The 280000-nt window shown below is 45.5% G+C and overlaps 11 protein-coding genes and 1 long non-coding RNA gene across 26 annotated transcripts in view; 4 read left to right on the top strand and 8 right to left on the bottom strand.

Moving 5' to 3' along the window:
* scarb1 (scavenger receptor class B, member 1) overlaps positions 1-23250 on the bottom strand; it is a 38752-nt gene extending 15502 nt beyond the window's left edge. Inside the window, exons 1-8 of one of the 4 annotated variants that reach the window (XM_075455396.1) lie at positions 23050-23250; positions 15360-15520; positions 12522-12663; positions 12244-12447; positions 10213-10308; positions 9852-9967; positions 9348-9514; positions 8381-8499 (exon numbers count right to left, since the gene is read on the bottom strand). In XM_075455396.1, coding sequence (XP_075311511.1) covers positions 8381-8499; positions 9348-9514; positions 9852-9967; positions 10213-10308; positions 12244-12447; positions 12522-12663; positions 15360-15520; positions 23050-23169 — 1125 coding nt within the window. In that variant the 5' untranslated portion in view covers positions 23170-23250. Of the gene's footprint in view, positions 1-8380; positions 8500-9347; positions 9515-9851; positions 9968-10212; positions 10309-12243; positions 12448-12521; positions 12664-15359; positions 15521-19671; positions 20016-23049 lie in introns of those variants that run through there. The other 3 variants (XM_075455395.1, XM_075455398.1, XM_075455397.1) reach the window with 3 other exon arrangements.
* A 17627-nt stretch (positions 23251-40877) lies between these two features.
* On the bottom strand, positions 40878-103242 carry LOC142373323 (uncharacterized). 7 transcript variants are annotated; one of them, XM_075456526.1, is made up of 12 exons: positions 103217-103242; positions 102893-102933; positions 101926-102059; positions 101582-101707; positions 101260-101300; positions 99938-100063; positions 99615-99655; positions 58573-58732; positions 58053-58189; positions 57882-57921; positions 50477-52759; positions 40878-47127 (listed from the first exon to the last, which is right to left on the bottom strand). In XM_075456526.1, the coding sequence occupies exons 10-12, from the start codon at positions 57890-57892 to the stop codon at positions 45489-45491; spliced, it is 3933 nt and encodes a 1310-aa protein (XP_075312641.1). In that variant the 5' UTR covers positions 57893-57921; positions 58053-58189; positions 58573-58732; positions 99615-99655; positions 99938-100063; positions 101260-101300; positions 101582-101707; positions 101926-102059; positions 102893-102933; positions 103217-103242; the 3' UTR covers positions 40878-45488. The 7 variants fall into 7 exon arrangements, with proteins under 7 accessions (XP_075312641.1, XP_075312640.1, XP_075312638.1 ...); XM_075456525.1 differs by having other exon boundaries at positions 58053-58139; XM_075456523.1 differs by lacking the exon at positions 58053-58189.
* Positions 60957-87546, top strand: LOC142373325 (uncharacterized). The gene is made up of 4 exons (XM_075456530.1): positions 60957-61107; positions 61799-61838; positions 79888-81342; positions 83089-87546. Exons 2-4 carry the CDS (start codon positions 61828-61830, stop codon positions 84683-84685), a joined length of 3063 nt encoding a protein of 1020 aa, XP_075312645.1. The 5' UTR covers positions 60957-61107; positions 61799-61827; the 3' UTR covers positions 84686-87546.
* On the top strand, positions 89083-89776 carry LOC142373326 (uncharacterized). Its single transcript, XR_012768455.1, has 2 exons — positions 89083-89329; positions 89636-89776. It is a non-coding gene; the product is annotated as an uncharacterized LOC142373326 (long non-coding RNA).
* Positions 103243-124882: 21640 nt separating the features above from the next.
* On the top strand, positions 124883-133145 carry capslb (calcyphosine-like b). Its single transcript, XM_075455888.1, has 5 exons — positions 124883-124942; positions 129165-129301; positions 131389-131566; positions 131659-131868; positions 132855-133145. The coding sequence occupies exons 2-5, from the start codon at positions 129165-129167 to the stop codon at positions 132954-132956; spliced, it is 627 nt and encodes a 208-aa protein (XP_075312003.1). The 5' UTR covers positions 124883-124942; the 3' UTR covers positions 132957-133145.
* On the bottom strand, positions 133021-142173 carry il7r (interleukin 7 receptor). 3 transcript variants are annotated; one of them, XR_012768348.1, is made up of 9 exons: positions 141972-142173; positions 138413-138545; positions 138177-138337; positions 137020-137171; positions 136774-136930; positions 136160-136274; positions 136008-136080; positions 133388-134563; positions 133021-133354 (listed from the first exon to the last, which is right to left on the bottom strand). XR_012768348.1 is itself a non-coding variant. In XM_075455887.1 (8 exons), exons 1-8 carry the CDS (start codon positions 142072-142074, stop codon positions 134231-134233), a joined length of 1227 nt encoding a protein of 408 aa, XP_075312002.1. In that variant the 5' UTR covers positions 142075-142173; the 3' UTR covers positions 133021-134230. The 3 variants fall into 3 exon arrangements, 1 of the variants encoding a protein (XP_075312002.1); XR_012768349.1 differs by having other exon boundaries at positions 133395-134563; XM_075455887.1 differs by having other exon boundaries at positions 133021-134563.
* A 17874-nt stretch (positions 142174-160047) lies between these two features.
* On the bottom strand, positions 160048-217190 carry myo5b (myosin VB). 3 transcript variants are annotated; one of them, XM_075456309.1, is made up of 39 exons: positions 217073-217190; positions 197947-198057; positions 196403-196574; positions 194192-194336; positions 192569-192725; positions 191099-191242; positions 190878-190959; positions 190053-190160; positions 189802-189911; positions 189455-189720; positions 189265-189346; positions 189012-189152; positions 188804-188926; positions 188344-188427; positions 188126-188263; positions 187954-188051; positions 186444-186530; positions 184266-184377; positions 182307-182518; positions 182069-182225; positions 179477-179716; positions 178052-178283; positions 177543-177641; positions 177316-177446; positions 176393-176512; positions 176175-176309; positions 176032-176097; positions 171633-171890; positions 171256-171329; positions 170468-170666; positions 169875-169968; positions 168361-168501; positions 167629-167780; positions 167434-167523; positions 167199-167349; positions 166792-167086; positions 165202-165376; positions 163311-163391; positions 160048-163194 (listed from the first exon to the last, which is right to left on the bottom strand). In XM_075456309.1, exons 1-39 carry the CDS (start codon positions 217100-217102, stop codon positions 163042-163044), a joined length of 5445 nt encoding a protein of 1814 aa, XP_075312424.1. In that variant the 5' UTR covers positions 217103-217190; the 3' UTR covers positions 160048-163041. The 3 variants fall into 3 exon arrangements, with proteins under 3 accessions (XP_075312424.1, XP_075312426.1, XP_075312425.1); XM_075456311.1 differs by having other exon boundaries at positions 171669-171890; positions 217073-217189; XM_075456310.1 differs by lacking the exon at positions 217073-217190 and adding an exon at positions 212385-212800.
* A 4715-nt stretch (positions 217191-221905) lies between these two features.
* cfap53 (cilia and flagella associated protein 53) lies at positions 221906-233968 on the bottom strand. Its single transcript, XM_075456499.1, has 8 exons — positions 233567-233968; positions 233243-233472; positions 232105-232278; positions 229779-230082; positions 228662-228880; positions 225357-225573; positions 224995-225097; positions 221906-222197 (listed from the first exon to the last, which is right to left on the bottom strand). The coding sequence occupies exons 1-8, from the start codon at positions 233966-233968 to the stop codon at positions 221966-221968; spliced, it is 1881 nt and encodes a 626-aa protein (XP_075312614.1). The 3' UTR covers positions 221906-221965.
* Positions 233969-241303: 7335 nt separating this feature from the next.
* On the bottom strand, positions 241304-246332 carry LOC142372864 (uncharacterized). Its single transcript, XM_075455860.1, has 8 exons — positions 245896-246332; positions 245777-245809; positions 245164-245217; positions 244953-245080; positions 244631-244766; positions 244480-244550; positions 242043-242271; positions 241304-241393 (listed from the first exon to the last, which is right to left on the bottom strand). Exons 1-7 carry the CDS (start codon positions 245942-245944, stop codon positions 242053-242055), a joined length of 690 nt encoding a protein of 229 aa, XP_075311975.1. The 5' UTR covers positions 245945-246332; the 3' UTR covers positions 241304-241393; positions 242043-242052.
* Positions 246333-246376: 44 nt separating this feature from the next.
* On the bottom strand, positions 246377-252522 carry LOC142373295 (uncharacterized). Its single transcript, XM_075456498.1, has 3 exons — positions 252327-252522; positions 248879-249080; positions 246377-246905 (listed from the first exon to the last, which is right to left on the bottom strand). The coding sequence occupies exons 1-3, from the start codon at positions 252520-252522 to the stop codon at positions 246377-246379; spliced, it is 927 nt and encodes a 308-aa protein (XP_075312613.1).
* Positions 252523-264861: 12339 nt separating this feature from the next.
* LOC142372719 (Golgi-associated plant pathogenesis-related protein 1-like) lies at positions 264862-266919 on the bottom strand. 2 transcript variants are annotated; one of them, XM_075455672.1, is made up of 6 exons: positions 266859-266919; positions 266668-266694; positions 266289-266498; positions 265980-266057; positions 265538-265687; positions 264862-265250 (listed from the first exon to the last, which is right to left on the bottom strand). In XM_075455672.1, exons 2-6 carry the CDS (start codon positions 266672-266674, stop codon positions 265246-265248), a joined length of 450 nt encoding a protein of 149 aa, XP_075311787.1. In that variant the 5' UTR covers positions 266675-266694; positions 266859-266919; the 3' UTR covers positions 264862-265245. The 2 variants fall into 2 exon arrangements, with proteins under 2 accessions (XP_075311787.1, XP_075311786.1); XM_075455671.1 differs by having other exon boundaries at positions 264865-265250; positions 266883-266899.
* A 6127-nt stretch (positions 266920-273046) lies between these two features.
* Positions 273047-280000, top strand: part of LOC142372724 (plancitoxin-1-like) — an 11599-nt gene continuing 4645 nt past the window's right edge. The window contains exons 1-3 of the mRNA XM_075455679.1: positions 273047-273322; positions 274464-274564; positions 274666-274810. Coding sequence (XP_075311794.1) covers positions 273218-273322; positions 274464-274564; positions 274666-274810 — 351 coding nt within the window. The 5' untranslated portion in view covers positions 273047-273217. The remainder of the gene's footprint in view (positions 273323-274463; positions 274565-274665; positions 274811-280000) is intronic.

The following is a 280000-nucleotide window of genomic DNA, read 5'->3' as shown; positions in this document are numbered from 1 at the left end:
AAAACTTGTAATACATTTTTTTTCCCATACTTGTATAAGTAATCGACTGAGGAAGTTTCTATCTATTATTTTAAAATATTCCCCTATTCACTTGTAGTGTCTCGCCTTAAGTTGGACTCCATCATGCAGATGTGAGAGCTGAGCTGTGGACATGTGGCTCTGATAAAGAGCTTAAAGCGGGGGGGAAGGACCAGGGGAATACAGCTGGAGGCAGCGACAAACAGCAGAAGTGTTGGAGACGAGCTGCCAGAGCAGCTTTACTGTTCTTTGGCTCAGAGTCTGTGGAAGAACCGACCTTCCAGAGGAGGTTTGCTCATTGGCTCAGAGTCTGTGGAAGAACCGACCTTCCAGAGGAGGTTTGCTCGTTGGCTCAGAGTCTGTGGAAGAACAGACCTTCCAGAGGAGGTTTGCTCGTTGGCTCAGAGTCTGTGGAAGAACAGACCTTCCAGAGGAGGTTTGCTCATTCTGCCCCACAGGTGTGATGGTTGCATAATCGGTGGCGTAGGATCCAAATCCTTCTCGGTCTGAGGCTTCCTGGTCCTGGCAGACGCTGCTCCCACCAGGATAGAAACATTCCATCAGACCACAAACAACCGCTCACAGCAATCTGCAGTGACACATCACTTCTGGGCCAACTCACACGCCAAGGCAGACGTCAGGATCCACAGTCCGACAGTTCACGTCCAGATCGAGCTTAAAGGAGGGCGTTACAGCTCAGAGCCTCGTGCACGCCCAAACATTGGAGCTTCTAACGTCCTTTTACAGGCCTGACAAACCAGTCAAAGAACTACGATCAGCAGGCAGGAAATCATGAGCCGCCTTCCCACTGTAGGAACCTTCTGCAGTTCCTAGAACCTTTTCAGGAACGGGGCCGTTTTTTCCCACATTCGGACATACGGGAACTAGGGACCACGGACATAAGCCGCTTTCGGACAGAGTCGTTCTAAGAACGCAGTTATCAGAACTGTCCTACTCGAATTTCGTTCTGATAACTGCCCTTCCCCAGCGGAACTGTTTCAGTCTGCATTCGCACATGAGTCGGGACTGATGCGCCGCGCGCAGCCGTCTGCGTCAGTGACGCTAAACGGCTGTTATATTAGCCAAAATTCAACAACAAAACAAAACCCGGTAAACGTAAGGAGAGAAGAAAAAAACAAACAAGAAGCTAACATGGAGAGCGGGGAGGCCACCGTGTTCATGGTCTGCATGATGGTGATATTAATCATGGACGATCACATCGGGCGTCTAACATGGAGGCTGGAAGAGCTCACAGAGAGAGTCAGGAGACGAAGGATGGAGCGCAGGCCATACTTCTTGGTTTCATGAAGGAAGGAGAGCAGAGCGCCGCAGACAAAGGAGACCACGTGGAGGTTTGACTTAAACACTCCAAGGTTGTGTCCGTGTCGTATGAGGAAACATTTCAGCCTGACAACATGACAAGGGGCGGAGCTACCGACCACCAAACACCTCCGTCAGATGCGTTCTATAGAACCATGAAAGGACCCGACCTCGGAGAAGGAGCTAAATGGTTATAGGAACTGAGGGAGATGGTCCCGAGTTCCTGTATGTCCGAATGCGGGAGAAAACGGCCCCGCGGATTAAAAGGTAAATAGAACTGCCAATGGTTCCTACAGTCCGAAAGCGGCTATACAGGAACAAGGGACCACGGACATACGGGAACTGGGGACCGTTCCTAGAGCTGCGTTCTCAGAGCCGCCTTCCTAGAGCTGCCTTCCTAGAGCCGCCTTCCTAGAGCTGCCTTCCTAGAGCCGCCTTCCTAGAGCCGCCTTCCTAGAGCCGCCTTCCTAGAGCTGCGTTCTCAGAGCCGCCTTCCTAGAGCTGCCTTCCTAGAGCCGCCTTCCTAGAGCCGCCTTCCTAGAGCCGCCTTCCTAGAGCCGCCTTCCTAGAGCCGCCTTCCTAGAGCCGCCTTCCTAGAGCTGCGTTCTCAGAGCCGCCTTCCTAGAGCCGCCTTCCTAGAGCCGCCTTCCTAGAGCTGCGTTCTCAGAGCCGCCTTCCTAGAGCCGCCTTCCTAGAGCCGCCTTCCTAGAGCTGCTCTGTCCGAATGTGCCCATTTTCCATCATTCTGTAAAACTGCATCAGTCTGCAGGGCCCTCTGTTCAAATTATTAAAGTCTCTGGGTTGACGGATTTCTGCAAAATCCAACAAAAAAGGTTCAGTCGGATAAAAGTGAACCCTGGAGGGACTGATCTGTAAGTGTGGCCCCTGGTGCACTCTCACAGTCGGAACTCCTGAAGTTATTCCCAAACTTCTTTGGGATCTATTCGTCTGTAGAAATAACATCTGAACCCCAGCAGTGAATTTATTTCCCCGTTTGTGAGCTCTGCTGTCCGATCAGAGGGACCTGATCTGTAAGCCTTCATCCAGCATCAGCTCAGTTCTGCATCAGGAACCTCTGAATCTTTATTTAAACGACTCCCACAGACTCAGTTAAACTCAGCCGCAGCCTTGATGAATCTCTGCGTTGTTTTAGTAAACCTCGTGAAACCCTGAGCCAGCTGATACCTTAATCATTAACCGGATTACACTGGAACCTTCTGCTTCCTTATCCAAACTGATTATGTTTTATTGGATACACAGAAAGTTCTTTACAACCTTAAGCTGACAAACACCTGCAATTACACAGAAAGGGCCCAATCTTCCAATTACCTTATCGCAGCGAGGTCATCTTTCAGGAGATAGGGCTGAAAGAACGGGCTGTGTCATTGCTTTTATCACTCTGTGCATCTGCAGCTCAGTGAGCCACGCTGTCATCGACACCCACGGGTTACGGTGTTCCGATGTGGCAGTAAAAGCAGATATCATCACGGACTTTTCCAAGAAGAAAAGGACTCTGAAGTGTAGCGAGAAGCAGCAGGTTTGACCTAAAAGTGCAACCTAAAGATCCCCAGATTATGCTGCCGCATGCTCCCTGAATGTTTCTGCTCACAGCCATAAAACCTTCGTAAAGTGCAACTTTAAAGGGATAGTTCGCCTCTGACATGAAGCTGTGTAACATCCCATATCAGCAGCATCATTTCTGAACATCTTCTTACCCCCTGCTGCGTCCTGTGAGCAGAGTTCCAGCCTCGTTTTGGTGTTGATGAAGGTAGTCCGGCTAGTTGGCTGGGGTTTAAAAAATAAAGCGTTTTGCTTCTCAAAACAATATGCGCTCAACAGAGTAATACATTTGCATCACAAAATGGTTCTCCAGGAAAAAGTCAGACCTCACAATCGCTTGGTCCTATTTTCTCTCCCACAAAGAGACACAAAAAGACCACAAAGTGGCTAAAAACGACCAGGAAGAGACAAAAAAGACCACAAAGTAGCTAAAAATCCCCAAAAAGAGACAAAAAAGACCAGAAAGAGAGAAAAAAAGACCACAAAGTGTCTAAAAACGACTAGGAAGAGAGAAAAAAAAATCCCCAAAATTTTTTGGGCCGCCTGCCGACAGCCGCACCTGTTACGGTGTTTGCTGCTCGGTCTGCACTTCGGTCTGCACAGCAGGCAGTGATACGAAGGGAGAGAAAATAGGGCCAAGAGACTGTGATGTCTGACTTTTTCCTGGAGAACCATTTTGTGATGCAAATGTATTACTCTGTTGAACGCATATTGTTCTGAGAAGCAAAACGCTTTATTGTTTAAACCCCAGCCAACTAGCCGGACTACCTTCATCAACACCAAAACGAGGCTGGAACTCTGCTCACAGGACGCAGCAGGGGGTAAGAAGATGTTCATAAATGATGTTGCTGATATGGGATGTCATGCAGCTTCATGTCAGAGGCGAACTATCCCTTTAAGTCCATCTCAGTTGTGCTGAAAACCCCCCCAAGAGCTCCCTGCTCTTCTCAGAGCCTAAATGAAACAAACAATCATATTTACAGGGCAGAAGTGTAACCAAGTACTTTCTGTGACTGGTGTGCAGTTGGTGAGAGGCTGGGGTAGCTGGTGGTTATATAAAAAAAAGATGGTTGTTGTGGTGTGAGGAGCAGTGATGGCTGGCATTAGGGGGGGTGACTCTGGGACGCCAGTGATCACTGGCTGTGTTCGAAACCGCCTACTACATACTTGAAAACGGCATACTCATCGATCAGACAGCATGCAGAGCGTTTACACACAGTGCACTTCACTCCTGCCCGAGCCGAAATCAGCCGGCCTGAAAAGCTGATTTCGCTTAAGCTAAACTCTGTAAATATATAACTTTAGCAACATTTGAAACATTTTCAGGCGATAAAGTAGTCATTTAGACCCCCAAGGTGTTGAAAATCTGACAAAATACCGGCTATTTACAATTTTGTTCCCACGAATTCGCCGCTAGTAAAGCTAGCCGCTGTGAGCAACGCACTTCCGGTTTCGCCGTTTTGACTGCTCTCGTCCCGTTAACGGAATTTGACCGTTCAAATGGCGATGGGCGACGTCACGTTACGTTGCATCTTGGGTAGTTTGAGTGTGACAAGTAACCTCATGATGAATACTCAACATTTCGGCGGATCTAGTATGCATCTAGTGTACATCCGGGAACTTAAAAAAGTATGACTAGTAGGAATAGTAGGAAAAGTAGGCGGTTTCGAACACAGCCACTCTCTAGCCTCCTGCAGGTGGCGTGGGCCCAACTAGATGAAACACTGATGAAAGGAGGTTCCCACCTGATGACCCCAATGACATGTTGGTCAGCACTGCTCACTGGTCTTTATTATAGGGAGTTATTCACTGAGTCTGGTCCATTTATTATTATTTTTTTCCTTTAGCACAAGTTTCTTGTGTTTACCTTGAATAACAGAAACAAAGTGGATGAATAAAAGCACAACCTGAGTGCTTCAGGGTCAGAGGCCAGCGCTACAACGCTGGCAGATCTGTGCTGTCGGTGGTTTTCCTGTCGCAGCTCTGCTGAGTCGACGCTGCGGCAGGATGTTGTTGTGTTGTTGCTCCTCTTGTGGTTTACTGATGTTCAGCCCTGGTGTGTATCTACAGAATCTCCAGGTTCTGTAGTACTTTCAGTCAGCTGCCCCCCCCCCAACACACACACAGTTTAATGGTTGGAAACATCCAACAGAAAGAATGTAGTCACACATGCTGCCGTCAAAGGTGCCTTATCTATGTTCGTCCTGTACTGAAGCCGTTTGTGAGGCAGTTAAACTGAGCTCAGCTGACCTATAGTCATCAGAATATAACGTGAAGTTCATTATATTCTATTACAATATATATTATAGCACATTATATTCATCACCAATTTTATTGGCAGACGACACAAATCTTTTTTTTCCCATAAGGACTTTAGAACCCTCATTTCTGAAGCCAACTCTACTCTCCTAGCTTATTCAAAATGGTTTCAATTAAATAAATTGTCTAACCCTGGAGAACCATTTTGTGATGCAAATGTATTACTCTGTTGAACGCATATTGTTTTGAGAAGCAAAACGCTTTATTTTTTAAAGCCAACTAGCCGGACTACCTTCATCAACACCAAAACGAGGCTGGAACTCTGTTCACAGGACGCAGCAGGGGGGAAGAAGATGTTCAGAAATGATGTTGCTGATATGGGATGTTACACAGCTTCATGTCAGAAGAGGCAAACTGTTCCTTTAAGCTCACAGATTACGCTGCCGCATGCTGCCTGAATGTTTCTGCTCGCAGCCATAAAACCTTCCAGCTGAATAAGACCATCAGTCCCTGATATGCAATCAGTCCACCTCTGCTCCGGATGCCAGACCTCAAGGCCAGCAGAGCGTTTACACACATCAGCAGGGAGATAAACAGCTGAGGAAGTTATCAGTTCCACGCAGTGGCGTAGCCAGAAAAAAAAAAATATTAGGTGTTCCCAAGAAAATACTTTTTTTAATTTATTAACTCCAAAATAATACATTAAGCATGTATTTTAACAGAGAACAAATGCAACCGCTGCCAAACAAAGTGACACAGTGCCCAGAGATGAAGAACACATCATAGCACCTGTGCGCATACTATTACCATGGTTACCAAAGCCATTTAACCAGCATCTGAACAACACCACTGTTGGCTTAACAAAGGAACTTATTTGCTGCTATATTTGCGCTGCGACAGGGCAAGGCGGCGTGGCTTGGCTTTGAATGCATCAATTATCTCATCAGAGTCCAATTCCTCAGCAAGCTCCTTTTCAAACATGAGCAGTGAGATGCTATTCAGTCTGTCTGGGACCATTGTGGTTCTGATCTTCGACTTAACTCTGTTAACACCCGAGAACAGACGTTCAACAGAGCAATGTGTGACTGGAAGTGTTGCCAATACACGTTAGCCCCTTTCACACTGCGACCCGCTACCTTAGCAAGTCCAAATTGCACCTTCGACCTGCGTCAGCAATGTGAACGCTTGGCGTGTCAGGGTGACCCGTGTCGCCTGAAGCCGAGTTCAGGGGGCGTGGCCTAGTGGCAGAGCGTCACACGAAACACATAAAATGCTGCGCGTGTACAATGACGTAGGCACAAGCCATGCGTCGGAGGTAGGGTTAAATACACCTTGAGGACTCGTTTTTGCAATTGTATATGCAGTTCATGGAGATGTTATTTTACGGGGTGTGGATGGTTACAACGTGGGATGCCGCCGAAGAACATATGCGGAGAATACAAGAGCACTATAGTGTCCAAGTTGAGGAAATCCAGAACTTCCAGAAGAGGAACTTTTTCCTCATGGCCTTCAGTTTGTTGGTCACCTGCGTCTTGCTGCGTGGGAAACCGCGCTCTCCCATCTTTCTCGCCAGCCCTTCCAGCAGAGGTCCATCCTTCACCGTCCCCGAAATGTGGCGGTAAATAACGTCCTCTGCTCGGAGGCTGAGGAGCTCGCGGACCTCCTTGTCTCCCCAGTTGGCCATCTTCAAAAATGTCTCCAACTTGAAGTAAAACAGAGTGAAACTTGTCCTCACCTGTCGCTGTTGTTCTGAATCAGCTGTCCATTCTGTCTTTTAAACTCCTCACGTCACGCCACGCCCACGTCCAACCCGCGTCGATTGCGTTCACACCAAACTCGGCTCGGCAAAAAGACTAGGGTCCGACGCGGGTCGAAAGGCGAGTCGAGTTGACGCGGCAGCCCGGGTCGGCAGTGTGAACGCAACAGCGGACACGCTAAATTAGCCAATTAAACGCGGGTTCTTCCTCAGTGTGAAAGGGGCTGTAGTAAGCTGTTAATTCTCGGAAACACATCTTTATTGCAGGAATCTAACGCTTCCATAATGGACGAGAATTGCAGTCCTACGCCCATTTTCCTTTTGAGCAATTGCTCAAACACGTTCAGCTCGGATGTGTCCAACTCTATGCCATAATGCCCGCTCGCCTCGCGCAGTGCGTCGAGCTGGTAACGTGCGTGTGGCGCAGGCACGAGGGAAGCAGCGGCCTTCGTTATTCCGTACGAGTCTCGTTGGAAACGGCTGTTCAGCTCCATCAGCTGTCTGTCAAGGATCATATTCCACAGTGACTGCAAATCCGAATCACTCCTGATCGGTGCGCACCTTCCCACTGTAGAGAAGGCCTGGCAGGCAGCTTTCTGCTCCGTGCGCCTGGCCCTGCAACGTCCCAGTTCTGAACATCATTTTCGCTCATAACGCCCTCCGTTTGCTTGAGTATTCTCTCGAATTCACCATCTGCGTTACTTCTGAGAGTAGCAAACGTTTCTTTGAGGGACTCGATCATGTGAACGCAGTCAGTCACTGACAGAGATGGGGATTGTAGGCTTTTTCATCATGTTGCACTCCCGAAGCTTGTGTTTACAATCGGTTGCCAGGTGATGGCAATTTTTCCAATTGTTCCAGCTATGAAACTGGGTGTTCCCGGAACCCTTTGGAACACCCGTGGCTCCGCCTATGGTTCCACAGGATACACAGACCGGCCCGGCCCCTCTTCCTTGAGTCGGACCCTAAAGAAACTCTAAAGAAACTCCAGCCTCTGAGGCATTAATCACAATTAAATCTGTTTTCTTTCTAAATCTGATGTGAACTGGATTATTTATCCCAGGCGAAGTAGTTTGTGTGACCCGTCACACATCCGTTTGTCCTGCACGTGTGTGTGCACATGTCAAATCAAATCAAATTTATTTGTAGCACATTTCATGTCCAAAACAATTAAAAATGCTTCACATAAAATAAAAGCATTGCAGCAGGGAATGGAAGAAGCATTAAAATAATTAAAAGAATATAAAGAGAAAGAAATAAAATGTTTTTAACCTGGATTTAAAAATGTCTCCATTTGGTGAAAGTTTAATCTCCACTGGCAGTTTGTTCCACTTGTTTGCAGCATAACAGCTAAATGCTGCTTCTCCATGTTTAGTCTGGACTCTGGAATGGACCAGCTGACCTGAGTCCTTGGATCTCAGAGCTCTGCTGGCTTTATATTATATTATGTTCTGTGTGCACACTCACCGGGTGGATGTCTATGAAGAGGCCGTGCTCCTCCTCGGTGGGATGAAGCCCCAGCACATAGTCCAGCAGCACAGGGTCAGCGTTAAAGAAGTGTGGGTGAGAGATGAAGACCGGGGAGTCTGAAACCAGGATGCAGATATTCAGCTGAAAGCCTTCCACAAACCAAGCCTTAAAACCAAATAATCAAGCATCTGAAGCTGAACGGTGTAGGCCAGAGATCCTCACTGTGTGGCTCGCACAGTAGCTTATAACGATATGCTAACAATAACAATACATTTTTTCAAATAACACACAGCGAATGCTGCACAGTATTAAGTATTTTTATTAAGTATTAATTAAGGCTTAATGGTGTTTCCTAAAGGGGGCTCTGTTAAACCTGGCAACGCAGCCCGCTTAAACCACAGAGCACTTGACAGCAGAGCACGCTAGCTCCTTAAGCCAGCGCGAGATGCAGGCCCAATGGATCGGTTTTTCATTAAAAAAGGGCAAAAACCAGCACAAAAACCATGCTCATCTTGAATGTCTCACTATGATTACAACAACAAACTACAAATACAACATGAAGAAAGTCGAGGACATGCACGCCAGCTTCCGCTCATCCCAGTATTAAGGTAAATGTGGTCTGAATTGAAAATGTATTGGCTGTGTTGTTTCTGTTTTTGTGGGATTTTTTATATGTAGAAATGCATATTTGCAAAAAGGGGACTTTAGTATGTTGTGGTAAAAGTGGCTCTTCCCTTGATTTTGCTCTGGTGAAAAACAATAGTGAGTATCACTGGTGTAGGGCATCAATAAGGGTCATCATGCAGCTTCTGGGGCAACACAGACTGATAGTTCTGCCCCCGAACCCTGAACATGCATCAGTCTGAGCTGCTCTAAAGTTAGGCTCAAACAAGGAGGAAACCCGATACCCAAACCACCCGTCTCCAGGTAAGGATGTGACCTTGGTTAGCCAGCACAAACTCACTTTGTCTGCAGCTGCTGACATTCAGCAGGCCGGACTGTCTGCAGGGGCAGAAGCCTTCGTTTGGAGCATAATCGGTCCCGTTGGCAAACATCGTCGTGGGCGCAACAAACCGATAAGAAGGAATGCCTCGAAACTCACCAGGACGCTGGAAGACCAGCTCCAGGGACCTGGAAAAGGAAAGCAAAGAGCAGGGGATTCATTTTCAAGTCTTTAAAAGGTGCAGAGAGGCGGAAACAGTTTTACCTGCGAGCATCAGGGCTGTAAAAAAGGTTAAAAAGGTGGAAACGCAGTTTTACCTGCGAGCGTCAGGGCTGTAAAAAGGTGAAAAAGGTGGAAACGCAGTTTTACCTGCGAGCGTCAGGGCTGTAAAAAGGTTAAAAAGCTGGAAACGCAGTTTTACCTGCGAGCGTCAGGGCTGTAAAAAGGTTAAAAAGGTGGAAACGCAGTTTTACCTGCCAGCGTCAGGGCTGTAAAAAGGTTAAAAAGGTGGAAACGCAGTTTTACCTGCAGGCGTCAGGGCTGTAGAACGGTAACGTGCTCTCCTTGGTCATGAAAGGAGGCCACAGCTGCCCAGCGGTGCCGTTGATCATGTTGGTCTGAGGAGTCCGCCAGTAGCTCAGCTGTAAGCAGAGAGAAAGATAAGCCAGGTTTTGACCCATGATCAGGCGTCTCAGGCCTTAATTTGGCATCTCGGGCCTTAATGTGGCATCTCGGGCCTTAATGTGGCGTCTCGGGCCTTAATGTGGCGTCTCGGACCTTAATGTGGCCTTAATGTGGCGTCTCGGGCCTTAATGTGGCGTCTCGGGCCTTAATGTGGCGTCTCGGGCCTTAATGTGGCGTCTCGGGCCTTAATGTGGCGTCTCACCTCTGTCAGGCCGTTCCAGGAGTCCACTTTGTGGGCATTCGAGATCTCGTCTTTTCCAGTATGGATGGTGAACAGGCCGGTGTTGGAGTTGTTAAACTGAGTGAAGATAACACAGCATTACCTTAATTTATCTGCACAAACATTGCTTTATGGGAACTGGGAATGAGCTTCCAGCCTGTTACTGGTTCTGAGACGGGATGCTTCAGGAGCTTCTGGGAAATAAAATCTAAAAATCGGTTGTTTCCTCACCAGTGGAGCCCATCTGTGGCTCGAATAGACTTTGATCCATCCAAATATTTTCAAGATATCTGCCGTTCTACCATTAAAAAGTAGAAAGTTCCCCATGAAACTGAAACTGATTCTGACCATGAAACCCAAAGCCGGTTCAGTACTAAACACATTTAAACTCTTAAGTCTAGGAACTAAAGGACATCGTTTAGCAGAAACCCTCAAAACTCAATGATTTCATCACTTTTAAATTTGGATTAAGAGCCAAGAAGAGGGTCACAGAGAACTGGTTCTGGTACCAGAACTCCACTTCCAGCAGCACTGGGACCGCTTTGGTTGAAATGGGTCAAACAGGATAACTTTAAACAGCTCCCTGAATTACAGTAAGTTTCTATGATCTTAAAATGCACGTAAACACGTTGGTCCGACCGAGACAGAATTTCTCTAAACAGGAGTTACACACCAAGATGATCCGGTTGGGGGTTGAATCCCTCTCTGAATCTTATCAGAACCCAAAGATATTTTGGGTCATTTCTATGCAGACTACAGCGGCTTCTCAGCAGATAAAACAGACATTAACATCCAGCTTTGAGCCCAGATTAGTTCCAGTTCCTCCTCCTGGGATTAACTGGTCATTGGTCCGGTCTCTACGGATGTGTTCGAAACTGCCTACTACTCATATTAACTTTAACTTTTTTAAGTTCCCGGATGCATCCTAGATTCTCCTAAATGTTGGGTATGCATCATGAGGTTACTACTCATACTCAAACTACCCAAGATGCAACGTAACGTGACGTCGCCGATCGTCATTTCCTGTCAAAGCGGCAGTTTCAAGCTAGCTACAACGAGGGTAGGTTCACTTTCTGTTTTCAAAACAAAAGGCAACGGGTATTTTATTTTGTGAAAATAACAGGAAGTGCGTTGCTCACTGCGGCTAGCTTTAGTAGCGCCGAATTCGTGGGAACTAAATTGTAAACAGACGGTATTTTGTCAGGTTTTCAACACGTTGGGGATCTAAACGACTACTTTCTCACCTGAAAATGTTTCAAATGTTGCTAAAGTTTACAGAGTTTAGAGCTTAAGGGAAATCAGCTTCAGGCCGGCTGATTTCGGCTCGGGCAGGAGCGAAATGCATTGTGGGTAAACGCTCTGCATACTGTCTGATCGATGAGTATGCAGTATGCTTTAAGAGCCGGCTCTTTGAAGTGAACGACAGGAACCGGCTCCACAATGGGAGCCAGTTTTTTTTTTTTTTTTTTTCAGTATCTCGCTGTCTCTTTTCTAATACTAATACTAATACTTTTTCGTACTGTGGCGAGTATTTGTATTTAATACAGTGAGTTCTCCATCTCTAGGCCTAGTAGTTCAAAACTGGTGCTGTTCACATGGTCTTTTTTTATCCTTCATAGTTTTATACTTTAATTTAATAGCACTGTATTTGATAATTGTATTGTGGTACCTTTTTTGCTATGAAGCTGCTTTGATACTTTTTTGTATGGTGGTGGGTGTTTGTATTTTGTGATAATTTAATTGGTTATAATGAAACTTTTATTTATAAAGCATTGTTACGCAGCATTTTTACTCATCATAAGTGCTTAACAATGTCAATAATGAAACAAAATGTTATAAAATTAGGTTTAAGCTATTAATTATATATATATATATATATATATATATATATATATATATATATATACACACACACGTTTGGGAGCCGAAAGAGCCGGCTCTCCACAGTAAGAAGAGCCATTAGAGCCGCATCTCGAAAAAGAGCTGAAAATCCCATCACTAATGAGCACTCACTTCTGCAAAGAGGCCAAACTTCCCCGTTGAGGGCAGCATGCCGGGCAGGTATTTGTTGAGGAACTCCACCAGTTGGCTGTCGTAACCCCACATCAGCTCGCCCACCGTCTTTGTCAGGAAGGGACCCTCCTTGAACGTCTTGAAGGTGGCGCTGATCAGCAGGCGCACAGCAAAGGGCAGCTTCTCCAACATGACCGAAGCACCCTGGAACCCAGAGGAGAACGCATGTGAAGGCGGGGCTGAAGGGAACCGATAAGAAGGGCGAGAAGAGGACTCACCAGCACCAACATGTTGGGAATGGTGACCACGTCCGACTCGTTGCCCACAGACATGGACGGCTCAAAGAAGTAGCGCCTGTACTCCCTGTAGGACACCGTGTAGTTGGGATGGAAGGTGATGTTCTCTTTCCGACACTGCTTTCTGAGGACAGAACACAGCGTTACAGAGTCAAACCTCCACCTAAAGGAACATGTACACCCCACCCTGTAAAATACGAGTGTCCTTCCAGGTTTCAGTGCCAGTTCAGTCCACATTGAAGCTGTATGACATCCCATACTACAATCTCAGAAAATAAAGTACAGATTGTACCTTTAGGGGTACGATGGCTTGTCACTGGGGCAGTACCCTCAGAAGGAGCAGTTTTGTACCTTACAGAGACCAATTTGTACCACTGGTGGCAATTTTGTACCCTTATATTAAAGTACAAAAATTGACTTTTTTTTTTTTTTAAAAAGTACATATATGTACCTTTAGGTCCAATAATGAACCCTAGGGGGTACATTAGTGTAGATTGTACCTTTAGGGGACAAAAAAGGACTCATACTGTACCCCTATTTCTGAGGGTGTGCCGAGAAGTGCATCCCCAGTAAACTGTTTTAGGCGTGGAATGATCAAATTTACCCAATAAAGTTACCGTGGTAATATTGAGCTCACATCTTGAGTTCATCTTCTTTCTCCATAAAATTTGAATATTTTTAATTTCAGAGACAATTTTGGACTTGTTGAAATTCGCATCTGTTAATTAAATCAAACAAATATATGATGTAGTTATATCTTTCCATCCCAGACTGTCTTTAAAGCGGGACCAGGAGGGGATGCATAGTTCAGCAGACCTTTGCAGAACTATGCATCCCTCCTGGTCCCGCTAATGGGGATGCACTTCTCGGCATACCACCGGCCCCTCTCGGTGGCCCCTGTCAGCCTGTTTCCTGCCTCTCGGAACATTGTGTTCTGCAACTTGTAAACAGGTTTCAGATGCATTTAGTTTGTGTCAGCCAGGACTATGAAGATCTTCGGCATTCTTTTCTTGTTGTTTCTTTTCTTGTTTCTTGTACTGTTGATAACTCGGGTGTGTTATCAGCTGCTGACTTGGCAAAGCAGAGCCGCTCTCTGGCTCTGGGACACTGTGACTCTAAATGTAGGTCAACAAAAACCTTGTGATGTAACAGCGTTTGGCACGTAGCGCTGCGGCTGCATTACTCAGCATATATCTCAGCAGCATGTGCAGCACAGGTGCTGTGTAACAGCTGAAATTATCGACCTGTGGCCCGGCTGGGATTTAGGATCCGTGCACTTTTCCTGCTCTTTACACAGAACTTTGGGCAGTCAATACATTTCGTTGTCATTATTGATTTATTCATGGTTCTTTAAGGAGATTCTCTAAACATTCATGGAGACTGGATACTGATGTGTTGAGCCAGATTCCTGCTGACTGAGGCAGATCTCATGTGGATAAGATGACATTTAAAAAGGCTTTTTATTGGAGGATACTGACCAAAGTCATGTTTGATAAACACATCAAAAACCTTGATGCTCAGTTCAGCATCTGGGACGGTTTAGTCTCACAGCTTCTGGAATATCTTATCTTTGTTTGCCGGCTTTATTAGAAACTCAAGGACATCTTCCTGACAATAACCGGCTGGATTTAGACTTCTGGTCACAAATAAGAAAATGACCTTTAATTTCACATCTACATTAAGACGGATGCATTGAAAATGGTCTTTTCATGCAGAGTAAAGCAGAAATGTCCTGCTTTGAAACATTCTTCCTGTTGGTTTGGATGAGTTATATTCCCATCTGTTTCAGACTGAAAGCTTCTTCAGGTCAGAACAATCAGAAGTTTGAGAACAACATTTCTTTAAGCCACACTGAGCGACTCCAAAGTCAAACTCATTTCTCCTTTGATTAAACCTGACTGAGAAGGTTTTTCTCTAAAGTTCCAGCTGGAAGCTGCACACGAGTTTCTTTATGTTGATTCAAACCAGAACAATGCCTGTGGGGACACTTTTATCTGAGCTCCTTTCAGTTTTCTTCTGTTTGGACTGAGAAACCTTCCTTTAAAGGGACAGTTCGCCTCTTTACATCACTGCCTGCTGTAATATGAAGGGAGAGAAAATAGGGCCAAGCGATTGTGAGCTCTGACTTTTTCCTGGAGAACCATTTTGTGATGTAAATGTATTACTCTGTTGAACGCATATTGTTCTGAGAAGCAAAACGCTTTATGTTTTAAACCCCAGCCAACTAGCCGGACTACCTTCATCAACACCAAAACGAGGCTGGAACTCTGCTCACAGGACGCAGCAGGGGGTAAGAAGATGTTCAGAAATGATGTTGCTGATATGGGATGTCATACAGCTTCATGTCAAAAGAGGCGAACTGTCCCTTTAAGGTTGGTGGAGAATGGAGTTACCTGCAATGGACAGTTTCGCATTGCTTAAAGTGAAATGAAATTGAAATTTGAAAACAAAAAGAATACATTCTGATCAATTTCAAAGTTTTTATCTTTTGTGTAATGTGTATATAGACAAAATGTATAGAATGATCATTAATGATACTAGCTATATGTACTCAAGTGGTAAAAGGTACATATATGTACCTTTTTTTCTACATGCTGGGGTACAATAGACAGTCTATGTTAGGCTACTTCAGAATAAGGGTACAAAATTGCCACCAGAGGTACAAGCTTGATCTCTGTAAGGTACAAACCACGAGGGTACAAAACTATACCTTCTGAGGGTACTGCCCCAGGGACAAGCCATCGTACCCCTAAAGGTACAATTCTGTACTTTATTTTTCTGCATAACGCCGGGCCGACGCCGGCCGGGGGAATGATGTACCTGTACACATAGGGTCCCCGCTGCTCCACCATGGGTTTCTCTCCGTTCAGGATCTCCTGCGGGTTCAGGACGTTGAAGAAGTAGACCGACATGAAGAACGGCACGGGGAGGTCCTTCCACATGGTGTAGGAGAGGTCGTTCTTTGGGTCGATCATCGTGTTCTGACATCAAACATGTGAGAGAGGAAAGAAAAGGAAGAAACCTGGTGAGTTTTACAGCTCATCAAACCACTAAAACACAACCCAACGCTAACCCTTAACCCAAAGAAATAAATCGAACGGCTGTTGAGTTCCATCTTTTACTGTCGCCTCATAAGATGGGAGGATCTGAAGTCTTAGAATTATTAAACATTTTGGTCATTTTAACAGAATCAGTGACAGAATTGAACCGGGCAGCACGACTGTGTCTTTGGGAACAATAATAAAGCTTTCAACAGATATTCCCATGAATCCTGACAGGCTTGCAGTCATTAGATGTAGCTGCTGACTAACCCCAACCCTAACTCTAACCAACTCTAATCCTAACCAACTCTAACACTAACTAACCTTAACTAACTCTAACCCTAACTAACCCCAACCTTAACTAACTCTAACCCTAACCAACTCTAACCCTAACTAACTCTAACCCTAACTAACTCTAACCCTAACTAACCCCAACCTTAACTAACTCTAACCCTAACCAACTCTAACCCTAACTAACCCCAACCTTAACTAACTCTAACCCTAACCAACTCTAACCCTAACTAACTCTAACCCTAACTAACTCTAACCCTAACTAACCCCAACCTTAACTAACTCTAACCCTAACTAACTCTAACCCTAACTAACCCCAACCTTAACTAACTCTAACCCTAACCAACTCTAACCCTAACTAACTCTAACCCTAACTAACTCTAACCCTAACTAACCCCAACCTTAACTAACTCTAACCCTAACTAACCCCAACCTTAACTAACCCCAACCTTAACCAACTCTAACCCTAACTAACTCTAACCCTAACTAACTCTAACCCTAACTAACTCTAACCCTAACTAACCCCAACCTTAACTAACTCTAACCCTAACCAACTCTAACCCTAACTAACTCTAACCCTAACTAACCCCAACCTTAACTAACCCCAACCTTAACTAACTCTAACCCCAACTAAACCTAACCACAGCAGGGAGGACTATTTGCCCGCTGCTGACTGACATCTTTGGACTTTATGTTCACATAAGCAAATCTTTTCATGATTAATGATCATTTCTGTATTAATGTCACATTTACATTCAAAATCACAAATTTTTTTTTGCGGATCCAATCTGGATCTGCTGGTATAAACTTCCCATTTCTGCTCACGCTCACACGCATCCATGCCCAGTGAAAGCAGAGAATAACCCAGCTGAGTCATAGAATAAACCTGTATAATCAGGGTATAACACAGCTGAATCAGGGTATAAGAAGAACTCTAAAGTCAACTACCAGCAGCTTTTAGCCGTTATGCTGCTCACATCTGGAACAAACTACCAGCAGCTTTTAGCCGTTATGCTGCACACATCTGGAACAAACTACCAGCAGCTTTTAGCCGTTATGCTGCACACATCTGGAACAAACTACCAGCAGCTTTTAGCCGTTATGCTGCACACATCTGGAACAAACTACCAGCAGCTTTTAGCCGTTATGCTGCTCACATCTGGAACAAACTACCAGCAGCTTTTAGCCGTTATGCTGCACACATCTGGAACAAACTACCAGCAGCTTTTAGCCGTTATGCTGCACACATCTGGAACAAACTACCAGCAGCTTTTAGCCGTTATGCTGCACACATCTGGAACAAACTACCAGCAGCTTTTAGCCGTTATGCTGCTCACATCTGGAACAAACTACCAGCAGCTTTTAGCCGTTATGCTGCTCACATCTGGAACAAACTACCAGCAGCTTTTAGCCGTTATGCTGCACACAACTGGAACAAACTACCAGCAGCTTTTAGCCGTTATGCTGCTCACAACTGGAACAAACTACCAGCAGCTTTTAGCCGTTATGCTGCTCACAACTGGAACAAACTACCAGCAGCTTTTAGCCGTTATGCTGCTCACAACTGGAACAAACTACCAGCAGCTTTTAGCCGTTATGCTGCTCACAGCTGGAACAAACTACCAGCAGCTTTTAGCCGTTATGCTGCACACAACTGGAACAAACTACCAGCAGCTTTTAGCCGTTATGCTGCTCACATCTGGAACAAACTACCAGCAGCTTTTAGCCGTTATGCTGCTCACAACTGGAACAAACTACCAGCAGCTTTTAGCCGTTATGCTGCACACATCTGGAACAAACTACCAGCAGCTTTTAGCCGTTATGCTGCTCACATCTGGAACAAACTACCAGCAGCTTTTAGCCGTTATGCTGCTCACATCTGGAACAAACTACCAGCAGCTTTTAGCCGTTATGGTGCACACAACTGGAACAAACTACCAGCAGCTTTTAGCTGTTATGCTGCACACATCTGGAACAAACCACCAGCAGCTTTTAGCCGTTATGCTGCTCACATCTGGAACAAACTACCAGCAGCTTTTAGCCGTTATGCTGCACACAGCTGGAACAAACTACCAGCAGCTTTTAGCCGTTATGCTGCACACAGCTGGAACAAACTACCAGCAGCTTTTAGCCGTTATGCTGCTCACATCTGGAACAAACTACCAGCAGCTTTTAGCCGTTATGCTGCTCACATCTGGAACAAACTACCAGCAGCTTTTAGCCGTTATGCTGCACACAGCTGGAACAAACTACCAGCAGCTTTTAGCCGTTATGCTGCTCACATCTGGAACAAACCACCAGCAGCTTTTAGCCGTTATGCTGCTCACATCTGGAACAAACTACCAGCAGCTTTTAGCCGTTATGCTGCACACAGCTGGAACAAACCACCAGCAGCTTTTAGCCGTTATGCTGCTCACAGCTGGAACAAACTACCAGCAGCTTTTAGCCGTTATGCTGCTCACAACTGGAACAAACTACCAGCAGCTTTTAGCCGTTATGCTGCTCACAGCTGGAACAAACTACCAGCAGCTTTTAGCCGTTATGCTGCACACAGCTGGAACAAACTACCAGCAGCTTTTAGCCGTTATGCTGCTCACATCTGGAACAAACTACCAGCAGCTTTTAGCCGTTATGCTGCTCACATCTGGAACAAACTACCAGCAGCTTTTAGCCGTTATGCTGCTCACAGCTGGAACAAACTACCAGCAGCTTTTAGCCGTTATGCTGCTCACATCTGGAACAAACTACCAGCAGCTTTTAGCTGTTATGCTGCTCACAACTGGAACAAACTACCAGCAGATTTTAGCCGTTATGCTGTCTCAGATTTGGAGGTGCCGATTCTCATCCCAGCCGCTTTCAATCAATCTTTATTTATACAGCGCATTTCATACCACAGGCAACTCAATGTGCTTTACATAAAGACATACAGAAATAAATACAACACAGAAGTACAGGTAATTAAAAACATCAGTCAGGTCATTTTAGCTAACAGTAAGATTGGTATAACTATAACAGAGCAAAAGTAAATTTAGCTAACAGTAGGATTGGTTTAAATCCAGGTTAAAAACATTTCTCTTTCCGTGTGCTTATGGTTGAGTTAATATTTTTCTTTTTCCCCTCTTCTTTGATTGCTTTAAATTTTTATTCTATTTTTTTTCTCTTTAAATTGCTTGTTTTTAATGCTGCTTTATGCTGTTCTTTTAAATGCCTTGTCTTTATGTAAAGCACATTGAGTTGCCTGTGGTATGAAATGCGCTGTATAAATAAAGATGCCTTGCCTTGCCTGGGTCTTGCAGACCCCTCCCACAGATTAACAGGCAAATTGGCCACTCTTGGCTGAAACTAGTTTCAATGGGGGCTGTTATCACACAGCAGCAAGCCTGCTTAGCAGGCAAAGTATAGCAAAAAGCAGCCTGGTACACCACGCAAGATAAATGTTACTTACATATCCTGGATGAATCACAGTCCCTTCAAAAGTTAAAACACACACTGAGCTAACACACTTCCTAACTAATTTTTATTCTATTTGTTTAATTCTCTTTAAATTTGCTTGTTTTTATGCTGCTTTATGCTGTTCTTTATGTCTTTATGTGCAGCACATTGAGTTGCCTGTGGTATGAAATGCTCTTTATAAATAATGATGCTTTGCCTATAATAAACCCGTCTGAACCGTGTTGACTCACGCGCTCACCCACCGCTCGCGCCTGTTATCGCTGACATGTTTGCCCACGCGCAGCCCTTTGACACCTCAGCTGGGGCTGAACCTGATTACGTCACCGCACAGAGAGGAAGCTGCTCACCTTCTTCACCTGGTCATCGATGACGGCCGGACCCACGAACACCAGCACGGTGCCGAAAAACACCGTCAGCACGCCGGCTACTATGAAGCCGAGCGCCACTCTGGGCTTACTCATGGCCATTAGGAGGGTTAGACCGCCGGCAGATCTTTGTTTGCGTCCTCAGTCCTCAGATTTTAGCTTTTAGCTTTCTGCTTCCTGACTACACGCACAGAGCTTCCTGCCAGCTTTAAAGTGTCTCTGAGTAAAGTCCCGCTTAATTCACCCCCAGCTGCCCCGCCGGCTCTCTGCTCACCTCCACTTTAATGTTATTAACCTGCTTCTGCTGTCGCCGTATTTATACTCTGCTGCTGTTACGCCCCCCACCGCGCGGAGTATTCTGGGAAGTGTAGTGCGGCTCCTGCTCCGGTGACATAACAGCTCACTGAAAAAAAACAACTCATAAGATTTACTTAAAAAACACTTTGGAAGTATTTGCACTCAAATGATTAAAGTAATATTTAATGCTGCAATATCAAGTAACACTCACTTGCCAGTATTAAGTAAATTTTACCATAAAACATAACAGTTTTGAAGATATTAAGTAACATTTACTTAATTATATCTAAGTTTTAAGTTATATTTAGTTTAAAAAATTAAGTAAAGTCTAAAGTCACTTTTTTCAGAGTATCCATTAAAGACACAAAAGCCCCCCAAAATTTTTGTTTTATTTATTTATTTAAAAAAAATAAAATAAAACCTGCGTTAATGCGCGATAAAATATTTATCGGCGTTAAATAATTAACGAGTTAACGTGATAATAACGAGTTAACTCGCCCAGCCCTACATAAAACATAACAGTTGTGAAGATATTAAGTAACATTTACTTAATTACATCTAAGTTTTAAGTTATATTTATTTAAACAAATGAAGTTAAATCTACTTGTTTTTCATAGGCAGGAACATCATTTTACTCAAAATTTTAAGTAAATGTTATATGTCTGTAGTATTTGCTGTTATGTTAGTAGATTTTAACTTTCAGAGTAAAGTTTATGTAGTATTTCTAGGTTTATGTACATACAACTATTAAACATTTAAACTGTATGAGGAAACCTGAGTAAAACTTACTCTTCCCCCATAATTCATGTGTTACGTTAATAAAATGTTTAATTTCACTTAAGAAGCTCGAGTTCTTACTGAATCTTAAAAATACAAGGTAGAGATTATGACAGTTACTCTAATAGAGTATACTTCACCAAAAAGTCACTTTTTTCAGTGCTGTTCGACATTAGAACTATGAGAGGTGTTGTTCTGGAACTTGTTCAGAAAGTTGTTCTGTTCCTGAAGGAAGATAGCCTGGGAATTCCCATGCTGCTTTGCGCTCGATTTCATTCACACTGCAAAGTCAGCCTGGAAACCACCGCCCTTATTTTTGCCAGAGTTTGGGAACCAATCACAGAACGGGGGGGGGGAGCAAGACGATGACGACGTCTATGCGCGACACCGAAGCTTGTAGAGCGTTAATCCAACATGACAGCGGACACAACGTTACCGTTCGATGCAGAAAGTGTTTCGGAGTAGATTCACCCTGGGGTCATTTGAACCGTGATATCCAGCCAAGTAGCCCACCCGAAGTTTTTTCGATATTGTCTGAACATCAGCTGAGTTACTGAGTTATCCCGAATAGCTTAGTACAAGGGTTAATGGACCCTGGCAGTATCTCCAAAATTACCACACTAAAATCACATGCCATGACACCAAACTTCTACAGTAGTACAAATATGGTCTGTACTCACAAAACGATGCATTTGGAAGTTTGTACATAGTCCAGGAGTTTATTATTATCATCAACACAAGCCTGATAGCTTCTCTGCTGCTTAGGCTGCGTCGACGTCACTTCTGGGAGCTTCAAAGTAAGATGAGGGTTGATCTACTACTGTAGACAACAAAGCAAGGCTGCTCAATTTCTCCATTATTAAAATAAATTCACAACTCTACAACATAAAAATTCATGTAGAATATAGCATATAGGCCTACTTTGTTGTCAATTTAAGTAGCTTAGAGCGCAAGTTTACTTTTATTTTACTTTTTTTTCTTCTTCCTCGTCGAGTTTCTGTCGTCATCTGGTATAAGTGATACAATTGGCTATGAATCGCGCGCAAAGCAGCATGGGAAGAACCTGACGTCATTTGATAGACATTCGTAGCGCCCAATAAACGGCTCTAGGCATTCGTAAACCACGCCTCAATTACGAGAAAACGCACACCTTGTTCCCAGACCACCATCTCATCGAGATTGTGGACGCGTCAGCCAGGCTAGAAGGAAGATCAGAGAATAGAGATTAAAAACCTGCCAGTTCTGAGCTCTAACTCCCAAACACGCTTGTTTTTAACCCTTTCCTCTCTTTATTCTGCTTTTATTCTGCTTTTATTGGATATTATTGGAGATCTTCCAGCACTTGGGGCTCACTGTAAATGTGCTACATGCATAAACCTGATTACTGCTTTCAGGTAAAGTGATTCTGTATCTCAGAAACTGAACTTTATGACTCTTTCACATTATGTAACCTTCATCTGGCATCTTGGATACTTTCAAAATGAAAGAATTAGCCGATTCAAGGGGAGTCGACCTACACTACAGCACAGTGGGAATCATATTAATGACTACATAATTGTATATTTAGACTTGGGCTCCACAACAGTGACACAAACTGTGCCGCCTTGAACTCTGCCGATAAGAGACACATTACGTCTCTTGTCCTTATCAGGCTGCAGTGCAGTTTTAAAGATTCTATTCTAGAAAAAAACATGTTTGCAGCCTTATCAGGAGGCCCGAGATGGAAGAGGTCAACACTTTTCAGACTGAGGTGTTACACAAAACAGCGTGAGCCTGAAAAATATGATGCCGTGTTAAACCGACCAGGACTGCAATCGGGCAGGAGGCAGGAGGCAGGAGGCAGGAGGCAGGAGGCAGGAGGCAGGAGGCAGGAGGCAGGAGACAGGAGGCAGGAGGCAGGAGGCAGGAGACAGGAGGCAGGGACCCCCCCGGACAGGTTGGAGGTCCCTCACAGGGCCACATAAACTCTCACTCTCAACTCTAATCTTAACCAACTCTAAGGTGCGAGGTGCCTTTTTAAAACAGTCCACGGACAGTCGTGCACGTGGATCACAGACAGTCGTGCACGTGGATCACGGACAGTCGTGCACGTGGATCACGGACGGTCATGCACGTGGATCACAGACAGTCGTGCACGTGGTTTGCAGATGTGATGATCTGGTATAAATCAGCTGTTGGAGCTTTTTGGAGACGTTAAGAAGCTACGATCAGATAGCTGATGAAGGCTTACTTAGTCACGATGGTTACCATGGTTACCATGGTTACCATGGTTACGGCGTAGCTTACCTTTGACACTTGGTCCCTCATTATCGCTGGTCCCATAATTGCAGAAATGATCCCAAAGACCAGAGTCAGAACCCCCGACACGATAAATCCGACGGCCACTTTGGATTTGCTGATGGCCATGGCTGCTGAGGGCGATCTGCTGGGTTACCCTCGGTTACGGCTCCTCTGGAACAGCGAATGTGAGAGCTGAGTTTCAGAGCCCAGCCATGAGCAGCGATGGGAGGAAGCAGCCGCTGAGCTGCACTTATACCCCGCAGACCACACCCCCCCCCTCATACCCCGACAGTTTGAGCCCAGATCCATGCAAATCCAAGCAGGTCACATTTCAGTCAGATGACTCCTCCGTGTGTGGATGGAACTGTTTGTGGAGTTCACTGATAAAGATGCAACTTTAGTCGGGACGTAGCTTTAACTGGGATCAAAGGGACAGATGTGCGGGGCTTTTAAATGCAGGTCCGGAGGGTTGAACAAGGCTTTTAAAGTGAATCAGTGCTGAAAAGAAGACGAACAGACGGTGAAACAGAGGCAGTTAAATCAGTCTCTGGCCTGCAGGAACTCTGAGGAATCAGCTTCCCTTTGCTCAGTAAATCAATGCAAAGTTCCAGATAATCAGGAAACTAAACTTCCTTTATTTGGCCAAATCATTTAGGGTAAGCTAAGCAGCTCTACCTCACCATAGAAAAGAAAAGAAATCTTCAGCTTGCAGTCACCAGCTCTGGTCTGCACCGGGATCTCATTACCTCACAGTCACAGGTAGGAAGCCACGGCCCTCAGGAACTAGGGACCACGGCCCTCGAGAACTAGGGACCACGGCCCTCGAGAACTAGGGACCACGGCCCTCAGGAACTAGGGACCACGGCCCTCGGGAACTAGGGACCACGGCCCTCGGGAACTAGGGACCACGGCCCTCAGGAACTAGGGACCACGGCCCTCGGGAACTAGGGACCACGGCCCTCAGGAACTAGGGACCACGGCCCTCGGGAACTAGGGACCACGGCCCTCAGGAACTAGGGACCACGGCCCTCAGGAACTAGGGACCACGGCTCTTGGGAACTAGGGACCGCGGCCCTCAGGAACTAGGGACCACGGCCCTCAGGAACTAGGGACCACGGCCCTCGGGAACTAGGGACCACGGCCCTCAGTAACTAGGGACCACGGCCCTCAGTAACTAGGGACCACGGCCCTCAGGAACTAGGGACCACGGCCCTCAGGAACTAGGGACCACGGCTCTTGGGAACTAGGGACCGCGGCCCTCAGGAACTAGGGACCACGGCCCTCGGGAACTAGGGACCACGGCCCTCGGGAACTAGGGACCACGGCCCTCAGTAACTGGGGAACGCGGCCTTCAGGAACTAGGGACCACGGCCCTCAGTAACTAGGGACCACGGCCCTCAGTAACTAGGGACCACGGCCCTCGGGAACTAGGGACCACGGCCCTCAGTAACTAGGGACCACGGCCCTCAGTAACTAGGGACCACGGCCCTCGGGAACTGGGGACCACGGCCCTCGGGAACTGGGGACCACGGCCCTCGAGAACTAGGGACCACGGCCCTCGGGAACTGGGGACCACGGCCCTCGGGAACTAGGGACCACGGCCCTCGGGAACTAGGGACCACGGCCCTCAGGAACTAGGGACCACGGCCCTCAGGAACTAGGGACCACGGCCCTCAGTAACTAGGGACCACGGCCCTCAGGAACTAGGGACCACGGCCCTCAGAATCTAGGGACCACGGCCCTCAGAAACTAGGGACCACGGCCCTCAGAAACTAGGGACCACGCCCCTCGGGAACTAGGGACCACGGCCCTCAGAAACTAGGGACCACGGCCCTAAAGAACTAGGGACCACGGCCCTCAGAAACTAGGGACCACGGCCCTCAGAAACTAGGCTTTTTCTGTATTCCTTCTGACATATTCTGAAAATGATCCCAGCTAAATTCCAACCGAAGCTGTTCTCATCCGTTTATTCTTCGGTTTGCTCTGTCGGACCAACCAACAGCTCTGATATTGTGGCTGACGCCGCCGGCCATTATCTCGTCTTTTCACGGTTTACTCACGCCTCCTGACCTGCTTGGTGACGGGGGACCTTGAGCGTTTGTTTGGGAGTGTGAGGTATCTGCCCATGTTTGCCCCCTCCGCATTGGTTATTGCCCCTGATAAACCCCGCAGACTGACACTTGCCCTTACCATTGTGTTCCATCTCCAAGGACCTCCCAGCCTTCCTCCTCGCTCAGACATGAGGACATACTTCGGCTTTCTCTCTTCTGACACAGTTTGGGATGGATGGAACATCTTCTCAGAGGTGGGCTCAGCTTTGCTTGGTGTCATATCCATATAAAACTGCCGGTCCTTCATCAGAATCTGACCACAATCTGGGTTTCCCACCTCCAGCTCTACAGGAATCTGTGAATCTGTGGTCCCAGGAGGCTGAAGGAGACCTGGATGCTCTGAGGCCACAGGCTGTAAAGCTAATCTACCTTCTGAGAGGAAGGTTTGCCACCAGGACCGCGAGCTGTTCCCAACAACAAGCTGCAGAACCTGTAGAAGAAAGCCTTCATGGAGGGAGACAGGAGTTAGATACTTTATTGATCCCGAAGGAAATTCAAGCATCCAGTAGCAGACATAATAAAGCAATAAAAATGTTAATACAATAATAAACACTTTAAAAATAATCTAAGAATTTAAAAAACTGTTTAAAAATATAAAATATAAAGTGAATAAAAAGGTGAGCTGAGGTTTTCTGTGCTGTTGTGCATAAACAAGTTAAAATGAGCATTTCAACGAGTGTCATTCATATCATCTGTCAGTCTGAACTGGTTAGTATAAAAAACGAGCACAGCTCCTTTTCACAGCATGACACAATGTTCTCGTTGACAGTGCACGTGTCATGCACAGCTGTGTCATATTAGTGGGATTTCATCATTGTTTTAAAGCAGCCTGGGAAGTCACTGAGTTTATGATCATTTGGGAAATATGAATACTTTAACTCGACAGAAGCAGAGAGATGAGAACAATATTATTATTACAGATGACAGACTTTCTGTTACAGCCTTTCCAACATGGCGTCTGTCCTCACAGGAGAAGGTCGGATTATATTCGTATATTCGTATCAGGAGGTCGGAGCCACAGTTGGACCAACTGTCCTGTAAAGAACCGGCTGTGGTCAGATTCATCCAAGAGGCCCGAGTCATCCCAAAAGGTTTGCTGCAGACATGGAACCAGCAGAACCCAGGCAGAACCCAGGCAAAACCCTGGCAGAACCCTGGCAGAACCCTGGCAGAACCCAGGGAGAACCCAGGCAGAACCCTGGCAGAACCCAGACAGAACCCTGGCAGAACCCAGGCAGAACCCAGGCAGAACCCAGGCAGAACCCAGAAAGAACCCAGGCAGAACCCTGGCAGAACCCAGGGAGAACCCAGGCAGAACCCTGGAAGAACCCTGGCAGAACCCAGGCAGAACCCAGGCAGAACCCAGGCAGAACCCAGAAAGAACCCAGGCAGAACCCTGGCAGAACCCAGGGAGAACCCAGGCAGAACCCTGGAAGAACCCTGGCAGAACCCAGGGAGAACCTAGGCAGAACCCTGGCAAAACCCAGGGAGAACCCAGGCAGAACCCTGGAAGAACCCAGGCAGAACCCTGGAAGAACCCAGGCAGAACCCTGGCAAAACCCAGGCAGAACCCTGGCAGAACCCAGGCAGAACCCTGGAAGAACCCAGGCAGAACCCTGGCAAAACCCAGGCAGAACCCAGGCAGAACCCTGGCAGAACCCAGGGAGAACCCAGGGAGAACCCAGGGAGAACCCAGACAGAACCCAGGGAGAACCCAGACAGAACCCAGGGAGAACCTAGGCGGAACCCAGGCAGAACCCAGGCAGAACCCAGGCAGAACCCTGGCAGAACCCAGGCAGAACCCAGGCAGGAATAAATATCATATTCAAACATATATTAAAAGTTTGATTATTTTACATTAATCAGGAGTTAACTAAGAACAATCATGTGATTAATTGTGAGAGATTCTGATGAACTGACGCCCTAATTTCAACACATACAGTCACACTTCTGTTAGTGTTGATCACGCTGATGTTAGAGTCTGCTGCCCACATGGTGTTATGGTAGCTGTTAGTTTCACTAACATCCTCCTGCCACCAAATATCTCTATAAGGGTCAGAGCACAATAAGCTGGCCCTCCGGACCTGTTTATTCAGTCTGTTCCGGTCCCACTCAGAGCTCTCAGAGGCCCAACAGGAACTTTCCAGAAGCCACAGTGTCAGAGCAGGTCTGTAACATCATCTGTACAGCACATCGGTGTTGGTTCAGTTTGTTATTCAGAGGAACATCCAAGTATCTCACCTCCTTTGGTTTGGTGGCGCTGATGTTCCAGTGGTTCCGTTTCAGAGGCAGAGAACCTCTGGAGGTGACAACCATAGATGTGTACAGAACGGCTAGATGTGTTACGTCTGAGTTTAGAACGTCCGCACAGGTCGGCCATCTTACCACAGGGTGAGATGTCCGGGAGACAGTCAAACCTGAGGTAACCATGGTTACGCTAAGTGATCTGCTCTGACGCTATTACTCTGATCTCACAGAAATCTCCACCATTTTACACTATTTTACATAATAAAAGACCCTGTGCGATATTTTATTTATTCGCTCATCTGTGCAATAAGTCACGTCACTACTGTGCAATATCTTTTCTATTTATGATCAGACTATGTGCATACAATGTGTAATTAACACAAGTGTAGTGCAATATGGGCAATAACTCAACCATAGTGCTATAACTTATTTTATTTAACTCTCTTTACTTTGTATATCTTGTATAGCCTATATTCTTTTTTACACTTTGTTTTAGATTATTCTATATTAATTATATATTATATTAATTATTCTATATTATACTGTATTTTAGATTTATAGAGATCCTATGTGTGTGTTTGGAGCTACTGGGGACTTGAATTTCCCTGAGGGAGTCATCCCAAGGGATAAATAAAGTTGAGTCATGGGGCAAATAAACGTGAAATATTTACGTTTTTATTTAAAAAATAAATAAATATGGACTTCGTCTGTAGTGTGATAATTAGCTTGCTACTTTGATGTTTATAATAACCTAAATGTTTGAGAATTAAGCAAGTTATGTCTCGAATGTTTCACCATCAACACAATGTTGTCGGTGAGAGAGCTGCCTGTGGTAAGATGGCCGCCGTCTGCGGACGTTCCACTCCGTTGCCCAGCAACGCGGACGAGACATCTAGCCATTCTATACATATCTATGGTTCTATACATATCTATGATTCTATGCATATCTATGATTCTATACATATCTATGGTGACAACTGTCCAACATTTAGAGGGTAAAAAGAAAGGGGGACACCATCATTTCAGTGTTAAAAATAAACTTCTGATTTCAAGTAAACAGAGAACTTCTTGATGATTCTCTGATGGAGTTTGGCCCAAAGCGGTGAGCCCCGACCCATCCTTGTTGGAGAGGCTGGACATTTGGTGGATGCTGCTGTTATACCCCATCCTGACACCCTCACCTGTCAGCAGGTAACCTGCAGGTTGGAGAAGCTTCCAGAACGCTGTTCTTTCTGTCTTTCTTTGTGTTCTTTGCAGTATGAACTGGGAAACACAGGACTTCACCCATCTTGGCACCAGGAAATAAAACATTTAGAAGCATAAACTCTTTTGCATTACATATACTTATTCATGGTTTTGGTGGATCTGGTGCCACAGCACAGCCCCTCATCTGACTGCGCTGTGAAATCTTTGTCAAATGATTTCAGATTTCAAAAGACTATTCTTGGGTGGCCAAAAAGCAGAACTCAAAAGTTTTTCTTTCACATGCCTTCCTTCCTGATTGCTGAACTGTCATTTGACTGAAAACCACTGAGCTTCCCCACAAAGCCATTATGTCTCTGATATGCTGGTAACTTTAATGATTAAGCTTATATCATATCACAAATAACACCAAGTCAGCTAAATCTGCCCTGAACTGTCGTGTGAAGGTGAACGTGTGAGTGAACTGTGTCTCTTACATTCTGAGACGTGGACAAAGAAACCAAAAGCATTTATAACCTAAGAGAGGAAAAAAGGTTCGATAATGGTCCAGTTTAATATCAAGATGATTTTCTGATAAAAACAGGCAGAAATAGTGATCATTTTTCTCAATCTATCAGTCAAAGGCATGTGTGGTGATGATCAGGTTTTATATTCAGGATGACAATGTAGAAAAAAGCCACTTTTAGGTGTTAGGGTCAGTGGTGTGTGATAATCCAGCGGTGAGGGTGATGGAGCTAAAACTTCCTTTAACCCTCCTGTTGTCTTGCAGGTTAAAAGTGAGCCACCACCATGTTTAGCTGTAGAAAAAATACCTTAAACTATCTTTTTCCAACCTGAAATGTTATGACTTTTCCTAAAGGGACCCCATCATTAGAAAAAGTCACACTTTATTTTTGTTTATGTTTCCATGTGGGCTGTACACCACTAGGGTACAAAGATTGTCTTATGGGTCATTTCTGACCCGTGAGTTATAAAAACATTTAAACAGCAGAAAAAAGTTCACTGTTTTTTTCCCTTTCAGTATAATTTATTCAGGAGTAATTACTTCACATTTATATAATAGCAATAATAAACCTTTATTATGTAAAAGAAAACTGAGAAAACAAGAAAACTGTTGGTCCCACTGACCAAAAAAAAAAGTGTAATCCTGAAAACTGGTGAAACTTTTTGTATTGTGTAACAAAAAATATATGATAAAAATGTATTGAATTGAGTTGAATAGATAAATAACAGGTGGTTTCATCATACAAAATAGATTTTGGATTTAAAATTCAATGAAGTTGCTTTATTTTGGGGCTTTGGTAGGGCGGGGCATTTCTGACCCGTAGGACAAAGGGAGTAAACACAATGTTAAGACCGCACAAAGGGTTAAATTGACAAACTAAACCCAAAGCTCTGCCAGGACAGGAAATCCCAAACACAAACCTATTTATACACGTAAAACATTTAAACTAATTAAACTAAAAGCAGGGGATAAAGAGAAATATGAACTTATATCTGGTGATTAGATGAGAAGTTGCAGCTGAGTAAAGAGAAGAAAATGTTCATGTAACTGAGGACACCTAGGGACAACGACAGGAAACAGCAGAAAAAGCCAAACTGTAGAGCCACAGCATAGATCAGAGCATTTAAATCACTCAGGACTGATTTAAGACAAAGCTCCATCCTGCAGAGCTGATCTGCCAACAGCTTCAGGAGAGAGTTAGAACCTAATTCATGAATAATAATGTGTATTATTAGTAAAGTTCAGAGGTTTGTCATAATGTCCTAATTCCCACTGAAGGTTTACTCGTTTACAGTGTGTGACTCGTACTTATTCTCGCCCGGTTAAACAGTGCTGAAAGAGTCAGAGCTGATCCTACAGATATAATAACTGTCTTTCTGGAGGATCTATTATCCGTTATGTGTCAGCTGCGAGGCGACCCGGGGCCGACAGGAAGCATCAGGGCATCAACAGACGTCACCACTGTTCAGGCATCATGAGGCCACTGAGAAATCGATTCGGATTCACAGTGTGAAACGGAATATTACATTTTATTACTGCCTTTCATTAAAGGCAGGAACAGCCGTGGGATCGGTTGGTGGTTACAGGCGTCACATGAAATGCAGAGTGCTGGCGTCACTGCGGCTGCTCAGCGTTCTGCAGCCAATCAGCCAATCGCTGTCAGGTACATGTGATCCACTTCATACGAATCTTTCTTTGTGTCACACAGGAGGTTTCGCACATACTGAGCAACCATACAGAACATCTGTTACTTAAATACACGCTGGGCGCGTTAACTCGTTAATTATTTAACGCAGATAAATATTTTATCGCACATTAACGCAGTTTTTTATTTATTTTTTATTTGATTTTTTAAATTTATTTTATTTTGTAAAAGTCTGTCGCTCACAGGCTTTTATTCTGTAAAAGTCTGTTTCTCACAGGCTTTTATTCTGTAAAAGTCTGTTTCTCACAGGCTTTTATTTTGTAAAAGTCTGTTTCTCACAGGCTTGGATTCTGCGTACAAATGAGATTAATCGTGATTAATCAGGGAAATCATGTGATTAATTAGATTAAACATTTTAATCGTTGCCCAGCCCTAAATATAAGCGATTCCACATCAGAGCAAGATGTGATTCCTCCTTAAGAGACCTTTTAAGGAGGAATTACATCTTGGTCACAAAGTGACTTTGGTGAAAATGTTCGAGGAGACAACAAAGAACCAAAGACTGTGAGATTTATCCTGAATATGACGGATAGTCATGCAGAGACACAGTGATCATCTCGTCCTGCAGCTCGCTGTGCAGCATGAACGCCTTTAAACTGGGAAACTTTCAGATAAAATGAAGCATGACACAAACCAACATGGCTCCAGGATATTCAAATCCTAAAAAAATGCCCATTTGTTGACATTTAACGCAGAACGTATCTTTATTCATGGTTTGGGTGAACTTGAGTGATGAAAGCTTCAGTCTTGCTGTTTATCACTCGCCCTCATCTGACTGCTCCGGGAAATCTTTGTCCTCAGAAGACTTCACATTTCAAAGGCAAGTTCGTCTTCCAACGTGATCAAATATGGACCTAACCTCCCAACGCCTTCCTTCCTGATCGCTGATCTGTCAGTGATAAAAAGGAAGTTAAAACAAAGAGCCCTGAGCTTTTGCTTTCCTGACTTTGATGCATTCTCACTGCTGTCAGAACCCTCGTTACCTCACATCCCAACAAACACATTAATCAGCTAAATGTTTCCCATTGTGCAACAAGAAAACGAGCACGTGAGGCTGACGGATTGTGTGCCAGACGCTGACACATTAAATACAAAGAAATGTTAAGAAAACACACATAACAAACAAATGCTATGTTTCCAACCTACGCAATCAGACAAAAATCAACTGAAAAGGAAGAAACTGTCGATCAATTTGAATGAATAGGGAGAAACTCCATCAAACGATTACATATTGGGCCCAAAGTGGCGGGTAAAATCATGTAAAAATCATGTAACATCATGTATTATCATATATAATCATGTAAAACCATGTAAAATCATGTCAAAATCATGTGAAATCATGTAAAAATCATGTAAAATCATATATAATCATGTAAAATGATGTAAAAATCATGTAAAATCATATATAATCATGTAAAATTATGTAAAAATCATGTAAAAATCATGTAAAATCATGTAAAATCATATATAATCATGTAAAATTATGTAAAAATCATTTAAAATCATGTATTATCATGTATAATAATGTAAGATAATGTACAGTCATGTAAAATCATGTACAATCATGTATTATCATATATAATCATTTAAAACCATAAAATCATGTATTGTATAGTCATGTAAAATCAGGTAAAAATCATGTAAAATCATGTAAAAAATAATGTAAAATCATGTATTATCATATATAATCATGTAAAACCATGTGAAATTATGTAAAAATCATGTAAAAATTATGTAAAATCAGTGAACCCCTGATCCAGCAGCTGGTAGCAGCAGTGAGTGAGAAACTAAGTGAACCCCTGATCCAGCAGCTGGTAGCAGCAGTGTGTGAGAAACTAAGTGAACCCCTGATCCAGCAGCTGGTAGCAGCAGTGAGAAACTAAGTGAACCCCTGATCCAGCAGCTGGTAGCAGCAGTGAGAAACTAAGTGAACCCCTGATCCAGCAGCTGGTAGCAGCAGTGAGGGAGAAACTAAGTGAACCCCTGATCCAGCAGCTGGTAGCAGCAGTGTGTGAGAAACTAAGTGAACCCCTGATCCAGCAGCTGGTAGCAGCAGTGAGAAACTAAGTGAACCCCTGATGCAGTAGCTGGTAGCAGCAGTGTGTGAGAAACTAAGTGAACCCCTGATCCAGCAGCTGGTAGCAGCAGTGTGTGAGAAACTAAGTGAACCCCTGATCCAGCAGCTGGTAGCAGCAGTGAGAAACTAAGTGAACCCCTGATCCAGCAGCTGGTAGCAGCAGTGAGTGAGAAACTAAGTGAACCCCTGATCCAGCAGCTGGTAGCAGCAGTGAGTGAGAAACTAAGTGAACCCCTGATCCAGCAGCTGGTAGCAGCAGTGAGTGAGAAACTAAGTGAACCCCTGATCCAGCAGCTGGTAGCAGCAGTGTGTGAGAAACTAAGTGAACCCCTGATCCAGCAGCTGGTAGCAGCAGTGAGTGAGAGCCTAAGTGAACCCCTGACCCAGACCATCAGCCCTCCACCACCGTGCTTGACAGCTGGTGTGAGGCGTTTGTGCTGCTGTGCTTTATGAGCAAACATCTCCACTTTGGTCCAGATGTCTGGTGGTTTGTTCAGATGCAGCTTTGTAAAAAAACTTCAGATATACTTAAAGTTCACATGAACTGAATATATTCAGTGTTCAGTATAGTGTAAAAGGAGATTTTAAGTCTCTCACTCTGCTTTTTCTGGTTAAAGAAAGAACAAAAAGATTAAACAATCCAAGTAAAAGTAAAAAAATGATCCATAATGATCTGTAATCTTGAGCATGTAAGCTGAATAACGTCTTCAGGGAGCATCAGCAGACACAGTTACTGTTTTCAGGCGCCGTGAGGAAACCGGAGACGTTCCAGTGGTGCATCATCCGTCTGACACGGCTCCCAAATCTGGTCAAGAACTAAAGCGTGAAACCAAATGTCAGATTTTATTCTCGGGGTGTATTAAAGGGAAGCAGCTGCTCTGCTGGTGGTTACTCTGCTGGTGACGCAGTCGCTTCCAGTTACGCTTTAAGATAAATGTTTCTTACGTGTTTGAGCTTTGGCTTTTTATCTTTACATCTGACTCAGTTTATATAAGACCTGCATGAGAAGTCAGACGTGTGGTGGAAGCAAAGGTCTGTTTATATCTCCAGGAAACACCAAAGTTTCACCTTAAGGCAGGATTTAGATTCTTCTTTAAGGCGAGACACGGCAACAAAAACAGGGATTTTTAGATTTTGGGCCAGTCTACTCCTTCAATATGTGTTCTTTCAAAACATAATTTAAAATATTTATTTCATCACATTTTGTTTAATGGCAGCAGTACGTTTCGCCCAAATTTACCAAAATGAATTCTCCTATTTAAATCTTTAAATGCCGTTTTCTCAAAACCAGTTTTTTGTATTTTTCCAGTATCAATATCTCAGCCTACGGAGCACCTACTAACACCAAACTCTCCAGTTATACACTTAGCAGTATTCTGAAGATATTTACTGAAGGATTTGTTGATAAATCATTCCTGGCCTGATTTATGTGACATAATAATAAAAGAATATGGCAAAAAGTTATGTTTTTTAGGCTATGGGCAGTATATTTTGATTTCCTAAGAAAGGAAAGCAGATATCCTGAAATCCCTCTGTAATTTTCTTTTCACTTTGTGTGTAAACAAAATGAAAACAGAATTTTGTATATGTTCAGATCTATCTTCTGGAAATATATGCAAATGTGCGCATATTTAATGAGATAATGCCTCATTTGCATAATTAAACATACAAATTTCTAAAACTTGTAGTACATTTTTTTCATACTTGTATAAGTAATCAACTGAGGAAGTTTCATGGTGATATCTATTATTTTAAAATATTCCCCTATTCACCTGTAGTGTCTCGCCTTAAAACGGTTAAAAACAGCATAAAACTGTTTTTGTTACTTTCACCTGTTTTCATGATTATTCTGATGTGATCATAATTATCTCAAGTAATTAGTTATATGATTAATTGTTCATGGCTTTGGATGAGCTCAGTAGTTTCTTTTAAATCTTTTAAAGGGACACCACCCCTTCCCTGCATTTAATTTCTTAAGTTCTGTTCCCAGCAAAGCATTAATAATACATACGATGAAGGGATCAAAAGCTCTGTGTAGAAGAGTGAACCAGCCCCACATTCCCATAAATAGTATAAGAAAACAGCCCAACTGGCAGGTTATTGAATCCATACAATGTTGAACATGTAGTTAAATCAACTTACAGCCAATAAGAAACAAGCTGTTTTTAACAGAACTAGTTACAGAAAAGCCTAAAAGTTTTTTCTTTCTTCGTTTTGAAGGAGAAATAAAACGTTAGTGGTAAAACCTTCTAATAACTCTGTTAAAGTCAAAGCTTCTCTCACAGCTCACTGAAAAAAACAACTCAGAAGATTTACTTAAAAAACATAACAGTTTTGAAGATATTAAGTAACAGTTACTTTATTACATCTAAGTTTTATTTAGTTATATTTAGTGAAACAAATTAAGTAAAGTCTACTTGTTTTTCATAGGCAGGAACATCATTTTACTCAAAATTTTAAGTCAATTTGATATATCTGTAGTATTTGCTGTTATGAAGTAACTTAGTAGATTTTAACGATACACTTTCAGAGGAAAGTTTATGTAGTATTTCTAGGTTTATGTACATACAACTATTAAACATTTAAATTGTATGAGGAAACCTAAGTAAAACTTACTCTTCCCCCATAATTCATGTGTTACGTTAATAAAATGTTTATTTTTACTTAAGAAGCTCGAGTTCTTACTGAATCTTAAAAATTAAAAAGGTAGAAATGATGACAGTTACTCTAAAAGTCACTTTTTTCAGTGAGCCCAACAGCTCCTCTCACTGTTACCATGGTTACACCTGCCCCTCGTCTCTGAACATGTCCGAAGTGTTCGAGGTCTGAAAGCCTCCTGCATCGCTCGGATCCGCGGTTCTTTCCTCAGATTCTGGACTCAAACATCCGCGCACAGAACCTGCTGTTTGCATGGCAGCCATGTTGTTTTCCCAGATGTTACCAAAGATCGTTAATCTGTGGCAGAGGCTCCACTTTCAGATCAGGGCAGTGGTTCAGCCGACCGTGGGGGGATCTCAGGGTTAAACCGGAGGTCCCAGGAAGCTTCGACCTGCTTTAACTGACCATCTTTGCTGATAAATAACTGAAACTATAAAGCAGGAGCTCAGTGTTTGGATCAAACAGCAGCTAAACATTCAGAAAATCAATGATCTACAGAAATCTGCAGAACCTGGAACCTGAGGCGACGGTGCGGACCACCACAGCACCGTGCAGCCCCAAAAAGAAAAGCTTTGAATAAAGCAGCTGCAGTTACAGCCTGCTGTGGTTAACGTCTCTTCATATATGTTCATCCTACATCTAACTTTCTGTTTTAATTGCTTCAGGATTCTGAACCAACACATATGATAAAGAGTATCAGCATCGGTACGTTGGTGTAATCTGTTGTTTCAGCAGCTGAGGGTTCCTTCATGTCCCTCAGAGTCACCGCCAGCAGATGGCGCTGCTCCCTCATATCTGAGGCAGAGTCGCTGCTCTGCATACACCACACCACTCAGTTTGTGTTTGGGTGTTTGGTCCTCTGGCTGTGTTCCAAACCGCCTACTACTCCCACTACTCCTACTAACTTTAACTTTTTTAAGTTCCCGGATGCATACTAGATTCTCTGAAATGTTGGGTATGCATCATGAGGTTACTACTCATACTCAAACTACCCAAGATGCAACGTGATGTCGCCGATCGTCATTTCCTGTCAAAACGGCAGTTTCAAGCTAGCTACAACGAGGGTAGGTTCACTTCCTGTTTTCAAAACAAAAGAACCAATTGTATGGTAATGGCTTTCCCTATGATAAAAGGCAACGGGTATTTTATTTTGTGAAAATAACCGGAAGTGCGTTAGCTCATTGCGGCTAGCTTTAGTAGCGCCGAATTCGTGGGAACAAAATTGTAAACAGCCGGTATTTTGTCAGGTTTTCAACACGTTGGGGATCTAAACGACTACTTTCTCTCCTGAAAATGTTTCAAATGTTGCTAAAGTTTACAGAGTTTAGAGCTTAAGGGAAATCAGCTTCAGGCCGGCTGAATTCGGCTCGGGCAGGAGCGAAATGCATTGTGGGTAAACGCTCTGCATACTGTCTGATCGATGAGTATGAAGCATGTAGTATGTAGTATGTAGTATGTAGTATGCAGTATGCAGTATGCAGTATGAAGTATGCAGTATGTAGTATATAGTATGCAGTATGCAGTATGCAGTATGCAGTATGCAGTATGTAGTATGCAGTATGCAGTATGCAGTATGCAGTATGCAGTATGTAGTATGTAGTATGCAGTATGCAGTATGCAGTATGCAGTATGCAGTATGCAGTATGCAGTATGCAGTATGCAGTATGCAGTATGCAGTATGTAGTATGCAGTATGTAGTATGCAGTATGTAGTATGTAGTATGCAGTATGTAGTATGCAGTATGCAGTATGTAGTATGCAGTATGAAGTATGCAGTATGTAGTATGTAGTATGCAGTATGCAGTATGCAGTATGTAGTATGTAGTATGCAGTATGTAGTATGTAGTATGCAGTATGTAGTATGCAGTATGCAGTATGCAGTATGTAGTATGTAGTATGTAGTATGTAGTATGCAGTATGCAGTATGCAGTATGCAGTATGCAGTATGTAGTATGTAGTATGCAGTATGTAGTATGTAGTATGCAGTATGTAGTATGCAGTATGCAGTATGCAGTATGTAGTATGTAGTATGCAGTATGCAGTATGCAGTATGCAGTATGCAGTATGTAGTATGCAGTATGCAGTATGCAGTATGTAGTATGTAGTATGCAGTATGTAGTATGCAGTATGCAGTATGTAGTATGCAGTATGAAGTATGCAGTATGTAGTATGTAGTATGCAGTATGCAGTATGCAGTATGTAGTATGTAGTATGCAGTATGCAGTATGCAGTATGCAGTATGCAGTATGCAGTATGAAGTATGCAGTATGCAGTATGCAGTATGCAGTATGCAGTATGTAGTATGTAGTATGCAGTATGCAGTATGCAGTATGCAGTATGCAGTATGCAGTATGTAGTATGCAGTATGCAGTATGTAGTATGCAGTATGTAGTATGTAGTATGCAGTATGTAGTATGCAGTATGCAGTATGTAGTATGCAGTATGAAGTATGCAGTATGTAGTATGTAGTATGCAGTATGCAGTATGCAGTATGTAGTATGTAGTATGCAGTATGTAGTATGCAGTATGCAGTATGTAGTATGCAGTATGCAGTATGCAGTATGAAGTATGCAGTATGCAGTATGCAGTATGTAGTATGCGGTTTCGAACACAGCATCTGTCTAAGGAGTTCTTGGGTTTTTAAATGCACTGGGATGTCATGTTTGGGGAAGATCATGACAACTTAACAACTTTTATAATCACCTGATGAACCTGCTTCCCTCACCCTGCTGTTCGTCTCTGTGTGTTGACTAAAGAATCACACTCAGAAGCACAGGACTGTTTCCTGTCAGGCTTAGTTTAATGTTATACGCTGCTTTGGTTTCATTTTGGCATTTTTTCACTTTAACCTGTTGTGCACTTCACTGGATGATGCTATCTTAATGCACATTTTTTCTCTGGGCTCAAAGCAGCACTCAAAACAAAAAGTCAGTTAATGTTACACATTTCTATGGGTTGTGTTTTCATTTCTGCCATACTGTTATAAAACATCCAGAAAACTCGCTGTTCACCACTTTAATATGATGGAGGGGTTGATGGAGTAGTCTCATGAGCCTCAGAGCTGCGTTGTTAGCGTTAGCATAAGCATTAGCCCAAACTGGTCTCAGGGGCAACAACCCCTGGCTGCAGAAAGCAGAATGGGGCGGGGGGAGATGTCTGAGCTGCTGGGTCAGGTGGAGTTTGTCTTCGGGGAGAAACAGCTCCATCCTCTGGACAAATTAAAGAACTACAATGGAAGCTTACATTTCAGAGAACGGTGAAATATACCAAGGAGCCAGCCTCTTCTGACTGATTACCTTCCATTTCAGAGGGGCAACAGTGCTGTACGCATTGAAACTATAGTGCTGTCAACAAGAGAGTCAAGTGTTGCTGGAGTAAAGTTTAGGTAGCTGAAACTAATGATGGAATTAATTCTTTAAATCTGGTTACAGCATCCTCTGATAGACACCTTCTATAAGTACATTTCTTCTCAGAAACTGTTTAGTCAACCTGGCACCTACAAGGATGAAAGACTCCAGAATTCCACCCTTTGGGATTTAACAAAGAACTCTCAGCAACCAACTCACATGGATTAATAAAACAACAACAAACTGGTGTTATAGCTGCTGAACAGTGTGGAAACTCAGTCTGGGACACCTTACTCATCATTTTAAGATGTTCCATAACTTTGGACGTGCCTCACAACAGAAGTTACCAAAAACATTATGATCTCAGAAACTCTTCTATGGAGCCACAGCGCCATCTAGAGGACGTGGATGAATGACACTCTAACGACATCACCCTGTAATTAAAAGCTCCAGTAATTAGAAAGACTAATGACATGTGTGTTTCTCCCATTTTAATGCCTACAAGTGAGATCCAGTTGGATTAAAATGTACATTTAATAACCAAAGTTACATCTGGCTTTGGCCATTAGAAAGGACCTCAGGTAAAGCTTTGTTGTGTTTTTCTCTTTATGTGATATCGAGGAATTCAGTGCCAATAATTGTTTTGTTCTCATGTTTGTGTTCATGCATATTCTTATTTTTATTATTAATGTCTGTGTTATGGACATCATATGATCTAATCAGTGAATGTGATGTTATTACGTGCTTAAGAGAGAGACTCCACCTTATAAGATATTGGTGAGACAAACATCCCAACCATGGGCCATGCAGCTCAAATATCACTAAGTGTTGATTGGTATAACCCCAATATATAATATAAATAACCCCACCCTCGGCTACATGCTTAAAAGGGAAGCCGCGACTCCCATTCACTCTCTTTTTCTTAATTCAATCTCTTAATTTAATTCTCTTGACTTAGCTTAAAGCCCTCTTAACTCTTAACTTGAAGTAACTCTTTTCTTAGCTCTGCACTATCACCACATGCACTAACCAACTCTGATTTTGTTCGCCTAGTTTCCCCTTTTTGTTATTAAGTCTGGTCCCGACACTCGTGGTTGGTTTGGTTCATTTTGGACGGCATCGGGCCCAGTCTCAGACCCATCTTCATGCAGAGAAAGGAAGAGAGAAACCTGTTGGCCATCCTGACCGCCTGAACAATCAGTGTATCATTCAAGGCAGGTAAATAAATTTTACTCAGTTATTAGCACTTTGCACACTGGGTTATTAACTGAGTTAGTACACTAGAGATTACACTATTGGGATACCACTGTTCCATTTTCCACAGGAGATGAGTATTGATACACTAATGTCCCATTGTTCACAGGGTCTCAGAAATGTCTCCCCCTTTTACATTTCTACTTACATTGTGGTTAAGAGTTAATCTTACATTGAGGTCTCTTTTTATATACCTTTAACTTCGACTGGATCCTTACCCTAAGGTCACAGGACTACACGCCTAACCCTAAATTGAGCTTTCCATGCCACAATTTGGAAAATTAATTTGAATAATTTGAATTTGCAGTTTTAACAAAAGACTTAAGACGCTGTACGGTGGTGTGGTGGTCAGCAGCGTCTCCCCACAGCAGAAGGTTCCTGGTTAGAATCCCAGTTGGTTCCTTCTCATGTTCTCCCTGTTTATGCGTGGGTTGTCTCTAGGTACTCCGGCTTCCTCCCACCGCCCAAAAACATCACCAAACCCTGCGATAGGATCATCAGTCCAATTCCCCCATTACCAAACCCTGAGTTAGATTAGGCAGGTATAGAAATTGATCGGTGGATGGTTGGGTTTTAAATTTATTAGGTTAATAAAGCTATGGCAGCTGCAGAAAACATGTTTTTGTCCTGTAATACTTCTACAAACAGATGTTTCTTGAATAAAGTTCAGCAGAAGCTCGAACAGACTGAAAGCAGCTGATGATCCAGTGAAGACGCTCTGAGCAAACTGAGTTCATGAAACAGATTTTATTCAGGATTCACAGAAAACTGCATCAAGCAGGAGATCATGTGGAAGAACAGAATATAGTGAATTTTAAATCATCAGGTACAACATAAAAGGATGCAAATGTTTCCACTCTGACAAATTTAAACTGGTTATTTCATTATGAGCACTAGTGGTGGAGTTTAACCCAAATACAGTATTCAGAGGTGTTATGAGTTTTTATTCGATACAAATATGTCATCACTGTAATTACTTTCAAGGCAAACAATATACAAGCAGCCCAAAAACCATCCATCAGACAGAAATAAACAGTAGATTTCCTCATAATTCTGTTGTGCTTTTCACTATATAAGCTGCAAGCTCTTCTGACAGAGGATAAGATACTAAAACAATATAACCCGCTCTGTTCCTCCCACTTTACCTAAATGTGAAGTCTGCGCCCTGTATAAGCCGGCTGTATCACCCTGATTTTATTATCTTGTTAATAGTGTGATGTTTAATGGTATATTAACACAATACTTACAAAACTCATCAGTGAAATATCATATATGAAAAAAGTGGATCCAGTCGGGATCCTGATAAATCATGTTTATTGCTGGGTTCATGAAAAAAAAGAATATTAGATTATTAGAACAAGAAAATTTCTTCAGAAATTTTGATGGGTGCCAATCTACTGCCCGCCCTATCAACAAACCCTTTAGTTCAGTTAAAGTTGAAAGTCTCCAGTCACATAAACTTTGAATGAGGTCTCTGTGATGTTGTATGGCTGAGTTATGAGAACTCCAAAATAGGTCAGTTTTTGGCATTTTTGGCTGGTTAAGTGCTTTTCAATCGATTTTCCCATTGAATTTTAGGCCTCTGCAAGAACCATAATTCCTAAGACAGGTCTGCTGTAGACAGCGATGTCATTTTTATCAAGGTCCTGTTATATACAGCTTTTATGGCATTTTGAAAAAGGCCTCAGTAAGTGCTTTTCAATGCATTTTCCCATTGCATTGTGGGTATTTTCAAACTTCCCCAACGTATCAGTTTAAACACAGCCCTTTTACAGACAGCCGTTCCACTTCCTATTCGCCCCATTATAAAAAATTTGGCTGCAGTTCAGTTGATTTTCTCTGGGGGCGCTGGCGAGCGAGTGCAGAATGACCATTTTCCATAGGGCTGGCGCTAATAACTCAAAAAATGTCCCCGCTAGCGACTGAAACCTGAAAATATTACTGTGATTTCTGACAGCGGGATGTAGATTTATATCAAAAGTACAATAACCTGGGAGTTATATCTTTCTGTTTTCTTACAGGTCTGGCATTTGCGAGTCAGTCTCCGCTAGCATTTTGCTAACGGAATCTGATGAACGCACGGCAGATTACGACCGGCTGCTTTACGGCACTCGTCCACTGTGCCAGAGTGCTAACCTGGTGCTGCTAACAACAACCAAAGCTAAACCAGAGGCTAGTCAGAGAGTATGTAAAAGGGATGTGCTGAAATCTGTAACTATTTGAGCTAACACCTCTCTGCTAGCTCAGCGCTAGGACTGACCATGCCGTAAAGTGATGCCACATGCCTGACGTCACTCGTGAGGCAATACTGACAATAAATGTGTATTTTAAAAAGATCTAGCGAGTCTAAAAAATCAAACCAAGTGCCGTTTGAAAGGATAATTTATCCTTCCTTTAGGAAAATGAAAATAAAAAAATATAAAAAATTCTATCGAAAGCAATGGCTGGATCTAATGTGGATTTCATAGTACCACCATAGAGTTCGGCGTGCTCTGCACTGCTTCGTTGGCGCCCCTAGAGTGCAGTACCACCCGGAAATAGCCGCCAGTTTTCCCTCTCCTCATAATAGAGACTCTCTGGTTTAAAGGAGAAAAGTGGATCAGATTTATAACATGAAGCTGTTATAACAGGGCAGCCATCTTGGCTCTGCCCTCATAAGCAGCCTTAGAACAGAGCAGGCTAACAAGGCGTTGCCCCGGTAACAGGAGCAGGTGCGGCTCGTTGCCCCGGTAACAGGAGCAGGTGCGGCTCGTCTGTGTCTCTGACATGTACCATGGCTTCTTAAAATTGCCCTATAATTTTGACTGCACTCGACCCAACAAACGGTCACTGTTCGAAAAGGAAAAGTCATATCCGAATAATTCTTGAACCGTCAGCGCCCCAAGAGACGGCAGAATTCAGCGGTGTAATTTTCATTCGGCTACTCTGTGTAGCTCGCTTTTTATGGCAGTTTTAAAATAATTTTTCACGTTGAAATTTATGATTTCAGGCGTTTATAATGGGCGGAATGTCAGCTGGAGGGCCGACTCTCTGCGCTCAGAGGTGATTTGTGAGGAATCTGTGAGGCAAAGCTCAATAAGTGTGACTTTTTGGGAAAGAGGACAAAAATACCTACGTTTTGAAGTAAAATTTGTCCAGATTGGGCAGATATTTCGGACATGAGAGATATTTGTTCGAGGAATTGTAGCAGTATCGAATTTAGAGTGAGAAACAGAGTGGGAGAGACACCTCAGCTGAGATATAGTCTTCCTAAAACGTAAACTGCCGTTGTGTCAAAGCTGTTTAATGTATCAACAAACCCTTTAGTTCAGTTAAAGCCGAGAGTCTCCTGTCACATATAAACTTTGAATGAGGTCTGTGTGATGCTGTATGGCTGAGTTATAAGGCCTCTAAAATAGGGCATTTTCGGGCTTGTTGAGCCTCGTTAAGTGGTTTTCAATGCATTTTCCCATCCACAATTTTCCCACTTTTTCCCATTTTGCCGGAATTCCTTTCGACTAATGAGAGCCAGGAATAGCACACCAATCGAGGTCGTTGCGCACGCAGCGGTGTGCTTTTTATGCCGGTCGGACCATCGGTACTAGACTAGTAGAAAATTGGGCAGAAGAAATTCTGTACAAACCTAAACTTAGAATGTATTGTTTGATAAAGTCTGTCTACCATCCAGAGCACTATGTCAACCTGAACCTTAGCAGAGCGCAGAGGTCTGTTTGTGCCCAATTGAGAAGTGGTATGTTGCCTCTGGCGGTTGAAACTGGACGTTTCCATGCAATCCCAGAGGAGAACAGAAAGTTTCACCTATGTGACTTAAATGAGGTGGAAAATGAGATGCATTTTGTGTTTTCCTTTTTACCATGAAGTTAGACTTAAGCTTTTCCTTAAATTGACCTTGGAATGTCATGATTTATTTTCTATGTCTAATGAGTGCAGACTTACATATTTGTTTGGCGAGAAGGTGTTTTATTTAGCCCAATATATGTTGGAAGCTTACCAACAACGCAGGAGAGCGCTTTGTTTGAGTGGGGTTGTTGTTTACTGAGGACTGTGTACGCTGGTTTATCAATTATGAAGATGTTCTTTTGACTGTTGCTTTTTGTTGCTTGAGGTGTGTCTTGTAAGCCCATGCGGGCTGGGCACCTTTTTAGTGTATGACACCGTTTAATAAAATAAACAAAACAAAAAAACAGTAGAGCACCAAAATTCATGATGGAAACGGGAAAATAATAAGAGCCTGGCAACTGAGTAATGTTTGTCTAATGCCTTCGGCATTGGCACCCATAATTAAAATGACTGAAGAACACTTAATATTCTGAATTTGAAGTGGAACAAAGCACAAAACTGAACTTTGAATAAAAACTTAAAATACAAATACCTTGTGCTCTGCACACCTATAAAAAAGGAATCAATCAAATAAATTAATTTCTTCAAAACCACTGAAGTATGATCCAAACTAATCTGGGTTTAAAAGTGGACACTCTAGAGAAACGGCTCTGTTGGCTGTGACAGAAGCCTGAAAAGAAGCCAGAGCGACAGCTAAGTCCACCTCGCCACAGGGGTACCCCAAGGTTCAGTGCTGGGACCTCTTCTCTTTGCCATATCCACCACCTCACTGGGCCAGATCATCCAATCACATGGCTTCTCATACCAATGGTATGCTGACGAGACCCAGCTCTATCTGTCATTCCCACCTGACGACCACACGGTCTCAGCACCAATCTCAGACTGACATATCAACATGGATGAAAGCCCATCACCTCCAACTGAGCCTCTATAAAACTGAGCTGCTTGTCGATCCAGCCAAACCAACAATACACCACAGCATCTGCATCCCTATCCTCCATCACAGGCAGCTAGAAACTTGGGTGAACTATTGAAAGAAGCACATTTACATAATTGATCTGAAAAATATACACAAATAAAAGTAGATCAAATGTACTATGAGTAAATATGTCAATTATTTAGTTTTTTTGTGGCAAAATTTAAGAAGAAAAACAGTAAAAAACTAAAAATATTTGAAGATAAAAGTTTCCCCTCCTATAGTAGTAACGCCACAGTGTCGTGATAGAAAACAAATCCAAAATAATGTTTACTGTGAGGTGAACACAAAATAAAGAATAACTTTACATGATCATGATGAATCACTTAACTTCTGGCTGGCAGGGCTGAATGCTGAAGCTTTTCCCACAAATCACTGAGTAAATATTCCTTATTGACCAAAATCAGTGGAAAATATTCTGATTGACCCTTGATAAATATTTACAACTCAAAACCTGCAAAATGAGCCAGAAATGTACACATTTTAGGCAAAGATGTCTGTTCAAACTGACTTGCTCCATTACTTATTTTTTGGGTTTAATCAGTTTTAAAATGTGTTTCCCAGCCCTTTTTAGGAAGGCTTTTGTTGTTTCTATGTCGCTCTCTGAGGAACTGGCTACTTTCTCCACTCTTCTCTTCATCTCCTCCAGTTTCTGGACCTTCTCTGTGTCTCCTCCTTCCTTCATCTTCTCAATCAGGAAGTCGTAGTGGATATAAACTGACAGAGAATCCACATTCAGAGCGATCTGCTCCAGTTTGACAACATGTTGGAAGGCTTTATCCAGCAGCTGACGTCTCTCTGCTGTCAGTTGGTTCTTTTCCTTTTCAAGATTCTCTAAGAGGGTCCTCTTGTTTTCACGTTCGGCTTTGTTCCCTTCATACTTTTGTTTCATATCGTTGAAGGTTTTCTGAACTTTCCTCGTCTTAGTCACATATTTCTTTTGTTCCTTCACATGATCTGATGCAGGACACTTCCCGGTACACACAGTGCAGCGGCCTCTCTTCATGACCTCACAGCGTTCAGGTTTCCAGGCCATCGTGCATCCAGGATAGTGACAGTTCTCCTCACAGACGTTACAGGTGACTGCGCCACCATAAAACCCCAACTGCATCCCATCATCAATAGGTTCTTTATCTTTGTAGACCTCATCGACTTCGAAAGTAAACTTCTCGTTCTTCTTCATCTCTTCTTGATGTTCCTTCAGACCTTCTTGGATCTGTCTGATTTCTTTCTGTTTCAGTTCAGTCAGTTTTATTCTATCTTTCAGGTTTTGGAGGCAGGCCGTCAATCTGACACGTTCATTCAGAACATCCACAGTTGTTTTCAGTGTCTGTGACTGAGATCTTTGCAAGAAGTTTGACAGATGGCCAATTTGTTCATTTGTAGAATACCATGAATCTTTAGAAGCAGCCTTTTCTTTCTCTGTTGTACCTCGTTGTGTCTTCTGATTGTTATCAAACAGGAAGTGAACGGGCTGATTCTTCTCATTTCTGGAACTTTTAATCTTTGCAGCTTCAAGAGCTTGAAGAGCATTTCCAGGTGTTCTTCCATCTGAGTGTGTGATGAGAGCTACAATGTTTTCCTCTACGTCTTTTCCAAACAGAGACATCACTGAATCAAAGATGTACATCAGTCGGTCACTCAGTCGATTCTCAGTCGCCTTCAGCACCAGACCCACTGCATGAACTTCATGAACTCCATCCTCTGATCGAAACAAGTCGAATAATCTCTGACCGACCACGGCATCTTCTTCAGGGCCTCTGGTGCTTCCATATCCAGGAGTATCGATGATGGTCAGAGAGTAGGGCAGAGTTTTCTCTTCTAAACCAAAGATCTGGTACACGATCACATCTGATGTCTGACTTTCTGACTGACTTCTTTTCTCCTCCTCTACAGTCTGAAACCAGACTTCATCCTCCCACTCCACTCCCAGGGTGTAGTTCACCAGAGCATCAATCAGAGTAGATTTTCCTGCTCCTGTTTCACCAACAAGTAAGACGGTTTTATTTGGCTTCTTCACATCTTTTTCACCAACAGTTATTCTTGTCAGAGTTCCAAACATCTCTTTCTTTGTTCTCAGCTGGTGGACAGAAGGAGGTCCTGGTCTGATCTGAATGCTTTCAGATGTTAAGTCTTCATAATTTGATGAAATGCTTCTCATCCTGCATAGAAAAATACAAGTTTTCCTCAGTACGTTTTTCAGGACCGTGTACAGATTCCTTTATATGTGCACATTTTAAAACATTGAAAGCTGAGTCTGACATCGTATCAAATCAGGAAGTTTTTATTGTTCAGTTGAAGCGATCTTTTTTCCTCGATGTAACGATAGAGACAGATACTGTCCTCGCTGAGTCTGGTTCTCTGTAAGATTTCTTCCTTCGAGAAAGAAGATTTGTCTGCAGTAAGCTCCTGTCTACAACAGAAAGGGTAACTACCTGTTTGAAACATTGAGCTAAGCTTCCTTTTAACAGAAATAAACTCAGACTCAGTGAGGGCAGTAATCTGGACCTGGTTGGAGGTCAGGGCAAAGGGGCTTGTAAAACAAAGCAGGTTCAACAGGTTTTCTTCTGGTTATTTGGTTTAATTAACTCTAAAAATACAAGGCTGGTTATCAACTCTGTGAGTCAGGTTTCTGACTACGGATGTGTGCAGAGGTGACATGAGCTGACCAATCAAAATCATTGAAAGTATCAGCTGCTGCAGACAGCAATAAGCAAGGGTAATTATCCTTGGATATATCGCGGTGAATGAATGGAATCATAGGCACAAAGCGTGTTATATGTGTCATAGGTGGCGCTGTACCCATTTCATCCATCCATCCATGGAAACCCAGACGTCCCTGTCCCCGGCCACTTCCCCAAGCTCTTCTGGGGGGACCCCGAGGTGTTCCCAGGCCAGCCGAGAGACATAGTCTCTCCAACGTGTCCTGGGTCTTCCCCGGGGCCTCCTCCCAGTGGGACGGGCCCGGAACACCTCACCAGAACATCCTAACCAGATGCCCCAGGAGGCATCCTAACCAGAGGCCACAGGAGGCATCCTAACCAGATGCCCCAGGAGGCATCCTAACCAGATGCCCCAGGAGGCGTCCTAACCGGATGCCCCAGGAGGCATCCTAACCGGATGCCCCAGGAGACATCCTAACCAGATGCCCGAGCCACCTCATCTGACTCCTCTGGATGCGGAGGAGCAGCGGTTCTACTCCGAGCCCCTCCCGGATGACCGAGCTTCTCACCCTATCTCTAAGGGAGAGCCCAGACACCCTGCGGAGGAAACTCATTTCGGCCGCTTTTATTCTCGACCTCGTTCTTTCGGTCACTACCCACAGCTCGTGACCATAGGTGAGGGTAGGAACACAGACTGACCGGTAAATCGAGAGCTTGGCCTTCTGGCTCAGCTCCTTCTTCACCACGACGGGCCGGTGCAGAGCCCGCATCACTGCAGACGCCGCACCGATCCGTCTGTCAACCTCCTGCTCCATTCGTCCCTCACTCGTGAACAAGACCCCGAGATACTTGAACTCCTCCATTTGGGGAAGGATCTCATTCCCGACCCGGAGAGAGCATTCCACCCTTTTCCGGCCAAAGACCACGGTCTCGGATTTGGAGGTGCTGATGGTCATCCCAGCCGCTTCACACTCGGCTGTGAACCGCTCCAGTGAGAGCTGAAGGTCACGACCTGACGACACCAACAGAACCACATCATCTGCAAAAAGCAGAGACCCGATTCTGAGGTCACCAAAACGGACCCCCTCAACGCCCTGGCTGCGCCAAGAAATTCTGTCCATAAAAATTATGAACAGAATCGGTGACAAAGGGCAGCCCTGACGGAGTCCAACCCTCACTGGAAACATGTCCGACTTACTGCCGGCAATGCGGACCAAACTCTGACACCGGTCATACAGAGACCGAACAGCCCATATCAAGGAGTCCGGCACTCCATACTCCCGGAGCACCCCCCACAAGAGTCCCCGAGGGACACGGTCGAACGCCTTCTTCAAGTCCACAAAACACATGTAGACCGGTTGGGCGAACTCCCATGCTCCCTCCAGGATCCTGCGGAGGGTATAGAGCTGGTCCACTGTTCCACGGCCAGGACGAAAACCACACTGCACCTCCTGAATCCCAGATTTGACTATCCGGCGGATCCTCCTCTCCAGTACCCCCGAATAGACCTTACCAGGGAGGCTGAGGAGTGTGATCCCCCTATAGTTGGAACACACCCTCCGGTCCCCCTTTTTAAAGAGGGGGACCACCACCCCGATCTGCCAGTCCAGAGGCACTGCCCCCGATGTCCACGCGATGCTGCAGAGGCGTGTGAACCAACACAGCCCTACAGCATCCAGAGCCTTGAGGAACTCAGGACGGACCTCATCCACCCCCGGGGCCACCGAGGAGCTTTTTGACCACCTCGGCAACCTCAGCCCCAGAAATGGGAGGTCCCACGTCCGAGCTCCCCGACTCTGCTTCCTCATCGGAAGGCGTGTCGGTAGGATTGAGGAGGCCCTCGAAGTATTCCCCCCACCGACTCACGACGTCCCTAGTTGAGGTCAGCAGAGCCCCGCCCTCACCATACACGGTGTTGACAGTTTTTGCCTCAGCAACCGCCGAAGCCGCGTTCCGCTTGGCCTGTCGGTACCATCAGCCGCTTCCAGAGTCCCACTGGCCAAAAAAGCCCGATAGGACTCCTTCCCTCACCACTGCCGTCCACCAGCGGGTTCGGGGATTGCCGCTACGACAGGCACCGACCACCTTGCGGCCACAGCTCCGGTCGGCCGCCTCAACAATGGAGGCACGGAACATGGCCCATTCGGGCTCAATGTCCCCCACCTCCCTCGGGACATGGTTGAAGCTCTGCCGGAGGTGGGAGTTGAAACTCCTCCTTACAGGGGATTCCGCCAGCCGTTCCCAGCAGACCCTCACAATACGTTTGGGCCTGCCAGGTCTGACCGGCTTCCTCCCCCACCAGCGGAGCCAACTCACCACCAGGTGGTGATCAGTTGAAGCTCCGCCCCTCTCTTCACCCGAGTGTCCAGGACATACGGCCGCAAGTCCGACGATACGACCACAAAGACGATCATCGAGCTGCGGCCCAGGGTGTCCTGGTGCCAAGTGCACATATGGACACCCTTATGCCTGAACATGGTGTTCGTTATGGACAGTCCATGATGAGCACAGAAGTCCAACAACAAAACACCACTCTGATTCAGATCGGGGGGGCCGTTCCTCCCAATCAGCCCCTCCAGGTCTCACTGTCATTGCCCACATGAGCATTGAAGTCCCCCAGCAGGACGAGGGAGTCTCCCGGAGGAGCACTCTCCAGTGCCTCCTCCAGGAGACTCTATTTAGCTCCATAGTGGAGTGCTCGCTGATGAATATCACATGAAAGGGGAAAAAACGGCTTTCATGATGAAGCAGTAGTTGTGATTTAAATTTTAAATGTGAACACATTTTTCCTGGGTTTTTACATAAAACTGAATATCTTGAGCAGCTTTTAAACATTTGAATAACTTACTTGTGCTTCAGAGCTGCTCTGGTTTCATCATCCATCTGCTTGTCTAGCTCCTCCAGTTCCTGCAACTTTTCTTTATCTCCTTTTTCTTTCATCTTCTCAATCAGGAAGTCCAGAAGGACAGAAGTGGACACTGAGTCCACATTCAGAGCAACCTGCTTCAGTCTGACAACATGTTGGTAGGCTTCATTCAGCAGCTGAGACTCCTCTGCTGTCACTTCATTATGAGGCTGAGACTTCTCTGCTGTCACTTCATTATGAGGCTGAGACTTCTCTGCTGTCACTTCATTATGAGGCTGAGACTTCTCTGCTGTCACTTCATTATGAGGCTGAGACTTCTCTGCTGTCACTTCATTATGAGGCTGAGACTTCTCTGCTGTCACTTCATTATGAGGCTGAGACTTCTCTGCTGTCACTTTATTCTGAGGCTGAGACTGCTCTGCTCTCACTTCATTATGAGGCTGAGACTTCTCTGCTGTCACTTCATTATGAGGCTGAGACTTCTCTGCTGTCACTTTATTCTGAGGCTGAGACTGCTCTGCTCTCACTTTATTCTGAGGCTGAGACTGCTCTGCTGTCACTTCATTATGAGGCTGAGACTTCTCTGCTGTCACTTTATTCTGAGGCTGAGACTGCTCTGCTGTCACTTTATTCTGAGGCTGAGACTGCTCTGCTGTCACTTTATTCTGAGGCTGAGACTTCTCTGCTGTCACTTTATTCTGAGGCTGAGACTGCTCTGCTCTCACTTTATTCTGAGGCTGAGACTTCTCTGCTGTCACTTTATTCTGAGGCTGAGACTGCTCTGCTCTCACTTTATTCTGAGGCTGAGACTGCTCTGCTGTCAGTTTATTCTGAGGCTGAGACTGCTCTGCTGTCACTTCATTATGAGGCTGAGACTTCTCTGCTGTCACTTTATTCTGAGGCTGAGACTGCTCTGCTGTCACTTCATTATGAGGCTGAGACTTCTCTGCTGTCACTTTATTCTGAGGCTGAGACTTCTCTGCTCTCAGTTCATTCTGAGGCTGAGACTTCTCTGCTGTCACTTCATTCAGTATTTGAGGATGTTCAGTTCTCTGAGCTTTTCTTGTTCTGATCACATATTTATGGTTTTCTTTTACATGATCTGATGCAGGACACTTCCCAGAACATGAAGTACAGAATCCATCTTTCATGACCTCACAGTGTTGTGGATTCAAGGCCATCGTGCACCCAGGATAGTGACAGTTCTCCTTACACTTCTTACAGCAGACTGCTGCTTCAAAGCCAAGCTTGCACACCTCAGCTCTGATAGGTTTTACATCTTTGTACACCTCCAGATCTTCCCGGGCCTGTCTGATATCTCTCTGCTTTAATTCATTGAACCTGATTCTCTCCTGCAGGTTTTGGATGCAGGCCGTCAGTCTGATGCACTCTTTCTGCACTTCAGATGCTACCGCCTGCTGTTGAGGTGAAGACTTCTCCAGAAAGGTTTTGAACTGACCCATTCCTCTACTTGTTACTCTCCAAGCATTCTGCAGATATATCTCTGTGTCCTCTGTCCGTTCTTCATGCTGACAGTTATCAAACAGGAAGTGAACGGGCTGATTCTTCTCATTTCTGGAACTTTTAATCTTTGCAGCTTCAAGAGCTTGAAGAGCATTTTTAGGTCTTCTTCCATCTGAGTGTGTGATGAGAGCTACAATGTTTTTCTGCAGGTCTTTTCCAAACAGAGACATCACTGAATCTAAGATGTACATCAGTCGCTCACTCAGTCGATTCTCAGTCGCCTTCAGCACCAGACCCACTGCATGAACTTCATGAACTCCATTCTTTGATCGAACCAAGTCAAATAATCTTTCCCTTACAATGAAATCCCGCTGGGTCCCTTTAGTGCTTCCATATCCAGGAGTATCGATGATGGTCAGAGAGTAGGGCAGAGTTTTCCCTTCTAAACCAAAGATCTGGTACACGATCACATCTGATGTCTGACTTTCTGACTGACTTCTTCCCTTTGCCTCCTCTACAATCTGAAACCAGACTTCATCCTCCCACTCCACTCCCAGGGTGTAGTTCACCAGAGCATCAATCAGAGTAGATTTTCCTGCTCCTGTTTCACCAACAAGTAAGATGGTTTTATTTGGCTTCTTCACATCTTTTTCACCAACAATCATTCTTGTCAGAGTTCCAAACATCTCTTTCTCTGTTTTCAGCTGGTAGAAAGAAGGAGGTCCAAGATCAGGAGGTCCTGGTCTGATCTGAACACTGTTGGAGATGATGTCCTTAAACTTTGATGAAATATCTGTTGTCCTGTGGAAAATGTAAACAATTTGTTAAAAGTTTTTTTTGTCACAGTTTGATGTCACAAACAGGAATTATTAGGATAAATATTTTGTTGTTAGGAGACAGAGTTAAGCCTGGTTTATAGTCGGTAACGCAAGACGCAAAGCAAGACGCAAGAAGAAACGCAAGCCCTTGCGCGGTTGCAAGCCCCCCGTTGCGAGCTTGCGTGTGTCACCTCAATTTTCTAAACTTCACGCAAGAAAAGACGCAAGCCTACTACTTGATATTTCAATTTAGTTGATATTTCAATTAATAACCATTCTCATATCTCGCTACTTTTGTGTATTCTCGTTTGGTTTGACAGACATTACATAAAGAAAGCATACAACACAACCTGTTGATTATATATATGGATATAGATATATGAACTATTTATTAAAACGATATGACCAAAGATATGAACCTTAAAACAAACAGATGCGTTGAATATGGGTGATTATATACAACACTTAGTGAATGGAAAATAAAATATGGGGAATGGAACCGGATTTACTCAAATAGTTTAGGTTGGCTTACTATTGGAATCTAAAGACTGACATCTTGGATTCATTCATCATTCTAACAGTGAAAGTCTGGAGACACCCATCTAACCGTCTGTAAGAGAAAAAACAGGTCGACCTTACTGTACTGAAGTCCTGTTTAGTCAACTCTGAACACAGCAGGTGGTAGCCACACAGGGTCCGAGGGGATTTCTCTGGGTTCCGCTCTCAGGGCCTTCCTTGGTGGTGGATGACTTCAGCGGACTTTGCGGTTGCCTGGACGGTCTCTTCTTTTCCACCGGGAAACGGGGACTGGCTGGTGTCGAGGACTTCACCGCACAGAATGATAAAATCGTCCAAGTGTCAGAGTTGGTCGGTTGCTGATTACTCTGATGAGGTGAACTTAGGTTCACAGAATGTTGACAAAAAGTTGCTTGGCGCTGGCTTTCTTGGTAGGAAAACTATGTGATGGCTTGCAGCAGCGGAGGTTAAAACGTGCGACGTAAAAAGAACATGGATGACGATGGACGAACAAAAACACAGAAAGCGTGCATCTTTAGACTACTTCATTCTGTTTCTATCTTTGTTCGGGTTTTCTTCTTCTTCCTCATCTTTCTATCCTGTCTTAGTCTTTTCATCTTCTTCTGCATCGTTCATCCTCTCCGCATCATTCTAAATAAATCAGATCTTCTGAAAACTTCTTCTTCATTCCATTATCTTCTGTCTCGTTTCTCTGGCTCATGGATGTATTGGTTTACTCCATGGTTTACTCTTTCTGCTCTCTCATGTTTCAAAGGGAAGAGTCCAAAGTACATAAAACTGATTTTGGATCGCGGGTTCCGTGGTTTGACTCGCGGAGGCGGGCGTGAGGTAGGCTTAAACTACACTTTCAGCCAATGATATGCCTGAAACTGTTGTGGCGTCTGCCTGGGTGTATTTGGTTTTTTTATTGGTTTTTAACAGAAACACTAAATATACATTTTGCCATCATGTCAGTAACAAAGATAGATAAAATACAGTAAAATATTACCATCCATCTATCCTAAGCAGGCAACTCTTCCAGTTAACTGCCCCCCATCTGCCCCCACACTGCAAACAGGCACCCTCCTCATATTGTTCTGTATACATACACATCTCCCATTGATGTAGTCCAAGTCACATCGGCCACCCACAGAGTAAACAGTGATACATAAAGCAGACTTAAAATAATTAAATATGGTCGTATGTAACTGCAAGAAAAGACCCTTACAGATTCATATCAGATGGGCGGGGCCATTGTACGGAAGACTGGCCCCTCATCACGAGCTGAGTCAACTCGTCAGGTAGATAGTTGAGTAGAGGAGCCCACATTTGATTAAAGTAGCTCTCATTACCCTTCACAACTGCACTAAGTCTTTCATGGGGGAGGACCCGGAATATTTCCCTATACCATAAGGTGACAGTAGGTGATTTAACTTTGATCCAGTTAATTAAAACACATTTTCTGGCCAATAGTGGTAATTTGTTGCATAGTTTGAACTTCAAACGGGTTAGAGTTGCCTGCTTTGAGGGGAGGCCGGGGATGAAGACGCCAGGGTCCCTCCTCACCTTGAAAGATTCCTGTGAGATCGTACCCCAAAATCTTTTTATCAGTTTACATTGCCAGAAGTAATGGTAATATGTTCCTACCCCTCTATGGCACCTGTTACACAGAGGTTAAACCTAAATGCCAACCTTTGCGCAGAAAAGAACGTACACACGACCTACGCATGTTTTTCGTCTTACGCAAGTTTGATAAATGAGGGCCACTGAATTTGGACTGCAGTTGTTGGAAAGTCATTAATATCCTATTGTCGTATAGGTCTCCAATCACACGCGCCCCATTGCCATGCCACATGTCAAAAATGTTGGGAAGGAGACCTGGGGGGAAATCCTGGTCGTGTTCGGCAGGCCCAAGCCTCCCCTGTCTGAAGGAAGCTGTAATGTTTTCATTTTCTGTCTGGGCCTCTTGCCATACCATATGAATGTAGAAAATCCCCACTCTATATCAAGAGCAACCTTCTTGGGTAGCATTTGTAGGGATATAATAACCTGGGGAATACATTAATTTTGATTAGGCTAATGCGCCCATATGAGATAAGGGTAGATCGTGCCATCTATCTAGGTCCTTCTTCATTTTTCCTGCCATGGGGGGAAATTTAAGCTTCCATAGCTCTGTCAGATCTGGTGAGAATTTTATCCCCAGATAGGTGAAGCCTGTAGGAGACTATTTGAAGGGACAGTTGGCAAGTGAAGCCAGATCAGATGAACTACCCAATGGCATGGCCTCTGATTTGCCATAGTTTATCTTGTAGCCTGTGAAGGAACTGAACTCCTGAATAATAGAGTGAATGGTTCGTATCGATATGTCAGGCTTTGTCAGGAACAACAGAATGTCATCAGCATAAAGTGCAATTTTATGGGTTGTCCCCCCACCGTCACCCCATGCACATCTTTGTGTTGTCTAATAGAGGCTCAAGTGCTAGCGCAAAGAGCAACGGAGACAGAGGACAACCTTGTCTCGTCCCCCTACACAGTGGAAAAGGCGACGACTGTATGCCATTAGTTACAACGCAGGCCTGTGGAGAGTATCTTAATCCATTTAAGAAATTCCCCTCCCAACCCAAACCTCCCCAGTGCATCAAATAAATATTCCTACTCTACCCTGTCAAACGCCTTTTCAGCATCTAAAGATACAGCAAGTCCTCTATGATTTGTTTGGCTTGTGTACTGTATAATGTTCAACAGTCTCCTCACATTAGTGAGGGAGAGCCTGTTCTGTATAAATCCGGTTTGGACGGGATTTATTAGAGACGACAGGAACTTTTCCAGTCTTGTTTTTAATTCTTTTTCAGACATTGTTTAACAGTTGCATTACTGCATATACTGTCCAGTTTACTGACTCTGTGTGGATTTAACTATTCAATACTACAGACCACTAGGGGGCAATGTGGTTCCATAGGCAGGTTAGTCATTTTTAAGCATGCATATTACTTCGTCATATTTCCAGGTACGACCATGAAAAGAGTCTTAAAATGCAACTCGTGATTTCGCTGAGAACCTGAAAGAACTTGTACAAAGATATCAAACACATTTAATACAGTTTTAAGAATCGTCTGAAAGTAAATCTGAGTATAGTTTTTTTCCGATTTTCTCCTAAGAGGGTTCTTTGTTTGTTCATCTTAAGTTGTTAATGCATCTCACAAAGGTTTATGGTATAGGTCGGTTGTAAATTAGGCGATCAGTCTTTTTCTTTGTGTAGACTTCCCACATCTGGTCCCTACCCAGAAAATTATTTATCAGTGTTTATATGCTTTTTTTTTCCTTTTTTTTAATGCCATGGAAGTGACTGGAACACCTGAATTTAATTATTTGGATGTGTGTGTGAACACTTTGGGCAATTTAGTGTTTAGTTTTTTCAAATCTTGTTGTTATGGGTGCCAATGCCGAAGGCATTAGACACACATATTACTCTGTTGCCAGACTCTTATTCTTCCATTTCCGTGAATTTCGGCACACTACTAGCACCGATGGTCCGACCGGCATAAAAAGCACACCGCTGCATGCGCAACGACCTCGATCGGTGTGCTATTACATTTGGCTCTCATTAGGCGAAAGGAATTCCGGCAAAATGGGAAAAAGTGGGAAAATTGTGGACGGGAAAATGCATTGAAAATGAGAAAATAATATCCCGGGTTCTGTGCTCCTTGGGGGCTGTTGGTGGCCTGGGTCTGGGGGCCCCTCTCAGCCTGCTTCTGATTGCTGGGGGGGTGGGGATTGTGGCCCTATACACTGATATTTAAGCATGGTTATTATGTGGGACCATATATGTGTATTGCATGTTCATGCACACACACACACACACACACACACACACACACTGCCCAGTAGCATGCTCACTAAGCAGTTGTTGTGCTGTCCTGTGGTTTAAGGTCACCTGTGTATTATATGAGATTGCTGCTGCTTATGTTTTCTTGTTGGTTTGTTTGTGTGTTTGTTCTCTGCTTGTCTGCTTACAGGTGCTCCTGGTGCTTCTAAGGCTGGATTCCCCACAAAAGCCGTGAATCGTCTTCAGTTTTGTTTTTACAGGTGTAGCAGCTGGTTTTCTGATTTTTCATTGTTTTTTATGTTTGTCTCTTCATGTTTCTGTTCCTTTTTTCTCTTCTTCGCTCTCCCTCTCTCTCTGTCCCCTGGTCCGGTTCGGCACTATTATCACATCATGTTAAAAACAAATCTGTGCGTACGAACGGTTGTTGCATGAGGCCCATTGTTTCCCATCAGTGATACATATCTGTGAGGACTAACAGGTTTTGGGTCTGTCTTCAACCCTCTATACCACAACCCATCTGTGCAGAGGTCAGGGCAGAAAAACATTGAACGCTGTATCTTATCAAGCTGTGGTGCCATATTTCCAGTCGTGTTAAACACAGGGGCACCCCATATTTGCAGCCGGGTTTGGGTAACAGGAGGTTATTTGGCCCGTTGGCCTGCGTTTTTACTCTCAATAGAAAATAAATGTGTTGCATCAGAATGAACATTACATGATTTTTCAATCTCCCTTCAGTACTTATTTGTTTTAAGTGGGTACTCACTGTGTTGCCATGGTGATGCCTCTTAGATTGCTGATGGTATCTGGATAAAACAGATAAATCAGAAAACAGAAGCAATCTTTTATGAAAAAGGCTTAAACTATCACTAATTCTACAAAATATCAGTTCAATCTGAAACACACTGATAAGTTTTATAATATCTGAAATACTCACAGCTGCAGGTTTGTGCAGAGCCAGTGAAAAGTTTAGGAAGGTGTGTCCAAACTTTTGACTGGTCCTAGACCTTTAATCCCTGTTAATCTGAAGCAATCCTCAGTTTCAGATTAACTTCTACTGTTTATGTGTTAATCCTCACGGAGAAATGTAATAAAGAGATAATTATCATAATTATTAACAATGTTTATGTTTTATGCAGTTCCTTTATATGCACTGAACAGATTATTTGGATTATTATTGTTGGTGCAAAGTATAGTTCTGTGTAAAGACTTTATACTTTAATTATATTGTAAAAGCTAATTTATTCTTTCTATGTATCAAAACTATATACATTGTAATGTATAATGTATAATTGTAATGTAATGTAAATACATCATATCCTCATCATCATCTTCTGGCTCATGGGACATGAACTGGCTGAAAAACCTAGAAATCCTGTTTAATTTTCATTATATTTATCCTTATGTCTTCTCTTTGGGCACGAACACAAACTACATTTAATTTAGAATAATCTTACCCTCTGCTGTTGGCTTCAAGAGGCTCTGTGGCGTTCAGGAAGAACAAATAGCATCAGGAATCGGAGTTAATGAGTTTTATTCTTCAATAAGGGGATGGACACTGGTCACATGATCTCAGAGAAACTTTTCCTAGAACTCCGCCTCCATTTAGTCTTCATGCTGCAGTATTTCTTTTAGAAAAAGAACAACAGACATCAGGACATAGAAGCAATTCTGCAGATAAATCCATAAATAAAAATGTAATTCTAACTTAATTTAGCTGTAGACAACATCGCCCAAGTTTGAAGCAGCTGTTATTCTGCAGCAAAAGCCACATTTTACATGTCAAAAACTCACGTTATGTCAAAGAATGAAGAGCCCATCAGATAATAAAAGTGTAAATTCATGCTGCACCCTGTGAGGGAGGAGTTACGGATTCATTTCTGTATGTTTAAGTGCTGCTTTTTAACTTCTCTGGACTGGTTCAGTCAGTGTGGAAAATCCCAGGGAGGAAGTAAATGTGGCCCTCGCGTGCGACAGATTGAATGTTTTCAGAATGTTTTCATACCAGGATCTCAGACAGCGATGGAGAGCCCAACAACACACACTCATGGAAAAAAGTAGATAAACAGCTTGAACTGTATTAATGAACTCACCTGAACATTACAACAGTGTCCTGACCCGACACCCCGAAGCGATTGTTGCCACCCAAGATCCTATAGTCTGTCATACAATTTTTAAGCATCGCCTCCCGTATGATGAGCAGGCCAGACAGATTACTTCTCCTGAGGTTTTTCAATACATTCATAATATGAGAAAGGAACATGACCAACTGCGACGAGATGTGCAATGTCATCCCCTCATTCTCAAGACTTCCCCCGAGCAACAGAAAAGGGTGAGAAGCTCCCTCTACCTCAACATTCAACTGCTGGTTCACAGTCGCAGCAACTCTATCAAGATCAACACACTCCATGTCCTACATCTGGTGCTGTTTCCAGTCAGCTTACGGACAGTCACCACCCTTATCGCAGCGCTACAATCAGGGGAAGTCTGGGGAACGGGCAGGTTTAATTTAATTTAAGCCCTCCAAAGAAATGCCTCCCGGCACCATTACTGACCCACAGTCAAACCGGTCATGCTGGAGGATGTTGCAGGCAGCAGACTGTTCCCCACGGCGTCCCCAGACTCTGTCCTGATAATAAACATCATCAACCTGTGGATGATCCCTGCTCTCAAGCTGTCTGATTGTAGCGCTGCGATAAGGGTGGTGACTGTCCGTAAGCTGACTGGAAACAGCACCAGATGTAGGGCATGGAGTGTGTTGATCTTGATAGAGTTGCTACGACTGTGAACCAGCAGTTGAATGTTGAGGTAGAGGGAGCTTCTCGCCCTTTACTGTTGCTCGGGGGAAGTCTTGAGATTGAGGGGATGACTCGCCGGAAGATGACGGTGACTGTGCTGCGCCCCGACTGTGAAACCCTGCTCTCTTCAGACTGTGAGTTAGCTCCTCGATCAGGCCTGGCTGACTGTCCTGTAGGTGTAAAGATTTATCACTGACTGGCACCTGTGGGACACTTTCATGCGGTTGTGGGTCCTCGTGACCTCTGATTGGCACCAGGCTGGCGTGCACAGGTGTGGGTGAAGTCTCATCCTCAGGCAGTCTGGACCGTAACGTGGAGTGCTGTGGAGCTAGTACAGGAGAGCCAGAAATGACTTCTGTAAGGCATTGCACATCTCGTCGCAGTTGGTCATGTTCCTTTCTCATATTATGAATGTATTGAAAAACCTCAGGAGAAGTAATCTGTCTGGCCTGCTCATCATACGGGAGGCGATGCTTAAAAATTGTATGACAGACTATAGGATCTTGGGTGGCAACAATCGCTTCGGGGTGTCGGGTCAGGACACTGTTGTAATGTTCAGGTGAGTTCATTAATACAGTTCAAGCTGTTTATCTACTTTTTTCCATGAGTGTGTGTTGTTGGGCTCTCCATCGCTGTCTGAGATCCTGGTATGAAAACATTCTGAAAACATTCAATCTGTCGCACGCGAGGCCACATTTACTTCCTCCCTGGGATTTTCCACACTGACTGAACCAGTCCAGAGAAGTTAAAAAGCAGCACTTAAACATACAGAAATGAATCCGTAACTCCTCCCTCACAGGGTGCAGCATGAATTCACACTTTTATTATCTGATGGGCTCTTCATTCTTTGACATAACGTGAGTTTTTGACATGTAAAATGTGGCTTTTGCTGCAGAATAACAGCTGCTTCAAACTTGGGCGATGTTGTCTACAGCTAAATTAAGTTAGAATTACATTTTTATTTATGGATTTATCTGCAGAATTGCTTCTATGTCCTGATGTCTGTTGTTCTTTTTCTAAAAGAAATACTGCAGCATGAAGACTAAATGGAGGCGGAGTTCTAGGAAAAGTTTCTCTGAGATCATGTGACCAGTGTCCATCCCCTGATTGAAGAATAAAACTCATTAACTCCGATTCCTGATGCTATTTGTTCTTCCTGAACGCCACAGAGCCTCTTGAAGCCAACAGCAGAGGGTAAGATTATTCTAAATTAAATGTAGTTTGTGTTCGTGCCCAAAGAGAAGACATAAGGATAAATATAATGAAAATTAAACAGGATTTCTAGGTTTTTCAGCCAGTTCATGTCCCATGAGCCAGAAGATGATGATGAGGATATGATGTATTTACATTACATTACAATTATACATTATACATTACAATGTATATAGTTTTGATACATAGAAAGAATAAATGAGCTTTTACAATATAATTAAAGTATAAAGTCTTTACACAGAACTATACTTTGCACCAACAATAATGAGTTCAAATCAAATCCAAATAATCTCTTCAGTGCATATAAAGGAACTGCATACAACATAAACATGGTTAAAATTTCATCGTGATAATTATCTCTTTACTACATTTCTCTGTGAGGATTAACACATAAACAGTAGAAATTAATCTGAAATTGAGGATTGCTTCAGATTAACAGGGATTAAAGGTCCAGGACCAGTCAAAAGTTTGGACACACCTTCCTAAACTTTTCACTGGCTCTGCACATGTAAAGTTTGATGAAACATGCAAAACCTGCAGCTGTGAGTATTTCAGATATTATAAAACTTATCAGTGTGTTTCAGATTGAACTGATATTTTGCAGAATTAGTGATAGTTTAAGTCTTTTTCATAAAAGATTGCTTCTGTTTTCTGATTTATCTGTTTTATCCAGATACCATCAGCAATCTAAGAGGCATCACCATGGCAACACAGTGAGTACCCACTTAAAACAAATAAGTACTGAAGGGAGATTGAAAAATCATGTAATGTTCATTCTGATGCAACACATTTATTTTCTATTGAGAGTAAAAACGCAGGCCAACGGGCCAAATAACCTCCTGTTACCCAAACCCGGCTGCAAATATGGGGTGCCCCTGTGTTTAACACGACTGGAAATATGGCACCACAGCTTGATAACATACAGCGTTCAATGTTTTTCTGCCCTGACCTCTGCACAGATGGGTTGTGGTATAGAGGGTTGAAGACAGACCCAAAACCTGTTAGTCCTCACAGATATGTATCACTGATGGGAAACAATGACTTGAACATGATTAGAATTATTTTGTTTCAGACAGCACTGAGAGGTACTTTTCTCATATTTTAAGCTGATTGTATCAGACTCACAACCAAAGAATGTGAAACAACCTGCTGAACTCAGGTGTGTTAGATGGAGAAACACAGATTAAACCAACATGCACTTTATCACAATAACTCGAAACAACAGAGATCACTGCTGATGTCAGACATAACCCACCTGAGATGGGTTATCTCTGTACTTCCCACACAAACATGCCACAGCAGTGGAAGCCCTGAAAGAAAAGCAACCAACATCAACTGATTAGTAAGAACATAAAACACTTCTCTTTATTTCTGCAAAGGATTAGTTGCTCTTAAGAGCCTTATACCAGGTGATGAAACACTAAAGTTAAATGAACAACAAAGATGAGAGTTGTTCAGCCCGTCTCTCTGAACTCAGGAGCAAGTTTTAAGTATTTTGTCCTCGTTGCCTTGTTCTCTCCTCCTGATGGATGGTGAACGCTGTAAGTGAAGCAGTCCTGGCAACACCTGATAATGTCCAACCAGTGAGGTGTAGAGGGGAATTCATGGGGCAACTGGAGCAGCTTGTACCCGTCCATGCTATAGGTTGCTTCATCTCTTCCCAGAGAAGTAAATAATGTTTGTGTTCAGAGGGGTTCAGTTCTACTCCTTACAAAGAAAGAGGAGGCTTCTGGAGCATTTCAAACTGCTATAGGACACCAAACCAGGAATCTGTAGGATCCTCTACAGCTTGGCCCATCTGAATGATCTGTTTCCCTGTTAACATTACTTCACTGCAGGAGCAAATGCTGACTTAACTTTATTGACAACTACTATTCCTTATTCCTTCAAAAGAAATGACGTATTAAATTGTGTGTGAAAACATTTACATGGGCTCTTTAGATTGTTAGATTGATTGGACCTGCCCCGTTTCGTCAAAAGGTCACAATTTTTATTCTGTTTAAGTTTTTTTCTTATTCAATTTTTATTTAACCAGGAAATTAAAACTTTGGAGATTTAAAATATATATTTTTAACAATGTCTTGGCTAAGAAAGGCAGCAAGTCAGGTCAGCAGCAATAAACACAAAATAATACACAAATACAGACATAATAAAGGCAACTATAAACATCATAAGATGAAACTGGGAGCCAATGGGTGCCTATCAACAAACCGTGTATTTCAGTTGAAGTTGAGAGTCTCCTGTCACATATAAACTGAATGAGGTCTCTGTGATGTTGTATGGCTGAGTTATGAGGCCTCCAAAATAGGATAGTTTTTAGCATTTTTGGCTCGTTAAGTGCTTTTCAATTGATTTTCCCATTGAATTTTGGGCTTCTGCGAAAACCAAAATTCCTAAGACATGTCTGCTGTAGACAGTTATGTCATTTTTATCAAGGTCCTGTTTAAAATACTGCTTTAATGGCATTTTCAAAATGGCCTCGGTAAGTATTTTTCAATGCATTTTCCCATTACATTGTGGGTATTTTCAAACTTCCCCTCACTATCAGTTTAAAGGAGAAAAGCAGATCAGATTTATAACATGAAGCTGTTATAACAGGGCAGCCATCTTGGCTCTGCCCTCATAAGCAGTCTTAGAACAGAGTAGGCTAACAATGCGTTGCCCCGGGAACAGGAGCAGGTGCCTCTGACATGTACGCTCACTATGGCTTCTTAAAATTGCACTATAATTTTGACTGCACTCGACTGTCTCGAACAAACAGTCGCTGTTCGAAAAGTAAAAGTTGTATCCAAATAATTCTTGAACCGTCAGCGCCCCAAGAGACGGCAGAAGCCAGCGGTGTAATTTTCATTCGGCTACTATGTGTGGCTCACTTTTTATGGCAGTTTTAAAATCATTTTTCACATTGAAATTTATGATTTTAGGCGTTTATAATGGGCGGAATGTCAGCTGGAGGGCCGACTCTCTGCGCTCAGAGGCAATTTGTGAGGAACTTGTGAGGCCCAGCACAATAAATGTGACTTTGTGTGAAACAGGACAAAAATGCCTATGTTTTGTAATAAAATTTGTCCAGATTGGGCAGATATTTCGGACATGAGAGACATTTGTTTGAGGAATTGGTGCAGTATCGAATTTAGAGTGACAAACAGAGTCGGCGAGACACCTCCGCTGAGATGTAGTCTTCCTAAAACGTAAACGGCCGTTGTGTCAAAGCTGTATAATGTATCAACAAACCCTTTGGTTCAGTTAAAGCCGAGAGTCTCCTGTCACATATAAACTTTGAATGCAGTCTGTTTGATGCTGTATGGCTGAGTTATAAGGCCTCGAAAATAGGGCAGTTTTTGGCAGTTTGCCCTATTATCTCGTTTTCTTTTTTTTTTTTTCTTTTTTTTCCCTTGTCCTGTCCAGCATTATGGCAGCAGAATTGTACTGTCTGAATACCGTTTATGCTAAACACATTTGCTATGCCAAGGGAAGCTTTATGAATGTAAAGCTCCCCTTGATGCCCATCAACTCCTCATTTTTATTTATTTATTTTTGTTACAATATTTAACATGATGTGATAATAGCGCCGAACCGGACCGGGGGACAGAGAGAGAGGGAAAGCGAAGAAGAGAAAAAAGGAAAGAAAAAAAGGAACAGAAACATGAAGAGACAAACATAAAAAACAATGAAAAATCAGAAAACCAGCTGCTACACCTGTAAAAACAAAACTGAAGACAATTCACGGCTTTCGTGGGGAATCCAGCCTAAGAAGCACCAGGAGCACCTGTAAGCAGACAAGCAGAGAACAAACACACAAAAAAAAAAAAAAAAAAACACAAGCAGCAGCAATCTCATATAATACACAGGTGACCTTAAACCACAGGACAGCACAACAACTGCTTAGTGAGCATGCTACTGGGCAGTGTGTGTGTGTGTGTGTGTGTGTGTGTGTGTGTGCATGAACATGCAATACACATATATGGTCCCACATAATAACCATGCTTAAATATCAGTGTATAGGGCCACAATCCCCACCCCCCCAGCAATCAGAAGCAGGCTGAGAGGGCCCCCAGACCCAGGCCACTGCCAGCCTCCAAGGAGCACAGAACCCGGGATATTATTTTCTCATTTTCAATGCATTTTCCCATCCACAATTTTCCCACTTTTTCCCATTTTGCCGGAATTCCTTTCGACTAATGAGAGCCAAATGTAATAGCATTCACGGAAATGGAAGAATAATAGTCTGGCAACAGAGTAATATGTGTGTCTAAGGCCTTCGGCATTGGCACCCATAAGAACAAGATTTGAAAAAACTTTCAAGAATTTTCTCAAGAACATTTTACATTCATGATGTCATTAAATGGAGGGAAAAAATGGTCAAGTTTACGAGCAGATACACTAAATTGCCCAAAGTATTCACACACACATCCAAATAATTAAATTCAGGTGTTCCAGTCACTTCCATGGCATTAAAAAAAAAAGGAAAAAAAGCATATAAACACTGATAAATAAATAACATTTTCTGGGTAGGGACCAGATGTGGGAAGTCAAACAAACAAAGAACCCTCTTAGAAGAAAATCGGAGAAAAACTATACTCAGATTTACTTTCAGACGATTCTTAAAACTGTATTAAATGTGTTTGATATCTTTGTACAAGTTCTTTCAGGTTCTCAGCGAAATCACGAGTTGCATTTTAAGACTCTTTTCATGGTCGTACCTGGAAATATGACGAAGTAATATGCATGCTTAAAAATGACTAACCTGCCTATGGAACCACATTGCCCCCTAGTGGTCTGTAGTATTGAATAGTTAAATCCACACAGAGTCAGTAAACTGGACAGTATATGCAGTAATGCAACTGTTAAACAATGTCTGGAAAAGAATTAAAAACAAGACTGGAAAAGTTCCTGTCGTCTCTAATAAATCCCGTCCAAACCGGATTTATACAGAACAGGCTCTCCCTCACTAATGTGAGGAGACTGTTGAACATTATACAGTACACAAGCCAAACAAATCATAGAGGACTTGCTGTATCTTTAGATGCTGAAAAGGCGTTTGACAGGGTAGAGTAGGAATATTTATTTGATACACTGGGGAGGTTTGGGTTGGGAGGGGAATTTCTTAAATGGATTAAGATACTCTCCACAGGCCTGCGTTGTAACTAATGGCATACAGTCGTCGCCTTTTCCACTGTGTAGGGGGACGAGACAAGGTTGTCCTCTGTCTCCGTTGCTCTTTGCGCTAGCACTGGAGCCTCTATTAGACAACACAAAGATGTGCATGGGGTGACGGTGGGGGGACAACCCATAAAATTGCACTTTATGCTGATGACATTCTGTTGTTCCTGACAAAGCCTGACATATCGATACGAACCATTCACTCTATTATTCAGGAGTTCAGTTCCTTCACAGGCTACAAGATAAACTATGGCAAATCAGAGGCCATGCCATTGGGTAGTTCATCTGATCTGGCTTCACTTGCCAACTGTCCCTTCAAATAGTCTCCTACAGGCTTCACCTATCTGGGGATAAAATTCTCACCAGATCTGACAGAGCTATGGAAGCTTAAATTTCCCCCCATGGCAGGAAAAATGAAGAAGGACCTAGATAGATGGCACGATCTACCCTTATCTCATATGGGCGCATTAGCCTAATCAAAATTAATGTATTCCCCAGGTTATTATATCCCTACAAATGCTACCCAAGAAGGTTGCTCTTGATATAGAGTGGGGATTTTCTACATTCATATGGTATGGCAAGAGGCCCAGACAGAAAATGAAAACATTACAGCTTCCTTCAGACAGGGGAGGCTTGGGCCTGCCGAACACGACCAGGATTTCCCCCCAGGTCTCCTTCCCAACATTTTTGACATGTGGCATGGCAATGGGGCGCGTGTGATTGGAGACCTATACGACAATAGGATATTAATGACTTTCCAACAACTGCAGTCCAAATTCAGTATCCCCAAAAAACATAATTTTGGCTTTCTCCAGGTCAGGCACTTTGTTGGATCCAAGACCTTCCTCTCTCTGGACCCAGTCATGTACAGAGATGTTGAGAGGTTCCTCATTTCCCGAAAAGTCTCACCCGTTTTATCTCTTCCTTCTATGCACTGCTATACTCTCTTAGTCCAGGTGATATCACAAGCATTGCACAGAAGTGGGAGAGAGATCTTGACACGGTGTATATTGATGACTAGCAAGAGGCCATTAAAGTATTTAATGCACCTTTACATGTAATAGATTGAGAGAGACACAGTATAAAATATTACACCGTCTACACCTCACCCCTTACATACTAAATAAGATGGACCGTCAGGTTTCACCTCTGTGTAATAGGTGCCTTAGAGGGGTAGGAACATATTACCATTACTTCTGGCCAGAGATGGGACCAAGTCACACATGTACAAGTCTCAAGTAAGTCTCAAGTAATTTTTTCTTGGGCAAGTCAAGTCAAGTCCTGTAACAGGTCAAGTCAAGTCAAAGTCAAGTCACCTTATTGTTGCAATTTTACCTGCAGAATCTGATCTTAATAAAGTGAAAAGACGAGATATAAGTAACTTTCAGTAAACATCATTGTCCAATGTGTCCAACCTGTTTAAAAAATATGACAATAATTTGGATTTGCATTGTAATTACTAGTTATCAATAAAATACATAATGGAATCAAACAAAACAGAAATGACTTCATAAAATTATTTATTGATGGCTTTCAATCTAAACAGGGTCACTTCTGCCACTAGTTTAGTATTTTAGTTGCCTAACAAGAAAAAAGGCAAACACAAAAAACATCTGAAAGAAAAAACCCACTGAGCATCAGAAACATCTGTATGTTTGATCTGTATCATCTTGAGACACCAGAGCTCTAAACACACAACAAAAAACAGATTATTAACTTATTGTTCTTATAAAAATGTCGTGTCTGTGGGTTTTTGCCACGTTTTTAGTTTCTGTTTAAGTTTTACCATGTTTTAGTTTTTCATGTCTTAGTTTTGTTAAGTTTTAGGTTCAGGTCTTGTTTTTAGTTTTTGCCATGCTATGCCACCTCAGTCTTTCTACTGCCCTGCCATCAGCTTCACTTAGACACTTAGCTTGGTTCGGCATGAAGACGTGGCGTGACTGTGCAAGGATCTGACCCCGTGCATGGGAAATCTGGAAACTAAATATTGTGGATGATTGGTGAGTGCAGCTGATGGGGAAAACACAGGTGAGGGAAGTGAAGCTGATAGCAGGGCAGTAGAAAGACTGAGGTGGCATAGCATGGCAAAAACTAAAAACAAGACCTGAACCTAAAACTTAACAAAACTAAGACATGAAAAACTAAAACATGGTAAAACTTAAACAGAAACTAAAAACGTGGCAAAAACCCACAGACATGACACCCTCACAGCAAGGATAAAACATTAAACTTTGTTACATTTCACATCTGTCTGCAGAGTATATCAATTATTGCACTTGCAAAATATGAGATTTGAGAGGGTCTTGTCTGCAAGCCGAGCACGATGTGGCCTCTTGATGATCCCACCGTGGCTGAAGACCCTTTCAACTGGGGCACTTGAGGCTGGCACTGAAAGAGCTCTCAATGCGACAGGAAAAAGCGCAGGGAGGATAGCCCTATTTGCTTCCCAAAAGGACAGACAAGCCTGCCCACAACAAAGACCAAAATAGTTATTTAATTGTGTCTCTGGACTGCTGGTTGTGTTCTGCTTGCGACGTTTTCTGTACTCTGAGAATAACCCAACGCTCTCTTCCTGTTGGTTCTTCTCAATCTCTTGGAATCCAGGGCCCTCATTCATCATTAGTGCGTAGAATCCCTTCTAAATCCTGTCGTAGGAGTGAAATTTAGAATGCGCCCAAGTACAAAAAAATCGGCATTCATCAAACGTTCTTAGACAGGTCGTACGCACACTGGTAGGTAATCTGCAATGATAAATACCACACCTGCCAGTTCACCTTGCGCGGGCACGAGCAGACTCATTTGCATCATGGAACGCCCCCAAGTAACCATATAAGACACCAACATTCCCTTTAAAAGCCACAAGAACTTGCTTGCTGGCGCTTGACTCAGAGCGCGGATCTCGAAAACACATGAGAAGCAATACAGAATCATACGCGGCGGACAGCACAGCTTTATGCCAATTACGCACACAGGCTCCACACCCCCACACGCGTCGCGTCTGCAATCATAACTCATTAGGGGAAATCACATTTTCCCAAATTTTTTTGGCCATCGGGCAACGACATTGAGAAGCAGCATATCACTGTCGCATATAAGCTGTACATTAATGGAGCGCTTCCCCTTCCTATTCACAAGGTTGTATTCGTGCTGTGATGGTGCTTTTAGTGCGACGTGAGTGCAGTCTATTGCTCCTATGACGTTGGGGAACTGCGCGATACCATAAAAACCTCGCTTAATGCTGCCTGGCGTGGACCCCCATAAGGGAATCGAATGTAAGTCGGGGCCAAAGAAATAATCGCATCCAACACTGTGGGCAGAATTCGGCTCATGGACGGCTGAGAAATGCCGCATCGATGGCCCCAATTCACGGCAGAGGTCGATCAATATATGTTTTGGAAATCTGAACCTGCTTAGAAGCCACTCACTACTTTCTGCCAATAAATCTGCACGCTCCCTAAACACGCGCTCCCTCCGTAGCGCACGGTTTTCCAGATCCTCAAGCAATGCAAGATGGGCCATGTTGCGTTCTGAATGGCATGTCCTACGTGTGCCTTTTATACCCATATCAATTAAACTAGGCTGATTATTGTCAGGTCTTCTGGTGAAACAATTATTGTTACACTCTGAATGAAATGCAATGAACGCCAGGTAGGTCTAATGCACCGTGCTTTGGAATTGCAGAGGCTACGCGGACCCAAATGCCGTCAGACATACTGTAATGCAACAATTGAATGAACATTGTAATATTCCCCTGTGCAGCGATCAACACCATTTGCAGTTTCGTAATTCTACCACTAGGCAATGTGCGTAAGCATGGTCAAAACTGTGCGTAGATTTAGGCACATTTCTAAGTTCAAGTACATGTTCATAAATCCCACACTTTGCTCAGGAATGATCGCACGCACGCTTTACGCACAGATCTGTTCCTAAGAACTTTTGATAAATGAGGGCCCTGGACTCTGGGGTGTTGTGTCAGGTGGCACCTCCTGTAGAATCAGATCTAATAAAAACAAAGACAAAAAATGATTGATAATTTAATTTAGGGAAAGTGTGATAAGTGTGATTAGAAAGTGAACTTCCTCATTCATTATTTCTGAGCTCAGTTTGATATCCTTGCAAAAAAACTCAAAACATTTATATTGTTATTTATACAAATGTTTTGTGAATCAAAATCTTTTAATGTCCATAATTTGATAATGATGACCCAAAGACATTCCTAACTGTAGAGCATGTTGTAAAAGAATACATTCACTGACCTTTCACCATGTCAGCAATGTCATTCTTTATGTCATCAGTGACAAGGACATCATGCTGAAGCCACATCATGGAGAAAGATGGGTCCAGGACAGCCGCTCTGATGTAGAGTGGGTCTGCAAATGGCAGCTCCTCTCTTGGTGCCGCTGATAACATTTTCACATTAACAAAGATCCCCCGGAATCTTTTCTTGAGAGAGCACTGCAGACTATGGATCATGCTTCCCAGGAAGCGCACTTGCTGTTTCAGTTTTTCCAAATGGTGGTTTAGTGATAATACACAGGGGAGGACAGAGCTGACCGTCACAATCTTCTCTCCCTGAGTGAGCTCGGTGGCCTCGGCAAATGGCTGTAGTACATCACAAAGCTCCTTCATCAAATTCCACTCTCTAACTGAGAAGACTAGCTCATTGTGGCCTGTGCCCTGAACAACATTACACAGTTCCTGATGACTGAATGAGAGCACTGCTTTGACTTGGCGCAGAGTTGAATTCCACCGTGTGTTCACAGCAGCAGGGATCCCTCGCTGCCCAAACTTATCTTCAAATGCATCTTTAAAGGTGCTGGATGTATGCAGGAGAGAGCTGAGTTTGGAGCATTTTGCAAAGGTGCTGTTCATGATCCGTGCATCTTTGAGGCCATCACCAACAGTTAACTGCAGCGTATGGGCAAAGCATTGCTGACGTTTAGGGCTTCCTCTGTTCAGCATCTGGTCCACGATCTCCCATTCACTTCTGGATAGGTCTTCCCACAACTCTGCATCATCCAGATTGTCGTCATCAGTTACTTCACTATCTTGCTCTTTTGGAAAACAAACTGTGAAAGCTCGCTTCATATTTGCAGCATTGTCACAAATAACAAAGTCAAGTTTTTTTCTGATGTTATATTCGTCACATATGGAATCAAAGGCCTCTGATATCCGTTCTCCTGTGTGACTTCCTTTGAATCTATTGCTGGCAAGCAAGAATGAATTCAGCTTAACTCCCTCAGTTGTTGACAATGCATGGCCAGTGACTCCCAAAAAGCCACGCATTCTCCTGTCTGACCAAATATCCACTGTAACTGATACATGGTCTGCACCAGCAAGAAGCACTTTTATTTTCTCTCTGGTCTCTGCAACAAGGGATTCTATCTTTGAAGTTATTGTCCTACGACAGACAGGCTGGTACTTGGAGTCAGCCACAGTCAGGAAGTGTCGGAAATGCCCATTCTCCGTGATTGAAAGAGGCATGCTACATCCTATCACCAGGTCTGTTAGAATGGCATTTGTTATGGCCTTCTGTCTTGGATGGTTAGCAGAATACGCTTCCTGAGGACGAGACTGGAGGAACTGATAAATTGTAGGCTGTGTAGAATCAGTGCAGGCGTTTCTCATCTTTTCATACTCTGCATATCTGTGAAACAGAAACAAAAACAAGAATAGGATGTACTGTGTGGTCAGACAGACCTGCAACATACAACATAGGCCTAATGTTAAAAAAAAAAGGCTTAATTGTAGTTTTTATTTATTAACTTGCTCCATATTAAATCACATTTACTTAATTAATTCAGTTTTATCATATTAATTGCATTAAAGCTATATAATTCTATTTATTTCATGTACTGTTTAAACATATTTATTCCTTTTTAAATTATATTTACTTACTTTGCTCAGTTTTAAAACCATATTTATGTCATGGTCTGTTTTTAAGCAATGTCATCTTTATTTACTAGTGTTTTAGCTTGTAATAATTACTCCATTTTAAAACAATTACTTAATTTAGTCCATCTCAAACAGTATTCACTTAATTTTACAACCTTAGGTACTTGGGTTACTCAGTTTTAACCAAATTTTAGGTCACTTCATCGCTGCAATGTTTACTTTGCAGGGACGACTCTGCGTGCAACCAAGGCAGCGGTCAAAAATCACTCAGACGGCCCGCCGTTGCTTTAGATAAGATTTAGTTATGTTATTTTTTTTTTTATCAAGGTCCTGTTTAAAATACCGCTTTTATGGCATTTTCTAAATTAAACTGTTATAACAGGGCAGCCATCTTGGCTCTGCCCTCATAAGCAGCCTTAGAACAGAGCAGGCTAACAAGGCGTTGGGATACAGCAGCAGGTGCGCGCGTGTAAGAGAGAGCCAACTGACATTTCTACACAGACTATGGCTTCTTAATATTGGAGTACAATTTTGACTGCACTGTCTCAAACAAACATTAGAGGCATTTGTTCGAGGAATTTTTTTTTTCAATGAATTTTGAGTGAGAAACAGTGGGAGAAGCACCTCAGCCGAGTTTTAGTCTTCCTAAAACGTAAATTGCCGTTGTTACATCACATTACGGTCATTCTGCAGACGCTTTTATCCAAAACGACTTACAATAAGTGTGTTCCACATCGGTAAGCAAAAGAACTTCAGGTCACAAGAAATCAGAAGTGCATTTCCTTCCAAAACCAAACAGCTAAGAGCAGAACTAGTGCTAGAGTAAGTGCGGTAAGTTAGGTACCGAGACAAATGGGAAGACGATTTAGGAAACAAATAAGTGCGTAAGGAACTGGGATGAAACAGGTGATGTCCTAAGAGGGCGGATCTGGGTAGTGTTTCCTGCAGAGATGAGTTTGCAGCCTGCGGCGAAAGATGGGCAGCAACAGCAACAACATAAGGTACGAGAGGGCATGACTGATTGACAGGGTAGCGATCCAATCATGACGCCATTCTCAGCCTGCGCTCCTACCGGGTAATCGATATTGTTTTTTAAATTAATTTCTTAATTTTATATTCAAACTGAAAACATGAACGGAATAACACTCAAGTCATTCAAGTCATCGTGTCTCAAGTCAAGTCCCGAGTCTTTAACTTTCAAGTCCGAGTCAAGTCTCAAGTCTTTTATTTTTTTGTCAAGTCAAGTCACAAGTCATCAAAACGGCGACTCGAGTCGACTCGAGTCCAAGTCACAGTGACTCGAGTCCCCATCTCTGCTTCTGGCAATGTAAACTGATAAAAAGATTTTGGGGTACGATCTCACAGTAGGGACCCTGCTTCATCCTCGGCCTCCCCTCAAAGCAGGCAACTCTAACTCGTTTGAAGTTCAAACTATGCAACAAATTACCACTATTGTCCAGAAAATGTGTTTTAATTAACTGGATCAATGTTAAATCACCTACTGTCACCTTATGGTATAGGGAAATATTCCGGGTCCTCCCCCATGAAAGACTTAAGCCTGGTTTATAGTCGGTAACGCAAGACGCAACGCAAGCCCTTGCGCGGTTGCAAGACCCCCCTTGCGTGCTTGCGTGTGTCACCTCAATTTTCTAAACTTTACGCAAGACGCAAGCGCAAGCCACTGGCTGTGGTCGAAACGGCATACTCGATCTGACAGTATGCAGAGCGTTTACACACAGTGCACTTCACTCCTGTCCGAGCCCAAATCAGCCGGCCTGAAAAGCTGATTTCCCTTAAGCTATAAACTCTGTAAATATATAACTTTAGCAACATTTGAAACATTTTCAGGAGAGAAAGTAGTCGTTTAGACCGCCAAGGTGTTGAAAATCTGTCAAAATACCGGCTATTTACAACAAGAAGAAGCATGAATCCACTCGAAGAGCTCCTGGCGGTGAATTTCCTTTCATCATAGTAGGCTTGTCATTGAAAAAACCCGCTACTCCACCTACTGTCCTGGCGGTGAATCGCCACGCAGCACACGCAGGCGCAGACAAAGCAAAATGAAGTATAAACGTCTCGAGCCATTAACATACACGCAAGACGCAAGCGCAAGGGCAGTTAAAAGAAGTATAACTCAGCCTTAAAGCCTGGTTTATAGTCGGTAACGCAAGAGGCAAAGCCAGACGCAAGAAGAAACGCAAGCCCTTGCGCGGTTGCAAGCCCCCCCTTGCGTGCTTCTGTGTGTCACCTCAATTTTCTAAACTTCACGCAACGTGAAAAAAAAAAAAAAAACGCAAGCCACTATCTACCACCTCCTGTCCTGGCGGTGAATTGCCAAGCAGCACACACAAGCGCCGGCAAAGCTAAATAAGCATTAACACACACGCAAGAAGAAAGCGCAAGGGCAGTTAAAAGAAGTATAACTCGGCCTTTAGTGCAGTTGTGAAGGGTAATGAGAGCTACTTTAATCAAATGTGGGCTCCTCTACTCAACTATCTACCTGACGAGTTGACTCAGCTCGTGATGAGGGGCCAGTCTTCCATACAATGGCCCCGCCCATCTGATATGAATCTGTAAGGGTCTTTTCTTGCAGTTACATACGACCATATTTAATTATTTTAAGTCTGCTTTATGTATCACTGTTTACTCTGTGGGAGGCTGATGTAACTTGGACTACATCAAATCAAATCAAATCAAATTTATTTATATAGCACATTTCATGTACAAACAGTTCAAAGTGCTTTACATAAAATAAAAGCATTGCAGCAGGGAGTGGAAGAAGCATTAAAAATACATAAAAGAATATAAAAAGAAACAAATAAAATCATTTAAATGAATTTAAAAACCAGCAACAGTCCAGATAAGTTCAAAGATAGCGTGCAGATTTCATGCATAGACACATGAGAACAGAAATGTCTTTAACCTGGATTTAAAAATGTCTCCATTTGGTGAAAGTTTAATCTCCACTGGCAGTTTGTTCCACTTGTTTGCAGCATAACAGCTAAATGCTGCTTCTCCATGTTTAGTCTGGACTCTGGACTGGACCAGCTGACCTGAGTCCTTGGATCTAAGAGCTCTGCTGGCTTTATATTCTCTGAACAGATCACAGATGTAAACCATCAGCAGGCTTTTAAAATCTATTCTGTGACTGACTGGAAGCCAGAGTAAAGATTTTAAAGCTGCTGTGATGTGTTCAGATCTCTTAGTCCGGGTTAAAACTCCAGCAGCAGCGTTCTGGATGAGCTGCAGATGTTTAATGCTCTTTTTGGGAAGTCAAGATTCAAGATTCAAAGGTTTATTGTCATATGTTCAGTTAGAAACGTGTTTCCCTGAACAATGAAATTCTTTTCTTTGTTGCCCGCACTGGATGTCCAAATGTATAATAATAAAAGATAAGATAAAGATAAAAAATAAAAAATAAAAAAATTTGCATGCAACAACAATATTCTTAAAGGTTTTTTAAATAAAATAGAAATATAGAAATAAAATATAGAAATCTGGCCTGTATACATAATGTGCAGTAGTGCGCTACATTAGCTGTTTTGTGCAGTAGTCAGCAGTAAAGTGGTTGTGCAAAATTGAAAGTACATTCAGGTAGTCAGTAAAAGACAGTTGCAGTAGGTGACCCCAAGTTCAGTCTTTGGCAGAGTTCAGTGATCTGATGGCAGTGGGAAAAAAAGAGTTTTTAAAACGGGTGGTTTTGCACTTCCCACTCCTGAACCTCCGCCCTGAGGGCAGAAGTGAGAACAGTCCGTGCTGGGGGTGTGTGGGGTCTTTGATGATGCAGGCAGCTCGTCTGTGGACTCTCCGTTGGTAGATGCTCAGCAGAGATGGTTGTGGTGTTCTTGTGATCTTAGATGCAGTCTTTACCACTCTCTGCAGGCGTTTGCGGTCTTTCACGGTGGAGCTGCCGTACCTCACAGTGATCGAGGTGGTTAGGATGGATTCAATAATGCAGCTGTAGAAGTTGCTGAGAATCTTGGGTGACATGCCAAATGTTCTCAGCCTCCTCAGGAAGTACAGCCGCTGCTGAGCCTTCTTTACCACCTGTGTGGTGTTGAATGTACAGGTGAGGTCATTACTGAGGTGGACCCCCAGATATTTAAAGCTGCTCACCCTCTCCACTTCCAGGCCTTGGATAGACAGTGGCTCATGAGGTCTCCTCTCCTTCCTCATGTCCACTATCATTTCCTTGGTCTTGTCTGTGTTCAGGGTGAGGTTGTTGTCTCCACACCATGTCCCCAGGCTGTCCACCTCCCTCCTGTAAGCTGCCTCGTCTCCGCCAGTGATGCGTCCAATCACAGCGGTGTCGTCAGCGAACTTAAGGATGATGTTGTCGGGGTGAGAGGCGGCACAGTCCTGGGTGAACAGGGTGTAGAGGATGGGGCTGAGGACGCAGCCCTGAGGTGTACCGATGCTGGTGGTGATGCTGGCTGAAGTCCTGTTCCCAATCCTGACAGACTGTGGTCTGCCAGTCAGAAAGTCCAAGAGCCAGTCACAGAGGGTGGGGTTGAGTCCAAGGACAGACAGTTTGTGGGTGAGTTTGTGGGGGATGACCGTGTTAAAGGCAGAGCTGTAGTCGATAAAGAGTACCCTGATGTAGGAGTCTTTATTTTCCAGGTGGGAGAGGGAGACGTGCAGGGCGGCGGCGATGGCGTCAGAGGTAGACCTGTTGTGCCTGTAGGCGTACTGCAGAGGGTCTGTAGAGTCCGGTATGCAGCTCTGAATGTGGGACAGTACCACTCTCTCAAAGCACTTCATCTGTAAATAATTAAGAACAGGATTTTAGGAACACCCTTTAAAATAAAACTCAGATATTCAAAAGAAGTGAAATCACCAAATGATATCTCTTTACACTGGAATGTATCTTTAAATAAGGCAGCCTCCCCCCCACCTTTCCTCCCATTTATCCATAAAACCAAAGTTTGGGGGAGCTGCTTCATTAAGAACAGTGGCACTTGTGCTCTCTGTTAACCATGTTTCTGTCAGAAAAAGAAAATCTAAATTGTGTGAAATTATGAAGTCATTAACTAACAGTGACTTATTGGACAGAGATCTAATATTAAGTAAGGCTAGCTTTGCAGAGTTTACACTGGTCTCTGTTGTATTCTGAGTTGTACGTGGTACCGTTAACAGATTAGATAGATTCACCCAGCAGGTTGACTGTTTTCGATTCCTTCTTTTACTAACTAATACAGGAATCCTATTGGGCCCCAGCTTGTTCTCAGAACAGCTGTCAGAAGTCGGACTTCTATAGCAGGGACCCTGAACACATCATGGCATGGTATCTTTGGTTTGAACAGTGCTATCTTTGTTCTGAACTCTGGGTGTTGTGCTGCTCCTTGAACATCCTGCACATCCCCTCGTGCCCTGCTCTGCCAGGACAGATGATGTAAGAGGAGGAGGAGGGGGTGCCCTGCGTTTCTCGGTTGATGGTGGTCGCTGGAGTCCTGGCTGGGATAGAGACATCCTTTGGAGACCTTGGGTGATGCGGAGTAAAGGGTCTGGTGAGGGGGGAGTGCTGGGAGTTGTTTGCCTCGCTGCTCTGTCCTTCAGTCTAATCTGTACAGTCATGTTTGGGTTTACCGTCCCAACAGCATGACGTAAGTGTGCACCAAGTAATCTGCATCCAGTTCGATTGGGATGCACGCCATCAGCTCTGAAACGCTCCTTACAGTTCCAAAAGATATTAAAGTTATCAATGAACTTAATCCCATGGGCGATGCATGCATTTGACAACCATGTGTTCAGGCCAAGAAGTCTGCTGAAAAGTTCAATTCCTTTATCCACATCTCAATGGGAGATGTGTATGTATACAGAACAATATGAGGAGGGTGCCTGTTTGCAGTGTGGGTGCAGGTAACCGGAAGAGTTGCCTGCTTAGGATAGATGGATGGCAATATTTTACTGTATTTTATCTATCTTTGTTACTGACATGATGGCAAAATGTATATTTAGTGTTTCTGTTAAAAACCAATAAAAAAACCAAATACACCCAGGCAGACACAACAGTTTCAGGCATATCATTGGCTGAAAGTGTAGTTTAAGCCTACGTCACGCCCGCCTCCGCGAGTCAAACCACGGAACCCGCGATCCAAAATCAGTTTTATCTACTTTGGACTCTTCCCTTTGAAACATGAGAGAGCAGAAAGAGTAAACCATGGAGTAAACCAATACATCCATGAGCCAGAGAAACGAGACAGAAGATAATGGAATGAAGAAGAAGTTTTCAGAAGATCTGATTTATTTAGAATGATGCGGAGAGGATGAACGATGCAGAAGAAGATGAAAAGACTAAGACAGGATAGAAAGATGAGGAAGAAGAAGAAAACCCGAACAAAGATAGAAACAGAATGAAGTAGTCTAAAGATACACGCTTTCTGTGTTTTTGTTCGTCCATCGTCATCCATGTTCTTTTTACGTCGCACGTTTTAACCTCCGCTGCTGCAAGCCATCACATAGTTTTCCTACCAAGAAAGCCAGCGCCAAGCAACTTTTTGTCAACATTCTGTGAACCTAAGTTCACCTCATCAGAGTAATCAGCAACCGACCAACTCTGACACTTGGACGATTTTATCATTCTGTGCGGTGAAGTCCTCGACACCAGCCAGTCCCCGTTTCCCGGTGGAAAAGAAGAGACCGCCCAGGCAACTGCAAAGTCCGCTGAAGTCATCCACCACCAAGGAAGGCCCTGTGAGCGGAACCCAGAGAAATCCCCTCGGACCCTGTGTGGCTACCACCTGCTGTGTTCAGAGTTGACTAAACAGGACTTCAGTAAAGTAAGGTTTTTCATCTTACAGACGGTTAGATGGGTGTCTCCAGACTTTCACTGTTAGAATGATGAATGAATCCAAGATGTCAGTCTTTAGCTTCAAATAGTAAGCCAACCTAAACTATTTGAGTAAATCCGGTTCCATTCCCCATATTTTATTTTCCATTCACTAAGTGTTGTATATAATCACCCATATTCAACGCATCTGTTTGTTTTAAGGTTCATATCTTTGGTCATATCGTTTTAATAAATAGTTCATATATCTATATCCATATATATAATCAACAGGTTGTGTTGTATGCTTTCTTTGCGTAATGTCTGTCAAACCAAACGAGAATACACAAAAGTAGCGAGATATGAGAATGGTTATTAATTGAAATATCAACTTAACATACCAGAATCGTAAGATTCTGTGTTTTTCCTTCTTTGAAGGTGGTGCCCTACATCAGAGGTTAAATAAGGTTTATTGAGAAAGTGAGAACTTCTGGTAAATCCTTATATTTTATCAAGTAACGCTACATTGGCAACACACTCATATAGAGCTGTACTTTCTAATCGTGTTTTTACTGTGAGTTTTATTACTGAGTGTGTTTTTCTATTTTACTTTGCTAGCACTAGTTGTGTACGTGGGTACAGTTGTTAGCGGGTTAGGTTTGGAGTATAGGGTAAGGGATTAACCATGGTTAACCCTTACCCTATACTATTCATTGTGTGTACGTACATAGTTGGGTTGTAACTTGAGCAATTAAGAATAAAATTACTCTGATTTCTGATTCGTATTGTGCACTAAGTTCTCTGCATATTCACAATATGTTTCCCAGCTGTGAGTCTAACTGTCTCCTAACAACAAAATATTTATCCTAATAATTCCTGTTTGTGACATCAAACTGTGACAAAACAAACTTTTAACAAATTGTTTACATTTTCCACAGGACAACAGATATCTCATCAAAGTTTAAGGACATCATCTCCAACAGTGTTCAGATCAGACCAGGACCTCCTGATCTTGGACCTCCTTCTGTCCACCAGCTGAAAACAAAGAAAGAGATGTTTGGAACTCTGACAAGAATGATTGTTGGTGAAAAAGATGTGAAGAAGCCAAATAAAACCATCTTACTTGTTGGTGAAACAGGAGCAGGAAAATCTACTCTGATTGATGCTCTGGTGAACTACATCATGGAAGTGGCGTGGGAGGATGAAGTCTGGTTTCAGATTGTAAAGGAGGAGACAAGAAGTCAGTCAGAAAGTCAGACATCAGATGTGATCGTGTACCAGATTTTTGGTTTAGAAGATAAAACTCTGCCCTACTCTCTGACCATCATCGATACTCCTGGATATGGAAGCACTACAGGGACCCAGCGGGATTTCATTGTAAGGGAAAGATTATTTGACTTGTTTCGCTCAGAGGATGGAGTTCATGAAGTTCATGCAGTGGGTCTGGTGCTGAAGGCGACTGAGAATCGACTGAGTGAGCGACTGATGTACATCTTAGATTCAGTGATGTCTCTGTTTGGAAAAGACATGCAGAAAAACATCGTAGCTCTCATCACACACTCAGATGGAAGAAGACCTGGAAATGCTCTTCAAGCTCTTGAAGCTGCAAAGATTAAAAGTTCCAGAAATGAGAAGAATCAGCCCGTTCACTTCCTGTTTGATAACTGTCAGCATGAAGAACGGACAGAGGAAACAGAGATATATCTGGAGAATGCTTGGAGGGTAACAAGTAGAGGAATGGGTCAGTTCAAAACCTTTCTGGAGAAGTCTTCACCTCAACAGCAGACGGTAACATCTGAAGTTAAGAAAGAGTGCATCAGACTGACAGCCTGCATCCAAAACCTGCAGGAGAGAATCAGGTTCAATGAATTAAAGCAGAGAGATATCAGACAGGCCCGGGAACATCTGGAGGTGTACAAAGATGTAAAACCTATCAGAGCTGAGGTGTGCGAGCTTGGCTTTGAAGCAGCAGTCTGCTGTAAGAAGTGTAAGGAGAACTGTCACTATCCTGGATGCACGATGGCCTTGAATCCACAACACTGTGAGGTCATGACAAATGGATTCTGTACTTCATGTTCTGGGAAGTGTCCTGCATCAGATCATGTAAAAGTAAACTGGAGATATGTGATCAGAACAAGAAAAGCTCAGAGAACTGAACATCCTCAAACACTGAATGAACTGACAGCAGAGGAGTCTCAGCTGCTGAATGAAGCCTACCAACATGTTGTCAGACTGAAGCAGGTTGCTCTGAATGTGGACTCAGTGTCCACTTCTGTCCTTCTGGACTTCCTGATGGAGAAGATGAAAGAAAAGGGAGATAAAGAAAAGTTGCAGGAACTGGAGAAGATAGACAAGCAGATGGATGATGAAACCAGAGCAGCTCTGAAGCACAAGTAAGTTATTTAAATGTTTAAAAGCTGCTCAAGATATTCAGTTTGATGTAAAAACCCAGGAAAAATGTGGTCACATTTAAAATTTAAATCACAACTACTGCTTCATCATGAAAGCCGTTTTTTTTCCCTTTCATGTGATATTCATCAGCAAACACTCCACCACACAAATTATAATTCATTTCTGGCCAAGGCAACAACTGGTTTGTTGTTGGTCTCCTTCCTGTGATCCGGGGGGCAGGTACTATGAAGCAGGATCAGTCTCAGTGAGGTTATTCCAGGTTTAGCTCCAAGGTTACAGGCAGCTGGTTAACTTCTTACCAGGCTGTATTACAATGGCAGCTGGTGCTGGAAACCTCACATGCTCCAGAGTTGGTGAGTTTCCAGATAAAAGATCAACACATGTCAAAGGTCAGCCTCCACACAGAAATTGAACTTCCACCTGCTCTGCTATAAGGAGGTGGCATACAGTGGGGTTACACGGCACTGTAAAAATCTGATTACTGTCTAAATTACAATAAGACTGAGTTATCAAGTGCATGTAGACACCTTAATCTGACTAAGAATTGGATCGGATGGGATTCAGACCCCGAGATAACTGGGCTGAAAGTCACTCTAAACCTGCTTGTAGACGCTGAAGCACGTGGTGAATCAGACTTTGCGTTCTGCGCATGCTCCAGATGTTTTCCCGGGGTCATGACCTGGAAGTCAAAGGAGACGATATTCCTGTTGTTGTCGCCGTCAGAAAGAAACAAACAGCGCGATGGAGAATGCTCCGTTGGGCATCGAGTTTGTGCAACAAGCAGCTCATCACAGACCAAATGTAGAGGGACGTAGCTTCATCTGGCTCTGCGTTCTCCATCTTTCTCCAATGCCTGAGTTTGTTGTTGTTGTTGGTGGTGAAGAGGTCAACAGGAAGTGGCTCTATTAGCAACAGTTGGAATGGGTGTCCCCCATGAGCTGTAACCTTACCGTGGTGGGGGGGTTTGCGTGTCCCAATGAGTCTGGGAGCTATGTTACCCGGGGCTTTAAGCCCCTGGTAGGGTCACCCAAGGCAAACAGATCCTAGATGAGGGACCAGACAAAGAACAGCTCATAAAACCCTCTATGATGCATAAAATGATTGAAAAACGTGTTCCTTCGCCCGGACGCGGGTCACCGGGGCCTCCCCCTGGAGCCAGGCCCAGGGGTGGGGCCCGGGGGCGAGCAACTGGTGGCCGGATCCCATGGGGCTCTGTCGGGCACAGTCCGAAAATATGATGTGGGTCCCCCTTCCGACCCCCTCACCACCCGTGGTGAGGGGGTCGGATGCATTGTGAGCTGGGCGGCAGCTGCATATGTGACCAGACTTTATTGCTGTTATTTTGTCCCTTTTTATATGGGTTCATCAAAGATTTGCTCGGTTAAACTAACAGAAACAGCCCTTAAATTGTTGTTCATTTCACCCAAATGTCATTTGTGAAACCCCATAAAACAGGTAGTTTCCCTTTTTTTGTAGACAGGAGCTTACTGCAGACAAATCTTCTTTCTAGAAGGAAGAAATCTTACAGAGAACCAGACTCAGCGAGGACAGTATCTGTCTCTATCGTTACATCGAGGAAAAAAGATCGATTCAACTGAACAATAAAAACTTCCTGATTTGATACGATGTCAGACTCAGCTTTCAATGTTTTAAAATGTGCAAATATAAAGGAATCTGTACACGGTCCTGAAAAATGTACTGAAGAAAACTTGTATTTTTCTATGCAGGATGAGAAGCATTTCATCAAATTATGAAGACTTAACATCTGAAAGCATTCAGATCAGACCAGGACCTCCTTCTGTCCACCAGCTGAGAACAAAGAAAGAGATGTTTGGAACTCTGACAAGAATAACTGTTGGTGAAAAAGATGTGAAGAAGCCAAATAAAACCGTCTTACTTGTTGGTGAAACAGGAGCAGGAAAATCTACTCTGATTGATGCTCTGGTGAACTACACCCTGGGAGTGGAGTGGGAGGATGAAGTCTGGTTTCAGATTGTAAAGGAGGAGAAAAGACGTCAGTTAGAAAGTCAGACATCAGATGTGATCGTGTACCAGATCTTTGGTTTTGAAGGGAAAACTCTGCCCTACTCTCTGACCATCATCGATACTCCTGGATATGGAAGCACCAGAGGCCCTGAAGAAGATGCCGTGGTCGGTCAGAGATTATTTGACTTGTTCCGATCAGAGGATGGAGTTCATGAAGTTCATGCAGTGGGTCTGGTGCTGAAGGCGACTGAGAATCGACTGAGTGACCGACTGATGTACATCTTTGATTCAGTGATGTCTCTGTTTGGAAAAGACCTGCAGAAAAACATTGTAGCTCTCATCACACACTCAGATGGAAGAACACCTGGAAATGCTCTTCAAGCTCTTGAAGCTGCAAAGATTAAAAGTTCCAGAAATGAGAAGAATCAGCCCGTTCACTTCCTGTTTAATAACATTCAGAAGACACAACGAGGTACAAAAGAGAAAGAAAAGGCTGATTCTAAAGATTCATGGAATTCTACAAATGAACAAATTGGCCATCTGTCAAACTTCTTGCAAAGATCTAAGCCACAGACACTGAAAACAACTGTGGATGTTCTGAATGAACGTATCAGACTGACGGCCTGCATCCAAAACCTGGAAGAAAGAATCAAACTGACTGAACTGAAACAGAAAGAAATCAGACAGATCCAAGAAGGTCTGAAGGAGAACGAGAAGTTCACTGATGAAGTTGATGAGGTCTACAAAGAAAAAGAACCTATTGATGGTGGGATGCGGTTGGTGTTTTATAACGCAGCAGTCACCTGTAACGTCTGTGAGGAGAACTGTCACTATCCTGGATGCACGATGGCCTGGAAACCTGAACACTGTGAGGTCATGAAAGGAGGCCGCTGCACTGCTTGTACCGGGAAGTGTCCTGCATCAGATCATGTGAAGGAAAAGTGGAGATATGTGACAAAGACGAAGAAAGTACAGAAAACCTTCAATGATATGAAAGGAAAGTATGAAGGGAAGAAAGCCAAACCCGAAAACATTGAAAAGGAAAAGAACCAACTGACAGCAGAGAGACGTCAGCTGCTGGATAAAGCCTTCCAACATGTTGTCAAACTGGAGCAGATTGCTCTGAATTTTAATTCTCTGTCAGTTTATGTCCACTTGGCCTTCCTGATTGAGAATATGAAGGAAGGAGGAGACACAGAGAAGGTCCAGAGACTGGAGGAGATGAAGAGAAGAGTGGAGGAAGGAGTCAGTTCCTCAGAGTTTAACATGGAAACAACAAAAGCCTACCTAAATAGGGCTGGGAAACACATTGGAGAACTGTTTAAACCCAAAAAATAATTAATGGAGTAAGTCTGTTTGATCAGACATCTTTGCCTAAAATGTGTACATTTCTGGCTCATTTTGCAGCTTTTGAGTTGTAAATATTTATCAAGGGTCAATCAGAATATTTTCCACTGATTTTGGTCAATAAGGAATATTTACTCAGTGATTTGTGGAAAAGATTCAGCATTCAGCCCTGCCAGCCAGAAGTTAAGTGATTCATCATTATCATGTGAAGTTATTCTTCATTTTGTGTTCACTTCACAGTAAACATTATGTTGGATTTGTTTTCTATCACGACACTGTGGCGTTACTACTATAGGAGGGGAAACTTTTATCTTCAAATATTTTTAGTTTTTTACTGTTTTTCTTCTTAAATTTTGCCACAAAAAACGACATAATTGACATATTTACTCAAAGTACATTTGATCTACTTTTATCTGTGTATATTTTTCAGACAAATTATGTAAATGTGCTTCTTTCAATAGTTCACCCAAGTTTCTAGCTGCCTGTGATGGAGCAAGAGATAGGGATTCAGTTTGGATGCAGATGCTGTGGTGTGGGGTTGGCTTGGCTGGAAAGACAAGCAGCTCAGTTTTATAGAGGCTCAGTTGGAGGTGATGGGCTTTCATCCATGTTGATATGTCAGAGAGACAGTCTGAGATCTGTGCTGAGACCGTGTGGTCGTCAGGTGCTACTAGTCTAGCACTGATGGTCCGACCAGCATAAAAAGCACACTGCTGCGTGCGCAATGACCTGGATTGGTGTGCCATTATGTTTGGCTCTCATTAGTCGAAAGGAATTACAGCAAAATGGGAAAAAGCGGGAAAATTGTGGATGGGAAAATGCATTGACTAGAGGCCTTATAACTCAGCCATACAGCATCACACAGACCTTATTCAAAGTTTATATGTGACAGGAGACTCTCAGCTTTAACTGAACTCAAAGGTTTGTTGATACATTATACCGCTTTGACACAACAGCAGTTCACGTTTTAGGAAGTCTACATCTCAGCTGAGGTGTCTCTCCCACTCAAATCCTTACTCTGACTAATTTTTATACTGCACCAATTCCTTGAACAAATGTCTCTCATGTCCGAAATATCTGCCCGATCTGGACAAATTTTACTTAAAAATTTAGGCATTTTTGTCCTCTTTCACACAAAGTCACACTCATTGAGCTCTGCCAAACAGATTTCGCACAAATCGCCTCTGAGTGCAGAGTCGGCCCTCCAGCTGACATTCCGCCCATTATAAACGCCTAAAAAATTATTCTAAAACTGCCATAAAAAGGGAGCCACACATAGTAGCCGAATGAAAATTACACCGCTGGCTTTTGCCGTCTCTTGGGGCGCTGACAGTTCAAGAATTATTCGGATACGACTTTTACTTTTCGAACAGTGACCGTTTGTTCGAGACAGTCGAGTGCAGTCAAAATTATAGTGCAATTTTAAGAAGCCATAGTGAGCGTACATGTCTGTGACACAGACGAGCCGCACCTGCTCCTGTTACCGGGGCAACGCCTTGTTAGCCTGCTCTGTTCTAACTCCTGTTACCGGGGCAACGCCTTGTTAATGTAAGAGGAGATTTATTTTTGGTGTGATTCCATATTCAGCAGATTGCCTTTATTTGCATTGTTCATTATTTTGAGTCCACATAATTTAATTAATTGTTTGTACATTTATAAATATTATATTCTGCTGCTTAATCTGGAACTATATAATATGGCGCATTTTATGTGCAGTGATGATTAAGATTGGCGGAGTAATATGTAAGATGTGAGAGTTGACGTTTCTTCTGGTGAGACATTAAAAGTGGATCGAGTTCTACGGCCGTAGTTGTCCTCGTGCTTTTGACTTTACCCACAGCCCTCCGATAGTTCATGTAAGACAATTCAAACATCCAAAACCCGGTCTTACATTAGCCTGCTCTGTTCTAAGACTGCTTATAAGGGCAGAGCCAAGATGGCTGCCCTGTTATAACAGCTTCATGTTATAAATCTGATCTGCTTTTCTTTTAAACTGGTAGTGAGGGGAAGTTTGAAAATACCCACAATGCAATGGGAAAATGCATTGAAAAGCACTTACTGAGGCCATTTTCAAAATGCCATAAAAGCTGTATATTAAACATTACCTTGATAAAAATGACATCGCTGTCTACAGCAGACATGTCTTATGAATTTTGGTTCTCGCAGAGGCCCAAAATTCAATGGGAAAATTGATTGAAAAGCACTTAACCAGCCAAAAATGCCAAAAACTATCCTATTTTGGAGTTCTCATAACTCAGCCATACAACGTCACTGTCAGGGTGGACACGGATGCAGACTTCAAAAAGCAAACTAGATTTATTTTACAAAAACAAAGTAACAAACAAAAGTCGCGGCTGAGCCGGATAACAAAGAAACTTCAACTGTGGAATCAAATGAAACATTAACAAGACTAGGAACAAAAAAACAACTTAGCATGGCATGGATAACTACTTAACTTTATATTGTTTTAGTATCTTATTTTCCTCTGTCAGAAGAGCTTGCAGCTCATATAGTGAAAAGCACAACAGAATTATGAGGAAATCTACTGTTTATTTCTGTCTGATGGATGGTTTTTGGGCTGCTTGTATATTGTTTGCCTTGAAAGTGATTACAGTGATGACATATTTGTATCGAATAAAAACTCGTAATAACACTTCTGAATACTGTATTTGGGTTAAACTCCACCACTAGTGTTCATCATGAAATAACCAGTTTAAATTTGTCAGAGTGGAAACATTTGCATCCTTTTATGTTGTACCTGATGATTTAAAATTCACTATATTCTGTTCTTCCACATGATCTCCTGCTTGATGCAGTTTTCTGTGAATCCTGAATAAAATCTGTTTCATGAACTCAGTTTGCTCAGAGCGTCTTCACTGGATCATCAGCTGCTTTCAGTCTGTTCGAGCTTCTGCTGAACTTTATTCAAGAAAGCCGGAGTACCCTGAGTGAACCCACACATAAACAGGGAGAACATGAGAAAGAACCAGCTGGGATTAGAACCAGGAACCTTCTGCTGTGAGGAGACGCTGCTGACCACCACACCGCCGTGCCGCCTCAAAGCCCAACCATCAACTGTAATTGAGCGCTTTCTGTAGAATATTCTGTGAACATTTCTGAAGCCCTGTTGTGTTTTTGTCACAGTGATGACGTGATCTTAGAGTTTTGTTGCTTTATAAAAGTATTCGACTGATATATTTACCATCATGCGTGATGTAGGCAGACAAGGAAACTCAGATGATGTACTGAGTACATTCTCAGACAGAAAACATGTGGAGGTGCTTCCACCGGTTGTTCTGGTCGATGATTATTTCCTCTGTCAGTTAAGGAAATGTAAACCACCATGAAACTACGATGGAAACAGAAAGTTGAAAATAATACTTTTAAATAAATACTTAAATACTGAAATACTATTTAGAAAAGAAGTATGGAATGTTAGGAGTGCCAAACAAAGAACATGTTTGTAAAACAATAAGACAAAGAATGAGGGAATACAATGATAAAGTTACTGAAAGGAAATATGTGAAAATGTTTTTAATTGTTATCCTGATTAATGAGCTTTAAATCCAATCCAGACTGTAAGATGTGTGACAACAGATGATACATCTGTAAAAGAAGAATAAAACGGATCATATTTCATGCCAGCAAAAATAAATGTTTGTAAATTTTATGGCACAGTGACAGAAAGTTTATCAGAACAAGTCCAGCTGAAAATGAAAACAATCATAACATGAAAGAGACACGGAGAAAATAGTATTTAAAAAAAAAACTTCCTAAAAGTGAATATGAAGAACACAGAAATATAATGTCAACACATTTCCAGATATGTCCAGAGAAGAGTCGGGTTGACACAAATATACGACCAAAAGAGGATGGTCAGATCATGACAGAAAATAGAGTCCTGACATCACATATCAGGAACCCAAAGACAGACACAAAGTCTAGACTTTCAGGGGCAGACTGAAGGTCAGAGGTTTTAATCCAGCAGCCTGTACAGAACGAGTAGCGATATGTAGAAGGAAGAGGTGGATGGGGAACAGCTGGGGGGACCTCTTGAACACCTGCCTTTCAGAGGGCAGATTGGAGAGAGGCAGGAGTCAAGGACACAACACCTGAACCTCTTACAGAAAGAAATATCTGCAGAAATGTTGGATAAATAACTGCATCCCAGGATTTAAATCCAGGATGACACATGGTGTGCACATTATATGAAAATGTGATTTAACGAGAAAGAAATGTGTTCTATTACCCGACTGAAGCTTTTTCAGTCACCAGGATATCCACCAGGAAAGAAGATGCTCTGAGACTCTTGGGTTTAGTTTGATCCCCGCTGTGATAAAAGCAGTTTTATACATTACTTTCCTTTTTAAAGCTCCTGGTCCAGCTCTGACCTGCAGGATCCTCCAGGCCGCCCCCCGGAGTGGTCTCACCCGCGTGTCCAGCCTCCGAGGTCCCTGTTCTGTCTGGTCTAGCCTCCGGGGTGTCGCGGACCGGCCAACTACGATACGTCATAGTCATGCGACAATTAAACATCATTGAGGTGCGACAAAGAGGAAAGAGTTGGCAAGTTATCACTGCGGAGCAGAAAAAAAACAAAAAAAAGAAGAAGTTGGCAATTTGGAGCCGTTTGGAAAGGTGAGTTAATGACAGTGTAACTTATTGATAGCTATATTACTTTGTAAAAATATTTTACCCATTTCCCAGTATTTACGTTTTAATATATGCGTATAATTGTGAACTGTAGAAAGTGAGCCAACATCTGCTAAAGGTTTTGTGTTTATCTGGTTGATACGATTGAAATTGGCTCCCTGCAGCGTAGCGTAAGTTGCAAATTGCGGGTGGGTAGTGTCAAACATAGTTTGTAATGTAAAGCTAATCGTTTGTATAAAAGCTTATGTCCAATGGGAAATTCTGCTAATTGCTTTACAATTTTCATTTCAGAGCAATGGAAGATGGCTGAAACTGAAAGGAGTATCTATGATCATATAAAAGCTAGTCTTAGGGTTAAAATGTTTAATTATGGCTGTTGAGAGCTATGTACGAACTGTTTTGGAATAAAATTCAACATGTTATATATCTGAATTTTTGTAATCTGGCTAATTGTGCCTTTATAATAAGTATAAGTACAGATTGAGCCATCACAATATAGCTGCTTTTTGCTATATTTTGACTGCTAAGTAGGCTTGCTGCTGGTTTAGTTTCACTGTGTGATAACAGTCCCCATTGAAACTAGTGTCAGCCAAGAGTGGCCAATTTGCCTGTTAATCTGTGGGAGGGGTCTGTATGACCCAAGTTCTTTTTAGTCAGCCCAGGTAGTGTGTTCGCTCAGTGTGTGTTTTAACTTTTGGAGGGACTGTGAACTCCTTGATTCATCCAGAATAAGTAAGTAACATTTTTCTTGTGTACCAGGCTGCTTCTTGCTATACTTTGACTGCTAAGTAGGCGATATTGAGTAGGGCTAATCTCGTGGAGACAACAGGTGATACTGGTGTGTTTTGGGGTTGACACACTATATTCAATAGATTGGTAGATTTAGCTGAACCTTTTTAATTCTCACTAGTTTGACCACTTTTCTGTTACCTGTCATCACAGGGATTGAAAAGGCTGTCTGAACTCCATAGGGCCCTGACTTTATCTGGGGAAGAGCATTCTTGATATCATGGTGGTGGAATGGGAGGGGCTGGATGAGGTGGGATGTTAGGGGGGAAGAATATGGGATTTTGGCGTGGTGTCAATTGTATTCCAATATTTAGAAAGCTCTTCATCCTGTCAGGGAAATCCAGAAGTGAGGAGTCCAGACTGAGTGGAGAGAGCTGGGGGCTGGGTGGGGTCCGGGGGGGGGCGAAGGCTGGGGGTTTCCCACTGGGGCTGGGGGAGACTCCGCCTGTTGGACGTAGCTTCATCTTGCTCTGCGTTCTCCATCTTTCTCCAATGCCTGAGTTTGTTGTTGTTGTTGGTGGTGAAGAGGTCAACAGGAAGTGGCTCTATTAGCAACAGCTGGAATGGGTACAGCGCCACCTATCATACCGGGGTATGACACGCTTTGTGCCTCTGATCCCATTCATTCTGTCATGGTTTTACCAATTTGTCCGGCCCACATGCAGATACTCTTAGGAGACTCAGGGACGTTTTAAAAGGTTTATCTTACAGGTTTGAGTGAAATACGGCAAGACAATTTTCCCGGGACTCTGGTCGGGGTTCCAAACAGGAATGGGTCCTTTGGAGAGAGCGCAGAACAGGGTGAGCTTGGAGATGGTAAATCGGATCCAGTATTTCTTTGAAGTGTGGCTTACTGGGAGTTTTGGGGTGATCCACCAATTGGGCTGCTGGGGTTTCTTTTTCCAGTGGTCCGTGGATTCTCAGGTGGTCTTGCGCCTTTCTTGGGAGCACAGTGGAGGGCGGACAGGATTCGATCTTGACCAAGAAGCGAGGAAAGGAGTCTGAAGCTGCCAGTCAGGAACTTGGGCTGGAGGTTGACGGAACCTTGTAGGTGAGATTTCAGTGCTCTGTGAACCAGTGTTACCTCCAACATCGAAGCTTCGAAGCACGCTTCAAACTCGACAGGGTAGTTATGGTGAAGCAGCTCCATGTGACGTCACTGAACATTTGAACCACTTCACTGCTTCATTCAGACCGAGTCAGCTGACTGCTTCGAGTTGATGGGCGGAGCTTTTAACATTTGGTGCGATTCGGTGTATTCAAGATGGCTGAAGCCCCGGTTCATGTCCCCGTTCTACACGTATAAGTTGACAGAGGATTTTCCAAAGCTGGAGAAATTGTCAACATAAAAAATAATCATGAATTAATTAATTTAAAAGTGAAGAGTGCAGATAAAATACTTTCAGGTGTCATATGCACAGCTAAATAAAACTGTTTTCAGCCTGGATTTAAACATTGTCAGAGTTGAGGCCTGTCTCATATCTTCTGGAAGACTGTTCCAGTTTTTAGGGGCATAAAACTGAAACGCAGCCTCACCTTGTTTAGTCCTGAGCTGTTTTAAAGTCTATTCTCTGAGCGACAGGAAGCCAGTGCAGAGACCTGAGCACTGGACTAATATGGTGGTATTTCCTGGTTCTAGTCAGGACTCGAGCAGCAGCGTTCTGGATGTACTGCAGCTGTCTTACAGCCCGTTTAGAGAGCCCAGTGAGCAGGCCGTTACAGCAGTCTAACCTGCTGGAGACAAACGCATGGATCAGTCTCTCTAAGTCTGGTTTAGACACTATTCCTTTGATTCTGCCAATGTTTTTTAGATGGTAAAAAGCTGCTGATGTTACAGATTTAATGTGGCTGTTAAAGTTCAGGTCTGAGTCCAATATTACCCCGAGATTTCTAACTTGATTATTAGGTTTAAGAGAGAGAGTCTCAAGGTGACTGATAACACTTTCTCTTTGTTTCTGTGGGCCACAGACAATGATTTCAGTTTTGTCTGAGTTTAGCTGGAGGAAATTGTTTTGCATCCACACACTGATCTGTTCGATGCAGCGACACAGTGTATCTACAGGCCCGTGTTCTCCTGCCGTCAGTGACACGTAGATCTGAGTGTCATCTGCATAGTTGTGGTAGGACACATTATAGCTGCGTATTAGCTGGCCTAGTGGAAGCATGTACAGATTGAACATTAGGGGTCCCAGGATTGACCCCTGGGGAACCCCACAGGTCATAGCCATTTGGTCTGAGACACAGTTACCAATTTCAACAATATATTATATTATATATAATAATATATTCCTGTCCTCCAGATAGGACTTGAAGCAGTTTAAAGCACGACCAGAGATTCCCACCCAGTCTTCTAACCTCTGTAATAAGGTCGCATGGTCAACTGTGTCAAAGGCAGCACTCAGGTCCAGCAGAACTAAGACTGAGACTCTGCCTGCATCTGTGTTCAGGCGGATGTCGTTTGTCACCTTGATCAGAGCTGTCTCAGTGCTGTGGTGGGGCCTAAAGCCTGATTGGAAAGTATCAAAAGCATTGTTAGACAGGAGAAAGTCACTAAACTGTTGGCATACAACTTTTTCTAGGACTTTGCCAAAGAATGGCAGGTTTGATATGGGCCGGTAGTTGTTCAGTACTGTGGCATCAGACTGCTCTTCTTTAGAAGAGGCTTAATGACAGCGGTTTTTAAGGCCTTTGGAAATGTTCCAGTCTGGAGTGAGATGTTGACTAGATGAGCGAGTTGTGGTAACAAACTGCTCAGCACAGACTTTAGGAATCTAGTGGGCAACTCATCAAGGCAGCACGTTGATGAACTCAGACTGCAGATGGTCTCTGACTGTTTTGTCAGTAACAGGTGTGAAATGTGTCAGCTCTAGGTGTCTAGCTGGCTGCAGAGTAGTTATTTGTGTTGTGGAAATTATTGCACTTTTAATGCCTTGAATTTTGTCATTAAAGAATATTGCATATTATATTATTAATATGCAATATTCTCCTGTGGAAAACCTACTTTTCTTGAATAAAAACACCTGAAGTAACACAAGCACCCTCTTTATTACACCAAACACACTCCCAAAGAAAATATGGATGACAAACCAAAGATTTTTCACATTGTTTTTTAAATTATTATTGTTTCATGGGTAAAATCAATCTTTAATAAAGTACTAAAAACACACATGTACAACACACATACACACATAAGTGTTATTATATACACAAGAGCTGCATCACATTCACTGGGCTTCATTTGGTGCAACAATCGCTACTGCCAGTAGGTGTCACCCAAGGGAATTGAATGAAGCTTCGGGTAGTGAACCACTTTATGACACAATGCTTCAAAATGATTCAATGCTTCAAAGAGCCTCATTATGCCAAACGTAGGGGCTTGAAGTTACCAGATATGGCAAACACTCGGGCACTGGAGGACTGGCAGCATGCTCCTTAAATGCTCCTTCCTGATGAGGGATAATAGATCGCAGGTGTGTCTAGTTGGACCGAAAAACTCAGCCCACCGACTCCCTGGCGCCATCTGCTGGATAAAGAAGAAACCGCAACATCTTCCGGAGAACCCCCAACACATTCACCGCCATATATCCAAGGATAATTACCCTTGCTCAAATAAGGAGCATAACCCAACCATAGCTATAATCCAATTAATCTCATCATGTAGACCCACTGCCTGATGAGGCTGAGAAAATGGTAATGAGTCTTATTTTCTGTTTCGGTAGGAAAGCAGCCACTACTGATGTCTGAGTATAACGAAGGTTAGAGTTCATAAAATCAACTTTGCTGAGAGAGAAAGCAGTGTTCTTTATATCTTCTTTATATCTTTATATCGTAATGATTTTACCACATAGGATGTGTATTTTAGGAGCCCTAAAATAGTATTTTTACTTTGGTGTCTGAATGGAAACACCTTCGATCAGCTCTTCTGTTATTGATGTAACATCAGTCTTCTTACTTAAAAATAAAATCACCATAAATTAAGATGCTGGAATATCTTTATTAAAGCTTCATCAGGTACAACTTGGATTAAACATAGAAATGAATGTTAAATTCAAAATTAGAACTGAATTACTGTAATATCAATTAAAACAAATTAACAACGAAAGAAAATGACTGCACACAGCAGAAACTTTATATTCACAATGATTCAAAGGAAACTGCATCCACATTAGAACAGAATTTAAAATAAAAATGCAGAATATAGTACATGACTGAAAACACAGTAAAAAGCTCTTAATCTGAAGTATACTGATAATTCTTTCCTAATTTTATAATACAAACAATGAGATAAATCATGTTATAGTTGACATCTTTCTGTCAACATCAAGCGTTGTGGAGCATCTGCGTGACACGTCCAACACCTGAGCAGCACACGGATAAAACACGGATAAAACACGGATAAAACACGGATAAAACATGGAAACACGGATAAAACACGGATAAAACACGGAAACACAGATAAAACACGGGAACACAGAAAAAAATGGATAAAACACGGATAAAACACGGATAAAACACGGAAACACAGATAAAACACGGGAACACAGAAAAAAATGGATAAAACACGGATAAAACACGGGAACACAGATAAAACACGGGAACACAGATAAAACATGGATACAACACGGGAACAACAGAACATCCAAATTCTTTAAAACTTTAACAAATGAAAGAGAGAAAAAAAGAAAACTGGTGGTGAGTAAAATATGACAACAAATGGTATCAGTAACAGCTAAATGTTTCATATCAAGCAGGATCTCTGTGTTGTCCTGTTTATTTTTCATTCTTAAACCGTTTCAGCAGTTTTCCACCATAGTTCACAAATCTGTATCTCAGATTTGCCAGAGCTCCTTTATCCACTCTGTTCTTCATCTTCTCCAGTTTCTGGACCTTCTCGGTGTCTCCTCTCTCCTTCATCATCTCAATCAGGAAGTCCAAGGGGATGAAAGTGAACACTGAGTCCACATTCAGGGCGATCTCCTCCAGTTTAACAACATGTTGGTAGGCTTCATCCAACATGTCGTTTTTCTCTTTCTCCAGGTTTTCTTTCTCACTCTGAAGTTTCTTCAGAAGGCTCTCACTCTGCTGTTGGCCAATTTCATATTTCTGTTTCAGTTCCTCAATGGTCTTTTTAACCTTCTTTGTCTTTGTCACATATCTCCACTTTTCCTTCACATGATCTGATGCAGGACACTTCCCGGTACACACAGTGCAGCGGCCTCTCTTCATGACCTTACAGTGTGATGGATACCAGGCCAGTGTGCATCCAGGATAGTGACAGTTCTCCTTACAGATGTTACAGGTGACTGCGCCACCAAACCAGATGAGCCACATACCACCATCAATATCTTCCTTCTCCTTGTAGGGCTCATCAACTTCCAGCATGAAAGTCTCACCTGTTCTCAATTCTTCTTTGTGTGTCTCCAGAATTTCCTTAGTTTGATCAATTTCTGTCTGTTTCAGTCTAATCATCTCAACCTTGTCTGCAAAGTTGTTCACGCAGGCTTCTAGTCTGATCCTCTCATTCAGGACGATCACAATTGTCTCCAGCTTTTGAGATGTAGATTTTTCTAGAAATTCTGTAAATTTTTTCATGCCTCTCGTTGTTAGCATCCATGCTTGTTCCAATCCAAATTCAGTTTCCTCGGTTATTGGTGTGCTCAGGCAGTTATTGAACACAAAGTAAACTGGTTGATCTTTCTCAGTTTTGGCACACTTAATGTTTGCATCTTGAAGAGCTTTCAGGGCACTTGTTGGTGGCATCCCATCTGAGTGTGTGATGAGAACTACAATATTTTCCTCCACGTCTTTTCCAAACAGAGACATCACTGAATCTAAGATGTACATCATTCGGTCACTGAGTCGATTCTCACTCGCCTTCAGCACCAGACCCACCGCATGAACTTCATCAACTCCATCCTCTGAGCGAAATAAATCATATAATTTTTTAGTGATTAAATCATCAAACTCCACTCCTCTGGTGTCTCCATATCCAGGAGTATCGATGATGGTCAGAGAGTAGGGCAGAGTTCTATCCTCGAAGCCAAAGATCTCGTAAACTGACACCTTTGATGTCACACTTCCTGATGTTTCTGCTTTTGTGTCATCTACAATCTCAAACCATTCATCGTCTCCATTCTTCACTCCCATTGCAAAGTTAACAAAACTGTTGATGAGGGCAGATTTTCCTGAACCAGTTTCTCCAACAAGCAGAATGGTTTTATTTGGCATGCCAGGTTTTTTTTCACCTAGTGTGCATCTTCTGAGCCTAGATTCTCCCCCCGGTCCATCAAGGTTCGTCACCTTTAGTCTCAACTGATAACGTACGGGGGGTCCCTTATCAATGACAGCATTATTGTAGATATATTCTTTGGACATAATGTTGAGCCTATGGAAAAACAAGGGAGAAACAACTTTAAAAAGAGACCTTCCTAATGGGAGGCAGAGCCTTCAGTTATCAGGCCCCTCTCTGTGGAACCAGCTGCCAGTTTGGGAGGCAGAGCCTTCAGTTATCAGGCCCCTCTCTGTGGAACCAGCTGCCAGTTTGGGAGGCAGAGCCTTCAGTTATCAGGCCCCTCTCTGTGGATCCAGCTGCCAGTTTGGGAGGCAGAGCCTTCAGTTATCAGGCCCCTCTCTGTGGAACCAGCTGCCAGTTTGGGAGGCAGAGCCTTCAGTTATCAGGCCCCTCTCTGAGGAACCAGCTGCCAGTTTGGGAGGCAGAGCCTTCAGTTATCAGGCCCCTCTCTGTGGAACCAGCTGCCAGTTTGGGAGGCAGAGCCTTCAGTTATCAGGCCCCTCTCTGTGGAACCAGCTGCCAGTTTGGGAGGCAGAGCCTTCAGTTATCAGGCCCCTCTCTGTGGAACCAGCTGCCAGTTTGGGAGGCAGAGCCTTCAGTTATCAGGCCCCTCTCTGAGGAACCAGCTGCCAGTTTGGGAGGCAGAGCCTTCAGTTATCAGGCCCCTCTCTGTGGAACCAGCTGCCAGTTTGGGAGGCAGAGCCTTCAGTTATCAGGCCCCTCTCTTGTGGAATAAGCTGCCAGTAAATGTCCGGGAAGCAGACACCCTTTCCACTTTTAAGACCAGGCTTAAAACTTTCCTTTCTGATAAAGCTTATAGTTAGGGATGGCTCAGGTGATCCTGAAACATCCCATAGTTAAGCTGCTATAGGCCCAGACTGCTGGGGGGCCTCATCTGTCACACCTTTCCTCACTTTACTCTCTTTATGTATATGTGATATTATTGTGGTCATTAACTCGTGTTTCCCTGTTCCAACAGATATCCTTTGAATGGTGTTACAGTGTTTAGAATTAATTTCAAATGGACACAGCATGATCATTTCTAGTTATTTCATTTTTAATTTCGGGTAACTCTAGATTATTTTTGCATATTTCATATCTTCATATAATTTCTAATGTTCAGAACCAGGGAGAACTTTTTCTTGGGGGAAACCTCCTGAGAACAAGAAGATGTGGCAACAGTGTTTTCTGGTCAAATTTCTGGAGGTTTCCCATCTCCTTCCCAGCACCCCCAGCAAACCTGCTCTACTCCACACAGGTTTGCCTGGGCCAAGCCCCAAGCCTCCCCGGCCTATTTGCACATTACCCACAATCTCTGCATGTCTAAGAGTTGCTTCTGCCTCCTGAGCTGCCATTCTTGGTTTCCACTTCCTCCCCTTGGTTGGGTTTGGAACCACCTTACTAACTACCACATCTTTACTCCCAGCTAACAGGAGCGCTGTCCTAACTTTAGTACATTTAAACTCCTCTACTAGACTAGATACTGGGAGCTGGAGTATGCCTTTCCCATACAGTGCCACAGTACTTAAGCATCTAGGAACACCTAGCCACTTCCTAATATAAAACCTAACTAATCTTTCCATTTTCTCTACAACAGATAATGGAATCTCATACACAGACAGTGGCCACATCAACCTAGGAAACAATCCAAACTGCAGACACCAGAGCTTCAACTTTCCTGCATGCTCTGATTTATCTATTCTATCCAGTCCCTCAGCAACATCTTTCCGAAACTGCACTGCCCGCTCTCCATCATTCATGTCTGCCTGGTACCACCTGCCTAAACTCTTTACTGCCTTTTCCCTAATTATTGGAATTTTTTCTTCATCTATTACAAACTTTCTATCACTTAATTTCCCTCTACTTATTGAGATACTTCTAGACTTAGTAGGTTTGATTTTCATCCCAGCCCACTTTAGATTTTTATTAAGTCTCTAAATTATTCTCTTCATACATGGCACTGTTGTAGTCACTAACGTCATATCATCCATGTATGCTCTAATTGGCGTAAGGCGCATGCCATCCTGACGTCTCTCTCCACCTACAACCCACTTGGAAGCTCTAATAATTATCTCCATCGCCATTGTAAATGCTAATGGAGAAATTGTACACCCTGCCATAATGCCCATTTCTAGCCTCTGCCAACCTGTTGTGAAACCTGCTGTACTTACGCACAGTCTAATAATCTGAAAATATGCTCTTACTAAGTTAACAACTACTACGGGCACTCTAAAATACTCAAATGCTTTCCAAATAAGGCTATGTGGCACTGAACCAAATGCATTTGCTAGATCCAGAAATAAAACATGCAAGTCTTTTTTCTCAGTCTTGGATCTGAGATCTGAATTTGATGCCAAATCATGCTAGTGTGCTCTAAACACCCTGCGAAACCTGGTATTCCTGCCTTCTGCACAGTAGTATCTATTAAGCTATTCTTTTTTAAATAACTAGCTAATCTCTGTGCAACCAAACTAAAGAAAATCTTCCCCTCTACATTTAGGAGAGAGATCATCCGGAACTGACTCAGGTCCGAGGACTCTTTCTCCTTTGGAATAAGAACGCCTCCTGCCCTACGCCATGCTCTAGGAATAACCTGTTTCTCCCAAACTATTCTTAATTGCCTCCACAAAAACTTTAGGATATCAGGTGCATTTTATAAACCCGGTAGGGGACTCCATTTGGCCCCGGGGCCGACGAAGCCTTTGCACGCCTGACTACCTCCTCAACCTCCTTCCACCTCGGTGGTCTAACATCCATCTTATGAGCTATCTCTCCTAATGGTGGCATGTCAGGTGGAAGGCCTACTACTCTACGCTGCTCAGGATCTGAATATGTATTTCTTAGATACTCTTCCACCTCTGACTTTGTTGCCTTAAGCTGCCCTCCCTTTTCCTGGTTTAAATAAAACTTGTTTGTATTACATTCACTTCACTCGCATATTGTTTTTTGTTAGGCTTTTCAGAATACATCCATATGTGTCACTTTTGCATAGATGTTTACAGTTAGTTGAAATACTTGAAAATGTCAAGGTGGTGACAACTGCCTCAAAGTCTCTGAAAAGGCCTTAGACCCCAGAGGGTTAAGATAACATCAGTGTGAATTGTATCAACAATACATTAGATTTGACACTATATTAGAAGTCTGTTAGATCCATTTAATATGTTTATCATTTTAAAATGAGTGACTCACTGTGCTGTGATGTTTACACACTGACGAAGGAGCTGCTGCTTCTGCGGACAGAAAAAACATCAGTCTGTAGATTCTTTGAACTACAATATCAATAACTCATATTTAACATACGTCGATAATTCAGGATTTTTACTGTTCTTTGTTTAACGTATATTTGCTCCAGTTTGACTGAACTACAGATTTTTCTATGCACCATAAACACCTAAAAAACAACTTCATGACCCACTGAATTTAGTTGTGCTGCATCAGACTCATTTTCCTGTAAAACTAAAAGTTTTCAGATATTCTGTTATTTCATTGTTCAAAACTGAAATCCTTCTTACCTGAGCTGTTGGATAGTTCTGAATGTGGACGAGCAGTGAACACGAGTTTATATGTCCTCCGATCAGAGATAAGATCACATGACTTCTCAGAAACTCTTCCTGTGGTGGGGTGTGGTTCTTTGGCACCTGTTGAACACATTTGAGCGATACACCGAACTGGTTACCTCTGATAGAGCCGTATGGTTGTAAATGTGTGTGAATGGGTGAATGTGGTTTATACTGGAAATTAAGACATTTAAGCAGGATGAACAGTTAAAGCTTAATGTGTTGAAAAATGGAAAGAATGATAAAAAACAGTGTTACACAGGTTAGCATAATGATATACAGTATCTGTCAACACTTACGGAATATGGTTTCTGTTTCTACCTCGTTAAGCTTTTCACTTCAACTGAGATCCTGTTGTGCAAACATTATGCAAACATTCTGAAAACATTCAATCTGTCGCACGCGAGGCCACATTCACTCCCTCCCTGGGATTTTCCACACTGACTGAACACAAGTCCAGAGAAGTTAAAAAGCAGCACTTAAACATACAGAAATGAATCCGTAGTCCTCCCTCACAGGGTGCAGCATGAATTTACACTTTTATTTGTCAGGATCTGGGTTTTTGGACTTAGTTATTGGTTCTATTTTATTCAGTTCTTAGTGTTTTCTGTATTCAGATCAGGACTCTTTCTCCTTTGGAATAAGAACGCCTCCTGCCCTACGCCATGCTCTAGGAATAACCTGTTTCTCCCAAACTATTCTAAATTGCCTCCACAAAAACTTTAGGATATCAGGTGCACTTTATAAACCCGATAGGGGACTCCATTTGGCCCTGGGGCCGACGAAGCCTTTGCATGCCTGACTACCTCCTCAACCTCCTTCCACCTCGGTGGTCTAACATCCATCTTATGAGCCATCTCTCCTAACGGTGGCATGTCAGGTGGAAGGCCTACTACTCTACGCTGCTCAAGATCTGAATATGTATTTCTTAGATACTCTTCCACCTCTGACTTTGTTGCCTTAAGCTGCCCTCCCTTTTCCTGGTTTAAATAAAACTTGTTTGTATTACATTCACTTCACTCTCATATTGTTTTTTGTTAGGCTTTTCAGAATACATCCATATGTGTCACTTTTGCATAGATGTTTACAGTTAGTTGAAATACTTGAAAATGTCAAGGTGGTGACAACTGCCTCAAAGTCTCTGAAAAGGCCTTAGACTCCAGAGGGATAAGATAACATCAGTGTGAATTGTATCAATAATACATTAGATTTGACACTATATTAGAAGTCTGTTAGATCCATTTAATATGTTTATCATTTTAAAATGAGTGACTCACTGTGCTGTGATGTTTACACACTGACGAAGGAGCTGCTGCTTCTGCGGACAGAAAAAACATCAGTCTGTAGATTCTTTGAACTACAATATCAATAACTCATATTTAACATACGTCGATAATTCAGGATTTTTACTGTTCTTTGTTTAACTTATATTTGCTCCAGTTTGACTGAACTACAGATTTTTCTGTGCATCATAAACACCAAAAACCAACTTCATGACCCACTGAATTTAGTTGTGCTGCATCAGACTCATTTTCCTGTAAAACTAAAAGTTTTCAGATATTCTGTTATTTCATTGTTCAAAACTGAAATCCTTCTTACCTGAGCTGTTGGATAGTTCTGAATGTGGACGAGCAGTGAACACGAGTTTATATGTCCTCCGATCAGAGATAAGGTCACATGACTTCTCAGAAACTCTTCCTGTGGTGGGGTGGGGTTCTTTGGCACCTGTTGAACACATTTGAGCGATACACCGAACTGGTTACCTCTGATAGAGCCGTATGGTTGTAAATGTGTGTGAATGGGTAAAAGTGGTTTATACTGGAAATTAAGACATTTAAGCAGGATGAACAGTTAAAGCTTAATGTGTTGAAAAATGGAAAGAATGATAGAAAACAGTGTTACACAGGTTAGCATAATGATATACAGTATCTGTCAACACTTACGGAATATGCTTTCTGTTTCTACCTCGTTAAGCTTTTCACTTCAACTGAGATCCTGTTGTGCAAACATTATGCAAACGTTCAATCTGTCGCACGCGAGGCCACATTCACTCCCTCCCTGGGATTTTCCACACTGACTGAACACAAGTCCAGAGAAGTTAAAAAGCAGCACTTAAACATACAGAAATGAATCCGTAGTCCTCCCTCACAGGGTGCAGCATGAATTTACACTTTTATTTGTCAGGATCTGGGTTTTTAGACTTAGTTATTGGTTCTATTTTATTCAGTTCTTAGTGTTTTCTGTATTCAGATCAGGACTCTTTCTCCTTTGGAATAAGAACGCCTCCTGCCCTACGCCATGCTCTAGGAATAACCTGTTTCTCCCAAACTATTCTAAATTGCCTCCACAAAAACTTTAGGATATCAGGTGCATTTTATAAACCCGGTAGGGGACTCCATTTGGCCCCGGGGCCGACGAAGCCTTTGCACGCCTGACTACCTCCTCAACCTCCTTCCACCTCGGTGGTCTAACATCCATCTTATGAGCCATCTCTCCTAACGGTGGCATGTCAGGTGGAAGGCCTACTACTCTACGCTGCTCAAGATCTGAATATGTATTTCTTAGATACTCTTCCACCTCTGACTTTGTTGCCTTAAGTTGCCCTCCCTTTTCCTGGTTTAAATAAAACTTGTTTGTATTACATTCACTTCACTCTCATATTGTTTTTTGTTAGGCTTTTCAGAATACATCCATATGTGTCACTTTTGCATAGATGTTTACAGTTAGTTGAAATACTTGAAAATGTCAAGGTGGTGACAACTGCCTCAAAGTCTCTGAAAAGGCCTTAGACTCCAGAGGGTTAAGATAACATCAGTGTGAATTGTATCAACAATACATTAGATTTGACACTATATTAGAAGTCTGTTAGATCCATTTAATATGTTTATCATTTTAAAATGAGTGACTCACTGTGCTGTGATGTTTACACACTGACGAAGGAGCTGCTGCTTCTGCGGACAGAAAAAACATCAGTCTGTAGATTCTTTGAACTACAATATCAATAACTCATATTTAACATACGTCGATAATTCAGGATTTTTACTGTTCTTTGTTTAACTTATATTTGCTCCAGTTTGACTGAACTACAGATTTTTCTGTGCATCATAAACACCTAAAAAACAACTTCATGACCCACTGAATTTAGTTGTGCTGCATTCAGATTCAGTTTCCTGTAAAACTAAAAGTTTTCAGATATTCTGTTATTTCATTGTTCAAAACTGAAATCCTTCTTACCTGAGCTGTTGGATGATTCTGAATGTGGACGAGCAGTGAACACGAGTTTATATGTCCTCCGATCAGAGATAAGGTCACATGACTTCTCAGAAACTCTTCCTGTGGTGGGTGTGGTTCTTTGGCACCTGTTGAACACAAACATTTGAACAATACACCGAACTGGTTACCTCTGATAGAGCCGTATGGTTGTAAATGTGTGTGAATGGGTGAAATTGCCTTAAGCTGCCCTCCCTTTTCCTGGTTAAACAATCCTTTAACAAACTTGAACGGTTCCCTGTAAAACGCAATCCTTACATATTCTTTCTTCTTTCTCCTAAGACATTCAGCCCTTCTGAGTATTGCTAGCCTGCTTCTCAATTCTTCCTGCAAACTTGAGGGCACTTTAGCACACGTTTTGGCTCCCAAAGGGGCACTTGAGAGCACTTTAGCACACGTTTTGGCTCCCATGGGGGCAGTTTAGCATGTGTTTTGGCTCCCATGGGGGCAGTTTAGCATGTGTTTTGGCTCCCGAGAGGAAACTTGAGGGCAGTTTAGCACACATTTTGTAATTTGTCATATATACTATGTATTTTGTACAGGTTTTTCTAAGGATAGGACCAGGTGTGCCAAAGCTATGCCAAACCTGTGCCATTTGGAGAGCCTTTAGAAAAAAGGCTGCCATTCCTGAACGCTTCAACATACAGTCCAAACAAATATTTTGGTCTAAATGCAATTAGTTTATATACATAAATAATGACATAGCAAACCACACTGAACAGTATTTACAATTTTTATTAACATTATTTGCTGTTGGCAACATGCTAATCATTGTAGCGGTCTCTGCCCGGCACAAAGCAGAGAGGCACATCACATGTGGCACACGTCACAGGAGTCTTGGTCTGGCAGTGTCTGCACCTCAAGCATCCAGCTGTGCTGCGTCCAGCTGTGCTGCGTCCAGCTGTGCTGCATCCAGCTGTGCTGCGTCCTGATATGTGCACAGGTTTGTGATGACTGGCTAGAAATGGTCCAGATTCAGCTGTGGTGGTAGACCCCGTCTCTGCTCATTCCAAGGCTAAGGTCTCCCTGAATGCCTTCTGGTGCAAAGGAACCTCACCTCTGCTTCCGCCATGTTCTTTGTGCAAGATGCATTCACAAAAGCAACGTCCATGAAGTGGAACAAGAAAGTCTACTTCTGTGTTTTGTGCAAGACCTTCAAGTATCTCATCAGGCCATCTGATAGGTCAACTCCCCCCATGTACCTAAAAGGGCAGTTGGAAAAACAAAAAAGGAAAAATCGTATCAAAATATGTCCTGCACACAAATTATTAAATTTCAAAAGGCACACTGCTGAGTGATAACGCTGAGCCCACAATTTCCTTCGGGAACAATAAAGTATCTAACTATAAAGTATCTATCCATACATCTATCTATAACTAGAATAATATGAAGTAAAATAACAATAAAAAATTAATAATACTCACTTGTCAACAGCACGTTTCCCTCTTCAGATGCTTCGTGCACTCATTATTACTGTCCCCGTCTGACGTCAGAAGCATCACTGTCCCGGTGTAAACAAACCCCCGAGGCTTCCTGCTTACTGTATTTTGTTTTTACGTCCGTTTAGCCATGTTTTAGAAAAATAAACGAATAAACTGCAGAATCTGAAATTACGCACGACGATGCGTAATTTGGAACTCAAAAAGCTAGACTATTTCCCTGTGACGCTTTTTACGCGTTACATTTTCCATATATGGAAGAAGAGACCACCCCTCAACCTGAATACCGATTTGTTCAGAATTCCATGAGCTATTCAATGCGCCACTTCAAAGTAAAATCCGTCGAAACTAGTTCAAGCCGCACACATAGGACTAGGGGCAGATACTTTTGACGCATCAGTGAGTAACTGACTATTGTGCCCCAGCAGACTGGGTAAACAGGCATCTATTGGAACAAGTAAGATGTCATTCAAAAGCTAAAAGACCAGAGCTGTTTGGGTATCACGTCGGGGCTAATACATGCATGCTAACTGAAGTTATGATCAAGAATGTGCAGAAAAATATGCTTCTGACAGAAATTCTGAAAGTTTTACGCCGCAGACTTTGTGTAGTTGTGGGCGAAAAACTTGTTGTAGACTAACTATTTTACTGGAGCACATTTACTGGACCCTTGGCAACGTATCAGGACCGTTTTTGTTGGAGTTGTATCTTTTCTTAGAATACTGTGAGGCTTTATAGGTGACTTTGACACTTTTACATAAGTGTTTATTGTGTCCACAGTTCTGATTGTATCTTACCATACATCATTGGAATTGCAAGACCCTTAGCTTTCCAATGGTACATAACATATGTGTCCCGCCGGTGGGACATAAAAACGTCAAGGAGTTAAATTTCTTCTTTCCTTAACCAATTTCTCCATCTCTTTTTGCCGTCTAGACTTAACTAAATGTACTCTTTCAACTCTCTTTCTATCTTGCACCCCAAATCTCTCTACACCATAGGAGTAAATTATATCTCCCATCTTCTCTAGCCTATCGCTTGTATTTCCTCCTAACCTACCCAATATTATTGACAAATCTTTATTGACTGCCTCCCATTCTTTGTTGCTATTTGCCCTAGGCCACTTAACTCTATCTTTCTGCTCCATATTTCTCTCTCTAACTGGCCTGTTCACCTCAGTATCAGCTGCATCCCTTCTTAGAACCTCCTCCTCCCCCTCTGTAGCTGTGTTATTGATATCCTTCGGACTGTGGTTTTCTACCTGCCGCTGGACTTCATCCGACTTACTCGATTGACTTCTTAAAAAGTACTGATCGATGCGGCCACACTGCCCTTCTTTTACCACACATCTCTTTCTTCCCTGATGCATTTTAAGGCCTTTAACTGATGTTACTCTCTGCTACAAGGACAAACCTGGAGCTTACTTCCCTCTAGCCTACCACTTTTATTTACGCTCTCTCTAATCTGAGAACTATTCTGGACAGTTCTAGCCCTAGAGAATAGGTCCGTGCCCCTATCCTTCACTGAGTCGCGTATCCACCTCATAGTCATGTTCGTTCCAGTGTCAGTTGCCATGTAGTCTGCCTGTGAGTCATCTTCCGCCCCTGCTCTCGCTGACCCTAGGGGTATTCTCTTTAATCTACTTGTAGCTTATGCTGGTTGTAACAAAGCTGCTAGGCCTCGCTACCATTACCATGGATTGCTAGCCCATGGCAGCACCGTTGGGGTCTTTCCCTTGTTGTCAGCTGCCCTATTCACAACAGTCATAGCTGGGCTAGATTTGGATTTGAGATAAACACAAGAAACTTGTGCTAAAGAAAAAAATGGACCAAACTCAGTGAATAATTCTCTATACTCCCTATATAGATCAGTGAGCAGTGCTGACCAACATGTCAATCATAAGTAGATACAGGGTGACTGAATGTTTGCAAATACACATTTTACTTTTGGAAATTTGAAGACAATAAAACAGTGGAACAGTTTCAGGATAATTCACCTTCTGTGGTGCCGAGGCGGTAACACAGCATTTCTCTCTCTGTGTAGGAGAAGCACCCCTTTCAGCTGGGAAGATGTCTATGAACCATTCATGTTCAAATTCAGATTTCAGATTTAATTTTTTGTTTTGAAAAAGAGCCTGAAAAACATCCATGTTTTGAGATTAACTGAATATTTTACTTTATATATTCTCTGTAGTTCTGTTTATATATGAAAACCCAATTATGGTAATTTTAAGTTTTAAATGTAATCTTCTATTGTAGTTCTTTCATTTGTCCAGAGGATGGAGGTGTTTGTCCCCGACAGACAAATTCCACCTGACCGACCAGTTTGGGCTAATGCTAATGCTAACGCTAACAACGTAGCTCTAATGCTCATGAGGCTACTCCATCATATTAAAGTGGTGAACAGCGAGTTTTCTGGATGTTTTATAACAGAAAGGTAGAAATGAAAACACAACCCATAGAAATGTGTAACATTAACAGACTGTGAGTGACAGCAGCTGAGGGGCAGTTGCTGTTTTAATTGCGTTGTGCCCCAGTGTGACCAGGAGCAGTGACCCCTTCACGGTTTGATTCAGGGCTGAAATCATCTATCAGCTCTAAACTTGAGCTTTTTGTTTTGAGTGCTGCTGGTGAAAATGTGCATTAACACTCTGGGGTCTAATGCCCACCGGTGGGCATTTTTGACACATCTCCAAAAACACATCTGTAACTCTGTGAGTTTTTGTCATTGAAACATATAAGTGACACCATTAACGACCTTGAAACTTCTAGTTTTCAAATATATATATTTTAAAATAAATTATATAGCTGGCCCTTTTTAAAGAGAGTGAACAGAAATCTTTGGATTTTCTGTAGTCTCAGACTGCAGCAGCTTCCTAGGCCACACCTATCGCTATTCACATGTAAAGTACCAGGTGATTGAGTGGCTATTCACAGGTGAGAACACGCCCCATTCAGCCAGCATGTGGGGGGAGGCAGCAATGTCCTAGCCTGACTACATCATACTCACGATTCTAGTCAGAATGTGAGTCTGATACCGCTCAATAGAGTTTTGAGTATGGGGCGTGTTTCAACCGAACCAGGAGAAAAAATGCCTCTTCGCTCAATTGGATAGACCTACAACCAATCAGAGCAACGTAGTATGTGACGTAGATTAAGCGACACACACTTGTTGTAGGAAGGACGGCAAAAACATCTTTTCTATCGATAAAAGCCTTTATCGCGTTCCTCTGTTCGTCTTTCAAAATGAATGCAATGTGGAGATCCTGTAGCACAGACTCGATGGCAGAATCTACACACCCTAGCTCTCCAGCGGCAGCCATGTTTGTTTCAAACGAAGTCAAACCAAGCGCTCTTTAGTGACGTAGTCGATAATGTCCCTGTTGATCATCTGTCCATCATCGTATAAAGCCCGCCCTGGCAATCTGATTGGTCCGACCAATTCTTGGTCGGGCATAATGATTTCCCAACTGAGCAGAGCCAGACCCAACTTCCCGACCAAAACTTTTATGGGCGGGGCTAAGTTCGGCTGGCACCCAGGCTAGCAATGTCCTGCCAGTGACAGACAATTATCACATGGAGAGTCACAGGGGGTGGGGGCAATCAGGGGTGTTACACACCCATCTAATTAGTATTCACCTAAAGCTGGGCATACACTGTGAGATTTTTTCAATCGCGGTATTCAGCTGCTGCTCATACTGTACGAGTGAATCGCAAGGGTTAAAACGTCGCAGCTCATGATTCCTGTTCTCACACTGTACGACCCGATGGTCTGATGCGATCTGGCTGCTCACACTACACGACACGTCGGACTCGGTCGCCGGTTGCTGCCATGCTGTTCTGTTGTCTTCTTCTTCTTCTGTTGACAATTTTCTCTTCCGTACCTATGTGCGCGCATGCGTAGTGTGACAGGATGAGGTCAATCGGCTCGTGCAACTGCTTCAACTGTGCGAGAGCCTCAGAGGGGCGACCAGGATTTCAAACAAGTTTGATTTTCATCCGATTGATCGGGAGGTGGTCGGGAGGGCTTAATCGTTTGTCGTTACCCCATGTATACTACACGATGCGAGACGCACGATTGAGCCAAAACTCGGCCCGATCTCCAAAATAGTCGCACGAGTGAAAATCTTGTCGACATCGGGCCAAAAATCGCACAGTGTATGCCCAGCTTAACAGAGACACTGACTGGAGTTACAATTACTTTTTTACAGTTTGTGTGAAAACAAAAAAACATTTCTGACTGCACTTTTTACTTTTACGCAGCCAACACTTTTGTTTCCAAGGTTCAACCTTCAAAAGTCTTGGGTAGATATATTTATAGTGTGTTTTCTTGCAGTGTTTGAAGACCTCTAAAACTTGTTTTTTGTACAGTTGTGTTTCCCCTCAATTTAAATAAAACTTGTTTGTATAACATTCACTTCACTCTCATATTGTTTTTTGTTAGGCTTTTCAGAATACAACCATATGTGTCACTTTTGCATAGATGTTTACAGTTAGTTGAAATTCTTGAAAATGTCAAGGTGGTGACAACTGCCTCAAAGTCTCTGAAAAGGCCTTAGACCCCAGAGGGTTAAGATAACATCAGTGTGAATTGTATCAACAATACATTAGATTTGACACTATATTAGAAGTCTGTTAGATCCATTTAATATGTGTATCATTTTAAAATGAGTGACTCACTGTGCTGTGATGTTTACACACTGACGAAGGAGCTGCTGCTTCTGCGGACAGAAAAAACATCAGTCTGTAGATTCTTTGAACTACAATATCAATAACTCATATTTAACATACGTCGATAATTCAGGATTTTTACTGTTCTTTGTTTAACTTATATTTGCTCCAGTTTGACTGAACTACAGATTTTTCTGTGCATCATAAACACCTAAAAACCAACTTTATGACCCACTGAATTTAGTTGTGCTGCATCAGACTCAGTTTCCTGTAAAACTAAAAGTTTTCAGATATTCTGTTATTTCATTGTTCAAAACTGAAATCCTTCTTGCCTGAGCTGTTGGATAGTTCTGAATGTGGACGAGCAGTGAACACGAGTTTTAATATATCCTCTGACCAGAGATAAGGTCACATGACTTCTCAGAAACTCTTCCTGTGGTGGGATAGGGTTCTTTGGCACCTGTTGAACACATTTGAACAATACACCGAACTGGTTACCTCTGATAGAGCCGTATGGTTGTAAATGTGTGTGAATGGGTGAATGTGGTTTATACTGGAAATTAAGACATTTAAGCAGGATGAACAGTTAAAGCTTGATGTGTTGAAAAATGGAAAGAATGATAGAAAACAGTGTTACACAGGTTAGCGTAATGATGTACAGTATCTGTCAACACTTACGGAATATGCTTTCTGTTTCTACCTCGTTTAGCTTTTCACTTTAACTGAGATCCTGTTGTGCAAACATTATGCAAACATTCAATCTGTCGCACGCGAGGCCACATTCACTCCCTCCCTGGGAGTTTCCACACTGACTGAACACAAGTCCAGAGAAGTTAAAAAGCAGCACTTAAACATACAGAAATGAATCCGTAGTCCTCCCTCACAGGGTGCAGCATGAATTTACACTTTTATTTGTCAGGATCTGGGTTTTTAGACTTAGTTATTGGTTCTATTTTATTCAGTTCTTAGTGTTTTCTGTATTCAGATCAGTCTTTGTTTCACCGTAGTTCCGTTTTTATCACTATTCAGTTGTGTTTTATTTCTCCTTGTGTATTCTTTGTGTTAGTTGGTGTGCTTTCCCTCGCCCCCGGTGTTCTGCCATCTCTCTCCTCAGTCCATCTCCTGCCCTCTGCTCTCTTCACTCTCACCTGCAACCTGTTTGTAATTAACCACCAGTTCCTGCTCCATAATCACCTCCCCAGTACATTTGCCTTTCTAGTTCCACCACTCCTCGCCGGCTCCTTTGTCTTGTCTTACTTGTCTGAAATCCACGTCTGTATAGTCCTTGTCGGCATTCCTCGTTTATTAGTTTATTATTAATTAAATGAGTTGTTCAGCCCGTCTCTCTGAACTCAGGAGCAAGTTTTAAGTATTTTGTCCTCGTTGCCTTGTTCTCTCCTCCTGATGGATGGTGAACGCTGTAAGTGAAGCAGTCCTGGCAACACCTGATAATGTCCAACCAGTGAGGTGTAGAGGGGAATTCATGGGGCAACTGGAGCAGCTTGTACCCGTCCATGCTAAAGGTTGCTTCATCTCTTCCCAGAGAAGGGACACTTTGGGGGGGCATGGGAGGTTTATTTGGACTGTGAACTGGCTTTCTCTTTAGATTGAGGAGCCAAATGTTATAAGTAAATGATGTTTGTGTTCAGAGGGGTTCAGTTATACTCCTTACCAAAGAAAGAGGAGGCTTCTGGAGCATTTCATGCTATAGGACACCGAACCAGGAATCTGTGGGATCCTCTACAGCAGAGATTCTCATTGTGCGGCTCCTCAAGCTTTAACTGGCGGCTCGCACTCGCATAGTAGCTTATAACATTATGGTAACAATAACAATACATTTTTTTCAAATAACACACAGCAAATACTGCACAGTATTAAGTATTTTTATTAAGTATTAATTAAGGCTTAAAGGACAAGAGCGTTTTTTTGACATTGGGCCCTTAATTTCACATTATAACATGATGTTCTACTCACCCCTGCTTGTTGTTGGTCATTCGGAGCTGTTCCGAAGATATTCGAGAGGCGTCTGGCTGCTCTCTTGAGATATTCGGCCATGAAACGGTTTCCTATGGGCAAGCTTATACAGGCACAAACTATGCTGTTTATAATTTATTAATTACTGTACACTAGCACTGATAACGTGGAGGTGCGTCGCTTACTTAAAAAAATCCGGGTTACTGTCATTTTGAATTTTTGTCGTAAAGTGGGTGTTACTGACGTCCTCGTCGTGCTACTGCCGCAGACAGCCCACAGACCTGCTGCCTATTGATTCATTCGGCTAAAATTCAAAGTCTGCACACCAGGAGATTAAAGCCCGCCAATAATAACCCACAGCAGCGACTTTCTCCGGATTATCTTTCATTTCCAGATGAAACATTTCAAGTTATTTAGGAAGTTGTTATTTCAGGGTTTAATGCGTCTGACAGTATTATTATTATTATTATTGATGCCTTAAATGCATCCTGTGGTTTAACCCATCAACATCTCTGTTTCCATTCATTTACAGCTCCATCGTTACCTTCAGTAACCATGGAAAAGGTTTATTATGAGAGCCTCAGATTCAGTGATGATGAGGAGGGTGGAGGTGATGATGGTGTCACTCTCTGAGCAAAAAGCAAAGTTTTAACTTCCTGCTTCTGAGGAACTGCAGCATCATCTGAAGCTAAAGTTGGGTGGAGGATAGGGATGGGAATTGATGAGATTTTTACGATTCCAGTTCCATTTTCGATTCTGCTTAACGATTCAGTTCTTTATCGGTTCCCTTATCGATTCTCATTTGGAGAAAAAGGACAACAAACCGGTCGATCAGCATCAACTTTGTTTAGTTTAGAAGTAACACGAGTCATGAGCTCACAAACCCAACAACGGTGAGGTCCACATTGGTCTATCATGGCCTGGGTAATTTAACTCTTCCTGCTCTGGTGAAAGGAGAAGCTGGAGGTAGAGGTGAACTGGGGGTAGTACCACCAGCCTCTGGCTCTGAGCCAGTCAGGCTGGTGGTACTACTATCGAAAACGCGACATTCATTCATAGTTATTGCATGTTGGTAGTATTTCCTCCCTTTGGTGAAATATTCACTTTGCAAGTTGCCCTGTTGTCGTCTTTTTTTTTTTTTTTTTCAAATGTTTCTTTATTGGTTTTTCAAAGATAAATACAAATGTTTAGGATCTTTTCATGTGGTGTATGTCCAGAGCCCAACAAGTAAGGCAAGTTGAGTGGCTGACATTAGGAATGATACCACACATTGGTTATAAAAACAACGAAGAACAAACCAGACCCCCCCACCCCCCAACCATATACAGTACACCATTTAACACAAACTAAACAGAAACATAACAAGAACAAATAAATTATAAAAGTAATAATAACAACAACAATAATACCAAAACTTAAATTACAAAATAAAAACATACCTACACAATACACAAAGCCTGTAACCTTAGAAATTTTTTTTTTTAAATCTGTTACCACAGTAATGCATTACCTGTAACATATGCACACGGTTCTAGTCTGTCACAGAGGGGAGGTTCAACTCGTCAATGTATCAGACAAATATCCCCATGTTTTTGTGAACTTGCGGGTAGAGCCCTTCATGCTGTGTTTTATTTTTTCTATTTTCATAAAATAAAGGATATCTTTAATCAGGGAACTGAATGAAGGGGCATTAGGAGACTTCCACCTAAGCAGAATTAGACGCCTTGCTACGAGAGTGATAAATGCCACAAAGTCAGCCTTATACGAAGATGTGGACATAGTAGAGGGGAGAACACCAAACAACGCTGTTAAAGGAGAAGGAGAAATTGTTTGCTAAAAAACATAGGGCAGGATATCAAAGACCTTGGACCAGTATTCAAATAGTTTTGGGCAAAACCAGAGTGTATGTCCCAGTGTCGCAGGTGCTGAGTGACACCTCTCACATGTAGGGTCAATGTCAGGGAAAAAACGGCTTAATTTGACCCTAGTCCAGTGAACACGGTGAACAATCTTACAATGAATAACGCCATGTTTAGCGCAAATTGACGATGAATGCAGACGTTGTAAGATTGAGTCCCATACATCATCTAAAATATCAATTCCCAGGTCCTCCTCCCATTGAGTCTTAATTGAATTGAGATTTACTGGTCTTAAGGCATACATTCTATTATAAATAGAGGATATCATTCCTTTAGCATTAGGAAGACGCATTAAGAGGGAGTCAAGGGGGTTAGCAGAGGGCACATTAGGGAAATTGGGACATAAGGATTTAACAAAGCTGCGTATCTGTAGATATCTAAAGAAATGTGATGTGGGTAAGGAATATTTTCCAGATAGCTGTTGAAATGATGCAGCTATCTACATACAGATCCTTTAAGGACTTGATACCCAACCTAGACCATATCGACCACGCTTCGTCAGTCAGTGAGGGTGGAAAAGCAACATTTGAAGTGAGAGGAGAGAGGATAGAAATATCACCCAAATTGAAATGTTTTCTGAACTGGTTCCAAATTCTCATTGATGTTTTAACACATACATTTTTAGTGTATGAAGACAGAGAAAATCTGAGAGGGGAGTACAATAATGCCTTCAAAGAAGTGGGTTTACAAGACAAGGCTTCCATCTGTAGCCAAGTAGGCTGTGGACAAAGAACATCTAGATGCAGCCAGTAGTGTAGGGTTCTAATATTGGCAGCCCAATAATAGTACTGAAAGTTAGGCAATGCCATGCCTCCAAGTCTCTTAGGCCTTTGGAGTAGCAATTTGCGAATTCTGGGTGCCTTCCTATTCCAGATAAACTCTGTAATCAGTTTATCAATCTTACAAAAAAATGTTTGTGGGATGAATATGGGGATGGTCTGAAAAAGATATGAGAATTTTGGCAGCGTGTTCATTTTAACAGAATTAATCCTAGCTGGCAGTGATAGGCGTAAAATAGACCACCTTTCAAAGTCTTTCTGTACACTGGATAGCAAACTTGCAAAATTAAATTTAAACAAATCCTGAAATTTTTCTGTGACCTGTACCCCCAGATAAGTAAATCTGTGATTTGCTATTTTAAATGGGAAAGAGTGTATAGGATATGCTCGAGCTGCGGCATTTATTGGGAAAAACTCACTCTTACTAAAATTTATTTTATAGCCTGATATAGAACTAAATGTTGTAAGGCACTGAAGTGCTGCTGGTATGGATGTGGAGATGTCTGACACATAAAGGAGGAGATTGTCAGCATAAAGCGACACCTTATGTTCTATACCCGATCTAGATACACCTGCAATATCTTTGTTGGATCTAAGGAGTATTGCCAGAGGTTCAGTTGCTATGGCGAACAAAAGAGGGCTCAAAGGGCATCCTTGTCGGGTAGAACGATGTAGGCGGAAGTATTCAGAGAAGTTGCTATTAGTCCTGACAGAGGCCTTTGGTTCTGAGTATAACAACTGAACCCAGGTGATAAATTTTTGTCCAAGGCCGAATTGTTGCATTGTGTAAAACAGGTACGGCCAGCCCACTCTATCAAAAGCTTTCAAAGCATCAAGGGAGATCAGGGCTTCAGTTGTTGTAGATGAGGGTTGAGTATAAATAATGTTATAAAGGCGCCTTAAATTATAAAATGAATGCCTATGTCTAATAAACCCTGTCTGATCTGGGGATATGACGGTCGGCAGTACAGGATCTAAGCGAAGTGCTAACAACTTAGAAAGTAATTTTAGATCCACGTTCAACAAACTTATGGGCCTATAAGAGGCACAATCCAGAGGGCAAGGCAGGAATTTCACGAGGGCCACGAGGGCCCTCCCACTTTGGCCTTGTGCCCTTGAAAATTATATCTGCCATAAGGCCACAGTGGCCTTGATGCCCTCTCTGACTAAGTTTTGCGGTTTAGCAGTCTGCCTCTTTTCTGACACGGCTTCAATGAATGAATGAGCATCTGGTGGAGAAAAAAAAAAAATCAGCGGTGCGCTTGATTCGAGCCTGGATTTACACCGCTCGGACGGTCTATGATGACAGTTGACATCAGTCTATCTCCGCCCACCCCCTCACGCGTCCGTGTGCGTAGCCAGCTGATTCTCCGCTCAAGAACAGGCTGAGGTGAGGTAAGGTTTTGTGATGATCCTGTTTGCCGTTAAGTTTTTCATTTGTCCAGCTTTAAGTGTAATTTTATGGATAACATTACTATTTCTTGCTCGTATGGTAATACATAATTATAATATTTTGAAGTGTTTTTGTTACTACTTGGATAAGTTACATTGCAGTTGTGTTCTTTTATTTTTATCTAGTGCTAGGCAGTTAGCTAACAACTAGGCAGTTAGCGCTGTTGTTAGCTGTCAAAGACCTCTGTGCAGACTAGGTTCGTTTGCTGCTCGTTTATACCAGGGCTCTAAATTAACACCCGCCAACCCGCCAAACGCGGGTGAAAGTTATTTTTGGCGTGAATTTAAAAAAACTCACCAGCCGGCTTGGCCGATGATAAATGAGGAACCTTACCATCTATTTCGCGGGACGCGCGAGCGCAGTTTCTATGGGAACGCATCCGCCGAGGCTGCCGTACTCGGGGAGTGGGTCACTCTTGGTTTGGAAATACGATAGACGCCGGTGTTCAGCCGATTTCTCCTACTTGTCGAGAATTACTACTTTGTGCATGCGCCGAGCCGATTTTCTAAGTTTCGTTGTCACGCCCATAATGTTTTGCTACCCTGCGTCTGATTATTTTCTCTTTTGGAAGACATGCAAAGTAATAAAACACTTATCGTATTATAACAAGCAGTTAGCTTAACATTCACAAATGGGGTGTCATTCACCATTTGAGTTTTGTATTTGGGACACTTCTGTCTTTATTTAGGTGACTCTGCTCCATCATTGTAAATTAATGCATTGCGTTATTGGTACAAATACAGACGCAAACACTAACAAAATGTGGCGATGGTTGGGACAGCCGGCCGTGAAGAGAAAAGATATGCCTGCCAAAGGAGGGGAGGAGGATGATATTTTGAATATATTGAATCTGGCATGGTGACAGTTTGCGCACACGCCGGCCACACTTTGTGAGAAAAGGGAAAAATGGAACTGATTTAGATGGGTCCGAAGACAGTTCAGAGAGCTCGGACGATGTTTAAGCATTTCACAGTATCCATAATTCCATAGTCTCTGCACATAGTTTTGTGTTTAATTTTGTGCATTATCTGCACTAAAACATGGTTAGAAAGTTGTTAAATATTTCCATTTTTGTAGATTCAGGGTTCACATGAATATAGATCAGTTTTAAAGTTATTTTTTTATGTACATAAAATGTGACCCTGAATAGTCTGAGGGTTGAGGAGTAATGAAATGTTAGAATAAGTTTTGTATGTACATAAGTTTAATTATTGTAATTATTTTAATTGGATATACATTCCCAATTTCACTGTAAAATTTTTGTCCGCTATTTGCAATACACCTAGCAGCATTTCCGGTGCTAGAGAACTACAAAAATGTCCGCTATTGACGAACGTCCAGTCTTCAACAGAACTCAATGGGATTTACAAAATGTCAAAGAAAACACGACAGAAGCAACTTTTCGCTACGAAATGTGATATGGATTACCAGTGCACACCAGTAACCACTCCGGTGAGTTGATTATTTTGAAAACGGACGTTTATTGTGCTTTTACGGACCTTTTAAGACATGCACATGACTAGCCGTTCTGAAGCAGGTTGAGAAGAATCAAAATTAGGCAAATACCAGAGACAGCAGTAAACATCAAAAAAGCGGTGAGGGGGGTTCTAAAACATTGCAGACGACTCAGAAAAGAGGCTTAATGTTGAAAATACAGGAATTCCCCTTTAAGTTCTGCCACAGAAAGAGGTTGGTCTAATTTGCTAGCAGCTTCCTCGTCCACCTTTGGAATGTCCAATGAATTAAAATAAAGATCAAATGCAGAGGAATCTGGAGTGTGCTCTGGAGTGTATAACATGCTGTAGTAATCCTTAAAGTGATCATTAATTTGTTTTGGATCTGTTGTCGTGCCCAGAGGGGTCCTAATTTGGAGTATTTGGTGAGAGGAGGCTTCTTTTTTGAGTTGGTGTGCAAGCAGTCGGCCTGCTTTGTCACCCTGTTCATAATACTTATATTTAGACCTAAGTAGCATTTCTTCCTCCCTCTGTGTAGAGGAAATATTTAAATTTGCTTGCAGGGTAAGGCGTTCTTTATATAAGTCAGGGGAAGGATTTGCTGCCTATAACCTGTCAGTTTCTCCAATTTTCTTTATTAGCTCAGATAGTTTTTCTTCTCTTGTCCTCCTCTCAAATGCAGTATATGAGATAATAATCCCTCTGAGATATGATTTCAATGTCTCCCAAAGAGTGGATGCAGAGATATCAGGAGTTTTATTATTCTCTATAAAAGTTTGGATCTGTGTGGACATGAGCTGTAAAAAGTCTTCATTAGATAACAAGCGTGTGTTCAATCGCCAAGGAGGGCGAGTAGAGTTGATTCCTTGAATGGCTATTGTTAAAGAAATTGGTGCATGATCAGATATTACTATGGGGTTGTAGGTTACAGATTGGACAGAGGGCAATAAATGATTATGTATTAAAAAGTAGTCAATACGTGTAAATGTTTGGTGGACAGAAGAGAAAAATGAATATTGTTTACCATTTGGGTACAGAAAACGCCATGGATCAGATATATTAAGTTCCTCCATAATGGATTTAATTAATTGTGCAGATTTGGATGAGGAGTGTGTTTTGGTTGAGGATCGATCAAGGGTTGGGTTTATCCAGCAATTAAAGTCTCCTCCAAGTATGAGAGAATGTGTTGCGATATCTGTGAGCTTTGAAAAAAAAGTTCTGAGAAAATTATAATCGTCCCAATTAGGCCCATAAATATTTGCAAGGATAAGGGGAGTATTGTTAATTTTCCCAGTGACAACAACATATCTTCCATTTGGATCTGCTAAGACATTAGAGCATATAAAAGGGATTGATTTGTGTATGAGAATGGCTGTACCCCTTGCCTTGGACTGAAAATTTGAATGATATATTTGACCTATCCAGTTCTTTCTCAATCTAATATGGTCTGCTACTTTTAGATGTGTCTCTTGTAAATAAATTACGTGTGCTCCCAGTTTACGAAGATGACCCAGAACTTTGTTACGCTTCATTGGTGCATTTAGTCCCCTGCAGTTCCAACTGACAAAATTCAGCTCATTCTTATTGAACTGCTGCATAAATCACTGTGTGATAAAACACGAATAATAAGTAGGTTACTGTAAGGCGCCACCACAAATGAAATACTTTTAAGCAGGCATAAGGAAAAACAAAAGCACACAAAATCAAATTAAAAAGCCAAACACAGACAAAAACAAATAAAACACACCCCTCCCTTGCTAAAGCGTCTACTGAACATGACGCGCGCTTCCCCCCCTTAAACTCTGACGAACTAACTGAAGTAGCACCATTGCTCGTGCACATTCCAGAGCCGCCTCCGTGCCGTAGAGGCTGAGTGACTTCACTTAAATCAATATTGTAGCCAAATGGCTAATACAAACACTGTAACAGCATTTCAGAATATAGATTGAGTTATGTCATAAACCAGATAAATCAACCAGCTAAGTTAACCTGCCCCATATTTTGAAGCAAGTAAAGCATCACAGTTTACTCGGTTACTTCCTCACCATCAGCAGTATTATCCGTCTCGTCGGGTGGTCCGAGGGGTTTAATGCCCCTGATGAACTCCACCGCGGCGGAGGGGTCTTCGAATTTGTGCAATGTTCCATCAGGCAGCGTAATTTTCAGCAGGGCTGGGAACACCAGCCTGAATTTCACCTCTCTGATGGAACGAAGGAGGCGCTTTGCTTCCCCGAACTTTGCGCGTTTCTTGACCACGGTAGTTGTGTAGTCAGGGAAAAACCACACTCTCCTTTCTTGGCAGACGACGGGGGATAGCTCTTCGGCCTTGCGTAGAATCCGGTCCCGATCTTGGTAGTAGTGTAGACGAATGATGAACGGTCTGGGAGGGTCCCCTTTCTTGGGTTTCTGGCGTAAACTGCGGTGCGCTCTGTCCACGATAGGTTTATGGTCCAGTCTCAGAATATCCTGCAAAAGTCCAGAGATGAATTCGGTCGAGTTGGAGCCCTCCACATCTTCCGGTATTCCAACCAGTCGAATATTATTCCTTCTTGAGCGCCCCTCTAGATCCTCACACTTAGCATTCAATTGAGACACTTGCTTATTCAGAGTTTGCACGCGATCCTCCAATTCGCCCAAGCGGTCACTTTGGTTAGAAGCAGCATACTCCAACTCTTTAATGGTGCTATCGTGCGTGTCCACTTTTTGTTGCAACGGTGTTATAGCACTCCTCAATTCGGCTCGTACTGTTGCAATCTCAGATCTCAGTTCGGTGGACAGCGAGTCAATTTTACCACATATGTCATCCCGGATAGCATTCATCATCTCCTGTAGCGAGCTAGCATCTGGATCGCCGACATGTGAAGGATTCTTTTTGGTTTTCCCCGACTCTTTCTGTCGCCCAGAAGCTATTACACAATCAAATATTTGCCAAACTCGTTACTGGTTAAATACAATAGCTGTACAGTGGAATATTCCGCCAAAATAAATGACAAATAGGTCACTCAGCATCGGAGCACTGAAGCACACGTCTTACATGTTCCGTGTCCACGTGTGCCCCCCCCCATTCATAGATCTTTATTCTGTCGTCTTTTTTAGGGATGTGGAACCAAACTTTCGAGCATTTGTACCGCTTGGGCGCCATGTTTACTGCTGGCTGCTGGCTGCACTGGACTCGCCACGCAACGCTGCGTGGTGACGTCATTCGCGCCCACTGGAATCGATAAGGGAATCGTTTGCAAAAATCGCCAAACGATTCCAAGGAATTGAAACACTGGGAACCGGTTCTCAACAAGAACCGGTTCTGGATTCCCATCCCTATCTGTCTCTGTTCTGTAGCGGTTCTGCCTGTAAAGCGCGTCCTGTGGTCCTCCGGTTCTGGTTCTGCTGCAGCTGGGGCGTCTCTTTCTGTTTCAGGCTCGGGCGGCTGCTGGAGGAGGAGGAGCGGCGGCTCCTGCAGGAGATGGAGGAGAAGAAGGAGACGCCGGAGGGGAGACGAGCAGAGATGAAGGAGACACTCAAAGTCCTGCGGGAGAGAAGAGAGACGGAGAGGCAGCAGCTGGTGTCAGAGCAGCTGGAGCGGCTGTTCAGGTCCAAACTGTTCGGACTCTGAGACCGTGTTAAACACTGGTTAAACACTGGTTACACACTGGTTACACACTGGTTAAACACTGGTTACACACTGGTTACACACTGGTTAAACACTGGTTACTCTCTGGTTACACACTGGTTACACACTGGTTACACACTGGTTAAACACTGGTTACACACTGGTTACACACTGGTTAAACACTGGTTAAACACTGGTTACTCTCTGGTTACACACTGGTTACACACTGGTTACACACTGGTTAAACACTGGTTACACACTGGTTAAACACTGGTTAAACACTGGTTACACACTGGTTATACACTGGTTACACACTGGTTACACACTGGTTATACACTGGTTACACACTGGTTATACACTGGTTAAACACTGGTTACACACTGGTTAAACACTGGTTACACACTGGTTACATACTGGTTACATACTGGTTACCCGCTGGTTACAAACTGGTTACCCACTGGTTACACACTGGTTACACACTGGTTAAACACTGGTTACACACTGGTTACACACTGGTTACACACTGGTTAAACACTGGTTACACACTGGTTACATACTGGTTACACACTGGTTACATACTGGTTACCCACTGGTTACAAACTGGTTACCCACTGGTTACACACTGGTTACACAGTGGTTACACACTGGTTAAACACTGGTTACACACTGGTTACACACTGGTTACACACTGGTTACACACTGGTTAAACACTGGTTACACACTGGTTAAACACTGGTTACACACTGGTTACACACTGGTTACCCACTGGTTACACACTGGTTAAACACTGGTTATCACTGTTGAACACTGGTTACACACTGGTTAAACACTGGTTACCCACTGGTTACACACTGGTTACACACTGGTTAAACACTGGTTATCACTGTTGAACACTGGTTACACACTGGTTACCCAATGGTTACACACTGGTTAAACACTGGTTACACACTGGTTAAACACTGGTTAAACACTGGTTAAACACTGGTTACACACACACACACTAGTTACACAATGGTTAAACACTGGTTAAACACTGGTTACACACTGGTTACACACTGGTTACACACTGGTTAAACACTGGTTAAACACTGGTTAAACACACACACACTAGTTACACAATGGTTAAACACTGGTTAAACACTGGTTACACACTAGTTACACACTGATTACACACTGGTTACACAATGGTTAAACACTGGTTAAACACTGGTTACACACTGGTTACACACTGGTTACACACTGGTTAAACACTGGTTACACACTGGTTAAACACTGGTTACACACTGGTTACACACTGGTTACCCACTGGTTACACACTGGTTACACACTGGTTACACACTGGTTACACACTGGTTAAACACTGGTTACACACTGGTTACCCACTGGTTACACACTGGTTACACACTGGTTAAACACTGGTTACACACTGGTTACACACTGGTTAAACACTGGTTACACACTGGTTACACACTGGTTAAACACTGGTTACACACTGGTTACACACTGGTTAAACACTGGTTACACACTGGTTACATACTGGTTACCCACTGGTTACAAACTGGTTACCCACTGGTTACACACTGGTTACACACTGGTTAAACACTGGTTACTCACTGTTGAACACTGGTTACACACTGGTTAAACACTGGTTACCCACTGGTTACACACTGGTTACACACTGGTTAAACACTGGTTACACACTGGTTACACACTGGTTAAACACTGGTTACACACTGGTTACATACTGGTTACCCACTGGTTACACACTGGTTAAACACTGGTTACACACTGGTTAAACACTGGTTACACACTGGTTACCCACTGGTTACACACTGGTTAAACACTGGTTACACACTGGTTGAACACTGGTTACACACTGGTTACATACTGGTTACCCACTGGTTACACACTGGTTAAACACTGGTTACATACTGGTTACCCACTGGTTAAACACTGGTTACCCACTGGTTAAACACTGGTTACACACTGATTACACACTAGTTACACAATGGTTAAACACTGGTTACACACTGGTTACACACTAGTTACACAATGGTTAAACACTGGTTACACACTAGTTACACAATGGTTAAACACTGGTTAAACACTGGTTACACACTGGTTACACACTGGTTAAACACTGGTTACACACTGGTTATCACTGTTGAACACTGTTTACACACTGGTTACACACTGGTTAAACACTGGTTACACACTGGTTACACACTAGTTACACAATGGTTAAACACTGGTTAAACACTGGTTACACACTGGTTACACACTGGTTAAACACTGGTTACACACTGGTTAAACACTGGTTACACACTGGTTATCACTGTTGAACGCTGGTTACACACTGGTTACACACTCGTTACACACTGGTTAAACACTGGTTACACACTGGTTACACACTGGTTAAACACTGGTTACACACTGGTTACACACTGGTTAAACACTGGTTACACACTGGTTACACACTGGTTAAAGACTAGTTAAACACTGGTTACAAACACTAGTTAAACACTGGTTAAACACTGGTTACAGACTAGTTAAAGACTAGTTAAAGACTAGTTAAAGACTGGTTAAACACTAGTTAAACACTAGTAAAATGGTTAAAGACTAGTTACATGCATTAAACACTGGTTAAATAATAGTTAAACACTAGTAAAAATGGTTAAAGACAAGTTAAACACTCATTAAACACTGGTTTAATGCTGGTTAAACACTGGTTAAATACTAGTAAAAATGGTTAAAGACAAGTTAAACACTCATTAAACACTGGTTTAATGCTGGTTAAACACTGGTTAAACACTAGTACAAAATGGTTAAACTCATTAAACACTAGTTAATAATTGGTTAGAGACTAGTTAAACACTGGTTAAACACTAGTTAAACACTAGTAAAATGGTTAAAGACTAGTTAGATTCATTAAACACTGGTTAAATAATAGTTAAATACTAGTAAAAATGGTTAAAGACTAGTTACACTGGTTAAACACTAGTTAAACACTAATTAAACACAAGTACAAAATGGTTAAACTCATTAAACACTAGTTAATAATTGGTTAGAGACTAGTTAAACACTGGTTAAAACTACTTAAACACTAGTAAAATACTAGTTAAACACTAGGTTAAATGCTGAAAAACATAGCTGTGTCATGGATGTAATTTAACGCAGCGTCTCCCTTTGCCTCAGTTTTCTGCACCACGTGACCCATAAACAGTAAACGCTCTAACCACAGACATTCATGTATTTGTTTCTCCATTCTCACATCAGAAGAAAGTAAAAAAGTGAAGGAAATGTAGAGAACATGTGGGATGAGTTTCGGACTCATCTTTCTTGAACGAGTCCACAGTCTTGTGCCTGCCTCCTTCTCCCAGATCTGCAGGTAAACAGGTGCACGTCATCATCAGTGATCACATGGGCTCAGGAGGAGCTGGGAGAACCATTTCCACTCAACACGGTCCGCATCCAGAAATGTGAGCTGAAGCATTTACATCACAAAATGGTTCTCCAGGAAAAAGTCAGACCTCACAATCGCTTGGCCCTATTTTCTCTCCCTTCTTATCACTGCCTGCTGCCGCCTGCCGACAGCCGCGCCTGTTACGGTGTTTGCTGCTCGCTCTGCACAGCAGGCAGTGATACGAAGGGAGAGAAAATAGGGCCAAGCGATTGTGAGGTCTGACTTTTTCCTGGAGAACCATTTTGTGATGCAAATGTATTACTCTGTTGAACGCATATTGTTCTGAGAAGCAAAACGCTTTATTTTTTAAACCCCAGCCAACTAGCCGGACTACCTTCATCAACACCAAAACGAGGCTGGAACTCTGCTCACAGGACGCAGCAGGGGGTAAGAAGATGTTCAGAAATGATGCTGCTGATATGGGATGTTACACAGCTTCATGTCAGAAGAGGCGAACTGTCCCTTTAAGCTTCCCCTGGATGAGAAACACCTGGTCACCCAGGTAACAGGCGCCACCTGCTGGAGAGAATGAGAAGCAGCAGCCAAACACACAGCAGGAGAAACTCCAGACCCCAACAGCTGTCAGCTTTCAGAACTGAAACTTTATCTGCTGGATGGATGAAGGAGACAGAACCAGAACAAGAACTGATTCTGCTAAGTGAAACATTCAGAACTGAAGCCTCTCTGGGTTCTGATGAAGCACTTTGGGCCCCCGGTGGGTTTTATGGATGAAGGAGAACAATAACTCCATCACACGCAGCTCTGGGTTAGGTCGCCCTGCCCTTTCAGCGAGAAACATGAGCTCACCACAGGGAACCGAGCGGCCAATCACAGAAGAGAACAGCGCGTCTCCATGGTAACCACGGATAGTTTGGGGATGGGCCGCGTCGGTGTGAAGCTTCCAGCTGGGAGGAAACACCGAGAAACACACGGTGAGTTTGGGCCGCCGTTTGTTTGTTGTTTGTTTATTTGTTGGTTGGTTTGTTTGTTTGTTTGTTTGTTTGTTTGTTTGTTTGTGATCCCGCGAGGGAAACCAGAACATCCACACTGAGTTTTCAGCAGAGACCGAACTGCGGTCAAGTGAGCAGACGTTGGTCTTTCCCTGATTTAAAGTGCGCCCGTATTACAGAACTTATGGCAAAAACAGGAAGTCCATGACACGGAGCGTGCACATATTTTACTCTACTGTTTTTATCCATAATTTCTGACAAAGGTTCATACACTTGAACTCAGGAACATTTCGACTGTTCACTCACTCAGTATTAAACATATTCACTGGATCATTTTGGAGAAATTCAGCCTCAAAGTTCATTATTTTGAAGTGAAAAATTATTTTGCAGGTTTGCAGGAACTGATTCCATATCAAACACTGTCACTGCAGTTTAATTATTCTGATAATCTATCAAGTCTAAAATAATTTTGTTTTATTTCTGAAGAATGCGAAATTCAAAGTCATGACAGAAACTTTGACTGATTGACTCGCTTAGTGACTTTCATATTAGTAGTATACCCTTTCTTTATGTGTTAATTTAATATTTATGTATTTATTAATATATATATAATTATAATACCGTGGATCTGCTTGATACTGAGTGAGTGAACAGTCAGGATGGTCCTGAGTTCAAGTGTATGAACCTTTGTCAGAAATTATGGATCAAAAGGATTTTACAGTTGAGTAAAATATTTGTACCATGGACTTCCTGCATTTGCCATAAATTCTGTAATACGGGCGCACTTTAAATCAGGGAAAGATGAACGTCAGCTCACTTGACCGCAGTGGAGACCAAGCAGAGAGCTGAAGATAAGCAGAGAGCTGAAGATAAGCAGAGAGCTGAAGATAAGCAGAGAGCTGAAGATAAGCAGAGAGCTGAAGATAAGCAGAGAGCTGAAGATAAGCAGAGAGCTGAAGATAAGCAGAGAGCTGAAGATCAGCAGAGAGCTGAAGATCAGCAGAGAGCTGAAGATAAGCAGAGAGCTGAAGATCAGCAGAGAGCTGAAGATAAGCAGAGAGCTGAAGATAAGCAGAGAGCTGAAGATAAGCAGAGAGCTGAAGATAAGCAGAGAGCTGAAGATAAGAAGTTCCTCAGACTCAGACTCGCTGTTCTCTGCAGGCTCTGACCAGCTGAGGTGGATCTGAATGTTGGAGGCGGTGCTTCCCTCCCTGACCAGCAGGTGGGGCTGTTTGACTTTGGCTGTAGTTCTGCTCGCATCAGAGTCAGAGAACAGCAGCCAGGCTGAGAGTGAAAGCTGTTTCAGGCTTTTGTTACTGAGGATCTGCTCAGCTCACAGGTTCCAGATGCCTGAGAAACAGAAACAGAACATTAAGGTGGACATGTAGAGTTTAAAGAAAAATCCTTTAAAAGTGTGCAAAGTGCAGAAGTACAAGCCGAGCCTAAAATGTTCCGGTGAAAGAAAGATGGAATCAGATCTGTGAGCAGTTCGGATTACTTAATCTGAATTCCAATTGGCTTGAATTGGACTTTATTATCTAAGTGCCTTGAGATGGCATTTGTTGTATTTGGCGCTATATAAATAAAAATGAATTGAATTGAATTCTGAGCAGACGCCTCACAGACTGACGCTGCCTGTTGGAGCTGACTATCAGCCGCCATCTTGGATGGGTCTCCAACGCCCCCCCACTGCATTTATTTCCACTGAGGACGGTGTTTATCCCCAACTACAATGATCAGAACTCCCTGAAAAAAAAAAAAAAAAATATATATATATATATATATATATATATATATATATCTTTTTAACAATCTGTTTATTGAGTTTTAGCAATTTTTAGTTTTAGCAGTTTTAGCGCGGCCGCCATCTTGGATGGGTCTCACTGAGGACGGTGTTTATCCCCAACTACAATGATCTCCCTGAATATTTTTTTAAATTTTTTTTAACAATCTGTTTATTGAGTTTTACATAATAAACAACAGAGTTCCATACAATAATGATTACAGTGTATATATATATATAGATTTGCAGATATAGATTCAATGTATCACAAACCGATATGGTGGAATTCCCCAGGTGTCCTCAGGTGTCCTCATGTGTCCCCAGGTGTCCCCAAGTGTCCTCAGGTGTCCTCAGTTGTGTCCCCAGGTGTCCTCATGTGTCCCCAGGTGTCCCCAAGTGTCCTCATGTGTCCTCAGGTGTCCCCAGGTGTCCCCAGGTTTCCCCAGGTGTCCTCAGGTGTCCCTAGGTGTCTTCAGGTGTCCACAGGTGTCCTCAGTTGTGTCCCCAGGTGTCCTCAGGTGTCCCCAGGTGTCCTCAGGTTTCCCCAGGTGTCCTCAGGTGTCCCCAGGTGTCTTCAGGTGTCCCCAGGTGTCCTCAGTTGTGTCCCCAGGTGTCTTCAGGTGTCCCCAGGTGTCCTCAGTTGTGTCCCCAGGTGTCCTCAGTTGTGTCCCCAGGTGTCCCCAGGTGTCCTCAGTTGTGTCCCCAGTTGTCCTCAGGTGTCCCCAGGTGTCTTCAGGTGTCCCCAGGTGTCATCAGTTGTGTCCCCAGGTGTCCTCAGGTGTCCTCAGGTGTCCTCAGGTGTCCCCAGGTGTCCTCAGTTGTGTCCCCAGGTGTCCCCAGGTGTCCTCAGGTGTCCCCAGGTGTCCTCATGTGTCCCCAAGTGTCCTCATGTGTCCTCAGGTGTCCCCAGGTGTCCTCAGTTGTGTCCCAAGTTGTCCCCAGGTGTCCTCAGGTGTCCCCAGGTGTCCCCAGGTGTCCCCAGGTGTCTTCAGGTGTCCCCAGGTGTCCTCAGGTCTCCCCAGGTGTCTTCAGATGTCCCCAGGTGTCCTCAGTTGTGTCCCCAGTTGTCCTCAGGTGTCCTCAGGTGTCCTCAGGTGCCCCCAGGTGTCCCCAGGTGTCCTCAGGTGTCCTCAGGTGTCCCCAGGTGTCCTCAGTTGTGTCCCCAGGTGTCCTCAGGTGTCCCCAGGTGTCCCCAGGTGTCCTCAGTTGTGTCCCCAGGTGTCCTCAGGTGTCCTCAGGTGTCCTCAGGTGTCCCCAGGTGTCCTCAGTTGTGTCCCCAGGTGTCTTCAGGTGTCCCCAGGTGTCCTCAGTTGTGTCCCCAGGTGTCCTCAGTTGTGTCCCCAGGTGTCCCCAGGTGTCCTCAGTTGTGTCCCCAGTTGTCCTCAGGTGTCCCCAGGTGTCTTCAGGTGTCCCCAGGTGTCATCAGTTGTGTCCCCAGGTGTCCTCAGGTGTCCTCAGGTGTCCTCAGGTGTCCCCAGGTGTCCTCAGTTGTGTCCCCAGGTGTCCCCAGGTGTCCTCAGGTGTCCCCAGGTGTCCTCATGTGTCCCCAAGTGTCCTCATGTGTCCTCAGGTGTCCCCAGGTGTCCTCAGTTGTGTCCCAAGTTGTCCCCAGGTGTCCTCAGGTGTCCTCAGGTGTCCCCAGGTGTCCTCAGTTGTGTCCCCAGGTGTCCCCAGGTGTCCCCAGGTGTCCCCAGGTGTCTTCAGGTGTCCCCAGGTGTCCTCAGGTCTCCCCAGGTGTCTTCAGATGTCCCCAGGTGTCCTCAGTTGTGTCCCCAGTTGTCCTCAGGTGTCCTCAGGTGTCCTCAGGTGCCCCCAGGTGTCCCCAGGTGTCCTCAGGTGTCCTCAGGTGTCCCCAGGTGTCCTCAGTTGTGTCCCCAGGTGTCCTCAGGTGTCCCCAGGTGTCCCCAGGTGTCCTCAGTTGTGTCCCCAGGTGTCCTCAGGTGTCCTCAGGTGTCCTCAGGTGTCCCCAGGTGTCCTCAGTTGTGTCCCCAGGTGTCCCCGGGTATCCTCAGTTGTGTCCCCAGGTGTCCCCAGGTGTCTTCAGGTGTCCCCAGGTGTCCTCAGTTGTGTCCCCAGTTGTCCTCAGATGTCCTCAGGTGCCCCCAGGTGTCCCCAGGTGTCCTCAGTTGTGTCCCCAGGTGTCCTCAGGTGTGTCCCCAGGTGTCCTCAGTTGTGTCCCCAGGTGTGTCCCCAGGTGTCCTCAATTGTGTCCCCAGGTGTCCCCAGGTGTCCCCAGGTGTCCTCAGGTGTCCCCAGGTGTCCCCAGGTGTCCTCAGTTGTGTCCCCAGGTGTCCTCAGGTGTCCCTAGGTGTCCCCAGGTGTCCCCAGGTGTCCTCAGTTGTGTCCCAAAGTGTCCCCAGGTGTCCCCAGGTGTCCTCAGGTGTCCTCACTAACTAACCCGTTTCACACTTGTGATGTCAGATGGCGGGGACGTCGAGACACGACCGGGAGATGGCCATGAGGGCCAGTCAGCAGCTGTCGAGCTGTTCGGACCCAGTGGAGAGGCTCCGGCTGCAGTGTCTGACCCGCGGCTCGTCTGGGATCAAAGGCTTGGGCAGGTAGGCTCCGCCCACAGGTGGAGGACCTCCACCTCTGCTCAGACACAGATGTTTTCAGACTCTCTGCTGACTGAACACGTCAACCTTTAAAATCCCTGAGATTCAGTTTCACTTCGACTCAAACACGAGAAAAAGGTGCACTAGTCAGGGACTATTTCCAGCAGCGGATTGATCCAGGTCGGGCGTTTTACTGAAAGAGTTTCCAGTGTTTTAGACAGCTGATAGTGAAGACAGGGCCTCCAGAGCTGTTCATGTTAATTGAAAGAAGAAAAGAAGAAGTTTGAGATATTTAAGTGGAGGCTTTGGCCCATGTGAGCCTTTTGAAACGAGGCGGCCATTTTAGGTGAGTTAGCCTGTGTGGGTTTGTTTTTGCTGGCATTTTTAGTGACCGTAGGACTGTTTAGGTGAGTTTGTCGGCTGAATCTGCTCGTGTGTCTTATCCTGCCTCCACCTCTGGCACCCTCTATACTTTCATTACCCCTACCCGAACCAGGGTTTGAATCCCCACCCCGCTGTGAGTGGTGTGCAGTTGGTGAGAGGCTGGGGTAGATTATGGTTGTTGTGGTGTGAGGGGCAGTGATGGCTGGCATTAGGGGGGTGACTCTGGGACGCCAGTGATCACTCTCTAGCCTCCTGGAGGTGTCGTGGGACCAACTAGATGAAACACTGATGAAAGGAGGTTCCCACCTGATGACCCCAATGACATGTTGGTCAGCACTGCTCACTGGTCTTTATTATAGGGAGTTATTCAGACAGTCTGGTCCATTTATTATTATTTTTTTCCTTTAGCACAAGTTTCTTGTGTTTACCTTGAATAACAGAAACAAAGTGGATGAATAAAAGCACAACCTGAGTGCTTCAGGGTCAGAGGCCAGCGCTACAACGCTGGCAGATCTGTGCTGTCGGTGGTTTTCCTGTCGCAGCTCTGCTGAGTCGACGCTGCGGCAGGATGTTGTTGTGTTGTTGCTCCTCTTGTGGTTTACTGATGTTCAGCCCTGGTGTGTATCTGCAGAATCTGCAGGTTCTGTAGTACTCTCAGTCAGCTGCTTCTGCCCCCCCCCCACCCCACAGTTTAATGGTTGGAAACATCCAACAGAAAGAATGTAGTCACACATGCTGCCGTCAAAGGTGCCTTATTTCTGTGTTCGTCCTGTACTGAAGCCGTTTGTGAGGCAGTTAAACTGAGCTCAGCTGACCTATAGTCATCAGAATATAACGTGAAGTTCACATTATATTCTATTATAATATATATTATAGCACATTATATTCATCACCAATTTTATTGGCAGACGACACAAATCTTTTTTTTTTCCATAAGCACTTTAAAACCCTCATTTCTGAAGCTAACTCTGCTCTCCTAGCTTATTCAAAATGGTTTCAATTACATAAATTGTCGCTAAACATACAGAAATGTGATTATATCATTTTTCCTAGGAAGAAGAAATTTGATCATGCTAAAGTCTATATTGCAGGAAATTAAATCCAGAGAGTTTATTCCACTCGCTTCTTGGGAGTAATAGTCGATGAAAAATGCTCATGGAAAGAACATATTGATTATGTGTCAAAAAAAATTCTATATCTGTGGTAATTAGCAAATTTCATAAATACCTTAATAGGTCTGGTTTACATTATATTATAGTCTTGTATATCCATATCTGTCTTATTGCAACATTGCCTGGGCATGTACTTTTCCTACATACTTATATAAACTTCTCTTAATACTTTTTCTTCTCTTGTTTGTTTATAGTTGCCATTGCAATTTAGTCTTTTGATTTATTGTAATTTATTTCTTGATTCATTGCTTGATTATTGATTTTTGTGATGTTGTTTTTATTCTTTATTGTTTTTGTTTTTTTCTCTCTCATTAATCCATTTGTTGTTTTATCCTGATAAGATACATTTAATTTACTGTAGTTTATTTATCTTAATGATGAGGTTCTGGATAAGGTTTCTAACCTCTCTTATCATTTATTATCTATTGTATGTATATTTATTTATTTATTTTATTCTATTTCTTTCTTTTATGTGATATACTCTTGTTTGTAATGTTTTATTAAAGTGCAAACAAACAAACTTTGGCTTGTCAGAACCTTCCGAATGATGGACGACAACAACAACCGCTCCCTGGACTTCCAGGAGTTCCTGAAGGGCCTGAACGACTACGGGCTGCTGATCGAGCGGGACGAGGCCACCGCTCTGTTCCAGCGCTTCGACCGCGACGGGAAGGGGACCATCGACTTCGACGAGTTCCTCATCACTCTGAGGGTAAAGCGCTGTTTGTTAAGCTCCGCCCCTCCGTGTTTACGGGGTTATGACTGATGTAGTCGTTCTGACGGTTCTCACGGTTTTACCTCCAGCCGCCGATGTCTAAGGCCCGGCAGGATGTGGTGATGCAGGCGTTTCGGAAGCTAGACAAAACGGGAGACGGCGTGATCACCGTGGAGGACCTGCGGGGGGTTTACAACGCCAAGTACCACCCCAAGTATCAGAACGGGGAGTGGACTCAGGAGCAGGTGTTCAGGACGTTCCTGGACAACTTCGACTCTCCGTACGACAAAGATGGAAAGGTACTGCAGTTAGGGTTAGAGGGTTAGGGTCAGGGTCAGGGTTAGTTCGCCTCTTCTGACATGAAGCTGTGTAACATCCCATATCAGCAACATCATTTCTGAACATCTTCTTACCCCCTGCTGCGTCCTGTGAGCAGAGTTCCAGCCTCGTTTTGGTGTTGATGAAGGTAGTCCGACTAGTTGGCTGGGGTTTAAAAAATAAAGCGTTTTGCTTCTCAAAACAATATGCGTTCAACAGAGTAATACATTTGCATCACAAAATGGTTCTCCAGGAAAAAGTCAGACCTTTCCTTTCCTTTCCTTTCCTTTCCTTTCCTTTCCTTTCCTTTCCTTTCCTTTCCTTTCCTTTCCTTTCCTTTCCTTTCCTTTACCTGCTGTGCAGAGCGAGCAGTCCCCTGCTTCCGAGCAGCAAACACTGTAACAGGCGCGGCTGTCGGCAGGCGGCAGCAGGCAGTGATACGAAGGGAGAGAAAATAGGGCCAAGCGATTGTGAGGTCTGACTTTTTCCTGGAGAACCATTTTGTGATGCAAATATATTACTCTGTTGAACGCACTTTGTTCTGAGAAGCAAAACGCTTTATTTTATAAACCCCAGCCAACTAGCCGGACTACCTTCATCAACACCAAAACGAGGCTGGAACTCTGCTCACAGGACGCAGCAGGGGGTAAGAAGATGTTCAGAAATGATGCTGCTGATATGGGATGTTACACAGCTTCATGTCAGAAGAGGCGAACTGTCCCTTTAACTGACTGATTTCTGCTCAGATGTGACACCATGAAGGTCTGTGGGGAGCAGCAGGGCCGATAAAGGACCAGTCTATGTAAAGATGCGCGTTCATGGTCCTGATTAAGCAGCTCTGAGGCCGAGCCGGCTTCATCTTTAACCTCTCAGATCTGACTCATACTTACCACTACTTTATCATTTAATCTCTCGTCTGATGCTCGTCATGCCGTGGTTAAACATCCGTGTCTCTCCTGATCCACAGGTGACCAAAGAGGAGTTCATCAACTATTACTGCGGAGTCAGCGCCTCGGTGGACAGCGACGTCTACTTTATTCTGATGATGAGAAACGCCTGGAAGCTGTGAGCCGGCAGCTTCCATTCATCACATGTAACCAGCTGAACTTATTATGATGAACACAACCATCTGACCCATTTTATCTTTTATTGTGATTAAATACAGAAAGGTGCATGAACAGATTACATGTTGAAGCTGCAGAGATGTACAATCAGCCCTGAGAGGGAAAATAAAGCATTCTGGATGTGTGAAGCAGCAGCTTTGTGTTTGTCTCCATGACTCCCCGACCACAAACAGACGGTCGGGTCGCCGGGGCAACGCCTCCAGGGTTGCTCTGCAGGTTGCTCAGCAGCAGCTGGAAGAGTTTCAGTTGTGATCAGGTCAGATATGAGCAGCTTTCAAAGGACTTCACCAGAGTTTCTGTTTGTTTTAGTTCCCCCAAGAGTCAGGAAATGTTGGCCTGGAGCCTGGAACCGGGCCTGGAGCCTGGAGCCGGGAGCCTGGAGCCTGGAGCCTGGAGCCTGGAGCCTGGAGCCTGGAGGTTTCGGTGGTTTTTGTGCTCACTAAGGTCCTTCAGTCCTCCTTAAAAGGACACTTAAAGTAATTAAAATGACCATGGAGGTAATTCTCTGGGTCACTGAAGGTTCTCCCAGGCTTTTGGGGGATTACTCAAATTGTTACTCTGTGGATCTTTTGGGTATTTCTGAAGGTTTTATTAGAAATAAGAGTAGTTTCGTCAGCTGTCTCAGGGACAGTGGAATAAAGTCCTGATCGGTGGAATAAAGTTCTGATCGGTGGAATAAAGTTCTGATCGGTGGAATAAAGTCCTGATCGGTGGAATAAAGTCCTGATCGGTGGAATAAAGTCCTGATCGGTGGGATAAAGTCCTGATCGGTGGAATAAAGTTCTGATCGGTGGAATAAAGTCCTGATCGGTGGGATAAAGTCCTGATCGGTGGAATAAAGTCCTGATCGGTGGGATAAAGTCCTGATCGGTGGGATAAAGTCCTGATCGGTGGAATAAAGTTCTGATCGGTGGAATAAAGTCCTGATCGGTGGAATAAAGTTCTGATCGGTAGAATAAAGTCCTGATCGGTGGAATAAAGTCCTGATCGGTGGAATAAAGTCCTGATCGGTGGAATAAAGTTCTGATCGGTAGTTAGTGTGAAGATGAGCTGTGAGCAGAATCCCACACTTGGTTCTCAGGTTGGATGGTTTCAGGACACGTGGACGAGGTGTCCTGAGCTGGCCTCCTGGCCTCATGGTGGCGCTGTCTGTAGGATGCGTCCTTCAGCCTCCTGCAGTGGAAGTCTCTAAGTTTGACGGACTCCGGCTCCGTTCCACCTACTTGATCTGGTAGAAGCTGGACATGGTGACGTAGGCCTCCTCCCGGGTTCCCCCGCTGCCGCTGCTCGGGACGCCGTCCTCGCCGGGGGAGGAGCTCCTGCTCAGCAGGGCGGAGAGCTCCAGCTCCTCGGTGCTGGCGCTGGTGGTGCTGACGCTGGTGGAGCTGACGCTGGTGGAGCTCCTGCAGGCGGAGCTCTGGGTGGAGCTGGAAGGAGAACCGGGTGCGGCAGCAGGACCGATGGAAGGCTCGGCCTCTGCACAGGCTGCTCTCTCCAGGGGGCAGACTCTGAGAGAGCTGAACACCTCAGGACTCAAGCTCAGCAAGAGACCCTGCAAACATCAAGGGGGGCATCTTTATTTCTACAGCTGCAAACATCAAGGGGGGCATCTTTATTCATAACACATTTCATACCACAGGCAACATAGTACATACGTAATACGTAATACGTAATATGTAGTATGTAGTATGTAGTATGCAGTATGCAGTATGTAGTATGGTAGTATGGAAGAATGGAAGTATGTAGTATGTAGTATGGAAGTATGTAGTATGTAGTATGTAGTATGTAGTATGCAGTATGTAGTATGTAGTATGTAGTATGCAGTATGTAGTATGTAGTATGCAGTATGTAGTATGCAGTATGTAGTATGTAGTATGTAGTATGTAGTATGCAGTATGTAGTATGTAGTATGGAAGTATGTAGTATGTAGTATGCAGTATGTAGTATGTAGTATCCAGTATGCAGTATGTAGTATGTAGTATGTAGTATGGAAGTATGTAGTATGTAGTATGTAGTATGTAGTATGCAGTATGTAGTATGTAGTATGTAGTATGCAGTATGTAGTATGTAGTATGTAGTATGCAGTATGTAGTATGTAGTATGGAAGTATGTAGTATGGAAGTATGAAGTATGTAGCATGTAGTATGCAGTATGTAGTATGTGATATGGAAGTATGTAGCATTTAGCATGTAGCATGTAGTATGCAGTATGTAGTATGTAGTATGGAAGTATGTAATATGTAGTATGTAGTATGGAAGTATGCAATATGTAGTATGCAATATGTAGTATGTAATATGCGGTTTCGAGGTGTTTACTGACAGCAAACATCTTCTCTTTGTTGCTAAACACAATGACCTCAGTTTTTTCTTGATTTAACTGAAGGAAATTTTGGTTCATCCACTTTTTGACTTGCTCTAAGCAGTCGCACAATGATTCTATAGGACTGCAGTCATCTGGAGACAGTGCTAGATATATCTGTGTGTCGTCTGCATAGCTGTGGTAGTTCACTTTAGAGTTCTTCAGACTTTGACCCAGAGGCAGCATGTATAGGGTGAACAGAAGGGGTCCAAGAACTGACCCCTGAGGGACTCCACATGTCATAGCCACTCGATCAGATTGAACATCAGATGGTGTATCACAGATGCTGCCGGCTGTCCTCCTGTTGCCATATATCACCGTTACAGATGTGAAACTGGCTGCCATGAAGGTGTGGGACCGGCATAAATCACCATTACAGATGTGAAACTGGCGGCCATGAAGGTGTGGGACTGGCATAAATCACCGTTACAGATGTGAAACTGGCTGCCACGAAGGTGTGGGACCGGCATAAATCACTGTTACAGATGTGAAACTGGCTGCCATGAAGGTGTGGGACCGGCATAAATCACCGTTACAGAAGTGAAACTGGCGGCCATGAAGGTGTGGGGCCGGCATAAATCACCGTTACAGATGTGAAACAGATGTGGGACCGGCCCAGCAGGCGGTGAATGGCTCACCTTATTCGGCTTGCAGATCTGCACCACAGTCTGTTTGGGATGCGGGACGCTCGGCCACATGTGGGTGAACATTCTGCGAAGGAAGACGTGAGGAATTACCGAAGGAAACACGTCTGAATTCACAAACATTTTGGCAGAAAGCAGACATGTACTTGTTCTTCCAGATGATGAAGGCGCTGGAGGTCACCAGCAGCACCGAGACGAGGCTCACTGAGACCGCGCACACCGCCACGTGCCATGGATCCATCCGGGGGGACTCTGGGGGGGCTGAAACCACGGAAACAGATCTGTATCACCTGGAGCACCTGGAGGGGCACCTGGAGGGGCACCTGGAGGAGCACCTGGAGGAGCACCTGGAGGGGCCTAACCCTAACCTGGAGGGGCACCTAGAGGAGCACATGGAGGAGCACCTGGAGGAGCACCTGGAGGAGCACCTGGAGGAGCACCTGGAGGAGCACCAGAGGAGCACCTGGAGGAGCACCTGGAGGGGACTAACCCTAACCTGGAGGGGCACCTAGAGGAGCACCTGGAGGAGCACCAGGAGGAGCACCTGGAGGGGCCTAACCCTAACCTGGAGGGGCACCTAGAGGAGCACCTGGAGGAGCACCTGGAGGAGCACCTGGAAGGGCACCTGGAGGGGCACCTGGGGGGGCCTAACCCTAACCTGGAGGGGCCTAACCCTAACCTGGAGGGGCCTAACCCTAACCTGGAGAGGCCTAACCCTACCCTGGAGGCCCTAACCCTAACCTGGAGGACGGGTTCTCACCAGCGGGCCGGAGGAAGCTGAAGGTCGGACTCCACTCGCTCCAGCTGCCCTGGAAGCCGTCCTGGGGGATGGATCGGACCCTCACGCCGTACTGGGAGTGCCGGTGCAGGTGCTGCAGGTCCATCTGCAGGAAGTTCTTCGAGGTGATGTTCTGAGTCTGCGGGAAACAAACCGAGTCGGTGACAGGCGTCTGAAAAGCTGCAGTGTTCAAGTTCCAGCGTCACACTGAAGATCTGATCACAGTACTATGTCCACTCCGGCGGTCCAGATGTGCAGCTGGAACATCTGGTTGTCCAGCTTCAGGTAGTCTTTGTTGTAGGGGATCCGGATGTAAATGGCAGCCGTGTTTGCCTCTGTGTCGAAGGTGACGTTCCACACCTGAGGACTCCTGGGTCTGACTGCGGGGAACCACAGACGAAAAGATCAGGGAGGCAGCACTTTAAAATGATTTTTTTTATTGTTTATTTAGTCATTTATTATTATTATTACTTAGTAGTACTATTTTTTTTGTTTGTTTATTAAGTCATTTATTATTGTTACTTAGTAGTAGTATTTTTTTTAAATGTATTATTTGTTTATTTAGTCATTTATTATTATTATTACTAAGTAGTACTATTTTTTTAAATGTATTATTTGTTTATTTAGTCATTTATTATTATTATTACTTAGTAGTACTATTTTTTTTTGTTTATTTAGTCATTTATTATTTGTTTGTTTAGTCATTTATTATTATTATTATTACTTAGTAGTCCTATTTTTTTGTTTATTTAGTCATTTATTATTGTTATTACTTAGTAGTACTTTTTTGTTGTTGTTTGCTTATTTAGTCATTTATTATTATTATTATCAGTTAGTAGTACTATTTTTTTTGTTTGTTTATTTAGTCATTTATTATTATTATTATTATTATTATTATTACTTACGGTCACTTCTGGCTCTAAAAATCCGATGGGGTTAAGATAACTGCCAGTTTGAGCTTTTACTAAGTCATTTATAACTAATAACTAATTTAAAATAATTTATTTTAACAGTGACTGCTGAGTTCTTCTCAAATTGATTGATTGATTTTTTTATTTATTTGTTTATTTAGTCATTTATTATTATTATTATTAGTTAGTAGTAGTATTTTTACTAGAATTGGTATTATTGTTGTTGTTAATACAATCATTTTAAATATTTAAAAAAATGTTGAGCTACTTGACTAATTTGAATTTCCCCCATTGGGGGATGAATAAAGTATTTTTCTATTTCTATTCTTTTACCGAGTTCCTGCTGAACTTGGAGGGAAATCGGAACCTTTTCTGTGACCTCAGCAGGAACTGAAACAGGTGCACCATCTGTGCTGTGTGGCTATTAACTAGTATCCGTTTCCTCCATCAGTGAGTGGGTGCTGCCATGTTTACCTATCGTCTTCAGGTCAACTGGCGCGCTGATCTGGCCTCCCGTCTTTAAGTAGACCGTCAGATTCAGGTTCTGCACAGGGTTCAGTTCTTGGGAAGTGATTCTGTTTCCGGGGGCCTGCAGACACTTGGGTTCCCGGCTCATTTTGACCGAATTGAAGTAGCTGAGCAGAGAAACATCTGAGTCAGGAACCGGATCTCCTCTGAGCTGCAGGACAGTGAAACACCAAAATATTTACCACAGAGTCATGCGTTCGATGCGGTCGCCTTCGCCGTCTTCATCGTCCTCGTTGTGGCCGCCGCCGCCGAGTAGCTCGCAGGCCAGACTGCACCCTTGGACGGAGATGTGAGAGATGCAGCTGACTCTGGGTTCTGAAGGGAAACATGGAAAACATGCATGTAAAGCTTCATCTCCAAAGGAATTAAAATCAGACATGGGATATGAGCCCATCAGATATATGACACCAGGACGCTGTAAGTGTTCCAGAGGCAGTAAGGAAGCCCAGAGAGTTCCTCCTCTGCCAGGTTCTGTTGGATCAGCCTCCATGCAGGGCCACAAATAACCAGACTGTTCTGAAAGGTTCCTGTTTATTAAAGATTAAGAACAGCAGCAGTCTCTAAAGGAGCAGGGGTTAGCAGGGGTTAACCCTAACCCTAGGGTTATGGTTAGTTAAACTAACCCTAGCTAGTTAGGGTTAACCCCTAACCTTAATGGGTTACCCCTAACCTTAACCCTAGGGTTATGGTTAGTTAAACTAACCCTAGCTAGTTAGGGTTAACCCCTAACCTTAATGGGTTACCCCTAACCTTAACCCTAGGGTTATGGTTAGTTAAACTAACCCTAGTTAGTTAGGGTTAACCCCTAACCCTATGATTAACCCCTAACCCTAGGGTTACGGTTACGGTAACCCAAGGTTAAGGTTAGGGATTAACCCTAGGGTTACGTAACCCCAGGGCAGGGCGTGATTCACCTTCCTCAGAGAACTGAGCAGCAGCCCACGAGCAGCCGTGATGGTGGATGAAGGAGAGGCTGTAATACATCGGACCCGCTGTCTGAGGTCCTGGGAGTCCAGCGACATGTTTAAGAACCAGTCCGACCATAGGCCTCATGATACGATCCGTTTTTACGCCGAGCAGGTGTCAGAGGACGCACGGCGGTCATAAAGCGTCCGCCGCATCCATCTGTGGCAGCAGATGTATGTATCTGAGGGGCTGGCGCTCCGTGGCCCATCAGTGTGGTTCCATCAGAGTGGTTCCATCAGTGTGGTTCCATCAGAGTGGTCCCATCAGTGTGGTTCCATCAGAGTGGCTCCATCAGAGTGGTCCCATCAGTGTGGTTCCATCAGTGTGGTTCCATCAGTGTGGTTCCATCAGAGTGGTTCCATCAGAGTGGTCCCATGAGTGTGGTTCCATCAGTGTGGTTCCATCAGAGTGGTCCCATCAGTGTGGTTCCATCAGTGTGGTTCCATCAGAGTGGTTCCATCAGAGTGGTCCCATCAGTGTGGTTCCATCAGTGTGGTTCCATCAGTGTGGTTCCATCAGAGTGGTTCCATCAGTGTGGTTCCATCAGAGTGGTTCCATCAGAGTGGTCCCATCAGTGTGGTTCCATCAGTGTGGTTCCATCAGTGTGGTTCCATCAGAGTGGTTCCATCAGAGTGGTTCCATCAGAGTGGTCCCATGAGTGTGGTTCCATCAGTGTGGTTCCATCAGAGTGGTCCCATCAGTGTGGTTCCATCAGTGTGGTTCCATCAGAGTGGTTCCATCAGAGTGGTCCCATGAGTGTGGTTCCATCAGTGTGGTTCCATCAGAGTGGTCCCATCAGTGTGGTTCCATCAGTGTGGTTCCATCAGAGTGGTTCCATCAGAGTGGTCCCATCAGTGTGGTTCCATCAGTGTGGTTCCATCAGTGTGGTTCCATCAGTGTGGTTCCATCAGTGTGGCCCGTCAGTGTGGTTCCATCAGAGTGGTCCCATCAGTGTGGTTCCATCAGTGTGGTTCCATCAGAGTGGTCCCATCAGTGTGGTTCCATCAGAGTGGTCCCATCAGTGTGGTTCCATCAGTGTGGTTCCATCAGTGTGGTTCCATCAGTGTGGTTCCATCAGAGTGGTCCCATCAGTGTGGTCCCATCAGTGTGGTTCCATCAGTGTGGTTCCATCAGAGTGGTCCCATCAGTGTGGTTCCATCAGAGTGGTCCCATCAGTGTGGTTCCATCAGAGTGGTTCCATCAGAGTGGTCCCATCAGTGTGGTTCCATCAGAGTGGTTCCTGGACCTCAGATCTCGGTGTCAGACTGTGATTACTACATGTTAACGACATCATTTCTGCTGCATATGAAGCATTAAATAACCATCACAATCTGTCTGTAATGAGATCCATAATCAGTACCAGAGACCGGCACCAGTTTCAGAACATTTAAATCCAACAAACTGACCCACAGACGCTTCAGTCCGGTCAGAGCAGCAGCTCAGTGCAGCCGGATGTTTTCACCTCTCAGCTCTGTTCAGCCTGCTCTGGCCGTGTTAATGTGCAGTAAAGTGAGCTGTGAGTTAGCTTCTCTGTAGGCTTCCGCACCTCTGGCACTAAAATAAGGTTCCAATAAAAGGCTGAAAAGGTAAGAGAATCAAACAAAGAACTGGAGGGGATGAGAAGCTTCTGACGACCACTTCAACCTTATCAGAGACTCTTAGAGGATCCACAGCCATGCATGGAGAAAGCTGAGTGTCTTTTTCCTTTTGTTGATCTAATGAGTTCAGATTGTTTGACGTGTCTGTAATGAGCAGCTTCCTGAAACCCTCAGTGTCCAACTGTTTCTGCCTCTGGTTAGGGATAGGGACAGGGTTAGGGTTAGGGTTAGGGTTAGGGATAGGGTTAGGGTTAGGGATAGGGATATTGGTAGGGATAGGGACAGGGTTAGGGTTAGGGTTAGGGATAGGGATAGGGATAGGGATAGGGACAGGGACAGGGACAGGGTTAGGGATAGGGTTAGGGATAGGGATAGGGTTAGGGTTAGGGTTAGGGTCAGGGATAGGGATAGGGACAGGGACAGGGACAGGGTTAGGGTTAGGGTTAGGGTTAGGGTTAGGGATAGGGACAGGGACAGGGACAGGGTTAGGGATAGGGTTAGGGATAGGGATAGGGATAGGGATAGGGACAGGGACAGGGTTAGGGTTAGGGTTAGGGATAGGGATAGGGATACGGATAGGGTTAGGGATAGGGACAGGGACAGGGACAGGGTTAGGGTTAGGGTTAGGGTTAGGGATAGGGACAGGGACAGGGACAGGGTTAGGATTAGGGATAGGGACAGGGACAGGGTTAGGGTTAGGGTTAGGGATAGGGACAGGGACAGGGACAGGGTTAGGGTTAGGGTTGGGGTTAGGGATAGGGACAGGGACAGGGTTAGGGTTAGGGTTGGGGTTGGGGTTGGGGTTAGGGATAGGGACAGGGACAGGGATAGGGACAGGGACAGGGTTAGGGATAGGGTTAGGGATAGGGTTAGGGATAGGGATAGGGTTAGGGTTAGGGTTAGGGATAGGGTAGGGGTAGGGATAGGGATAGGGATAGGGATAGGGATAGGGACAGGGTTAGGGATAGGGATAGGGTTAGGGATAGGGTTAGGGTTACGCCTTATCACGGAGGCGCTCTGACCACAGCTGCATTTTTTATTTGAAGCTGAACCGTCTGTGTAAAACAGAACTTTCATTTCTTCTTTTGTCACGCAACTCACTGATGTTTCTGAGTTCTTGTAGCGTTCACACGTGCACAAGGGAATAAAAAGCTTGCTCTGTAGCAGATGCTCTTACCTGTGTCAGCATCTCCGCTCTGAGCCTCGGTCCCAGCCGCTAACAGCAGCAGTAGCAGCAGCAAAAGTAGCAGCAGCCCAGCCATCCTCCGGCCCAGCGGCATCCTCTCTAACAGTTTCAGACAGTTTCAGATAGTTTCAGACAGGCTCACCTGTCCTCTGCTCTGTCACAGCCCACTGACAGCTGTTCTTTACCAGAAGCTGAGAGCTGTTCTCTACCAGCAGGAGGAAGAAGGAGTGGCCAGAGCAGAGGAAGGAGGGGGCGTTGCTGGGATGCTCACAGGATGTTCTGTGAGCAGAAAACACCTCTGAGCAGCAGACTGATGGCTCGGTGAGCAGCACACAGTCAGATGTGTGACACTCTGAGGGTTAAAAACATCTCTGAACCCAGCCGGAGAGGAGGAGCCTGAAGCTGAAATCAGTGTTCACAGCTGCTGTCAGACCCTTACGCTAGGCGTCCATTGTTCCGTCAACGCAAGCCGTATCCAACGCATTCAGTTCATTTTCAATGAAATCCGGCCGATCGTTGTCGCCGTGCTCGCAAAGCATGCTGGGATTCCGGCACGGCGAGCGGGGGACCGGCGGCACGTCAAAAAAGTTGGGCTCGCTCGAAGTTTATGCAAATTTGCCACGGCAGACGGAGTGCGTTACCCAATGACAGTAGACCATGTATTTTTTTTTCCCTTTGTTTATTCACCCCTGAACGTTTCGGGTATTGCTCATGTCATTGCTATTGCGGGCAAAATGAACAGCAGTAGTGGCCAGTATGGCTGTGCTAAAACGATTGTAGGCGAATAAACACACCTAAAACATCAGGCAATTGTGTGAGCATCTCCACTTTTGCAGTAAAGTAATGACCATCAAGGAATAGAGGTTCAATCCAGTGCATCAAATTCTTTCATGGGCAGAGGTGGAGTAGTGGATTAAACGTTATCAATAATTGTGATAGGCATTCATTTCAACAAAAGAACCAAATCACACCCATGGCCATGTTTTCAAAAGATGTCTTGTTCATGTTTCATTTTTAAATCAGAGAAAAGGTGCAGGGACAGGTGATGCAGCGAGAAGGAGATCTCCTGTGTCGCAGCAGCAGCAGCAGCAGCTCTCCTCGCTCGCAGATCCACATCCATGGTGCAATATGAAATAATGTTCCATTGCTGACGATTTATACACATTAATTTCCCTCCAAAACTCAAATTTTTACAGGGAGAAACTTCGGTTGGTTAAAATCACAAGTTATTTACTTTCCCCCGGAGCCATTCTGCCGTATGTTCTATCTACAACTTCGTATACACGCCCACTGTAGTAGCAACACGGCGACACTAGGCATCCGATCCGGCGAGTTAAGTTGACGGAACAATGGACGCCTACCGTTAATGTTTAATTTCCACAAATCTCTGTCTTTCTGTGGACACCAGCCAGAATATGTGTGCTCTGGAAACAAACTTTGTTTGGTTTCAGGTTCCTATTGGTTCATCTTTAACCTTGTAGTACCCAAGCATATGAATAATCATTGAAAAAAATAATTTTGGCTCTTCTTGCATCTTTTTGGGTGGGAATAAACCAATATTTTTGGAATTTTTCTGAATTGGGCTATTTTTGATCATTTTAGGCAATGTTGCATATTTGCAACTGTGGGCTTTCCTGATTAATTTTGTTTACAAAACCAAGTCATTCTCTCCAGATCGTTTGGCAAAAAAGGTAAAGTGAAAGTTCACCAGTAACTGCTGCTACCACAATAAAATGTATATAATAAACCTTTATAGAACATTCTTAATACAAAGTGCGGAACGCAACCGTCATAAACTTTCCATTCAACAACAAATCAAACAGATTTCACAGATCAAAACTTGTAATGTAAATAAAAATGTAATGTACATAAAAAATGTGCACATGAAGCTAATAAAAAAATAATGATAATAATACAATTTGGAGAGCTGAGCTCCCATTAGCGCTGTGAAAGGTGGACAAAGCAGAGCACACCAAACGAGAGCAGAAGGAACTAGAACAGAGCACCGCAGAGCAGAGTGTAACTCACTGAGCCAAGAAAATGATGCTGTGACAACTGTCGGCACATAAAATGTAATGTAAAAAATATTACACATGAATGTAAATAATGTATGTAAATTTAAAAAAATCAAATAATGTAATATAAATAAAAATATAATGTAAATAAATAAAAAGCTTGTTGCATATCTGCAACTGTGGGTGCTACAAGGTTAAGCATAACAACTGCTTTGTTAGGGTCAGAAAATCATCAGAGTTAAGCTGAAAGATCTGAATCTGGCTTAAATGCAGACGAGGACGCTTCAATTATAAGTAGAGACAGTTCACAGCAGAGGTTTCCACTCAGTGCACGTGGAATGTGCACGAGCTGCAGGAGCTGTTTCAGTTTTAGTGAAGTCGTGCAGAATTTGGGAAATGAAACCTAAATGTGTCCCGGAGCATCTTCTCAGTGGAAATGAGCTGCCTGATGAACCTGTTGCCTGATGAGCCTGTTGCCTGATGAACCTGTTGCCTGATGAACCTGTTGCCTGATGAACCTGTTGCCTGATGAGCCTGTTGCCTGATGAGCCTGTTGCCTGATGAGCCTGTTGCCTGATGAACCTGTTGCCTGATGAACCTGTTGCCTGATGAGCCTGTTGCCTGATGAGCCTGTTGCCTGATGAGCCTGTTGCCTGATGAACCTGTTGCCTGATGAACCTGTTGCCTGATGAGCCTGTTGCCTGATGAGCCTGTTGCCTGATGAACCTGTTGCCTGATGAACCTGTTGCCTGATGAACCTGTTGCCTGATGAGCCTGTTGCCTGATGAGCCTGTTGCCTGATGAGCCTGTTGCCTGATGAGCCTGTTGCCTGATGAACCTGTTGCCTGATGAACCTGTTGCCTGATGAGCCTGTTGCCTCATGAACCTGTTGCCTGATGAACCTGTTGCCTGATGAGCCTGTTGCCTGATGAGCCTGTTGCCTGATGAACCTGTTGCCTGATGAACCTGTTGCCTGATGAACCTGTTGCCTGATGAGCCTGTTGCCTGATGAGCCTGTTGCCTGATGAACCTGTTGCCTGATGAGCCTGTTGCCTGATGAGCCTGTTGCCTGATGAGCCTGTTGCCTGATGAGCCTGTTGCCTGATGAGCCTGTTGCCTGATGAACCTGTTGCCTGATGAACCTGTTGCCTGATGAGCCTGTTGCCTCATGAACCTGTTGCCTGATGAACCTGTTGCCTGATGAGCCTGTTGCCTGGAACAGTGAGCTGCAGGAGCTGCAGACACCTCACATTCAGCTCGGTCTTCAGCAGAACTCTGTCAGCAGACCTGACCACACGTTTCTGATGAAACGCATCTCTGAGGGAACGCTGAGAAGCTTTACTCTGTCACACAGCGAGCGGGAGGCTGAGAGAATAACCAGAAAGCTGAAACCACTTCCTGTCTGCTCCAGTGATCTGGTTTGTTTTCAGATCAGGTCAGTAAGAACACATCAGTCTGATTTACTACGAGCTGCAGCTCTGAGGCGTCAGCCGGCTGAGAGCAGGACGTCCGTCACCTCTGACACCAGCTGCTGATAAACACCATCCCAGGTACGCGTCCCCGTACCGGCCATGGAGTGCACGTGTTTCAACTAGAGATAACATAAAGTCTAATAAGGAGATTCGAAGGAAAATTACATTCCAAAGGCATGTATTCCATTGTCTCTTGGCCAGATGCCTGGAAAAGAAAGTGTCAGTAAGGGGTGGTGAGGTAGGACGCGGATGCAGACTTTGAGGATGAAAGCAAACTGGGATTTTATTCACAAAAAATGGTACAAAAAGGCCGTCTGTGAGCAAAACAAACAACTTAGCATGGCATGGATAAATACTTAACTCCGAAAGACAAGACAAGACAAGACGTGGCGTGAAGGTGCACATGTATGGTGCAAGGATCTCTCAATAACTGAAAGCAAACAGGGAACCTAAGGACTGTGGGGAACTGATGAGTGCAGCTGACGTGAATGAAACTAATGACCTGAGAGAGACTGAAAAGCAAAACCTGGACATAAACTGAACACCAAAACGTAACCTAAAACATGAAACTTAAGACATGAGTCCCATGGCGTGACAGTAAGGACCTTGACCATTTCCCGTTAAATATGGGTCCCCCCCCCCCCAGAAAAAGCTGAGGGGCTTCCATCCACCAATCGAGCCACTCTCTCCAGATTTGATGCATCTTTTCTGTAAATTCGAGACGGACCTGATGACTGCAATAAAGGTTTCTGTGTTCGACTAAGTCCGTGTCAGCAGAGTTCTTCATCGCTCATCTCCACATCGGCCCGGCGACCATCCCTCATATTTACTCCATCAGGAAACGGCAGAAATCAGAAGAGTTTAGCAGCTCTTCTGAGTATCTGAGGAGAAATGCAGCTCTGAACGGTTCCTTCCTTTCTGATCTTTGTCCAAGTGAACAGGACGAATGAGCTCATTCAGACGCTGTAAATTCTGTCTGCAAACCATTTGTCTCTTAATTAACACCCACACAACAATTGTTTTAGAATATTTATCTTTTAAAGCCTATTGTCGCATATATGCTACAAACCGTTTGACTCAATTAACCAGCTGAGATAGCATCTTTATTCCCCCAATGCTGGTTAGTCCATATTCACTACGGACCAAGGATCCTTTATATAAATAAATATGTTAAAAAAAAAGGGGGAAAAAAAAAACATTGTTTTTTCACTGTTATATTACTGTGTTGTTGTTATCTTATTATTGACCATTATGCCTGGTGTTGCAAATAAGCAACAAACCAAAATTTCTATTTATTTTTTGGGGGGGTGGCAAGGTGACGGTGGAAGAAGACACACCTGAAAGAACAAAGCCCCCTCAGGTATAAATGCTTCTGATTCCCTTTGTCCTGAGTCACCACGAACCCTTCTGCAGAAGAAAATAAACACAAGGCCGGCAGAAAAATAGAAAGGTCTCTATTTCATTTCTCATCTACGGAAGAGTATTAGGGCCAGGCACAAGAAAAAATAATAATATTTTGCCTGTTGAGAATAAATCGAAATGTCGAGATTAAAGTCGAATTTTCGAGAAAAAAGTCAACTCCTCTGGTCCATCGTCAAATTAAGCAACTGGCCGCCATACCAGAGTGTGTCCTAGGCATACAGGATCCATCAACTTCATCAATTGTCTTATTGTATCTTGTATCCTCTCTGTATTGCACGCATATGTAGCCATCGATACCCTTGCATCTGTCCATTACCAGCTATTTCAGTTTGCACGAATGCGGCCACCTCGTCCAAGTTTGTGTGGATTTCTCCTTCTGAACATACGTAGTTTTCGGCAAAATCTCTTCAAAGTCCGTACACTTATAACTATTCTATGCTTATGCGCTAAAAGACAAATGATTTCCTTATTATTAAATTTTGAAGTACAATGTCACCAATTCATCAAGACAAGGCATTTTGTATGGGCAGCATGTGCGCTAACGCTTTCTTCTCAAGAGTTTGACTTCAATCTTGAAATGTCAAGTTTATTCTCGACATTTCCACTTTATTCTCGACAGGCAAAATATAAATATATTTTCTTATGCCTGGCCCTAATACTCTTCCGTACTCATCAGATGTCATAGGAAGGTAAGCAAACCTTCAGAGAAACTCCCACCACACCGCCCAGCTGTGGCTCCGCCCTGCTGCTGCAGGGAGCTCCGCCCCCAGCTGTGGCCCCGCCCACCAGCTCCAGGGAGCTCCGCCCCCAGCCGTGGCTCCGCCCACCTGCTGCGGGGAGCTCAGCAACACGTGATCAGAGCTTTCCTCCTAAAGATGAGGATTATCTGAGGAAAGCGACTTTTTTTTAATTTTATTTTTTTTATCTTTTTATTGAGAAAAAGAAACAAGAGTAGTTACTATGACTTATCGGTAAGGTTACATAAGATTTATCTTTTTATTTTTTCATTTTTTTTAAACACACAGAACACCCTCTCACCCACCCCGACTGGACCAAAAATAATAATAATAAGAAGAAGAAGGTTTTAGTAACAGGCAACTATAAATAGATACACCTGCATACAATTAAGACACAAATTAACTAAAAAGGATTTCAATGAGGGATAGCATGCCTACAGAGCTCTGCATGCCGGGCCAAGACTCCACAGACCACTGACATCTTCCAGCTCAGTCTGTCAGTGTGTTGGAAGTTCTTGAAGATTAATAAAGTATGACAGAAGAGGTTCCCAGACTGACTGAAATTTGTCTCTGAGCCTCTTACTGCAAATTTAATCTTCTCCAAATGTAAGGAAAGCGACTTTGACCCGGTGAAACGGGAGGAGAGTTCAGGTTCCAGTGTTCGTTAAGCAATTAGATGGACTTCAAATAGAGTGATTAACCAGCTGACAAACTATAAATATTTACCCTGAGGACGCTCATTGAAATATGCAACTTGAACCCCACCCCCCAAAAAATCCCTTCCCCTCCTCTTTGTGCTTTCCGTGTGTTTGTGTTTGTCATTTTTTTTCGTTTGTTTTATTGTTTGTTTTGTCTTTAGTCAGTGTTCTGTTGTGTTTGTTTTTTGTTTTTCTCATGACTTCTATTTAAATTGCTTTGTTTGGGTCCTTTAAAAGAAGAAAAAAATTACTCTGTATGACCTTTGCATTATTACCATCTATATACCTAACGTGTTTGATTCGTTTTTACTTTATTTCATTTATTTATTATTACTTCTACTCTTTATGCTGGATGTGCCCTCACGTTGCTGTTGATATGGAAAATTCACTAAAAATATTTTTGAAAGAAAGAAAGAGTTCTCCGTGCACGTTACTGAGCAGCGGCGTGTCAGACTGTTGCTGCTGTGCTTCCATAGTGTGATGAGCTGCGGGGGGTGTGAGACTCTGAGTGGGCGGCAGCTGTGGTTTGTGTGCTGCTCTCTTTGGCGAGAAAAATCATGGAAGGGAAGAAAAAGACGAGTTGTGTGGAACAGGCTGGCTGTCCGACCCCCCGCGGTGCCTCAGCCAGGATGCAAACCTGCAGCTCATCTGGGAGGAGGGGCTCCCCGCCCCCGGAAACCACACGCCTGAGGTTCTTATCTCCGCTCGGCATCACAAACTTCTTCAGCTGCGGTTTCATGTGCTCGGTCGCCTCCCTCTCAGGCTGCGATGGGAATCTGACGAGGCAGCTGGTTCCAGGCTGTGGTTCTGGATCCTGCCGGGGTTCAGATGCTGGGAGAAGAGGAGAGAACCTCACCTGCATGTGCACGACACGTGCAACACCAGCATGACTTCAGGATGCTCACTGCTCATTTCTGTATCTGCTTTATCGGCCTCTTCAGCGAGCTGAAGCGGCTCTGAAGCGGCTCTGCATTAAGAGTCATTTAAAGGGACAGTTCGCCTCTTTAAAGGGACAGTTCGGCTCTTCTGACATGAAGCTGTGTAACATCCCATATCAGCAACATCATTTCTGAACATCTTCTTACCCCCTGCTGCGTCCTGTGAGCAGAGTTCCAGCCTCGTTTTGGTGTTGATGAAGGTAGTCCGGCTAGTTGGCTGGGGTTTAAAAAATAAAGCCTTTTGCTTCTCAGAACAATATGCGTTCAACAGAGTAATACATTTGCATCACAAAATGGTTCTCCAGGAAAAAGTCAGAGCTCACAATCTCTTGGCCCTATTTTCTCTCCCTTCGTATCACAGCCTGCTGCCTGTTACGGTGTTTGCTGCTCGGTCTGCACAGCAGGTAAAGGAAAGGAAAGGTCTGACTTTTTCCTGGAGAACCATTTTGTGATGCAAATGTATTACTCTGTTGAACGCATATTGTTCTGAGAAGCAAAACTCTTTATTTTTTAAACCCCAGCCAACTAGCCGGACTACCTTCATCAACACCAAAACGAGGCTGGAACTCTGCTCACAGGACGCAGCAGGGGGTAAGAAGATGTTCAGAAATGATGCTGCTGATATGGGATGTCATACAGCTTCATGTCGAAAGAGGCGAACTGTCCCTTTAAACTGCTCCAGAGATGCATCCAGTCAGTTAAACTCCATCCAGCCGGCCTCCACCTGCTGCTCTTCTGTAAAGTGACTTCACTTTAAAGTAAAGTGTTTCAGTCAGATGGTGAGAATGTTTCACTTCATCAGACTCTGATGGCTTGTTGGTGAAGTCATCATTTCCACCAGGAAGTGAGTGGCCACCAGCAGCTCAGGATCCGTGAGGTCAGGCAGATGTGTGAGGTCAGGCAGATGTGTCAGGTCAGGCAGATGTGTGAGATCAGACAGATGTGTGAGCTCAGACAGATGTGTGAGGTCAGGCAGATGTGTGAGCTCAGACAGATGTGTGAGGTCAGACATGACAGGCGGATCGGTGCGGCGTCTGCAGTGATGCGGGCTCTGCACCGGCCCGTCGTGGTGAAGAAGGAGCTGAGCCAGAAGGCCAAGCTCTCGATTTACCGGTCAATCTATGTTCCTACCCTCACCTATGGTCACGAGCTGTGGGTAGGGACCGAAAGAACGAGATCCTACCCTCACCTATGGTCACGAGCTGTGGGTAGGGACCGAAAGAACGAGATCCTACCCTCACCTATGGTCACGAGCTGTGGGTAGTGACCGAAAGAACGAGATCCTACCCTCACCTATGGTCACGAGCTGTGGGTAGGGACCGAAAGAACGAGATCCTACCCTCACCTATGGTCGGGAGCTGTGGGTAGGGACCGAAAGAACGAGATCCTACCCTCACCTATGGTCACGAGCTGTGGGTAGTGACCGAAAGAACGAGATCCTACCCTCACCTATGGTCACGAGCTGTGGGTAGTGACCGAAAGAACGAGATCCTACCCTCACCTATGGTCACGAGCTGTGGGTAGTGACCGAAAGAACGAGATCCTACCCTCACCTATGGTCACGAGCTGTGGGTAGGGACCGAAAGAACGAGATCCTACCCTCACCTATGGTCGGGAGCTGTGGGTAGGGACCGAAAGAACGAGATCCTACCCTCACCTATGGTCACGAGCTGTGGGTAGTGACCGAAAGAACGAGATCCTACCCTCACCTATGGTCACGAGCTGTGGGTAGTGACCGAAAGAACGAGATCCTACCCTCACCTATGGTCACGAGCTGTGGGTAGTGACCGAAAGAACGAGATCCTACCCTCACCTATGGTCACGAGCTGTGGGTAGGGACCGAGAGAACGAGATCCTACCGTCACCTATGGCCACGAGCTGTGGGTAGTGACCGAAAGAACGAGATCCTACCCTCACCTATGGTCACGAGCTGTGGGTAGTGACCGAAAGAACGAGATCCTACCCTCACCTATGGTCACGAGCTGTGGGTAGTGACCGAAAGAACGAGATCCTACCCTCACCTATGGTCACGAGCTGTGGGTAGGGACCGAAAGAACGAGATCCTACCCTCACCTATGGTCACGAGCTGTGGGTAGGGACCGAAAGAACGAGATCCTACCCTCACCTGTGGTCACGAGCTGTGGGTAGTGACCGAAAGAACGAGATCCTACCCTCACCTATGGTCACGAGCTGTGGGTAGTGACCGAAAGAACGAGATCCTACCCTCACCTATGGTCACGAGCTGTGGGTAGTGACCGAAAGAACGAGATCCTACCCTCACCTATGGTCACGAGCTGTGGGTAGTGACCGAAAGAACGAGATCCTACCCTCACCTATGGTCACGAGCTGTGGGTAGGGACCGAAAGAACGAGATCCTACCCTCACCTATGGTCACGAGCTGTGGGTAGTGACCGAGAGAACGAGATCCTACCCTCACCTATGGTCACGAGCTGTGGGTAGTGACCGAGAGAACGAGATCCTACCCTCACCTATGGTCACGAGCTGTGGGTAGTGACCGAGAGAACGAGATCCTACCCTCACCTATGGTCACGAGCTGTGGGTAGTGACCGAGAGAACGAGATCCTACCCTCACCTATGGTCACGAGCTGTGGGTAGTGACCGAGAGAACGAGATCGCAAATACAAGCGGCCGAAATGAGTTTCCTCCGCAGGGTGTCTGGGCTCTCCCTTAGAGATAGGGTGAGAAGCTCGGTCATCCGGGAGGGGCTCGGAGTAGAACCGCTGCTCCTCCACATCCAGAGGAGTCAGATGAGGTGGCTCGGGCATCTGGTTAGGATGCCTCCTGGGGCATCTGGTTAGGATGCCTCCTGGGGCATCTGGTTAGGACGCCTCCTGGGGCATCTGGTTAGGACGCCTCCTGGGGCACCTGGTTAGGATGCCTCCTGGGGCATCTGGTTAGGACGCCTCCTGGGGCATCTGGTTAGGACGCCTCCTGGGGCATCTGGTTAGGACGCCTCCTGGGGCATCTGGTTAGGATGCCTCCTGGGGCATCTGGTTATATTGCCTCTTGGGGCATCTGGTTAGGATGCCTCCTTGGGGCATCTGGTTAGGATGCCTCCTGGGGCATCTGGTTATATTGCCTCTTGGGGCATCTGGTTAGGATGCCTCCTTGGGGCATCTGGTTAGGATGCCTCCTGGGGCATCTGGTTAGGATGCCTCCTGGGGCATCTGGTTAGGATGCCTCCTGGGGCATCTGGTTATATTGCCTCTTGGGGCATCTGGTTAGGATGCCTCCTTGGGGCATCTGGTTAGGACGCCTCCTGGGGCATCTGGTTAGGATGCCTCCTGGGGCATCTGGTTATATTGCCTCCTGGGGCATCTGGTTAGGACGCCTCCTGGGGCATCTGGTTAGGATGCCTCCTGGGGCATCTGGTTATATTGCCTCTTGGGGCATCTGGTTAGGATGCCTCCTTGGGGCATCTGGTTAGGATGCCTCCTGGGGCATCTGGTTAGGATGCCTCCTGGGGCATCTGGTTAGGATGCCTCCTGGGGCATCTGGTTAGGACGCCTCCTGGGGCATCTGGTTAGGACGCCTCCTGGGGCATCTGGTGAGGATGCCTCCTGGGGCATCTGGTCAGGATGCCTCCTGGACGCCTCCCCGGTGAGGTGTTCCGGGCCCGTCCCACTGGGAGGAGAACCCGGGGAAGACCCAGGACACGTTGGAGAGACTATGTCTCTCGGCTGGCCTGGGAACGCCTCGGGGTCCCCCCAGAAGAGCTGGAGGAAGTGGCCGGGGACAGGGACGTCTGGGTCTCTTTGCTCAAGCTGCTGCCCCCGCGACCCGATCCCCGGAGCAGCGGAAGATGATGGATGGATGGATGGATATATGGATGGATGGATGGATATATGGATGGAACAAATCAAACAGATTTCACAGATCTTTGTTGTGAAAAAGTGAAGCACATATAAAATGCAAAACATGTAATGTAAATAAAAAATGTGCACATGAAGCTAATAAAAAATGCAAAAAAATATTACACATGAATGTATATAATGTATGTAAATTTAAAAAATCAAATAATGTAATGTAAATACAACTATAATGTAAATAAATAATGTACATAAATAAAAAGCTTGTTGCATATCTGCAACTGTGGGTGTTACAAGGTTAAAGTAAAGGATCCATCAGGAGGGGAAGGGTTCATTTAGGACCTGTGCAGCTCAAAGAACAAACTATTTCTCAGGGTTTGGGATTATTGTGCACAGAAATAATGGCCCAGCAGCAACTCTGCAGGCCTCCGGCAGTGAAAGGGGCCCCGGGGCCACGTTCCTTCGGCTGTAAGAGCATTCAGGATGTCCCTCACAGGCAGCATAGCTGCACAGATGGAAGGTCTATTTACGTCCTCGCACCTCCACCCACAGAGAGAGATCTGACGGCTGAATGTGAGCGAAGCCACAGCAGAGTGAGTCTCTGAAGCTCCAGGGGCCACACGGCTCCTCCCTCCACCTCCGGTTCTGTAGAAAGGTGCAAACAGGGTGAGGCTGGTTCAGAAATGACTCGTCACCACATCCTGTTCCTCCGTCCTCTGACAACAACAAGCTGCTGCTGCTGAGAAACTAAGTGAACCCCTGATCCAGCAGCCGGGAGCAGCAGTGAGTGAGAAACTAAGTGAACCCCTGATGCAGCAGCTGGTAACAGCAGTGAGTGAGAAACTAAGTGAACCCCTGTTCCAGCAGCCGGTAGCAGCAGTGAGAGAGAAACTAAGTGAACCCCTGATCCAGCAGCTGGTAGCAGCAGTGAGTGAGAAACTAAGTGAACCCCTGATCCAGCAGCTGGTAGCAGCAGTGAGTGAGAAACTAAGTGAACCCCTGATCCAGCAGCTGGTAGCAGCAGTGAGTCAGAAACTAAGTGAACCCCTGATCCAGCAGCTGGTAGCAGCAGTGAGTGAGAAACTAAGTGAACCCCTGATCCAGCAGCTGGTAGCAGCAGTGAGTGAGAAACTAAGTGAACCCCTGATCCAGCAGCTGGTAGCAGCAGTGAGTGAGAAACTAAGTGAACCCCTGATCCAGCAGCTGGTAGCAGCAGTGAGTGAGAAACTAAGTGAACCCCTGATCCCGCAGCTGGTAGCAGCAGTGAGTGAGAAACTAAGTGAACCCCTGATCCAGCAGCTGGGAGCAGCAGTGAGTGAGAAACTAAGTGAACCCCTGATCCAGCATCCGGTAGCAGCAGTGTGTGAGAAACTAAGTGAACCCCTGATCCAGCAGCTGGTAGCAGCAGCGAGTGAGAAACTAAGTGAACCCCTGATCCAGCAGCTGGTAGCAGCAGTGAGTGAGAAACTAAGTGAACCCCTGATCCAGCAGCTGGTAGCAGCAGTGAGAAACTAAGTGAACCCCTGATCCAGCAGCTGGTAGCAGGAGTGAGTGAGAAACTAAGTGAACCCCTGATCCAGCAGCCGGTAGCAGCAGTGAGTCAGAAACTAAGTGAACCCCTGATCCAGCAGCTGGTAGCAGCAGTGTGTGAGAAACTAAGTGAACCCCTAATCCAGCAGCCGGTAGCAGCAGTGAGAGAGAAACTAAGTGAACCCCTGATCCAGCAGCTGGTAGCAGCAGTGAGTGAGAAACTAAGTGAACCCCTGATCCAGCAGCTGTTAGCAGCAGTGAGTCAGAAACTAAGTGAACCCCTGATCCAGCAGCTGTTAGCAGCAGTGAGTCAGAAACTAAGTGAACCCCTGATCCAGCAGCTGTTAGCAGCAGTGAGTGAGAAAATAAGTGAACCCCTGATCCAGCAGCTGGTAGCAGCAGTGAGTGAGAAACTAAGTGAACCCCTGATCCAGCAGCTGGTAGCAGCAGTGAGTCAGAAACTAAGTGAACCCCTGATCCAGCAGCTGGTAGCAGCAGTGAGTGAGAAACTAAGTGAACCCCTGATCCAGCAGCTGGTAGCAGCAGTGAGAAACTAAGTGAACCCCTGATCCAGCAGCTGGTAGCAGCAGTGAGAGAGAAACTAAGTGAACCCCTGATCCAGCAGCTGGTAGCAGCAGTGAGTGAGAAACTAAGTGAACCCCTGATCCAGCAGCTGGTAGCAGCAGTGAGTGAGAAACTAAGTGAACCCCTGATCCAGCAGCCGGTTGCAGCAGTGAGTGAGAAACTAAGTGAACCCCTGATCCAGCAGCCGGTAGCAGCAGTGAGAGAGAAACTAAGTGAACCCCTGATCCAGCAGCTGGTAGCAGCAGTGAGCGAGAAATTAAGTGAACCCCTGATCCAGCAGCTGGTAGCAGCAGTGAGTCAGAAACTAAGTGAACCCCTGATCCAGCAGCCGGTAGCAGCAGTGAATGAGAAACTAAGTGAACCCCTGATCCAGCAGCCGGTAGCAGCAGTGAGAGAGAAACTAGGTGAACCCCTGATCCAGCAGCTGGTAGCAGCAGTGAGAAACTAAGTGAACCCCTGATCCAGCAGCCGGTAGCAGCAGTGAGTGAGAAACTAAGTGAACCCCTGATCCAGCAGCCGGTAGCAGCAGTGAGTGAGAAACTAAGTGAACCCCTGATCCAGCAGCTGGTAGCAGCAGTGAGAAACTAAGTGAACCCCTGATCCAGCAGCTGGTAGCAGCAGTTGCTCAAAGACAGAAAGTTTACCTCCATCCATGGCTGGATATTTTTAAGGCAGTGTAGTAGAGCCTGAACAGAGGCTCGCTCATTTGTCTTTAGGGGTAAATAGATTTGTACATCATCGCCTCCTTAGGGGGGAAGTGGCCGAAGAGCACTGGCCCAGTTGGACAGAGAAGCTCCTGTCTGAGAGATAGGACTGAAAACCACTTCAAAACAGCGTCTCTAATGCCCACACAGGTGTTCAAACGAGACAGAAGAATTTTATGATCCACTGTGTCAAAGGCAGCTGTCAGAACCCAAAGGACCAGGACAGCAGAGCCACTAGACTCCAGATGGACTCCTGCATCTGACCCCTCTGACCCGGTTCCTTGCTTGGCTGTGTTGGACTTGTTTGTGTCTCTGAAGGCCTTAGAGGATGTGGTTGGCCAGATTAAGCCTTCAGGTTCTCCCTGTGACACTGTCCCACCTCACTTTTTTTTAAAGAGGTCTTCCCTGGTATCGGGCAGTCGGTTCTGGACATTATTAACAGCAGTCTGTCTTCTGGTGTTGTCCCCCAAAGTTTTAAACATGCTGTGGTGCAGCCCCTGCTTAAGAAACCCAGTCTGGATCCTGGTGTGCTTGATCATTTTAGACCCATTTCCAAGCTTCCTTTTCTTTAAGAAATTTTGGAAAAAGTTGTTTATACTCAACTAAAATCATTTCTGGATGAGCATGATGCCCAGGAGGTCTTCCAGTCCGGCTTTAAAACTCTGCATAGCACAGAGTCAGCTTTAGTTTTTAATGACATCCTCCTGGACTTAACTGCAGCTTTCGATACTGTGGACCACAACATTTTGGTGCCTCGGTTGCAGCACCTAGTGGGTATCTCTGGTATCACCCTGGACTGGTTCAAGTCCTACCTGGCAGACAGAACCATGTGTGTAAGCCTTGGTGGTTCTGAGTCCCGCTCCGCTGTCATATGGGGTTCCGCAGGGTTCAATTTTAGGGCCCATGCTTTTTTCCCTGTACTTGCTGCCCCTGGGGTATCTCTTTCCATTGCTATGCTGATGACAGCCAGATCTATGTGCCCCTAAGGAAGAAGGATGCTTTCTCTCTTAAACCACTTCTGTTGTGTCTCGAAGACATTAAAGCCTGGATGTCCTTAAACTTTTTAGAATTCAACGAGAATAAGACAGAAGTGATGGTGTTCGGTCCCAGCGGCTCCTGTGAATCCCCTCCTGTTGACCTCAGGTCAGCTGATCAGCTGGAGGCACCGAGGGCCAAACGGAGGCTCAGAGGAGCCCCTTCACTGTCCATTAGAACCCGTTTTAAAACACATTTTTATTCCCTGGCTTTTAACCCAGCATGAGACTCTGTTTCTGTTATTGTTTTAATTGTTTTTACGTTGTTCTTATGTTTTATGCCTTTGTGTTGTTATTCATGTTCAGCACTTTGTTTTTAAAGGACTTTATAAATAAAGTTGAGTTGAGATAGTTTGGAAATGGCCCTTTAACCCTGCTTCTCTGAGATCATTGCTGATGTCTTTCCTCCTTGGCATCGTGTTAACACACACCTGAATGCTGCTTTTATAGAGCTGCTCACACTGACTGATGATCAGTTCATCAGAGCATTGATCAGTTCATCAGAGCATTGACTTAGTTTTCCACTCAGTTTTTGTTCCATAAATAATGAGACGGGGGTTGCTAACCTCCACACCACCCTGCAGGCAGCACTAGAACATGGTCAGTGAAATGTGGGTCCTCTGGGTGTAGATGATCCACGGTGTGCTCCTGTAACATCTGGAGTCCAGCTGCAGCCTGTTGCTGCAGAACAGGTTAAAGTCTGAGACTCTGTGGTGCCAGCTGAGCGACAGCTAACCCACGGACGGCCTCGTGGTTTACCTGTGGACCCCCACAGCTGCTCCAACTGACAGAGAGCTGCTGTGGGAACCGCCCCCCCCATCGTTCACAGAGCCCCTCTTCTTCTTCTGCCAACAGTCGCTGCTGCTTCCTGCTGTCACCATCAGGGTGATAATAGCTCATAATAATAGTTCATAATCACCATTAATCTCATTTGTACGCAGAATCCAAAAATTAATCCAAAAGTAGCGTATAGCTTTTAGCATTTAGCTTTATTTTAAATGTGCTGCCATATGAATGAAAGTGCCATAACATTTGTTGTGCAAACACACTTTTAACATCAGCATCTTTCTGTAGTTTTTATGTTTTGGGGGTTCTTTAGATTCTTGAAACTTTCTGGTTTTATCCATACAAACCTTTTCTGATGTGAACCATTTTCTTTGCTTTCTTTGCTTTTCTGGATCGGTGCCGGCCCAAAGCATCAGGTGCTGCAGGCTTCTGGGAGCAGAGGACCTTAAAGGCTTAAAGACGGGGGGGGGGGGGGGGGGGGGGGGGGGGATTTTTCCAGGAAGAAAACAAACAGGGGGCCCTTTTTTTAAATTGTGAATGAAAATAGCACTTTAATATTTCCAATGTTGTCAGCAGCTCGGCTCAGATGTTCATATCTGACACGTGTGTATTCATGTTTCCCAGATGATGAAATGCAGTGACTCACAGTTAAAGGATAACCTGCTATGACACCCCTATTAGCTTTATTCCTGCACTGCTACATGCCAGCATGCTAACATGCTAACAGAGTAAATGATGCTAGCATTTATAATGAGCATGTTAGCATGTTAGCATGTAGCGGCTAACAGTTTACTGGACTTTAAACAGCAGCTACATTAAAGTCAAACATTTCCATTAGCTTTATTACTGCACTGCTATATATGCTAACATGCTAACAGAGTAAATGATGCTAGCATTTATAATGAGCATGTTAGCATGTAGCGGCTAACAGTTTACAGTTTACTGGAGTTTAAACAGCAGCTACCTTAAAGTCAAACATTTCTATACTTTGTTATTGAGTGTAAAAAGAACTTTTCTCAGGAAAAACATGAAAAGATGAAACGAGTTTCCCTGCGACTTCTTTTCCAAAGTATATTCTTTGATCTCAGCAAGTTGTTTCGTGCTTAATAAAGAACATTTACAGCAGGGCTCTCAAGTTTTCAAGTTTGCTTGGAGTGAGATTCGGGCGGGGCAGGGGCCGGGCCGTGTGCGAGGCGGGGTTTCTTTCGTTTTTTTTGGGGGGGGGCTGGTCCCTTGCAGTATCCCATCGCCATAAACTAGCTACTTAAAAAACAAAGAAATTGTTTTATTTATACCAAAATCACAAATCTTCACTTTTACACTAAATTCTGCTATATTTGAAAATAAATTGTTTTAGGTAGGCCTATGCAAAGTCTTAACAAAAGAAAAAAAAAATGTATGTCTTGTTGTAAGTGTTTATGGCAGATTTTGATGCTTGATGATATTGGGGGCTCCCATTTAAAGCACTGTGTCAGCCATTTTCACAGTCATGATGGATGACAGAGTTCCATTCAGAGCCAACGTGTTCCTGCTCTTGGTTTTATTGAGCCCCACCATGGAAAAAACCCTCTCTGCATCAGCATTTCAGTGCAGCAGAACTAATACCAGTTTGGCAATTGTAGATAGCCTTATTGGGAATCTGTTCATACCAGTCACCTTTGAAAAAAATTAACCATGGAAGCCTAATTTGACTCCTACACATTTTTCATTTTTCATTAAGTTGCTCATGTCAAAGGGTGTGTGCTGAATATTTAGGTCTACTACTCCAACGAACACTTTAACCGGCAGGTATTGGTCTTTTACAAAGAGTAGGAAAACTATAGTAACTAATAAAAGATTCAAATAAATGAAGATATGACCTGCTGATGATCCTGACGGTTCTCTTCCACCTCCAGCTCGTCTACAAAGAGCTTGCAGCTGAAAGCTATTTCAGACCTCACCCGGCAACAAGAAATTCTCTTTTCTGATTGGCTGAGAAATTCTATTTTGTGATTTGCTGATGGGTTGCTAAATCAAGACAGCTGTACCAGAGCTATAGTTCTGAGCTGTACGAGCGCACAGTAACCTGCCATTGACTCGTTTATAGTATCGGCCATTAGAATTTCTGTGCGACGAAGTTGATCATTTCTCAGCGTGAGAAATGGCATGTGTGGCGTGTGAGCGTGTGATCTTGTTGAAATGCGTGTCTCACGCTCAATGCGTGAGACTTGAGAGCCCTGATTTACAGGAATGTTCCATCTTCACTGAATAAACCAACAAACAGTTAAAGCAGATCTGAGGATGTTAAATGGATTTTTAACTAAAGGAAAATACACATTTCAGTGGAAGAAGGATTGTTTTAATCCACAGAAAGACCCATTCTGCACATATCACACACTTTTACTTCATTTATACTACAGTTACATTCATAAAAAGGTTCTTTTCAGGATGAATGAAATCTAAATGACATACAAATGATGATCGGGAGTAAAGCTTCACATGAAGATGCAGCCGTGTGGAAGCATCAACTATGTCAGATTTAAACAAATTCACTATTCTAGTTATTAGTTTCACCACAAAATGTAATAATCACATAAAAATGTGCCAGAATAACAGAAAGAATAAAAAGGAAAAGTCAAAGAGAGTGAAATTCTGAGCTGAAAGTGTAGAAACAAAATGAAAATGATTGATTCTTCTTCTTAACTGAGGCAGCAGACACATGTGAAGCATTACTCTTCTCCCCCTAACCTGCCGTTCTCCCTAATAAAAAACTTGCTTACTACTTCATTTATTCTTCATCTTACAGAAATCTGACTCAGTGTTCCAGCATCCTCTGACAAAAACGAGATTTACACATCTGTACACATCACAGCTGAAATAAATCAGCTTTTCTGGAAATTCAGCAGAAATATTATCCGTGTTTTTAGGCCTCAGAAACGAGTAAATATGGGATTGTTGTCTGTTTGGGAAGCTGTGGATCCAAATCTGTTCCAGCATACCTGAAGCTCAACTTTAAATCAACTCTTAATGATTGATCGCCTCAGAAACACGATTCCAACACGGAAACGTGACCAGAAAATAGGCTAAAATCTCCGTCTTTGTTAAACCAATAGCACAAAGATTCCTGTGACACAGGCCACTCCCTCTAAAGCCCAGTCTGCTCTGATTGGTCGGGTCCAGTGGCCTGAGCAGGCTCCTCCCACCACTCTTTGTTTCTATTGTTTTCAAGGAAATAAACGGTAAAATACCGCTCAGAAAGTACTTTTTCTTAGTTATTATTCTTAGTCAGGTCATGTTTAATGCTTTAGGTATGAAATAAAAACATTAAAACACTAAATCTGACTTCATGTTGACTTTAACGTTGACGGATATAAATACAGATCAGAAGTTCTTTACAATGTCATCTCCAGCTTTAACAGACTCCCATTCAAAAAGCAAGTTTCCAGCAAGGCTTCACAGATTTCTGTCCAGGTAACCCTAACCCAGCTCCACCTTTTGGTCCAAATATCATCATTTGATGCTTTAAAAAGACCCAGAAAGGCAAATTTGGACTCAATGGTACCCAGCAGCTACTCTCTCTGTCCGTTAAAGTCAACGTAAGATCCACAGTTCATCCTCCACCCTAACCGAACTGCAGTCATGTGATCTGGCACTGGGAAGAGGTTATTTTAAACAGATCAGCGACCTTTGGAGCTGTTGATCATTTAGCCAGATTCTAACACGAGCTGGGTCTCCGTTCACAAGTGAAGCGAATCTGAGGCAATAAGCTGAAGTTGGAAAAAAGGTGAATAAACTCGTCTGTGTGGAGTCACCAGAGGGGGCGCTGTAGGCTACGTTGTTAGTGGTTGTAATTCAGGAGAAGAAGTAGTCCAACAGGAAATAAACAACTAAAGCTGCGGTGGACATCCGCAAGAGGAAAATGGAGACTTTCATCTTTGGAAATATCTGGGGTAACGAATCATAGCCGGGAATATCTGGGGTAACGAATCATAGCCGGGAATATCTGGGATGACGAATCATAGCCGGGAATATCTGGGGTAACGAATCATAGCCGGGAATATCTGGGATGACGAATCATAGCCGGGAATATCTGGGGTAACGAATCATAGCCGGGAATATCTGGGGTAACGAATCATAGCCGGGAATATCTGGGATGACGAATCATAGCCGGGAATATCTGGGGTAACGAATCATAGCCGGGAATATCTGGGGTAACGAATCATAGCCGGGAATATCTGGGATGACGAATCATAGCCGAGAATATCTGGGGTAACGAATCATAGCCGGGAATATCTGGGATGACGAATCATAGCCGGGAATATCTGGGGTAACGAATCATAGCCGGGAATATCTGGGGTAACGAATCATAGCCGGGAATATCTGGGGTAACGAATCATAGCCGGGAATATCTGGGGTAACGAATCATAGCCGGGAATATCTGGGGTAACGAATCATAGCCGGGAATATCTGGGGTAACGAATCATAGCCGGGAATATCTGGGATGACGAATCATCTTTGGGAAGACGCAGTCGGTCATTAGGTTTGTTTGAGGGCTCAGACCAGGAATAGCTGGAATGTTTCCATTCATCCTGTTTAACCCGTTCAGGGCACCGGTGGAAGTTTTCTTCTTCTTCTTATATTATAATTAATCTAATTGAGGCATTGGAAACATCTGAGAGCTAAAGTGATGTGCAACAGAGATCATTCACAGAGATTATGTTCTGTGGAATAAATATTAGGTCAAAAATTCTACTTTAAGCTGAACGAGCTGAAGGTTTAAAGTTTCTCTGTGAGAGAGGAACCTTCTTCAATCTTCTCAGAAACAGATCAACAGAGCTGCAGCTTCACATCATTCATGTGGAAATCTGTTTTTTAGCTAAATCCTCTCCCTCAACTTTCTGTGGCTCCTCCTTCTGCTCTGACCCCACCTCCGACCCGACCTTCGAACTCTGACCCGACCCCTGACCACACCTCTGACCCGACCTCTGACCCCACATCTGACCTCTGACCCGACCTTCGAACTCTGACCCGACCCCTGACCCGACCCCTGACCCGACCCCTGACCCCACATCTGACCTCTGACCCGCCCTCTGACCTCTGACCTTACTGTAACATCAGCTTCACCCTCAGCAGACGTACAAACTGCCTTAAACAGCACAGAACAGCGGGGGGCTGATGGCTTCCAGGACTTTGAGGCACATTGAAGAACTTGGAACAGACTGAGAGCTCCTTCATAAGGATACATGAATGTGTTGAACACAGTCAGACGGGAGAGGACACAGGGACAGAAGAAGAAGAGGCAGGGGGAGTCTGAGGACCCCCTGCCGGACCTCACACCCTGATGAGGAAGTCCAGGCCGAGGGAGGCGGGGATGTGCAGCGTCTCCAGGCTGAGAGCAGACGGCGTGTACGGGAAGAGGACGGGGAAGGTGTGTTTGGTGTCCAGCAGCAGCTGAGGGGGGTCATTCCTCTCCTGGAGGCGATCCTGGAAACCATGGTAACGGGCACATTAAAGACGCGCTCTGAAGGCCACGAAGAGGACTCAGTTTGTCCTAATCTGCATCAAACACCAACCCGAAGACAACCTGAAGACAGACTCACCTGAATGTTCCTGATGAAGGACACGGTGACTCGCTCCTCAAACTCGTTCAGAGGCGTGTAGAGATTCAGGATTTTCACGATCTGCACAGAAACACATCATCTTTAAGGCTCTAGCATGGTTGCCGTGTCTACAAGCATGAGCGGTGTTGATGACGTCACGATTTTGTGCCCGCTATATAAAGTGGCGCAAGTCGTTGCGCGCCAGTAGTTGCAGTTTTCTCCGTCACAGAGGTGGCGCTGCTACGTGAAGGTTAGCGCTACTCTACAACCACAAGTGGAGAAGAAAACAATGAAGAGCAGGAACACTGCCATCAATGATGCTGCTGCAGTATTCGGATCATTTAAATTTTTTAATTCAGTTAAAAGAGGTGAAGCTCTGAAGCTCCCGGCATCACCACTTGGAGTCTCTGCCCTCTTCTTTGTCTTCACGTATCTGTCCCGTAGCTTCTTCCACACATTCTTACAGAACTCTCCCTCTTTCCCCAAAGTTCTGCCCATCTCTGTGCACCAGTTTGGGGAGTTTACGTGCTCCCTGTGCTGTTTCACTGCAGTTTCGTACAGCTGCCTGTACCTACGCACCTCCTGACTGAGCCGGTCTCACATCGGTCCATCCGGTTCGTCGTTCTCGGCACTGCCAAGTTACAAAAATCGACTGGTGCATGACAACGCGCTGCGCCGTCTTTTCAAGGCAAGCGCCAGGCCTGAAACGCCATTTTGACGTCACGGTCCGCCACCGCCGTGACAGACGCGTCAACTGTAACTCCAGCTTTAGTTAGTTAGTTTCTCCTGATCCCAGAGACAGATCCGGAGCCGAGCTCCGACGGCTGGTTCGCCCGGCCCGAATCCTCCTCAGTTAAATGTAAAACATCAAGGATTTCTCCGGCAGGACTTTAGGATCCTGTACATTGGGGTTCACCCCGGTGGACCAGAGGGTAGCCTCCCTCCGCCTTAGGGTGGGGGGACGGGTCCTGACTGTTGTTTGTGCTTATGCACCGAACGGCAGTTCAGAGTACCCACCCTTTTTGGACTCCCTGGAGGAGGCACTGGAGAGTGCTCCTCCGGGAGACTCCCTCGTCCTGCTGGGGGACTTCAATGCTCACGTGGGCAATGACAGTGAGACCTGGGGGGGCTGATTGGGAGGAACGGCCCCCCCGATCTGAATCAGAGTGGTGTTTTGTTGTTGGACTTCTGTGCTCGTCACGGACTGTCCATAACGAACACCATGTTCAGGCATAAGGGTGTCCATATGTGCACTTGGCACCAGGACACCCTAGGCCGCAGCTCGATCATCGACTTTGTGTTTGTATCGTCGGACTTGCGGCCGTATGTCCTGGACACTCGGGTGAAGAGAGGGGCGGAGCTTCAACTGATCACCACCTGGTGGTGAGTTGGCTCTGCTGGTGGGGGAGGAAGCCGGTCAGACCTGGCAGGCCCAAACGTATTGTGAGGGTCTGCTGGGAACGGCTGGCGGAATCCCCTGTAAGGAGGAGTTTCAACTCCCACCTCCGGCAGAGCTTCAACCATGTCCCGGGGGAGGTCTGCTAACCCAGATGAGGTGGCACGGGCATCTGGTTAGGATGCCTCCTGGGGCATCTGGTTAGGATGCCTCCTGGACGCCTCTCCGGTGAGGTGTTCCGGGCCCGTCCCACTGGGAGGAGGCCCTGGGGAAGACCCAGGACACGTTTGAGAGACTATGTTTCTCGGCTGGCCTGGGAATGCCTCGGGGTCCCCCCAGAAGAGCTGGAGGAAGTGGCCGGGGACAGGGACGCCTGGGTTTCTCTGCTCGAGCTGCTGCCCCCGCGACCCGATCCCCGGAGAAGATGCAGATGATGGACATTAGGATCAGACCGGAGCTGTTCACACAGACTGAGGAGCTGATGGATGAGCCCACCTGCTGAGTGGTGAGGCTGCTGCACAGCGAGCAGATGGCCTCGGCGTCCTGGGACGTCTTCTTCTTGACCTGCAGCAGCTGAGCGGCCTGGATGACGGGCTCCAGGGCGGCGGCGGCTTTACTCTGGAACAGGTTGTTTCCCCGGAGCCACTCCTCCATCTGACTGGTGTTGTACCTGCACCGCAGGCACAGAAGAAACATTTTTGAAACATTTAAAGGCTCCGCTCACAAACCGATGGTGCTTGTTGACTAGGGATGGGAATCGAAAACCGGTTCTTGTTGAGAACCGGTTCCCAGTGTTTCAATTCCTTGGAATCGTTTGGCCATTTTGCAAACGATTCCCTTATCGATTCCAGTGGGCGTGAATGACGTCACCACGCGGCGTTGCGTGGCGAGTCCAGCGCAGCCAGCAGCCAACAGTAAACATGGCGCCCAAGCGGTACAAACACTCGAAAGTTTGGTTACACATCCCTAAAAAAGACGACAACAGGGCAACATGCAAAGTGAATATTTCACCAAAGGGAGGAAATACTACCAACATGCAATAACTATGAATGAATGTCGCATTTTCGATCTGCTCCGGACTAACGTTGGTGAATCTGAACCCAGCAACGTTAGCAACGTTAGCATGTCCTTGGCTAACACTGCAGGTAACTAACTAACTAACTAACTAACAAACACTGCCTATCATGTTAGCGCCATTTGCTTCATTGTAAAACCTGCTGTTAGTAACGTTAGCAACGTTAGCAGCGTTAGCAACGTTAGCACGTCCTCGGGTAACACTGCAGGTAACTAACTAACTAACTAACAAACACTGCCTATCATGTTAGCGCCATTTGCCTCATTGTAAAACCTGCTGTTAGTAACGTTAGCAACGTTAGCATGTCCTCGGGTAACACTGCAGGTAACTAACTAACTAACAAACACTGCCTATCATGTTAGCGCCATTTGCCTCATTGTAAAACCTGTGGTTAGTAACGTTAGCAACGTTAGCAGCGTTAGCAACGTTAGCATGTCCTCGGCTAACACTGCAGGTAACTAACTAACTAACAAACACTGCCTATCATGTTAGCAGCATTTGCCTGATTGTAAAAGCTGCTGTTAGTAACGGTTAAGGTTAAATGAAAGCCTTCTCAGGCATTACATTTAGATGAAATCATGAGAGACAGAGCCTGACTGGCTCAGAGCCAGAGGCTGGTGGTACTACCCCCAGTTCACCTCTACCTCCAGCTTCTCCTTTCACCAGAGCAGGAAGAGTTCAATTACCCAGGCCAGGATAGACCAATGTGGACCTCACCGTTGTTGGGTTTGTGAGGTCACGACTCGTGTTACTGCTAAACTAAACAAAGTTGATGCTAATCGACCGGTTTGTTGTCCTTTTTCTCCAAATGAGAATCGATAAGGGAACCGACAAAGAACCGAATCGTTAAGCAGAATCGATAAGGGAACCGACAAAGAACCGAATCGTTAAGCAGAATCGAAAATGGAATTGGAATCGTAGAAATCTTATCAATTCCCATCCCTATTGTTGACAGGAACCTGGCTCTGACATCACTGTGACATCACTGTGACATCATCGTGCTGCGGTACCTGAGCTGCATGCCGGTGCTCCAGGAGCAGACGTCTTTGCGCAGCAGCAGGTTGTTCAGGGTGATGGCGTTGATGCAGTGGAACAGCTGCCGGATCACCTGGCCCACGATCTCGGGGTCCAGTCCGTGGTCCCGCATGGTGGCGTGGAACTGGCCCAGCTGCCGGATCAGCGCCTGCAGGGTGTAGCTGGTGGGGCCGTCGGCGTCCGTGTCCATGCTGGACGAGCGGTTCCTGTAGCCCATCGGCTTCACGCCCGCCAGGCTGGGGATGCTCTCGCTCTCCAACATGGCCGACACTGGAGGGCGGGACACAGAGACGGAGTCAGAACCGAACCGACAGGAGGCGGGTCAAACTTTATCCAGATGATAATGAAACATCGTCATTGGACCACGGGGGCAGAGACTCACCGATCATGGGCTGGATGATGCCCTCGGCCAGCTTGACCAGCTGCTGGTAGATCTGGATAGACAGGTCGCTCAGCACCTGCCGGTACTCTGCCAGGTCGAAGTTCTTCAGGCAGTGCTCTTTCTGTTTGGCCGTGTTCTGAGTCATGAAGGCCTGAAGGAGAGACAGAGGGGGTCAGAGGTCACGGGGCGGGTCGGAGCTGAAGCTTGGTGATGTCACGTGTGGGGGCGGAGCTACCTCGTCTCCGCTGTACTGCTTCAGACAGTGCAGCAGCCGGCTGGTGTTGGCCAGCCAGAAGGACGTCATCTCAAAGTCCTCGTTGTTCTTCTGTAGAACCGGCGAGAACACGAACAGAACAGGATCAGAACAGGATCAGAACAGGATCAGAACTGTGTGTGTGTGTGTGTGTGTGTGTGTGTGTGGACGACAGACCTTCAGGACCTTCTTGATGGCGTTAATGGTGGAGGTGAGCAGAGACTCCACCTTCTGGTCGTCGTTGATGTAGTCGGCGTGGCGGATGCACATGAAGAGGATGTAGGCAGGCAGGCAGGGGACGGTGGCCGAGACCGAGCTGGGCCGCACGTCTGCCAACACACAAACCGGGTGTTAACCGGTCGAACAGAAGGGGAACCGGTACCGGCTCTCTAATAGCTCTTTTCCACTAGCTCGCCACGGCTCGGTTTGGTTGTGTTTCCATTACACTTCGTGCGTGTTGCTGCTCACCCTGCGGGTTTTTGTCACTCAGAAGGCAAGAGAAGAGAGCCAGAGAAGACTCCTGGCCGCCAGACAAAACAGTGTTGAAAAGTACCGGAGAGTTTTGTTACGAGCTTCAAAAAGACGACGTTTGGAGGTAAGCTAACGGTTACTAACGCTAGCTTTTATTATCCGCGTTATGACGCTTCCAGTGACGACACTCATCGCCCAATCAGTGGAAGGCAGTCGGCTGACGTAACGTTTAGTAACGCTTCGGCCCGCTTGGAACCAGGGCTGAGGTGGTACGGAAAATCGTGCCGGTTGCAGGTACGTGCTAGTGGAAACACGCAATAGCGCGCCGAGCCGAGCCGAGCCGATGGAAGCTGGTGGAAAAGCGTCATTATAAAGTTCTATCTGAATCAGCAGGTGGGCGTAACATGGCTGCTGCATCAGTTCCACTGAAGGTCTCACCGTTGATCAGAGTCTTGATGAGCCGGGCATTGTCCTCCTTGTTGTACTCCAGCATCCCCTCGAAGTCCTTCTCCTTCCTCTGCACCGTCACCTGCCGGCTCAGCTCCGGTCTGGTGGCGTTCGGAGCTGCGGCCTGAGAGGCTGAAACACACAAACACACCTGTGATCAGCTGCAGGCTCAGCTGCAGGCCCAGCTGCAGGCCCAGCTGCAGACTCAGCTGCAGGCTCAGCTGCAGACTCAGCTGCAGACTCAGCTGCAGACTCAGCTGCAGGCCCAGCTGCAGGCTCAGCTGCAGACTCAGCTGCAGACTCAGCTGCAGGCCCAGCTGCAGGCCCAGCTGCAGGCTAAGCTGCAGGCCCAGCTGCAGGCTCAGCTGCAGACTCAGCTGCAGGCTCAGCTGCAGGCCCAGCTGCAGGCCCAGCTGCAGGCGAGGCTGCAGGCTCAGCTGCAGACTCAGCTGCAGACTCAGCTGCAGACTCAGCTGCAGGCTCAGCTGCAGGCCCAGCTGCAGGCTCAGCTGCAGGCCCAGCTGCAGGCCCAGCTGCAGGCGAGGCTGCAGACTCAGCTGCAGGCCCAGCTGCAGGCTCAGCTGCAGACTCAGCTGCAGACTCAGCTGCAGACTCAGCTGCAGGCCCAGCTGCAGGCCCAGCTGCAGGCCCAGCTGCAGGCTCAGCTGCAGACTCAGCTGCAGGCTCAGCTGCAGGCCCAGCTGCAGGCTCAGCTGCAGGCCCAGCTGCAGGCTCAGCTGCAGACTCAGCTGCAGACTCAGCTGCAGACTCAGCTGCAGGCTCAGCTGCAGGCCCAGCTGCAGGCTCAGCTGCAGGCCCAGCTGCAGGCCCAGCTGCAGGCTCAGCTGCAGGCCCAGCTGCAGGCGAGGCTGCAGGCCCAGCTGCAGGCGAGGCTGCAGACTCAGCTGCAGGCCCAGCTGCAGGCTCAGCTGCAGACTCAGCTGCAGGCTCAGCTGCAGGCTCAGCTGCAGACTCAGCTGCAGACTCAGCTGCAGGCTCAGCTGCAGGCCCAGCTGCAGGCTCAGCTGCAGACTCAGCTGCAGGCCCAGCTGCAGGCTCAGCTGCAGGCCCAGCTGCAGGCCCAGCTGCAGGCTCAGGTGCAGGCTCAGCTGCAGACTCAGCTGCAGACTCAGCTGCAGGCCCAGCTGCAGGCTCAGCTGCAGACTCAGCTGCAGGCCCAGCTGCAGGCTCAGCTGCAGGCCCAGCTGCAGGCTCAGGTGCAGGCCCAGCTGAAGGCTCAGCTGAAGGCTCAGCTGCAGGCCCAGCTGCAGGCTCAGCTGCAGACTCAGCTGCAGACTCAGCTGCAGACTCAGCTGCAGACTCAGCTGCAGGCTCAGCTGCAGGCCCAGCTGCAGGCCCAGCTGCAGGCTCAGCTGCAGGCTCAGCTGCAGACTCAGCTGCAGACTCAGCTGCAGGCTCAGCTGCAGGATCAGCTGAAGGATCAGCTGAAGGCTCAGCTGCAGACTCAGCTGAAGGCTCAGCTGCATGTTCAGGTCTCTTGTTACCTTCCAGCTCCTGGACTTTCTTCATGTAGATCCTCAGCTGCTTCTTCAGCTTCCTCTCGTTCTTCTCCAGCTTCTCCACCAGCTCCTTGAGGTCCTGCGAGCAGGGAGACACGGATCAGAACAACGAGACGGAACGAGAATCTATTGCACATTTATTGTTTCACTGTTTATATTGTCAAATGTTTTGGTTGAATGTACAAAATTTTATTGAAAAGAAAACTGGACATTCAGGACATTTTTCTTTACTTTGAAAATAACCAAATGGAAAAGGACTTAATTTTTTTTTTGTACAACTTGTTTTATTTTTAGGTAAATTTCATATTCACAAAAGGAAATGGACTGGCAGCAAACCAAATTTTACACTATTTTGAAAGAACTATATCAATACAGCACCGACATCAATGGTTTAGAAATGCCTAAGGCTTTAAAAACTTTAAAAACTTTAAATAATGCAAAGTGATGCATTTTTTTTACATTTTTTCTTCTTCCCCTGGCGAAACAGTTTTGTTATGTATGTAATTGTTAATAAAGTTCATTAAAAAAAAAAATGTTTTTAAATGAGACAGAACAATGGCGGCGGCGGACTTCCTCACCAGGTTGTCGTTGGTGAGGCGCGTGATCTCCTGCTGGACGCTGTACTCCACCCGGGCCTCCGGGGACAGGGAGGCGGTGTAGTTCAGGATCTCCTGCTTCTTCTCGATGTCGTCCCTCAGCAGCTCGATCTGAGTGTGCAGAGCCTCCAGCTCGTCCCGGTGCTGCCTGGACTGGGTCTGCAGCTGGGCCTCCAACAGCCTGCCGGGACCGGGCGGACCGGACGTTACTCACAGAGAGAATGTGTCCACAGCAGAACAGGAAGGAGAGGCGAGCACATTTACACTGAGACACACCGGGGTTTCTCTACAGTCAGAAGGCCGAGCAAAGACAGACAAATGGAGCTAAAGCAGAAGAAGAGGCAGCACACAGAGACCTGGCCACTTGTTTCAGGCCTTGGTAAGCCAAACCCAGCTCTCCATCTTCATTCAGGTGACACCAGTCCTGCAGGTTACTGGTGTCCAGCAGCAGAGGGACAAAGAGGACAAGAGAGGACAAGCGTGAGCAAGAGGAGAGGAGGCAAAGCAGCACAGATAACATGATGAACAGTTCTTACTGAGTGGATGCTGCTCAGCACCAAACACACACTGACCCCCGACCCTCTGCAGTGACCCTATCCCCCTGCAGCAGTTTTTATGTGGAAGCTGAAAAAGTGGATGGAACAGCTTCATAGTGAGCAGGACGAATGAGGGCGGAGAAACAGAAGACAGCAGAGCGAGGGAACATAAATCAGCCAGACGCTGTGGATGGAAACCGAACCCAGATGTGTGTTCTGTAGAACCGGACTCACTTTTTGGACTCTTGGGCCTCCTCCTTGTCCAGCGGCTCTTTGCTGTGGTTCAGCTCAGCATCTTTCTCAGTTTCCTGCTCACACACAGAGCAAAGATGGCGTTACTGCCCTTCCTCATTAATGTCGAACCCATTCCATACAAGGAGTACCACAGGGCCCACGTCTGGAACCACTCCCTGTTTCAGATTTACAAATACAAATTTATACTTTTTCTTCTGTTTTTTTGTATCACTGCGATCTACATTTAAATGCTTTGTTCACGCCCTGCTCACAGAGCGCTCCTTCAGACGTTCAGACACAGCTTACGACACTTTGTGAAAGCACATTTAGCAGGAACACAGCTGCAGGTGAGCTGCAGATGAGCTACAAACACAAACCTTTATTTCGTTTCCACTCAGAGGAACGGGACTCACAATGCGCTGGGCGTTGCTCACTATCTGAGTCCTCAGGATCAGGACCTCCTCCTTGCGGGCGTCCAGCTCCTCGTTGGCTGCCTTCAGCTGGCTGAGCAGAAGGTTGTAGCCGTCCTGCAGCTCATTGGACGAGCTGTTCTGGGATGCTCGCGCAGTGACCGCCCTCCTCAGCTCGTTAAGGTCGTTCTTCAGCTTCTTGTTCTCCGATTCGAGCTCCTGCCTCTGCAGAGACAGAGTTCTGTTAACCTCGGGGTTGAAACCTCATATGACTTGTTAGTCTGAGGCTGTGTTCCAAACCACATACTTCTCCTACTACTCCTACTAACTTTCTGAGTTAGTATGCGAGTTTGAGTAAGCGAGAAGTTCTAGATTCGCCGAAATGTTTGGTATGCATCATGAGGTTACTACTCATACTCAAACTACCCAAGATGCAACGTAACGTGACGCCGCCAATCGTCATTTCCTGTCAAAACGGCGGTTTCAAGCTAGCTACAACGAGGGTAGGTTTATTTCCTGTTTTCAAAACAAAAGCACCAATTGTATCGTAATGGCTTTCCCTATGATAAAAGGCAACGGGTATTTTATTTTGTGAAAACAACCGGAAGTGCGTTGCTCACTGCGGCTAGCTTTAGTAGCGCCGAATTCGTGGGAACAAATTAGATGCTACATAACCCCCACAGATGCTACAGAACCCCCCACAGATGCTTCAGAACCCCCTACAGATGCTACAGAACCCCCCACAGATGCTACAGAACCCCCCACAGATGCTACAGAACCCCCACAGATGCTACAGAACCCCCTACAGATGCTACAGAATCCCCCACATATGCTACAGAACCCCCTACAGATGCTACAGAACCCCTCACAGATGCTACAGAACCCATCACAGATGCTACAGAACCCCCCACAGATGCTACAGAATCCCCCACATATGCTACAGAACCCCCCACAGATGCTGCAGAACCCCCCACAGATGCTACAGAACCCATCACAGATGCTACAGAACCCCCCACAGATGCTACAGAATCCCCCACATATGCTACAGAACCCCCTACAGATGCTGCAGAACCCACCACAGATGTTATAGAACCCCCTACAGATGCTATAGAACCCATCACAGATGCTACAGAACCCCTCACAGATGCTACAGAACCCCTCACAGATGCTACAGAACCCCTCACAGATGCTACAGAACCCTTCACAGATGCTACAGAACCCCTCACAGATGCTACAGAACTCCTCACAGATGCTACAGAACCCCTCACAGATGCTACAGAACTCCTCACAGATGCTACAGAACCCCTCACAGATGCTACAGAACTCCTCACAGATGCTACAGAACCCTTCACAGATGCTACAGAACCCTTCACAGATGCTACAGAACTCCTCACAGATGCTACAGAACCCCTCACAGATGCTACAGAACCCTTCACAGATGCTACAGAACCCCTCACAGATGCTACAGAACCCCTCACAGATGCTACAGAACCCCTCACAGATGCTACAGAACCCATCACAGATGCTACAGAACCCCCCACAGATGCTACAGAATCCCCCACATATGCTACAGAACCCCCCACAGATGCTGCAGAACCCCCCACAGATGCTACAGAACCCCCTACAGATGCTATAGAACCCATCACAGATGCTACAGAACCCCTCACAGATGCTACAGAACCCCTCACAGATGCTACAGAATCCCCCACATATGCTACAGAACCCCCTACAGATGCTGCAGAACCCACCACAGATGTTATAGAACCCCCTACAGATGCTATAGAACCCATCACAGATGCTACAGAACCCCTCACAGATGCTACAGAACCCCTCACAGATGCTACAGAACCCTTCACAGATGCTACAGAACCCTTCACAGATGCTACAGAACTCCTCACAGATGCTACAGAACCCCTCACAGATGCTACAGAACCCTTCACAGATGCTACAGAACCCCTCACAGATGCTACAGAACTCCTCACAGATGCTACAGAACCCCTCACAGATGCTACAGAACCCCTCACAGATGCTACAGAACTCCTCACAGATGCTACAGAACCCTTCACAGATGCTACAGAACCCTTCACAGATGCTACAGAACTCCTCACAGATGCTACAGAACCCCTCACAGATGCTACAGAACCCTTCACAGATGCTACAGAACCCCTCACAGATGCTACAGAACTCCTCACAGATGCTACAGAACCCCTCACAGATGCTACAGAACTCCTCACAGATGCTACAGAACCCCTCACAGATGCTACAGAACTCCTCGCAGATGCTACAGAACCCCTCACAGATGCTACAGAACCCCTCAGAGATGCTACAGAACCCTTCACAGATGCTACAGAACCCCTCACAGATGCTACAGAACCCATCACAGATGCTACAGAATCCCCCACATATGCTACAGAACCCCCCACAAATGCTACAGAACCCCCACAGATGCTACAGAACCCATCACAGATGCTACAGAACCCCCCACAGATGCTACAGAACCCTTCACAGATGCTACAGAACCCCCCACAGATGCTACAGAACTCCTCACAGATGCTACAGAACCCATCACAGATGCTACAGAACCCCTCACAGATGCTACAGAACTCCTCACAGATGCTACAGAACCCCTCACAGATGCTACAGAACTCCTCACAGATGCTACAGAACCCTTCACAGATGCTACAGAACCCCTCACAGATGCTACAGAACTCCTCACAGATGCTACAGAACCCATCACAGATGCTACAGAACCCTTCACAGATGCTACAGAACCCCTCACAGATGCTACAGAACCCCTCACAGATGCTACAGAACCCCTCACAGATGCTACAGAACTCCTCGCAGATGCTACAGAACCCCTCACAGATGCTACAGAACCCCTCACAGATGCTACAGAACCCTTCACAGATGCTACAGAACCCCTCACAGATGCTACAGAACTCCTCACAGATGCTACAGAACCCTTCACAGATGCTACAGAACTCCTCGCAGATGCTACAGAACCCATCACAGATGCTACAGAATCCCCCACATATGCTACAGAACCCCCCACAAATGCTACAGAACCCCCACAGATGCTACAGAACCCATCACAGATGCTACAGAACCCCCCACAGATGCTACAGAACCCTTCACAGATGCTACAGAACCCCCCACAGATGCTACAGAACTCCTCACAGATGCTACAGAACCCCTCACAGATGCTACAGAACCCCTCACAGATGCTACAGAACTCCTCGCAGATGCTACAGAACCCCTCACAGATGCTACAGAACCCCTCACAGATGCTACAGAACCCTTCACAGATGCTACAGAACCCCTCACAGATGCTACAGAACTCCTCACAGATGCTACAGAACCCTTCACAGATGCTACAGAACTCCTCGCAGATGCTACAGAACTCCTCACAGATGCTACAGAACCCCTCACAGATGCTACAGAACTCCTCGCAGATGCTACAGAACTCCTCACAGATGCTACAGAACCCCTCACAGATGCTACAGAACTCCTCACAGATGCTACAGAACCCTTCACAGATGCTACAGAACCCCTCACAGATGCTACAGAACTCCTCACAGATGCTACAGAACCCCTCAGATGCTACAGAACTCCTCACAGATGCTACAGAACCCCTCAGATGCTACAGAACCCCTCACAGATGCTACAGAACCCTTCACAGATGCTACAGAACCCCTCACAGATGCTACAGAACTCCTCGCAGATGCTACAGAACCCCTCACAGATGCTACAGAACTCCTCACAGATGCTACAGAACCCCTCACAGATGCTACAGAACCCTTCACAGATGCTACAGAACCCCTCACAGATGCTACAGAACTCCTCACAGATGCTACAGAACCCCTCACAGATGCTACAGAACCCCTCACAGATGCTACAGAACTCCTCGCAGATGCTACAGAACCCCTCACAGATGCTACAGAACCCCTCACAGATGCTACAGAACCCCTCACAGATGCTACAGAACCCCTCACAGATGCTACAGAACCCTTCACAGATGCTACAGAACCCCTCACAGATGCTACAGAACTCCTCACAGATGCTACAGAACCCCTCACAGATGCTACAGAACCCCTCACAGATGCTACAGAACCCTTCACAGATGCTACAGAACCCCTCACAGATGCTACAGAACCCTTCACAGATGCTACAGAACCCCTCACAGATGCTACAGAACTCCTCACAGATGCTACAGAACCCCTCACAGATGCTACAGAACCCCTCACAGATGCTACAGAACTCCTCGCAGATGCTACAGAACCCCTCACAGATGCTACAGAACCCCTCACAGATGCTACAGAACCCCTCACAGATGCTACAGAACCCCCCTTCAGGTCCCTTCAGGTACCTTCAGGTTGTTGTAGGCCAGATCTGCAGCTTCCTGCTCGGAGGGCGGACTTCTCCCCTCGGAGCCCTGAATGAAGGAAACATCAGTTATTCTGTGTGACGGTTCTGATCCGGGACGGTTCTGAGATCATCACAGCTGATCACCTTGCGCTTGGCAAGCTCCTCCATCTTGTCCAGGTTGGCCTGCAGCCTCTTCCTCTCCTGCTCCAGCTCTCTGACCCTCTTCTGCAGCTTCATGAACAGACTGATGTCCATGGCAGCCTTCTCCAGCCCCAGGTCCTGAAACCCACCACAGACCCCACAGAGTGTTAGGACCCCGCCCAGCGCTGCTCCCTGCACTGAAGCTCCGCCCTCACACTCACCTCCACCTGCTGCAGGGAGTCCTCCGTGTCTCCGACCTCAGAGGTGGAGATGGACGGGTAGTTGGAGTCCGACTCCAGGCTGCTCTGATTGGACGGGTTCCTCCTGTGGCCCGGGTGGAACTGGAGGACGATTGAGAGGAAGAGTCAGGGCACGTACAGACGTGCTAAAGATGTGCTAAAGATGTGCTACAGACGTGCTAAAGATGTGCTACAGACGTGCTAAAGATGTGCTAAAGATGTGCTACAGACGTGCTAAAGACGTGCTAAAGATGTGCTAAAGACGTGCTAAAGATGTGCTACAGACGTGCTAAAGATGTGCTACAGACGTGCTAAAGATGTGCTACAGACGTGCTAAAGATGTGCTAAAGACGTGCTAAAGATGTGCTAAAGACGTGCTAAAGATGTGCTAAAGACGTGCTAAAGATGTGCTACAGACGTGCTAAAGATGTGCTAAAGACGTGCTAAAGATGTGCTACAGACGTGCTAAAGATGTGCTACAGACGTGCTAAAGCTGTGCTAAAGATGTGCTACAGACGTGCTAAAGATGTGCTACAGACGTGCTAAAGACGTGCTAAAGATGTGCTAAAGATGTGCTAAAGATGTGCTACAAACATGCTAAAGACGTGCTAAAGATGTGCTACAGACGTGCTACAGACGTGCTACAGACGTGCTACAGACGTGCTACCAATGTGCTACAGACGTGCTACAGACGTGCTACAGACGTGCTACCAATGTGCTACAGACGTGCTACAGACGTGCTACAGACGTGCTACAGATGTGCTACAGACGTGCTACAGACGTGCTACAGATGTGCTACAGTTTTGCTACAGATGTGCTACAGACGTTTTCTGAACTGAGCTGCCTGTGAGGTCTGAGGTCACAGCTGATCTGAGGTCAAAGGTCACAGCTGATCAGCTGATCACCTTGTTCAGAGACACCTCCTCCTTCAGGTTGTCGTATCTCAGCTCCAGCCTGGAGAACTCTTTCAGGAGGTTCTGGTAGCGCTGCCTCTCGGCGTCCAGCTCTGCCTGCAGAGACGCGCTGCTGGCCTCCTCTGAAACACACACACATGCAGGTTAAACCATTCCTCAAGGTTTTAAGGTGATTGGACGATCCCTGATGTGTGGGAGGAGTCAGGTGTCGGCCTCACCCTCGGTGCTCTTGGAGTGCTGCAGGATCCGGCGGTTCATCTCCTCCTTCTCGCTCTTCAGCAGAGAGTTCTCCTTCTGCAGCTCCTCCACCCTCTGAGGTCAGAAAACATCTGCAGTGAGTCTACCAGATGTTTACAGATGTTTGTCCAGATGTTTGTGAGTCTACCAGCAGCTCAGATCTGAGCTCCAGATGTTTGAGCTCCAGATGTTTGACCTGAGCTCCAGATGTTTGAGCTCCAGATGTTTGACCTGAGCTCCAGATGTTTGCTGAACACCTGGTAGGGTCTTACCTGAGTGAGCTCCAGATGTTTGAGCTCCAGATGTTTGTGAATGAGCTCCAGATGTTTGAGCTCCAGATGTTTGAGCTCCAGATGTTTGTGAATGAGCTCCAGATGTTTGCTGAACACCTGGTGGGGTCCTACCTGAGTGAGCTCCAGATGTTAGAGCTCCAGATGTTTGTGAATGAGCGCCAGATGTTTGCTGAACACCTGGTGGGGTCCTACCTGAGTGAGCTCCACCTTCTCGCTGCTGTGCTCCTCCTCCTGCCTCTTCCTGTGGGCGTGGGCCTCCCGCAGCTCCTCCCTCAGCTTCTCCAGCTGCTGCTGCAGCGACGCCACCTGGCCGCCGTCGCCCTGCTGACTCCGGACCGCCTCCAGCTCCTTGTGCAGCTTGGTGACCTCAGAGCCGGCCGCCGCGCTCACCGTCAGCAGCTGCTCGATCTGAGCTTTGTAGTCTTTGGACTGAAGAACACGCTAGGGTTAGAGGGGAGTGTGCATGTGTGTGTGTGCACGTGTTTATGTGTGTGTGCACGTGTGTCTGTGTGTGTGTACGTGTGCACGTGTTTATGTGCGTGTGCACGTGTGTGTGTCTGTGTGTGCATGTGTGTGTGTGTGCACGTGTGTCTGTGTGTGTGTGTGCACGTGTTTATGTGCGTGTGCACGTGTGTGTGTCTGTGTTCGCATGTGTGTGTGTGTGCACGTGTGTGTGCCTGTGCATGTGTGTGTGTGCACGTGTGTGCGTGTGTGTGTCTGCATGTGTGTGTGTGCACGTGTGTGCGTGTGTGTGTGTGCATGTGTGTGTGTGCACGTGTGTCTGTGTGTGTGTGTGTGCACGTGTTTATGTGCGTGTGCACGTGTGTGTGTCTGTGTTCGCATGTGTGTGTGCACGTGTGTGTGCCTGTGCATGTGTGTGTGTGTGCACGTGTGTGTCTGTGCATGTGTGTGTGTGTGTGTGCACGTGTCTGTGTGTGCATGTGTGTGTGTCTGTGCATGTGTGTGTGTGTGTGCACGTGTCTGTGTGTGCATGTGTGTGTGTGTGCACGTGTGTGTGTGTGCACGTGTGTCTGTGTGTGTGTGCACGTGTGTGTGTGCACGTGTGTGTACACGTGTGAGTGTGTGCACGTGTGTCTGTGTGTGTGTGCACGTGTGTGTGTGCACGTGTGTGTGTGCATGTGTGTGTGTGTGCACGTATGTGTGCACGTGTGTGTGTGTGCACGTATGTGTGTGTACGTGTGTGTGTGTGCACGTATGTGTGTGTGCGTGTGTGTGTTAATGTGCGTAAGCGTGCACGTGTCAGTGAGCGTGCACGTGTCAGTGAGCGTGTGCGTGTCAGTGAGCGTGCATGTTTGTGTGCACATGTCAGTGCACGTGTCAGTGAGCGTGCGTGTGTCAGTGAGCGTGCACGTGTCAGTGAGCGTGCGTGTGTCAGTGAGCGTGCGTGTGTCAGTGCACGTGTCAGTGCACGTGTCAGTGAGCGTGCGTGTGTCAGTGCACGTGTCAGTGAGCGTGCGTGTGTCAGTGAGCGTGTACGTGTCAGTGAGCGTGCGTGTGTCAGTGCACGTGTCAGTGAGCGTGCGTGTGTCAGTGAGCGTGTACGTGTCAGTGAGCGTGCGTGTGTCAGTGCACGTGTCAGTGAGCGTGCACGTGTCCCCCACCTGCTCGTCCACCCTCCGCTGCAGCTGGACGATCTTGTTCTCCATGCCCGTGTTCAGCTTCTTCAGATGCTCGGCGGAGCGAGCTTCGATCTTCAGCTGCTGCAGCTGCCGCTTGGCGCGCACGCGCCTGAAGCCGCACTGGATGGTGATGGCGGCGGCGCGCGCTCGTCTGAACTTCTTCCTCTGCAGCCAGCCGCGCACGTTCTTCTGAATGATGGAGGCCTTGTGGTGCAGCAGGAACTGCAGCAGAGAAACCAAACATCAGCCCAGAGGAGGCAGAAAGAGAATAACACTTCGGCTTCAGATCAAAGAGTCCCAGCATGAGTTCAGGTCCACTAACTAAGAACCTATGGAAGTTTTTCTGTGCCATCAGAGTTTGAATACGAATTTCTAATATTGAGTTTTTACAGCATCAAAATCAGAATTTGAAAAACCAACACTGGAAAAAAAATCAATTTCTAAAAACAAAAATCAGTGGAAAAAAATTCAACATCTAAAAATTCAGTGGAAAAGAACTCAACATCCGGGTAAACAGGGAGAAGCAATCGATCCCTGTTCTCAATTCATCCAACGGCAGCCAATCAGGTTACGCTCCATTGGATCAGCTCAATAGATATTGAGTAATATCTGTTACTACATTTTACTAACACAAATGGCAAATAAAGTAAACTCACTCGTGATCTGGGATTGATTGCTTCTCCCTGTTTACCCGGATGTTGAGTCTGTTTTTTTTTTCCACTGAATTTTTAATGTTGAATTTTTTTCCATTTTTGGTTTTAGAAATAGATTTTTTTTTTACACTGATAGTTTTTCAAATTTAAACTCTGATTTTGATGTGGTAAAAATTCAATATTAGAAATTCGTATTCAAACTCTGATGGCACAGAAAAACTTCCATAAGAACCTGGTTAAAAACAGGGAATCTGCTGCCCCCTGCTGGTACACAGAGTCATTACAGCCTCTGGAAAAACAACAACTCGGTGAATCTCTTTGTTTCCTCTCCCTCTGCAGGGCAGAGATGTACAGATACAGATGCAGCTTTAGATGAACAGCTTTAGATGGACAGCTGAGAAATGAAGCTGCCTTATTGGGAACTATTAAACACAATTGGTGTCGTGTGATGGTGTGAGAGCAGCTGAGTGTTCTCCTTCAGTTCTGCTTTCACTTCCAATGAAACCTTTGTCCTCTCTGTCGAGCTGCAGCTCAGTTTGTCCTCAGCACAGGTCCGTCACACCATCAGGTGGTTCTGCTTATTCCATTTGGGTTTGAGGAGGAACTCGTGATGCAGCTCCGGGGTCACAACAACATCTCACAGAGCTGTGAAAAACCTTTAAAGCTGAGAGTTTTAAAGGCTCTTATCTAATGAAAGAGGCAGAACTCTAACAGCTCTCAGCTCTATTCCAGCTGAATCTGACCTGACATCCCACCTCAGCATGATGGGAAACCATCTGCCGGGTCAGCGAGTCGCTGCTGGGAATGATGGACAGATTCCGACAGATCTGAAAGTTCTGACAGATTCTGACAGAAAATGGCGGCAGCATGGCGGCAGCATGGCGGCACCATGGCGGCACCATGGCGGCACCATGGCGGCACCATTTCGGCAGCATGGCGGCACCATGGCGGCAGCATGGCGGCACCATTTCGGCAGCATGACGGCAGCATGGCGGCACCATGGCGGCAGCATGGCGGCACCATTTCGGCAGCATGGCGGCACCATGGCGGCAGCATGGCGGCACCATGGCGGCACCATGGCAGCACCATTTCGGCAGCATGGCGGCACCATGGCGGCACCATTTCGGCAGCATGGCGGCACCATGTCGGCAGCATGACGGCACCATGGCGGCACCATGGCAGCACCATTTCGGCAGCATGGCGGCACCATGGCGGCACCATGGCGGCACCATGGCGGCACCATGGCGGCACCATGGCGGCACCATTTCGGCAGCATGGCGGCAGCATGGCGGCAGCATGGCGGCAGCATGGCGGCACCATGGCGGCACCATGGCGGCACCATGGCGGCACCATTTCGGCAGCATGGCGGCAGCATGGCGGCACCATGGCGGCACCATGGCGGCAGCATGGCGGCAGCATGGCGGCACCATGGCGGCACCATGGCGGCACCATGGCGGCACCATTTCGGCAGCATGGCGGCAGCATGACGGCACCATGGCGGCACCATGGCGGCACCATGGCGGCACCATGGCGGCAGCATGGCGGCAGCATGGCGGCAGCATGACGGCACCATGGCGGCACCATGGCGGCACCATGGCGGCACCATTTCGGCAGCATGGCGGCAGCATGACGGCACCATGGCGGCACCATGACGGCACCATGGCGGCAGCATGGCGGCAGCATGGCGGCAGCATGGCGGCAGCATGGCGGCAGCATTTCGGCAGCATGGCGGCAGCATGGCGGCAGCATGGCGGCAGCATGACGGCAGCATGGCGGCACCATGGCGGCACCATGGCGGCACCATGGCGGCACCATGGCGGCAGCATGGCGGCAGCATGGCGGCACCATGGCGGCAGCCTGAAGAGGCTCCGCCCCCTCGCCGCTGGTGAAACCGGCTGATGGTGGTGGTGTCGCTGCGTACCTCCCAGTAGACCCGGCGGGTGAACATCCCCCGGGCGTAGGCCTGGATGGTGGCGGCGGCCCGCCTCTTCCTCAGGAAGGCGCGGCGCTCTGTCACCATGCGGCGCTGCTTCTGACACACCAGGGCGGCCCGGCTCAGACGCAGGAACTCTGCGAACCTGAAGGAGAACACCTGGTGAGACACCTGCCGTTACCACGGAAACGTAGACAGCTTCACACATCACGTGATCGGGGCGCACCTGCGAGCCAGGTAACCGCGGCCGTATCTCTGCAGGGTGACGGCGGTCTTGCGGATCTTGCGGTACCGGAGCCTCTGCAGCCAGCCTCGGACCGTCTTCTGGATCTTGATGCAGGCCGAGCGGAACCTGTCGGCCCGCAGCTTCTCCAGGTATGCCACCTGCCCGGCCCGGAAGAAGATCTTCGTCTTTCCGAACTGGTACATGTCGGGTTCCTGGGGGTCAGACGGGCCGAGGTGATCCATTTAATACCAACAGAACCGCCACATTCCACCCTCTCCTTCAGCCCAAGTTAGAGCCTCATCTATGACCGCCCCCACATCCCGTCAGGACTCTAGGGTCGGGACTCTAGGGTCGGGACTCTAGGGTCAGGACTCTAGGGTCAGGACTCTAGTACTCTAGGACTCTAGGGTCGGGACTCTAGGGTTGGGACTCTAGTACTCAAGGACTCTAGGGTAGGGACTCTAGGGTCAGGACTCTAGGGTCAGGACTCTAGTACTCTAGGACTCTAGGGTCGGGACTCTAGGGTCGGGACTCTAGTACTCAAGGACTCTAGGGTCGGGACTCTAGGGTCGGGACTCTAGGACTCTAGGGTCGGGACTCTAGGGTCGGGACTCTAGGGTCGGGACTCTAGGGTCGGGACTCTAGGGTCGGGACTCTAGGATCAGGACTCTAGTACTCTAGGACTCTAGGGTCGGGACTCTAGGACTCTAGGGTCAGGACTCTAGGGCTCTAGGGTCGGGACTCTAGGGTCAGGACTCTAGGGTCAGGACTCTAGGACTCTAGGGTCAGGACTCTAGGACTCTAGGGTCGGGACTCTAGGACTCTAGGGTCGGGACTCTAGGACTCTAGGACTCTAGGGTCGGGACTCTAGGACTCTAGGGTCGAGACTCTGGGACTCTAGGACTCTAGGGTCGAGACTCTAGGACTCTAGGACTCTAGGGTCGGGACTCTAGGACTCTAGGACTCTAGGGTCAGGACTCTAGGACTCTAGGGTTGAGACTCTGGGACTCTAGGACTCCAGGGTCAGGACTCTAGGACTCTAGGGTCGGGACTCTAGGACTCTAGGACTCTAGGGTCGAGACTCTGGGACTCTAGGGTCAGGACTCTAGGACTCTAGGGTCGGGACTCTAGGACTCTAGGGTCGGGACTCTAGGACTCTAGGGTCGGGACTCTGGGACTCTAGGGTCAGGACTCTAGGACTCTAGGGTCGGGACTCTAGGACTCTAGGGTCGGGACTCTAGGACTCTAGGGTCAGGACTCTAGGACTCTAGGGTCAGGACTCTAGGACTCTAGGACTCTAGGGTCAGGACTCTAGGACTCTAGGACTCTAGGGTCGAGACTCTGGGACTCTAGGGTCAGGACTCTAGGACTCTAGGGTCGGGACTCTAGGACTCTAGGGTCGGGACTCTAGGACTCTAGGGTCGGGACTCTGGGACTCTAGGGTCAGGACTCTAGGACTCTAGGGTCGGGACTCTAGGACTCTAGGGTCGGGACTCTAGGACTCTAGGGTCAGGACTCTAGGACTCTAGGGTCAGGACTCTAGGACTCTAGGACTCTAGGGTCAGGACTCTAGGACTCTAGGACTCTAGGGTCGAGACTCTGGGACTCTAGGGTCAGGACTCTAGGACTCTAGGGTCGGGACTCTAGGACTCTAGGGTCGGGACTCTAGGACTCTAGGGTCAGGACTCTAGGACTCTAGGGTCAGGACTCTAGGACTCTAGGACTCTAGGGTCGGGACTCTAAGACTCTAGAGTCCTGTAGAAGATGTGCAGGTTACATTACTCGCTAGGGTCATGTGACCTGCACAGCCTCTACAGGACGACCCGAAACTCAAACATTCAATCAAACAGAGAATTATTCTACATTTATCTCTTTATTATTGTTGACATCATTTATTTATCTCTTTCTTTAATCGAGTTGATCAGTGATCAATAGAACCGATCGGTGTGTGTGTCTCACCTTTATCAGCGTCTCCAGCAGGTTTCTACACACCAGCTTCTTGTCTGCTGACATCATGTCGGACTTCTTCATCAGGACCCGATACCTGTTGAAGAAGTCCGGATACGTCCACCTGCACACATGCACACACACATGCACACGCACACACGCACACACACACACACACACACACACACACACACACACACACACACACACACACACACACACACACACACACACACACACACACACACACACACACACACAGTGATGTAACAGGCTTCCCAGGATGAAGACAGTAAAATCCAGAGATGGGACCAAGTCACACGTGAAAGTCTCAAGTATTTTTTTCTTGGGCAAGTCAAGTCACCTTATTATTACAATTTTACCCGCAGAATCTGATCTTAATAAAGTGAAAAGACGAGATATTAGTAACTTTCAGTAAACATCATTGGCCAATGTGTCCAACCTGTTTAAAAAATATGACAATAATTTGGATTTGCATTGTAATTACTGAAAATCAGTAAAATACATCATGGAGTCAAACAAAACAGAAATGACTTCATAAAATGATTTATTGATGACAAGGTCACTTCTGCCAATAGTGTTTAGTATTTTAGTTGCCTTGCAATTAACAAGAAAAAACATATAAAAATCATCTGAAAGAACGTATAGAGCATCAGAAACATCTGTATGTTTCATCTGTATCATCTGAGACACCAGAGCTCTAAGCAGTTAAATTTTCAGCATTCAGTCCATAGAAAAAACTGATTATTGTTATTGTTATTATTATTATTGTAGACAGCTTATTGTTCTTAGAAAAAGATTCCCTCACAGCCAGGATACAACATTAAACTTTGTTACATTTCACAAGTCTCTGTCTGCAGAGTATATCAATAAGTCCCTTTTTACAAAGTATTGCACTTGCAAAATATAAGATTTAAGAGAGTCCCGTCTGCAAGCCGAGCACGATGTGGCCCCATGATGATCCCACCGTGGCTGAAGACCCTTTAAACTGGGGCACTTGAGGCTGGCGCTGAAAGAGCTCTCAATGCGACAGGAAATAGTGCAGGGAGAATACCCCTTTAAAAGGATAGACAAGCTACCGACTACCGACTAGGCTAACAGGATAATATTAGCTAATTTGTCGGAACCATTCTGACTAGTATCTTCAAATGACGAACAAAGTTCGAAGTCGTCTGGCTGTCCGAGATGTTGATGCCGCATGTCGTGCACTGTGCTGTTCGTCTTTTGCCGTCAAAATGGTGATTATAAAAGCCGAAGACAATGACTCTCGGTCCCGCTGACATGTTGATGCATCTCTGATATGAGTTTATTCTCTCCAATAGCTTGGTTTCTCGTGACGTCACAGTGCTGCATCGCGAACGCGCGAAATTCAGATGGATGTCAGGAAGTGAAGTCTGCCCATAGAACTGCTGTGTAAAAAAATCAAGATGCCCGTGTGTTGTACTGTTTACGGCTGCTCCAATCGTTCTACCCGTGAAAAAGAAAAAAGTTTTTTTTAGAATACCAAAGGTTGTCGTACACAAAGGTGAGAAATGTAAAAAGCTAACAGAACAACGCCGAAAAAAATGGATTTCAAACCTACGTCTGCAGTCGGGAGGAGCAGAGTCTGTTTACTCTCGTGTCTGCAGCGACCACTTCGTCAGAGGTATGTTAGCTAACTGCTAACTTTGTTTTTGTGGCTGTGTTTATATAGCATTGGGGTGTTGTTAAATACTCATTTACTTAGTAATGATTATTAACACATTGACTCCCAAGTCACGTAAAACTACGTTTTTACTGCCCATGCGTTGGCTCCCACATGGTAAAAATACGTTTTTACGTTTTTTTTATGGATTCTGAATCTATACATTCTACACTAAGGTGTGTAGAGAGGGCATGGCTGACTGACAGGGTAGGGATCCAATCATGACGCCATTCTCAGCCTGCGCTCCTACCGGGTAATCCATGTTATCTTTTAAATTCATTTATTAATTTTATATTCAAACTGAAAACATGAACTGAATAACTCTCAAGTCATTCAAGTCATCGTGTCTCAAGTCAGAGTCTTTAACTTACAAGTCCGAGTCGAGTCTCGAGTCTTTTGTTTTTTGTCAAGTCATCAAAACAGCGACTCGAGTCCCCATCTCTGGTAAAATCTCATCATCAGCAGCTGTGAGGAGGCGGACTCACCTGGACGGGTACCCGGCGGCGCTGATCCTGATGGTTTCCAGGACGCCGCAGGCCCGCAGCTGCTGCACGGCTCGCCGCGAGTCAAACCTGCGGCGACACACACACGAGTTAAAACCATGACGGCGGGACTCTGAGCCCCCGAGGAGCGCCGGCGCCGCCTCACCTCAGCTTCCTGTTGGGCATCAGGACGCCGCGGCTCACAGAACACGACTGACCGAGTCTGACTGAGTCTGACTGACTGACCACATGTGACCTGCTGATTTAATCTGCATCAGCAGGTCACACATTCCTCACAGACAACGGCAGCTGTGTTCACGTCCTCCGACCCAACACACACACAGCTGGCACACGATGATGTCACAGGATGATGTCACACTCTCAGGCGTGTCCACGTGTGTTCAAAGGAAGAACAAACCTGGGCCGAGCCCATAGGCGTAGATTACGGGGAGGGGGGACAGGGGGGACATGCCCCCACCACTAAAACTAAAACTGTGCTCTGATGTCCAATTACGACCGAAAAAAAATCCCCACATACTCAACCGAAATCGTCGATAGGCACGCACAAACATGTGAAAAACGCAATTTGGTATCTAGTTGTTTGATTTGCCGACTGTGAGCCACTGTAGAAACATGAAGTTGTAAAATGACAGCAGGATTGAACATTGTGACTCGAGAGAACGTTAGCTTGGAAGGCTAGCTTTCCTAGCCTAGCTTTTATGACTTCTAGTACTAGCAAAGGCTAACGCAATATCATGGAATTAACTTGAGATGTATATGGAACACTAGAAACCATCGCTACCACTGTACAAAAGGTATTTCACTCAACCAATAAAAGTGGAAACAGAAATTTGTAGTAGCCAAAGCTAAAGCCGGTATGTATGTAGCTAACTGCAGTGTTACTGCTAGCTAACTGTTAACGTTAGCAAAAGATGATAGACCCTAGAGTCCTGATCCTAGAGTCCTGACCCTAGAATCCTGATCCAGAGTCCTGACCCTAGAATCCTGATCCAGAGTCCTGACCCTAGAAGCCTGATCCAGAGTCCTGACCCTAGAAGCCTGATCCAGAGTCCTGACCCTAGAGTCCTGATCCAGAGTCCTGACCCTAGAAGCCTGATCCAGAGTCCTGACCCTAGAATCCTGATCCAGAGTCCTGACCCTAGAATCCTGATCCAGAGTCCTGAACCTAGAATCCTGATCCAGAGTCCTGACCCTAGAGTCCTGATCCTAGAATCCTGACCCTAGAGTCCTGATCCAGAGTCCTGACCCTAGAATCCTGATCCAGAGTCCTGACCCTAGAATCCTGATCCAGAGTCCTGACCCTAGAGTCCTGATCCTAGAATCCTGACCCTAGAGTCCTGATCCAGAGTCCTGACCCTAGAGTCCTGATCCAGAGTCCTGACCCTAGAATCCTGATCCAGAGTCCTGACCCTAGAATCCTGATCCAGAGTCCTGACCCTAGAGTCCTGGGTCTGGTCTGATTATCGTGGAGGACACAAAGCAGCCGACTCACGAGAAGGCCTCCTTTTCGTCGTTGGGTTTGATGCAGCGGACGTAGTGCGGAGTGGTGGCGTTCAGCGTGTCCATGAGGAGGTGGAGAGACGAGCGGAACTGAAACACACAGAACCGGATCAGAACCGGATCAGAACCGGCAGCAGGACGGCACGGCGGAGCAGGCGGCTCACCTGGTGTCCCACCGTCTTCCTGTGTTCCTTGTTGGGAGCTTTGGGAACCGTCTTCAGCGCTCGGACGTTCACTCTGGACGGCTTGGAGGAGGGTGGGGCGTCGTCTTTCTCCTGAAACAGATCTGCCACCAGCTGAAACTGAAGCAGAGAGTTTTATCCATGTTACACCGACAGAACCACCTGGAACATCCGGTTCTGGTTCTGGTTCTGGTTCCTACCTGGCTGGCCTTCAGGATGTTGATCTGCTCCTCGTAGACGGTGTCTCTGTTCTTCTCCAGGAAGCCCTCACACTGATACTCCACCTGCAGAGACAACACCGAGCTGAGCGTTCAGAGGAAGACGACCTGCTGGGGGTGGAGGCGCCGTCAGCCCAGACTCCGCCCACGACTCCTCCCACGAATCATCCTGACTCCTTCCACAAATCCTCCTGACTCCGCCCCCACTCCTCCCCAGATTCCGCCCCCACTCCTCCCCAGACTCCGCCCCCACTCCTCCCCAGACTCCGCCCCCACTCCTCCCCAGACTCCGCCCCCACTCCTCCCCAGATTCCGCCCCCACTCCTCCCCAGATTCCGCCCACACTCCTCCCCAGACTCCGCCCCCACTCCTCCCCAGACTCCGCCCCCACTCCCCCTGACTCCGCCCCGACCTGCTGGACCAGAACACGGGCTCGGCTCACCTTGTCGGCGAAGTGGATGATGATGAAGGACGTGTTGGACATTCGGGGTTTCTGGAAGTGTGCGCTGCCGGAGTTCTGCTTGTAGAGCTTCTGGGCCCAGTTCTGATCCGTCCCCTTCGGAACCTGAAACAGTCGGACCAACAGAAGGAGGCTGCGTGAGCTCTGAGGATCAGACGCCGCCGTGCGCTCACGTGGTCGTCGGTCTCACTTTGCACTCCTCGTCCAGCAGGTCCAGGATGCCGAGCCGGGCCTCGATCAGGTCGATGCAGGGCTGGTTGTCGTGGAAGTCGATGAGGGTCCAGGGGATCTGCTCCTTCATGTACTCCTCCTGCTCCAGCTTGAAGACGTGCTGAGGACACAGAGACAGGTGAGGGTGAGCGGTGGTGTGGCCGAGGCGGCGTGACGGAGGTGACGGAGGTGATGGAGGCGACAGCGGCGGCGGCCCAGACCGCCACACTCACAGAGTTGAACTGCTGCTGCAGCTTCTCGTTGGCGTAGTTGATGCAGAACTGCTCGAAGCTGTTCACCTCGAAGGTCTCGAACCTGCAGACACACACACAGCCGTCACCATGGGAACGCACACACACACACACACACACAGCCGTCACCGTGGGAACGCCCGCGGCCGGCGAGGAGGGGGCACCGCCGTACCCGTAGATGTCCAGGACGCCGATGAAGGAGTGCTGCTTTAGGGAGGTCTGCAGCGCCTTGTTGATGTTGCCCACGATCCAGTCGAACAGGCGGGCGTAGATGTGTTTGGCGAGCGCGTCGCGGGCGTTGGTCGCCTGCCTGGCGGACATGTTCTTCACGTAGGTCTCGGACCCGGTGACCAGCTTCCTGTGGCAGAGCCAGTGCTGCATCTGCTGCAGCTCCACGCCCAGCAGCCGGCAGAAGTGTTGGAGGTGGAGGTCCTCCCTCTGCAACACAAACACGCAAACTCCGTCAGAAGGCGAACAAACCCGCTGAGCCGTGGCGGCGGCGGCTGCGGGCGCACGTACCTCGATGTGACAGGACTCGCCGTCCCGCTCCGAGCAGATCTGGATGTTCCCCAGATGGAGGATGGAGGCCATGACCTTAAAGATGCTGCTCTGGCTGCCGTCCTTTATACCTGCAGAGAGACGGAGGCGTCAGCAGGCCGAGGACACCGACCGGTCTGACTGAGCTGCAGCGCCCCCTGCAGCCTGGGAGGAGCTCCCACCCAGCAGGGGGCGCTGCACCTCGCAGCTCTGGACTCCTCAGGAGGCGTTACCCAGCAGCACGAAGGCCTCTCGGGTCTTTTTGAAGTCTTCGGCATCGTTCACCCCCTCGATGAAGATGTTCTCTCCCAAAGACGTGTAGATGAAGTCCTCTGCGCTGGCTGAGAGGCAAAATAGAGACTAAATAAATGAATGCTCCAGTAAAACTGCCCCACAGAACCCCCACAGAACTCCCACAGAACCCCACAGAACCCCCACAGAACCTACAGAACCCCCACAGAACCCCCACAGAACCTACAGAACCCCCACAGAACCCCACAGAACCTACAGAACTCCCACAGAACCCCCACAGAACCTACAGAACCCCCACAGAACCTCCACAGAACCCCACAGAACCTCACAGAACCCCCACAGAACCCCCACAGAACCTACAGAACTCCCACAGAACCCCCACAGAACCCCCACAGAACCTACAGAACCCCCACAGAACCCCACAGAACCCCCACAGAACCTACAGAACTCCCACAGAACCCCACAGAACCTACAGAACTCCCACAGAACCCCACAGAACCCCCACAGATCCTACAGAACCCCACAGGACCCCCACAGAACCCCCACAGTACCTAGAGAACTCCCACAGAACCCCACAGAACCCCCACAGAACCTACAGAACTCCCACAGAACCCCACAGAACCCCCACAGAACCTACAGAACCCCACAGAACCCCACATAACTCCCACAGAACCCCACAGAACCCCCACAGAACCCCCACAGAACCCCCAAAGAACCTACAGAACTCCCACAGAACCCCACAGAACTCCCACAGAACCCCACAGAACCCCCACAGAACCCCACAGAACCTTGGGGCAGAGACTCACTGAGGCTCAGGTCTTTGAACTCTGGTAGGCTGGCCGAGGCGCACAGCTGGTAGAAGATGTGATAGTTCCTCTCGTCCTCGGCCTGGAACACAAACCACAGACACTCAGCTCACTTCAAACGGGTCGGACAGCGGCAGCCATGAAGCGGCGGCCATGAAGCGGCGGCCATGAAGCGGCGGCCATGAAGCGGCGGCCATGAAGCGGCGGCCCGGCGGACTCACCTGGAAGACCACGCGGGACTTCTCCAGCAGGTAGGTCCTCATGTTGGCCCCGATGATGTTGTAGTGTTTGCTGAAGCCGATCTGGATGTACTTCCCAAAGCGGCTGCTGTTGTCGTTCCGGGTGGTCTTTGCGTTTCCGATGGCCTGGCGGGAAAGAGCACACAGTGGGTCATGTGACCACCTGTGGGTTCTGTAGCTATGGACCTGACAGAGTTCATGCTGTAAGAACAGCTGTTAACTGTGGTTAACCATTTCTACCCAGGATAAAAGTTTGATAAACTTCTTCTTTCAGTGGGCTTAACGTGCACAAAGGGTTACATTACATCACATTACGGTCATTTTGCAGACGCTTTTAACCAAAGCGACTTACAATAAGTGCGTTCAACATCGGTAGGCAAAAGAACTTCAGGTCACAAGAAATCAGAAGTGCATTTCCTTCCAAAACCAAACAGCTAAGAGCATAACTAGTGCTAGAGTAAGTGCGATAACCAACCAGCCTCTCACCAACTGCACACCAGTCACAGCGGGGTGGGGATGCAAACCCTGGTTCGGGTAGGGGAAGAAATAAAAGAGGTAAGATAAGCAGGAATGGGATGCAAACCCTGGTTCGTGTAGGGGGTAATGAAAATATAGAGGGTGCCAGAGGTGGAGGAAACAATAAGTGCGTAACGAACTGGGACGGCGCAGGTGCTGTCCTAAGAGGGCGGATCAGCGTAGTTTTTCTTGAAGAGGTGGGTTTTCAGCCTACGGCGAAAGATGGGCAGCGAAGATGGGACACTTCTGGTTTGAAGTGAAGAAACTCGGCTGTAGGGGGCGCTGTAGGCTACACTGTCAGTGCGTATAATTCAGAAGAAGAAGTACTTGTTCTAACAGGAAACAAACCTGGAGGAGGAAAAAACAACAGCTGTGGTAGACATCAGCGAGAGAGAAATGGAGAGAGCTCTGCTTCAAGTATTACTTTTATCTGGGATATGACATCACATCTGAGATATGACATCATATCTGGGATATGACATATCTGAGATATGACATCACATCTGGGATATGACATCACATCTGGGATACGACATCACATCTGGGATATGACATGAGTCACATGTTCTGAACACAAACTAAGCAGAAAGGAAGCAGACTGATGGTTTCAGTGTTCTCACAGCAGAGCTTCTGTTCCTCTTTCCTGAAAGTCCATCACCTGTTATTCAGCCGGTCCCAACCTCCACATGACTTTGGAGAAACTGAGTGTTTGATCCCACAGATTAAAATAAAACTCAGCTATTAATTCTGTGGCTTTAATCTGTTGATTAGCTGGAAGTAATCAGATTATTCATGCACCCAGCTTATACTCCATCATCATTAACTCATTAAAGAGCCGGTTGTGATAAGATCTGCATAATCCTCCTGGTGTGTTGTAATAATCAGGCTCTCTGACCCTCTGAAGCTCCAGCTGAAGGAGAACCTCCGGTTCCTCACCTCCATGATGGGGCTGGAGGCCAGAACCTTGTCCTCCACGTTGGTGTCGCTGGCGGAGCCGCCCACCGTGGCGAAGAACCGCATGGCGTACTTGGCAGAAACCGTCTTTCCCGCTCCGGACTCCCCGCTCACGATGATGGACTGATTCCGCTCATCTCTGCAAAAGCACAACAGAAGAAGAGATGATCAGGTGAGTGCCACCATAGATATGTATAGAAGCATAGATATGTATAGGACCATAGATATGTATAGAAGCATAGATATGTATAGAATCATAGATATGTATAGAACCATAGATATGTATAGAAGCATAGATATGTATAGAACCATAGATATGTATAGAACCATAGATATGTATAGAAGCATAGATATGTATAGAACCATAGATATGTATAGAAGCATAGATATGTATAGAAGCATAGATATGTATAGAACCATAGATATGTATAGAAGCATAGATATGTATAGAACCATAGATATGTATAGAAGCATAGATATGTATAGAAGCATAGATATGTATAGAACCATAGATATGTATAGAACCATAGATATGTATAGAACCATAGATATGTATAGAAGCATAGATATGTATAGAAGCATAGATATGTATAGAAGCATAGATATGTATAGAAGCATAGATATGTATAGAACCATAGATATGTATAGAACCATAGATATGTATAGAAGCATAGATATGTATAGAACCATAGATATGTATAGAACCATAGATATGTATAGAAGCATAGATATGTATAGAAGCATAGATATGTATAGAACCATAGATATGTATAGAACCATAGATATGTATAGAAGCATAGATATGTATAGAAGCATAGATATGTATAGAATCATAGATATGATGTATAGAACCATAGATATGTATAGAAGCATAGATATGTATAGAAGCATAGATATGTATAGAAGCATAGATATGTATAGAATCATAGATATGTATAGAAGCATAGATATGTATAGAATCATAGATATGTATAAATGGCTAGATGTCTTGTCCGCGTTGCTGGGCAACGGAGTGGAACGTCCGTAGATGGCGGCCATCTTACCACAGGCAGCTCTCTCACCGACAACATTGTGTTGATGGTGAAACATTCAAACATTCGAGACATAACTTGCTTAATTCTCAAACGTTTAGGTAACATCAAAATAGTAAGCTAATTATCACACTACAGACGAAGTCCACATTTATTTATTTTTTAATAAAAACGTAAATATTTCACGTTTATTTGCCCCATGACTCAACTTTATTTACCCCTTGGGATGACTCCCTCAGGGAAATTCAAGTCCCCAGTAGCTCCAAACACACACATAGGATCTCTATAAATCTAAAATACAGTATGATATAGAATTATTAATATAATATATCATTAATATATAATTAATGTAGAGTAATCTAAAACAAAGTGTAAAAAAGAATATAGGCTATACAAGATATACAAAGTAAAGAGTTAAATAAAATAAGTTATAGCACTATGGTTGAGTTATTGCCCATATTGCACTACACTTGTGTTAATTACACATTGAATGCACATAGTCTGACCAATGCTCCACAATGCGCCACAATGCTGTCAGCCTGCGGCGGTCAACATGTCTGACGGGTGAGCGTACCTGGCCATCTGCTTGTACGCCTCCTCGGCCACGGCGAAGATGTGCGGGTCCATGTCGCCCATGTTCTGCCCGCTGTAGGCGTTGATCACCTCCTCGCCGTAGATCTGCAGCTGCTCGTACGGGTTGATGGCCACCAGCACGATGCCTGCGGCGCACAGAGAGCAGATCAGCACCTGAGCACCGTACAGACGTGCTGCGGAGCCAGGGCGCCACGCCTTTACGCCCCGACTCCGCCCACAGCACACGCCTTTACGCCCCGACTCCGCCCACAGCACACGCCTTTACGCCCCGACTCCACCCACAGCACACGCCTTTACGCCCCGACTCCACCCACAGCACACGTCTTTACGCCCCGACTCCGCCCACAGCACATGCCTTTACGCCCCGACTCCACCCACAGCACACGCCTTTATGCCCCGACTCCACCCACAGCACACGCCTTTATGCCCTGACTCCGCCCACAGCACACGTCTTTACGCCCCGACTCCGCCCACAGCACATGCCTTTACGCCCCGACTCCACCCACAGCACACGCCTTTATGCCCCGACTCCACCCACAGCACACGCCTTTATGCCCCGACTCCACCCACAGCACACGCCTTTATGCCCTGACTCCACCCACAGCACACGCCTTTACGCCCTGACTCCGCCCACAGCACACGCCTTTACGCCCTGACTCCGCCCACAGCACACGCCTTTATGCCCTGACTCCACCCACAGCACATGCCTTTATGCCCTGACTCCACCCACAGCACACGTCTTTACGCCCCGACTCCGCCCACAGCACATGCCTTTACGCCCCGACTCCACCCACAGCACACGCCTTTATGCCCCGACTCCACCCACAGCATACGCCTTTATGCCCCGACTCCACCCACAGCACACGCCTTTATGCCCCGACTCCGCCCACAGCACACGCCTTTATGCCCTGACTACGCCCACAGCACACGCCTTTATGCCCTGACTCCACCCACAGCACACGTCTTTACGCCCTGAATCCACCCACAGCACATGCCTTTACGCCCCGACTCCACCCACAGCACATGCCTTTACGCCCTGACTCCACCCACAGCACACGTCTTTACGCCCTGACTCCACCCACAGCACATGCCTTTACGCCCTGACTCCACCCACAGCACATGCCTTTATGCCCTGACTCCACCCACAGCACATGCCTTTACGCCCTGACTCCGCCCACAGCACATGCCTTTATGCCCTGACTCCGCCCACAGCACACGCCTTTACGCCCTGACTCCACCCACAGCACACGCCTTTACGCCCCGACTCCGCCCACAGCACACGCCTTTACGCCCCGACTCCGCCCACAGCACAGGCCTTTACGCCCTGACTCCACCCACAGCACATGCCTTTACGCCCTGACTCCACCCACAGCACATGCCTTTATGCCCTGACTCCACCCACAGCACACGCCTTTACGCCCTGACTCCGCCCACAGCACATGCCTTTACGCCCTGACTCCACCCACAGCACATGCCTTTACGCCCTGACTCCACCCACAGCACATGCCTTTACGCCCTGACTCCGCCCACAGCACACGCCCCAATCAGTGATGATGAAAAACTGACCAAAGACCTCTTTTCTTAAAGGTTGGGTAGGGGATCTTTTTCTGGAACATTTTTTTACATATTGCTTGAAATTCTCTTCACACCCTCATTGCAACCAATTAATTAAAAGTTTTGACATTAATATGAAAAGTTTTAGTGGCCTCTAGAACGTACAATCTAGGAAAAACACTATCCAATCATACTGAACGGACCGTTAACAATGATTGGATACTGATGCCGTCTATCAAACTGCAATCTGCTCCTCCCCACCCCCCCTGTGCGCGTACCCTGCTCCGTGAACGAATTACGCGTCCAGAAGCTAAACTAGAGCCAGCTTGGCTAGCACCTAGCATTATTAAACGTATAGTTAGCATAAACTAAATACTAAATACGGCAGCGATCGATGCTTGCTGTCAGAACAGCGCTCGTGCACCTTCGTGCGCGTTCATGTACTCTAGAGGCGTGCCTTCAGGGGGGAAAGTGAAGAAAAGGTTTGGGACTTTTTACCGGTGTATTTTCAAAATGCAGCTTCGCTGGACTCAAAATCCAGGATCTCCTACCCTACCTTTAACTAAAGAATCGGTAGAGAAAGAAACGTAAACAACCACCTGGGGCCTCCGTAAGGGGGCGGGGCCTAAGGACTCACCGCAGTAGGTGTAGATGTGGTTGGACTCCAGGAAGCGGACGCGCAGGTTGTGCAGCACCGCAGGTTCGTGCAGGTAACTGAGGGCTGTGAGGTCGTTCTCGCCCACCAGGATGTCCGGGTTCCGCAGGAAGGGCAGCGGGTTACTCTTAGGACCCAGAGGGTACTCCAGAGGCTACAGGCAGAACATATCAGAACATATCAGAACACATCAGAACACATCAGAACACATCAGAACATATCAGAACACATAAGAACACATAAGAACACATCAGAACACATCAGAACACATAAGAACACATAAGAACACATAAGAACACACATCAGAACACATCAGAACACATCAGAACACATAAGAACACATAAGAACACATAAGAACACATCAGAACACATCAGAACACATAAGAACACATAAGAACACATAAGAACACACATCAGAACACACATCAGAACACACATCAGAACACACATCAGAACACACATCAGAACACACATCAGAACACACATCAGAACACATCAGAACACACATCAGAACACATCAGAACACATCAGAACACATAAGAACACATAAGAACACATCAGAATATATCAGAACACATCAGAACACATCAGAATATATCAGAACACATCACAACATATCAGAACACATCAGAACACATCAGAACACATCAGAACACATCAGAACATACATCAGAACACATCAGAACGCACATGAGAACACATAAGAACACATCAGAATATATCAGAACACATCAGAACACATCAGAATATATCAGAACACATCAGAACACATCAGAATATATCAGAACACATCAGAATATATCAGAACACATCAGAATATATCAGAACACATCAGAACACATCAGAATATATCAGAACACATCACAACATATCAGAACACATCAGAACATATTAGAACACATAAGAACACATCAGAACATACATCAGAACACATCAGAACACATCAGAACATACATCAGAACACATCAGAACGCACATGAGAACACATAAGAACACATCAGAACATACATCAGGATACATCTGAACACATCAGAACATATTAGAACACATCAGAACATACATCAGGACACATCAGAACACATCAGAACACATCAGAACACATCAGAACACATCAGAACATACATCAGAACACATCAGAACGCACATGAGAACACATAAGAACACATCAGAACATATCAGAACACATCAGAACATACATCAGAACACATCAGAACGCACATGAGAACACATAAGAACACATCAGAACATATCAGAACACATCAGAACATATCAGAACGCACATGAGAACACATAAGAACACATCAGAACATATCAGAACACATAAGAACACATCAGAACATATCAGAACACATCAGAACACATCAGAACATACATCAGAACACATCAGAACGCACATGAGAACACATAAGAACACATCAGAACACATCAGAACATACATCAGAACACATCAGAACGCACATGAGAACACATAAGAACACATCAGAACATATCAGAACACATCAGAACATATCAGAACACATGTTACCGTTTCATCCTCCAGCTGCAGGTGGAGAACCGGTTCTCCGTCCTTGTAGTCTTTGGTGATCTCTGCTGCCTTCCACACATCATCTGGGTCTGGGATCCAAACCCGGGTGAACTGAAACACACAAAATAAATCAACTGAGGAAATATTTCACGTTCGTTCTAACGGAATCAAACACTCGAATGTCTTCAGAACCAACAGAACGCCGCCTTTAGGACTGACAGAAAAGAATAATCAGCATCAACGTGTAAAGATTTAAAGATTTAAAGAACTGAGAGATTCACTTTAAACCTAATCCTAGAGGAAACAGTTCGGCATCTGAAATCAACAACTTGCACTCTTGACATAATACCATCCGACTTTTTAAAAACTGTTTTTACCTCAGTAGAAAGTGATCTCCTACGAATAGTTAACAGCTCACTGGCATCAGGCATTTTTCCCAAGTCACTAAAGACAGCTGACATTAAGCCACTCCTAAAGAAGAGAACTCTAGACGCCTCTATGATGAACACCTACAGACCTGTCTCCAATCTCTCTTTTATATCTAAGATTATTGAGAAAGTTGTATTTAACCAGCTCAACGACTTTCTGAATGAAAGTGGAAGTCTTGATAACTTTCCATCAGGCTTCAGACGTCCTCACAGCACTGAAACAGCTCTGGTCAAAGTGTTAAACGACATCAGGTTGAATACTGATTCTGGTAATGTTTCAGTCCTGGTTCTGTTGGACCTCAGCGCTGCGTTTGATACTGTAGATCACAGAATCCTGTTGCACAGGCTGGAAAACTGGGTTGGACTTTCTGGAGCGGTCCTTAACTGGTTCAGGTCCTACTTAGAAGGCCGGAGTTATTTTGTTACAATTGGCAGCTATGAATCTGAGCGAGTGGCCGTGACCTGTGGAGTCCCCCAGGGGTCAATTCTTGGACCTCTTCTGTTTAACACTGGAAAAAATGCCCCTCCAAAAATAAGTAAGAAAAACAACAAATCTGCCAATGGAACTAGTGAAAATCGGCTTGTCAAGATTTCTTGAAATAAAATGTGATATTTAGGACTTTTGAGTTAAAAGTGATCTTGAAATTAGCTTCAAAACCTCTTCAAATGAAAAAAAAAGCTTGTTTCATGTGAAATATGACTCAAAACAAGATGTTTTTAAGACTTTTTCATTTAACAAGATATTCCAGATGTGTTGTATTAAAACAAGTCCCTATATCTGGCTGAAATGGTGCTTGTTAGGCAGCTGTGTCTCATATTAAGTGTAATGAGATACTCAATGAGACAAATATACTTGGTAAGATTTAGATTTTTTCCAGTGTATATGCTCCCTTTGGGTCAGATATTGCAGAACGTTAACATCAGTTATGCCGACGATACACAACTTTATGTGTCTCTGTCACCATGGCGACTGCAGCCCAGCAGACGTACTGTGTCAGTGTCTGGAGGAAGTAAACACCTGGATGAGAGAGAATTTTCTACAATTAAATGAAGACCAAACTGAGATCATTCTGTTTGGTAGCAAAGAGAAGAGGGTCAGCGTTGGTACATATCTTGAGACTCGGGACCTTACAATCACTGAGCGAGTCGGTAACCTCGGAGTGTTGATAGACTCAGATCTGACTTTCAGCAGCCACATCAAAGCTGTCACCAAGGCAGCTTTTTACCACCTCAGAAACATCAACAGAATTAAAGGTTTCCAGGAGAAACTCATCCATGCATTCATCTCCAGCAGACTCCATCACTGTAACGCTCTTTTAACTGGACTTCCCACAAAGAGCATTAAACATCTGCAGCTCATCCAGAACGCTGCTGCTGGAGTTTTAACCCGGACTAAGAGATCTGAACACATCACAGCAGCTTTAAAATCTTTACTCTGGCTTCCAGTCAGTCACAGAATAGATTTTAAAAGCCTGCTGATGGTTTACAATCTGTGATCTGTTCAGAGAATATAAAGCCAGCAGAGCTCTGAGATCCAAGGACTCAGGCCAGCTGGTCCAGTCCAGAGTCCAGACTAAACATGGAGAAGCAGCATTTAGCTGTTATGCTGCAAACAAGTGGAACAAACTGCCAGTGGAGATTAAACTTTCACCAAATGGAGACATTTTTAAATCCAGGTTAGAGACATTTCTGTTCTCATGTGTCTATGCATGAAATCTGCACGATATCTTTAACTTATCTGGACTGTTTGCTCGTTTTTAAATTCATTTGAATAATTTTAATAGTTTCTCTTTATATTCTTTTATGTATTTTTAATGCTTCCCTGCTGCAATGCTTTTATTTTATGTGAAGCACTTTGAATTGTTTTGTACATGAAATGTGCTACAAATAAATTTGATTTGATCTCCACCTGCTCTCAGAGGGAAACACCTGATCACACCTGAGTGATGACATCACCATCTCCACCTGCTCTCATACAAAGCTGCCCCACAGAAACCAGCAGCTCATTTCCATCCACTTTCCATGCCAGTCATGTGACCCAGAGTTACGCAACGCTTCACCTCGACCAATGAGCCGACAGCAGAGGGCCTCAGCGCTCAGACGCAGTTATTGATCATCAATAAGCGTGCACGTTGGTGCACGTATCCAGCTGCAGCACAGCTGTCCATCACAGTCTGATCGCGGCGTTTCTTAAAGACATCAGAGGTGCATGCTGGGAGTTTAACCAGTCCGACCAGTCAGAGCGGCGCCCTGAAGAGGCTCATTATCCCCGTCTGACATGTTCAGCTGAGAGCAATATGTCAGCTGGTTCTGATCTATCAGAACCGGTCAGAACCGGTCAGAACCGGTCAGAACTGATCAGGAATCAGTGACTCCAGAACTTTCAGAACTTCCAGAACTTCCAGAACCGGTCAGAACTGGTCAGAACCGATCAGGAATCAGTGACTCTCAGCAGCTTTTTCTCTCTCAGGCTTCCAGAACTTCCAGAACCGTTCAGAACCGGTCAGAACTGATCAGGAATCAGTGACTCCAGAACTTTCAGAACTTCCAGAACCGGTCAGAACCGGTCAGAACTGATCAGAACCGGTCAAAACCGATCAGAACCGGTCAGAACTGATCAGGAATCAGTGACTCCAGAACTTTCAGAACTTCCAGAACCGGTCAGAACCGGTCAGAACTGGTCAGAACCGGTCAGAACCGATCAGAACCGGTCAGAACTGATCAGAACCGGTCAGAACCGATCAGAACCGGTCAGAACTGGTCAGAACCGGTCAGAACCGATCAGAACCGGTCAGAACTGATCAGGAATCAGTGACTCCAGAACTTTCAGAACTTCCAGAACTTCCAGAACCGGTCAGAACTGATCAGAACCGGTCAGAACCGGTCAGAACCGGTCAGAACTGATCAGGAATCAGTGACTCCAGAACTTTCAGAACTTCCAGAACCGGTCAGAACTGATCAGGAATCAGTGACTCCAGAACTTTCAGAACTTCCAGAACTTCCAGAACTTCCAGAACCGGTCAGAACCGGTCAGAACTGGTCAGAACCGATCAGGAATCAGTGACTCCAGAACTTTCAGAACTTCCAGAACTTCCAGAACTTCCAGAACTGGTCAGAACCGGTCAGAACCGGTCAGAACCGATCAGAACCGGTCAGAACCGGTCAGAACTGATCAGGAATCAGTGACTCCAGAACTTCCAGAACTGATCATCTCAAACAGAAACACTGGTTTCCCTGCTTTCGTCTCGCCGCCGGGTCACAGCCCGCTCCAGCCAATCAGAGGAGCGCTGGTGACAATATGAACCCCGTTTATCTGGGACACGCTGACACGGCGTCCAATGGCTGAGCTGCATCTCAGCAGGAAACTCACACAGTAATGAGGACACGGTTCAGCTGGGAATCAGAGGATTCCTCCTGTGGAATGTGTTGGGGGGGGGCATAAATGTGTGGCACAAAGAGCCTCTGTTTACGTTAAACTTTCACCAAATGGAGACATTTTTAAATCCAGGTTAAAAACATTTCTGTTCTCATGTGTCTATGCATGAAATCTGCACGATATCTCTGAACTTATCTGGACTGTTGCTGGTTTTTAAATTCATTTTAATGATTTTACTTGTTTCTCTTTATATTCTTTTATGTATTTTTAATGCTTCTTCCACTCCCTGCTGCAATGCTTTTATTTTATGTAAAGCACTTTGAACTGTTTGTACATGAAATGTGCTATATAAATAAATTTTATTTGATTTGATTTGCTTCTCAGAACAATATGCGTTCAACAGAGTAATACAGGGGGTCTTTACAGGCCAGGGACCCCCAAACTGATGGAGAGTTGGAACAGGGACCCCCCCCAGCTATTTATATGGCATACAATTGTGTTTTATATTTAACGGGGCCTAGTGCCGTGTACAAACATAGCTACTCTGTTATTGTACTAAGCTATTCAAATAATACACAGGTTAATATATTCATGTTTTTATTTTAAACATGTGCAAGGTACAGGGTGGCCGTGCCACTGCCTTTTATAAACAAACATCTTGCATACAACACTGAGCTGTTCAAATAATCCACAGATTTTAACTTTAAACATGCATGTAGATGGGACAATGCATCCTCAAACCATCTGTGGATGGCACACGTTTGCACACAATTTGTGAGAAAAAACTGTTTGAATTTTTGTTAAAAATCGTCTACTCAACCAAAGATTTCGCGACCCCCCCGCAGTACCTCCACGGACCCCCTGGGGGTCGCGGACACCCTGTTGAAGACCTCTGGAGTAATACATTTGCATCACAAAATGGTTCTCCAGGAAAAAGTCAGACCTCACAATCTCTTGGCCCTATTTTCTCTCCCTTCGTATCACTGCCTGCTGTGCAGACCGAGCAGCAAACAACGCATATTGTTTTGAGAAGCAAAAGGCTTTATTTTTTAAACCCCAGCCAACTAGCCGGACTACCTTCATCAACACCAAAACGAGGCTGGAACTCTGCTCACAGGACGCAGCAGGGGGTAAGAAGATGTTCAGAAATGATGCTGCTGATATGGGATGTTACACAGCTTCATGTCAGAAGAGGCGAACTGTCCCTTTAAAGAGGCGAACTGTCCCTTTAAAGAGGCCAACTGTCCCTTTAAAGAGGCCAACTGTCCCTTTAAAGAGGAGAACTGTCCCTTTAAAGGGGAGAACTGTCCCTTTAAAGAGGCGAACTATCCCTTTAAAGAGGCGAACTGTCCCTTTTAAAGAGGCGAACTGTCCCTTTAAGAGGCGAACTGTCCCTTTAAAGAGGCGAACTATCCCTTTAAAGAGGAGAACTGTCCCTTTAAAGAGGCGAACTATCCCTTTAAAGAGGCGAACTATCCCTTTAAAGAGGAGAACTGTCCCTTTAAAGAGGCGAACTATCCCTTTAAAGAGGCGAACTGTCCCTTTAAAGAGGCGAACTGTCCCTTTAAAGAGGCGAACTGTCCCTTTAAAGAGGCCAACTGTCCCTTTAAAGAGGCGAACTGTCCCTTTAAGGAGGCGAACTGTCCCTTTAAAGAGGCCAACTGTCCCTTTAAGGAGGCGAACTGTCCCTTTAAAGAGGCGAACTGTCCCTTTAAAGGGGAGAACTGTCCCTTTAAAGGGGAGAACTGTCCCTTTAAAGAGGCCAACTGTCCCTTTAAAGAGGCGAACTGTCCCTTTAAAGAGGCGAACTGTCCCTTTAAAGGGGAGAACTGTCCCTTTAAAGAGGCCAACTGTCCCTTTAAAGAGGCGAACTGTCCCTTTAAAGGGGAGAACTGTCCCTTTAAAGAGGCGAACTGTCCCTTTAAAGAGGCGAACTGTCCCTTTAAGTGCAGAATAAACTGAGAACGATATAAAAACGTCTTCAGACAGACAGAGAAACTCTGAGCACTGACTCTGATAATAAACTGACAGTTTGGGGGGAGGGAAGCAGAAGCTGCTCTGCAGGTTCAGGTGAAACACGAGTCACACACAGGTGAGGCTCCGCCCACCGCTGAGGCTCCGCCCCCCGCTGAGTCAGCAGTCAGCCTCAGGGTGAACTCTGGGTGTGTCTCAGAGTCTGTCGAGGAACTTTGATCTGCACAGATGCACCGCTTTTCACCTGGTTAGAGGCGACCAATCACACGCTGACAGCTCACAGCTCAGGTGGAAACATTCAGTTATCAAGCCTTCAGTTATCAGGCCCCTCTCTGAGGAACCAGCTGCCAGTTTGGGAGGCAGAGCCTTCAGTTATCAGGCCCCTCTCTGTGGAACCAGCTGCCAGTTTGGGAGGCAGAGCCTTCAGTTATCAGGCCCCTCTCTGTGGAACCAGCTGCCAGTTTGGGAGGCAGAGCCTTCAGTTATCAGGCCCCTCTCTGTGGAACCAGCTGCCAGTTTGGGAGGCAGAGCCTTCAGTTATCGGGCCCCTCTCTGTGGAACCAGCTGCCAGTTTGGGAGGCAGAGCCTTCAGTTATCGGGCCCCTCTCTGTGGAACCAGCTGCCAGTTTGGGAGGCAGAGCCTTCAGTTATCGGGCCCCTCTCTGTGGAACCAGCTGCCAGTTTGGGAGGCAGAGCCTTCAGTTATCAGGCCCCTCTCTGTGGACACAGGACTGCAGGCTCACTCACCGGGTTATTTGCATCACTTCTACAGATGGATTCCTCGTCTGTTCTAATCCTTTAAATGGAACCAAACATTGATGGTGAGATACTGCAGTAATTACAGCTGCTGCAGTTCACATTTAAGGGAGGTATTACAGGTCTGCACCCCCCCCCCCCGCCGGTCCTCAGAGGAGCTGAAGCTCCAGCAGAGTTAACAGAACAGGACCAGCCAGTGGCGTGCATACATAACATCAGGTGGTACCTCTGCCCTTTATCAACGAAAGTGCCCTTTTGAAACTTCGTTTTTTTTAAAAATTATTATTATTATTAACATTTTACTGAGGCCGGTTTTGAAATGTTCTTTTGAAAACCTGAGCGATTAAAAACAACTGAAAACAATGCCCCGAAATGAGCCACCTCCTCGTGCACACCCGACCTCTATCTCTCTTCCTTTGTCACGTGAACTCACGTGCAGTGGCGATTCTAGAGTCTGTGGGGCCCTACCGACCAGTGTTCATCACCAAAACATCTGCCACCAACGAAAAGTGTATGAAATAAAACCTCTTTTTATTCCAAACATGTTCCAAACATGAAAAACATTGTTATTTTTAAAATATACATGTAAAGAATAAATAAATAACTAAAAAAGACTACGTTGTCTACGTTGGCACTTGATATTCGCCTGTTGCTATTTATCTACCGGGTGTAGCTGGCCATCCAATAATAATTGTGTTCATTTAAAGATTCTTTGTGACAAGTAAAGCTGTTCATGATATCGATTTCATAAGTATGGTTTTTATTTTCCACTAGCCTTGAATTTCTGGCGAACGTTGCCAACAATCGCAAACACTCTGAGGGGCTAGTTCTCTGCGAACACAGCCTACGGTGGAACTCTACGTGAGTTTGACGAAGTCAACAATGCAATTATGGAATTATAGAATGGCATGCTAACTACTAGACAATCTTTGACTAAATCATTTAAATTTAACTGCTCAAAGAAAACATGTTCACCACGAACGTTCGCCACTGTTTGAGACAGTAACTAGACAATCTTTGATTGAATGCACCTCGGCTCTCGGGGGCCCCCTAGTGGCTCGGGGTTCCAAGCAGTTGCCTGTTGACAAGGTGCGCCTCTGCTCACGTGCACGCCAGATGCGCTGCAGCAGCATAGCAGCTTAGCAGGCAGGTCGCAGGCAGGCTTCTTCTCCCGTGCCCCACCAGCCAGGTAACATACAGATCAAGTAAAATCTAACCGTTTGCCCTCTAAGCCCAACGTGTAATCACTTTGCTGTGCAGTAACAGTGTCTCAAGTAGGTGCTCAGTTTGAGTCAGTGGAGGCATATTTCAGGAGTAGCGTGTAGTTCACCTTCCTGGATATTATGACTGAGGAGATGAACAGGAGATTCAAAGGGGAGAACACTGGAAGCCCTAGATCAAGAATCATTGAGTCATTCCAGCCCTTAACCCATTTAGGCCTAAAACGCCTGGAAAAGAATGCCTGTAAAACCTACGGGCGATTTCAGAAAGACCCCCTAAAACCTGAAGTTTTTCTGGAAATTCAGCAATTCAGCAACGCCTACTAAATGATTGATTTCTCAGCCTCTGTAGCAGATAGAAACAAAATTCAAAAAGTATTTGAGAGCTTACACCTGTGGCTTTCTTTGGAAATTGAGTTTATTTACATACACCTTCACGAAAATAGAAAATGTAAAAAGTAAACTGCAGGAACAGCACTATTTTCAATAAAAAACCAGTAATAAAATTAAATTTTATATTTAAATTATTTATTTATTTTATCGCCAGTAATCTCTTCGTACTGGCAGTACAAGGAGCCCATACACATTCCAATAAACGTTGTCATCTCCGGCACAGTTACGTGTGACCACCTTGCCACCTTTGCTCGAGCTGGAGTCTGAAGTACCTGCTCACTGTATCTATTCGTCTCAGAAACGAGATGCGCCCAAAGCTCCCCAGTAAAAATATGATTAAATGCCTGCAACGGTGTGGCATCTGCAGGTAAATCCACTTTCACCGCTGGTGTGCAGTTGAAATCTCTCCATCGATTACGGTGGTAATTGTCAGTCTTCCATTCACATTCAAACCCTTCAAAACCATCCTCAAACACATGTGCTCGCCATAAATCTGCATCAATTGGGTCAGCACGTTCTTCAGCATCATCAAAGCCAAGAAACTCCTCACAATCGCTCCCGTCTGAAATGTCTTCCCACTGAAAGTCCTCCATGCTGTTCGGTGAAACTTAACTTTTTTTTTTTTTTTTTTTAAATGTAAAGGCCCTGTCACACTGTTGCGTATGAGAGAAGCATATGAGTTGCGTATGAAACTTATCACTCATACGCTGACATACGCCAGGGGAACGTTAGGCATAGGTTGTATACGTTTCAAGCACGCTGGCATACGCTGAGGCAGAAATAAATTTTTCAACATGCTCAAAACTTTTGTGCGTATGGTTAATACGCTAAGCATACGCTAGGCATACGCTGAATACGCTAGAGGTACGATATAGGTACGTTACTGATAGGTGGAGAACGCTGGACATAAATTGCCATATGTTGGCATGAAGGTGTACCGTACAGCTAGCGTATTTATAGCCTCCGCCCGTCTCCATCTCCGCAAGACGGGCGGAGATGGAGGAGGAGTTGGGGATCTTGATCGCTCAGAAGCATGTAACTCATCAGCCGCAGGTGCATCAGGCATTTCAGCAGGTTTGGGTGAGAATGATTCTTGTGTTTTTTTGCCTTTTCCTCGGCCCAGGGCCCGGGCAAACTACGATTGCTTCTTGGGAGGCATGATCGAGATGAATGTCTCGAGAAATGTTGATAGCGCGTCGTCTACTGCAATAATGGAGCAATGTGGAAAGGCTGCTGATATAGGCGCGTTGAAACGTACGCTGGGCATGCGCAGTTCATATGCTACTCACACGCTAGTCATTCTTTATTTTCAAGGACTTTTCGTGCGTATGAAAATTATATTATTAATTTTCATACGCAACTCATACACTTCTCTCATACGCAACAGTGTGACAGGGCCATGACTTAACTTCAAAACAATGAGACGAGGAACATGACGACACTCTCACGTGTCTATTATAATGCATTTAATTGGCGCAGAGGTCAATAATTGGTGCAAAACAACCTTATACATGAAAAAAGACGTGTACGCTTTCCCGGCCTTAAAGGTAGAATAACGAACAGCGTCCCCGGCTTTAAAGGTAGAAATGCGGCAACGCTTTCCCGGCCTCAATGGGTTAACTGTACATGCTAACTGGGTAGGCACACCGAGCACAGAAGCCATGGAAGCTGGGCACCTTCTCTGTGAGTTCTATGGAGAAGATGAGGAGCAGCTAAAGACAGAACTAAAGGTCTTCCACTCTAGCTTTACTTCAAAGAACCTACAAGAAATACTTTCAATGCTGAGGGAAAACAATGGCCAGCTGACCTTTCCTGCCTTTGTCAAAATCAGTAGCGGCTCGTGGTCTGGAAAATAGGCGGGGCAGATGATCTGCGTTATCAAAATGCAAGCTTTTATGGAGCATACGCAATAGGCCAATAGTCTATGCAACCATACGCGGGGGGGGGGGGTGCGCACTCGCATAAAAGTCTGCCATACTACAAACACAAAAGCCACGTGAAAATGAGCGAAGAGAAAGTTTGTGAAAGGAATTAATACTGCCTAAGTTTCAATTAGAGGGAAACTTGTCGCAAAGCATTACCTAGCATGGCTAATTTCATGGCACAATTCAGATGTGCCTTGCTGGACTCGTGTTTTTTGCCTTTTCCAAAAAATGCTTCATGTCACACACACCGACAGTGCTCCAACCTAAGCTAGCAGACAAGTAACCTACTGTACATGTACGAAGCTGTCAACACATTGTTTACTGTCTCAACATTGCTTTGTTCATCAAGCTAAGATATTTCATTAAATCACTCCCAGTTTCCCATTTAGCAAAGACTTCGTTCACAATCACTTAAACTTTGTAAGATAGCAACTATAAAGTAAAATCTTTACCTACCACAAACGTGAATCCGGATTAAACAGCCAATATCCTTCATCAAATCCGACATAGTTATCCGTTTTTTCCAACAAGTTTGTAGGGGAGTTTGGCGGCACTGAAGTTCCCACTGGCTAGATGGGCGGAGTAATATATTTCTTAAACCCTTTGAGTCCTTTCCATGTCCAGGGCAGATCATACACCTGCCCCAATAGCATCTATACAGGCGCGCTAAATGTAACATGATATTATGCTACGTAGGGGCCTACAGTGATTCTGATTGGTAGAATGTGCTCGAGAGTTCGGCGGGGCCGGGCTCAGCTGAGGGCAGACAGGCATCTGCCCTGGCCAGTGGCCACAGATCTAACGTTAAGCAGCCACACTGGAGGTAGGCTATATTTCAGCGAAAATAAAAACAGATTCCACTCGCAAAGTCCGTCACAAGCCACAATATGGTGTAATACGATTCCCACTGTGATTGAAGTTGAAATAAATATTTTATCTATAATTCATAATTATCTATATTTTATCTATAAAAGAAAGGTTGGGGGTGTGGAAGGCGGGGCTCTGCCCATCCTGCCCAAATACAGCGGCCGCGGCTGGTCAAAATGATCCAAATATATGCAACATTACCAGTGATGACGGCTTCAGTTGAAAGATCATCAAAATCATCAAAAGTAAACTAAGGCTACGGCTACACGGAAACGTTTTTCACTGTAAACGATACTTTTTCTTATCGTTTGGCTGTCTCGGCCACGCGGAGCCGGCGTTCCCACTACCCCAAAAGGATAGTTTTGGAGAACGGGTTCCAGAGTGGGAAGATCTGAGAACGGCGTCGTTTCGTTTCCATTGTTACAGCCAGAACGGATTTGTTTACATCTGCGTCACAGCCACATGGCCAACGCCTCAGTGGCGGCTTCCAGAACTTCCAGAATTTTCGGCTTCCATTCAAAATCCGGAAGAAGAAGACAACACAACAAGGACAGACAGCGATCATCATGGACCACAACACTGATAGCAGCACTGCTGCAGACACTGCTAACTACAGCGGCGTTGTTGAAGGAACATTTACAGGCGATGCGCTGGTAGTAGGGGCGTACACGCATGCGCATTGCTTCTTCTATTGTTCTGGTGTAACCGGTGGGGGGGGCTTACAGCGCACATAGAGGTGTGGCGTGTGTACTGCATCGTTTTCAGCGTTTTCATCGTTTCCATCTGGACCTGATTCTTTCCAGAAGCTTTCCTGTGTGGAGGCAATAATTTTCGTTCCCGTTTTCAAAAAAACCCTCGTTTCATTTTCGTGTAGCCGTAGCCTGAGAAGCCTGTGTGGTGAAGAAAGGCTCTCTGACCTTCTCCTGCTTGCGATTGAAAAAGACATTGCGATAAATCACAGCGAGGTCATCAACATCTTTAAAGATATGGCACCAAGGAGGATGCTGCTTTAGAGCAGTACACTTTCATTTCATTCAACATGTGCGTGTCTTTTTTTTTATAATATAGTGTTCCACATGCACTAAAAAGTCCCCCCCCCCCCCGAGCACTTGGCCCCCAAAATGTCTGTGCACGCCACTGAGAGCAGCACAGCATCAGGGTCAGTGTGGAACAGCGCCAACAGTTCCTGCTGCTGTTCACAGATAAGGCGATAATAAAGCTGCCTGGTTCCTCTTTTCCTCTCAGGCCAGCATGCTGACGCGAGTCCTCAGAGACGAGACGGAATTCAGAAGAATTCAGAACCAGAACCAGAACCAGAACCAGGTCTGTGTTCCCGAAGCTTCAGTTTTACCATCAGATGAAGGAAAGACAAACAGCAGCGTTTCAGAGTTCTGTTCTGACCCAACCAACAGCACCAGAACCAGCAGGAACCTCAGCACCAGAGGGTCGGCTGACCAATCAGAGGGTCAGCTGACCAATCAGAGGGTGAGCTGACCAATCAGAGGCTCAGCTGACCAATCAGAGGGGCGGCTGACCAATCAGAGGCTCAGCTGACCAATCAGAGGGTGAGCTGACCAATCAGAGGCTCAGCTGACCAATCAGAGGGTGAGCTGACCAATCAGAGGGTCGGCTGACCAATCAGAGGCTCGGCTGACCAATCAGAGGCTCAGCTGACCAATCAGAGGGGCAGCTGACCAATCAGAGGGGCAGCTGACCAATCAGAGGCTCAGCTGACCAATCAGAGGGGCAGCTGACCAATCAGAGGCTCAGCTGACCAATCAGAGGGGCAGCTGACCAATCAGAGGGGCAGCTGACCAATCAGAGGCTCAGCTGACCAATCAGAGGGTGAGCTGACCAATCAGAGGGTGAGCTGACCAATCAAGGGCTCAACTGACCAATCAGAGGCTCGGCTGACCAATCAGAGGCTCAGCTGACCAATCAGAGGGGCAGCTGACCAATCAGAGGGTGAGCTGACCAATCAGAGGCTCAGCTGACCAATCAGAGGGGCGGCTGACCAATCAGAGGCTCAGCTGACCAATCAGAGGGGCAGCTGACCAATCAGAGGGTGAGCTGACCAATCAGAGGCTCAGCTGACCAATCAGAGGGGCGGCTGACCAATCAGAGGCTCAGCTGACCAATCAGAGGGTGAGCTGACCAATCAGAGGCTCAGCTGACCAATCAGAGGGTGAGCTGACCAATCAGAGGGTCGACTGACCAATCAGAGGCTCAGCTGACCAATCAGAGGGGCAGCTGACCAATCAGAGGGTGAGCTGACCAATCAAGGGCTCAACTGACCAATCAGAGGCTCGGCTGACCAATCAGAGGGGCAGCTGACCAATCAGAGGGGCAGCTGACCAATCAGAGGCTCAGCTGACCAATCAGAGGGTGAGCTGACCAATCAAGGGCTCAACTGACCAATCAGAGGCTCGGCTGACCAATCAGAGGGGCAGCTGACCAATCAGAGGGTCACGCTGGGCCCCCAGAGAGGCTGTGTCCCCAGCCTCTCTGGGGGCCCAGCCTCTGTCTGATCACGTGGAGCTGAATCATGACTCAGCTGGGCACAAAGCAGACGGACCCCCACAGCCCCCACAGCAGGATTAAGCAGTCCCACAGCGGGGGGGCTTTAGGGGGGCTTTAAGTGGCCCTGTTAACGGCTGGACTCCAGAGTCCAGGAGGTGGATTACAGAGGCTCTGCTGGGGCAGACGAGTCACTAATCTGCCCCAAACTGCCCTGAAGGCAGCAGATGGAGGCCGAGCCAAAGCCTGAGCCAGAGTCTGAATTTATGTGAGTATTATATTCATGTTATATTCATATTATATTCAGGGGGTAAGAAGATGTTCAGAAATGATGCTGCTGATATGGGATGTCACACAGCTTCATGTCAGAAGAGGCGAACTGTCCCTTTAATGTGTCCACATGTGAAACCCCTGAATGGGTTCTGCTGTTTCTGCATCATTCAGGAGGAAGCTGCCTCAGAGCTGTGATGGAGCTCCTGATCCAGCACAGAACCCAGACCAGTTTCTGCTCCCTGACTCTCAGAACTAGGACAAAGCTGCGGCTGCTCAGCCTCACGCAGAACTCCTTTTAAAAAAAAGCCATTTCAACCATAAGTGTGCAGAGGTGTAATCTCTCCCTGAGAGGTGACTTTATCAGAACTGCCCCCACCCTGCTCTTACATTCGGCTCACCTCACATCCACCCCAGCTCTGGGCTTTTCCCAGGATCGGAACTTTGGTGGGTTCTGCTGCCTGAGGTCAACCCAGCGAACAGGTGACTGTGCCTCAAAACTGGCTGAAATTACACCCATCTGTGGGTCACAGCGAGCAGAAAGCAACTCCTGTCGGGGCCGAATGTAAGAGCAGGCCAGTCCGGCACAGAACACAGTCCGACACCCTGACCCATTATGACCCAGCACAACTTTTTACCCGGTTCGGGTAAAAACCAAGCGGCGGTGAACGGACTTCTGAACGGAGGAGTTTCCCAGGTGAAGGGAACTCACCTTTGTGTACAGCTCGTTCACAGACATCCTCCCAGCCGGTCTGTTAAGGGTCCATTACGGTCCACTGAGATCCGGTTCACTATGATCCGGTTCGGTCCTGATCCGGTCCACTAGGATCCGGTTCGGTCCTGATCCCGCACCCAGGCTCCAGTGCGCGCGGCCGCCGCAGGTGTCGCGGAGTTTCGGACACTTTGTTCGGCGACAGGTGTTCCTCTGTGTGGAGCCGCCCGCGGGATTCTCGGAGTTCTGTGACTTCTGTGAGTTCCGGCCGCGGTTAAAGCCGAACCGAGCCGAAATGAGCCGAACCGAGCCGCCTGAAGGGCCCAAAACTTCCGGGAAAGCGGCGCGCGGCGCAGGTGGAGGAGCGGGGCCGGTTCTTCCTGACAGCCGTGTTTTCCCCACACTGCGCGCTGATTGGCTGCTTCCTGGAGCCCAGCCAGGTTTCTACTGCTGCGCACACACACACGCACGCACGCGCGGGCGCACAAACACAAACTGTGCCCAACATGAGGCCCGCGGCCCCGCGGGGGGTCCTGGGCTCATTCCGAGGGGCCGCAGCTCAGTGGGGGCCTATTAATGTTAAAAACAATGTTTTTATAGTTAAAAACAATGTTTTTGATGATCTCCCTTTAAATGCTCTGTCCTGTGTTTATTTAGTTTTTGCATTTAAAGGACTCACTGCTTTTATTTGTGTATTTTATTTGCATTTTACTGTCCCTGCTTTTGAACCTAATATCTGTCTTTTATCCCACTGTAGCACTTTGAGATTTTATTGTAAATGTAAAGTGCGTTATAAATAAAATGTATTATTATTATTATTATTATTATTATAATTATTATTATTTCCCTTTGATCTTTGATTTTTTCTTTTTATTCCCCGGCTTTTAACCCAGCATGAGACTCTGTTTCTGTTATTGTTTTTTATTGTTTTAATATTGTTCTTGTGTTTTATGCCTTGTGTTTTGTGTTGTACAGCACTTTGTTTCAGCCACGGCTGTGTTAAAAGGCTTTATAAATAAAGTTGAGTTGAGTTGATCACTCACGCGCATTTTGGACCCGTTCATTTGTTTTATTTTATTCTGAAAAACGGTTCGAAGGGTCATTGAACGGGTCCAGTGGGGCCCAGAGAGTGAGGGGCCCCAGTGAGGAACACAGAGGGGCCCCCTGTCCCCACCTGTTCCCATTTTTTTACATTTATTACTTTATTCTATTATTATTATATTTTTTGTTCTCATGGCACCAAACAGACCAGGCCAAATTCCTCGTGATGTAAAAATGACTTGGCAATAAAACCTTTCCTGATTCTGATTCTGCCCACCTGCAGCAGGAGGTGAAACCACCAGAAAGACTTTCTGCTTCTCCACATCCATCCAAAGCTTCTCTCTAACAGCAGCATGTATTTTGTCCCTCCTCCCTTACTGTAGGAGGAGGAGGAGGGCGACCTGCTGCGTCTTCAGATACAAAAGTTTCATTCAAAGGTCATAAAAACCTTCAAATCAGATTTATTTGTAGCACATTTCATGTACAAAACAGTTCAAAGTGCTTTACATAAAATAAAAGCATTGCAGCAGGGAGTGGAAGAAGCATTAAAATACATAAAAGAATATAAAGAAAAACAAATAAAATGATTTAAATGAATTTAAAAACAAGCAACAGCCCAGATAAGTTCAAAGATATCGTGCAGATTTCATGCATAGACACATGAGAACAGAAATGTTTTTAACCTGGATTTAAAAATGTCTCCATTTGGTGAAAGTTTAATCTCCACTGGCAGTTTGTTCCACTTGTTTGCAGCATAACAGCTAAATGCTGCTTCTCCATGTTTAGTCTGGACTCTGGACTGGACCAGCTGACCTGAGTCCTTGGATCTAAGAGCTCTGCTGGCTTTATATTCTCTGAACAGATCACAGATTGTAAACCATCAGCAGGCTTTTAAAATCTATTCTGTGACTGACTGGAAGCCAGAGTAAAGATTTTAAAGCTGCTGTGATGTGTTCAGATCTCTTAGTCCGGGTTAAAACTCCAGCAGCAGCGTTCTGGATGAGCTGCAGATGTTTAATGCTCTTTGTGGGAAGTCCAGTTAAAAGAGCGTTACAGTGATGGAGTCTGCTGGAGATGAATGCATGGATGAGTTTCTCCTGGAAACCTTTAATTCTGTTGATGTTTCTGAGGTGGTAAAAAGCTGCCTTGGTGACAGCTTTGATGTGGCTGCTGAAAGTCAGATCTGAGTCTATCAACACTCCCAGGTTACCAACTCGCTCAGTGATTGTAAGGTCCCGAGTCTCAAGATATTTACCAACGCTGACCCTCTTCTCTTTGCTCCCAAACAGAATGATCTCAGTTTTGTCTTCATTTAATTGTAGAACATTCTCTCTCATCCAGGTGTTTACTTCCTCCAGACACTGACACAGTACATCTGCTGGGCTGCAGTCGCCATGGTGACAGAGACACATAAAGTTGTGTATCGTCTGCATAACTGATGTTAACGTTCTGCAATATCTGACCCAAAGGGAGCATATACAATGGAAAAAATCTATCTCGTTCCACTTAATATGAGACACAATTGCCTAACAAGCACCATTTCAGCCAGATATAGGGACTTGTTTTAATACAATACATCTGGAATATCTTGTTAAGTGAAAAAGTCTTAAAAACATCTTGTTTTGAGTCATATTTCACATGAAACAAGCTTTTTTTTTATTTATTTAAAGAGGTTTTGAGCTAATTTCAAGATAACTTTTAACTCAAAAGTCCTAAATATCACATTTTATTTCAAGAAATCTTGACAAGCCGATTTTCACTAGTTCCATTGGCAGATTTTTTTGCTTATTTCAAGCAAAAACGTCTTTTATTTGTTGTTTTTTTACTTATTTTTGGAGGGGCATTTTTTCCAGTGTTAAACAGAAGAGGTCCAAGAATTGACCCCTGGGGGACTCCACAGGTCACGGCCACTCGCTCAGATTCATAGCTGCCAGTTGTACCAAAATAACTCCGGCCTTCTAAGTAGGACCTGAACCAGTTAAGGACCGCTCCAGAAAGTCTAACCCAGTTTTCCAGCCTGTGCAACAGGATTCTGTGATCTACAGTATCAAACGCAGCGCTGAGGTCCAACAGAACCAGGACTGAAACATTACCAGAATCAGTATTCAACCTGATGTGGTTCAACACTTTGACCAGAGCTGTTTCAGTGCTGTGATGACGTCTGAAGCCTGATTGAAACTTATCAAGACTTCCACTTTCATTCAGAAAGTCGTTGAGCTGGTTAAATACAACTTTCTCAATAATCTTCGAAATAAAAGAGAGATTAGAGACAGGTCTGTAGTTGTTCATCATAGAGGCATCTAGAGTTCTCTTCTTTAGGAGTGGCTTAATGGCAGCTGTCTTTAGTGACTTGGGAAAAATGCCTGATGCCAGTGAGCTGTTAACTATTCGTAGGAGATCACTTTCTACTGAGGTAAAAACAGTTTTTAAAAAGTCGGATGGAATTATGTCCAGAGAGCAAGTTGTTGATTTCAGATGCCGAACTGTTTCCTCTAGGTTTAGGTTTAAAGTGATTCTCTCAGTTCTTTTAATCTTTAAATCTTTACACGTTGATGCTGATTATTCTTTTTTCCTCCGGCCGATTTTAAGGCGAGACACTACAGGTGAATAGGGTAATATTTTAAAATAATAGATATCACCATGAAACTTCCTCAGTTTATTACTTATACAAGTATGAAAAAAAATGTATTATAAGTTTTAGAAATTTGTATGTTTAATTATGCAAATTAGTCATTATCTCATTAAATATGCGCACATTTGCAGATATTTCCGGAAGATAGATCTGAACATATGATAAAGCCAGGTGCAAAATTCTTTTTTCATTTTGTTTACACACAAAATGAAAAGAAAATTACAGATATTGCAGATATTCAGGATATCTGCTTTCCTTTCTTAGGAAATCAAAAAATAGTGTCCATAGCCTAAAAAACATCAATTTTTGCCATATTTTTTTATTATAATGTCAAATAAATCAGTCCAGGAATGATTTATCAACAAATCCTTCTGTAAATATCTTCAGAATACTGCTAAGTGTATAACTGGAGAGTTTGGTGTTAGTAGGTGCTCCATAGGCTGAGATATTGATACTGTCCATAGCCTAAAAAACATTGATTTTCGCCATATTTTCTGATTTTACTGTCTCATAAATCAGGCCAGGAATGATTTATCAACAAATCCTTCTGTAAATATCTTCAGAATACTGCTAAGTGTATAACTGGAAAGTTTGGTGTTAGTAGGTGCTCCATAGGCTGAGATATTGATACTGGAAAAATACCAAAAACTGATTTTGAGAAAACGGCATTTAAAGATTTAAATAGGAGAATTCATTTTGGTAAATTTGTGCAAAACGTACTGCCGCCATTAAAGATAATGTGATGAAATAAACATTTTAATTTATGTTTTGAAATAAATGAAGGTGGTAGACTGGCCCAAAATCTAAAAATTGACCACTGCATGAAAAATCCCTGTTTTTGTCTCGCCTTAAAAGGGAACGATTGAAAAATCCGAGCCGGCGTCTGAACTGCGTGTTTTAAATCGAGCCGAGTGTTATCAGAGTGTGATGTAATGCTGGCTGATGTGTGTGAACATTGACCCGCAGAGCTGCCCTCCTCCCTGACCCCTCAGATATGCCCCCCCCAGGACCTCACCTTGCTGTAGGGGTAATAATCAGCGGCCATCCTGCTGGCCGGTCGGTCCTCGGTGGGAGAAGCTCCAGATCCAGAGAGCGGGAGGCAGCAGGTCCCAGACCTGTCTGAGCTCGGCGTAATTCTGAGCTCAGCGTTATTCCCACAGCAGATAATGAGTCCACTCCCCACCACTCCTGCTGCAGGTATGAGCCGTTCACCCGCCGCTCCACCCACAGGCTTTATCTCACAGCCTGCTCAGGGCACAAAGGAACCCTGGGAACTCCCACTCAGGTCTATTTATAAAGCCCCAAATCACAACAAATGTCATCTCAGGAGCTCCAGAGATAACAATTCAAGCCAATTAGAGTCTGATTCACTGTAACACTGTCATAATCCAGTTTATTAAGCTCCCAATTAGTCCAATTCATACAGAAACAGTTTAAAAAACAGGTTTGAAACTTGAAACCTCCATCAGAACCAGAACCAGGAACCATTGCCTGGACCAGCTGATGAATGAGAGGACAGGAAAGAGAGGACAACAAACACTGTAACACCAGGCCAGAGATACCTGCTGAGAGGGAGGCTGTGTTCGAAACCGCCTACTGCATACGACATACTACATACTGCATACTACATACTGTATACTGCATACTGCATACTACATACTACATACTACATACTACATACTGTATACTGCATGCTACATACTACATACTACATACTACATACTACATGCTACATACTGCATACTTCCATACTACATACTACATACTACATACTACATACAACATACTGCATACTACATACTACATACTACATGCTACATGCTACATACTACATACTTCCATACTTCCATACTTCATACTACATACTGCATACTACATACTACATACTACATGCTACATACTACATACTTCCATACAACATACCACATACTACATACTACATGCTACATACATACTTCCATACTACATACTGCATACTACATACTTCCATACTACATACTACATACTACATGCTACATACTACATACTTCCATACTGCATACTACATACTGCATACTACATAATACATACTACACACTACATACTACATACTTCCATACTATATACTCATTGATCAGACAGTATGCAGAGCGTTTACCCACAATGCATCTCGCTCCTGCCCGAGCTGAAATCAGCCGGCCTGAAGCTGATTTCCCTTAAGCTCTAAACTCTGTAAACTTTAGCAACATTTGAAACATTTTCAGGTGAGAAAGTAGTCGTTTAGATCCCCAACGTGTTGAAAACCTGACAAAATACCGGCTGTTTACCATTTTGTTCCCACGAATTCGGCGCTACTAAAGCTAGCCGCAGTGAGCTAACGCACTTCCGGTTATTTTCACAAAATAAAATACCCGTTGCCTTTTATCATAGGGAAAGCCATTACCATACAATTGGTGCTTTTGTTTTGAAAACAGGGAGTGAACCTACCCTCGTTGTAGCTAGCTTGAAACTGACGTTTTGACAGGAAATGGCGATCGGCGACGTCACGTTACGTTGCATCTTGGGTAGTTTGAGTATGAGTAGTAACCTCATGATGCATACCCAACATTTAGGAGAATCTAGTATGCATCCGGGAACTTAAAAAAAGTTAAAGGTAGTAGGAGAAGTAGGCGGTTTCGAACACAGCCCGAGAAACACAAGTTAATGACAACAATGATGTCACACGTACATGGAGAGGTGCATCATGGGAGCTCCCCCAGCAGGCTGGGCCTATAGCAGCTTAACTATGGGATGTTTCAGGATCACCTGAGCCATCACTAACTATCAGCTTTATCAGAAAGGAAAGTTTTAAGCCTGGTCTTAAAGGTAGAGAGGGGCCTGATAACTGAAGGCTCTGCCTCCCAAACTGGCAGCTGGTTCCACAGAGAGAGGGGCCTGATAACTGAAGGCTCTGCCTCCCAAACTGGCAGCTGGTTTCACAGAGAGGGGCCTGATAACTGAAGGCTCTGCCTCCCAAACTGGCAGCTGGTTCCACAGAGAGGGGCCTGATAACTGAAGGCTCTGCCTCCCAAACTGGCAGCTGGTTCCACAGAGAGGAGCCTGATAACTGAAGGCTCTGCCTCCCAAACTGGCAGCTGGTTCCACAGAGAGGGGCCTGATAACTGAAGGCTCTGCCTCCCAAACTGGCAGCTGATTCCACAGAGAGGGGCCTGATAACTGAAGGCTCTGCCTCCCAAACTGGCAGCTGGTTCCTCAGAGAGGGGCCTGATAACTGAAGGCTCTGCCTCCCAAACTGGCAGCTGGTTCCACAGAGAGGGGCCTGATAACTGAAGGCTCTGCCTCCCAAACTGGCAGCTGGTTCCTCAGAGAGGGGCCTGATAACTGAAGGCTCTGCCTCCCTAACTGGCAGCTGGTTCCACAGAGAGGGGCCTGATAACTGAAGGCTCTGCCTCCCAAACTGGCAGCTGGTTCCACAGAGAGGGGCCTGATAACTGAAGGCTTGTTTTGTTGTTGATTTGTTTGTCGTGGCGTCCGCCCGTCGCCAGGCGTCAGAGTGTTTCCCAACAGCAGAACATGTTGAGTCTGATCCGGCTTCTTCCATGAGCTGAACGCTCCGGGGCAGCAGACATGTTTCCACAGCGCTCGTTATCATTGCTCCACTCAAACTAACCGCGGGACTTTTACAGAGCAAAGAAAAGAATGAGCTCTGCAGCGGGCAGCTGTTCATCAGCAGAGCTGAAAACATCTGGAACATCTGCTGATGGGATGTTCAGGACCAGTGACTCAGCTGTTCTTTCCCAACAGAAGGCTCAGCCTGGATCTCCCTCTGTAAACATTACCCAACCATCCTGCAGGTAACTCACCTGGTCACACACACTCTGAGTCAGTGTGTTTCACTCACTCTGTGTTTTATCCTTCACTGTCCAGAGAAGAAGAAGAAGAAGGGCGGGTTGGATCAGCTCCAACAGGCAGCTGAACGGGTCTGAAGCATGTCTGTTAGAGGGTTCTGGTCTGTCACCAGTTAACTCCCTCTAAACCAGCATTTAACCAGTGTTTAATAAGTGTAACTAGTCTTTAGCCAATGTTTAACCAGTGCTTAACTAGTCTCTACCAAATCTTTAACTAATCTTTAACTAGTCTTTAACCAATGTTTAATGAGTGTAACTAATCTTTAGCCAATGTTTAACCAGTGTTTAACCAGTGTTTAACCAGTGTGTAACCATTGTTTAACCAGTGTTAACCAGTGTTTAACTATTGCTTAACTAGTCTTTAACCAGTGTTTAACCAGCATTTAACCAGTGTGTAACCAGTGTTTAACCAACATTTAACCAGTGTGTAACCAGTGTGTAACCAGTGTGTAACCAGTGTTTAACCAGTGTTTAACCAGCATTTAACCAGTGTGTAACCAGTGTGTAACCAGTGTTTAACCAGTGTTTAACCAGTGTGTAACCAGTGTGTAACCAGTGTGTAACCAGTGTTTAACCAGTGTGTAACCAGTGTTTAACCAGTGTTTAACCAGTGTGTAACCAGTGTTTAACCAGTGTTTAACCAGTGTGTAACCAGTGTTTAACCAGTGTGTAACCAGTGTTTAACCAGTGTTTAACCAGTGTGTAACCAGTGTTTAACCAGTGTGTAACCAGTGTTTAACCAGTGTGTAACCAGTGTGTAACCAGTGTTTAACCAGTGTTTAACCAGTGTGTAACCAGTGTTTAACCAGTGTTTAACCAGTGTGTAACCAGTGTTTAACCAGTGTGTAACCAGTGTTTAACCAGTGTTTAACCAGTGTGTAACCAGTGTTTAACCAGTGTGTAACCAGTGTTTAACCAGTGTTTAACCAGTGTGTAACCAGTGTTTAACCAGTGTGTAACCAGTGTTTAACCAGTGTTTAACCAGTGTGTAACCAGTGTTTAACCAGTGTTTAACCAGTGTGTAACCAGTGTTTAACCAGTGTGTAACCAGTGTTTAACCAGTGTGTAACCAGTGTTTAACCAGTGTTTAAAAAGTGTGTAACCAGTGTTTAACCAGTGTGTAACCAGTGTGTAACCAGTGTTTAACCAGTGTTTAACCAGTGTGTAACCAGTGTTTAACCAGTGTGTAACCAGTGTTTAACCAGTGTGTAACAAGTGTTTAACCAGTGTGTAACCAGTGTTTAACCAGTGTGTAACCAGTGTTTAACCAGTGTTTAACCAGTGTGTAACCAGTGTTTAACCAGTGTTTAACCAGTGTGTAACCAGTGTTTAACCAGTGTTTAACCAGTGTTTAACCAGTGTTTAAAAAGTGTGTAACCAGTGTTTAACCAGTGTGTAACCAGTGTTTAACCAGTGTTTAACCAGTGTGTAACCAGTGTTTAACCAGTGTGTAACCAGTGTTTAACCAATGTGTAACCAGTGTTTAACCAGTGTTTAACCAGTGTGTAACCAATGTGTAACCAGTGTTTAACCAGTGTGTAACAAGTGTTTAACCAGTGTGTAACCAGTGTGTAACCAGTGTTTAACCATTGTGTAACCAGTGTTTAACCAATGTGTAACCAGTGTTTAACCAGTGTTTAACCAGTGTTTAACCAGTGTGTAACCAGTGTTTAACCAGTGTTTAACCATTGTGTAACCACTGTTTAACCAGTGTGTAACCAGTGTTTAACCAGTGTGTAACCAGTTTTTTACCAGTGTGTAACCAGTGTGTAACCAGTGTGTAACCAGTGTTTAACCATTGTGTAACCAGTGTGTAACCAGTGTTTAACCAGTGTGTAACCAGTGTGTAACCAGTGTGTAACCAGTGTTTAACCAGTGTTTAACCAGTGTGTAACCAGTGTTTAACCAGTGTGTAACCAGTGTGTAACCAGTGTTTCATCAGTCAGTAAAACCTGCAGATCAAAGCTTCTCTCTGTGTTTATTGATAAAGTTTCTCTCGGTCTGCCTCTGCAGACTTGGGGTTAGGGTAACCCTAACCTGGATCTCTCAGCCCTCCTGAAAGGATGGGGGTTGGTGGAGTGACTCTCAGGTGTGGACAGGATCTGGTCTTTCTTGTGATTGTAGAGCTGCTCCAGGATCAGCCCCTGCTGATGCTCCCTGAGAGCCTGAGCTCTCTGCTCGCTGCCAAGCTGCTGCTGCTGCTTCATCTGAGCCTGCAGGTCAGCGCCGTACGCCGCCGCCGCCTGTCTGTGGCTGCAGGGAGAGTGATGTCACACAGCGGGAAACAACAACAGGAACAACAACAACAAAAGGAAACAACAACAGCAGGAAACAACAACAGGAAACAACAACGGGAAACAACAACAGGAACAACAACAGGAAACAAAAACAACAACAACAACAGGAAACAACAACAGGAAACAACAACAACAGCAGGAAACAACAACAGCAAACAACAACATGAAACAACAACAGGAACAACAACAGGAACAACAACGGGAAACAAAAACAACAACAGCGGGAAACAACAACAGGAAACAACAGGAGACAACAACAGGAAACAACAACAACAGGAAACAACAACAGGAACAACAACGGGAAACAAAAACAACAACAGCGGGAAACAACAACAGGAAACAACAGGAGACAACAACAGGAAACAACAACAGCAGGAAACAACAACAGCAAACAACAACATGAAACAACAACAGGAGACAACAACAGGAAACAACAACAGGTCAGCCCCGTACGCTGCCGCCGCCTGTCTGTGGCTGCAGGGAGATAATGTCCCACAGCAGGTAACAACAACAGGAAACGATAACATGAAACAACAACAACAACAGGAACAACAACAGGAAACAATGACAGGAAACAAAAACAACAATAGGAAACAACAACAACAACTGCAGGATACAATAAAAGCAACAGGCAACAACAACAAAAGGAAACAACGGGAAACAACAGCAGGAAACAACAACAGGAAACAATAAAAGCAACAGGCAACAACAACAACAGGAAACAAAAGCAGGAAACAACAACAGGAAACAACAACAGGAAACAATAACAATAACAGCGGGAAACAACGACAGGTCAGCCCTGTACGCCGCCGCTGCCTGTCTATGGCTGCAGGGAGAGTGATGTCACACAGCAGGAAACAACAACAGGAAACAATAACATGAAACAACAACAACAACAGGAAACAATGACATGAAACAAAAACAACAATAGGAAACAACAACAACTGCAGGAAACAATAAAAGCAACAGGCAACAACAACAAAAGGAAACAACGGGAAACAACAGCAGGAAACAACAACAACAACAACAGGAAACAAAAGAAGCAACAGGCAACAACAACAACAGGAAACAATAAAAGCAACAGGCAACAACAACAGCAGGAAACAACAACAGGAAACAACAACATCAACAGGAAACAATAAAAGCAACAGGCAACAACAACAGCAGGAAACAACAGCAGGAAACAACAACAGGAAACAGCAACAGGAAACAACAACAATAACAGGAAACAGCAACAGGAAATAACAACAACCACAGGAAATAACAACAACAACAACAACAGGAAACAATAAAAGCAACAGGCAACAACAACAGCAGGAAACAACAACAGGAAACAATAGCAGGAAACAACAGCAGGAAACAACAGCAGGAAACAACAACAGGAAACGATAACATGAAACAACAACAACAACAGGAACAACAACAGGAAACAATGACAGGAAACAAAAACAACAATAGGAAACAACAACAACAACAAAAGGAAACAACGGGAAACAACAGCAGGAAACAACAACAACAACAGGAAACAATAAAAGCAACAGGCAACAACAACAACAGGAAACAAAAGCAGGAAACAACAACAGGAAACAACAACAGGAAACAATAACAACAACAGCGGGAAACAACAACAGGAAACAACAGGAGACAACAACAGGAAACAACAACAGGTCAGCCCTGTACGCCGCCGCTGCCTGTCTATGGCTGCAGGGAGAGTGATGTCACACAGCAGGAAACAACAACAGGAAACAATAACATGAAACAACAACAACAACAGGAAACAACAACAGGAAACAATGACAGGAAACAAAAACAACAATAGGAAACAACAACAACTGCAGGATACAATAAAAGCAACAGGCGACAACAACAAAAGGAAACAACGGGAAACAACAGCAGGAAACAACAACAACAGGAAACAATAGAAGCAACAGGCAACAACAACAACAGGAAACAATAAAAGCAACAGGCAACAACAACAGCAGGAAACAACAACAGGAAACAATAAAAGCAACAGGCAACAACAACAGCAGGAAACAACAGCAGGAAACAACAACAGGAAACAGCAACAGGAAACAATAACAGGAAACAACAACAGCAAAAGGAAACAACAACAACAAAAACAACAGGAAACAACAACCACAACAGCAGCAGGAAACAATAACAGGAAATAACAACAACAACAACAGGAAACAACCACAGGAAATAACAACAACAACAACAACAACAACAAACAACAACAGCAACAGGAAACAACAACAACAACAACAATAACAATAACAGGAAACAGCAACAGGAAATAACAACCACAGGAAATAACAACAACAACAACAACAGGAAACAATAAAAGGAAACAATAAAAGCAACAGGCAACAACAACAGTAGGAAAGAACAACAGGAAACAACAACAACAACAGGAAACAATAGCAGGAAACAATAGCAGGAAACAACAACAGGAAACAGCAACAGGAAACAATAACAGGAAACAACAACAGCAACAGGAAACAACAACAAGAACAACAATAACAGGAAACAACAAAAACAACAGGAAACAACAACAACAACAGCAGCAGGAAACAATAACAGGAAATTACAACAACAACAACAGGAAACAACCACAGGACATAACAACAGCAACAGGAAACAACAACAACAACAACAATAATAACAGGAAACAGCAACAGGAAATAACAACAACAACAACAAGAAACAGCAACAGCAGGAAACAACACCAACATGTCCTGCGGCTGACGTACCGTCTTCTCTCCTCTTCGTCCTTCAGCTTCACCTCCTCGGCGGCTCCACTCAGCTCCTCCCTCTCCTTCTGCAGCTCAGCCTGTTTCTGCAGGTTTACATCCACTGAACACACACACACACACACACACACACACACACACACACACACACACACACACACACACACGCACAGACACACACACACACACAAACACACACATAGAGTTCAGGACTGGTCCATCTGAGGAATGAAGGGGTGACCGAGCTGGAACAGATTGTGATGAAGCTCCTCTTTCTAGCACTCAGCCAGAGGCTCCGCCCACATGGACACACACCAGAGGCTCCGCCCACATGGACACACACAGGAACTGGGTTCTCTTACGCTGGTTCTGGACCTGCAGGCGCCGGGCCTCCATCACTTGCTCCATCAGGCGGGTTCTGGCCTCTGTCCGCAGGCGGTTCTGCTGCTCGCGCTTCATCCAGGCCTCCTTCAGCTCCGCCTCCATCAGTAGCTCCGCCTCCTGCTCCTCCGCCCGCTGCCTCTGCAGCTCCTGGGACAGGTGGTGCCGGTACCTGCTCTGCTCCTCCCGCAGCTCCACCTGAACACAGAGCCACACTCCTGAAAACCTTTCCTCACCGGCTGGAACCGGAGAAACAATCCGGTTCTTTCTGCTTCTGTTTCCTGAAGAAAACAGTATTCTTCCTGCAGTTTTTGTCACCATGGCTGTGTTCCAAACCAAAATACTCATACTGACTTTTTTCCCGGATGCATACTAGATTCTCCTAAATGTTGGGTATGCATCATGAGGTTACTTCTCATACTCAAACTACCCAAGATGCAACGTAACGTGACGTCGCCGATCGTCATTTCCTGTCAAAACGTCAGTTTCAAGCTAGCTACAACGAGGGTAGGTTCACTTCCTGTTTTCAAAACAAAAGCACCAATTGTATGGTAATGACTTTCCCTATGATAAAAGGCAACAGGTATTTTATTTTGTGAAAATAACAGGAAGTGCGTTGCTCACTGCGGCTAGCTTTAGTAGCGCCGAATTCGTGGGAACAAAATTGTAAACAGCCGGTATTTTGTCAGGTTTTCAACACGTTGGGGATCTAAACGACTACTTTCTCACCTGAAAATGTTTCAAATGTTGCTAAAGTTTACAGAGTTTAGAGCTTAAGAGAAATCAGCTTCATGCCGGCTGATTTCGGCTCGGGCAGGAGCGAGATGCATTGTGGGTAAACGCTCTGCATACTGTCTGATCGATCAGTATGTAGTATGTAGTATGTAGTATGTAGTATGCAGTATGTAGTATGCAGTATGTAGTATGTAGTATGTAGTATGCAGTATGTAGTATGTAGTATGGAAGTATGGAAGTATGGAAGTATGCAGTATACAGTGTGCAGTATGTAGTATGCAGTATGCAGTATGTAGTATGTAGTATGCAGTATGTAGTATGTAATATGCAGTATGCAGTATGCAGTTTGCAGTATGTAGTATGTAATATGCAGTATGTAGTATGCAGTATGTAGTATGCAGTATGCAGTATGCAGTATACAGTATGCAGTATGCAGTATGTAGTATGTAATATGCAGTATGCAGTATGCAGTATGTTGTATGTAGTATGTAGTATGTAGTATGTAGTATGTAGTATGCAGTATGTAGTATGTAGCATGGAAGTATGGAAGTATGGAAGTATGCAGTATGCAGTATACAGTATGCAGTATGTAGTGTGCAGTATGCAGTATGCAGTATGTAGTATGTAGTATGCAGTATGTAGTATGTAGTATGCAGTATGTAGTATGTAATATGCAGTATGCAGTATGTAGTATGTAGTATTCAATATGTAGTATGTAGTATGTAGTATGTAGTATGCAGTATGTAGTATGTAGTATGGAAGTATGGAAGTATGCAGTATGCAGTATTCAGTATGCAGTATGTAGTATGCAGTATGCAGTATGCAGTATGTAGTATGTAGTATGCAGTATGCAGTATGTAATATGCAGTATGCAGTATACAGTATGCAGTATGCAGTATGTAGTATGTAATATGCAGTATGCAGTATGCAGTATGCAGTATGTTGTATGTAGTATGCAGTATGTAGTATGTAGTATGCAGTATGTAGTATGTAGTATGCAGTATGCAGTATACAGTATGCAGTATGCAGTATGTTGTATGTAGTATGCAGTATGTAGTATGTAGTATGCAGTATGCAGTATACAGTATGCGGTATGCTGTATGCAGTATGTAGTATGCAGTATGTAGTATGTAATATGCAGTATGCAGTATGCGGTATGCAGTATGCAGTATGTAGTATGCAGTATGTAGTATGTAGCATGCAGTATGTAGTATGTAGCATGCAGTATGCAGTATGCAGTATGTAGTATGTAATATGCAGTATGTAGTATGCAGTATGTAGTATGTAATATGCAGTATGCAGTATGCGGTATGCAGTATGCAGTATGTAGTATGCAGTATGTAGTATGTAATATGCAGTATGCAGTATGCGGTATGCAGTATGCAGTATGTAGTATGCAGTATGTAGTATGTAGCATGCAGTATGCAGTATGCAGTATGTAGTATGTAATATGCAGTATGCAGTATGCGGTATGCAGTATGCAGTATGTAGTATGCAGTATGTAGTATGTAGCATGCAGTATGCAGTATGCAGTATGTAGTATGTAATATGCAGTATGTAGTATGCAGTATGTAGTATGTAATATGCAGTATGCAGTATGCGGTATGCAGTATGCAGTATGTAGTATGCAGTATGTAGTATGTAGCATGCAGTATGCAGTATGCAGTATGTAGTATGTAATATGCAGTATGCAGTATGCAGTATGTAGTATGCAGTATGTAGTATGCAGTATGCAGTATGTAGTATGTAATATGCAGTATGCAGTATGCAGTATGTAGTATGCAGTATGTAGTATGCAGTATGCAGTATGTAGTATGTAATATGCAGTATGCAGTATGCGGTATGCAGTATACAGTATGCAGTATGCAGTATGCAGTATGTAGTATGTAGCATGCAGTATGCAGTATGCAGTATGTAGTATGTAATATGCAGTATGCAGTATGCAGTATGCGGTATGCAGTATGCAGTATGTAGTATGCAGTATGTAGTATGTAATATGCAGTATGCAGTATGCAGTATGCAGTATGTAGTATGTAATATGTAGTATGCAGTATGCAGTATGTAGTATGTAATATGCAGTATGCAGTATGCGGTATGCAGTATACAGTATGCAGTATGCAGTATGCAGTATGTAGTATGTAGCATGCAGTATGCAGTATGCAGTATGTAGTATGTAATATGCAGTATGCAGTATGCAGTATGCAGTATGTAGTATGCAGTATGCAGTATGTAGTATGTAATATGCAGTATGTAGTATGCAGTATGTTGTATGTAGTATGCAGTATGTAGTATGCAGTATTTAGTATGATGATTCATCAGTTTAACTGAGAACCAGGAGCCGAGGTGGATCTCTGGATCTGGACTCAGAGGACCAGGAGCTGAGGTGGATCTCTGGATCTGGACTCAGAGGACCAGGAGCCGAGGTGGATCTCTGGATCTGGACTCAGAGGACCAGGAGCTGAGGTGGATCTCTGGATCTGGACTCAGAGGACCAGGAGCTGAGGTGGATCTCTGGATCCTGACTCAGAGGGAGCCTGTGGGCTGCGTTTACCTTCCTCTGGGCGGCCTCCTGCCTCTGGTCCGTCTCCTGCTGGAGCAGCTGCTCCAGGATGCTCAGGTCCAGCTGCAGCTCCTCCTGCTGCTCTCGGGCCACTCGCTTCATCTTCAGCCGGAGGCCTCGGTCCAGCTGCCGGCGCCGGTTCTGCTGCTGCTGCAGCTTCAGCTGCTGCTGCCGCTGCTGCTGCAGGAGCTGCGTCTGCTGCTGCTGCCGCTGCCACAGAGAGTGAAGAGAAATTTATTTATATAGCACCTTTCAGCAACAAGGCGATCCACAACACAGTACAGAAATACAGAAATAAAAACGTCAAAAAATCAAACAGAAATACAGATACAAAACATCAATCAGGTAATTTTTAGCTAACAGTAAGATTGGTATAACTATAACAGAGCAAAAGTAAATATAGCTAATAGTAAGATTGGTATAACTATAACAGAGCAAAAGTAAATATAGCTAATAGTAAGATTGGTATAACTATAACAGAGCAAAAGTAAATTTAGCTAATAGTAAGATTGGTATAACTATAACAGAGCAAAAGTAAATTTAGCTAACAGTAGGATTGGTATAACTATAACAGAGCAAAAGTAAATTTAGCTAATAGTAGGATTGGTATAACTATAACAGAGCAAAAGTAAATTTAGCTAATAGTAGGATTGGTATAACTATAACGAGCAAAAGTAAATTTAGCTAATAGTAGGATTGGTATAACTATAACAGGTGATTTGAGTAAACTAACAAAAGCTAACAAATATGGATAAACTTTCCTCTAAAAGGAGGCATTTAAAAAATATAGCTAACAATAGAACGGTTGATATAATGAATGATAACAAATCTTTTCTATACTAAGTACTAAGCTGTTCGGTCTATAAATTTAATGGGAGTATTTTAAAGTCTATTATTTAACTTGGATAAAAAACTTTCATCTGAGAGGACATATTAAGGCTGATACAGTGGTAATAGGTCTTCATAGACCATTTGAATATGACCAAGTTTTCCTCCTAGTGAAGCATTAATAAGACAAATCTATTTGATAAGGGTAGAAACAGAGAGGCTTCCTGAGTGTGCCAGCTTCCTGTCTGAGTGTGTTTTAGCTGCAGAGTGAGGAGCAGACCAGAAGCCGGGCCTCCTCCTCTCTCAGCTCCGCCTCCTGCTGCCTCCGCCGCTCGGCCTCCTCCGTCTGACTCCTCAGGACGCGCAGCTGCTCGCCGTCTCCCTGCCGCCGCCTCTGGAGGCGCAGACTCTCCTGCTCCTCTTTGGCTCGGCGGTCGGCCTCCCACAGCTGCTGGAACAGCCGCTCCTCCTGCTGCAGCTGCTGCCGCTGCGCCTGGTTGCTCCTCACCTGAGCGGCTCGCTCCAGACACACCTGCCGCTCGTTGCGTCTGCTCTGGACGCTGCGCAGCTCCTCACACTGCTGCCTGAAAACAGCACCGAGCCTTTCAGTTCCAGCGTCCTGTTCTCAGGCCGTCTGCCACCCACATGTTTCTGCTCGCTCCTGTTTTCACCCACGTAGGAGATCTTAAACGGACACTTAAGCCGGAGTTAAGGCGCTAGCATGGTTGACGCGTCTGTCACGGCGGTGGCGGACCGTGACGTCATAATGACGTTTCAGGCATGGCGCTTCCCTTGAAAAGACGGCGCAGCGCGTTGTCGTGCACCAGTCGACTTTTGTAACTTGGCGGCGCCAACAACAACAGACCGGATGGACCGATGTGAGACCGGGCTCAGTCAGGAGGTGCGTTTGTACAGGCAGCTGTATGAAACTGCAGTGAAACAGCACAGGGAGCACGTAAACTCCCCAAACTGGTGCACAGAGATGGGCAGAACTTTGGGGAAAGAGGGAGAGTTCTGTAAGAATGTGTGGAAGAAGCTACGGGACAGATACGTGAAGGCAAAGAAGAGGGCAGAGACTCTGTTGATGCCGGGGGCTTCAGACCTTCACCTCTTTTAACTGAATTAAAAAAATAAAATGATCCGAATACTGCAGCAGCAGCATTAATGGCAGTGTTCCTGCTCTTGACACCGGCATTGTTTTCTTCTCCACTTTCGTGGTTGTAGAGTAGCGGTAACCTTGACGTAGCAGCGCCACCTCTGTGACGGAGAAAATTGCAACTACTGGCGCATCGACTTGCGCCACTATACATAGCGGGCACGAAATCGTGACGTCATCAACACCGCTCGCGCTAGCAGACGCGGCAACTATGTTAGAGCCTTTACCCATGCTAACCCTAACCCACCATCTGAAGCAGGTTCAACATTTTTTTTATTTAGAGCTTTAGAGTCACGCTTAAACCGACTGCGACTGTTCAGAGGAAGTGGTGAAGGACAGAAACCTTCAGAGCTGATCAGATGGGCTCTGCCCCGACACAAAGTGGAGCTTTGTTCAGTTCAGACTGAAGATAACTTCAGTCCTTTAACTTTCAGCCTGCTCTGACGGATGTTTAACTGGCGTAACTAGTGTTTAACCAATGGTAACCAGAGGTAACCATAGGAAACCAGTGTTTAACCAGAGGTAACCAGTGTTTAACCAGAGGTAACCAGAGGTAACCAGTGTTTAACCATAGGTAACCAGTGTTTAACCACTGGTAACCAGAGGTAACCAGTGTTTAACCAGAGGTAACTAGAGGTAACCAGTGTTTAACCAGTGGTAACCAGATGTAACAAGTGGAACCAGTGGTAACCAGTGTTTAACCAATGATAACCAGTGGTAACGAGTGTTCAACCATAGGTAACCAGTGTTTAACCAGTGGTAACCAGATGTAACAAGTGGAACCAGTGGTAACCAGTGTTTAACCAGTGGTAGCCAGGGGTAACCAGTGTGTAACCAGTGTTTAACAAATGGTAACCAGTGTTAAACAGTGATAACCAGTGTTTAACCAGAGGTAACCAGTGGTAACCATAGGAAACCAGTGTTTAAGCAGAGGTAACCAGAGGTAACCAGTGGTAACTAGTGTTTAACCAGAGGTCACCAGTGTTTAACCAGTGGTAACCAGATGTAACAAGTGGAACCAGTGGTAACCAGTGTTTAACCAATGGTAACCAGTGTTAACCAGTGGTAGCCAGGGGTAATCAGTGTTTAACCAGTGGTAACCAGTGTTTAACAAATGGTAACCAGTGTTAAACAGTGATAACCAGTGTTTAACCAATGGTAACCAGTGGTAGCCAGTGGTAACCAGTGTTTAACCAGTTGTAACCAGATGTAACAAGTGGAACCGGTGGTAACCAGTGTTTAACCAATGGTAACCAGTGTTAACCAGTGGTAGCCAGGGGTAATCAGTGTTTAACCAGTGGTAACCAATGGTAACCAGTGTTAATCAGTGATAAACAGCAATGACCAGTGTTTAACCAGTGGGTAACCAGTGTGTAACCAGTGTGTAACCAGTGTGTAACCAGAGTGTAACCATTGTTTAACACGGTCCCAGAGTCCGAACAGTTTGGACCTGAACAGCCGCTCCAGCTGCTCTGACACCAGCTGCTGCCTCTCCGTCTCTCTTCTCTCCCGCAGGACTTTGAGTCTCTCCTTCATCTCTGCTCGTCTCCCCTCCGGCGTCTCCTTCTTCTCCTCCATCTCCTGCAGGAGCCGCCGCTCCTCCTCCTCCAGCAGCCGCCCGAGCCTGAAACAGAAGGAGACGCCACAGCTGCAGCAGAACCAGAATCAGAGGACCACAGGACGCGCTTTACAGGCAGAACCGCTACAGAACAGAGACAGATAGGGATGGGAATCCAGAACCGGTTCCCAGTGTTTCAATTCCATGGAATCGTTTGGCGATTTTTGCAAACGATTCCCTTATCGATTCCAGTGGGCGCGAATGACGTCACCACGCAGCGTTGCGTGGCGAGTCCAGCGCAGCCAGCAGCCAACAGTAAACATGGCGCCCAAGCGGTACAAACGCTCGAAAGTTTGGTTCCACATCCCTAAAAAAGACGACAACAGGGCAACTTGCAAAGTGAATATTTCACCAAAGGGAGGAAATACTACCAACATGCAATAACTATGAATGAATGTCGCGTTTTTCGATCTGCTCCGGACTAACGTTGGGGAATCTGAACCCAGCAACGTTAGCAGCGTTAGCAACGTTAGCATGTCCTCGGGTAACACTGCAGGTAACTAACTAACTAACTAACACTGCCTATCATGTTAGCACCATTTGCCTGATTGTAAAAGCTGCTGTTAGTAACGGTTAAGGTTAAATGAATGCCTTCTCAGGCATTACATTTAGATGAAATCATGAGAGACAGAGCCTGACTGGCTCAGAGCCAGAGGCTGGTGGTGCTACCCCCAGTTCACCTCTACCTCCAGCTTCTCCTTTCACCAGAGCAGGGAAGAGTTAAATTACCCAGGCCAGGATAGACCAATGTGGACCTCACCGTTGTTGGGTTTGTGAGGTCATGACTCGTGTTACTTCTAAACTAAACAAAGTTGATGCTAATCGAACGGTTTGTTGTCCTTTTTCTCCAAATGAGAATCGATAAGGGAACCGACAAAGAACCGAATCGTTAAGCAGAATCGAAAATGGAATTGTAAAAATCTTATCAATTCCCATCCCTGGTGACGGAGCGACTCGGGCGGGGGGGAACCTGCGTCTCCGCTCCTGGAGGTCGGACTCGTGCTGCTCCAGCGCAGCTCGCGCTCGTCTCTGGACGTCTCCTCTCAGGAAGCGCCGCTCGCCGCTCTGCAGCCACGAAGCCTTGATGTCGCAGCTCCGCCGGTCTCCGCTCGACTCCAGGACCTGGTCTCGGGCCGCCTCCCGTCTCTGGGTCTGCAGAACCAGGTGGTCCGCGGGCCTCGCCGGGGGGGGCCTGGCCCTCTGTTCCACAGAAAGGACAGAGGCTTTAAAGTACTTTAAAGTACATCAAAGTACATCAAAGTAAATTAAAGTACTTTAAAGCACATTAAAGTACATTAAAGTACTTTAATGTACTCTCACTGTGGTACTTGTACACAGATATTCCTGCTGTAACACAGTACTCGGTACTCTCACTGTGGTACTTGTACACAGATATTCCTGCTGTAACGCAGTACTCGGTACTCTCGCTGTGGTACTTGTACACAGATATTCCCGCTGTAACACAGTACTCGGTACTCTCGCTTTGGTACTTGTACACAGATATTCCTGCTGTAACGCAGTACTCTGTACTCTCACTGTGGTACTTGTACACAGATATTCCCGCTGTAATACAGTACTCTGTACTCTCACTGTGGTACTTGTACACAGATATTCCTGCTGTAACGCAGTACTCGGTACTCTCGCTGTGGTACTTGTACACAGATATTCCTGCTGTAACGCAGTACTTGGTACTCATACACAGATATTCCCGCTGTAACGCAGTACTCTGTACTCTCACTGTGGTACTTGTACTTCCTGTTTCTCACCACAGCCACTGAATTCGGCGTCGGGCCGCTGATCTCGCGACATTTCCGTCCCTTCTCGCTGAGCAGCATATCCTCAGCTTCTCTTCTTCTCTTCTTCTCCCTTCTCTTCTTCTCTTCTTGTCTTCTTGTCTTCTTGTCTTCTTGTCTTCTTGTCTTCTTGTCTTCTTGTCTTCTTCTCTTCTTCTCTTCAGGTCTGATTTCGGATCCTTGAATCGGACTCAGATCGCTTCAAATCGTCTCTGCTGCGGAAAGCGTCCCGGTTGCCATGGCAGCGACAAACACACGTTGGTCACGTGACGGGGGAAACGCTCCGTGCGTCCTACGTCACCTCGTCGCTCCGGGTTTTTTTATTTTTTTATTTATTTATTTTTTTTATTGTAACAACACATCAAAAACAAACATTGTAAAGGCGGGGTACAGTGTAATAACTAATTCAAAGAGGAAAAAAAATATAAGTTGCCATTAAATCAATAGTCCTTTCGGCATTTCGGCTGTTCAGTCCTTCTAAAGAGTTCAAATAAAATTTGAGTTCGTTTTTGAAAGCAACAAAAGATGGTTTCCTTCCTCCCCATTTACATTTATGAATATGGTATTTTCCCAAGATTATAAAAAGATTTAAAATAAAGATATACGGTACACAAAAATCATCTCTTTCAAAGAAAAGTAAAATATCTTTCATACTTAAAGAAACATGACAAGACCATACCTCACAACACAGACGCTCAACCTCAATCCAAAAAAATCTTGAGTAAAAACATTCGTAAAATAAATGACAAATAGATTCAGACGTAATACCACAGAAAACACATAAATCTGGCAGATCAATTTTGAATCTTTGTAAAAGTGTGTTTGTGGGGTAAATTAAATGTAATATTTTAAATGAAACTTCCTTGACTTTATTATTTAGTACATATTTATTAAGGCCAGGCCAAATTTTATCCCAATCAACATAGGCAAACAAGCCATTCCAATAACTTTTACACCTTGGAGTAACAGGTATTTGTATCATCTGTCTTAACCATTTATTATTACATTTTCTATCTCTAATGTTTACACCATTAAGAAATAGATTACTGTAGATGTGTGGATTAGACTGCTCGCAGGGAGCTTGAGATAGTATTCTCATAAAACCATTAGGAATAGCATCAAATACAATACTGTACTCTCTAGGCTGAATTGGGACAGCAAATTTATTTAAAAATTCTGAATATGTAAGGAACAAACCTTGATTGTTAATTAACTGAGAAATAAACAAGATGTCATTACTAATCCAATTTTCAAAAAAAATAGATTTCTTTTTAAAAGTAATGAGATGATTGTTCCAGATAATCTGTTTGTGAGGTGAGAAGTTGTGTGTGTAGGTCAAAAGCCAACAGAGGAGGACTTGTTTGTGAAAATTAGACAACTTTATGGGGAGCTTATTGACCTGGAAATTACAGTGAAGAAGGAATTCTAAACCACCAACTTTTTGGAAGACCAGGTTTGGAATAAGGTACCATATCTTGTTCTTGTTTTTGATATAGTCTTTGATCCAATTTACTTTGAACATTATATTAGAGGAGTTAAAATCTAGTGCATTTAGTCCACCACGATCATAAGGGTTACTTAGTATTTGTCTGTTTAGATAATGTGGTTTATTTTTCCAGATAAAGTTAAATAAGGATGAGTCTACTTCTTTGACAAAAGATTTTGGGGTATCGAGAACCCTAGCAGGATAAACTAATCGAGACAGACCTTCCGTTTTAGAAAGTAATATGCGTCCTTTAATAGAAAGGTCTCTCATTAACCATAACTTAAACCGGTTTTTAATTTTAGGGATGAGAGGATGAAAATTGCAGTTAACTCTTTCTGTCTGATCTTTACAGATGTTAATACCCAGATAGGTGACCTTATCTGATACGGGAATGCCTTCAAGTTCAGTAACAGTATAATTGTCTTTTAGTGGGAAGAGAGCACATTTTTTAAGATTTAGGTGCAGTCCAGATATATTTGAAAATTCCTTGATACAATTAATGACCTTTTTTATCTGCATTTCATCCTTGAGGAAAATAGCTGTGTCATCAGCTAATTGGCAACATTTTATTTCTTTACCAGAGATATTAATGCCCTAAAAAGGGTTGTTAAATAAATGCATGGTCAACATTTCCATTACTAAAATAAATAAAAATGGTGCAGCAGGGTCACCTTGCTTCATACCTCTAGATATGCTGAATCTGTGAGTGGTACCACCTGGGAGTTTCACCGAGCTATTACAATTACTATATAAAGTTTTGATAGCCTTCTTAAAGAAATGACCAAACCCTGACAAATCTAAAACATCAAATAACGTGTTATGTCTTACTGTATCAAAAGCTTTATATATAGCAATAAATAAAATAAAACTGTTGTCAGTCAAAAGTTCTCGATAATCAATTAAATCCAAAATTAATCTAATATTATTACTAATATGTCTACCTTTCATAAACCCAGATTGGCATTCATCTATAATTGAAGGAAGACAAAGCTTAAGACGTTGTGCAAAAATATGTGCAAATATTTTTGCATCATTGTTAATTAAAGTGATTGGCCTCCAGTTTTCAATCAATAAGCAATCTTTATTAGGCTTAGGTATCAGAGTAATTAGACCTTGGCACATAGATGTAGGGCAGGGGTCTTCAACGTTTTTCCGACCAGGGACCCCCAAACTGATGGAGAGTTGGAGCAGGGACCCCCCTACTATTTATATGATATACAATTGTGTTTTATATTTAACAGGGCCTAATGCCGTGTATAAACATAGCTACTCTGTTATTGTACATTCAATACTAAGCTATTCAAATAATACACAGGTTAATATATTCATGTTTTTATTTTAAACATGCGCAAGGTACAGGGTGGCCGTGCCACTGCCATTTATAAACAAACATCTTGCATACAACACTGAGCTGTTCAAATAATCCACAGATTTTAACTTTAAACATGCATGTAGATGGGACAATGAATCCTCAAAGCATCTGTGGATGGCACACGTTTGCACACAATTTGTGAGAAAAAACTGTTTTTAAATGTTAAAAATCGTCTAATCAACCAAAGATTTCGCGACCCCCCTGCAGTACCTCCGCGGACCCCCTGTTGAAGACCTCTGATGTAGGGAGTTTCCCTATCTCTATAGCTTCTTTAAATACTTGCAACAGAAATTCAGCAATGTTATCTTGTAATGCTTTGTAAAATTCACCTGTAATACCATCATTACCAGGGGATTTATTGTTTTTAAGTTGACTAATACTTTTCTTAATTTCATTCAAAGATATATTCTGGTCACATATATTTTTTTGTGTCGCTCCGGGTTTGTGAGTCAGCCGGAGGGTAAAGTTCCAGTTCCGTCTCCTTCTCTTCCGTTTATAACCAAATACTCCGCCGCAGTTGACAGCGACCACTCATACTTACTATGGAAAATAATAATTTTGGAAATCAAGGAAATTAACTCAAGCAATAAGGAAAAGTGGGATATTTACAAGAATTTATGGTTTAGAGATTTATCTCTAAACCATAAATTTTTTAGCATTTGAGCATGGTTTTTCTACTTCAAGTATTCATTTATAAATGAGTGTTTTTCTTTTCTTAGGCTTTAAAATGGAGAAACTGAGAAGAGGTCAGAGACGTGGCTTTCCAGATTTATGGACGGAGTCGGGAGGAGACGACAGGGTAGAGCAGGGGGGTCAAACTCATTTTCACATCAGGGCCCCATCAGCAGAATCGCTGCCCTCAAAGGGCCAGATGCAACTTATCAATGTAACTACTCCTTAATGTTAAATAACTCTGGATTTATTACTTATTCAAGTTACAAATATTACATATATATATTTGCATAGATGTAAAAAAATGTTTGCTTGTTGCTCTGTTATTATATCATAAATCCTTTGAATTTGTCAGGTTATGAAACCCACATCAACTCCATCAACCAACGATCAAACTATTCAAGTGAATAAAGAAAAAAAGGTAATGACATTTAGTTTGTTCCAAACCTGAAATATCAAAGCTAGCTTTTGCTGCCGCATTGTTTCCGGTTGTGGCTTTAGCGAACACATTCTGCTTTTAATTCTTGGGCAGTTTGTTGTTTTTATTGATGCCTGATGTCGGCACACTCAGTCTCAGAATGCGGATGCAGATCGTACTCTTTGACAACCGCCACCGCCTCATAACACAAAAGTGTTATTCGCCTTCCGATCTTTCCAGGAAACAGAAAAACTGACGCAGATGGAAGGGCATCTGCATCAGTTTTTCTCTTCCGGGACATTTTGGGATCATTATTTGTATTTCTTAATTCCACTTGTTGGGAAAATCGCATCGATTTGGAAACACTGCAGTCCAGTGGCGGGATGCCGTCACTTCGCGCGTAACATAATCTGCATGCATTGTGGGAAATGTAGTTTTTGGTCACTGCACGTGTTTGACTTGTTTGTTTTTAGACAATCAGACCTCTTAAGCTCTCGCGGGCCACATAAGATGACGTGGCGGGCCACATTTGGCCCGCGGGCCATGAGTTTGACACATAGTGAGAGAACTGTCAACCTTTGAACATCTAAATAGAAAAATAAGTTGGAATAGCCCCATACGGAAAACGTTGGCAGCTAAAATATTCAAGGAGAAGAATGTCCAAAAAAAACAAGTGGCTGTACACGGTATGGCACAGTGACAGGAGCTCAATCAGAACAAGAGTTTTGTTGAGGCAGAAGCAAAAGATTCAGTTTGGTTCAGTGAAGAAACATCTGTAACTGCTTGTGTAAGTAAAGCAAGTTTCACTGCAGAGATTTAAAGACACACATTGTATGTCCACTGTGGAAGGAAAGCCACTATTTGGGCTCTTCTGTCCTCTTGCTGTGAATGGAACTAATGAAATAGGCTGAGACACAGCGATGCCTAACAGCACCACTGTGTGTGAGCAGATACAAATGAACTGAACCTTTTTAAATGTTCATGTTTAATTACTTTCGTAATGAATTCAAAATTCAAAATTTCTTTTACAGACCGGTGGGTCCCATTCATCTTCCATGATGATATGCAGCTGGACAGGACTGTAAAGCAGCCGTCAGAGTTCCCCGTCTCTCCAGAAGTCTGCAGCATGGTGTCTGCTGACAGGATCAAACACATCCTGAATGTGATGCTGTCACAGGTTGGACAGCTGTTTCACTTCAATTTATCAAGTTATATACATGAATGACACAATTAAGAGAAGATTTGGTAGTAAAGATTTGAGAAGGAGTGTGCTTTTCTGTTCTATGAAGATCGAATATTTCTGTCAATCTTTAACCTTCTACTTAACCGTATAGTGCCATACATTTTAGATTACTTCACAGGTAGTTACTTTGGGCTGAGTAGTGAGTAATAGTTTACTTCACAGGTAGTTACTTTGGGCTGAGTAGTGAGTAATAGTTTACTTCACAGGTAGTTACTTTGGGCTGAGTAGTGAGTAATAGATTACTTCAGCGGTAGTTACTTTGGGCTGAGTAGTGAGTAATAGATTACTTCAGCGGTAGTTACTTTGGGCTGAGTAGTGAGTAGATAAGCTGCACAAAGTGAGTTATTATTATTGTAAACACATTTTTCTCTAAGATAATATCTGTAAGGGTGCCTTAATAATAATTTAACAAAAGGAAAGATTAAATAGAAGGGGAATAGTAAAATGAGCAAAGGGAAAAAAGACAAGTGAGAGAACCACTTAAATCAATCAATCAATCAAATTTATTTATATAGCACATTTCATGTACAAAACAGTTCAAAGTGCTTCACATAAAATAAAAGCATTGCAGCAGGGAGTGGAAGAAGCATTAAAATACATAAAAGAATATAAAGAGAAACAAATATAATCATTTAAATGAATTTAAAAACCAGCAACAGTCCAGATAAATATGTGATGTGACATTAAGATAAAGGAAAAGTTGAAATGTTGCTTTGAACAGAAAAGATGAATCAGAAACTCAGGAAAACGGAGGATTTAGGGACACAGGTTTAATTTGTTGGCAGTTATTGTACAGGACACCAACAAGCTGAAGAACTAAAGGGTCGAGCAGGAAAGAGCTTTAAAAAAAGGAGGTAAGACTCATCGCAGGAAGGCAAAAATACATTTATTCTGGGATGCAATGGATGGACTTATAGCACAGCTCAATAATTAATAGTAAACAAATATAACACCTGAATTAGCTCCATTTTTTGTAATGTCTGTTGGAGATACAATATACTCTGTGACACATGATAAGCAGGACAATATTAATATTTATAAACTCTGGACAGGATCAGGATCAGGATCAGGATCAGGGTCAGGACCAGGATCAGGGTCAGGGTCAGGGTCAGGATCAGGAACAGGATCAGGATCAGGGTCAGGATCAGGGTCAGGGTCAGGGTCAGGATCAGGATCAGGGTCAGGATCAGGATCAGGATCAGGATCAGGATCAGGATCAGGGTCAGGGTCAGGATCAGGGTCAGGATCAGGGTCAGGGTCAGGGTCAGGGTCAGGGTCAGGGTCAGGATCAGGATCAGGGTCAGGGTCAGGGTCAGGATCAGGATCAGGATCAGGGTCAGGGTCAGGATCAGGATCAGGGTCAGGGTCAGGGTCAGGGTCAGGGTCAGGGTCAGGATCAGGATCAGGGTCAGGGTCAGGGTCAGGGTCAGGGTCAGGGTCAGGATCAGGGTCAGGATCAGGGTCAGGGTCAGGATCAGGATCAGGATCAGGGTCAGGGTCAGGGTCAGGGTCAGGGTCAGGAACAGGGTCAGGGTCAGGGTCAGGATCAGGGTCAGGGTCAGGGTCAGGGTCAGGATCAGGATCAGGATCAGGGTCAGGGTCAGGATCAGGATCAGGATCAGGGTCAGGGTCAGGGTCAGGGTCAGGGTCAGGGTCAGGATCAGGATCAGGATCAGGGTCAGGGTCAGGGTCAGGATCAGGATCAGGGTCAGGGTCAGGGTCAGGAACAGGGTCAGGGTCAGGGTCAGGATCAGGGTCAGGGTCAGGGTCAGGGTCAGGGTCAGGGTCAGGATCAGGGTCAGGGTCAGGATCAGGATCAGGGTCAGGGTCAGGGTCAGGATCAGGATCAGGGTCGGGGTCGGGGTCAGGAACAGGGTCAGGGTCAGGGTCAGGATCAGGGTCAGGGTCAGGATCAGGGTCAGGGTCAGGGTCAGGGTCAGGGTCAGGGTCAGGGTCAGGGTCAGGATCAGGGTCAGGATCAGGGTCAGGGTCAGGATCAGGGTCAGGATCAGGATCAGGATCAGGGTCAGGGTCAGGATCAGGGTCAGGATCAGGATCATGTCTTCAGGTGGGTGGTCAGATGATGAAGAAAGGGAGGAACACAAACTCTCGGTGGCCGGGAGAACAAGAGCAGCGTCTGAAATGATGGCAGATGTTAGTAAAGCCAGCAAACTATTTTAATCAATCAGGTGTTCATAATTGTGATAATTACTGTAATTGTATTGTTCAAATGATAAATAATAGCACTAACAGCAAAAGTGGTTCCAACACAGGCAACAATAAAGGCCGTGGAAGAGGTGGAGCATGGCCAGATGGAACAAAGGGAAGTGCAAATCAGGACTTTTAGAGGATTGTTTCCCAACTGAACAATCAATGAAGATGTGTTTAACGTTTCTCAAGAGATAAACATAAGCTTTTTACTTTTTTACTGTTTTGTAGACTGAGAAAGAAGACATTTTCATGTCCATTAGAAATGAGATGGAGAGAAATAAAAGATATTCAAAGAATGGAACCCGTTTTTTGTCCCTTTATTTTCAATAAGGTTTCTAGGTACAGTGGTTTTTGATCTGGACCTGGTCTAATGTGGTCTATATACTCAAAATAGTGTGAAACGTGTCTATTGCATTTTCACAAATATAATAAAGGTTTCACAAATCCCAAACAAGGTTTTAATGAATCTACAGCCTCTTTAGAATAATTCCATCCAGATCTGAGCAGTGTAACTAATGTAGTTTCCATACAGGAACCTGTTTCATGTCTTGTATGGTACGCTGACTGCCACATACCGGAGGAGCTTTAAGCTCTGGGCTGCATCAGGCTGAGTCCCAGCACACTGAGGGCCAGAACCTCCAGCAGAACCGGGGCCGGCCGGTTCCAGGCGTCGCTCAGCTCTGCCAGCGTCTGCTCGGTGGAACAGAGGAGGTCGGCCACCCAGCGGAGCCCCCCGTCCTCCTGCAGGGGGGCGGGCGGCGACTCTGGGAGCGTGGCCCGGCCGTCCTGCTGCAGAGCGTCCACCTGCAGGCAGAATGAAGCCCACCTTAGATCTCTGGTTCTGATGCCTCCAGCCGGGCAGGCAGAACCCTCTCTGTCACATTCAGCTGCATACAATTTAAATGTTTAATAGTTGTATGTACATAAACCTAGAAATACTACATAAACGTTACTCTGAAAGTGTATCGTTAAAATCTACTAAGTTACTTCATAACAGCAAATACTACAGATATATAAAATTTACTTAAAATTTTGTCGCGATAAAAAAATATTTTATCGCGCATTAACGCAGGTTTTTATTTATTTATTTATTTTTAATTAAAAAAATAAAAATAAAACAACATTTTTGGGGGGCTTTTGTGCCTTTAATGGATGCACTGAAAAAAGTGACTTTTTGGTGAAGTAAACTCTGTTAGAGTAACTGTCATAATCTCTAGATTCAGTAAGAACTCGAGTTTCTTAAGTGAAATTAAACATTTTATTAACGTAATACATGAATTATGGGGGAAGAGTAAGTTTTACTCAGGTTTCCTCATACAATTTAAATGTTTAATAGTTGCATGTACATAAACCTAGAAATACGACCTAAACTTTACTCTGAAAGTTAAAATCTACTAACATAACAGCAAATACTGCAGATATATCAAATTTACTTAAAATTTTGAGTAAAATGATGTTCCTGCCTATGAAAAACAAGTAGACTTTACTTCATTTGTTTCACTAAATATAACTTAAAACTTAGATGTAATTAAGTAAATGTTACTTAATATCTTCAAAACTGTTATGTTTTATGGTGAGTAAAATTTAAACTTTAAATATTACTTAAATCATCTGAGTGCAAATACTTACAAAGGGTTTTTTAAGTAAATCTACAAGCTGAACTCACTGGGATGTTCTCACACTTTCTACCTTTGTGGGAAAGGAACAGCGCAGGTTCTGATTTACAGCAGCAGGGGGCGCAGTGGTTCCATTTATCTGAACTTCAACTAACGACACGTTTGTTTTCGGGTTATAAAATGTGATCTCATGTGATTAAATGTTCTCAGCCACATCCAGAGTTTAAACTTCTGTGTGGAAACAACTTAAACCTGGAGAACAATGTAATGTAACCATGAGATGGCAACTTCAGCTCAGGTTATCGCTCAGTATCAGTAATCCATCTCTCCTCCAGTTTACAGCATTTAGGCTGCGTTCCAAACTGCATACTACTCCTACTACTCCTACTTCTCCTACTACTCCTACTACTCCTACTACTCCTACTACTCATACTACTCCTACTACTCCTACTTCTCCTACTACTCCTACTTCTACTTCTCCTACTACTCCTACTTCTCCTACTATTCCTACTTCTCCTACTACTCCTACTTCTCCTACTACTCATACTTCTCCTACTACTCCTACTACTCCTACTTCTACTTCTCCTACTTTTCCTACTTCTCCTACTACTCCTACTTCTCCTACTATTCCTACTTCTCCTACTACTCCTCCTACTACTCATACTACTCATACTTCTCCTACTTCTCCTACTACTCCTACTTCTCCTACTACTCCTACTACTCATACTACTCATACTTCTCATACTACTCATACTTCTCCTACTTCTCCTACTACTCATACTTCTCGTATTACTCCTACTAGTCATACTACTCCTACTTCTCCTACTTCTCCTACTACTCCTACTTCTCCTACTACTCCTACTACTCATACTACTCCTACTTCTCATACTACTCATACTTCTCCTACTTCTACTACTCCTACTACTCATACTTCTCCTACTACTCATACTTCTCGTACTACTCCTACTTCTCCTACTACTCCTACTACTCCTACTACTCATACTACTCCTACTTCTCCTACTTCTCATACTAACTTTCTGAGTTAGTATGCGAGTTTGAGTCAACCAGAAGTTCCCGGATGCATACTAGATTCTCTAAATGTTGGGTATGCATCATGAGGTTACTACTCATACTCAAACTACCCAAGATGCAACGTAACGTGACGTCGCCGATCGTCATTTCCTGTCAAAACGGCAGTTTCAAGCTAGCTACAACGAGGGTAGGTTCACTTCCTGTTTTCAAAACAAAAGCACCAATTGTATGGTAATGGCTTTCCCTATGATAAAAGGCAACGGGTATTTTATTTTGTAAAAATAACCGGAAGTGCGTTGCTCACTGCGGCTAGCTTTACTTGGTGGGCTCATACTTAAACGTGTCGGACAGTGAATCCACCCACCAGCTGTCGGAGGACTCTCATCGTTTCAGGATCGCAGGAGGTCAGAAGCGGCGGCATTCCCTCGGGAAGGTCTGCACAGAAAGCGAGGCGTTAAAAACGAGCTCCTAACATCCACCGCTCGCTGGATGCGACCACAGATGGGCTGACTCACTGTCCATGGCGCTCACCAGCAGGTGAACGGCGTCCCTGGCAGCTGAGGAGACGCCGGAGACATCCAGAAGATCCAGGAAGGAGGAGACGGCCGCAGGCGGAGGCCGGGCGCTCGCTCCTGTGTTGGGCTGGTGCAGCTGAGAGGAGACAGGAGACAGGTCCATGCTCATTGGACAGCTGAGAGGAGACAGGTCCATGCTCATTGGACAGCTGAGAGGAGACAGGTCCATGCTCATTGGACAGCTGAGAGGAGACAGGTCCATGCTCATTGGACAGCTGATACTCCCCAGGTTTCATTTAAACACTTTAAACGCTCCTCGTACCGTTTCCTCCAGCAGAGTCAGAGCCTCTCCGTCCTCCACCACCTCTCTGAGTTTGTTCAGCAGATCCCGGCGGCTGGACTCGGGCAGCTCGACCAGCGGCCGCAGGAGTCCCTCCTTCATCTGGATCTCTGCAGGAAGAACCGGATCAGAACCTCTGAAGGCTGGAACGGGCCCAGCACACTCTGAAAGTCACTCTGAAAGTCACACCCACCTTCTCTGACTTGTGGTAGCACCTCAGAGTCTGAGCTGTCACAGCTGAGCCGGCCTGAGAACACAACCGAAGAGGATCAGATCCGAACGGAACCGGCCACACATTTAACTGTTCAAAGAGTCCTTTATCCATGTGATCTGTGTTCATGATGCGCTTCATGAAGGTCAGACCTCTGTGAGAACTTTTTTTTACCAATTTAAACTTTTCAGGTTCTTCTTGATTTCCTCGCCATCGTTCTTCAGAGCAGAGACCGCATGGATCTGACTCAGTGGGGTCACATGGCACCGAAAGGATCGGATTATTGGCTCAATCACAATCAGACTGAGTTATTAAGTGCATGTAGACACCTTAAGATGTAAGAGGAAGTAAAATAAAAACGGTCCACTTCTCGGGACAGATGCTCTACAAAGTGCTCATTTTAAAGGAAACTTGATTCCTTCTGGTTCTTCCTCTAATTCAAGCCAAAAAACCTTGTCTTAACCCAGCTTCTGCATCAGATTCCTGATCAGACCAAAGATGCTGTACGTGCTCATCAGTCGAAGCTTAAAGGTCCATCAGAATGTTTGATTCCCAGAACAGAATTAACAAAGAGACAAAGCATGCAACAACCTACTTTGTTTGTGAGTCCAGGGTTCAAATGAGATATCTGAAAAACCCAAAAAGAGAGAAATGACTCCAAAGCCCACTCAACCCACTGAAACACAAACAGATTGAACAGTGTGTTTAACCTACCCAGCTTCTTATCCTTGAACTTGATCTCGACGAGGCCGTAAGCAAACATGGATTCTTCCAGCACCGTGAAGCTCGTCTCCTCCTTACGGCTGCCCTGATGGAACAAGTCAGAGATCGATCAGTGGAGATCGATCAGTGGAGATCGATCAATGGAGATCGATCAGTGGAGATCGATCAGTGGAGATCGATCAATGGAGATCGATCAGTGGAGATCAATCAGTGTAGATCGATCAGTGGAGATCAATCGGGTCAGCACACGGCTCCATGAGCTGGTTCCGAGGTCTTAAGCTCTCGGTCAGTTACCGTAGTAACAGACTCTATAACTACACCCGAGGTGTTCCCAGGTCAGATGGGATGTATAATCCCTCCAGAGGGTTCTGGTTCTGACCCGGGGCCTCCTGACAGGAGAAATCCTGACAGAAGAACCACCTCAGCTGACTCCTTTCTGTGAGGAGGAGCAGCAGCTGCACTCCCAGCTCCCTCAGATTGTGGAGCGCCTCCCCCTGGATTGTGGAGGCCCTCCCCCTGGATTGTGGAGCTCCTCCCCCTGGATTGTGGAGGCCCTCCCCCTGGATTGTGGAGCTCCTCCCACTGGATTGTGGAGCCCCTCCCCCTGGATTGTGGAGCTCCTCCCACTGGATTGTGGAGCCCCTCCCCCTGGATTGTGGAGCTCCTCCTCCTGGATGGTGGAGCTCCTCCCCCTGGATGGTGGAGCCACTCCCTCTATTTCTAAGCCCCGCCCCCTCTGAAGGAAACTAATTTCAGCCGCTTGTATCCACGCCCTCCTTCTTTGGGTCTCAGATCCGTGCCCACATGGCAGTATTTCTGCAGGCTCACTCGCCTTCACACGCAGACTCATCGTTTTCTGACAGGATGCTGAGATGGAGCCGTCCCTCTTAGCCTTTCGGGTCACTTTGACCGGTCTGGTGTTGTAAACTGTCTGGTGGACAAAGGTGAGTTTGTCATTCTCCTTCAGCCCAAGCTCAGCTACCTTGGCCTGTTTAAACGCCCTGAAAGACAGACAGAACAGTTACTGTCAGCAACAAGTCAGTTACTGTGGGTCAGGAACAGCAACAAGTCAGTTACTGTGGGTCAGGAACAGCAACAAGTCAGTTACTGTGGGTCAGGAACAGCAACAAGTCAGTTACTGTGGGTCAGGAACAGCAACAAGTCAGTTACTGTGGGTCAGGAGCAGCAACAAGTCAGTTACTGTGGGTCAGGAACAGCAACAAGTCAGTTACTGTGGGTCAGGAGCAGCAACAAGTCAGTTACTGTGGGTCAGGAGCAGCAACAAGTCAGTTACTGTGGGTCAGGAACAGCAACAAGTCAGTTACTGTGGGTCAGGAACAGCAACAAGTCAGTTACTGTGGGTCAGGAGCAGCAACAAGTCAGTTACTGTGGGTCAGGAACAGCAACAAGTCAGTTACTGTGGGTCAGGAACAGCAACAAGTCAGTTACTGTGGGTCAGGAACAGCAACAAGTCAGTGACTGTGGGTCAGGAGCAGCAACAAGTCAGTTACTGTGGGTCAGGAACAGCAACAAGTCAGTTACTGTGGGTCAGGAGCAGCAACAAGTCAGTTACTGTGGGTCAGGAGCAGCAACAAGTCAGTTACTGTGGGTCAGGAACAGCAACAAGTCAGTTACTGTGGGTCAGGAGCAGCAACAAGTCAGTTACTGTGGGTCAGGAACAGCAACAAGTCAGTTACTGTGGGTCAGGAGCAGCAACAAGTCAGTTACTGTGGGTCAGGAGCAGCAACAAGTCAGTTACTGTGGGTCAGGAACAGCAACAAGTCAGTTACTGTGGGTCAGGAACAGCAACAAGTCAGTTACTGCGGGTCAAGAGCAGCAACAAGTCAGTTACTGTGGGTCAGGAACAGCAACAAGTCAGTTACTGTGGGTCAAGAGCAGCAACAAGTTAGTTACTGTGGGTCAGGAGTAGCAACAAGTCAGTTACTGTGGGTCAGGAGTAGCAACAAGTCAGTTACTGTGGGTCAGGAACAGCAACAAGTCAGTTACTGTGGGTCAGGAGCAGCAACAAGTCAGTTACTGTGGGTAAGGAACAGCAACAAGTCAGTTACTGTAGGTCTGGAGTAGCAACAAGTCAGTTACTGTGGGTCAGGAACAGCAACAAGTCAGTTACTGTGGGTCAGGAGTAGCAACAAGTCAGTTACTGTGGGTCAGGAGCAGCAACAAGTCAGTTACTGTGGGTCAGGAACAGCAACAAGTCAGTTACTGTGGGTCAGGAGCAGCAACAAGTCAGTTACTGTGGGTCAGGAGCAGCAACAAGTCAGTTACTGTGGGTAAGGAACAGCAACAAGTCAGTTACTGTGGGTAAGGAACAGCAACAAGTCAGTTACTGTAGGTCTGGAGTAGCAACAAGTCAGTTACTGTGGGTCAGGAACAGCAACAAGTCAGTTACTGTGGGTCAGGAGTAGCAACAAGTCAGTTACTGTGGGTCAGGAGAAGCAACAAGTCAGTTACTGTGGGTCAGGAACAGCAACAAGTCAGTTACTGTGGGTCAGGAACAGCAACAAGTCAGTTACTGTGGGTCAGGAGCAGCAACAAGTCAGTTACTGTAGGTCAGGAGCAGCAACAAGTCAGTTACTGTGGGTCAGGAGCAGCAACAAGTCAGTTACTGTGGGTCAGGAACAGCAACAAGTCAGTGACTGTGGGTCAGGAACAGCAACAAGTCAGTGACTGTGGGTCAGGAACAGCAACAAGTCAGTTACTGTGGGTCAGGAACAGCAACAAGTCAGTTACTGTGGGTCAGGAGCAGCAACAAGTCAGTGACTGTGGGTCAGGAGCAGCAACAAGTCAGTTACTGCGGGTCAGGAGCAGCAACAAGTCAGTTACTGTGGGTCAGGAGCAGCAACAAGTCAGTTACTGTGGGTCAGGAGCAGCAACAAGTCAGTTACTGTGGGTCAGGAGCAGCAACAAGTCAGTTACTGTGGGTCAGCAGTAAATCCACATGGATGAACTGTACCTGTTCCTCAGGTTTGTAATGACGGCCGTCTTCTTCTTGATGCTGACAGGCAGAGCCAGGCCGTCCACAGTGTCAGAGCTGGCTGAGATTTGAGCTTCTCCCACCAGCTGCTGTCCTCCCACCACGCTGCCGCTGGTTTCCACAGAAGTCACGAAATCCTTCACCAGATCCTCCTCCTGAAAGTCTGACAGGGGGGCGGAGCCTCAGTGACAGGGGGCGGAGCCTCAGTGACAGGGGGCGGAGCCTCAGTGACAGGGGGCGGAGCCTCAGTGAAACTGCTGTTGGGGTCAGGTCCAGTGGCGGCTCCTGACGTTTTTTTTAGGTAGTGCAATTTCCCCCCTTTATGTCCATAAGTACCATAAAAGTCCACAGGACTGAGGTATATTTGTCTTGGTAGCGAGACCATTTCCCTAACTTGTTTGTGCCTATAAATTCAGATTTCAGATATCAATTTTAGGCAATATCTCTTTTGTCCACCAGATGGCAACACTGAACTAGTTAAAAGTGTCAAACTAGGGAAGTTACATTGTGAAACATTTTTTGTTATTTTTTGCATATTTTGCCAATCAGTTAATATTACACCTTAACCATTATTTATTTATTTTCCTCATATTGTTCCAGGATTCTATGAAATAAGTAAACACATAAGCTCTTAATGATAAGATTCATTAAATTTTCATTCTAAAGAATGTCATTAAAATGACAGCATATAAATTCAAGTCAAGTGTTTATTGAAGTTTTGGAAAATATGACTTAGAAAAGCATAACCAGTTGTCAAACATGGTTAAGTGCAGCTTACTTATGTGAGATTTCTCTCTTTTTTAAATATAATACTGCACCATTAACAATGAATGTGTCATTATACATTCTGCTATTATTGTCAACATTATTTAAAAGATTTCAATCATTACAAGTCAATGACTGAGCACAAAAGGGTAAGTTATTTAGCTACATCAAATACGACCTGGAAAAATAGCAGGGTTGGTGGAGCCCTGGGTTTCATCTTTGCCTCGCAAGGCTAGCTCGAAAATCCCGCAAAATCCTTCCAAACTTCCTTCTCCGCATTAGTACGACGACTAAAGGGTACTTCTTTCAGAGACACTACCGTATTGTTGCACTCGACATTCGCCATCTTCTTCGTAGAATGTTCATGGTCCCGCGCAGCAGAAATTAGGGCTGAACGATATATCATTATCGTATCTATATCGAGATATGAACATTCAAGAAAGTAATTTCGAAAAAGCAACGATATAAACGATATATTTCCCCCGCGCTCGCCCTGCTTATCCAGCTCCGGCAGTCACCATAAACATTACTTTTAAGATTGCGCTTGAACGCACCCCACCGCCAGCCAACCACAAAGCTTATTTCACGCTTGCTGTGGATCGACAGCTGAAGCCAACCAATGACAAACATAGGAGGGTGGGAGTGAGGGAGAAGTAGACTGAGACGCACACAGCCACACAGTCACGGGGAGATCAAAACGAAAGAAACGGAAGAAAAATGACTCTTTGGCCGGTGGCAGTGCAGAATCTAATTTTGTGCCACAACATAAATCATCCTCCATTATTTGGAGGTATTTTGGATTTAGAAAGGATGATGTCGACCAGAGCGAGGTGTTGTGCAGGTCGTGCTTGGCGAAAATTAATCAATAAAACTGCACTCTTTTGTTTTATGATGTTTTTATTTTTCTGAAAAATGCTTGGTTTTCACCGAACCCGTAGTCATATCGTATCGATATCGAGATATCTGGCATGAATATCGAGATATGAAATTTTGAACATATCGTTCAGCCCTAGCAGACATAGGACGAAAGCACGTTGTGTGTCGTTTGTGCGAGCACATAAACCCGAATAGAAAATGTATTGGGAGCATGATTTTTGGAAAAAAACTGACGTACCATTCATGTCAATGGGTAGCCTGGGTGCCAGCCGGACTTAGCCCCGGTCATAAAATTTTTGGTCGGGAAGTTGGGTCTGGCTCTGCTCAGTTGGGAAATCTCTATGCTCGACATCAAAACAGTCGACCCAATCAGATTGCCAGGGCGGGCTTTATACGATGATGGACAGATGATCAACAGGGACATTATCGACTACGTCACTACAGAGCGCTTGGTTTGAATTCGTTTGAAACAAACATGGCTGCCGCTGGAGAGCTAGGGTGTGTAGATTCTGCCATCGAGTCTGTTCTACAGGATCTCTACATTGCATTCATTTTGAAAGACGAACAGAGGAACGCGATAAAGGCTTTTATCGATAGAAAAGATGTTTTTGCCGTCCTTCCTACAACAAGTGTGTGTCGCTTAATCTACGTCACATACTACGTTGCTCTGATTGGTTGTAGGTCTATCCAATTGAGCGAAGAGGCATTTTTTCTCCTGGTTCGGTTGAAACACGCCCCATACTCAAAACTCTATTGAGTATCAGACTCACATTCTGACTAGAATCGTGAGTATGACATAGTCAGGCTAGTCAATGGGAGCTTCCTGGTGCAAATTCGACCCTGACAGAAATCGCCCCAAATGGGTGTGGCAACACCAGGCGCGACCTTAATCTGATTGGACAATGACATATACAACCAGTTTGCCTACAGCAGGGGTTCCCAAACTTTTCCATGCCAAGGCCCCCCAAACAGTATCAGCTTCTGGCCCCCTTTGCAAACCACAGACAATGCTACAAAATATGTAAAGAAACATCAACTTTTAGAAGGTATTTTCTTTCTTTTCTTCACGGACAGCAGCTCGCTGTGTGAATGCAGCCTGACTAAATGCTCTTCTTTACGTCTGAAGAAGTCGACCGTTTTTTCGGACTCTGACGAATGTTTTTGTGTCGAGTGACGCTGAAGTTTCGAAGGTTTTGAACACTCATTTGAGAGGGTCTCCAGACAGAGGACGCTGTAAAGCCAAACTTAATTAAAGCTGCCTCGTACTTTCTGATTTTAGTCGGCCAGTTATTTCAGTCTCTTCGTAGTCAAAAATCTGTCCATTTTGGCAAAGCTAGCTACACGCTAGCTTGAGGAGCAGAGCAGCTTCAGAACAGGCGCAAACCGCCAGGTCTACCATGTTTTGACTGGCAGCCAATCAGAAAGACAAGCATGGCAAATAACACTTCGATATGATATATTATTATAAATTGTATTTTACAATACTGATTTAAAAAAAATGTGACAATTTTTTATAATGATGTTAAAAAAAATTGAATTCTATTTTTTTATTTTTGCATTTTTTTTCTTATCTTCACTCCAATTTTCTGAGGCCCCCCCGCGGCCCCCACTTTGAAAACCACTGGCCTACAGTAGATCAGTCCCGCCTTAGCAACTAGATTTGAAATAAAACAAACAAAAAAAACCTCCTTGTTTGGTAGTGCGTCGCACAAATCGCCCCTATGAAGGAACCGCCGCTGCACCTGGGGGGCAGGTTACTCACCTGGGGGGCAGGCAGGTTACTCACCTGGGGAGAAATCCTCCTCCATGAGCTCGGGCAGCGTGCACATCATGGTCTTGTACTTTGGAAGCTGCCAGAATCTTCCCTCTCTGACTTTGACCAGAGTCAGAAGGTCCAATTTTTTATTCAAGTCGTCGTTGGGGATGAGATTCCTCTGAGCTCCCACATTTTTAACAAGTGCTTTGGTTTCAGCGGCAAACATCTTCTGAGGACACAAAGAGCGAGGAAAACAAATACTGGAACTTTAGAGTTTTCCCTTCATACCATGTAGGTTTGGTCACATTTAGACCAATTATGTTGTGTTTGGTGGGATCACTGTCAGCTAAATATGGAGCTGGAGCTCCTCCCTCCGGATTTTGGAACCCCTCCCCTTGGATGGTGGACAGTTTTGGGAGTAACGGCGTTTAAGTATAACGGCGTTACTAAAGGTGTTATTTTTCCAGTAACGGAGTAATCTAATTAATTACTTTTACCGTTACAACGCCGTTATCGTTACTGAGAATATAAAGTGGCGCGTTACTACAATTTGGTTGTAGGCTTTCGGCTACACATCAGCTGCACGCTGCCTGGAGAGAGCAGGGGTGGGGATGATGACACCGTTGCAAATGCGATGATGATTGGCTGGGTGGGCAGATACGGTGGCCAACACGTGCAAACGCGCCGCAAACGGAAAAACAAATCCAACAGTAAAACGCAGCAAGAGAAAAATGCGGCAATCACAAAAACGACCGGAGCATACCCGCTGCAAACTTCAAAACACATGCACATCCAAATGCAGCTAGCTAACCCAACCCCAGGCCCAAATGAAGCTAGCTAACCCAACCCCAGACCCAAATGCAGCGAGCTAATCCAACCCCCAAGCCCAAATGCAGCTAGCTAACCCAACCCCAGGCCCAAATGCAGCTAGCTAACCCAACCCCAAGCCCAAAGGCAGCTAGCTAACCCAACCCCCAAGCCCAAATGCAGCTGCTAACCCAACCCCAGGCCCAAATGCAGCTGCTAACCCAACCCCCAGGCCCAAATGCAGCTAGCTAACCCAACCCCCAAGCCCAAATGCAGCTAGCTAACCCAACCCCCAAGCCCAAATGCAGCTGCTAACCCAACCCCAGGCCCAAATGCAGCTGCTAACCCAACCCCCAGGCCCAAATGCAGCTAGCTAACCCAACCCCCAAGCCCAAAGGCAGCTAGCTAACCCAACCCCCAAGCCCAAAGGCAGCTAGCTAACCCAACCCCCAAGCCCAAATGCAGCTGCTAACCCAACCCCAGGCCCAAATGCAGCTGCTAACCCAACCCCCAGGCCCAAATGCAGCTAGCTAACCCAACCCCCAAGCCCAAATGCAGCTAGCTAACCCAACCCCCAAGCCCAAATGCAGCTGCTAACCCAACCCCAGGCCCAAATGCAGCTGCTAACCCAACCCCCAGGCCCAAATGCAGCTAGCTAACCCAACCCCCAAGCCCAAAGGCAGCTAGCTAACCCAACCCCCAAGCCCAAATGCAGCTGCTAATCCAACCCCAGGCCCAAATGCAGCTAGCTAACCCAACCCCAGGCCCAAATGCAGCTAGCTAACCCAACCCCAGGCCCAAATGCAGCTAGCTAACCTAACCCCAGGCCCAAATGCAGCTAGCTAACCCAACCCCAGGCCCAAATGCAGCTAGCTAACCCAACCCCCAAGCCCAAATGCAGCTAGCTAACCCAACCCCAGGCCCAAATGCAGCTGCTAACCCAACCCCCAGGCCCAAATGCAGCTAGCTAACCCAACCCCCAAGCCCAAATGCAGCTAGCTAACCCAACCCCCAAGCCCAAATGCAGCTGCTAACCCAACCCCAGGCCCAAATGCAGCTAGCTAACCCAACCCCCAAGCCCAAATGCAGCTAGCTAACTCAACCCCAGGCCCAAATGCAGCTGCTAACCCAACCCCAGGCCCAAATGCAGCTAGCTAACCCAACACCAGGCCCAAATGCAGCTAGCGTGAGCTCCAGCGAAGGAGACGGAGCCACTCGAAAACAAACAACACTCGGTTTTTCGGCTCAGAAACAGGTGACCACCATCACCATTTTATATTCAATATTTATGTTTTTATTTCTATGCATCATATGGCAGGCTGAAATCTGTTGAGTTCAAATAAATACTGCATGTTCAAAATGACTGTATATAGTGTTTTTATTCTTCAATCAGTTAATATAAACATATTTGATGTTAAAGATGTTATAGAACGTAACAGCGTTATAGAACATAAAAAATAACGCCACAGTTACTTTGCTGAGTAACTAATTACTTTTACAATGTGGTAACTGAGTTACTAACTCAATTACTTTTTGGGAGCAGTAACTAGTAACTGTAACTAATTACTTTTTTAAAGTAACTTGACCAACACTGATGGTGGAGCCCCTCCCCCCGGATGGTGGAGCACCCCCATTAAACCCAGAACTGGGCTGTTTTATGAAAAGCAGAACTGAATATGAGGTAAAAACAATTCGGTCAAAATCAAACACTGTATTCAGCTTTTAGTTATATTTACTTGAGTAAGTTTCAGAAAACATTATACTTCCAGGAGTAGTTTTAAATCTCCATACTTTTTACTTTTCCTTGAGTAGATTTGTGCAGCAGAAGCTGTACTCTTACTCCGCTACATTAGGCTACAATGAGCTGGTTACTTTCCTTCTTACCTCTTTGGTATTCTACGCCTCATTTTAATGTTTTATTCTGACAGAGAGAGAGACTTCCACCAAAGGCTCTACCACCTGACTGTGTTCCACCAATACCATACTCAATCTCAGCGGCGGGACGGGTTAGCTTTAGCATTAGCAGTCGTAGCAAACAAAGAAACAGATGAAAAATGTCAGAACCAACGGTGGGAAATGAAGACGCAGACGAGGCCTCATACTGAAAGCATGTTTACCTTACAAAGAGTGAGAAACAGCAGCTACATTATGTGTCTTCTGTGTCAACCAAAACAAACGCACATTTCAGCAGAAACTCAACAGCTAACTTGAGGAAACATGTAGCGCTAAGTTTCCTAAACTCGTTTTTCCCCCATGGATAGGTGAATGTTTGTTTTTTAGGTTACATATGGGTTACATATGTTTTAAACATTTCCTAAGTCTCTTTTATTTTTTATTGAAGTTCTTGAATTTACCTGGATTATTTTAATTTAAGCTATTTTGTAATTAATTCATTCATTTTAATTTATTTTATCAATTGGATGAACTCTAATTGGCCTAAAGATGATTATTTAGTATGTTTGTCTGTCTGATTGAATGCTTGTGTTAACAAAAAAATCAGACGTTACTCAACAGTTACTCAGTACTCGAGGAGTTTTTTCACCGAGCACTTTTTTCTCTTACTGAAGTAATTATTTGGATGACTACTTTTTACTTTTACTTGAGTCACATTATTCTGAAGTAATGGTACTTTTACTTGAGTACATTTTTTGGCTGCTCTGCCCACCTCTGCCAGCTTCCAGCTTGACAGATGCAGAGCTGGAACCCCCGAGCACGGACACCAAGGCTGGCTCAGGCCTCGTTGTTGCCATGGACGTTAGTGATGGGAAGTTCGGCTCTTTATTTAGGATCTTTTGTAGCCTATATTTTACCTTAACTTTGAAAAAAAAAATCCTGGTTTATGTGTTGAAAACCCCTTTGCTTTCAGTGTTTTTATGAGAGACCTTATAATTGCCTAATTCTTTGCATTTATTCTGTGATAAAACCACTTTTACATTTGTTTTTTTCAATTAAACTTTTTTATTGCACAAATCACAAGAGCAATCAACGCTCAGACTGAGATGCTACGTGAGCAGAGTCGGAAGCTGGATGCGATCCTTGCGCAGGTTCGCAGGCTGGCTGAGATTCCTGGACTCAGAAGAGAAGTGGATTGACCTGGGAGAATGGTTGATTGATCACTTGGACCGGGCGGAAAGGGTCCACATCCCACAATTCGGCTGAATTCGGGACTTCGCCATGAGATACCAGCAATGGACAGAAAGACAGAGAGCGCAATCAGTTGTCTGTCTGACCTAAATTAATTGTTATTCCAATCTGGTGCCCCATACTGGCCTTGTAGCCAGCACCATAATCATTCTCCACGCTTGTAATGATAACATGATGCTCTCTCCCATGTGCTCCCCTCCCTTCCTGCACTCCTGTGAGATTTGTTGTGGAACTGGCTGACATATTCCAACTTGTCAAGGACAATTGCCTGATCCAACTTTCTGTGCAGACTTATTGAACAAACACTCACGCATACACATACATGCTCATTTATAACACATGCAATTCCTCACCTCTTCACTGTCCCATTGCTTAAGGTGTTGTTTTGTGTATCTGTTGCTTTTCTGTGCTGAGGTTTTTTGAGATCTCAGACCGTATCCTGATAAGGGTACAGTGTGAAGTATGATTTTTTTCCCTCCCCTCACCCAATGTTGTTCCCCTTCCTTCTTATCTGGCGGCGCCTGCACAGCGGGCTGCGATGCCTGGTCACACTCTCTCTCCCCTGTCTGTTTCTGTGTTGTCTGTCTTGACCCAAACTGGAATTTCCCCTCGGGGATTAATAAAGTATAATTGATTGATTGATTGATTGAAATTAACAATAAACTTCAAACAAATTCACAGAACAGAACCAAACTCCTTAATTCTCACGTGAATACCGCATGCTGGTCCCATGCTGGCCAATCATAACACAGCTCTGTGTAACCAGAGCTGGGACTGAGCGCTGGAAGTGAAACCTGAGCAACTTTTATATTTTGCAAGCTAAGTTTTTTATTCATCAACAGAAAAATCAGCCTTTCTTTAATGTTTTTATGTTAGAAATGTCCGCTCTTTTCAAGTCTCTTAAGTTTGTAAATAATAAGAAAAATGAAAGACTTGTGAATGTTCTTTAATGTATTCCTCTATTTTTGTTTATTGTTTTTTTTTCTTTTAGCTGTTTAATGTAGCCTAACCTAATCTAAATTGTCCTGTACATTGTTTTATCCTTGTTTTGCCTTATTGTCATACCATGTCTCTGTCATTGTTCTTTAATTGCAATAAAAATAAAAAAGATAAAAAAAATAAAATAATAATAAATAAATAAAAAAATGAAACCTAAGCAGCGAATAGAAAAAAAACTTGGGGCGGCTCTTCTGATTCACTACAAAGAGCCGGCTCTCAGAGCCGATGCTTGTGCGCATGACCCATCACTACTGGACGTCCTTAATCAACAAGGGCTGCTCCACCCTGCTGAAAGAAGAAAGACAACATCTGGTTTCTCTGCTGTTATCCGAGTGCAGAGTGCAGTCACACTCGCCCTTTGACTGAGTGCAAAGCCAGGAAAACAAACCCAGAACAGTGGAGCGTCTAAACGGGAAAAATTAAAGCCACAGGTTCTGTCTGGCAGAGATTTCTCTGTTTTAATCAGACGTAGCTTAATAATAATAATAATAATAAGCAGTGTGCGCGCACACAAGCTGGGGCAGACTCACGCTCAGCATGGTTGGTGATGTTCTGCTCAGATGACAGATAAATAATAAACATATATTTACATAATGCTATACTGTCGACACAGTTCAATGATACAGCTATCGTACAGTTGTACGTTGTGATGTGGAAAGTAAGTTTGCGATGTGTGCAGTACGTTTACAGCCAGAAATAGCCTAGCTACCTAGCTAATTCTTTGTAATGTAACTCGCCAGTTTGCATTTTCTATCTCTTTTTTGACCTGATGTGAATAGAGTTCTGAGACGGTAGCACAGCTGCAGAAGACGAATATATCCCCCCGACCACAGGCAGATCCCAGGCGGGTAGAGGTAGAGGATCAGTCGGGGCTCGATAGCAGCGTGTGCACAAGCTGTGATTGACAGGTAGGATTCCTCCCCCCTAACCTGATTGGTTAAAAACCGCCGGGAGCGCTCGGTTTTTGTAAGCACGATTACAGGCTTCAGAGGGAGCTACAGATTTCGGGATTTTTCCTAAACAGCCTATTTAATATTCTACTTCCAGAATCCCATGACAGTTCAAGCTGATATGACTAAAGAAAAGTTGCAGACGGCAGCTTTACAGCTGGAACAGCTGTGCTCGGACGGTGATGAGACGGCGTAACAATGATAAAAGACTACTACTGATGCTTTTAGTTGCAAGTAAAAAGGCTATTACTGGAAGATGGCTGAAACCAGATCCTCCTAAACTAACTGACTGGTTAGATGTCATTCATGACATATATGTGATGGAAAAAATGACATACTAAGAATCCAGATTGAAAAATTAGAATTTGGACCAAGTGGACTGAGTATATTGCATGTATAAGAGAGGATTTTTGTTAGCTGAAGGTGTTATTTTGTTTTATCCTCTGTCTTTTTCCCTTTTTCTTCTCATTATACTAACATTTTCTAGATGTACCTATTGAAATGGAATGTAAAGTCCCCATGCTCATGTTATTTATCTTTCTCTTTTTTATTATTTTATTTTATTTTTTCATTATATAAAAATGTATATATCCATAGGCCATAAGCTAAAGATTGATTGGTGTAATGTATACATTTATTTGCCTCGGTGTAACAGCTGTAATGAACTGCTCCATGCTACTTTCTCAAGGTATTCATATAGCAAACTATCCACTCTGTTTCCCTGATGACTAAAAGTCAGTCAGAATTCCCTCTGTGGGATTCCTCACATCACCATAAAACTCACACACAACAATAAGAAAAGATTAAGCTTTCAAAATGAGCGGCATGGTGCAGACATGAGGACTGTTCCCACAGAGGTGGAAGTAGCTCACAACTTTCAGACCCGACCACATTATTTTGATTCAGTGTTTCTTTCCCATGATGGCGAAAACCGACTTTCATAAGTTTCTAATAAAAGGAAACAGCTTCATTTTATGAATTAACTTCATTAATTACTTTAATATGTTTTACTGAACTTATTGTAAGTGGATAGATTTGGGACTTTTGCTCTTCTTGTATTTTCTGTTAAACTTTGTGATTTTCGGCCCCAGAAATGAGCAGATCGATGCAAAAACATTTATTTATTAATTTAAGATGAAAACCCTCCATCGGCTGTTAGGTGCTGCCAGAAGTTCCTGTTCAGCAGCTAATGTGTTGAACTTTATTCATTTTTAACTGCCTCATAGATTTATTTTGATCAGATTTTATGGAACCATCTGCCGGCAGCCTGAGAGTTCTGCATGCTCTTTATTAAGATTAAAAATACTTCCCCAAACAGTTTACGGTCCCTTTCCCCATCTCCTCCGCCGGGAAACCCGTCCTGATCTTTCTGTGGTTAAGTGCAACCAGCAGCGATTAAAGGTGAAACTATCAGCCTCTTCCCTGCTCTCTGCTCCTCTCTGCGGGGCGCTGCTGCGGAACAGTGAGGGCGCATGCGCACAAGCGCCGGCTCTTTGTTGTGAATCAGAAGATCCGGCTCTCAGTTTTCACTTTCAGTGCTCAGGCCCAGCTCTGATTACACAGAGCCGTGTTATGATTGGCCAGCATGCGGCAATCACGTGAGAATTAAACTACGGAAGAGTATTAGGGCCAGGCATAAGAAAAAATATACAGAGAGGGGGCGGGGCAGGATGTTTTTTGTTCATTTGTCCAATAAGTAAGTTTAATTGAGGACATTATTAGTGTTAGCTTGAGTTTGGTTCTGTTCTTTGGATTTGTTTGATGTTTATTGTTCATTTGTGCCATGAAAAAGTTGAATTGAAATAAACAAATGTAAAAGTGGTTTTGTCACAGAATGAATGCAAAGAATTAGGCAATTATGACCTTATCTCTCATAAAAACACTGAAAGCAAAAGGGTTTTCAACACATAAACCATGAATTTTTTTTTGTTGCAAAGTTTAGGTAAAACATAGGCTACAAAAGATCCAAAAGAAAGAGCCGAACTTCCCATCACTGCTGCAGACTGACAGTTGGCCCTATCTGGCTGACAGGAGTTTGCTCAGTGGGTGGGTCCAACACACCTGCCGTGTTTTCTTTTCCGTGGAAACCGGGTCCAAATGGCTCTTTGAGTGTTAAAGGTTTGCGGACCCCTGGTCTATTTAATGCCTCTATGGAGTAAAAATGAGAATTTTTCAATTGGTGGGTGAGCATTCCATCACAAAGCAGAACTTTGACCACAGCAGGGCAAAGCTAAAGGACCAACAACGGCACAAGAACAGCGTCAACACGGCCGAGAGCAGCCCACAGCTCAAACTGTTCCACATGTTTATGAGTCCCAGTTGGCAACAAAACACTAAAACATATAGCGAGGCACCAGTGGGAAAAAAGAGGTTTTCATTTATTTTCTTCCAGTTAATTTTTTCGCCTGACACATCAACTAGGCAGTGTTCATTAAAGGTGGGGTAGGGGTTCTTTTTCTGGAGCATTTTTTTACATATTGCTTGCAACACTCTTCACAGCCCCATTGCAACCAATTAATTAAAAGTATAACGTACGCACATCCCAACGTACGCGCATCCCAACGTACGCGCATCCCAACGTACGCACATCCCAACGTACGCGCATCCCAACGTACCCGCATCCCAACGTACCCGCATCCCAACGTACTCACATCCCAACGTACCCACATCCCAACGTACGCACATCCAACATACGCACATCCCAACGTACGCACATCCCAACGTACGCACATCCAACGTACGCACATCCCAACATACGCACATCCAACGTACGCACATCCCAACGTACGCACATCCCAACATACGCACATCCAACGTACGCACATCCCAACGTACGCACATCCCAACGTACGCACATCCCAACGTACTCACATCCCAACATACGCACATCCAACGTACGCACATCCCAACGTACGCACATCCCAACATACGCACATCCCAACGTACTCACATCCCAACGTACCCGCATCCCAACGTACTCACATCCCAACGTACCCACATCCCAACGTACGCACATCCCAACGTACGCACATCCAACGTACGCACATCCCAACATACGCACATCCAACGTACGCACATCCCAACGTACGCACATCCCAACATACGCACATCCAACGTACGCACATCCCAACGTACGCACATCCCAACGTACGCACATCCCAACGTACGCACATCCAACGTACGCACATCCCAACGTACGCACATCCCAACGTACGCACATCCCAACGTACGCACATCCCAACGTACGCACATCCCAACGTACGCACATCCCAACGTACGCACATCCCAACGTACGCACATCCCAACGTACGCACAGCCCAACGTACGCACAGCCCAACGTACGCACATCCCAACGTACGCACATCCAACGTACGCACATCCCAACATACGCACATCCCAACGTACGCACATCCCAACGTACGCACATCCCAACGCACTCACATCCCAACGTACGCACATCCCAACGTACACGCATCGAACGTACGCACATCCCAACGTACGCACATCGAACGTACGCACATCCCAACGTACGCACATCGAACGTACGCACATCCCAACGTACGCACATCCAACGTACACACATCCCAACGTACGCACATCCCAACGTACCCACATCCCAACGTACGCACATCCCAACGTACTCCCATCCCAACGTACACGCATCGAACGTACGCACATCCCAACGTACGCACATCCCAACGTACGCACATCGAACGTACGCACATCCCAACGTACGCACATCCCAACGTACACGCATCGAACGTACGCACATCCCAACGTACGCACATCCCAACGTACGCGCATCGAACGTACGCACATCCCAACGTACGCACATCCCAACGTACGCACATCCAACGTACGCACATCCCAACGTACGCACATCCAACGTACGCACATCCAACGTACTCCCATCCCAACGTACTCCCATCCCAACGTACACACATCCAACGTACGCACATCCCAACGTACGCACATCCCAACGTACGCACATCCCAACGCACTCACATCCCAACGTACGCACATCCCAACGTACCCACATCCCAACGTACGCACATCCAACGTACGCACATCCCAACGTACGCACATCCAACGTACGCACATCCAACGTACTCCCATCCCAACGTACTCCCATCCCAACGTACTCCCATCCCAACGTACACACATCCAACGTACGCACATCCCAACGTACGCACATCCCAACGTACGCACATCCCAACGCACTCACATCCCAACGTACGCACATCCCAACGTACGCGCATCCAACGTACGCACATCCCAACGTACGCACATCCAACGTACGCACATCCCAACGTACGCACATCCCAACGTACGCACATCCCAACGTACGCACATCCCAACGTACGCACATCCCAACGCACTCACATCCCAACGTACGCACATCCCAACGTACCCACATCCCAACGTACCCACATCCCAACGTACCCACATCCCAACGTACGCACATCCAACGTACGCACATCCCAACGTACGCACATCCAACGTACGCACATCCAACGTACTCCCATCCCAACGTACTCCCATCCCAACGTACTCCCATCCCAACGTACACACATCCAACGTACGCACATCCAACGTACGCACATCCCAACGTACGCACATCCCAACGTACGCACATCCCAACGCACTCACATCCCAACGTACGCACATCCCAACGTACGCGCATCGAACGTACGCGCATCCCAACGTACGCACATCCCAACGTACGCACATCCCAACGTACGCACATCCCAACGTGCGCGCATCCCAACGTACGCACATCCCAACGTACTCCCATCCCAACGTACACACATCCAACGTACGCACATCCAACGTACGCACATCCCAACGTACGCGCATCCCAACGTACGCACATCCCAACGTACACACATCCAACGTACGCACATCCCAACGTACGCACATCCAACGTACGCACATCCCAACGTACGCACATCCCAACGTACGCACATCCCAACGTACGCACATCCCAACGTACGCACATCCCAACGCACTCACATCCCAACGTACGCACATCCCAACGTACGCACATCCCAACGTACCCACATCCCAACGTACGCACATCCCAACGTACCCACATCTCAACGTACACGCATCGAACGTACGCACATCCCAACGTACGCACATCCCAACGTACGCGCATCGAACGTACGCACATCCCAACGTACGCACATCCCAACGTACGCACATCCAACGTACGCACATCCCAACGTACGCACATCCAACGTACGCACATCCAACGTACTCCCATCCCAACGTACTCCCATCCCAACGTACACACATCCAACGTACGCACATCCCAACGTACGCACATCCCAACGTACGCACATCCCAACGCACTCACATCCCAACGTACGCACATCCCAACGTACCCACATCCCAACGTACGCACATCCAACGTACGCACATCCCAACGTACGCACATCCAACGTACGCACATCCAACGTACTCCCATCCCAACGTACTCCCATCCCAACGTACTCCCATCCCAACGTACACACATCCAACGTACGCACATCCCAACGTACGCACATCCCAACGTACGCACATCCCAACGCACTCACATCCCAACGTACGCACATCCCAACGTACGCGCATCCAACGTACGCACATCCCAACGTACGCACATCCAACGTACGCACATCCCAACGTACGCACATCCCAACGTACGCACATCCCAACGTACGCACATCCCAACGTACGCACATCCCAACGCACTCACATCCCAACGTACGCACATCCCAACGTACCCACATCCCAACGTACCCACATCCCAACGTACCCACATCCCAACGTACGCACATCCAACGTACGCACATCCCAACGTACGCACATCCAACGTACGCACATCCAACGTACTCCCATCCCAACGTACTCCCATCCCAACGTACTCCCATCCCAACGTACACACATCCAACGTACGCACATCCCAACGTACGCACATCCCAACGTACGCACATCCCAACGCACTCACATCCCAACGTACGCACATCCCAACGTACGCGCATCGAACGTACGCGCATCCCAACGTACGCACATCCCAACGTACGCACATCCCAACGTACGCACATCCCAACGTGCGCGCATCCCAACGTACGCACATCCCAACGTACTCCCATCCCAACGTACACACATCCAACGTACGCACATCCAACGTACGCACATCCCAACGTACGCGCATCCCAACGTACGCACATCCCAACGTACACACATCCAACGTACGCACATCCCAACGTACGCACATCCAACGTACGCACATCCCAACGTACGCACATCCCAACGTACGCACATCCCAACGTACGCACATCCCAACGTACGCACATCCCAACGCACTCACATCCCAACGTACGCACATCCCAACGTACGCACATCCCAACGTACCCACATCCCAACGTACGCACATCCCAACGTACCCACATCTCGGTCCCACCTACAGCTTTTTGCAGCTTTCTAATTAATGGTGGAAGTTCAATGGTGAATCTATTTTTCATTATCGTCATATTGCGTAATTGTACCATGAACGGACAACATAAAATATATAAAAGGGCATTTTTTCATACTCATGTGTAAAATGTATATATATTTGTGCAGGGTAAAACTCAACAGTGAGCTTTAACATCTTTTAATAGTTCAAATTAAACCGTACATGCATGAAATGTAGAAATTGCATATCCTCATTAATTTGTTTCATTTTCATGACACACCATGTCATTAAAAAAACAATTCTAGAGTCTCAGAACTACTTTATGTCTTAAATACTCACTCATTTATGCAACAGTTAAGATTTCTTACTCTTATTTTATCACTAAGATAAACTGAAATTCAGCTTACAAATTATGTTGCACTCCACAACTTTGTAACACACTGTTTATTTTTTCTGTTTTACATATTGAATTTTGTGTCAAAGGTACACGTGATGTTAGCGAGGGTCTTCATCATCTACAGCAGCGTGCAGCTTCTCCTCTTCCTTCTTCCTCTCATCGGAGGTTTGGTCTGCTGCTGCTGCCTCTCTGCTGGCTGTAAAGCTACAGCTTTTATTCTGGAAGGTGACATTGAATATCATTTAAAATATATTATGTAAAAGTAATATGTTTTCAAGATGGAACTGCTGTGTAGCTCAAATGCTCTGTATCTGCATGTGCAACACAGAACCAACTCGTATCAAACCATAGCTCATTTTTTGTTCTGTGCAAAAGCACATCCTGAAACTTCTTGGGCGCTTAGTTCTTGCTGCATTTTTTTATGTTTACTGAGTGAATAAGTCCTCAAAGTTTAAAACACATGTGTAACTAAGAATACAATATGCAAACTGAGGTCATTTGTTACCTTTTGGGAGGACATTGCTCTGAAAGTAGCCCTCATTAGTAAAGTTGCCAGCTGGGCGGTACTGCCCAACCACAAAGACCATGTTGCCACTTGTGGCCATGCCCACACCCAGTTCTTTGCTGTTCTTCCATACCACCTGAGTGAAATGTCCTTCATGAAGAAACACAGCAGCACAGCAAGAGTAAGAGAGTGTGAAAATTAAATTATATTCAGAGAAACTAAAACATTAGGTCAGTGGAAGGTACATTTTTAACATTAGGTTCATTTCTCCCACATTATAAACATTACAGAATAAATAACCCTGACTTTTATTTCCATTCTTATGGTTTGATCTCACAGTGATGGAAACATGCATATTTTTTTTACACATTTCATTATATATATTTTATATTTCAGAGGAGGTCCTCAGGTGTGTGATTTATTTATTTATTTTCTTTCTTACCAGTATTGCTGTGAAATCCTGGCTTGCTGAAGTCGTAATCCTTGATCTCACTGTACCATGAATCGACAGCTTCTTTCCCTGAAACATGAGATGGATCAAGCAAAAAACCTCACATGAATATTGGAGTTTGTAGTTCGCTAGCTTCAGAACCATAACAGAGTGTTACAGTAGTCTCAATTTAAAGTGATCGCTCTGGAATTTCTCAATTTTAAGGTTACACACATATTTGAATTAAACTTGAATAGAATCTGATATGATTGTGAAAGTACATTTGACAATCAAATGAAAAATACATAAAACATAGTCCACCTGTTGGTCTGATAACTCTACTGCTTGACATGGAATAGACATTCTCGCCATCTTTAGTGTGACTGTGACCCAGGCGTTTTTTTGCAAGCATCACATCAGCCCATTTCTGGGCTGCTGCAGTCAGATCGCTGTTGAGGGTCAGTGGCGGCGCTTGGTGCATCGCCCTGTAGGTGTTGTGGGTCTCCAGGAACTCCTTCTGAAAGCTTTCATCTGCAAAACAACTATGAATAACTAAAGAGCTTTTATTTTTTACAGGAAACATGTCTACTGTTGAAGCAGACAAGATTTAGGTATAGATGTAGACTGGATTAGTCAGAATGTAAATGTTCTTAACGATGATGCTGTGGGTAAGACTTCTTAAGAAAGAGAATGCACTTACCTGCCATTGTTTGTGTGGATACAGAAACTAAAATTGAATAGAAACAAAGTTAACAATCAATCAACAAAAATCCAGTAAATGCTAATAAATTGCCAGAGCATCATTCTTGTACACAGTTACAATAATTTAATCTATTCAGAAACCATTGATTTATCAAATTTTAAAGATTTAAATGAAAATATTCTCCTCACAGTGCAGTTGTCTGTAGTGTTTACCTGATTCAGGAGGCTGAAGGTCTAGATAAAGCTTCTGTTTTGAAGCTGATACTTATGTACAGAAGTGGAACCTGCCCACCCTCATGGATGCTTGTAGGAGGAGACTGACGAGAAACAATAAGACAGATTGGTTTCTCCAGAAAATTACCTTTGTCTTACTCTTCCTTGTAAAAATGCCTTTAGTTTTCCTTGAAGGAAACAGGTTTTTCTTGTTTCACTTCACATTCAGTTTCACTTTGTGTGCAACTCATTGTGCTTGGCTGATGATGTTAAGCAAGGATAGAGACAATAAATGTGTTTATATAAAAATAAGAAAAAATAGAAGAAGAAAGCAGATTTGGCTGCTCAGACATATGGATGCCACTGTGAATATACAATGTTCAACATCTCATTTCTCACTAATTTTATAGCCATACATTTATGAGACTGCTTCATAAAATTTGTGATATTGATCAATGTTGAGATGTTTCAGTGAGGGCTGATCAGCCAACTCATCATATATCACAACCGTCTCTGGGACACAAAACCACTTTATGATCTCATGTTTCCTGTTGTTAATGGCTACAAAACAGGGCTGCAAAATGCTCTGCTTCTTTGATGTGGCAATTGTTATCACATTTTTTTGCAACTGAGCAAGTCATTGCTGTGCCAGATGGGTCGTGTGGGAGTCCATCTTAGACTGTAAAAACTGAAAATAGATTAAAATCTATTCAATCTATTTTTAATGTCTGTGGAGTAATAAGCAACAGACCTGGACCTCTGGCTACTGCATTTGCAAAATGATAACTAGAAAGCTACTAGAAAGGGACCGAGATGTGCGTACGTTGGGATGTGCGTACGTTGGGATGTGCGTACGTTGGATGTGCGTACGTTGGATGTGCGTACGTTGGGATGCGCGTACGTTGGGATGTGCGTACGTTGGGATGTGCGTACGGTGGGATGTGCGTACGTTGGGATGTGCGTACGTTGGATGTGCGTACGTTGGGATGTGCGTACGTTGGATGTGCGTACGTTGGATGTGCGTACGTTGGATGTGCGTACGTTGGATGTGCGTACGTTGGATGTGCGTACGTTGGGATGCGCGTACGTTGGGATGTGCGTACGTTGGGATGTGAGTACGTTGGGATGTGCGTACGTTGGGATGTTCGTACGTTGGGATGTGAGTACGTTGGGATGTGCGTACGTTGGGATGTGCGTACGTTGGGATGTGCGTACGTTGCGATGTGCGGACGTTGGGATGTGCGTACGTTGGGATGTTCGTACGTTGGGATGTTCGTACGTTGGGATGTGCCGTCCCAGAGCTGGCCCCAGGCGTCCCAGAGCTGGCCCCAGCCGTCCCAGAGCTGGCCCAAGCAGTCCCAGAGCTGGCTCCAGCCGTCCCAGACCTGGCCCCAGCCGTCCCAGAGCTGGCTCCAGCCGTCCCAGACCTGGCCCCAGCCGTCCCAGACCTGGCCCCAGCCGTCCCAGAGCTGGGCCTCGCCGTCCCAGAGCTGGCCCCAGCCGTCCCAGAGCTGGCCCCAGCCGTCCCAGAGCTGGGCCCAGCAGTCCCAGAGCTGGCTCCAGCTGTCCCAGACCTGGCCCCAGCCGTCCCAGAGCTGGCCCCAGCCGTCCCAGAGCTGGGCCTCGCCGTCCCAGAGCTGGCCCCAGCCGTCCCAGAGCTGGGCCTCGCCGTCCCAGAGCTGGGCCTCGCCGTCCCAGAGCTGGGCCCTGCCGTCCCAGAGCTGGCCCCAGCCGTCCCAGAGCTCGCCGTCCCAGAGCTGGCCCCAGCCGTCCCAGAGCTGGGCCTCGCCGTCCCAGAGCTGGCCCCAGCCGTCCCAGAGCTGGCCCCAGCCGTCCCAGAGCTCGCCGTCCCAGAGCTGGCCCCAGCCGTCCCAGAGCTGGCCCCAGCAGTCCCAGAGCTGGCCCCAGCCGTCCCAGAGCTGGCCCCAGCTGTCCCAGAGCTGGGCCTCGCCGTCCCAGAGCTGGCCCCAGCCGTCCCAGAGCTGGCCCCAGCCGTCCCAGACCTGGTCCCAGCCATCCCAGACCTGGCCCCAGCCGTCCCAGAGCTGGCCCCAGCCGTCCAAGAGCTGGCCCCAGCCCTCCAAGAGCTTGCCCCAGCCACAGAGGCCTCAGCCTCTGACCCTGAGCCTGACCAAGAGGCCACAGGGCCTGAACAAGAGGCCACAGGGCCTGACCACGAGGCCATAGGGCCTGACCACTAACCTGACCAAGAGGCCACAGGGCCTGACCACTAACCTGACCAAGAGATCATAGGGCCTGACCACGAACCTGACCAAGATGCCATAGGGCCTGACCACGAGGCCCCAGAGCCTGACCACGAGGCCATAGGGCCTGACCACGAACCTGACCAAGAGGCCACAGGGCCTGACCACGAGGCCCCAGAGCCTGACCACGAGGCCACAGGGTCTGACCACGAGCCTGACCACGAGGCCACAGGGCCGGACCACGAACCTGACCAAGAGGCCACAGGGCCTGACCACGGGACCACAGAACCTGACCACGAGCCTGTCCCAGAACCCGACCCAGAACCCGACCACGAGCCTGACCTCGAACTTGACCTCGAACCTGACCACGAGCCTGTCCCAGAAACCGACCAGGAACCCAACCAGGATCCCGACCAGGAACCCGATCAGAAACCCGACTAAGAACCCGACCAAGAACCCGACCAAGAACCCACGGGGCCTGACAAAGAGGCTACAGGGCCCGACAAAGCCTCAGAGCCCATGGGGCCCGGCCCATGGACTCACCACTTCGAGCCCCTCCCTCCCACCCCCAGACATTGGGGATGTCTGGGATCCATCCCTTAAAGGGGGGGCTCCCCCCCCGCCGGACGTCCGGCCGACCGTCGGACGGTTCCCGGCTCCTCCTCCTGCCACGTCGACGGAGGTCTGGGTGCCGACCAGACCACCGCCTGTTCCTGCCACGCCGTCTGCGGTCTGGACGTCCGCCAGACCACCGCCTGTTCCTGCCACGCCGTCTGCGGTCTGGACGTCCGCCAGACCACCGCCTGTTCCTGCCACGCCGTCTGCGGTCTGGACGTCCGCCAGACCACCGCCTGTTCCTGCCACGCCGTCTGCGGTCTGGACGTCCGCCAGACCACCGCCTGTTCCTGCCACGCCGTCTGCGGTCTGGGCGCCTGCCAGACCACCACCTCCTGCTGCCCGAAGCCGATACCACAGCCACATGCCTGTTTCTGGTCCCCCGCCTGACCGGCTTCGAGCCCCTCCCTCCCACCCTCAGTCTTTTAAGGGTAGTCTGGGATCCACCCCTTGAGGGGGGGGGCTCTGTCACGAACTTGACCTCGAACCTGACCACGAGCCTGTCCCAGAAACCGACCAGGAACCCAACCAGGATCCCGACCAGGAACCCGATCAGAAACCCGACTAAGAACCCGACCAAGAACCCGACCAAGAACCCACGGGGCCTGACAAAGAGGCTACAGGGCCCGACAAAGCCTCAGAGCCCATGGGGCCCGGCCCATGGACTCACCACTTCGAGCCCCTCCCTCCCACCCCCAGACATTGGGGATGTCTGGGATCCATCCCTTAAAGGGGGGGCTCCCCCCCCGCCGGACGTCCGGCCGACCGTCGGACGGTTCCCGGCTCCTCCTCCTGCCACGTCGACGGAGGTCTGGGTGCCGACCAGACCACCGCCTGTTCCTGCCACGCCGTCTGCGGTCTGGACGTCCGCCAGACCACCGCCTGTTCCTGCCACGCCGTCTGCGGTCTGGACGTCCGCCAGACCACCGCCTGTTCCTGCCACGCCGTCTGCGGTCTGGACGTCCGCCAGACCACCGCCTGTTCCTGCCACGCCGTCTGCGGTCTGGACGTCCGCCAGACCACCGCCTGTTCCTGCCACGCCGTCTGCGGTCTGGGCGCCTGCCAGACCACCGCCTGTTCCTGCCACGCCGTCTGCGGTCTGGACGTCCGCCAGACCACCACCTCCTGCTGCCCGAAGCCGATACCACAGCCACATGCCTGTTTCTGGTCCCCCGCCTGACCGGCTTCGAGCCCCTCCCTCCCACCCTCAGTCTTTTAAGGGTAGTCTGGGATCCACCCCTTGAGGGGGGGGGCTCTGTCACGCCCATGGACTCTCGTTTTTAGTTTCATGTTTTAGGTTTTGTTTTTGCGTTCAGTCCAGGTTCAGGTCTCGGGTTCAGGTCTCGGTTTCAGGTCTCAGGTTCAGGTCTCGGGTTCAGGTTCAGGTCTCAGGTTTAGGTCTCGGGTTCAGGTCTCGGTTTCAGGTCTCAGGTTCAGGTCTCGGGTTCAGGTTCAGGTCTCAGGTTCAGGTCTCAGGTTCAGGTCTCAGGTTCAGGTCTCGGGTCTCAGGTTCAGGTTCAGGTTCAGGTTCAGGTCTCAGGATCAGGTCTCAGGTTCAGGTTCAGGTCTCGGGTTCAGGTCTCGGTTTCAGGTCTCAGGTTCAGGTCTCGGTTTCAGGTCTCGGGTTCAGGTCTCAGGTTCAGGTCTCAGGTTCAGGTTCAGGTTCAGGTTCAGGTCTCAGGATCAGGTCTCAGGTTCAGGTCTGTTTCTGTGTTTCCTGGTTCAGACTCTTTGTGTGTCAGGTGCATGAAGCAGCAGCCACACAGGAAACTACGACTCATATATGTGTGTTTAAATCTGGAAACTTCACCACTAAACACGTGTCTCTGATGTCATCTTCAGTTTTTCTGTAACTCAGACTCTGTTCAGCAGAGTTCTGGGGTAATAAAATGCTGCCCTGAACCACAATCTAAAGCTTTTAAAGCTGCAGTCTGCAACTCTTTTTAAGCATAATGCCTGGAACTAGTACATTAAATACCCCAATACAAAAAAAAAATGAGTTCTCTAGATCCCCTATTTGTCCCGCTAGGTCCCTCCAAAGCCAGCAGGTTTGTTTACAAAACTGCAGACTGGACCGGTAAAAGGTAACCAATCAGGTTACGAGCTGGGCTCTGCTGCCTGTCAATCACCGATTGTGCACGCGCGATACAAGGTAGGCTCGTCCCCACGCTTATTTATCTGGACTATTGAACTTCATTACGGGCTAGTCTACTTACTGTGTCTTCCATGATCGCAAATGACAGGTGAGTTGATGAATGAGGAGTCGTGTAGGCGCATCTGGCGTGCACGTCTACGTGCACGAGTTCTCATGTGTTTTGAAGGGGCGGGACAGGAAGTTGAATAACTTTTTATTTTTCAGTTAAAAAATAAGCATTTCTTGCATTTCGCGACTACGGAGGTCACCGTTTTCAACTTCAAGCGTTCTGATAGATCATGTAAACTCTTAAAATGCCAAAAAGTAGGACTTTACGTATGACAACAACAAATCCTGCAGACTGCAGCTTTAAACCAGGGCTGGGCAACGATTAAAATGTTTAATCTAATTATTCACATGATTTCCCTGATTAATCACGATTAATCGCATTTGTACGCAGAATCCAAAAATGAATCCAAAAGTAGCGTATAGCTTTTAGCATTTAGCTTTATTTTAAATGTGCTGCCATATGAATGAAAGTGCCATAACATTTGTTGTGCAAACACACTTTTAACATCAGCATCTTTCTGTAGTTTTTATGTAGAAGCCTCGCTCCACTGTCTGTTTCCTTGAATGACTTGCTGCTATCAGTTGTGTGCTTTGCCTTTAAGTGATATTTTAGACTGGAACTACTACGCTGAGAAGACAATTCAACTTGGCAGTGTTTACAGATGACTTTGGTTCTGTCGACTCCGCCGTCTGGAAGAACTTTAACATGAAAATGGCCGAGTAAAAGTTCCGTACCCTTCTCCATGTTTGGTGGATCCGCCGATTACTTTCTTTTCCTGTTCCACAGCAGCAGACTTTTACAGAATAAAAGCCTGTGAGCAGCAGACTTTTACAAAATAAAAGCCTGTGAGCAACAGACTTTTACAAAATAAAAGCCTGTGAGCAACAGACTTTTACAAAATAAAAGCCTGTGAGCAGCAGACTTTTACAAAATAAAAGCCTGTGAGCAGCAGACTTTTACAAAATAAAAGCCTGTGAGCAACAGACTTTTACAAAATAAAAGCATGTGAGAAACAGACTTTTACAAAATAAAAGCCTGTGAGCAGCAGACTTTTACAAAATAAAAGCCTGTGAGCAGCAGACTTTTACAAAATAAAAGCCTGTGAGCAACAGATCAGATCAGAGCCCGAGGTCATGTGATCAGGACTCACAGGGACCAGTCCAGCTGGAACTGGAGCTGAAAGTGTAAAAATCGGTTCATTTCCAGAGAAATAGAAGTTGACTTTGGTTCAGTTTGTTTCATCACGATTTGGGGTCGAAGTTCCCTGTTTCCAAAGAGAAAAGCAAACATGTTTTCAGCTTTCTTCCCGTAAATGACTGCGAGTGGAAGGAAGGCCGAGCAGACGGGGGGCCATAAAGTCCCAGAGCTGGTGCAGAAACGTTTGGAGCTGAGGACGCCGTCTGATTCCTTCAGCAAAGTAAGTAGTGCATCTGTGTGTGATTCGTTTCAAAGTGTTTAAAAGTGTTTAAAAGAGTTTAAAATGGTTTAAAAGTGTTTTAAATAGTTTAAAAGTGTTTAAAATTCAACATGTTGAATCCATAAATAAGAGTTGTTCCACTCCTCTGCAGAGCACCTCTCTGACCACAGACTGAGGTTAAAGTCTGATCTTATTGAGGGCTGAATGATGAAATAATGCAGTGAAACAGTGGCTCAGGTCCACATATATCTCTGCTCTACAACGTGAAAAAATTCATTCACTTCACTTTTGTTCATAATAAAATGCTTGAATTTCTTTACTAAAATCAAATGTTATAGCAATTATAAAAGCAGTGAAGAGCTTTAGCAAAGTCTATGTTTGATTTACTAATAAATAATGTTAAAGAATAAACTACCGAGATATTCCTTCTGATTTGTTATTCAAATAGAGGCTTGGTTCTGTAAAGCAGCCCAGTGCAGGGCAGCCGGTTCCTCTGGTTCTGGCACAGTCTCGCAGCAAAGCCCTCGTCATTAAATGTAAATCTGGTCGTAATGGATGTGAGCCTGATGCTATGTGTGAGGATAAAACATCCCTCTGGTACCTCTGGTACCTCAGACGTGGGTCAGATGCTGGTATCTGACCCACGTCTTATGGGTCATTTCTGACCCGTGAATTACAAAAACATTTAAACAGCAGAAAAAAGTTCACTGTTTTTTTCCCTTTCAATATAATTAATTCAGAAGTAATTACTTCATATTTATATAATAGCAATAATAAACCTTTATTATGTAAAAGAAAACTGAGAAAATAAGAAAACTGTTGGTCCAACTGACCAAAAAAAAAAAAAAGTGTTATCCTGAAAACTGCTGATTGTCTTTTTGTATTGTGTAACATAACATACATGATAAAAAATGTATTGAATTGAGTTGAATAGATAAATAACAGGTGGTTTCATCATGCAAAAGAGATTTTAGATTTAAAATTCAATTAAGTTGCTTTATTTTGGGGCTTTGGTAGGGCGGGGCATTTCTGACCCGTAGGACAAGGGGAGTAAACACAATGTTAAGACCGCACAAAGGGTTAAAGGGTTAACTTCTGCGTGAACCCAGTTATGGTGCTGCAGCGTTTCCGTCTGTTTCAGGGAACGATGTGGAGGTTCATCCTGACCGTCGGTCTGCTCAGCTGGGCCTGTGACGGCACCGCCGTGACCTGCAAAGATGAAAGCAATCAAGCAGTGGACTGGTGAGGCCACACTTTGAAGTACCGGCGCCTCTCAGTGAATCCTTTGTAAGGCATGAATACAGTTTGTTCAGTGTGGTTACCCCCCCCCTCTCCATCCTCAGGTACATCTTATACAAGGGCCCCGCTGGTCTGAATTATCTCTACATTGATCCAAAAGCAAAAGTCACAAAGTTGACGCGGATCAATAATCCTAACGGCGCCCTGGCAAACACTCTGAAGCCCCTCTTTAGATCTATCAGAACAATGGTGAGTCTCACTGTCACACTCCAGAGAAATGATGTACATCTAAAAACTCTGAAACTTTACTCACACTGAAAGCAGAGTGAGACGGCAGAGTGAGAGGGCAGTGAGAGAGAAGAGTGAGAGGGCAGAGTGAGAGGGCAGAGTGAGACGGCAGAGTGAGACGGCAGAGTGAGACGGCAGAGTGAGAGGGCAGAGTGAGATGGCAGAGTGAGAGGGCAGAGTGAGACGGCAGAGTGAGAGAGAAGAGTGAGACGGCAGAGTGAGAGGGCAGAGTGAGAGGGCAGAGTGAGAGGGCAGAGTGAGAGGGCAGAGTGAGAGAGAAGAGTGAGACGGCAGAGTGAGACGGCAGAGTGAGAGGGCAGAGTGAGAGGGCAGAGTGAGAGGGCAGAGTGAGAGAGAAGAGTGAGACGGCAGAGTGAGAGGGCAGAGTGAGACGGCAGAGTGAGAGGGCAGAGCGAGAGGGCAGAGCGAGAGGGAAGAGTGAGACGGCAGAGTGAGAGGGCAGAGTGAGACGGCAGAGGGAGAGGGCAGAGCGAGAGGGCAGAGGGAGAGGGCAGAGGGAGAGGGCAGAGGGAGACGGCAGAGTGAGAGGGCAGAGCGAGAGGGCAGAGTGAGAGGGCAGAGTGAGAGAGCAGAGTGAGAGGGCAGAGCGAGAGGGCAGAGTGAGAGAGAAGAGTGAGACGGCAGAGTGAGAGGGCAGAGTGAGAGGGCAGAGTGAGAGGGCAGAGTGAGAGAGAAGAGTGAGACGGCAGAGTGAGACGGCAGAGTGAGAGGGCAGAGTGAGAGGGCAGAGTGAGAGAGCAGAGTGAGAGGGCAGAGCGAGAGGGCAGAGTGAGAGAGCAGAGTGAGAGGGCAGAGTGAGAGAGCAGAGTGAGAGGGCAGAGCGAGAGGGCAGAGTGAGAGGGCAGAGTGAGAGGGCAGAGCGAGAGGGCAGAGCGAGAGGGCAGAGCGAGAGGGCAGAGTGAGAGGGCAGAGTGAGAGGGCAGAGTGAGAGGGCAGAGTGAGAGGGCAGAGTGAGAGAGAAGAGTGAGAGGGCAGAGTGAGAGGGCAGAGTGAGAGAGAAGAGTGAGACGGCAGAGTGAGAGGGCAGAGTGAGACGGCAGAGTGAGAGGGCAGAGCGAGAGGGCAGAGCGAGAGGGAAGAGTGAGACGGCAGAGTGAGAGGGCAGAGTGAGACGGCAGAGGGAGAGGGCAGAGCGAGAGGGCAGAGGGAGAGGGCAGAGGGAGAGGGCAGAGGGAGACGGCAGAGTGAGAGGGCAGAGCGAGAGGGCAGAGTGAGAGGGCAGAGTGAGAGAGCAGAGTGAGAGGGCAGAGCGAGAGGGCAGAGTGAGAGAGAAGAGTGAGACGGCAGAGTGAGAGGGCAGAGTGAGAGGGCAGAGTGAGAGAGAAGAGTGAGACGGCAGAGTGAGACGGCAGAGTGAGAGGGCAGAGTGAGAGGGCAGAGTGAGAGGGCAGAGTGAGAGAGCAGAGTGAGAGGGCAGAGCGAGAGGGCAGAGTGAGAGAGCAGAGTGAGAGGGCAGAGTGAGAGAGCAGAGTGAGAGGGCAGAGCGAGAGGGCAGAGTGAGAGGGCAGAGTGAGAGGGCAGAGCGAGAGGGCAGAGCGAGAGGGCAGAGCGAGAGGGCAGAGCGAGAGGGCAGAGTGAGAGGGCAGAGTGAGAGGGCAGAGTGAGAGGGCAGAGTGAGAGAGAAGAGTGAGAGGGCAGAGTGAGAGGGCAGAGTGAGAGAGAAGAGTGAGACGGCAGAGTGAGAGGGCAGAGTGAGACGGCAGAGTGAGAGGGCAGAGCGAGAGGGCAGAGCGAGAGGGCAGAGTGAGACGGCAGAGTGAGAGGGCAGAGTGAGACGGCAGAGGGAGAGGGCAGAGCGAGAGGGCAGAGGGAGAGGGCAGAGGGAGAGGGCAGAGGGAGACGGCAGAGTGAGAGGGCAGAGTGAGAGGGCAGAGTGAGAGGGCAGAGCGAGACGGCAGAGTGAGAGGGCAGAGTGAGAGGGCAGAGTGAGAGGGCAGAGTGAGAGGGCAGAGTGAGAGGGCAGAGCGAGACGGCAGAGCGAGAGGGCAGAGTGAGAGGGCAGAGTGAGAGGGCAGAGTGAGACGGCAGAGCGAGACGGCAGAGTGAGACGGCAGAGTGAGACGGCAGAGTGAGACGGCAGAGTGAGACAGCAGAGTGAGAGGGCAGAGTGAGAGAGAAGAGTGAGAGAGAAGAGTGAGACGGCAGAGCGAGAGGGCGGAGCGAGAGGGCAGAGCGAGAGGGCAGAGTGAGAGGGCAGAGTGAGAGGGCAGAGTGAGACGGCAGAGTGAGACGGCAGAGCGAGAGGGAAGAGCGAGAGGGCAGAGTGAGAGGGCAGAGTGAGACGGCAGAGTGAGAGGGCAGAGTGAGAGAGAAGAGTGAGAGAGAAGAGTGAGACGGCAGAGTGAGAGGGCAGAGCGAGAGGGCAGAGCGAGAGGGCAGAGTGAGAGGGCAGAGTGAGACGGCAGAGTGAGAGGGCAGAGTGAGAGGGCAGAGTGAGACGGCAGAGTGAGACGGCAGAGTGAGAGGGCAGAGTGAGACGGCAGAGTGAGACGGCAGAGTGAGACGGCAGAGTGAGACGGCAGAGTGAGAGGGCAGAGTGAGACGGCAGAGTGAGAGGGCAGAGTGAGAGGGCAGAGTGAGACGGCAGAGTGAGACGGCAGAGTGAGAGGGCAGAGTGAGACGGCAGAGTGAGACGGCAGAGTGAGACGGCAGAGTGAGACGGCAGAGTGAGAGGGCAGAGTGAGACGGCAGAGTGAGAGGGCAGAGTGAGAGGGCAGAGTGAGACGGCAGAGTGAGAGGGCAGAGCGAGAGGGCAGAGCGAGAGGGCAGAGCGAGAGGGCAGAGTGAGACGGCAGAGCGAGAGGGCAGAGCGAGAGGGCAGAGTGAGAGGGCAGAGTGAGACGGCAGAGTGAGACGGCAGAGTGAGAGGGCAGAGCGAGAGGGCAGAGTGAGAGGGCAGAGTGAGACGGCAGAGTGAGAGGGCAGAGCGAGAGGGCAGAGCGAGAGGGCAGAGCGAGAGGGCAGAGCGAGAGGGCAGAGCGAGAGGGCAGAGCGAGAGGGCAGAGCGAGAGGGCAGAGCGAGAGGGCAGAGCGAGACGGCAGAGTGAGAGGGCAGAGCGAGACGGCAGAGTGAGAGGGCAGAGTGAGACGGCAAAGTGAGAGGGCAGAGCGAGACGGCAGAGTGAGAGGGCAGAGTGAGACGGCAAAGTGAGACGGCAGAGCGAGAGGGCAGAGCGAGACGGCAGAGTGAGACGGCAGAGTGAGAGGGCAGAGTGAGACGGCAGAGTGAGACGGCAGAGTGAGACGGCAGAGTGAGACGGCAGAGCGAGACGGCAGAGCGAGACGGCAGAGCGAGACGGCAGAGTGAGACGGCAGAGTGAGACGGCAGAGTGAGACGGCAGAGTGAGACAGCAGAGTGAGAGGGCAGAGTGAGAGAGAAGAGTGAGAGAGAAGAGTGAGACGGCAGAGCGAGAGGGCAGAGCGAGAGGGCAGAGTGAGAGGGCAGAGTGAGAGGGCAGAGCGAGAGGGCAGAGTGAGAGGGCAGAGTGAGACGGCAGAGTGAGAGGGCAGAGTGAGAGAGAAGAGTGAGAGAGAAGAGTGAGAGGGCAGAGCGAGAGGGCAGAGCGAGAGGGCAGAGCGAGAGGGCAGAGTGAGACGGCAGAGCGAGAGGGCAGAGCGAGAGGGCAGAGTGAGAGGGCAGAGTGAGACGGCAGAGTGAGACGGCAGAGTGAGAGGGCAGAGCGAGAGGGCAGAGTGAGAGGGCAGAGTGAGACGGCAGAGTGAGAGGGCAGAGCGAGAGGGCAGAGCGAGAGGGCAGAGCGAGAGGGCAGAGCGAGAGGGCAGAGCGAGAGGGCAGAGCGAGAGGGCAGAGCGAGAGGGCAGAGCGAGAGGGCAGAGCGAGAGGGCAGAGCGAGACGGCAGAGTGAGAGGGCAGAGCGAGACGGCAGAGTGAGAGGGCAGAGTGAGACGGCAAAGTGAGAGGGCAGAGCGAGACGGCAGAGTGAGAGGGCAGAGTGAGACGGCAAAGTGAGACGGCAGAGCGAGAGGGCAGAGCGAGACGGCAGAGTGAGACGGCAGAGTGAGAGGGCAGAGTGAGACGGCAGAGTGAGACGGCAGAGTGAGACGGCAGAGTGAGACGGCAGAGCGAGACGGCAGAGCGAGACGGCAGAGCGAGACGGCAGAGTGAGACGGCAGAGTGAGACGGCAGAGTGAGACGGCAGAGTGAGACAGCAGAGTGAGAGGGCAGAGTGAGAGAGAAGAGTGAGAGAGAAGAGTGAGACGGCAGAGCGAGAGGGCAGAGCGAGAGGGCAGAGTGAGAGGGCAGAGTGAGAGGGCAGAGCGAGAGGGCAGAGTGAGAGGGCAGAGTGAGACGGCAGAGTGAGAGGGCAGAGTGAGAGAGAAGAGTGAGAGAGAAGAGTGAGAGGGCAGAGTGAGACGGCAGAGCGAGACGGCAGAGTGAGACGGCAGAGTGAGACAGCAGAGTGAGACGGCAGAGTGAGACAGCAGAGTGAGAGGGCAGAGTGAGACGGCAGAGTGAGAGGGCAGAGTGAGAGGGCAGAGTGAGAGGGCAGAGTGAGACGGCAGAGTGAGACGGCAGAGCGAGAGGGCAGAGCGAGAGGGCAGAGCGAGACGGCAGAGTGAGAGGGCAGAGTGAGAGAGAAGAGTGAGAGAGAAGAGTGAGACGGCAGAGTGAGACGGCAGAGCGAGAGGGCAGAGCGAGAGGGCAGAGTGAGAGGGCAGAGCGAGAGGGCAGAGTGAGAGGGCAGAGTGAGACGGCAGAGTGAGAGGGCAGAGTGAGAGAGAAGAGTGAGAGAGAAGAGTGAGACGGCAGAGTGAGACGGCAGAGCGAGAGGGCAGAGCGAGAGGGCAGAGCGAGAGGGCAGAGCGAGAGGGCAGAGTGAGAGGGCAGAGCGAGAGGGCAGAGCGAGAGGGCAGAGTGAGAGGGCAGAGTGAGACGGCAGAGCGAGAGGGCAGAGCGAGAGGGCAGAGCGAGAGGGCAGAGTGAGACAGAAGAGTGAGAGGGCAGAGCGAGAGGGCAGAGTGAGAGGGCAGAGCGAGAGGGCAGAGTGAGACGGCAGAGTGAGACAGCAGAGTGAGACGGCAGAGTGAGAGGGCAGAGTGAGACGGCAGAGTGAGAGGGCAGAGTGAGACAGCAGAGTGAGAGGGCAGAGTGAGACGGCAGAGTGAGAG

This window comes from Odontesthes bonariensis, chromosome 22 (assembly GCF_027942865.1).
Source record: "Odontesthes bonariensis isolate fOdoBon6 chromosome 22, fOdoBon6.hap1, whole genome shotgun sequence".
NCBI lineage: Eukaryota > Metazoa > Chordata > Actinopteri > Atheriniformes > Atherinopsidae > Odontesthes > Odontesthes bonariensis.
Note: the sequence above shows the minus strand (reverse complement) of the source record. Positions and strands in the feature narration are given on the sequence as shown.

What these genes read in the sequence shown, in the direction of transcription:
- LOC142373323 (XM_075456526.1), bottom strand. An exon ending in AGAGCAGCTCTGAAGCACAA is followed by an intron (nt 47,128 to 50,476) that starts GTAAGTTATTCA and finishes TTTTCTATGCAG; the next exon opens with GATGAGAAGCATTTCATCAA.
- LOC142373325 (XM_075456530.1), top strand. An exon ending in AGAGCAGCTCTGAAGCACAA is followed by an intron (nt 81,343 to 83,088) that starts GTAAGTTATTTA and finishes TTTTCTATGCAG; the next exon opens with GATGAGAAGCATTTCATCAA.
- capslb (XM_075455888.1), top strand. Translation starts at nt 129,165, where the DNA reads ATGGCGGGGACGTCGAGACACGACCGGGAGATGGCCATGAGGGCCAGT. An exon ending in GGGATCAAAGGCTTGGGCAG is followed by an intron (nt 129,302 to 131,388) that starts GTAGGCTCCGCC and finishes TTGGCTTGTCAG; the next exon opens with AACCTTCCGAATGATGGACG. An exon ending in CGTACGACAAAGATGGAAAG is followed by an intron (nt 131,869 to 132,854) that starts GTACTGCAGTTA and finishes CCTGATCCACAG; the next exon opens with GTGACCAAAGAGGAGTTCAT.
- il7r (XM_075455887.1), bottom strand. Translation starts at nt 142,074, where the DNA reads ATGCCGCTGGGCCGGAGGATGGCTGGGCTGCTGCTACTTTTGCTGCTG. An exon ending in ATCGAACGCATGACTCTGTG is followed by an intron (nt 138,338 to 138,412) that starts GTAAATATTTTG and finishes TTCTCTGCTCAG; the next exon opens with CTACTTCAATTCGGTCAAAA. An exon ending in TTCATCATCTGGAAGAACAA is followed by an intron (nt 136,081 to 136,159) that starts GTACATGTCTGC and finishes CTTCCTTCGCAG; the next exon opens with AATGTTCACCCACATGTGGC.
- myo5b (XM_075456309.1), bottom strand. Translation starts at nt 217,102, where the DNA reads ATGGCCGCTGATTATTACCCCTACAGCAAG. An exon ending in TGGCCTACAACAACCTGAAG is followed by an intron (nt 171,891 to 176,031) that starts GTACCTGAAGGG and finishes CTGTCTCTGCAG; the next exon opens with AGGCAGGAGCTCGAATCGGA. An exon ending in TGAGTGGAAACGAAATAAAG is followed by an intron (nt 171,330 to 171,632) that starts GTTTGTGTTTGT and finishes GTGTGTGAGCAG; the next exon opens with GAAACTGAGAAAGATGCTGA.
- cfap53 (XM_075456499.1), bottom strand. Translation starts at nt 233,968, where the DNA reads ATGAGTACCAAGTACTGCGTTACAGCAGGAATATCTGTGTACAAGTAC. An exon ending in CAGCTGGAGCGGCTGTTCAG is followed by an intron (nt 230,083 to 232,104) that starts GTCCAAACTGTT and finishes TGCTGTTTTCAG; the next exon opens with GCAGCAGTGTGAGGAGCTGC. An exon ending in GACGAAGAGGAGAGAAGACG is followed by an intron (nt 222,198 to 224,994) that starts GTACGTCAGCCG and finishes CTCTCCCTGCAG; the next exon opens with CCACAGACAGGCGGCGGCGG.
- LOC142372864 (XM_075455860.1), bottom strand. Translation starts at nt 245,944, where the DNA reads ATGTTTGCTTACGGCCTCGTCGAGATCAAGTTCAAGGATAAGAAGCTG. An exon ending in GTTCAAGGATAAGAAGCTGG is followed by an intron (nt 245,810 to 245,895) that starts GTAGGTTAAACA and finishes TGGGTTTTTCAG; the next exon opens with ATATCTCATTTGAACCCTGG. An exon ending in GCTACCACAAGTCAGAGAAG is followed by an intron (nt 245,081 to 245,163) that starts GTGGGTGTGACT and finishes TTCTTCCTGCAG; the next exon opens with AGATCCAGATGAAGGAGGGA.
- LOC142373295 (XM_075456498.1), bottom strand. Translation starts at nt 252,522, where the DNA reads ATGTTTGCCGCTGAAACCAAAGCACTTGTTAAAAATGTGGGAGCTCAG. An exon ending in GGAGGAGGATTTCTCCCCAG is followed by an intron (nt 249,081 to 252,326) that starts GTGAGTAACCTG and finishes CCTGTCACTGAG; the next exon opens with GCTCCGCCCCCCTGTCAGAC. An exon ending in ATTACAAACCTGAGGAACAG is followed by an intron (nt 246,906 to 248,878) that starts GTACAGTTCATC and finishes TCTGTCTTTCAG; the next exon opens with GGCGTTTAAACAGGCCAAGG.
- LOC142372719 (XM_075455672.1), bottom strand. An exon ending in TAGAGTTATCAGACCAACAG is followed by an intron (nt 266,058 to 266,288) that starts GTGGACTATGTT and finishes CTCATGTTTCAG; the next exon opens with GGAAAGAAGCTGTCGATTCA. An exon ending in AGGATTTCACAGCAATACTG is followed by an intron (nt 265,688 to 265,979) that starts GTAAGAAAGAAA and finishes TTCTTCATGAAG; the next exon opens with GACATTTCACTCAGGTGGTA.